We start from the raw sequence: 262,702 nt of genomic DNA, 5'->3' as shown, positions 1-262,702 counted from the left end.
TGAACAGTCATGTGGAGTTCTCCAGCGCATTTTCAATCTCAGTCTCAGACTGGAAAGGGTTCTGACTGTGCGGAAAATATCATGTATGATCCCAGGACCCAAGAAGGGCCAACTGAAAGTCTTAAATAACCACCATCCAGTCGTGCTGACTTCACACATCATGAAGATCCTAGAGGCTGGTCCTGGCTAACCTCTGATCCCTGATCAGAACAGCACTCGATCCCCTGCAGTTTGCCTGCCAGGAGCACAATGGAGTTGACAATGCTGTCATCTACCTGCTGAACAGAGACTACTCCCATTTGGATAAGCAGGGCAGCACGGTGAGGATCATGGATTTTGATTTCTCAAGAGCCTTCAATACCATACAGCTCTCTTTGCTGGAGGAAAAGTTCTATTCAATGCAGAATGGCACTATCATTGTATCCTGGATAATGGACTATCTGACTGGCAGACCACAGTATGTGCAGCTTCAGAGCTGTGTGTCAGATATGGCTATAAGTAGCACTGGGGCACCATAGGGGATTTGTTGGCTCCCTTCTTGTATATCTTGGGCTTCAGGTACAACACTGAGTCATGTCATCTGCAGAAATTCTCTGATGACTCAGCAGTAGTTGGGTGTATAAGGGGAGGATGGGGGTTGAATACAGGGCCTTGCTGGAAGACTTTGTCAAATGGTGCAAGCTGAGTTATCTACAGTTCAACATCAGTATAACAAAGGAGATGATGATGGGCCATACCTTTGTGAGAATAAGTTGAGTGAACTTGGCCTTTTTTTCTTGGAGTGATGGAGGATGAGAGGTGACCTGATAGAGGTATATAAGATGATGAGCAGCATTGATTGTGTGAATAGCCAGAGGCTTTTTCCCAGGGTTGAAAGGGCTAACACATGGGGTCATAGTTTTGGGGTGCTTGGAAACAGATACAAGGGGGATGTCAGAGGTAAATTTTTCACACCGAGTGGTGGGTGTGTGGAATGCACTGCCAGCAATGGTGGTAGAGGCGGATACAATAGGGTCTTTGAAGAGACTCTTAGTTTGGTGTATGGAGCTTAGTTAAACAGAGGGCTATGCAGTAGAGTAATTCTAGGCGGTTTCTAGAGTAGGTTACATGGTTAGCACAATGTTGTGGGCTGAAGGGCCTGTAATATGCTGTAGATTTGTGTTTTATGAAAACTAAGCCTGCGTTGCTCCCTGTTGCTATTGATAGTGAGGATGAGGATATAGTAAGGACCTGGGGCTATACCTGGATGACAGACTTGAGTGGAGCACTAACATGGGCTGTGTACAAGAAGGGTCAGAGTCGCCTCTGCTTCTTGAGGAGAATGAGTTCCTTAGAAGTATGCAGGCCTCTCCTTCGCATGTTCTACCAGTCTGTTGTCACCAGAATACTCTTTTATGCCGTGGTGTGCTGGGGCAATGACATCAACACAGGTGATGCCAACAGGTTCAATAAACTGATTAGAAAGGCTGTCTCTGTTATAGGAATCAAACTGGACACACTGGAGGCTGTGATAGAATAAAGGACCCTACGGAAAATCTTGGCAATTCTGGACAATGTTTCTCACCCTCTGCATGCCATGTTGGCTGAACAGAGGAGCACTTTTAGTAACAGACTAAGACAACTGCACTGCCTTAAAGAGTGCTACATGAAGAAATTCCTACCCTCAGCCATTAGGCTCTTTAATGGGTCAACCTATAGCTGGGGAAGTGATGACCCCCTCCTGGTTGACTGTTTGTAGTAACTTATTTTTTATTCTCTCTATTTCTCTTAATGTTTATATCTGTGCACTTGAAATGCTACTGTGTTACTTTATTGTTCCCAAAGTAAATTATTGTATCTACCTTTAATTGTCTGTTGTGTAATTCAATGGTAGGCTACAGTTTCCTAAGAATAGTGCACTGAAATCTGTTGTGCATTCATTATTGTGTGAAGGCAGAGTGCAAGCCATATGGATGAAGTTGTGTTCTTCAACTGTAGAACTTGTGGTCACTGTCACCCGAAACCTGCTCCAGAAGATGTGTGCAAAGTTTCCCAGTTGAGCATTGCAATTGCTTTGTAATGAAGGAAAGGAGACAATCAGTGCAGTGGCCCCTCCTTACCAGAGGGTGATGCAACCAGTTAGAATGCTCTCCACAGTATAACTGTATAAATTTGCTAGAGTCTTTAGTGACATTCCAAATCCCCTTGGGTTCCTAATGAAATATAGTTGCTGTCATACTGCCTTTGAGATTTTTATCTGTATGTTGGGCCTAGGATTTCTCTTCAGAGATGTTATCACCCAGGAATTTGAAACTGCTGATCCCTTGATGAGGACTGATGTATGTTCCTTTGACTTCCCCTTCCTTAACTCCATAATTAATTTCTTGGTCTTACTGACATTGAGTGTAACAGTACTCAACCAGATGATCTACCTCACTGTTCGAAATTTTGCCCGCAAGAGTTGTGTCATCGGCAAATTTATAAATGGTGTTTGAGCTGTGCCTAGCCACGCAATATTAGGTATAGAGAGAGTAGAGCAGTGGGCTAAGCACACATCCTTGAGGTGTACTGGTGTTGATTGTCAGCAAGGAGGAGAAGTTATTTCTGATCCACACTGACTGTGCTCAGTGTACACCATCAAGGCCCCACACATAAAATGCTTTGCATTCTCTGATATTTTTGGCTATCTTGCCTTCATATTTCATCTTTATGGTTTTTCTAGTTGCCTTCTGTTAGTTTTTCAAAGCTTCCTAGTCCTCTAGCTTCCCATTTATTTTTGCTAAATTACATGCCCTCTCTTTCATTTTTATGCTTCCTTTGTCACACACAGTTGCCTCATCCTCACTTTATAATACTACTTCATCTTCGGGATGTATCTATCCTGCAGCTTCTGAATTGCCCCCCCCAAAAAAAAAATCTCCAGCCATTGCTGTTCTGTTGTCATCCTTGTTGGTGTCTCTTTCTAATCAACTTTGGCCAGCTCCTCCCTCATCCCTTTCCTTCCCTGCAATACTGATGCCCCTGACTTTATACTCTCCATCTCAAACTGCAGAGTGAGTTCTATCATATCATGATCACTGCCTCCCAAGTGATCCTTACCTTGCGCTCCCTAATTCAATCTGATTCATTACACAATACCCAATCCAGAATTGCCCTTCCCCTCGTGGGCTCAACCACAAGCTGCCCTTTTTTATTTTTAAAAAAAACTAACAAAAAAAAACACATCTGATAGAGGCTTTTATAATTTCCCTGTCTTAGGATCCAGCACCAACATGATTTTCCCAATCTATCTGCTTATCAAAATCCCCCTCACCTATCATAGCATTGCCCTTTTTACATTCCATTTCTATTTCCTGTTGAAATTTAATCCCACATCCTGGCTACTGCTTGGGGGCTTGAATATAGCTCTCGTCAATGTTTTTTTTACCCTTGCAGTTTCTGAACACCATCCACAAAGATTCTATGTGTTCTCATCCTATGTCACCTCTTTCCGAAGATTTTATTTTTTTTTTAACAACAGTCACCCCACCCTATCTGCCTGCCTTTCGATACAATGTGTATCCTTGGATGTTAACCTCCCAACTAAACCCTCCCCAACAGATCTAGAAAACCTGCCAACATGGATATTGGTCCCCCTGGGGTTCAGGTGTAACCCATCCTATATGTGCAGCTCATATCTTTCCCAGATGAGATCTCAATAATCCAGATATCAGAAACCCTGCCCCCTGCACCATTTCCTTGGCCACTCATTGATCTATACTATCATCCTATCCATGCCCTCATTTACACGTGACACTGGGAATAATCCAGAGAGTACTATCTAGAAAGTCCTGTTTTTCAGCCTTTGGGTTAACTCCCTATACTCACTATGCTGGACCTTTCCCAACTTTCTACCCATGCCATTGGTGCCAATGGGCAACATAGCCTCTAGCTGCTCACCCTCCCTCTTGAGTCTCTTCTGCAATCACTGACTCATCCTGGACCTAAGCAACTGGGAGGCAGCACATCATCCTGCCTTCTCTTTCATGGCCACAGAATCTCTTGTCCATCCCCCTAACTACCTAGTTTCCTGTCACTATTGCTCTGCCTGAGTTGACTCGTCCCTGCTGAATCTCAGAGCTGGCCACAGTGTCACTGCTGCTACTGTGCCTTGATAGGTTATCACCTCAGCAGTATCCAATGGGGTATTCTTGTTGCAGAGGAGAAGGGCCACAGGGGAAATTTACTCTCCTTTCTTTTCCTGGTGGTCACCCATCTACTATCTGAAGCTTGCACTCAGTAAAAGTCTCAGTTATAAAGTTTTCAGCCTCCCCAGGGGATCCTGAATGCGCCAAGCTCCAGCTCCAGTTCTTTGAGCTTGCCAGTCAGGAAATGAAGTTGGATGCATTTCCTGCAGATGTAGTAATTACAGACACCATTAGATGCCCTGAAATCACATATCTCACCTGAACTACCATCCTGCCTACACTTATGTTTCTAACTTCTCAAACTTGAGTTCTAGCCTCTTCCTGTTCTCGCCCAAGCCTGACCATTCTAACACTGTCCACTCTCACAATGGCCTCTCCACTCACACCCTGCTTCTTTTCATTGGCCCTTGCTGGTTAACCCTAGTTACTATTAACCCAAGCAATCTACTGTTCTGCAAACAAATCCCAACAGGTGATGCTTGCTGTTCAAACCTTTCAATTTGGCTAAATGTGAGGTATTGTATTCCGGGAAACCAAATCAGGGTAGGACACCCAGTGAATGGTAGGGCCCTGGGCAGTGTAACGGAACAGAGGGTTGCAAGTGCATAATCCACTGAAAGTGCTGTCACAGGTAGATAATTTGAAAAAAGGTGGTTGGCATTCTGGTCTTCATCTGTCAGGACATTCTGTGCAGGAGTAAGGAAGTTGTGATGCAGTTTATTAAACTTTTAGTGAGGCTATTCCTGGTAGAGTTAATCACCTTATTATAGAAAAGATTTTATTAAACTAGAAAGAGGGCTGGAAGCATTTACCGGGGTGTTCTGGCATGTTTCCCCCTTTTTCAGTCCTGAAGAAGGGTCTCAGCCCGAAACGCTGACTATCTATTCATTTCTGTAGATGCTGTCTGACCTGCTGAGCTGCTCCAGCATTTTGTGTGTGTTGCTCTGGATTTCCAGCACCTGTAGACTTTATCATGTTTATTAATTACCAGGATGTTGTCTGAACATGGGGGCCTGATGTCCAAAGAGAGGCTGTGTGGACTAGGCTTTTATTTCCTGGAACACAGGAGATTGAGGAGTGACCTGATGGAGGTGTAAATGATTAAGGGGGGGGCATAGGCAGAATGTAAGTACAGAGTCTTTATCCAGAGAGAAAGGGCTAAAACAAGAGCGCATAGGTTTATGATCAGAGTTGAGGGATTTAAAAGGGACATCAGGGGTAGCATCTTCATGGAAAGGGCAGTGAGTATTTGGAATAGTTGAGACAGGCACATTAGCAACATTTAAAAGCCATCTATTTAAGTGTATGAATAGGAAACGCTTATTAGGCTATGGACCAAATGCAGGTAGATGGGACTAACTTATTGGGCAACACAGTCAATATGTGCTGAAGGGCCTGATTTCATGCTGTATGACTCTGACACTCCCCTAATGTGACTTTTGTTTTTCATTGCATTATGGTCTAAAATGTCAATATTTTGTACCCAGTAAGATGCTCTACAGTCTGGAATTATAATAAAGGCTATCAGACACAAGAAATGTGAACGCTATTTATAGATGACAAATTTACTTCATACCTCATCATATTCAATTTATATTTGAAATAAGTTAAAATTATTCCGATGTTCTAAATTTTCTATTGTTATTGGAAACTGTACTGTTAGTGTGGCTGATGGCCCTCCAGATCTCTTGTTTCCCAAACTACACCTCAGTTACAAAGGTTCACCTTGCTATGAACAAGGTGCTGGAGGAACTCAGCAAGTCAGGCCGCATCTATGAAGGGGAATAAACAAAAAGTTTCCAGGCCAAGATTCTTCATCAAGACTGGGAAGGAAAGGGGCAGAAGCCAGAATAAGGTGAAGGGAGGGGAAGGAGTTCAAGCTGGCAGGTGATAGGTGAAACCAGGCGAGGGGGTGAACTGGGTGGGTGAAGGGGGGGGGATGAAATAAGAAGCTAGGAGCTGATAGGTGGAAGAGGTAAATGATTGTAGAGAAATTTGACAAGAGAGGACAGTGGACCATGGAAGAAAGGTAAAGAGTTTGGGAACTAGGGGGAGGTGATAGATAAGTAAGGAGAAGAGAACAGGTGAAAGGGGAACCAGAATGGGGAGCTAAAAGAAGAACTGGGAGAGGGAAGAAATTAATGAAAGTTGGAGAAATCGATGTTCATGCCATCGTATTGGAGGCTATGCAGGTGGAATATGAGGTACGCTCTTTCTGCTTGAGTGTGGCCTCATCATGACAGTAGAGGCCATGGATCGACATGCCAGAATGGGAAATAGAATTGCAGTGGATTGGCACGAGGGTATATCACCTTTTGCAGCGAAAGGAGTGAAGATGCTTGGTGAAGTTGTCCCCAATCTATGTTGGGTCTCACCAGTGCAGCAGAGGCTGCACCAGGAGGATCAGATACTGTAGATGACCCTGACAGAATCTCAGGTGAAGTGTCTCCTCACATGGGAGGATTGTTTGGGGTTTTGAATGATTCTGAGAAGGAAGTGTAGGGGCAGGTGTAGCACTTGTCACGTTAGCAGGGATAAGTGTCAGGAGGGAGATCAGTAGGACAGGATGAGTGAACAATGGAGTCACGTAGAGAGTGATTCCCTAGGGAAAGCAGAGAGTGGGAGGGGATGATGTGTTTGTACTCCTTCCCATGCATCAGTCTTCTTATTCTGACTTCTGCCCCTTTTCTTATCAGTCCTGATGAAAGGTCTCAGCCTGAAATATTGACTGTTTACTCTGTGAATGCTGTCTGTTCTGCTGAATTGTCACAGCAGTTTGTTGCTCAAGATTTCCACCATCTGCAAAATCTCTTGTTTGCTGTTACAAATGTACTTTGCAGTAAGACTTTTATTTTGAAATACAAATTCCTTATCCTGGAGAAAGAAGCTTTTCTTTTAATGATCAGAACACCAATGGAATGGAATACTCATTTCTGACCTGGATTACAGCCATTCGTCTGGCTTTCTTCCAGGGGTTGCTTACCATTGACCCAAAGGGGAATGCTAGTGCAGTAGCAAACATACCGCAAGACCTTCTCTGGTGTTCCTAGTCTATCCCATCAATGATGATGTCTGAAGTTGTAGATATCAGCAGAAAAGTACTGGAGGCAAAGTGCAAAGGTCAGACTTTGGTTTAATATCACTGGCAAATGTCATGAAATTTGTTAACTTAGCAGAAGCATTAAAATGCTTTACATGATAATATAGAGGAAAAAGGAAAATCGATAGTAAGTAAACACAAAATACTCTGCTAATGCTGGGGTCAAAGCAACACTCACAACATGCTGGAGGAACTCAGCAGGTCAGGCAGCAACCATGGAAGTGATCAGTCAACGTTTCGGGCCGGAACCCTTCATCAGGACTGCAGAGGCAAGAGGCAGAGGCCCTATAAAGAAGGTGGGGGGAGGGTGGGAAGGAGAAGGCTGGTAGGTTCCAGGTGAAAAACCAGTAAGTGGAAAGATAAAGGGGAGGGGAAGCAGGGAGGTGATAGGCAGGAAAGGTGAAGAAGGAATAGGGGAAAACAATGGGTAGTAGAAGGAGGCGGAACCATGAGGGATGTAGGAGGAGGAGGAGGAGGGGGCAGAGTGAAACTGAGGGAGGGGGAGGGAATTACCGGAAGTTGGAGAATTCCATGTTCATATCAAGGGGCTGGAGACTACCTAGAAGGTATATGATGTGTTGCTCCTCCAACCTGAGTTTAGCCTCATCGTGGCAGTAGAGGAGGCCATGTATGGACATATCCGAATGGGAATGTGAAGCAGAGTTGAAGTGGGTGGCAAATGGGAGATCCTGTCTGTTGTGGCGGATGGAGCGGAGATGCTCGACGAAGCGGTCCCCCAATCTGAGTCGGGTTTCACCGATGTAGAGGTGGCTGCACCGGGAGCACAGGAAGCAACAGATGACCCCAACAGACTCACAAGTGAAGTGTTGCCTCACCTGGAAGGACTGTTTGGGGCACTGAATGGTGGCAAGAGAGGAGGTATAGGGACAGGTGTAGCACTTGTGCTTACAGGGATAAGTGCCAGGTGGGAGATCCATGGGGAGGGACGTGTGGACCAGGGAGTCACAGAGGGAACGATCTCTGTGGAAGACAGAGAGGGGTGGAGAGGGAAAGATGTGCTTAGTGGTGGGGTCTTGTTGAAGGTGGCGGAAGTTGTGGAGGATAATGTGCTGGATCCGGAGGCTGGTGGGGTGGTAGGTGAGGACAAGGGGACTCTCCCTGTTGTGGTGGCGGGAGGATGGGGTGAGGGCCGAAGTGTGGGAAATGGAGGAGATGCGGGTGAGGGCATCATTGATGACTGCAGAAGGGAAACCTTGATCCTTAAAGAGGACATTTGAGATGTCCTGGAATGGAAAGCCTCATCCTGGGAGCAGATGCGGCAGAGACGGAGGAACTGGGAATAGCGTTTTTGCATGTGGCAGGGTGGGAAGAGGTATAGTCGAGGTAGTTATAAGAGTCAGTGGGGTTGCTGAATATGTCAGTGGACAGTCTATCTCCAGAGATGGAGACCGAGACATCGAGAAAGGGGAGAGAAGTGTCCAAGATAGACCAAGTGAATTTGAGTGCTGAGTGGAAGTTTGATATAAAGTCAATGAAATTGACGAGCTCGGCATGCGTGGAGGAAGCAGCACTAATGTAGTCGTCAATGTATCGAAGGAAAAGTTGGGGAGCAGTACCAGTATAGGTTTGGAGCACAGACTGTTCCACATAACCAATGAAGAGGCAGGCATAGCTAGGGCCCATGCGAGTGCCCATAGCGACACCCTTGGTCTGAAGAAAGTGGGAAGAGCCAAAAGAGAAGTTATTAAATGAGAATACCAGTTCCGCCAACCGGAGGAGAGTGGTGGTGGGGAAGTGGTGAGGCCTTCTTAATGGGGAATGGAGGCGTATAAGGATTGGACATCCATAGTGAAAATGAAGCAGTCAGGACCAGGGAACTGGAAGTTATTGAAGAGGTGGAGGGCATGGGATGTATCCTGGATGTAGGTGGGGAGGGACTGAACTATGGGTGACAAAATGGAGTCCAGGTAGGCAGACACAAGTTCGGTGGGGCAGGATCAGGCAGAAACTATGGGTCTACCGGGACAGTCAGTCTTGTGGGTTTTTGGGAGGAGGTAAAACCGAGCGGTGCGGGGTGTGGGAATTATGAGCTTAGTGGTGGAGGATGGAAGGTCTCTGGAGTTGATAAGGGCGGTGATAGTACAGGAGACAATGGTTTGATGTTCTTTGGTGGGTTCCTGTTCCCGGGGTAAGTAAGAGGAGGTGTCAGAGAGCTGCCGTTTGGCCTCAGTGAGGTAGAGGTCCGTCCGCCAGACTACTACAGCACCACCTTTGTCTGCGGGTTTGATGGTGAGGTTGGGATTAGTGAGGAGAGTGTGGAGGGCAGTGTGTACAGAGGGAGTGAGGTTGGAACAGGAGAGAGGAGTGGTGAAGTTGAGACGGTTGATGTCTCGGTGACAGTTGGAAATGAAAAGATTGAGTGCAGGTAGAAGGGCTGGGTGGGGTGTCCAGGAGGAGGAGGGTTGAAGATGGGAGAAGGGGGTCATCAGTAGCAGAAGTGGAATCCTTGCCAAATAAGTAGGCTCGGAGGCTTAGCCCACCCATTTATCTTTCCCCTTACTGATTTTTCACCTGGAACCTACCAGCCTTCTCCTTCCCACCTTCCCCCACCTTCTTTATAGGTCCTCTGCCCCTTCCCTCTTCAGTCCTGACAAAGGTTTCCGGTCCAAAACATTGACTGATCGTTTCCATGGGTGCTGCCTGACCTGCTGAATTCTTTCAGTGTGTTGTGAGAATAACAGTAAGTATACTTATGTATATTAAATAGTTAAAATAAAAATAGTGCAAAACAGAAATTCTAAAAATGAACTGGTATTCATGGGTTAAATGTCCATTTAGATGGCTGAGGGGAAGAAGCTGTTCCTGAATCGCTGAGTGTGTGCCTTTAGGCTTCCAAACCTCCTCCTTGATGGTAGCAATGAGAACAGGGGCATGTCCTGAGTAATGGGGATCCTTAATATTGAATACCACCTTTCTGAAGCATTGCTCCATGAAAATATCTTGGATACTATGGAGGCTAGTACTCAAGATGGAGCTGACTGATTTAACCACTTTCTGTAGTTTCTTTTGATCCTGTACAGGTGTCCATAAAAGTCAGTGATGCAGCCTGTAAGAATGCTCTCCATGGTACACCTGTAGAACTTTTCGAGTACTTTAGGTGACGAATCAAATCTCCTCAAACTCCTAATGAAATGTAGTTGCTATCTTGCCTCCTCCTAGCTGCTTTGATATGTTGGGACCAGGTTAGATCCTTAAAGATTTTAACACCCAGGAACTTGAAATTGCTCACTCTCTCCACTTCTGATCCCTCTGAGGATTGGTTTATGTCCTGACATCCTACCACTTCTGGTCCATTTTGGTCTTACTGACATTGATTGCAAGGTTGTTGCTGCTGCACTTCTCAACCAGCTGGTATATCTCAGTCCTGTACGCCCTTTCATCTCTATCTGAGATTCTGCCAACAATGGTTGTATCGTCAGCAAATTTATAGATGGCACTTGAGCTGTGTCTAGTTACACAGTCACAGGTATAGAGAGAGTAGAGCAGTGGGATAAGCACACAACTGAGATGCACCAGTATTGATTGTCAGCGAGGAGGAGATTTTATTACCACTATGCAAATAGTGGTCTCTGGTTAGGAAGTTGAGGATCTCGTTGCAGAAGGGGTATGGAGGCCCAAGTTCCATAGCTTATTGATCTGGACTGTAGGAATGATGGTGTTAAATGCAGAGCTATAGTCAACAAACAGCATCCTGATATAGGTGTTTGTATTGGCCAGGTGATCGAAGGCCGTGTGAAGAGCTATTGAGATTGCATCTGCCATAGACGTATTGTGGCAATAGGAAAACTGCAGTGGGTCCAGATCCTTGCTGAGGCTGAAGTTTATTCTAGCCATGACCAACCTCTCAAAGCATTTCATTGCCGTAGATGTTAGTGCTACTGGATGACAGTCATTAAGGCAGCTCACACTACTCTTCTTGGAAACTGGTATCATTCTTGCCCTTTTGAAGCAGATGGGAACTTCTGGCCATAGTACGAGAGATTGAAAATGTCCTTGAGTACATCCGCAAGTTTTCACAATATTACCAGATATTCCATTGGGGCTGGCACCTTGCCAAAAGATGTGGCTCTCTCCATTCATGGGAGTCACAGGTTGTTACTACTGCTTCTTTAGATCTATCAGTAATTTCCCAATGGTGGTCCTAACGAGAACTAGCAAGTGGTGAAGATATCAGGTCAACTCTGCTTGTTTTTTTTTCATTCAATGGACATAACGATCCAACTAAACCAGGTCCCCACTGGAGACAGGTGTATGGAAGTATCAGTGGGATTGTTTCAGAAGTTTAAAAATTCATAATTTTCCAAGATTGTTACTGTGAATCATAGAAATTGAACTTAGTGAGTGCAATTTGTGTTCAAAAAAACAGGAATTAGGGAATGGGACTTGCAGCTGTCAAGAGTTAGTTGAAGCACTGATGTTCATCAGAATGGTCTACATTGATTAGAAAAAAACATTGTGTTCACTTCGTAAACATTGTTTACGAAGTTTAGGGGCTTTATGACTGTCAAATCCATTTGTGAAATAACCTGACTTTGATATATGCACCCAGTTTTGCAGATTATTAAGTTACTTTCAATTAATTATTGCTGGTTCCATATTAACACTGCAGGAATTGTGCCAAGGATCATCATGAGCGAATCTGTGAAGATTCATGTTTGATAATTTTTATGAGAACATTATTGTTTCAGTAGTAATACCTGTATTATTAAATCACTGTTGTTGGCTGTGAAATAGATTTTTAAAGCTTATCAGTATATTTTGAATTAGATTAATAGATGATGCGCTTATCGTGTTACAGAAATTCTCTGCTGAGGAAAGCCTTGCCAAATCGTTGAAATATAATAAGTCTAGGCATTCTTTATAGGTTTGCTACTGTAAAATTCAGTTATACATATATATGGCCCAAGGTGTAATGCACAATAACACAGGTCTGCACATGTAACGCACTGTAAGGTTTCGCCGCTAATATGGTTTCTCTGTAGCAGTAATGTTTGGGTTATGACTAGAGATAATGGGGCTTTGGAATGTGGGGTTATCCAATGAGAAGGATGTTGTTCATTCTTGTGGGTCTGGGAGCAGGGATTTCAGTCTTTTGCTGGGGAGAGATGAGGAGAGAAGATGTGAATGGAGATAGTTGGTAGACTGCTGAACGGAGTGGACTTGGAGCGAGGGTCGGCCACACTCGGAGGAAGTCAATGAGAAACCAATGGATTAAACTGTGAGCTCCAATGTTGCGTATTAGACTGTTTCATAAGAATGGGCCCCTTTTTGTTTCTTTACTAACCATATAGTCAAATTAAGAATTATAAAGCTAAATTGTTTAATCTCATATTGTGTACTGTTTGTTATTTTGGGGTACTGATTTGTAACAGGATCGCGCAGCATCCACCCAAACAAGATCTCTTAAGTTTGGCCGGGCCGAGGGCTGTCTTCCCCTAGATTAAGCTACTAGCTGAACCAAGAGTTACAATTGTAGGGGTATTGTTCGGGATGATTTTGTTGGATGCTGTGTGATTACCCTGAACATGGAACCAGTGGGGTAGATATTTGTACTCCGGATGAATTGTTAATTCACCTGTTAAGTACTGTTAAAGTTGTAATTGCGGGGTGGAGGTTTGCTAAAATGGCAGGTGCAGATCTTTTTTTTAATGCAGACCAGCGCTAATGTTAAATGGTGACTTCTTTGCTTGCATCTTCAGATACAGCTCTATTTCCATCTTTAATATCTTTATTTTTCCCTTTCAGGGTTCTTTTGAAGACCCTGACCTGGAGTTACATGCAGACTTTGGTTCTTTGTGGGAATGGGACCCATTCACAGGGTTTCAGGACCAGCTGTTGTTCAGCACGCCAAGGGTTTTGTCCTGAGAGGCAGCCTAGTGTTTGGAAATCTAAGATCTCAGGGCTCTGGAGACGGGAGTATCGAGGGTCGGTGTCACGGCAGGAGGCTCGTGTGTCGTCGGGGAGGCCAGAAACTCTTTCGCTGTGGGCCCGAGATCTTTGTGACCTTCAGGCACAGAGCTTGTAAAAAGCCACGAAACGGACTTTTAATATTGTAAACCAGCAGGTTGTTGTTATGTCCCTGCTCACTGTGAAAATGGGGGATACCTCCCTCTCTCTCCCTGGTAAGGAAGAGAACCTGTGGTTTGTCGAATGCCGGATGAAATGTGATAGGCTTTGGGGTAACTGCAAGGTCTGTGTCTTTGCTATCGTTTTAGTTCATGCTTGTGCTTGGTAGCGGGTACACTTTTTTTGCCGGGAATGGGGTATCGTTGCCTTGTTGCCACTTACACGTGGGAGGGGGGAGCTGGGGTGGACTTTGGGCTTCTCACGTATAACTGTTGTTCATTCTTTGGGGCACTTCTGTTTTCATGGATGTTTTGCAAAGAAAAAGCACTTCAGGATGTATATTGTATATATTTCTGATATTAAATTGAACTTTTGAACCCCTTTGACGTAGTGGTAGATTTCAGAGATGGGGTTCTATCATTTCTGAGGAGTGAGGGGAAGGAGTGGTCAGATTTGGAACCTCTAATTGGCCCACATCCCCCAGTGAAGAGTGAGAATTCTGAGTTAGTATCCACCCTTGCCTCTTTGGCAAATAAATGGAAAAATGCCCAGGTTCAATGTCCCTGCTATGGTAGGCTACGCCTATTCTCTGGAATAACACCCACCCCTAAAGGGGAAGAGGAGTGAGACTTGGGTGGAGCGGACCTCTCAGTTGTTAGATGAGTGGCCGTGCTCTGACGTAAAGCGACAGAGATTCATTGAGAGTTTGACTGGGCGGGCTGCTGACGTTGTGAGAGCCGTTAGGTTGCAGTATCCCTTAGCAACAGCTGTCAACTACATGCAAGCACTGGACAATGCTTTTGGCCCAACAGGAAGCCCAATGGAGCTCATAGCGGGGATTCAGAACATGTGTCAAGAGAAGGGGGAGAAGCTTTCTGCTTATTTTTCAGCTAGAGAGGCAACTAAGTTGCTTGCAGCGCAGAAGGGTCATTCAGGCAGCTGAGGTGGATCAGTTAAGAGTGGACCAGATAGCCAGGGGTCTCCCAGGACCTGATTGCTTGGGGTCTCTGACAGTCTGGTAAGATGCGCCCCCCCCCACCCCCCCATCTTCCGTTGAGCTGATCAGAGAGGTATGGGAAGAGGAGAACGCACTGGAGGTGCGGGAGGCCTTCGTCAACAGGCCACAGTCCTCAGTAGTGGTCCCCTGCGGCGGAGTGACCACAGATGGCCTACCCAAGGGAGCAGTAGAGGAGATTGTGGCAGAGTTGAGAACCCAATAGCCAATTCAATCTACTACCTTATCTTGAATGACAAGCAACTGAACCACCTTGACCAAACTTTCATGTAAGACCTTGTCAAATGCCTTCAACTTTCCTGATATCTTCCTCAAAAAAACTCTTAAGATTGGTTAGACACAATCTCCGACACACAAAGCCATGCTGACTATCCCTAATTAGTCCCTGTCTATCCGATCCCTTAGAATATCTTCCAGTAGATTTCCCACCACTGATGCCAGGCTTACCAGCCTTTAATTTCCTGGTTTATTGTTAGAACCATTCTTAAACAAAATGTGGAGTGGCGCCCCACACAGACTTCCAATCTGCACCTTGTAAGGCATGGAAATGCCTGATGCAGGCCTCTCATGGTCTGAGTAGACGTTCCCTCCCCCCTTTCTTAAACAGTAGCACAACATTAGCTATCCTCCAAACCTCCAGTATGTGCCTATCAGAATAAAAGGCAAGGATAACTGATTTAGGGAAACTGGGTTTTCAACAGATATTGTGGCCCTGGTTAAGAAAAGAAAATGGAGGTGCATAGCAGGTATAAGTGGGTAAGAACAATGGAGGTACTTAAGCGGGTATAAGAAGAGAACGCTTAAAGAATTCATGGGGGCCAAAGGAAGGCATGAGGTTACCCTAGCAGACAAGGCGAAGGAGAATCCCAAGGGCTTCTACAGATATATTAAGAGCAAAAGGATTGTAAGGGACAAAATTGGTCCTCTGGAAGATCAGAATGGTAATACATGCGTGGAGCCAGAGATGAGGAAGATCTTAAATGATTTTATTACATCTATTTTTTACTTGGTAGATGGGCACAGAATCTATACAAGTGAAGCAAAGCACCAGCAAGCTCATGGAGGTAAGGATGATTTAAATATCTTTGCTCGTGTCCATGCATTTTCTGCACTTGCCTCCCACAGGGTCCAAGAGAGCACCTTGTCAGGCCCTGAGAATTTGTACACCCTAATTTGCCTCAAGACAGCAAACACCGCCTCCTCTGTAATCTGTATAGGGTCCATTCTGATAAATATATACAAGTTCTGTACTCTGAAAATCTCAACTTTGAAGGTTCCCACTGAGCAAGTACACCTTTACCAGAAAACAACCTGTTCCAATCCACACTTGCAACATACTTTCTGATACCATCATAACTGGTCTTTCTCCAAGTTAGAACCTCAACTCAAACCCAAATAAGAGAAAATCTGCAAATGCTGGAAATGCAAGCAACACACACTCAATGCTGGAGCAACTGATGAAAGTTTTCAGTCCAAAACGTTGACTGTACTTTTTCTATAGATGCTGCCTGGCCTGCTGGGTTCCTCCAGCGTTTTGTGTGTTGAGGACCAGACCTATTGTTTTCCATAATTACCTTGAAACTAATGGCATTATGATCATTATGTGTTCCTCTACACAAACTTCTGTCAGCTGCCCTGTCTCATTACCTAATAGCAGATCAGGTATCACATATTTTCTCGTTGGGACTTCTATGTACTAATGAAAGAAACTTTCCTGAACACATGACAAACTCTATCCCATCTAGTCCTTTTACAGTATGGGCATGCTAGTCAATATCTGGAAAGTTAAAATCACCTACAATAACAACTTCATTTCATGGAATGGGTTGTGATCTCTCTACAAATTTGTTCCTCTAAATCTTCAGTCTGTTGGCTCGTCTAAAATATAGCCCCATTAACATGGTCATACATTTCTTATTCCTCAGTTCCACCCATAAGGCCTCACTAGACGAGTTCTCCAGTCTGTCCTGACTGAGCACTGCTGTGACATTTTCCCTGACTGGTAATGTCATCCCTCCTCTCACTAAAGAAATCTCTCCATCTTTTTTCTAAAGAGATGTCCTTCTATTCGGAAGCTGTGCCCACTGAATCTGGACTCCCCTATTGTAGTAAACATCCTCTCCATTTAGGCCCTTCAATATTCAATAGGTTTCAAAGAGATCCATCCATGCTCCAGTACTCTACACTCCAGTGAGTACAGGCCAGAGTCATCAAATGCTCTTTGTATGTTAACCCTTTTGTTCCGGGGATCATTCTTATGAACCTTCTTGACCACCTCCAAAGCCAACACATCCTTTCTTAGATAAGGGGCTCAAAACTGCTCACATTACTCCAAATGCCTTGTAAAGCCTCAGCATTGCATCCTTGCTTTTATACTCTATCCGTCTCGAAATCAATACTGACATTGCACTTGCCTTCCTAACCACCAGCTCTGCCTGCAAGTCAACCTTTAGGGAATCCTGCACAAGGACCCCTAGTTCATCTGATTTCTGAATGTTCTCCCCATTTATTCCTTTCACCAAAGTGCATGACCAAATACTTCCCTACACTATATTGTATCTTCCATCTCATTGCTCATTCTCTTAATCCAGGTCCTTTTGTGGATTCCCCGCTTCCTTAACACTACCTGCCCCTCCACCTATCATCCACAAACTTGGCCACAAAGTCATCAATTGTGACATCCAAATTAATGACATAAAACATGAAAAGAAGCCTTCCAAAAACTGACCCATGAAGAACATCACCGGTCATCTGGAATGTAGGAGAATGAAGGGAGATCTTTATAGATGTATACAAAATTATGAGAGATTTAAAAAAGGTAAATACAAGCAAGAGTTTTCCTGCGGTTTGGTGAGTCTAGAACTAGATGTCATAGTTTATAGTCAAGATCAAATATTTAAGAGGAAGCTGAGGAAAAACCTCTTAACTCAGTGTGGTGTGAGTGTGGAATTGGCTGCTAACACAAGTGGTAGATGTGGGTTCAACTGAAGCATTTAAGGTAAGTTGTGTTAGGTGCATGGATGAGAGAGTTGGCAGGGAGTAGATGGGCCCTCTGTATTGCAGTTTTGTATGACTCTATCTGACTCTAAAAGATATACAAAATACAATTCAAAGAAATGAAAGAGTTAGCAATGGTTTAGTGGTCTCACATGTTGAATGAATGAATGTTACAGGCCATCAATGTCCCAAATTCAACCTCTGCATGCTGAATTTACATAGATTTTGTGTTGAGAAGCAGAGAATATGTAATAATTACCCTTGCATTTATTACATTTTTTTTAGTAGGAAACACTGATTAAAGTTCTCAATCTTGATTTAGCCCTTTTCATCTGTGAATTGCGGCACAATAGCATAGTGGTTAGCACGACACTTAACAGTACAAGTGACCCTGGTTCAAATCCCCCCACTGCCTGTATGTTCCCCCCGTGATCACATGGGTTTCCTCCCACAATCGAAAGATGGACTGCTTGGTAAGTTAATTGATCATAGTAAATTGTCCTGTGATTAGGCTAGGATTTAAAAATTGTGGAACTGCTGGGCAGAGTGGCTCAAAGAGCTGGAAGGGCTTAGTCTGTGCAGTATCTCAATAAATAAATAACAGAATTAAGCATGGCTATGTGACATATTGTATTAATAACCTTGCCATCAGGAATTGCATGAGTATTTTTTCCTATTGCTTTCAAAGTAATGTTCAAATCACTGTAATTTTTACTAATTGACAATGGACCCCTTGGCAAGTCATTTCTGATGTATCACAATAATTTAAATATAATTGAAAATAATTAAGAAATCTTTTTGTGTATAATTCTGGCAAAAAGACTTCAATGTGAATGTACACAGAAAATGCTGGAGGAACTCCGTGGTTCAGGTAACATCTATGAAGTGAACAGGCTAAGACTTTTCATCAGGACCTGCTGTCTTTTGGCAAGGATGAGAGAATTAAATTTATCCCCGCTTCTGACTGCGAGAAAGCTGTGTGCAAGTAAAGCCACGAAGAGAATGCAGTAAGGTTTCAGAATGATAGTTCAGTTAGAGTATGTAGGTAAATGTATGCAAGTGCATACATTTGGGGGCAAAAATATGTGGGACTGATTATTATCTGAATGATGGGATTAGCTGAGTTATAATAAGATCTAGATGATGAAAGTAAGCATGTCATCTGATACAAGCAGTTTTTTAAAAAAACAAGTGGAATATTGGAATTCACTCTGAGAGGCACTGAGTAGAAGAGCAGGGTTGTCCTACTGCAATTGTACAGAGCCTTAAAGATACTACACTATTACATGCAGTTTTGGTCTCCTTACCTGAAGATGGATGTTACTGCTGAAGGAAGTGAAGGTTCACTGGATTGTTTTCTGGGATGGCAGTATTTGGGTATGGAGAGAGATTGGCATTACTGAACATCATTATTAAATCCATGGATTGGATTGACTGGATGCAAGAAAGATGCTCCTGATGATGGGGAAAATCCAGAAATCGTGTTCACGGATTGGGGTTAGATAATTTAGAATTGAGATGTCAGTTAAGGAACCCAGACATTACGATATGCTTTACATTATAGTAACCTAGTGTCAGTATATGTAAAAATATAGATGTTTTGTTACATTCAGGTAATCTCACATCCAAGTATTAACCAGGTCCAAGTCTACTTAGCTTCTGTGTTCAGGGTGGATTGGAAATTCCTGGGATTTGATCATTTAGTGATTACAAACACAGATCAAAAGATTTTCTCATGACAAATTCACAAAAGAATACTTCCAAGAATTTTTTTTGGTCTGGATTCTCATTTATTGACAGATTTTTTCCCTTTTTTTTTAAAATACAACACAATGAAACAGTGATGTCAAATACGTACATAAGATATATAATAGTATAAAAGCCTTCCCAAGGAAAGACACTTAAGCTGACAATAAATATGAATTGATAAATACAAAACATTTACTGCACAACCCTTAACTCTTTGATTGCCATGGTTGTGTGTGAGGCAACTGATGTGTTGATTTGAACACTTAATATATATTCAATATGACCACCCATAGCAGTCAAAGGGTTCTAGCAGGAAGAATGTAAACATAAATAATCCATTACCTATGACAAGCTATGTTCATATGTGGAGTAAAATTCTCCTACTTCCTTGACTTCCATCCACCTCAGAGTAACCACTAATTGGAAGAGATTAAAGGAAGTAATTTTTATCCCAGTTCAGTATATTATATTCAATAGGTCCATGCAATGAATTGGTAAAGTAATAGATGGTGACAACTCAAATTTTGGGGAAAATAGGATGGCTTTCCCTGAATATCAACAGAAAATCTAGCTATTCCTGCCAATAATAGAATCACTTAGTATCAAGCTGTTCTGCAAGTAATTTGTCTAGCAGTTTTCAAAAGTCAAATAAAATGGACAGCTGGAATTACTGCAAAAAAAAGGTGTAAGATTAATTGCAATGGAAAGAACGTTTGTTCAAACAACAGTACCCTTTGAAGATGATTTTAAACATCTATAAATTACAGTCTGGTAAGTCCAATACTGTAGATCATACTGGAAAGAACAATTATCTTTAACTGTGGCTAATAACAGAAATAATAGGTCCAGTCAATTATGTCTGTTTAGTTTTCATTCCTGTTAAATGTTTTTATAAATGGCAGCTAAAGGTCAGAGTAGACACAGGAAAAAGGGAAAACAATTTTATGATGTAGAACATTTTCTGAATTAAGACATACAAAATTCTCAGATTATAATAGTTTGAAACAGTATTGAAGTGACGATGTATGTTTTTAAAAAAAAACTTACTTCCAAACAAACACAAACTTTGATATCTGTAACTTTCATATTAGTCTGTTGCATCAGTCTATGGCCCATTGACAAGCTGGCTCCCAGGGGAAGCAGCTCTTAAAACCATCCAAAACTTCAATCAGTCACTGGGCTTTGAAACACTGTGGAAAAAGTATTCCACATGAAAACACAATAATTGTGTTATGGTAAGGTAGAAGCTGAAAGAAGCCCATGTCTGATGTCCTTTTGCTCAATAAATAACCTGCTGATTTTTAAAAATACTTTCTGTTCTCCTGACCTCTGCTGCTGAGTAAAGTGAATTTCTGATATTCATACAATGAGAATGGAGAATGAAATGTGAAAATTTTAATGTATGAAGATCATTGCACTGATCCAAAACTCACTGCTAAGACATACAGAACTTCAAACAGAATTTATTCAAATGTGGACTTCCACAATTTCTACCTGTCTGTTACTGCAAGCGTAACTTTAGAACACTATGACATTGTAAATTGTTATTAGTACATTTAATACTGAATGCTGATAGGGCTGGTGTGCACTGCTACCATCGGCTCAGTCTGTATATAATAGCAATAAATATTGGTCATTGGCAATTAAGACATGCCCAGATACAACTGATCTCTGTAACAATCAACAAGCATCTTACTTAATAACCCTAGTTAAAAATATCACATGAGCATTAAAATACAATCAGCTGAGAAAGAGAGCTCAGTTTTGATTGTATGTCGTTCATTAATGCATATCTCTTTCAACCAATTAGAAATTCATCTATATCATTATATAACATATATTTATATATGCTGAGGCCATTCTCATAGCAATTTCAGAAGTCACTTCACTGTTAGTTTTTACAACAAATGCATTTCTCTCATTCCACAATTCTTAAATATCTAAGCTAGAAAAAATAAAAAATAAAAATCTATGCTAAACCACTCTTAGTGGGTTCAGAGAAGTTTGAACAGCCCCTGTGAGTGGCAGCTTGAAAACCAATCTATAAGAACTCTTCAACTCTTCTGAATTTGTCTATGTGTACAACAGTAATTGAAAAATCCCACACATTGATTTTACCCAAAATAACTTTTAAAAAAACAAAAATGAAAAATATATTTAAGGCTGTTAACAATATTGCAGATATTTTGGCCCCTGTTACTTGAACCATTTGATTTTCTGTATTTTATAATTCTAGCCTGCTACATACAAGGATCAAATGCAGCAATATTTCTTCAATAGATAGTCAGCGATCCACTTTGGAAAATTAATGCAAAATTTCAAGGGTATTCCTTGCCTAGAGAAAAGATCAAGTCACCAGAAGTGTCCTCAAAATACGTTCCAGTACCAGTCTTGACAAGTACGTTCACCAGTACCAGTCTTGATAAATATGTTCTTTGTTTTCCGTTTTCTTAACCTGGAATCAAAATCCACGAGGGCATCAAGCTTGCAGATAAAAGGCCTATACGGAATGATGCACCAAAGAAAGACAAAGGACTGAAATACAGGTGATACCGTGTATTATGAAAGCTTTCTCCTCTCTCTTTTATAATCTCCACTCAAACTCAGAACAGACGACTCTGAGAAAATCAGCCATGATTCATATGTCTCAGGCAGAGACATTGCCTGCTCATTGCTGGGTTCCAGCGTTATTGCCCACTTGTCGAAATTTCATGTTGCTTCCTTTTGCTACAATCACACCCATTCTTGCATGGATCGCTTGCAGTATAGTATGTGGCGTGGCATTCCTTTCCTCTTAAATTGAACCACTGTGTAAATCAATACCAGAAAGCACAAGGCCAGAGTGCAAGGAATAACAATGGCTATGGCATTCACAGTGCTAGAAGTATTATCAATTTTAATCACAATGTCAACATCCTCTTGTGTATCATGCCTGTCTTTGTTTCCTGTCTTAGTTCGATCACATCCCATCATTTCTTTAAGTATTGATTTTGGGTAATTAGGTTCCACCTTGAGTTCATGGTTATTGAATTTCCAGTATTCTTTTCCTTTGTAAAAAAATGTATATCCTGGAAATATAAAAGCAAAGTTATTCAGTCTCCTGAGTTAATACAATAAACATTAATTCAGAAACTACTGAAGTTGTTGAAAGTATACAATAAGTCAACGGATACCTCGAAGAGAAAAGCTAACACTTTGAAAGAACTACATCATCAGATGTAGTTCAAAGTAAAGCTCTCACAGTTCACCAACTAAAACAATGCCAGAAGTTAAAATGTAAACTGCCTCCTTTCACAATGTGTCAGCTCTAAGAGATACCTGCTAGCTAGTTGTCTTTATTCTCAATAAATGGCTGTAAAACATAACACATGATTAAAAATTACCAAACAGAAGAACTAGCTATTTGTATACTTTTCTGGGTAGTGAAAAATATGATCGGGGTTTAGATTGTCATTTAAAAGATGAGATATAGCTGTAGTCAAACAACAGACTTGATCTTCATGGTGACACAGTGGAGCTATGTGATTAACAAAACTCCTTTTAAGACTGACTAGCTGGCGATAGTATCACGTGAGGCAGGCTCATTTGGACCTTCATTAAAAATTCTGGTAACAGTTACATAAAAGCAACACAGTGAGGAAGCTAGTGGAGCTGCTGCCTCACAGCCTCAGTACTGACCTTTGGTGTGGTTTGTGTGCAATTTGCCTATTATTCCTGTGGCTGTATGGGTTTCTTCTAAGAGTTCTGGTCTTCTGTCACGTTCCAAAGATGTGTAGGTTGGTAGTTTAATTGGCCACTGAAAATTGGCTCTATTGCAGGTGAATGGTAGAATCGGATGGGGATCTGATGGAAATGTTGAGAGAATAATGTGGTATTGGTGATGGATAACTACCATGGATGAATTGGTCTGAAGGGCCCATTTCTATGTTGTATTAATCTATAACCCTATGGTAAATTAGCAGCCAAATCTAGTTAATTATTCAGGTCCCTTTTACTTGGCTGCTGGTTTGCAAGTATCAGAAGAAAGGCCAAGATAAAGAATGCTTTATCTTGCCCATCCTCCTTTTCTTTCTCCCCGGGCCTCCTGTCCCATGATCCTCTCATATCCCTTTTGCCAATCAACTGTCCAGCTCTTGGCTCCATCCCTCCCCCTCCTGTCTTCTCCTATCATTTTGGATCTCCCCCTCCCCCTCCCACTTTCAAATCTCTTACTGGCTCTTCTTTCAGTTAGTTCTGATGAAGGGCCTCAACTGTACCTCTTCCTAGAAATGCTGCTTGGCCTGCTGCATTCACCAGCAACTTTTATGTGTGATGCTTAAACTCTTATTTATGACCTGTTGCTTCTTTAGAAGCATTACGCTTAACATAATTTAAGCCCACCTTTTTGCATATTCTCCCTCAAGGCCGATCTGTGTACTTCCATTGTAGTTGAGGGAAACAGCAAACGTCTGTTCAGGATTCTGATCTGGTTCACTTTTCTATTGTTAAAGAATTTCTTGTTTGGATTAGCAGTTAAACTGTGTGAGTTCCCAAGAACCCAGGCTTCAATAGGAGTGTAAAGTTTGGTTTCTCAGAAATTCAAAATTTCCTTTTGAAATAACTTGAGCATCTGGATTAATGGACAAGTAGGGATCAAACTAGGAAGATAGCCAAGTTGCGATCATTTTACAGGTATGAAAATATGTTACAAAACCTTTTAGAATGAATGCCAAGATGCAATTTGCCTTCTTAAATGCTTGTTATGTTTGCTTTTAGGTGACATCTAAATCTCTAAATCATGTTACAGTTGTAAAAAAAAGTTTTTGTGAATCCTTTGCAATTACCTGGTTTTCTGCATTAGCTACTCATAAAACCTGGTCTGATCTTCATCTAAGTCACAATAATAGACAAATAAAATTTGCCTAAAACAAATAACACACAAACAATTGTCGTTGAAGGAACAACAAATTCAAAATGTTATCAAAACATTTTACAGGAGAATGTCAGGGTAGCATTCTGTCACCTGAAGCTTAATAGAAGTTGGATGTTGCAACAAAACAATGATCCAAAAGATGAGAGTAAATCAACAACAGGATTGTTTACAAAGAAAAAAACTTGTGTTTTGAAATCAAGTCAGAGTCCAGATCTTAACCCAATTGAGATGCTGTGGCATGTTCTGAAGAGGACTGTTCATGCACGGTATCCCAGAAATATTGATGAACTGAAACAGTTTTATATGGAGGAATGGTTTAAAATTCCTCCAAACCGATGTGCAGGGCTGATGAACAGTTACCGGAAAACTGGTTGAAGTTATTGCTGTTTAAGGGAGTCACAACAGTTACTGAAAGCAAAGGTTCATGTACTTTTTCCAACAAATGCATGTAATATTGAGTCATTATTCTCAATAAATAGATGAACAAGTATAATGTATTTTGTGTTTATTTAATTGGTTCTCTTTATCTAGTTTTAGGACTTGTGCAAAGATCTGATCATATTTTAGGTCATCTTTGTGCAGAAGTAGAGAAAATTCTGCATGGTTCACAAACTTTCTAACACCTCTGTAACAGTTACTAGGCAGGAACAGCAAGCAGACAAGAAGGTGAGGGACTCAGGATTGGGTGGATGTGGAGGTGCTAGAGAAGGGGGTGAGTGGAGTTAGAATCTTGAATTGGAGATACTAATGTAAATACAGTACAAAAGTGCCTGATAGGATATAATTAACCAAATTTATGTAGACAGTATACTTTTATGTGTGAACTTAATAACATCATTTATGGTAGCTAGGGTAGTTACTATGGATACAGTAGCACAATAGAGAATATCGATCAGTTTTACTATCCCAGTGTGTGAAAGGTTTAGAGAACAACAGATTGTTGTAATGAGATTTGTCATATGTGAGAAAGGGAGTCACCTACAACACCATTGGCATGCTTTCACACTAATCCTTGTCCTTGTGAACAACTGCAAAAACATACATCATATTAGTCCATGCTAGGACAGATTAGGGTCAAGTATGAGTGAATATGGTATATAAGCCATTCATTAATTATTTTGACCCCAATTTATGTATTTATTGTTGGTTTAAATATTTAGTTAATGATCGGCTGACTGTAAACCTATCTACATTCTATGTCTGGACCAGTGTCCAAATGCAGCAAGATTTTGCATTGTATCCAATACCTGGTGAACCAAATAAACATCAATATCAGTTTTAATGGGGAAACTCTTACTTCTAGTCATTAGGTCAATTTGTACTCCTGAGCTTGAAGTACACAATCTGGACTGTCATCTCAGGGTAACACTAACAAGTCCTGCTTATTAGAGAAACTGTCTTTGAGGTGCAAACTTTCCACATTTTGTACTAATTAGGCAAGTCTTCAACTTTCTAAGCCTTCTGATTGGTGGCTGATTTTATCCTTTAATTTACAGTCTTCTCTTCCATATCCTGTTGTCATAGCTCTATAGAATTATCATCTCAAAGAGTGCATATCTGCACTTTCACGTCATTGCCCATCTTTGTTTCTACAATGACCAACCCACCACTGAAAACTATCTTCTCAGAAATGGACACAAATACCACACCAGAAATGCTAAGGTACTAAAAGTCTACGAAAATGAGTGAAAGCACCAAACATGTCAAAAATTTGGAAAGATATTAATTCAACCAAATTTGATAACCAGCAACCTAGGGTACCAAGAGAGACAGCCATAGCAATAGTAGATGTTCTTAAAATATTATTTGTCATAACAAAATTGCTTTATGCAGGAGGACAAGGGTTCAGTCTTCAAGAAAGAGAAGTTAAATATAAACTTGGGAGTTGGAATATATGGATGATTTCCAGATATGGATGGATTTGCCCCACATAGAGATAGATTATTTTACCAAGTTCATACTGAATTGCGTAATTTTATGGTGAGAGAAGTCATCTAATCCAATCCAACTTCAGATAATCAGCTTAATGATTTTTAATATTTATTTAAAACTAAATCAACACATTTCAAAAACCATTGAATTGAAGAAGCTGGAAATGTGAACAGAAACAATCTTTCCAGGACATTCAGACAATAAAATGAAAGCCATTCGGGAAAATAAATTATCAGGGGAATTCTACAATATTAAATGTCCAGTTTACATCATTGTTTACTGGAAATTAACCTCAGGAGATTCAAACAAACTGTGTCCAATATACATCAATTTATTTACTTTAACATAACAAAGGTCCTAGCAAAAATTGAGAAAAGGGATATCAGGCTAAAAAAAAAAGACACCGGAAGGTATAACCTAAAGTCAAAGGGATTAACTTGAAAGGAGGCAAAAGGAATTAGAAGGGGAATTCTAAAACATTGAATTTAGCATCTATTGAATGGGCTCCAAAATTTTCCCAAATATACTCCTTTCGTATGTCATTCCACTATCAGAATACTTGACTGTAGAATCACTTCTACAGTTCCTAAATTTTTAATGCAAATTGTGAAGAATAAGAAATTAAAAACTTAACAGGAAGAAATAAGAGGAAGCTGGAAAGACAAGTATCAAGAAAATGTCTGAACATATTGATGAATAGAATAGATACAGGCAACAAAAATTATACTGTGAGTACATGAATATTATATACTTTGAGATGGATTTTTTCCTTAGATACTTGAATGTGTAATAGCATGATGAAGAAAATCATTGTGTATGTGTAACAGAGCCTAAATAAGTTTGTGTGCATTTATTTACATTCTTTGGAAAGATATATATGTGAAAGGTTAAGCTGTTGGAACTAGTCTCTCTGCTAACATGTTGATACAAGGAAATACAGAACACAAATTTGGAGCCTTAAACTTCAAGGGCCCCATCTATCTGTCTCTTGAAGTACTGTGACTGGTTGCACAATGGCCTGGTATGACAATTCAAATGCCCATGAATGTAAGTCATGGATACAAACATCCTTCCCCACCATTCGTAGTATTTACAGAAGTTGCTGCTTTAAGGGGGCAACATATATCATCAAATATCTCCAACATCCAAGTCTAGCCATATTTTTGCTGCTACTATCATGCACAGGCACAGAAGCCTGAAGTCTCATATCAGCAGGTTCGAAATCAACTACTTCCCTTCAAACATTCATTTCTTAAACCAATTGGCAAATCTTCAAGCACTACAGTTTAGCAAGATCATTTTGACCACTTGCACTAAAATGTTTAAAAATTTTTTTTAATTAAGTGTATTGGTGGAAGTTAAAGTCAAGGTTTTTTTGTTTTGAAGTCTACTGCAATATCTTCATTTCCATATTTATAATGTTAAACATCAGTTACCTGAAAATTTGATTAAATGCACAAGTTTGAACGAAGTAAAAAACCAAAGCAGCTAATCAAGCCCTTATTTGCACTTACCACTTTCTTTGCTTACAAAGGCCCCTTGTGGAGATTCAGGAATTCCTTTCCATATTGAAATAGATTTGGGATAACCACTGTCTACCACATGTGTTTCTTCATTATATCTCCAGTACCTATAAATGAAAATGAGACAAATAAATGTAAGCAGCATGAAAATCTAAGGCAGAACTTAAATAGTTATCAAAGATTAGAAATTGAAAAATGGAAAAATCTGTGTCCTTGAGGAGCATGCATTGAAAAATTAATACGAAGGATGAAATTTCCAGTATTCCATTAAACAGGATGATCTTACACCTGAATAGCTTGGATTTGGTCTGCAATGTTGGATGTGACTTCAGGCCTCAGATAGGACCATCTTTCCTTATTTTATCCTCATTAGTAGAATCTCCAATTCTTTTGCATATTCAAACATATATACTAGGCACATATTTTACCTGTACCATTGCAAACAGAGGATGTAGTTTATCAGCACTCTACTCTAAGTTGGAACTCTCCATGGCCCATGGGATAAATGGACATGGGATGTGTACAATTTTCTGATATTGGTTAGTGAATCACTCCAAGCCAGCTGCTGTATTTCTGATAATCATATCCCGCCAGAGGCATGAAATTATAAAAAAAACACTCTTATACAGTCCACATTTTCTTTCTCTGCTCTTTAATGGTAGCTTACAGGTTTAGAATAAGTATAGAGCTGCCAGCCACCTTTATTGAGATGCTTCCTGACAGATATTTGATGGATAAGCTTTCCATTTCATAGTAACACCAACAAAGAAGATCTTCAACTTTTAAAGTCAGCGGAAGCCAACCAGTGGGCTGTTAATACTAATGAATTTGGATTGTGAGTCAGCTTAGTCTAACCGTAGAAAATCAGAGCATGACTATCACCTCACTTCAATCTATTAACCTGTTATTTTATAACAAATGCTTTTAAAATATGTTTATTTAATCTTCAATTCTTTTACATTTCAAAATGAGACAAAAAGGATCGGTTAATCTTAATGTCTCATTGAAATTTCTCTACTTTGTGTAGTTTCATGCGGCATTATTTTGCTTTTTTATTATGTTTTATGGTTATCTGAATATTTTCCTTTCTTTGTTCTCCTATTCCTTTCTTTTTGTTGCCTATTTTTAATTTTTTGATTGCCTTTCTGCTTCCAGTAACTCATGTTGCAACAGTTTATTGCCACCGTAACAAAAGAAGATTGTTTAGTACATCAAATCTACTCTAAAGTAAAACAGCTGTGTAACCGTATCATCAATCACTGTCATGTTGATGAAAGAAAAGGTAAGTATAAAATCACAAGCATTTTGTGTCCTTTTGTAAACACAGGACTCAGGAATTTTGAATTACTGATTATTCCATCTGGAATAAATTAAAACTTCAGGCTTAAGAAGGGGCTGAGGAGAGCAAGAAGGGGGCATGAGAAGGCCTTGGCAAGTAGGGTAAAGGAAAACCCCAAGGCATTCTTCAATTATGTGAAGAACAAAAGGATGACAGGAGTGAAGGTAGGACCGATTAGAGATAAAGGTGGGAAGATGTGCCTGGAGGCTGCGGAAGTGAGCAAGGTCCTCAATGAATACTTCTCTTCAGTATTCACCAATGAGAGGGAACTTGTTCTTGATTAGTCAGGGTGTGAAAGGTTACAGGAAGAAGGCAGAAGAATGGGGTTGAGAGGGAGAATGGATCAGGCATGATGAAATTGATGGGGTGAATGGCCGAATTCTGCTCCTATCTCTTATGGTCATGTTTTCATTCGTCAATTAAGCTTAAAAACATGAACTAAACGGAAATGGAAAAGGATACAGTGAGTTTCTTATTTGCACTGACTTTGTCCATTAACTTGCAACTGAGAATTATTTCAACAGATTTGTTTCCAGTAGCAAATTAATTTTACAATGAGTGTCAAAGACTTATGTTGAATTTACCAGAACATGCATTTAATAGTTAATAACTTTAGACCAACAGAAACCAAAATTACTTCAAATGCTTTGATCAAACAATTTGATTTTTATGTGCAGTTCTGCTCTATCTGATTGTAGAATGAATAACATTAAAATGAATAATCATGCAATCATTATAGTAGAGAAATAGGTAATTTCTGTAAATTCAATTGTACCTTTTAGTTTCTTTCCCATGCCCATTGCCTTGGGAGGTGAGGAAGAACAACCTAAATTGATTCTATTGTCTGGAACCTGGAGTGGGCTGTCTCTCCATTCTATTATTTGCTTCTAACTTACAATATCTTTGGATTTCCAGCATTTCCTAATTCTGATGAAAAGTCATTGACTTGAAAAACTAGCAACGTTTTTCTCCCTCCACAGATGCTGCTTGACTTAACTAATATTTCTAAGATTTTCTCTTTTACTTAGGATTTCCAGCACCTCCATTTCTTTTCAGGATCACGGGTTAAGATCACGGGTCAAGATCACGGTAGTGAAAAATTCACTTGGCTGCTTTGAGACTGACTGCTAATGGCATTGTTGATTCAGATGGCTGTGTTGTCATCTCATTCCAGATACTTTCAACCAAGTAAGTAGACTGAAAATGTCAGTGGTTGGAAAGATGTTGGAGTCAACTGTTAAGGATGAGGTTATGGTGTACTTGGTGACACAGGACAAGAAAGGACAAAGTCAGCATGGTTTCCTTAAGGGAAAATCTTGCCTGACAAACCTAATGGAATTCTTTGGGGAGATTACAAGTAGGATAGATAAAAGGGATGCAGTAGATGTTGTATATTTAGACTTTCAGAAGGCCTTTGTCAAGGTGCCACACATGAGGCTGCTTATCAAGTTAAAAGCCTATGGCATTACAGAAAAGTTACTAAGATGGTTAGATCATTGGCTGATTGGAAGGAGGCAGCAAATCGGAATGAAAAGATCCTTTGTGGTATTTATACCGCAGGCAACTATGGAGGCCAGGTCGCTGGGTGTATTTAAGGCAGAACTTGATAGGTTCTTGGTTAGACGTGGCATCAAAGGTTCTGGGGAGAAGGCTGGGGAGTGGGGTTGAGGAGAAGACAAAAGGATCAGCCATGATTGAATGGTGGAGCAGACCCAATGGGTCAAATGGCCTAATTCTGCTCCTATGTCTTATGGTCTAAAACTGAGGGACATCTGCATCATTGAGATGATACATTAACACTCTTTTGTTGTGGCTGGATGTTAATTATCCCTTGGCAGATTTGTAAAGAGGAAGGGAGACATTCCTTGTGTCCTGGTTCATCTGTTATTTCAGTTCAAAGTTCAAAGTAAATTTATCATCGAAGTGCAAATAAGTCATCATATACAACCCTGCGGTTACCTTTTCTTATGGGCAATCACAGTAAATACAAGAAACACAATAGAATCAATGAAAGGCAACATCCAACAGGGTGGCCAACAACAAATGTTTAAAAAGACACGACTATGCAAATACAAAACTAAAGAGAAAAAAGAAATAATAATAATAAATATGCAATAAATATTGAGAAAATGAGATGAAGGTCAACTTCTGGCAAGATGGCGCCAGTGACCAATGGTGACATCTTGTAGGCAGCTTACAAAACTACTAGATATTCTTCTTCTAAATATACTTCTGAACTGCAACGATTGCAAACTGTTATTTTCCTTTTAAGGGTGTATTTTTGACTTGACTAAATGATCTGGTACTTCTGCAATCTCCTATGGGATTCAGTATGGATGAGAGACGAGAATCAATTCCCAATGGTGGAAAATAAACCCATGGTTGGCTCCAATACTCTGTGCCAATTAAATTGTTGATGAAAATTTACGTCATTGAGGACGAGCAGAAAATGAACAGGTGTTCAGTGTCGTCTGCCTGCGCTTTACTGTTCTCCCTCCCTTCTCACTGCTGCTGGTGGGCAAAAGGAACAGGAGTCTCGGGTCTCATGCCACTGGGTTCAGCAGCAGCTGCTGCCATGCAAACACCAGACTTCTGGATGGGCTCCACTCAGCTAACACTGAATGCATGCCACAGCTGTGGACTCACTTTTGAGGACCCTGCAGTTCATGTTCCTTGCATTTTTGTTCACTTCTTTTTTTCTGCTATTTGCACGATTTGATCAAGGTGCTTCAGTGCTGAACTAACTCTACACCTCTGGCTGCATTCATCGGCACAGCGCTGAAGACTTACTTTTGGGGACTCTAAGGTTAATGTTATTTGTTCAATTATTATTGTTTGCATTATTTATTCTTCTTCACAGAATGGGTGTTTGGTGGTCTTGCTGTGTGGATTTTTTTCTTTAAGTGGGTTCTGTTGTGTTTCTTTGTTTTGTGGCTGCCTGCAAGAAGACTAATCTCAAGGTTGCGTACTGTGCACGTACTTAAATGATAATCAATGTGCTGATTGAGTCCATGAAAGTGAGTCCACTTCAGTGGGAACATCTCAATGACGGGGTAAGTGAAGTTAACCCCTCTGGTTCAAGAGTCTGATGGTTGAGAGGTAATAACTGTTCCTGAACCTGGTGGCATGGGTTTTGAGGCTCCTGTACCTTCTTCCTGATGGCAGCAGTGAGAAGAGAGTACATCAGTTTTAAGACAAAGTTCCTCTCCTGGGGACTCCCAATTCAAAGAGAGTTGAGTATATCTTGTTACGTACCCTGTAACTGGGTTGCCAAACCAGCAGAAATGGATCACTCAGTTGGAGTCTGGATTACTAGAACTAAGCAAGTTTTATTAAAGAAACAAGCAACACAGTACTCTAATCAAAAGGATAATAAATGCAACAGTTCAGCAATGATAAACACACATGTACACAGAATTAAGATAACAGGATCAATCAAGCTCTATCGTTGTCTAGGGGTAAATGACCAGTTTCAAAGTGACGCAAAGTTCAGTTCAATTTAGTTCAGTTCAGTTCGCAGACAGTGGGGGGAAGGAGAGAGAGAGCAAAACGAATGAATATTCAAACGGCTTCCACACAGACCTTCGCAGTCAGCTTTCGTGCGAGCCCTTTGTGATGTCATCTGAGGTCACCGACCGTGACCCCTCCGTTTCCAGATACGATCATTTCTCTGCGGTGAAACCAGCACCCAGGCAAGGGTGGACACACACCAGGTTCCCGCCGACCGTGCCTTTCCACCCTGAGCGTCTATGGCTTGTCCCGCGACCAGCCATCCAAAAAAACTTCCCACCGACTTGTGGGAGACGCACCGCTTCCAGGGTCTCGTTACCTTGGGGTGTCGTGTGTGTCTTGCCTTAGCGAATCTGTCCCTTTTTATCCCCCTGCTGGGGTATCACCTGTCCATCACTTCAAACAGTTCAGGGTTCAAAGGGGGAGCTGATCTTGACAGCTCTCCTTCCGTTACTCTCTCCCGTCCCGTCATTAACATCTCCAAATGCTGCTCTATTGTTTTCCTTATCTCTCTCTCTCTCCTGAAGACAGGTGGCAGACCAACTGCTGATCCCACTGGTGCCAGCACAGGACAGCTAACATCTTAATCTATGTGTATTCTCGTCACAATCTCCTTTCTACTCAGAGAGACCAGCAAACAGAACGAGTATGCTGTTTGCTGGTATTGCAGTATGTGCAGGATGGCACTGATTACATGTACACTGCTTTGTGAGTACAGTGGGCCATATCCCAAAACCATTTCCTCAACGTGTAACTTCCATTTAACCACAGACATTGCACAGAATAGAGCTAAGTGCTACAGGGAGAATGAAACAGAATGTGCTTGAGAAATGAATTAGCCATGGTGATGCGCATTTGATGGGATGAATGGCCTTATTCTGCTTCTATATCTTATGTTGTTATGGTCTTATCATCTAGGTCAATGCACAATAACCAGGCAAGACCATTTTGCAGCGGAATACTTTGCTTGCTGTATTTCAGATATCAGGATAATTCAAAAATTGGTGACGAAGTTAAAAATTCTATCCATTGATGGCGGAATTCACAAGAGTAGTTTATAATATCCACACTTGTAAGCAGCTTACATACAGTGAAAACCCTGTTGTCATTGGCATGTAGAACCAAAGATTCCATTGCCTGGACTATTTTACTGAAGGTATGCTTGAGAGTTAAGATTAGATCAAGTGCATAAAATACATGCTGCCAATATTCAGAAACAATCCTTGCTTTCATCTGTTGGGCAGTTAGATAGGAGGAATATTACAAGGGAGAAGAGGAAATGGAAGAGGAGCTGATAGAAAAGCCAGTGGGAATCATAGAAGCCTCTTTCTACTGAGGCCACCCATGAGGAACTAACAAGCGCAACACTCGTAAGCCTCATCCCAATTACCATTCATCAACTGACCATCACGCCTGAGACACTCCCTTCTCCTGTCAAAGACAATCGGCTTCCTAAGGTTTTGTGCAAAAAAAAAACAAAATACACATTCCAAATTCCTAATGTTAGAGGCATTCAGTTTTGATAACACATTTATTATCAGCTGCATTATTAGAAGCTTTTGCATTTCCCTCATCAGCTCTCTTTATTTCATTAATTTATTATTTCACTAATCAATCCACACTTCTCCAAGAGATTGCTGATTCTGTTCCTCGTTATTGCTTCTAAATTTTTCTCCACCACCGAGGTTGCAATGACTGGTCTGTAGTTACTGAATTTATCTCTGAGTCATTTTTGAATGAGGATGGAGCATTTGCGATTTTCTGGGCACTGAGCACCACACGACAGATGGTTGGAAGATTATGACCAAGATCTCTGCTCCCTCCTTTCCTCATCAATCTATAATGCATATTGTCTGAACTTTTACTTAAAGTGCAGCTGGCCTTTCTAGTATCTACATTTTACTTAATGTCTTTCCAACCCAGAATCTCATCTATTTATTACTTTGCAGTTATTCCAGCAACATCTTTTTTGCTAAAAACACCATTTCTGTTTACATGCAAATTTTTGGATTCTCTTTTATAATGATGGCCGGTCTTCTCACATGTTTTCTCTCTCTGCTGATTTTATCCATTTTTACTTTCTGTCTGATGTTCTCACTGGGTTAACGTGTTAGGTTCTGTCACACATTCTTTCTTGTCTTCTCTTTTGCCCTCTGCCTTTTTGGTCAACCAAGGTATGTGTACTTTAATTTTACTATCTTCCCCTTCTGAAAGTGTATTTTGATAGCTACTTAAACAATTCCATCTTAAAGTTCTCTCGTTATTCATTTGCCCTTCTTGCCTGCCAAGCTTTGATTTTAATTTACCTGTGCCAGATTTGTTATCATAGCATTGAAAATAGCCCTTCTCCCAGTGACAATTTTTTTAACCATCGATTAGTCAATATGCTCTTCTAATCTTTGTGTATAATAATGATTGTTTCTTAGATGACCCCCCCCCCCCGCCCCAAATGATACTTATTCTGCTGGGTTTGGCTCATTTCCCAGAATAGAGTCCAACAATACATCTTTCTAATTGAGCCAGAAATATTCTGATCAAAAAGATGTTCTGAATATACTTTAGAAACTCATCAGGTTCCTACGATATGTATTTATAGCTGAAGTTCATTACGGTTACATTATGGCTTTGCATTTATCTGCAATTTCCTTGCAAACTTGCTCTTCAATTACTTTTCTCACTAGTATGTGGCATAAGGAACAATCTTGGTAGTGTAACAGTACCTCCACTGTTTCTTAACTTTAAACCTTCAGTTTGTGATTGGATATCCTTATCACTAGCATTGCAAAATTCCTAACCATTGGTGCCATTTCCCTCCAATTTTTCATTATTTATGTTTTATGATATGTCTTAAAAAGTTCTGGAAAAACACATCAACTGTGTGTGAGATTTGTTGTAGTTCCATTGTTTATTATTTTGTTTTGTGGGCAGTCATGAACCAAATGTTAAATAAAGGTGAATGAGAGGATTTGAGGAGAAGCTCCAATATGTCCATAGCAACTCATAACCTCTTAGCAATACCCCCAGTCCAGCCACAGATACCTGTCAGTTTAAACTATAATGCAGTTTAAAGAGGGCAGGAATGTCCACAGGAGAGGTTCTGATGATTTTGGGTTGTTGTACTGACCAGTGTTCTGTATTCTCTAACAACTTGACCTCAAAACAACAGCAACAATGTTCCAGATCCAAATATATCTACTTGAAAGACTATGTGAATTTGCTAGCTAATAAAGGTTACGTTTTGTTATCGTCAGATTGACTATTCATAATGTGCACTTCCACCTTGATAATTTTGGGCAATTTTAGATCAATAGTAGAGTTATGTGATACACAATTACCAGACATGTTATTACAATACTGGCTATGAAGCCTATGGTTTTTCTTTCTGCACAAATGCTGACCGACCTTCTGGGTATTTTCTGTTTTGAGTTCAGAATTACAACAAACTCTAGTGTTTGTACTTCACAGTTGCATCTTTCTTTGTTCACACCTCTCTACTTACAGTATACCTCATCCAAAAAAAATCAACTATAATTTAACAAGCCTTCAGCATTTTCTTTAACTCTCAGTCAGCACCAACACCATTTATGTTATTTACTCCCTCTTGGTTTTCACCCTGTCACTCATATTCTTGTTAATCTCTCCTTTTTCCTCACTTCTCCTCAGTTAGAAACATCTTAGATCTCTAATTTTTCTGAATTCTGATGAAAGATAATTGATCCAAAACTTCAACTCCGTTGCTCCATGTGGCTCTGACATGAAGTGCTTCGAAAGGCACACATTGACTCCGGCCTCCCAGACAACCCTAAGCCATTGTACTTTGCTTACCACTGAAACAGTTCAACAGCAGATACCATCTCCCTCATCTTCACTCATATATGGAGTATCTGGACAGTAAAGACACCAACCTTCACCTATTTTTTTTTATTGACTACAGCCTCAGCTCTCAATGGTATAATTCCAAGTAAACTCATTTCTAAACTGGACCTGGCACTCGACATTTCCCTTTGCAACTGTATCCTTGATTTCCTGATGAACAGACAGCAATCAGTAAGGATAGGCAGCAGGGCCTCTGCCATGATTATCCTCAACACTGGTGCCCCATGAGGTTGCATTCTCAGCTCCCTCCTCTACTGCACGTTCACTCATGCTTCTGTTGCCAGATTCTGCTCTAGTTCCATCTACGTTTGCAGATGATAACACTGGTGTGAACAGTACCTCAAATAAGAGCGAGTTGACTTCAGGAAGAAGGTGGTACATACAGTATGCTCCCGTATACATTAATGCACCATCCTAGTCTAACCATGTTGATCCCATGGCCAAGAAAACTCACTAGTGCCTCTGGTTTCTCAAGAGAGGATAAAAGTTAGCATGTTCTCTTTAGCGCACAGCAACTTTTAGTGACGCTCCATAGAAAGCACCCTATCTGGATGCATCACGGCTTAGTGTTGCAACTAGTCTGACGGCACCACAGAGAACTGCAGAGAATTGCAGACACAGTTCAGCACATCTCCTGTTAACTCTCTTTACACTTCTTGTTCCCTCGATAAAGCAGCCAACATAATCAAAGTCCCCATCCACCCTAGACATTCAATCTTCTTCTCCCTCCCATTGTCCAGAAGATATAAAAGCTGGAGAACCCATATCAGGCTGAAGAACAACTGTTTATGAAACTATGTGACTATTATTATGAGTCAACAGCAGATGCCATTTCATGGACATTTCACTCAACCCTGAAATATCTGGACAGCAAAACCAAAAACATCAGGATGTTCATTATCAGCTACAATTACTATTATCTCTTCAAAACTAATCAATAAGCTTCAAAGCTTTGGTCTCAGCACCTCCTTGTGAAACTGCATCCTCAAGTTCCTCTCTTGTTAACCCCACTCAGTTCAAATTGGCAACAACATCATCTCCACAATCTCCATCAGCACAGGTGTACCACAATGCTGGGTGCATTGCCCTCTGCTCGCCTCGCTTTATACATACGACTGTGAGGCTAAGTACAGCTCAAATGCCATATTTAAGTTTGCATGCAATACCACTGTCATTGGCTGAATCAAAGATGGGGACAAATCAACAGTTAGGAGGGAGATTGAAAATCTGGTTAAGTAGTCCACCACAACGACCTCTCATTATATGTTAGAAGGACCAAGGAGCTGATTATTGACCAGAAGGATTAAACCAGAGGTCCATGTGCCAGTCCTCATCGGGGGATCAGAGGTAGAGAGGGTTAGCTACTTTAAATTTCTCAGTGTTATCATTTCAGAGAATCTGTCCTGGGCCTAGCATGTTAGTGCAATTATGAAGAAAGTCCATTTCCTAAGAACTTGTGAAGATTTGGCATGACATCAAAAACTTTGACAAACTTCAATAGATATATGGTGGAGATTTTATTGATTGACCTGGTAAGGAAACACAATGCCCTTGAATGCAATGGCCTACAAAAAGTAATGGATTTTGCCCAGACCTTCACAGGCAAAGCTCTTCCCACCACTGAGCACATTTACACAGAGTGCTGTCATAGGAAAGCAGCATCCAGGCCATGCTCTTTTCTCACTGCTGCCATCAGGAAGAAGGTACAGGAACATCAGGACCAACACCACCTGGTTAAGGAACAGTTACTACCCACAACTATCAGGCTCTTGAAGTGGAGGAGATACTTCTCTCAACTTCACTCACCCTGTCACTGAACTGTTCCCACAACCTATGGACTTATTTTCAAGGACTCTTCATTTCATGTTATCTATTGCTTATTTATTACTTTTTTTTGTACTTGCACAGTGGTTGTTTGTCCATCCTGTCGGGTGCAGTCTTTCATTTATAACATTGTGTTTCTTGCAGTTACTCAGTATGCTCGCAAGAAGATGAATCTCAGGCTTGAATGTGGTAAACCTTTGATAATAAATTTACTTTGAATGATTGAACAGTTCCTTAATCCCTTAATCTATCGCATTATGACTCACACGTTATTGTCTATCTGTAATGTACTTTCTTTTTACACTCTGGTATTGTTTTACTTGTTGAATTGATTTTTATGAACAATATGCAAGACAAGCTTCCGTATCTATATATACATCTATACACATCTGTATACATGGCCATAATGAAGCAATTTACCAATTTCTCTCCAAAAATACTCCATGACCTGCTGAGTACTTACAATATTTTCTGTTTTCATTTTATATTTCCAGCAGCTGCAGCATTTTTGCTTTTTGGTAAAGATGTGGCTATAGGTGGTAGGTTGTTAATTGTAATATGAAGATTTTTTTTATTATTAAATGTTAGAGACAAATTGAGAAGACAAAATGTTAGAGAAGAAAGATTGCTATACAACGATTAGTGTGATGTGAAGTTGGGTCTCTATTTCCAACATAAACAAGAGTTCTGTTGAATGAACGATTTTTTTTTAATTTTGTAAAGCCAGGACCAATAAACTAATTACATCTATCTAGTACCTTTTAAATTTGTCTACTTTAACACCTAAGGAGATGGACCTAAGGCAGAACCATTTCTATTGACAGAGGAAGGGGCAGACGTGCGTTACTGGTACCTTAAAACCAGTCACTTCGAGCAGATAGGGCTCGTCAGCTGTGGTTGGCAGCTCATCTAGGAGAAAGAAAACTCTAGTCTCAAACCTCTGCTACCTTGTGGCTATATCCACTCATTGGGAAGGCTTCTGTAGTAAATCCCGAGGGAAAAATCTGGAGCTGGAGTCCCTAAGGCAGTCCTACATATGCGATAGGTTGAGGGATCAAGGAACTGTCCAATAGTTCAAAGTTCAAAGTAAATTTATTATCAAAGATTTACCATACTCAAACCTGAGATTCGTTTTCTTGTGAGCATACTGAGTAAGTGCAAGAAACACAACAGAATGAATGAGTTCAATGCTGACTGGTGATTCCTGTGACACTGCCGGTACCAAACTGCATCGGTCTCTGTTGTTCCTTTGGGTTCATCAGATGTGTGGAGAGGGGGAGCTTGCTACATGGGCAACAACTTGCTCTCCATAGTGTACTGCCCAGGCTTGTGTATCTAGACAGCTAGGACACAATATCCATGGTCAGCTCTGACTGACGGAAGCCCTCATCATACCTCACTTTAACACCTTAGGAGAAAACATCTTGAAAAAAGTATACAAATTATTTAAAGCATCTGCTGACAATTGCTCCGTACAATTTCAAGAGGATTAAGCTTCATGCAAAGCTCAGCATGTGCATTGAATGATAAGGTAAATGAAACTAAAGAATGACCTGTTGCTTGTGCACCATTGTATAAACATGATAATCATATTTGCATGATCTTTCTGTATGAAAAAGTTCTCTGGTAAACAAGAATTTCATCTTCACTCGCGTAACATACATCACAAGCCATCCAAAACAAAACTCAAATTTACATTAACCACACTCACCTGTCTCCTTTGAAGAAGTAGGTTTTGCCAACGTCTTCCCACCACACTGCTGTGTCAATGCCCTGGGAAGGTACACCACTTCCTAGTTCCACCAAATTCTGAGGATAACCTAATTCCAGTGTAGCTTCTTTGAAGACCCAATACTTGCTACCTGTTGAGTAAATATTCTGATATTAAGAGTCAGTTTTTCATGTTGATATTTGAAGAATAAATTCAGATTAGTCTCATTCACTTGTTTGAAACTTCAAAGGCATAGATTTACTTCCTCCATTGCGATACTTTCTGAATCTTTGTTAACAATTGCAAGGAGAACAAGCTCATCATTTTTGGTTAATTAAATCTGCACAATTTTGTCCCAAGATACTTCAGCATCCTTAGGCTGGAAAAAAGTTAAATTAACATAAGGTAAATTGCCTTTTTGCTGCTAAAAAGCTGAAATATAATGGGCAGAAGGAGAATTTTGATCAGAAAATGGGTAATGAAACTATATCTTCAATAAAGTTTTCTCTTTTGCACAAATCATTTGGCAGTCTGTTGGAGAAACAGGGCAATGTGGTGTAGCAGCAGTTGTGTTGCAGTCTCATGGTTTCAGAGATCTAGGTTCACTCCTGACCTTGAAGTCTGCATGCTTTCTCTTTGGCTCTGCAGCTCTCTTTTGGGTAGTCTGGTTTTTCCCTCATCCCAAGTACTGGCTTCTGTAAAGTATCCCCTGGTAGGGATTATTCTGGAGCTATGAAATCATAGGTAGTGGTTATTAATTAAAATAAGAACCAGTCATCAGGAAATAAAACCCGTTCACAATTTAACTTTAACTGAGGCTTTGGGGTCATTGAAACCTATCAATGGATATAGGACTTTGAAACTATGCAGGAGAAGACTTAAGGTTACATTAGGGAAGGCATTAAGTGGCCATCTCCTCTGTTGACACTTTGTTATAGGCATATCCATGCCATATAATGCACAGCTCAGGACAGATCTGTTTTATCACTGAATATTCAGGCTAGTTGTATATTTGGGGAGCTATTCCTCAACACTAACAAAAGAGTTGGGTGTCTGGAATGTCTTGTAAACACAAAATACTCTGCAGATGCTGGGGTCAAAGCAACACTCACAACACACTGGAGGAACTCATCAGGTCGGGCAGCATCCATGGAAAAGATTGGTCGACGTTTCGGGCGAAGGGTTCCGGCCCGAAACGTTGGCCGATCTTTTCCACAGATGCTGCCCGACCTGCTGAGTTCCTCCAGTGTGTTGTGAGTGTTGGCTGGAGTGTCTGGAGTTTGTGCTGAGAGGTTTTTGGACCAGCCTCTAGTTTTGAATATTCAAAGGGGTTCTGCTATTTGGAACGTTCTGCCATTGTAAATATGTAACTCTGCAAAGTTATTTGTCAGCATCAAAATGTTTAAGTAGGTATTTGTAGCTATTGAAACTGTAGTTTATCATTGTCTTTGTCTTTAAGAATTCTAAAACATAGTGAAAGATTCTCTCTGGAAGATCTGCCACATGAATGAAAATCTTTTATATTTCCATATTATAGTTTCTATGTAGCTCATTGTAATCAGTCTCAAAAACTCTTAGTATATCTTAATGGCTAGAAGATTATAAAGAAGATTTGATGGGCATATATTGGAAAGAATAATTTGCAGGGAAATAGGTAAAATAATGAGAGAGGAAGTGGAACAAATTGAGTTGCTCTCCTAAGGTATGACACCAGATCTACAGCTGTACTGTGGAGGACATTCTGACTGGCTGCATCATCATCTGGTAGGAGAATCTATTGCACAGGATGGGAAAATAGCTGCAGAGAGTTGTAAACTCAGCTAGCTCCATTGTGGGCATCAGTCTCCCCACCACCGAGACTATTGCCAAAGGACAATGCCTTAAGAGGGCCGCATCCATCATGAAGAACTCTCGCTTGCAGGATATGCCCTCCGTAACACCAAAAAAATCTGCAGATGCCAAAAATCCAAAGATGCAGGAAATCCTCATACAAAATGCTGGAGGATCTCATCAGGCCAGGCAGCATCTATGGAACAGTCGACGTTTCGGGCCGTACCCTCCTTCAGGAAATGCCCTCTGAAACACAAGAAAAAGTCTGCAGATGCCAGAAATCCAAAGATGCAGGAAATCCTCGCACAAAACACTGGAGGAACTCAGCAGCAGCACCATCGAAAGTGCCCTGTCTGGCTGCATCATTGTGTGGTACAGAAGCTGCAAGGCAGAGGACTGCAGACCATAAAACTGCAGAGAGGATCACTGGGGTCTCCCTCCCCCATACTTGTGACATTTACGGGGAGTGTTGCAGATGAAGGGCCCAACGCATTGTTGAAGAGCCCTACCACCCATCCCACAATCTCTTTGACCCACTAATGTCATGAAGGAGGTACAGAAGCAACATGACTATGACTGCCAGACTCTGTAAAAGCTTCTTCTCTCAGGCTGTGAGACTAATGAATACCCTGCCAACTCCGAGGTCCCGTCACTCGGACAGCGAGCTGTTTACTGGTGCTGCGCTTTACTGCATGCATTTTGAATTATATTTTATGAACATATTTACAGTGTAATATTTTGGTTTATGTTGTGTGTGTGTGCTCTGTGGTCTGGAGGGATGTTGTTTTGCTTGATTGTATATATGTACAGTCAGATGGCAATAAACTGGAACTTGAACTTAATCTTGCATTGCAATGTTCTGCTGCAGCAAAACAACAATTTTCATGATGTATATCAGTGATATCATGGGTCAAACCCATGAATGACGAGCCCTGGGGTTGAGGCCTGAAAGTCAAATAAGTGACTGGCGAATACTGTGGTCGCTACCCAGAGGTCAACAACATCTGGAGAGCAAGGTTGCAGGTTGAAGTCTAGAGCTTAACAGGTCCAGAGGTAGAGGGTGTGTCCTGTCCACAGACTGGCCCAATGTCTATGAATTTGAGAGTCAGGAGCTAAGGACTGGAGGTGGCCTGTACAGGATTTGAAAACCTGTGTGCATGAGAGGGGTAGGATGAGAAAGAGGCTTGTTTTGCTGCTGTCCTGTTTTGTTCTATTGTGTTGTGTTATGTTGTATTGTTGTTGTGTTGAACTCTGAGGGCATGGTATGTTGGTGCCAGAATGAGTGGTAACAGCAGCAGCCCGCCCCTTGTGTGTGTTGGTTGTTACGACAAACAGCACATTTCACTGAATATTTCGATGTACATGTGATAAGTAAATCTGAAGCTGATTCTGAATATGATAATAAACCTGATTCTGACTTAAGGTCGACATAGATCAGACAGAACAAATAGCTGCCCTTTTGTGCCGCGTACAAGGAGAAGAGCTAGACAAAAGTTTAGCTCTTCTTACCATACCAGTAACTGTAATCGGACTATGATGTGGCCTCATATCGCGAACATTTTCTTTACTGACGAGCACTCAGCAGATTTTATTATGTCATAAATATTTTAGCATTTTGTTGCTATCATGTTGTTTAGTTTGCCTGAGGTTCTATAAAGCAAGCTTCGAGTCTTCAAAGTTAATTAAGCATTAATTAATGTGGACATAATGTACTATGTGGGACCAAAAAGTACTTTAAAATGGCAGATTTTAGAAATAACAACTGCTATCAAATAGGATGTAAAGTAGACTTTATCTAAGTCTATAAAAGTACATTACCATTGTTCTGCCCTTCTCTATGGTCTTACCCAGCTGGGCAGGCAGGCAGGTGATCTGTACACAGGAGCCAACTGATAATGGTTTGCATCTAAACTAGTGTACTGGGACGTTAGATGAATCAGATAAAATTAGATGGAATAGTCAAACGTCTTTTTTTTTGCTTGAATCTCAGGTCTGGAGTCTAAAACTTCATTTCTATACTCTGATGGATTCTTCCGCTGGTTCCATGTAGGCTATCCTTACCACCAATAAGAATTTCAACGCATTTGACCCTAAGCAACAGAAAAGGTGCTGCAGGCACTCTGCAGGTCAGGCAGCACCTGTGGAGGGAAATGGACATTTGACTGTTCATCTGGACTGAAAGTAAAGGGGGAGGTATTAAAAGCTGAAAGGAAGGAGTGGAGCAGGGGCTAGTAAGTGATTGGCAGATCTCTTCATACCCATCAATTTCCTCCATGGATGCTGCATACATCCATTGAGTTCCTTCAGAATCTTGTTTGTGGCTCCATTTTCAAGCATCTATGGAATCTTGTATTTACATTTGATCTTTATCTAGAGCTAACAGTGTGTTTTTGAACAAGATATATAACACTAGGAAGCTATCTTAAAACACATCAAATGCTGGAGGAATTCAGCAGGTCAGGCTGCATCTATGGAGAGGAATAAACAGGAGAAGAAAGGGAGCAGGAAGAAGCCAGGATAAGAAGGTGGGGGATGGGGAAGTAGTACAAGACGGCAAGTGATAGGTGAAACTAGATGAGGGGATAGGCAGGTGGCTGAGGGAGGAGTTGAGGTGAGAAACTGGGAGAAATGGGAGGGGGTAGAAATTACCAGAAGTCAGGGAAATCAATGCTCGTACCATCAGTTTGGAGGCTACCTGGTCAGAATATGAGGTGTTACTCCTCCAACCTGGAAGTGGCCTCATCATGGCAGTAGAGGAGGCCAAGTACCAACACATAGGAATAGGAATGGGAATAGGAAGTAAAATTAAAATGGGTGGGCACAGGGAAAGCACGCCCTTTGTGGCAGACAGAGGGAAGGTGCCTGACGAAGTAGACCCCCTCTACGTCAGGTCTCACCACAGTAGAGGAGGCCACATTGGGAGCACTGGATATGGTAGATGACACTGACAGACATTTGCAGGTGAAGTATCGCTTCACTTTGAAGGACTGTTTAGAGCTTTGTATGATGGTGAGTGAGGAGGTGAGGAGGTGAAGAGGCAGATGTAACACTCACCCTGCTTGTAGGGGTAAGTGCCAAGAGGGAGATAAGTGCAGAGGGATAGGTGGACGGGATAGTCACGTAGAGAGCAATCCCTATGGAAAGGGGAAAGATGTGTTTAACGGTAGCAATCCTCTGAGATGGTGGACGTTAAGGAGAATGATGTGCTGGATGCAAAGGCCCATGGGGTGATCGATAAAGACAAGGAAATGTCGCTTGTTTATTCCTCCAGCATTTTCTGTGTTTTGTTTTGCATTTCCAGCAACTGCAGAACCTCTTGTGTTTAGCAATCTTAAAACATCTTTTTACATCACCTCACTCATTTGATTATTTGTACTACTTATGTCGCCCCTTATTGATATATCCCACCATTTTCAAGCCAATTTCGCTGACAGAGATGGTTCTGTTTCAGAGCTGGGCATTAGATTTCTTGTTTTGTCCTCACAAATCAAAGTAAAATGTGTCTTTTTCAAATACTGCCACCAGACCTGCTGATAGCATTTTAAGAGAATGTACCAGCTTATATCTGTTCCTCTTCAAAGCAAGTGGGTCTCTGCACTCCAGGCAGATGATGCAAAGCTCTGACAGTGCTGGCTGCATTTAACAACCAGAAGAGTGAAATATCTGGGTAAGTTTTCTTCATGCCCTTGTACAACAGATTATGTTGGACAAAATATACAGAGGCACTATGGAGAAGGCTAACCATTTTCTGATGCCTGCTTGCACATGCAATACTTGACATGTAGCTAAGTCCATGGTGAACCAACAGCTAATTTGCTTTCCTTTCCATTGGGAAACATATTGCTTATACATTGCAGACTGATGCACACCGTTTGTGCAAAGGTCACACAAGAGGGAAATCCTGCAAGTATGGAGGTTGCTGTTTTCAATCCTTTGTGGTATTGAACACTGAGGATTGAAAACAGGTATTTTAATTGTGCTTGCTAACTAAATGAAATCAGTTAAAGAGCCATGAAAACTGGCAATTCTCTCAAAACCTGGTAGATTGATCTTACCATTAATACATAAAAATGTTATTGACATTGAAAATCCACATCAGGTTGAAGATAAGTGATATCCTTATACACAATGCCATAGTTTGTCACAGACTACAAGCCTAGTCAGCTGTATTGTTGATCAAAACTTATTAAGCTCCTGGGTGTAAAGAAGTAAATCCATGTGTAGTTCTTGAGAGAAACTGCAAGCTAGGCTAGAGTTATTATGCAGTGTTAACAGAGGCCCTCAAAGGTGCTGAAAAATTGCTCAGTCTATCAAAACTTACTCTCTTGACAAGGCAAAGGTGTGAATCTATTCAAATGTGCAGAACTAAAAATATTATCCTGCGGGTATAAGTATACAGAGACAAAGATTGATTGGGGTAGAGAAAAAGTAATATTGCCGAGAACCATTTCTTGTCATAGCAATATGAAAATGCTGCAAAATTGGTATAACTCTAGGGAAAGGCTGAAGTTGTGGTTACAAGTTAAACACAAATGAAGTGTAGCAAACTCTGATTCAGTACTTTAAAGAAGCTTTACACCATTCCCCAAAGCATTTCAGGTGAAGTTCTTTCCGATCTTTCATTGCTAAAATAATTATCAGGTTGGGGAAACTATTGCAGACCACGCAGTCTCCAACACAGCTCTTTGTCAGGTTAAATCTTGTAATGACTCATGACTACAGCCATAACTCAAAAGACCTTGCTAGACCGTGGGAACTGCAGCTGGATGAAGGTTTTTAAGTCGCTGAGCTGTTCAGTTTTTTTTCTCAACATCAGCAGAAGGTGCATGTTTGACTGCTCATGGCTAGCGGTTCTGCAAGGAATTTCCTGTCATTCTACGTAATTTTTCTAATGCTCATTCCATCAGACTTGTTATATTTAGAAAGCACTGGCTGTCTTTTAGAAAACCACAATATGTTTGAATTTGTACCCAATCCTGCAGTCTAAGCATCTTTCCTATATCTGATTAATAGTTTAAAGTGGTTTTCTATTTTACTAAACTGACAAGAAAAAAATCATAATAAACTAAACTGCAACTTGTAACAAGCTGTACTTCAGGACATCTTTATTGATGTATGGACATTATGGCAAATGGGCTGTGTGGAGGAGTAGACCCATCAGTAGCCTAATCGTCATTAAACTGGATGACTGATGAATGTTCTGAGTATTTCAGTTTCACTGAAGACTTGTTTTCAGTGGGGGGAGGGAGGGATAGGCAGACATCCCACCCTGCAAAGACTCATTTCAGGGAGGTAGCACCATCAATTTCCAGGAGAGGTGGGGTGTCTGCAATAGAGTAGCTCCTGAGCAGCTAGCCAGCTAGTTTAAATAACGTTAGCTATGCTAATGAACGAATGACACCTGTTAAACTCACCTCAACATGTCTTTTACAGTCTTAACCCACCATGGGCAATAGAAAAGTCACTGTTGCAAACAGTGCAGTGAGCAACACTGTCATTATTTTTGACCCCTATTAGGCAGGGGTACACTTTAGTGTAGTCTGGGGTGACGTACGTTTTATATTTTCTTTTTTTGGAACACCCTGCCATGGCATACTCTCACTCTCTCGCTCGCGCTCTCTCTCACTCGCTCTCCCTTTCACGCGCTTGCTCTCGCGCTCTCTCTTTCTCTCTCGTGCCGTCTCTCGTGCTCGCTCTCTCACTTGTGGTTGCTCTCTCTCTCTCTCATGCTCACTCGCTCTCTTGCTCTCTCTCTTGCACTCGCTCGCTCTCTCTCTCTCTCGCACTCTCACTCTCTCATGTGCTCCCTCTCATGCTCTCTCTTTCTCTCTCACGCTCGCTTGCTCTCTCTGGTGCTCTCTCTTGCTCTTGCTCTCTCTGTCTCACGCTCGCTCTCTCTTTTGCACTCACTGTCTCTCTCTCTCGTGCTCTCTCTCGCTCTCTCTCTCATGCTCTCTCTCTCTCACTCTCTCTCTCATGCTCTCTCTCTCTCTCACACACGCGCTCTCTCTTTCTCTCTCGCTCACTCGCTCTCAAAAGATTGATTTCCATGATATTGTATATAATTTGCGGGCATCAGGGAGCCGCTATTAATATGCGGGAGTCTCTCGGAACTTCCGGGAGAGGTGGGATGTCTGGATAGGGTAGGCCTCTTCAACAGCAAATTTCACAGTAGATAATTAATATAATTGCAAATTCCTATCAGTGGAAATAATTGGTGGCTTTAGGTTTATTCAGTAATATTTCCTGTTTTTTTAGCAAAATTATTCAAAATAATACTTTAAGGAACATACCTTATAATGTTTTATCTTTACATTGATAACATATTAATCAGTTACCATGGGTTATTGTTTTGAAATTTTACTAGATGTGCAGGAAAACTATTTGTAGGAAAATAATAGGCTTCTAAGTCTGTTATCTTCTAAGAAGATTGTTCCCGATGTTGGGGAAGTCCAGAATGAGGGGTCACAGTTTGAGGATAAAGGGGAAGCCTTTTAGGACCGAGATTAGGAAAAACTTCTTCACACAGAGAGTGGTGAATCTGTGGAATTCTCTGCCACAGGAAGCAGTTGAGGCCAGTTCATTGGCTATATTTAAGAGGGAGTTAGATATGACCCTTATGGTTAAAGGGATCAGGGGGTATGGAGAGAAGGCAGGTACAGGGTTCTGAGTTGGATGATCAGCCATGATCATACTGAATGGCGGTGCAGGCTCGAAGGGCCGAATAGCCTACTCCTGCAACTATTTTCTATGTTTCTGTGTTTCTATGTAACATGCTTCTCAGGCTCTGAGTTTAGGGCTGGCAAAGACTGCAAGCTTCTCACATCTTTAATGACAATAGGGATGAGTGCTAGAGTAGCAACTTGCTTTGAATCATTATTCTTTCAAAAATGTAAATAACATTTAGTAATGAGCTTCTAAATAAATATTTAAGGAGCCATTAATATCCTTTGTTGCTAAGTTACATACAGACGACCCATGTATTAAGTTGGTTTGCATTCCTGGAAAATTGTCCATACTGCAACTTTTCACAACACAAAGCCTGAACATGTGTCAAGAAATGCCTACTGAAAAAATTGTATTTATTAATTTACTTACTTCACATTAATTCAGTGAGAATAATTATTAGTCTATGTACATCTTAAGTTTTGGCTGGTGATTTGTGAATTCTGAGGGCAAATTTCTGTTACCCGAACAATAACACAGGGTCACCTGCAAACTGATTCTTATTTGGATTTCTTTTTTACATTAAAATAAAAGGAATAAACATGGTGGGAAGTATTGGACCCAAAGCTCAGATAATTTAAAGGAAATCAGTATAATGAGAAAGCCTTTTTAAAGAAATTTAAAGAAATTTCAAAACGGAGATGTCTGCCTTCTTCAAAGAAAGAGGCTTCCCCTCCTCCACCATCAATGCTGCCCTCAACCGCATCTCTTCCATTTTGTGTGTATCTGCCCTCACCCCATAAGGGATAGGGTTCCTCTTGACCTCACCTACCACCCCACCAGCCTCCACAGCAGTACACAATTCTCCGTAACTTCCGCCATCTCTAACGGGATCCTACCATCACGCATACCTTTCCTTCACCCCCACTCTGCTTTCTGCAGGAATCGCTCCCCATGTGACTCCCTTGTCCATTCAGCCCTCCCCTCTGATCTCCCTCCTGGCTCTTATCCTTGCAAGCAGAACAAGTGCTACACCTCCTCTCTCACTACCATTCAGGGCGGCAACAGTCCTTCCAGGTGAGACAACACTTCACCTGTGAGTCTGTTGGGGTCATGTATTATGTCCAGTGCTCCCGGTATGGCCTCCTGTATATTGGTGAAACCCAACATAGATTAGGAGACTGCTTCACCGAGCACCTACGTTCCGTCTGCCAGAAAACATGGGATCTCCCAGTGGCCACCCATTTTAATTCCACTTCTCATTCCCATTCTGACATGTCTATCCATGGCCTCCTCTACTGTCGCGATGAGGCCACACTCAGGTTGGAGGAACAACTCCTTATATTCCATCTGGGTAGCCTCCAAACTGATGGCATGAACATCGATTTCTTGAACTTCTGGGAATGCCACCCACTCCTCCCCCCTCACCATTCCCCACACCTCTTTCCCTCTCTCACCTCATTTCCTTGCCTGTCCAACACCTCCCTCTGGTGTTCCTCCCCCTTCTCTTTCTTCCATGGACTTCTCTCCTCTCCTGTTAGACTCCCCCTTCACCAGCTCTGTAACCCTTTCAACTATCAACTTCCCAGCTCTTTACTTCACCCCTTTCTCCCTCCCGGTTTCACCTATCACCTTGTGTTTCTCCCTTCCCTTCCCCTCACCTTCTAACTCTGACTCCTCATCTTTTTTTCCTGCAGGCCTGCTGAAGGGCCTCAACCAGAAATGTCGACTGTACTCTTTTCCATAGATGCTGATTGGCCTGCTGAGTTCCTCCAGCATTCTGTGTGTGTTGTTTGCAAACCTTTACTTATGATTACTTATGCTATCTTTTCCTGCTGTCTACAGAGTTTAGAAAATTCTCATGACTTTGTTATTCTGTTCGAACAAGTCATGTATTCAAAGGTAAATTATGAATAAAGAGTTGTGAACAAGAAGCAATATTATTTATGTACAGTGTAAAATGCTGCAGATTATTTGTTTTGTTGCATAGTTCTTTAAAACATTTTCTTGATTGTCTATTTAGATGATATTTAAAATGTGTAAGTTAAATCAACCTATATCTATCCTACAACAACTCCACTGTTATTAAGACCCTGTTACCTGTCACCGTTCATCCTGTTGTTTGGATAAAAATCCTTAAGAAAGTACAGAGAACAGATTACTCCTAGTTTTATTTCCAACTGGTGACTAGTGTTGCAACTCTAACCTTGCATTTGTCTAGAAATACATCTCCGGCTAACGGTGTTAAATGTACCGCATATCAGCATCAGTGTCTTGCACTCTACTTCCCAAATTTACTCCACTGACTACCACGGAATAAATCTCAGAACCAGGACAGATCTCCCTGACAAGAGATCAATTTTAAGGTTCATATCTTTTGCCTTTCTCACCCTTTTTCTAACTGTCGCTGCCTTTCTTTCAAGGCCACCGCTTTGATATGGTTTCTCTTTCTACCTAAACCTTTAACCCTTTTTATTAAACCATTCCTTCTACTCGGTTTCTAATCCTTCTTCATCTTGCAGCCGCCACAAATCCATTGTCTCCAATCTACTGTTATTTTCATCCCTTCTTATCTCTGAATTTGGAGTTGGGCAATCCACACCAAGGGTGTGTGAAAGGAGCTACTTTTTAATCATGATGGGGATCAAGATTTTGAAGGCGGAGTTTTATGGCAGATTCACTGATTTGGGAAGTGACCAGTCCACAAGGGGGATTCATTAAAAAGGGGCCAATAAAAATAGCACTGGTGCAAGCAGAGCGGCCATTTTGATGCGTGTGTCACTGTTTAGAGTGGCTTTGCCTCATCAGGGTTAGGTGAGAGCAGGTTTGGGTGAGGTAAAGTATCTTGTAAGTTACTCTCTCTGTCTTATTTGTTCATTCCTCATCTGTTAGGGCATAGTATAGTGAGAATGGCCCCAGGGCAGTGTTTTGTATTGTGTGCGAGATGTGGGAAGACTGGGAGGCTTTGAGTTTCCAATCTGCACCAGGTTTACTGAACTGCAACTCTTGAGAGACGTCTTCAGTAACTGGAATTGCATCTCAGTGACCTTCAGCTCAAATGGGAGAATGAGGTGATAGACAGGAGCTACAAGGAGGTAGTCACCCCTAGGTTGCAGGAGACAGGTAACTGGGTGATTGTCAGGAGGCGGGCAAATGCACAGTCAGTGCAGAGTACACCTATGGCCGTTCTCCTCAATAATAAGTATATAACTTTTGATACTACTGAGGGGGGTGCCTACCGGGGACTAGGTCTCGGGCACTGAGTCTGGTGTTGTGGCTCAGAAGAGCAGAGAGGTGAAGAGGACTGCAGTGTTGATAGAAGATTCTTTAGTCAAAGGAACAGAGGAGAGGTTCTGTGGGTGTAATAGAGACACCCAGATTGTATGTTGTCTCCCTGGTGCTAGGATCAGGGATGTCTCGGATCATGTCCATCGCATCCTCAAGGGCGTGGGTGAGCAGCCAGAAGTCTTCGTACATATTGGCACCAATGACATAGGTAGACAACGTAAGGAGGTCCAGAAGAGAAATTTTAGGGAGGTAGGTAGAAAGGTGACAAGACCTCCAGGATAGTAATCTCTAGATTGCTGCCCGTGCCACATGCCAGTGAGGGTAAGAATAGAATGATTTGACAGGTGAAAGAGTGGCAGAGGAACTGGTGCAGGGGTCCAGAAGATTACAACTGGGAACTTAATGTCCAAAGATAGGCAGGAAGGCAGAGGAGGTGGCATGTCTCTGTTGGTAAAAATGAAATTAAATCGTTAGAAAGAGGTGACATAGGATCAGAAGGTGTTGAATCATTGTGGATAGAGCTAAGGAACTGCAAGGGTAAAAAGATCCTGATGGGCGCTATATACAGACTCCCAAACAGTAGTAAGGATGTGGCTTACAAGCTACAATGGGAGACAAAAAATGCATGTCAAAAGGGCAATGTTACAGTAGTCATAGGAGATTTCAATATGCAGATATAACGGAAAAATCAGGTTGCTGTGGAATTGTAAGAGGGGTAATTTCTAGACTGCATATGAGATGGCTTTTGACAGCAGCTCGTGGTTGAGCCAACTACAAGATCAGCTATTCTGGATTGGATGTCCTGCAATGAACCAGAATTGCTTCAGAGAGCTTAAGGTAAAGGAACCCTTAGGGGTAAGTGATTATAATATTATCGCATTCACCCCGAAATTTGAGGAGAAGCTAATGTCAGATGTATCAGTATTGTAGTGAAATAAAGGAAATTAGAGGTATGAGAGTGGAATTGGTTAGAATTGATTGGAAAAAAGCACTGGCAGGAATGATGGCAAAGCAGCAAAGGCTGGAATTTCTGTAAGCAATTTGGAAGGCACAGGATATATACATTACAATGAGGAAGAAGTTTTCTAAAGGCATGATGACACAACCATGGCTAACAAGGGAAGTCAAGCCAACATAAAAGTCAAAGAGAGGGCATATAATAGGGAAAAATTAACGGGAAGTTAGAGGATTGAGAAGCTTTTAAATACCAACAGAAGGCAACAAATAAAGTTATTAAGAAGGTAAAAATGGGATATGAAAGTAAGCTAGCAATGAATATCAAGGAGGATACCAAAGTTTCTTCAGATACGTAAATTGTAAAAGAGAGGCGAGACTGGATATTGGACCGCTGGAAAACAAGACTGGATATTGGACCGCTGGAAAACAATGCTGAAGAGGAAGCAATGGGGGCAGATGAACTGAATAAGTATTTTACATCAATCTTCACTGTGGAGGACACTAGTAGTATTGTGGAAGTTCCAGGTGTCTGGGGTCATGAAGTGTGTGATGTTACCATTACCAGGGAGAAGGTTCTTGGGAAACTGAAAGGTCTGAAGGTAGAAATATCATGTTGACCAGATGGTGTATGCACCAGGTTTCTGAAAAAAGTGACTAAAGAGATTGTGGAGGTATTAGTAATGATTCTTTGAATAATCATTAGATTCTGGAATGGTTCCAGAAGACGAACATTGCAAATGTCACTCCACTCTTCAAGAAGCAAGAAAAGCAGTAGAAAGGAAATTATAGGCCAGTTAGTATGACCTCAGGTTAGGAAGATGTGGAGTCAATTGTTAAGGGTACGGTTTCAGGGTACATGGAGGCACATGATAAAATAGGTCATAGTCAGCATGGTTTCTTTAAGGGAAAATCTTGCCTGACTAATTTGTTGGAAGTACTTGAAGAAAAAAACAAGCAAGATAGACAAAGGAGAATCGGCTGATGTTGTGTACTTGGATTTTCAGGAGGCCCTTGACAGGGTGCCACACATGAGGCTAACAAGTTAAAAGCCCATGGTACTCCATGAAGGATTCTAGCATGTGGCTGAAAGCAGTGGCTGATTGGCAGGAGGCAAAGAGTGGGGACAAAGGGAGCCTTTTCTAGTTAGCCACCCGTGACTAGTGGTGTTCCACAGGGGTCTGTGTTGGGAGTGATTCTTTTTACGTTATATGTCAATGATTTGGATGGTGGAATTGATGAATTTGTTGCAGTTTGCCGATGATACGAAGTAAGTGGAGGGGTAGGTAGTTCTGAGAAATAAAGAGGCTACAGAAGGACCTAGATAGATTAGGAGATTGGGGAAGAAGTGGCAGATGGAATACAGTGTCAAGAAGTGTATGGTCATGCACTTTGGTAGAAAAAAATGAAAGGTTGACTATTTTCAAAAGGAAGAAAAAATACAAAAATGTGAGACGCAAATTGATTTGGGAGTCCTTGTGCGGGATTCCCAAAAGGTTAATTTACAGGTTGAGTCTGTGGTGAGGAGGGAAAATGTTATGTTAGTGTTCATTTCAAGAGGACTAGAATATAAAACCAAGAATGTAATGTTGACACTTATAAAGTTTCTGGTGGAGCCTTGCTTGGAGTATTGTGAGACAAGGGTGGAATTAGTGAGTTGCTGTGACTAAGAGTGAGCAAAGATATGGAGGATTGAGTGACTTCATTGTGAGAAATAAAATTTGCATCTGACAACATTTAAGAAATTAAATAAATAATAGTTTGTTAGAAACATAGAAAACATACAGCACAATACAGGCCCTTCGGCCCACAAAGCTGTGCCGAACATGTCCCTACCTGAGAACTACCTAGGCTTTACCCTAGCCCTCTTTTTTTCAAATCTCCATGTAGCCATCCAGGAGCCTCTTAAAAGACCCTATCATTTCTGCCTTCACTACCGCCACCGGCAGCCCATTCCACGCACTCACCACTCTGTGTGTAAAAAACTTACCTCTGACATCTCCTCTGTACCTACTTCCAAGCACCTTAAAACTATGTCCTTTCGTGCTAGCCATTTCAGCCCTGGGGTAAAGCTTCTGAGTATCCACATGATCAATGCCTCTCATTATCTTGTACACCTCTATCAGGTCACATCTCATCCTCCGTCGCTCCAAGGAGAAAAGGCCGGGTTCACTCAACCTATTCTCATGAGGCATGCTTGCCAATCCAGGCAACATCCTTGTAAATCTCCTCTGCACCCTTTCTATGGTTTCCATGTCCTTCCTGTAGTGAGGCAACATGAACTGAGCACAATACTCCAAGTGGAGTCTGACCAGGATCCTATATAGCTGTAACATTACCTCTCAGCTCTTAAACTCAATCCTACAGTTGATGAAGGCCAATACACTGTATGCCTTCTTAACCACAGAGTCAACCTGTGCAGCAGCTTTGAGTGTCCTATGGACTCGGACCCCAAGATCCCTCTGATCCTCTACACTGCCAAGAGTATTACCATTAATGCTATATTTTGTCAGCATTTTTGACCTACATTTGTTAGATTCTAAAACCTACAACCAAACAAATTCAGATTATTTGATTTGTTAATATATTTCATCTTACAACCATAAGAGACCAACTTTTGCAGCACATAGCCAAATTTAATTCAAAATTTCCACTGTGTGAATTATAATTTAGAATAATGGTTAAATAACTTTGTTGAAGGCACTATTAAAATATAATTAACGTAAAACTATATGCAGATACTCATTACAAAAATCTTCCAGGCATTTACAAATTTTTGTTTGATTGTAGACAGTGCAAATAGCTTTTGCACTCAAACCAAAAATTCACACATTACCTTTGAAAAACACAAATTTTCCATCAGGCCGTTCGTAAACCGCATCAATATTAGAGGGCAAACCTCTCCAGAAATAGGCAATTTGCATGGGATAACCATCCAAAACTTTGTTGTTTCGAACTCGCCAAAACCATTGGTCCTGCAATTGAAAGTTTATTGGTTAAGTACAACTATTCGCTTGTGTTCATGTGTTCACTGTGTTTAAAAAACTATATGCATCGGACAAGGTAAACAAGAGAAAAAACAAAAAGGCATGAAGGGTTTTCATGAGTATATTGAATACAGAATTATATATGCATTTGGCAAGACCTCTGTGGGTGTATTGTACAAAGCTTTGGTCTCCTTAACAAAAGAGGATATCGTTACTAACAACAGGTTTTCTTTAAGAGGAGAAATTGTATAGAATAAGTCTGCATTTTCAAGAATCTAGAAAATGAGAAAAGATCACATTGTGACTAACTAACATGTTAACAGGGTTGATAGGATGGATGTAGGGAAGATGTTTCCCAAGCTGAAAAGTCTAGAACTGGGGCTCAGAATAAGAATAGGATGTACACTATTTAGGAATGAGATGAGGAGAAATTTCCTAACTCAGAGGCCAGTGAATCTTTGGAAATCAAGTCATTCAAAAGAAAGACTGATAAATTTCTAAATATTGAGGGAATTAAAGGAGATCGGATAAATGCAGGAAAGTATATCAGTCGTAATCCTGGCAAATTGCATAGAGGGTTGAAGCAAAAATGACGCATTCCTGCTCTTGTTTTTTTTTAAATTCTTATGTTCTTACTTATAAATGCTGGTCATTTGAAATAAGGAAAACTGTTCGCATCTAACTTAGAGAGAAATGATAAATGGGAATTCTATCTTATAACACATAAAAAATAAGACTGGCAAGAGCAAAATAACCAGGAGAATGGGAAAAGCTTATAATAAACTTTTCAAATAGCATAACATTTTAAAAGCCATTTAATTCATTCATTTTCTTCACGTTGCATATATTATATTTTCTTTTAACATTTGAAATGATTGACTTTTGTTTCAGATTTCATACACTATCTAATTTCAGTTATATACATTATGTTACCTTTTTATTGTACTTGATGTGGGTTTATATATTTTCTGGTTTTGATTTATTATTTACAGGTACTTTGGTTGTTTAGTACCTTTGTAAAAAGTGTTATTTGTTGCATCAATGATGTAAATATAATTAAAACTTCCCTTTAGTGCAGTAAAAACTTTTCCTAATTTTGACCAACTCAAATTTAAAAATATAGAAATAGGTTTTATATAAATGTACTTGTCCTTCTCCACTTCATTAATGAATGGTGGATTGAATATTCTCTAATAGATTAAAAAATCCAGTTTATACTTACACTTTTCCCACTTACTCCACAATTATATATTATCATCCAAAATGACACTAATTATTGTAAGAAGTCATGGAAGGTGGAAATCTGATGATTACTTAACTGAGATATTTTTACACTAATTTTCACAGAAAATTAAGATTCACATATAATATTTTAGATCATTTCTAAACACTAAAGTTGAGTACAAAGATTGGAAAATAACTTAATTGTCACATAGAAATCAAATGGCATTAGCAACAATATTTTATTAATAGAACAGTTTTACCATGTTCTTAAATTCTTTTGCAATTTTTTTGCATTGTTACAGATTTCCCAAAAATGCATTCACATATCTTTTCAAGAATTCTAATATTGTATTCAATACTACATTAACTGCCTCATTCCCCAGTAGCATCAAACAATATGAAGAGCAGGAAGGGCAAAGTATCAACCATGATTACTTTCAAGAATGCTTTATGATGCACCTGAATATTATGGGGAAAAATAATTTGTGAGGGCCATGACTTTAGTGGGACCACTATACCTGCTTCATCTCTCCCTAACCCCCCCAACCCTCTCACCCCTTCCATCTCTCTACTCTGCTACCCCCCCTCCTCCCCCCCCCCGTCCACTCCAGCCCATTCTGGTGGTGTTCTAGCCATTTGAAAGACTTAGAAATGATGCCAAGCAATGGCCAGATACCCAACTTAATTAAATATCGAGGTAGGTTGATTCTGAATGATTTTATTTGGAATAGTGCATAAATAAATAAACAAACAAACAAATAAATAAATGCTCCGTAAACATAATATAGTGTATACCGCAATACACAGACACACGTGTGTGTATATATATATACACACACACATATATATATATTTTAAAATGAGGCTGACTTTTAGACAATGCACAGAATCAGTGTATATTATATACACTGATTCTCTGCATTGTCTAGAAGTCAGTCTCATTTTAAAATTTAATAGCATGCGAGCATAATTATTGTTCTTTGCTTTGGTTGCGTGGTGAATTTTGCAATACCAGGCTTGACCAAGATATGGCTGATGTGCTTTGCAGTGACTGATAGGCACCCAATGAATTTATGCCAAAAATGCTTCTGTTAGATTTTTGTCTACTTTTGTTGCTTGCTTAAGTCAGTGAGGAATTTCATTAGTTCTTTCAACAATATTATTTATTAACTACTGATGCATGTAAGAACTTCAAGTAATATCTGAAAGACACTTCTCTTCAATGTTATAGACCTCATGAGGCAGCATAAAATTGACAGTGCCTCTTTAACTGAATTAAAATGGACTTTTTATCTCTGAAGCACTGAAGAGAACATAATGTGCCAATGTCAGTTCTTTTCCCAATGCACAGGGTCTGAAAACTTAATCTTGCAGAAAATCTTGTACTACACATCCTTCTAAATAATTCATTGCTTTGCAAAGTATGCTGTCTATGTGTTACAAAATGGATTCGTATATTAGACATTTATGTAATCTCCAAGAAGCTTAGAGATCTCACCCAAATATTTCTGCTTGGTATTTTGTCAGTATTAATTTAAAATAAACAATCATACAGTCATAAATGCATGATAAATTCAGTCTGTGAGCAAACCTTAAAATATTAGTCATGAATTACTTTGCTGGAACTCCAAACATATAAAAGTGTTAATGAGGGTATGGCTTATACAAACACAGTCTTTTACAGCTGGCAACACAGGTGGAAAACATAGTGAGAAGTTAAGATCTCATATCTATCTAGGATACTTTCAAACGTTTCAATATGAGTTCAGCAAAATGACAAATAGTTGTATATATTGGGCACAGTTAATTTAGCTGACTTTGCTCCCTTCTTATGCCTAGAAACTGGATAGACCCATTTCTATTGCTTTGAATTATGATCCATCATCTGAGTTGTTAATGTATGAAGTGAATCAGTGATTTTCCCAGTGGAATCTTGATAAGATTTCTGTACATTGTTTTGTAGTTTCAGGAAACAGACAAATAAATGTTTGAAGTACAAATAATCAGACATCAAGGTAAGTATTCCATAAGCCTTTTATGACTAGACACATTTTTAATTCTATTCCACAATATACAGAAAATATGCTATTTCAAAGAAAGGACATTACTGTCATAGAGGTTAAAGGGGTTTCTGGAGCAGTTAAGAATAATGTGGCTATGGAAATCCATTTGGATACTTCCCTGTAGCTCTTATGGCACTAACTTTAATACTTCATTTCTTTGAACAAATTCTTTTGAACAACATCAGTTTGGTACTTTCTATTCTTATATCTGTTTTTATCTTATTATGCACGCTTTGCAAACTGCCTCCCGAGACTGTAAACATAGGATACAGATAAACAAATCAAATAATAATCCTAATAGATTTGGCCACACAGTATCTGCAGATCACTCATGCATAATTGTGAGCAAAAGAATTCTGACATTTCTTTCAAAAATTCTGAATCTCTGAGCTACACTGTACAATGGAGAAGAACCATGTCACAGTTAATGTTTCTTTTACAGACAGATGGCAGAAGTGGACCATTGGGATTAGTGTGTTCATTCATTCAGATAGTGATGAAAGAGGATTTTCTAAAATATTTATCCGTTATGCACTTTAAAGCTGTAATACAGAATATAGAATGGAATGTAACCATACCTTAAACTCAAATGTTGACACAGGTTTTGAAACATCTTAGTTGCAAGGGCTATTCTTGTACACCATTACTTTTACAGTCATAGAGTGACAGCAGTAAACCTGGTTACAGACCTTTCAGCTCACCAGCCTGTGCCAACCATGGTGCCTATCCAGCTTGTCGCAATTTCCTGCATTCATCCCATATCCCTCCAATTCCCATCTTCTACGTATCTATCCAAGTGCTACTATTGTACTTGTCTCAAGTATATGTCCTGGAAGCTTGCTCTATATACTCATCATCCACCACTTCAAAAAGTTGCCCCTCAAATCCCTTTTAAGTATTTCTACAAAATCTATGCCCCATAGTTTTGATCTTCCCTACCCTGGGGAAAATGCTATTTTTATCCACCTTATCATAAGTCCATAGGACATAGGAGCAGAATTAGGCCATCTGACCCATTGGGTCTGCTCTGCCATTCGATCATGGCTGATCCTTTTTTTCAATCTCCTCCTCGATACCACTTTCCTGGCCTTCTCCCCACAACATTTGATGCCATGTCCAATCAAAAACTCATCAATCTCTCCTTAAATACACCCAACGACCTGACTTCCACAGCTGCATGTGGCAACAAATTCCTAAATTCACCACCCTTAGGCTAAAGGAATTTCTCCGTATCTCTGTTTTGAAAGGGTGCCCCTCTATCCTGAGCCTCTGCCCTCGTCCTAGACTCCCCCACCATGGGAAACATCCTTTACACATCTACTCTGTCTAGGTCTTTCAACATTCAAAGGGTTTCAATGAGATTCCCCCCCCCATCCTTCTGAATTCCAGTGAGTACAGACCCAGAGCCATCAAACAAACGTTCCTCATATGATAATCCTTTCATTCCTGGAATCAACCTTGTGAACCTCCTCTGGACCCTCTCCAATGCCAGCTTATCTTTTCTAAGATGAAGGGCCCAAAGATGTTCACGATACTCAAGGTGAGACCTCACCAGTGCCTTATAAAGCCTCAGCATCACATCCTTGCTCTTGTATTGTAGACCTCTCGAAATGAATGCTAACATGGCATTTGCCTTTCTCACCACTGTCTCAACTTTCAAGTTAATCTTTAGGATGTTCTGCACAAGGACTCCCAGATCCCTCTGCATCTCAGATTCCTGGATTTTCTCCCCATTTAGAAAATAGTCTGCACATTTGTTTCTACTACCTAAATGCATGACTATGCATTTTCCAACATTGTATTTCATTTGCCACTTTCTTGCTCATTCTCCTAATCTGTCTAAGTCCTTCTGCATCCTACCTGTTTCCCCAACACTACCAGCCCCTCCACCAGTCTTCGTATCATCTGCAAACTTGACAACAAAGCCATCTTTTCCATCATCTAAGTCATTTATATACAGCATAAAAAGAAGTAGTCCCAATACTGATCCCTGCGGAACTAGTCACTGGCAGCCAACCAGAAAAGGATCCTTTTTTTTCCCACTTGCTGCCTCCTACCAACCAGCCAATGCTCTAACCATATTAGTAACTTTCCTGTAATACCATGGGGTCTTAACTTGGTAAGCAGCCTCATGTATGGCAGCTTGTCAAAGGCCTTCTGAAAGTCCAAATATACAACATCCACTGCATTCCCTTTATCTATCCTACTTGTAATCTCCTCAAAGAATTCCAACAGGTTCATCAGGCAGGACTTTCCCTGAGGGAAACCATCCTGACTTTGTACTATCTTGTCCTGTGTCACCAAGTAGCTCCATCACCTCATCCTTAACAATTGACTCTCACATCTTCCCAACCACTGAGGTCAGGCTAATTGGTCTATAATTTCCTTTCTGCTGCCTTCCTCCTTTCTTAAAGAGTGGAGTAACATTTACAATTTTCCAGTCCTCTGGCATCAGTGCCAGAGTCCAACGGTTTTTGAAAGATCATTTCTAATGCTACCATAATCTCTAATGCTATCTCTTTCAGACCCCTAGGGTGCAGTTCCTCTGGTCCAGGTGACTTACGTAACTTTAGGTCTTTCAGCTTTTTGAGCACCTTCTCTCTTGTAACAGTAACTTCTCTTCTTTCACACACAACATCAGGCATACTGCTAGTGTCTTCCACAATGAAGACTGACGCAAAATACTCATTTAGTTGATCAGCCATCTCATATTCCCCCTTATTATTTGTCCTGCCTTGTTTTCTAGCGGTCCTATATCCACTCTCATTTCTCTTTTATTTTTAACATACTTAAAAAACTTTTACTCTCCACCTTGATTTTTCTTTGCTAGCTTGCTTTCATATTTCATCTTTACCCTTCTAATGAAGTTTTTAGTTGTTCTCTGTAGGATTTTAAAAACTTCCCAATCCTCTATCTTCCCACTAGTTTTTGCTTGGTTGTATGCCCGTTCTTTTGCTTTTTACAATAGATTTGACTTCCTTCGTCAGCCGCAGTTGTACTGTTTTGCCATAGAACCATAGAAACTACAGCACAGAAACAGGCCCTTTGGCCCTTCTTGGCTGTGCCGAACCATTTTCTGCCTAGTCCCACTGACCTGCACACGGACCATATCCCTCCATACACCTCCCATCCATGTATCTGTCCAATTTATTCTTAAATGTTAAAAAAGAACCCGCATTTACCACCTCGTCTGGCAGCTCATTCCATACTCCCACCACTCTCTGTGTGAAGAAGCCTCCCCAATGTTCCCTTTAAACTTTTCCCCCCTCACCCTCAACCCATGTCCTCTGGTTTTTTTCTCCCCTTGCCTCAGTGGAAAAAGCCTGCTTGAATTCACTCTATCTATACCCATCATAATTTTATATACCTCTATCAAATCTCCCCTCATTCTTCTACGCTCCAGGGAATAAAGTCCTAACCTATTCAACCTTTCTCTGTAACTGAGTTTCTCAAGTCCCGGCAACATCCTTGTAAACCTTCTCTGCACTCTTTCAACCTTACTTATATCCTTCCTGTAATTTGGTGACCAAAACTGAACACAATACTCCAGATTCGGCCTCATCAATGCCTTATACAACCTCATCATAACATTCCAGCTCTTATACTCAATACTTCGATTAATAAAGGCCAATGTACCAAAAGCTCTCTTTACGACCCTATCTACCTGTGACAACACTTTTAGGGAATTTTGTATCTGTATTCCCAGATCCCTCTGTTCCACTGCACTCGTCAGTGCCTTACCATTAACCCTGTATGTTCTACCTTGGTTTGTCCTTCCAACGTGCAATACCTCACACTTGTCAGTATTAAACTCCATCTGCCATTTGTCAGCCCATTTTTCCAGCTGGTCCAAGTCCCTCTGCAGGCTCTGAAAACCTTCCTCACTGTCTACTGCACCTCCAATCTTTGTATCATCAGCAAACTTGCTGATCCAATTTACCACATTATCATCCAGATCATTGATATAGATGACAAATAACAATGGACCCAGCACTGATCCCTGTGGCACACCACTAGTCACAGGCCTCCACTCAGAGAAACAATTCTCTACCACCACTCTCTGGCTTCTTCCATCAAGCCAATGTCTAATCCAATTTACCACCTCTGCATGTATACCTAGCGACTGAATTTTCCTAACTAACCTCCCATGCGGGACCTTGTCAAAGGCCTTACTGAAGTCCATGTAGACAATATCCAATGCCTTCCCTTCATCCACTTTCCTGGTAACCTCCTCGAAAAACTCCAATAGATTGGTCAAACATGACCTACCACGCACAAAGCCATGTTGACTCTCCCTAATAAGCCCCTGTCTATCCAAATGCTTGTAGATTCTGTCTCTTAGTACTCCCTCCAATAACTTACCTACTACTGACGTTAAACTCACCGGCCTATAATTTCCCGGATTACTTTTCGATCCTTTTTTAAACAACGGAACAACATGAGGCACTCTCCAATCCTCCGGCACTTCACCCGTAGACAGCGACATTTTAAATATTTCTGCCAGGGCCCCCGCAATTTCAACACTAGTCTCCTTCAAGGTCCGAGGGAACACTCTGTCAGGTCCTGGGGATTTATCCACTTTAATTTTCCTCAAGACAGCAAGCACCTCCTCCTTTTCAATCTGTACAGTTTCCATGGTCTTACTACTTGATTCCCTCAATTCCATAGATTTCATGCCAGCTTCCTTAGTAAATACAGACACAAAAAACCTATTTAAGATCTCCCCCATTTCCTTTGGTTCCGCACAAAGCCGACCACTCTGATCTTCAAGAGGACCAATTTTATCCCTTACAATCCTTTTGCTCTTAATATACTTGTAAAAGCTCTTTGGATTATCCTTCACTTTGACTGCCAAGGCAACCTCATGTCTTCTTTTAGCCCTCCTGATTTCTTTCTTAAGTATTTTCTTGCACTTCTTATACTCCTCAAGCACCTGTTTCACCCCCTGTTTCCTATACATTTCATACAACTCCCTTTTCTTCTTTATCAGAGTTGCAATATCCCTTGAGAACCAAGGTTCCTTATTCCTATTCAATTTGCCTTTAATCCTGACAGGAACATACAAACTCTGCACTCTCAAAATTTCCCCTTTGAAGGCTTCCCACCTACCAATCACATCTTTGCCAGAGAACAACCTGTCCCAATCCACGCTTTTTAGATCCTTTCTCATTTCTTCAAATTTGGCCTTCTTCCAGTTCAGAACCTCAACCCTAGGACCAGATCTATCCTTGTCCATGATCAAATTGAAACTAATGGTGTTATGATCACTGGAACCAAAGTGCTCCCCTACACAGGCTTCTGTCACTTGCCCTAATTCGTTTCCTAACAGGAGATCCAATATTGCATCCCCTCTAGTTGGTCCCTCTATATATTGATTTAGAAAACTTTCCTGAACACATTTTACAAACTCTAAACCATCTAGACCCCTAACAGTATGGTAGTCCCAATCAATGTATGGAAAATTAAAATCCCCTGCCACCACAACTTTATGTTTCCTGCAGTTGCCTGCTATCTCTCTGCAGATTTGCTCTTCCAAGTCTCGTTGACTATTGGGTGGTCTGTAATACAATCCCACTAATGTGGCCATACCTTTCCTGTTTCTCAGCTCCACCCATAAGGACTCAGTAGACAAGCCCTCTAATCTGTCCTTCCTGAGCACTGCTGTAATATTTTCCCTAACAAGCAATGCTACTCCCCCACCTTTCATTCCTCTGCCTCAATCACATCTGAAACATCGGAACCCTGGAATATTAAGCTGCCAGTCCTGCCCCTCCTGCAGCCAAGTTTCCACTAATTGCTACAACATCATAATTCCACGTGTCAATCCATGCCCTCAACTCATCCACCTTCCCCGCAATACTCCTAGCATTGAAATATATACACCTCAGAAGATTTTTACCACCACTCACAACCTTTCTATCAGCGGATTTGCTTAAACTTTCAACATCATTTATTTTCACCCCAGGCACACTGTCAGCTCTGGCACTCTGGTTCCCATCCCCCTGCAAATCTAGTTTAAAGCCTCCCCAATAGCACTAATAAACCTCCCTGAAAGGATATTGGTTCAAGTGTAACCCGTCTCTCTTGTACAGGTCCCACCTGCCCCAGAAGAGGTCCCAATGATCCTGAAATCTGAAACCCTGCCCCCTACACCAGTTCCTCAGCCACTTGTTCCTCCTCCAGAGCATCTTATTCCTACCCTCACTGGCACCTAGCACAGGTAGCAATCCTGAGATTACCTCCCTTGAGGTCCTGCTTTTCAACTTCCTACCAAGCTCTCTATACTCACTGTCCAGGACCTCTTCACCCTTCCTTGCTATGTCATTGGTACCGATGTGCACCACGACATCTGGCTGGTCACCCTCTCACTCCAGAATGTCATGCAATCGATCAGAGACATCCTTGACCCTGGCACCTGGGAGGCAACAAACCATCCTGGATTCTCTGTCACGACCACAGAACCTTCTATCTGCACCTCTAACTATCGAGTCCCCTATCACTACCGCTCTCCTCTTTTTCTCCCCTCCCTTCTGCACTGCAGAGCCAGACTCAGTGCCAGAGATCTGGCTACTGCAGCTAGTCCCAGGTAAGTCATCCTCCCCAACAGTATCCAATGTGGTATACTTGTTGTTGAGGGGAATGGCCACAGGGGAACCCTGCTCTGCCTGCCCTTTCCTCTTCCCTCGCCTGACAGTGACCCAATTTCCTGTCCTCTGCTCCTTTGGCGTAACTACCTCCCTGTAGCTACTATCTATAATCTCCTCATTCTCCGGAATGATCCGCAGGTCATCCAGCTCCTGCTCCAGTTCCCTAACGAGGTTTGTCAGGAGCTGCAGCTGGATGCACCTCTTGCAGGTGTTGTTGTCAGGGACACCGGAGAGCTCCCTGACTTCCCACATCATGCAAGAGGAGCATTCCAACATCCTGCCTGGCATTCTCACTGCACTAAACAATCTGAACAAAAAACTTACTGGAACCTACCCTGGCCTCTGCCTGTTCTCGCCGAAGCCTGTTTGAGCCAAAGCCATCCCACTCTGACTCAGTCCACTCCGACGATGGCCGCTAGAATGATGGCCGCTGTATATGGTGGTCTGCTTTTTAAACCTTGGCGCGCTACGTCACGCGCCTGCTCAGTGCAGACCCTTCTCCCCGAGCAGTGTTTAAAAAAAAAACGACTTTTTCTACCCGATTTCTTCACTCCTTCTCAGCTGCTTGCTTCGACTGAAAATTGAGTATTTCTTCATTTTTGGAATATACATGTCCTGCACCTTCCTCATCTTTCCCAGAAATGCACACCGTTGTTGCTCTGTTGACGTCCCTGCCAGCAGCTCCTTCCAATTTACTTTGGCTAAATCCTCTCTCATACTACTGTAATTTCCCTTACTCCATTGAAATATTGCTACATCAGATTTTACATTCTTCCTATCAAATTTCAATTTGAACACAATTATATTGTGATCACTGGTTCCTAAGGGTTCTCTTACCTTAAGCTCCCTAATCGTCTCTGGTTCATTACTTAACACCCAATCCAGTACAGCTCACCCCCTCATAGGCTCAATGACAAACTGCTCTAAAAAGCCACCTCTTAAGCATTCAACAAACTCACTCTTTTGAGATCCATTATCAACCTGATTTTCCCAATCGATCTGCATGTTAAAATCTCCCATGACTACCATAACATTGCCTTTTTGACTTGCCTTTTCTACTTCCTGTTGTATCCTGTGTTCCACTTCCCAGTCACTGTTGGGAGGCCTGTATATAACTGCCATCAATGTCCTTTTACCCTTGCAGTCTTTAAACTCAACCCACAAGGAATCAACATCTTCCGATCCTATGTCACATCTTTCTACTGATTTGATGCCATTCTTTACCAGTAGAGCACACTACCCCCTCTGCCTACCTTCTAATCCCTCTGATATAATGTGTAACCTTGGACATTCAGCTCCCAACTACAACCCTACTTTAGCCATGACTCACTGATGGCCACTTCATTGTACCTGGCAATCCTTAACATTGCAACAAGATCATCCACCTTATTTCTTACACTACGCGCATTTAGATATAACACCTCTCATACCAATCAATACCTCTCATAATTTTAAGCATTCGTACAAAGTCGCCATACATTTTCCTATGCTACAAAGAATAAATTCCAATCAATATATTACCATGGGGTCGTATGGTAGCATAGTGATTAGCAGAACACTTTACGATACCAGTGACTCGGGTTCAATTCCTGCTGCTGTCTATAAGGGTTTGTACGTCCTCCCCAAAACCACGTGGGTTTCCTCCGGGTGCTCCATTTTCCTCCCACAGCCCAAAGATGTACCAGTTAGTAGGTTAATTGGTCATTGTAAATTGTCCCATGATTAGGCTGGAATTAAATCAGGGGTTGCTGCGAGGTGTGACTCGAAGGGCCGGAAAGGTCTATTCCATGCTTTATCTCAATCAATCAATTAATCAAACAATAAATTTCCTCACAGTATGGCACCAGAATTGAACTTTGAACTCCTGAATGGCCCCTAGTATTAACCACTACGTGGATATGCTTTTTCCATTGAGAGTAGTGGAGATTCAAACAAGAGGACATGAGTTGACAGTTAAGGGGCAAAAGTTTAAGGGTAACACGAGGGGGAACTTCTTAACTCAGAGAGTGGTAGCTGTGTGGGACGAGCTTCCAGTAGAAGCGGTAGAGGCAGGTTCGATTTTGTCATTAAAAAAAAAATTGGATAGGTATATGGACAGGAAAGGAATGGAGGGTTATGGGCTGAGTGCAGGTAGATGAGACTATGTGAGAGTAAGCATTTGGCACTGACTAGAAGGGCCGAGATGGCCTGTTTCCGTGCTGTAATTGTTATATGGTTATAAATAAATAAATACCTAGTCTGTCTAACTTTCTCCCTGGAACTCAGGCCTTGTAGTCCTGGCAACATCCTCATAAATCTTTTCTTCATTCTTTCCAGTTTAACTGCATCTTTCCTGTAACACAATGACTAAAACCATACATAGTACTGTAAATGGGGTCTCACCAATACCACTTTTACCACCTTGTACAAGAAAGGATTCCATTCATGCACAAAGAAAAATATGGCACCCACATTTTGGGTGCCATGGTAGCATAGTGGTTAGTATGACACTACTAGGGGCCATTCAGGAGTTCGAAGTTCAATTCTGGCACCATACTGTGAGGAATCTCTGTACTCCTCTGTGGAATGTGTGGGTTTCCTCCAGGTCCTCCTGTTTTCTCCCAAAGTCCAAAGGTGTACCGGATAGGTAAATTGGTCATTGTAACCTGTCCCATGATTATGTTAGCATTAATCAGGTTTATCAGGGTTTGCTGGGGTAGCGTGGCTCGAGAGCCAGAAGGGCCTAATCCATGATGGATCACTGAAAATAAAAGCTAAGGATGGATCTGAAGAGTGGATCGTCAGAAGAGCAATGTAGGAAGGGGAGATGAAGTGATGGATGTCCAGGTTCGTGCTCTGATGATGAGTTTGGAAATGGGCCTGGTTTAGATTTGGGGATTTGGGATTAATACCTTTTCATGGAACTTTAGAGACTGGGAAATCAATTAGAATGTTTAAAGGTTGGCTTTCATGGAGTTGAATATATTGGGGAGGTGAGTAAATTTACTTTCCAAAGCAATTTTATTATCAATGTACAAATAAATCACCATGTACAACCCTGAGAATCAGTTTCTTGTGGGTACACTCAATAAATCTATAAAATAATAACCATAACAGAACTAATAAAGGGGAGGAGAGGGAACATCGACTCAGACCATGAGTGGCCTGCGTCGGGCATTTTCATGCCTTAAAAGGCGCAGATTGGAAGTCTGCGTGGGGCGCCACTCCTCAAACAGACACTACAGCAATGTGTGGTTAAGTGCCTTGCTCAAGGCACAAACATGCTGCCACAGCTAAGGCTCGAACTAGCGACCTTCAGATCACTCGATGAACGCCTTAACCTCTTGGACACGTGCCCAACACATCAATAAAAGACCGCATCAACTTGGGAGTCCAGTCAGATTACATGATATAACAAACTGTGCTGTATTACGTGCAAATAGAAAAAGAAATGGCTAAATAGGCAACAAATATTGACAGCATGAGATGAAGAGTCCTTGATAGTGGGTCCATTGGTTGTGGAAATATTTCAATGGTGGGGCAAGTGAAGATGAGTAAAATTATGCCCTTTGGTTCAAGAACCTGATGACTGGGGTGTAGCAACTCTTACTGAACCTGGTGATAGGAGTGCTAAGTTTCCTGTACCTTCTTCCCGATAGCTGCAGTGAGAAGGGAGCATGTCCTGGGAAGTATGGGTCCCTGATGATGGATGCTGCTATCCTGCAACAGTATTTCATGTAGAAATGCTCAGTAGTGGAGAGGGCTTTACCGGTGATCGATCCACTACTTTTTGTAGGGTATTCTGTTCAAGGGCATTGGTGTTTCCATAGGCAGTGATGCAGCTAGTCAATATACTGTCCGCTAGACATCTATAGAAGTTTGTCAGAGTTTCAGATGTCATGTCGAATTTTGTCAAACTCTTAAGGAAGTAGAGGGACTGCCATACTTCCTTCATAATGGCACATACGTGCTGGGCTCAAGACAGGTCCTCTGGAATAATGACACTGAGGAATTTAAAGTTGCTGACCCTCTCCGCTTCTGATAAGGACTGGCTCATGGACCTCTGGCTTCCTTCTCCTGAAGTCAATAATCAGCTCTTTGGTCTTGCTGACATTGAGTAAGAGGTTGTTGCCATGGCACTCATCCAGATTTTCGATCTCCCTCCTATGTGCTGATTCAACACCACCTCTGATTCAGCCTGTTGTCAGCAAACTTGAATGTTGCATTGCTTAGCCACACAGATACAAGTGTAAAGCGAGTAGAGCAGGGGGCTAAGCACACAGCCTTGTGGTGCCCCTGTGCTGATGGAGATCATGAAGGAGATATCGTTGCCAATCTGAATTGACTGAAGTCTACAAGTAAGGAAATAAAGGATCTAATTGCACAAGGAGGTACTGAGGCCAAGGTCTTGGAGCTTATTGATCAGTTTTGAGGGGATGATGGTATTATATGCTGAGCTATAATCGAAGCCTACATGAAGCAAATGGGTACCTCAAAATACCAAAATGAGAAGTTAAAGATTCAGCGAACACTCCATCCAGTTGATCAGCAGACGTCTTTAGTACTCGGTCAGGCACCCTGCCTGGGCCGGATGCTTTTTGTGTGTTTACCCTCCAGAAGGCTGCTCGCTCATTGGCCTCACATAGAATCGTCGGGGGATGCGGGTATTTGTGATGGCTCCTCCATGTTTTGATGGTCAAAGTGAACATAGAAGGCATTGATCTCACCTGGAAGTGAAGCCCTGCTGTCACCTATGTTGGTTGATTTAACTTTTCAAGATGTGATGGAATTCAAGTCCTGCCACAGCTGAGGAGCATCCTTCAGTGATTCAAGTTTAATCCGGAATTGCCACTTGGCCCATGAGATGGCTTTCTGAAGATTGTACCTGGACCTCTTGTAACTTTCTTGGGAAATCCGTTATTAGGGTATCAGCTAAAGATGATCAGAGAGATGTGCCTGATTTAATCGATGGGTTGGGGATGCAATCAAAGAATTACAGATCGAACCAAGCATTGGGACTAAGTTGGTACACATTGGTGGGAAGTGGATCACATTCTGATAATACAGAGCAACAGGCTGTTGCGTTATTAACAAAGTTATAAATCTAGGAGTGATCAATAGGTACTTAGGGAAAAAGCAGAGAATAATTTTCTCTCACACTCCAAAAGAAAAATTATACAGTTTCTAGCAACATATTATGTGTATTTGATATGGAAATTGTGTCCGACACTGATGCCCAATTCATGAGGGTTAGTGTTCAAATGAAGTTCAGAGCAACATCAAACGATTCTCAAAATAGTGGTCATCTCATTTAACTCCAGGAAAAAGAAATTTTCAGTCACTCAGCACTGAAATAAACTGTACTTCCAACAGTGCTTCTCTTCCTGATGAGCTTAGTGCATTCTATGCACGTTTCAAACTGAAAGAGAATGGGGAACCACCCATTGTGACAGCCGGTGAACACGCGGTCACCATTGCAGACATCAGATATGTCTTCTGGAGAGCAAACCTGGCCCAGATGGCATCTCCAGCTATTTCCCCAGATCAGCTGCTCTGCCCAAGACCACAAGAAACTGCAGAGAGTTATGGACACAGCTGAGCATGTCTCAGAATCTAGCCTCCCTTCTATAGACTCTGTTTACAATTCCCACTGCCCCAGTAAAGCAGCCAACCTAATTAAAGACCCCAACTGTTCCAGACGTTCCCTCTTCTGCCCTTCCCTTTGGGCAGAAGCCATAAAAGCCTGAAACCACAAACTACAAGATCAAGGACAACTGTAATCCCACTGTTAAAAGACTACTAACCTGTCCCCTGGTACCATAAAGTGAACTCTTGACCTCACAATCTACCTCGTCATGGCCTTGTACCTTATTTTCTACCTGCACTGCATTTTTTGTACAAATGTAACACATTACTTTTCATCTGTTAGTTTTCTCTGTTCTACTACCTCAATAGACCGTTGGAATGTGATGAAGTGTTTTGAGAGTTTTGAGATGAAACATATTAACTACCGCCTGAGAAATTACTTTGATCCACTCCAATTTGCCCAATGGCACAACAGGTCTACAGCAGATGCCATCTTATTGGCTTTTCATTCAACTCTGGTACATTCGGAGAGCAAAGATGCAGACATCAGGATGCTCTTTATTGACCACAGCTTGGCATTCAATACCATCATCCCCTCAAAACTAATCAATAAGCATCAAGACTTTGGCTTCAATACCTTGTGCAATTTCCTCACCTGCAGACCCTAAATCAGCTCAGATTGGCAATAACATCTCCTCCACAATCTTCCTCAGCATAGATGCACCAAAAGGCTGTGTGCTTAGTCCCCTGCTCTACTTGCTTTACGCTTATAACTGTGTGGCTAAGCACAGCTGATGACACCACTTTTGTAGGCTGAAATCAAAGATGGTGGCAAATCAGCATATAGGAGGGAAATTGAAAATCTGGCCGAGTGGTGCCACAACAACTTCTTGCTCAGTGTCAGCAAGCCCAAGAAGCTGATTATTGGCTACAGGAGGAGGAAATCAGAGGTCAATGAGCCAGACCTTATTGGAGGATCAGAAGTGGAGAGGGTCAGTAACTTTAAATTCCTCAGTTATATCATTTCAGAGGACCTGTCTTGGCCCAGCACGCAACTGCAATTAGGGTCGAAAGCACGACAGTGCCTCTACATCCTTAGGAGTTTGCAAAGATTCGGCATAATACCTGAAACTCCTAAAGACTTGTAGTGGAGAGTATATCGAATGGCTGCATCGCAGCCTGGTATGGCTACACCAATGCACTTGAACAGAAAATCCTACAGAAAGTAGGTGATCTGGCCCAGTCCATCATGGATAAAACCCTCCCCACCACTGAGTTCTCTATATGGAGCGTTGTCACAGGAAGGCAGCCCCCATCATCAGGGATCCCCACCATCCTGGCCAGGCTCTCTCGTTTGGTCTAGAGTGGACATGCAGAGAATGTTTCTTAGAGTGGGGGATTCTATCAGCACAGAGCACAGTCTCACTTTAGAACATTATAGATAGCTCTTTAGAACAGAGAGGAGCAGGACTTTCTTTAGCTGGAAGGTGTGAGTCCTTGGAATTCATTGCCACAGATGGCTGTGAAGGCCACACCATTGGTTAATTTTAATGTAGAGTTTGACAGGTTTATGATTAGTAAGGGTGTCAATTGTTATAGGGAGAAGGCATGAGAACATGGTTGATGGGGAAGTCCAGAATGAGGGGTCACAGTTTGAGGACAAAGGGGAAGCCTTTTAGGACTGAGATTAGGAAAAACTTCTTCACACAGAGAGTGGTGAATCTGTGGAATTCTCTGCCACAGGAAACAGTTGAGGCCAGTTCATTGGCGATATTTAAGAGGGAGTTAGATATGGCCCTTGTGGCTAAAGGGATCAGGGGGTATGGGGGGAAGGCAGGTACAGGGTTCTGAGTTCGATGATCAGCCATGATCATACTGAATGGCGGTGTAGGCTCGAAGGGTCAAATGGCCTACTCCTGCACCTATTTTCTATGTTTCTATAATAAATAAGACATCATGGAATGGCAGAGCAGACTTGTTAGGCAGAATAGCCTAATTCTGCTACTAGGTCTTATGATCCTATTTGGCATTTTCTTTGGGAAGAGCATTCCTACTTCTTTCCTGCCTCTGAATTTTGATCACAGTAAATTGTATCTTGTTAATATTTGTGTATGTTCTCCTTAAATACTGTAACTATGCACCATGAAGTAAAGGTATAGAATTAGCTCTAGGAAGTCTAAGTGAATTTTTGAATGATTTTGAATGACTGCCAATTGGAGTGGATGGGCTCAGGATACTGTTGTAATCCTGCATAAATTAAACATTTTTAATAGAATTGATTTTTAAATACCTTGTGAGAAAAGATGAAAACACGCTCTCACAAGACCAGTTGTGAGAATCACCAATGACAATTAAATTTGCCATGTTTCTGACCTTGTAGCTCGACAGCTTTAAACCATGAACCCATATAGTCAAGTCAGCTAAAATTAAAAAGGTGATGTCTTTGGAATAAAATAGATATCTTTTCTTTTCCTGCATTATAAGCAACTACAATAGAAAATGTCATTGTTTCTGAATTGTTTTTAGTCATACTGTGAAAGGCATTCCATAAATGGATGATCTTTCATTTTCCATAACTTAGACTATTACTGCATTAATACTAATAATGAGATACAGCTACAATTAAGTTAATTATAAACTTTTGAATCACTGACTAATATATTCAATAATCTCTATAATTGCCATTTTATTGGTAAAATGAATATTGGGTATAAATATCTATACTTGTTCAAATTAAACCTGCAATGGCACAGATTAAAATAACGTATAATGACATCAGTTTCATTAAATAACATAGCAAAAGAGTGTTACTCAAATACTTCTCAGAACAGTTCAGCATTGTAAGGTTATTGTGCCAACACGTACATCAGGCTTCATTAGTAATTTTCTTTATAATGTCCAAAGAGATCCATGCTGTAAGATGTTATACTAGAAGACAATGCTGGTATCATGCATGGAAAACACTTTTTGTACCAACTGATGCAATAATAATTTTGGCTGTACAGATGCAGTGGCATTAAAAAAATTGTATTCTATAATGTGCTAAATGTGTAGAAAAAGAATAACATGCACATTTTATTAATTTCCAAAATTCGATACCATTGTTCTTTCTGATTTACCAATAGAGCATCGAAACAGGGCCTTGATTTCACAGTGCCCAGGTAATGCAGACTGCACTTAGCTATACATTTGCACAGTAGTATTCTATGCCAGTTTCAAGTGTTCAACTAAATACTCTTTAAATGTTGTGAGAATGTTTGCTTCCATCACCTTCTTAGGCTGTAGGCCAAAAACTTCTTCCTCAGATGCCCTTCAAACCTCTTACCCTCTTATTATCCTAAATCTATGTCATCCAGTTTTAGATTTCTCTACTATGGAGAAAGATTTTCTTCCAGGTTTTGTCTCTTACTCCAAAGAAAACTGATCTATTCTTATAACCGAAATGCTTGATTCCAGAAGCATCCTGGTGAATCTCTCTGTATACTCTCCATGTTATTACATCCTTCCTATAGGGCTAGAGGGCTATGGGTAAACCTAGGTAATTTCTAAGGTAAGAACATGTTTGGCACAGCTTTGTGGGCCAGAGGGCCTGTATTGTGCTGTAGGTTTTCCATGTTTCTATAATGTGGTAAACTCAACTGCAGACTGACTATTTTACATAATTGTATCATAACTGCATTGCCTGTATATTTTACAAACCCTGTAAATAAAGGTAAGTATACTTCTGCCTTCTTAGGTATCTTATGAAGATGTCCTCAGTGGTGGGTGGGTTGAGTGCATGATGGAGTCTACAACCCTTTGCAGCCTCTTAAAATGCTGTGAAGTGGAGGCTCCATACCAGGCTGTGAGGTAAACAGTCAGAATGCTGTCCACCATGCATATATAGAAATGTGTAAGAGTCTTTAGTGACATAACCATCTCATCAAATTCCTAATGAAGTATATCTGTTGGTATGCCTTAGTTATGATTGCATCAACACATTAGGCACATGATAGATCCTCTGAGATGTTGATACCAAGGAAAATGAATCAATCCCTCAATGGAGGGCTGGAGTGTGTTCTTCCAACCTCCCCTTGAAGTCTACAATTAGTCCCTTGGTCTTGCTGATATTGAATGCGAAGTTGTAGTGACACAATACATCGATATGATCTGTCTCAGCACAGCACCACCTGAGATTCTACCAGTAACAGTGGTGTCATCAACAAAATTATAGATTTCATTCGAGCTGTGATTAGGGCCATACAGTCATGAGTGCAGAGAGAGGAGAGCAGTGGGCTAACCATTCATCCTCGAGGTGCGTCTGTGTTGATCATCAGCGAGGAGATCTTTTTACTGATCCACACTTACTGTGGTCTCCTGATAAGGAAGTCAAGGATCCAGTTTCAGAGGGAGGTACAAAGGGTTAGGTTTTGAAGTTTGCTTATTACTAATAAGGGAATGATGTTGAACATCAAGGTGTAATTTCATAAACAGCAGCTAGCTGCATGTCTTGCAGTTGTCTAGGTACTTCAAAGCAGAGTGGGGAGCTAGAAAGATTGTGTCTGCTTTAGTTAGACCTGTTGTGATATTAGGCGAATTGCAGTGGTTCCAGGTTCTTGCTCAAGCAGGAGTTAATTCTAGCCATTACTAAACTCGTGAAGCATTTCATTATGCTAAATGCCAAATTAAGCTTAATCTCTTCTGTCTGTACATGATCTATGTCACTCTATTCCTTGCATATCTATGTATCGGTCTAAAAGCCTCTGAAAGGCCAGTATTGTGTCTCCTTCCATCACTCCCCCAGCAGCCCATTCCAGCCACTTATCACTGTGTAAAATGTTGACCTACACATCTTTAAACTTTCCCCCTTCGCCTTAAATGCACGTCCTGCATGCAATCCTATTCTAAAGCTTTCATCTGGAGGAACTGCAGGTAAGTAAAATAACCATTTAAATTCTTGTGGCACACTATTCCCTACAATTACACAAACCACGAAGCCTACTGTCAAATGCATCCTTAAACCCTGGTTGTGCTTTCCTGTCCCTTCAGTCTACACACTCCTGTTGCTGTTAGCAGCTCCATACATCTGAATCCAATCTTGCCCCTAATCCCTCAGCAGAATATCCCTTTCCCACTCTTAAGTGACAGCTAAATCCCTTCCCCCCCACCCCACTTCCTGGATAAGCATGCCTAATGTTTTGTTTCCATTCCCTCAGCAGCTGTGTCTGTTCCTTTCTCAGCACTCCCCAACATCACCAGTGCATCCAGTCCCCACTTATCCTCCCTTCCACAACTGCAGTGTGTCTGATCCCATCACCCATCAACAATGTCATTCCTCCATTAACAGAAGAAGACAGCACAGGAGCAATGCTGTTAGTTGAATTGAGAATTCTCCCCACTATACTGGCCACAAGCAAATTTATCTATGGCTTACCACATGAGGCCAGATTCCAGAGAACGGGAGACACGTTTCTGATCTTGAAAATGTGCAGTCTCTGGGAACTTGCAACCAGGTTTTGGCTGCAAAGAGTTAGCAAATGGATTTAAAGAATGGGGCTCAGGGTATGCTTTAAAGGATCCTGATTCTGTAATTAAAATGTGGGACAAAAGTGCAAACATCTTCAAGGTTTTGTTATTTTATTTATATAAGAAAGAAATGGTATTTATTACCATTTTCCCAGAGAAGATGGAGGAAGTGAACTCAAATCTCAAGAATGTCTTGGGCTCAAGTTGCAAAGCAGTCTCAACAAAACTGGGGGGGGAAAAAGAAATCACATTTCCATTCCATGCATATTTACATTCCTAAATTCAGTTTCTTGGTAACAAGATCTTGTGATAAATTTGAAGCACTACCACTCTAACCACGCAATGATCGATATTGCTGTAGGCTATTTTTACTCAGGGACATTCTGTTAAAACTAAACAGATTCTAATTTACAATTTGTCGTCACACATCAGAATGGGAGCAGCTACTGTAGGCAACAATAATTCCCACAATGTCAATTTAATTGTTGTGTGGAAAACTTGAAATTGCAGCAAAGTATGCAAATTTCCTACACAGCATGACTTAACGCTCCATAATAGATGAAAAAGGAGAAATTACTATATGCTATAAGATTTCTTTCTGCTAGAGGCAATCTTGCACAATTTGAGAATATCAAGTTTTTTTCTCTTTAGCTATAATGTATAAAAGGTAGGTTTAATATGAGACCCCCTGATGCTAACTGCTTCATTTACAACATTAAATATACAGTAAACATCATTCTAATCCACATAAAGAATGTTTTAAACGTGAAATATCACATATGTGACTCATGGACAGTGGAATTATTTGAGCTTTAGAATTATTAGCATAGGAGCATACAAAAATGATCTAGAAGTTGGTTTTTAGCTCCCCAAGGTTGTTCAATTATCAGCGAAATTGAGCTGTCTTCTAATTTTAGATTGGATGGTATAGTTAGACATCAGGTATTGGTGCTGCCTCATTGCTCCAGCGACTTAGGTTCAAAACTGACCTCAGGAACTTTCTGGGTGGAGTTCACACATTTTCTCCATAACTAATATTTTTCCTGCATTATAATGTTTGGTAGGTAATTCATCCTCCTTATGTGCCGTACTGTATGACGTGGGCGATCATGGTCTTTCCATGACCATGATTGTTCTTGGCAACATAGGTAATTAGCTGTTGTAAATCCCCCTCAGTTCACGTGTGTCGTAGGAGAATTACAGGTGTATTAAAGGACAGAAATAGAGAAAAGTCTACAATAAGTGGGTGAATGGAATTGACGAGATCGTTCTATGATGCAGCATATAGCCTGCTTTATGGCATAAGGAAAGCAATATAAAAATTCTTATATTTCCCACATCTTCCATTATTAAATATCTATAAAACAGATTTCAAACTAGCAACTGACCTCATCACTGGTTGCCTTTAACAGAAGATAACTGTAAGTTTCAGTCACCCTCTATGTATAGAAGTGTGCCATAATTGTGTGTACAGGGACACTTTGAATCTAGTGATCATAATTCCATTAGTTCCAAAATAATTATGGAGAAGGATGGGTCTAGTCCTTGGGTTGAGATTCTAAATTGGAGAAAGGTCAGTTTTGATGGCATCAGAAAAGATCTGAGATGTATCGATGGAGACAGATTGTTGTCTGGCAAAGAGATGCTTGGTAAGTGGGAGGCCTTTAAAAGTGAAATATTGACTGTAAGTGGTTTGTATGTTCCTGTTAAAATAAAAGTAAGTCTAACAGGTGTAGGGAGCCTTGGTTTTTCTGTGACATTGAGGCCCTGCTTAAGGGGTATGGAGGTCTTATATAGATTTTTTGCATCTATATTTACTCAGGAGATGGACATTGAGTCTATAGAACTGAGGCAAGACAGCATTGAAATCATGGACTGTATCTGGATTAGAAAAGAGGAGGTGCTCGCTGCCTTGAGTCAAATCAGGCTCGATAAATCCACAGGGCCCGACACCCTCGGAGTCTATGGGAGGCTCGTGCAGAACTTGCAAGGGCCCTGCAGAGGTATTTAAAATGTTCTTAATGGTGGGTGAGGAATCAGAAGACTGGAAGATAGCTAATGCTGTTCTATTTTTCAAGAAAGGCTCTAAGAGTAAGCTAGGAATCTCTAAACTGGTGAGCCTCACGAAGTGGGTAAATTATAGGAAGGTATTCTAAGGGACAGGATAATAAATATTTGGATAACATGGTCTGATAATAGATAGTTAACATAGCTTTATGATAGATCATATCTAAGCAATCTTAAGAATTTTGATGAGGTTATCAAGAGAGTGGACACTGTCTAATAGGAAATTAGCAAGGTGTTTGATAAGTCCCACATGGGTGGCTAGTCCAGAAGGTTTAGTTGTGTGGCATTCAGGAGGAAGTTGTAAATTGGATTTGACATTGGCTTCTAAGAAGAAGCCAGAGAGTGATAATAGATGGTTGATCTATAATTCCATATCTTCACTCCTGAAAAGCTTAGATGTAGAAATTTGCTCCATGCCCCAAAAATTTAAAAAACACAGTATTAATTATTTTTGAATACACTAAATACATTAATGATAATGTTAATATAATTAATGATAATCATTAGTAAGGTATGGCATTTCTAATTTGAGAGTTTTGTGCAACCTTCACTGTATGTCCGGTGACCAGCTCACTCAAATGATTTAAGCCATTGTACTACTCCCAAAATCTGTTTGAAATCAGCTTTTTAACACCATTGTCTTATATCACAGCAAGTACTCTTCATGTATGGAAAAACAAGCTTTTAATAACACCGATTGCTCAAACTGTAAGTCATTTAAAGGCTCCAGACGCACTTCTAGTGAAGGAATAGATTAAGTGCTGTCAATCAAAACCTCAACTAGCCTAAGTCTAACTGGGATACCAGTCACTACCCTTAAAATCATGTAGCCACAAATGCCAGAAGAAATCCTATAAGTAGGGAAGGGTTCCATAACCATTAAACCTGAAAAGCAAAGATGAAAAGAACATCTGATGGAAAGGGCGGAAACCTTGGGAGGAAGTTGTCCATAAGAGTACTCAATGACTGCACATAGGTTTGGAAGCCAAATGCCTCTTTGAAATTTGAATGCAAGTATCACTAGCAAATATCATACAATGTCAAAAATTGACAGCTTCCCAGTTTGCTGGTGTAGCATTTGAGATGAAGCTGTGAGCAACAAATTGTCATATTTGACATACTTCAGCAGGGAGAGCTTGCAAGGATCTTGAGGCAAGGTTTCTGAAAGTGAGGATAATGATGATTTTGACTCAGAGGTCGAAGCAGCCTTGTGTTTACTTGCTTGGAAAACTAGAAGCAAAACTAGAACTAGAAAATTGAAGCAGCAAATGAGCACAAGTCTACAAAGTTTACAACGTCTACAAAGTCTTAGCAGGGTAGCTGTCTCAGAAAGTTTGTCGAAGAATCCTTAATGCAGCCTCTGCTGAAATGTATCATGTGACTCTTTACTGCTCATAATGACAATACAGGAATCATGAAAACTCAATGGACAGTGGGAACTTTTCACTTTGTGTGATTTCAATGTGATTTTAGAATTCTCATTGGGCTGCAGTGCAGGATTCTGAAAAGTGAAGTCATTCACAGATGGAATCTATCTCTTCATAGACACCATCTAGGCAATTTTATTACACGTGTCCTCTCTGGACAATGTGATGTCTCTTGTGTGCACAGCTCCTTTATCTCCACAAAAGGACACTGTAACGCTCACCTCTCATCAGTGTATGTACACCCATTCCTTGCCAACACTCCCAGCAGCTGAGAGAGTGTGGGTTAAGATGTGTCATGATCCTTTAAGGGCAAAGCTGCTGAAGTCAGAGCTGTGATAGAAAGTATTATTAATGTAGGAAATTTGATCCTTCACAGGAGAATACTAGCACACTAGCACAATTTTGGACTGGCACTACCAAATTTCACTTCTTATTTTAGACTTTTTGAAATAATATTAGGCAGATTATTGTTACATACTTCTTGGTAAAATAATGGCACAATAGTTCCTTATTATCTACAGTATGTGATCAGGTTTGCTTAAACTTACACATTCCTTCAAATCCAAATTTATGCAACCTTATCCCCAGTGAACTTAGAGACTTAAAATGTTATTCTGGCAAATTTACACTGCACTTCTTCCAAGGGAAATATGTACTTCCTAAGGTGTGGTGCAGAGGACTACTTATGTCTCTTAAAATGTGTCTAACTAGAACTTCTTATAATTATTTTACTTCTCTGGCTAACTCCAGTCATCTGGTAATAAAGACAAGTATTCCATTAGATATTTAGATATTTTCGCTATGTCTGCTTCCAGCTGTTCACCACTTACGAAGCATTTTGGTGTTGGGCCCCTTATAGATCCAAAGTGGATGAACTCAATATTGTCAACTTTGAAACCTATTTGCCATAGCTTTCCCAAATTTAGACAAATAATATGCCTTCGAAAATTAATATTTCCATGTTAAACCCTGGAACACCTGGACAGCAAAGATGCATACATCAGGATGTTCTTTATCAACTACAACCTGGCAATCAATAATATCATCCTCTCAAAACTAATCAATAAGTTTGGCATCAATACCTCCTTGTGCAACTGGACCCTCAATTTCCTAACTTCCAGAACCTCACAGTCAGTTTGTTTTGGTAATAACATCTCCTCCATAATCTCTATTAGCACAGGTGCACCACAAGGCTGTGTGCTTAGCCCCAAGCTCTACTCGCTTTACAATTATCACTGTGTGGCTAAGAATGCTCCACTGCCTGTCGAAGGCTGAATCAGACGGCGGTGACAAATCAACATACAGGAGGGAGATTAAAAATCTGGCTGAGTGTTGCCATAATAACTGCCTCTTACTCAATGTCAGCAAGACCAAGGAGATGATTATTGACTTCTGAAGGAAACCAGTAGTCCATGAGCTAGTCCTCAGCAGAGGATCAGAGCTGGAGATGATCAGCAACTTTAAATTCCTCGGAGGACCTGTCCTGGGCCCAGCACATAAGGGCAATTAAAAAGAAAGCACAGTAGCACCTCTACTTCCTTAGAAGTTTCTATAATTTGATTAACATCTATAGATGTGTGGTGGAGTGTATACTGACTGGCTGCATTATGTCCTGGCATGGAAACACCAATGCCATAAATGGAAAATCCTACAAAAGGTTGTGGATATGATACAGTCCATCACGGGCAAAGTCCTTCCCACTGCTGAGTGCATCTACAGGGAGCGCTGACAGATGAAAGCAGCATCCATCATCAGGGACCTCCACCACACAGGGCATGCCCTTTTCTCACTACTGCTGCCAGGAAGTCGCTACAAGAGCGGCAGGACTTTCATCACCAGATTCAGGAACAGTTATTCCCTCTCAACTCATCAGGCTCTTGAACAAAAGTCCCATGACATACAGTACGGACTCACTTTCAAGGACTCTTCATCTCATGTTCTTAATATTTATTGCTTACTTATTCATTATTTTTCTTTCTTTTTGTATTTGCACTGTTTGTTGTCTTTTGTACACTGGTTGTCTGCCTTGTTAATGCCGTCATTCATGGATTCTATTATGGTTTTTGGATTTATTGAGTATACCCTCAAAAACTGAATCTCAGGGTTGTATATGATGATGTATACGTACTTTAATAATAAATTTACTTTGAACTGCTTATAATAGTGTAATTATTTACATAATTTGCCACCAAGAGTTGGAGGAACAGGTATGTAGACTGATTATGGAAAGGTGTAGGAACAACTGAGTTGTTGTCATAGTGAAGGACTTTAACTTCCCCATTATTGATTGGAACTTCTTTTGTACAAAAGGCTTGATGAAGTGGGATTTCTTGAGTGCATTCAAGAGGATTTCTTGAAACTGTATGTGGAGAATCCAACTCAAGGAGAAAACACACTGAACCCAGTTTTGGGAAAATATGCCAGTCCTAGTGACAGAGCTGATAGAGTCTGAACATTTTAGGATTGGTGAGTATAACTCATTATGTTTCAAGAGAAAGGATAGTATAGAAGCTCATCTGTTCAATAATTAGCCTTAGATTCCTTGAGACCCTTATTTAGTCAACAGTCTCTAATGTAGAACTTCCTCAAATATTTTGTGGTTTAGGACGACGTAACCAACATTCAGTTCCTGGAACAGTCAGCAACAGACTAATCTGAAATCCCTGCTGAGGTTAAATTGATTTGCAATTTTTTTCATTCTCTAACTCTTTAATACCTTTGGATAACAAATATCATGTCAGGTAATTCCTCAATGGAGACATTCTGATTGATTAACAGCTATTCCAGTCTAGCTAACACGTACATTTCTTTCCAACAGGGGCACACAATTGTGTGCAAGGTAACATGGAAACAATCTTATCAAATGCTCAGACAAAAAACATTTTAAGTTATTATTTGTATATTCTATACTGACCACTCTTACAGATCATTTCACAGACTCCAGTCTGTGCAAAGGTATACAGTGAGAAAGATTACAGCAGCATCGGCAGGGGTACTTGGTGAAGTGCAGAGGATTTCTTTGCCAAATAATGGAGTCTATAGTTGTTCAGCACAGAAGCAGACTCTTTTGCTTAACATTTTCATACAACTATAAGTACCTATCTATAATAATCCCATTAATCAGCACTTGGTCCACAGCCTTTATTGAATTGCTCATTGGGATTAGTTTTAACTGCTGTGAGATTATCCACTTTGATCACCTCAGACAGGACACTCCAGACTCCAGCCATTGTCTGGATGATGCTTTCCCCCTCAGATCCCTTCAAGTGCTCTTACTTTTCACTTTCAATTTATACCTTCTGCTTTTGGAAGTCCGTATTAAGGAGAAAACTACCCTATTTATGTTGCTCAAAATTTTGGTAGTATACCTCAGCCTTCCCTGCTATAAAGTAAACACAGCTAATGTAACTTCTTTTTTAACTGAAATGTTTTAACCCAGGCAACATTATTGTAAATCTCTGCAGCCTCTCCAGTGTAACCATGCCCCTCCTTTTGTGTGAGAACTAAAACTGCACACAGTTTTCCAGGTGTAGTTTCATAAATTCGTACCATGCCTCTCACCTGGTCCAGGAACACCACTGGGATTGTGAAACGGGCCCAGCAGAGATTGCACTTTCTGAGGAAGCTTAAACAAGCATCACTCCCCACTGACATCTTAACTACATTCTACAGAGGCGTGGTTGAGAGTGGTGCTGACCTTTTGCATCACAACCTGGTACTCCAGCTGCAGTGCTGTCGACAAAAAAGCCTTGCAGAGGGTGGTTAGGGGAGCAGAGAAGGTCATTGGGGTCTCCAAGACCTCTTTCAGAGTCCATGCCTCCAGAAGACACGGTACATCATTAAAAACCCCTCACACCCTCTGCATGAACTGTTTGTTCTTCTGCCATCAGGCAAACGTTACAGGAGCATCAAAACTAAAACCACAAGGCTACTAAACAGCTTCCTCCCACAGGCAGTCAGACTGCTAAATAGCTGCTCCACCTGACTCTGTTTTGGACACTTTTAACTTGAACTGGACACTTATAACTGATTTTAACTGACATGTGGCTGCTGTGTTTTACTATTTATTGTTACGTTTATTACTTAGTGTTGCATTTATGATGTTATGATTGCACTGCCCCTGAGAAATGCTGTTCATTCTGCCCTGCAGAGCTGATGTACGGTTAGAATGACAATAAAGTTTTTTGAATCTTGAATCTGTACCTATATGCTATGGCTCAGATGATTAGCCAGCAACCCATACGCTCCCCCCCCCAACCTCTTATCAACCTGTGCCCTTTGACCTAGGACCTTAACAAACTGCATCGCTTCACACTGTGCAATTGGAGCAAACAACTTCCAATTGAATGTTATAGCAGTTTAAGTGTATTAAAAACAAGTTAAAGGTCAATTTGCTACTTTCTTTAGAAGAAACAATTTCTGTCAAATGAAAATATAACTGTCAGTATGTAAAAGTGTAAAAACGTTTTCAGTGACATGAAGCTGCTCTAAGTAAGTACAGTCATCAAATTTCTTGAGCAAAGTTTGATCTTAATTCAAGTTCTTAATTATAAAGATAAGGGGAGACAGTGGGGGGAGGTGGGAGGGAGAGACATAATGAAGGGTCTCGGCCAAAAACATCAACTATACTCTTTTCCATAGATGCTGCCTGGCCTGCTCAGTTTCTCCAGCATTTTGTGGGTGTTGCTTAGAACGAGACATCTGATGCAACGTTAACAACAGAGGCTCTTTGTGACATCTGGTAAGAAATTGCATCTGCTAATCAGAATATATTTAATTAGTTGGAATAGCAACTATGAAAATATTAACTTATTACAATAACTACTGATTGCAGTTGCTGAATAATCCTAATCATGCTCAGTTCTGTCCGGTTTCTGAAAATGAATCTAAAGCAGAAACAAGGATCCTGAATTACAAAAGTTCCAGCTAATGGTTGTTTAGATGGTCCATAAAGTTATGCTATTGACCTGTTGATTAGGCTCATGGCTTGTATGATTTCAACAAAGACTAATGTCAAGCAATCCTGTTGTTCTGGCCCAGCAGTCTTCTCAATTTTGCTGCAATGTTCCATCTCCCCTCTAACCGTATGAATGCAACTGTTTAACCTTAGACAATTAATCTCCAGAACCAACGTTATCCATACCTCAGTAGTCATGCTGAAAGTACGCAGAAGACCCTTACAGTTTCTGGTAAGATGGTGGTCCCAGCAGTTTCTCTGGGTGGAACAAAGGACTTTTTTTATGATCGCAAGATACTGCTGGATATTAAGATCAAGTAGTGCAGGTCTACCCCACAAATGAGTTGCTCATTAGCAGTGGAGCTGGGTTTGTCATGTACCATGTCACTGCCTACTACAGCAGCCCAAGATGGACAGCACCAAAAGTGGTGTACAGAGGCAGTGCACACTACAAATGATTTTCTTGGACATTGCTAATGTAGAACAATGCAATTTCATTGATGAGACCAACAATGGGGAAGCTGTGCGGCCTCCATTGTTGCACGGACCAGGCTCACACGCCAGTTGAACCTGCCCAGGGAAGGAGACCTCAGAAGTGGTGTGGGAGAGAGCTGGAGTCTGTGCTGTGTTGAGGGCTGGCCCCTCTCAACAGTACGGCCCTCCAGTGATTGCTTGGAGAAGGTCAAGCTGGATTGTGTTCACCTTTGGCTGCACTAGCACACGATGACGGCTGCTGCATGCTCGTTCTTGCAGAAACATGTCTCCAGGACAACATCCCATACACCATCAGTCTACGGGCCATGACACTAAGGGACTTGGGCTCTTTTTTTTTTGCAACAGCATGTTTTACTGCTAATGTAGTATATGTGCCCTGTGCTGTTTCTGACTGTCGGTACTGCATTTTGTACCATGGCCCCAGAGGAATGCTGTTTCATTTGATTGTATTTGTGTGTACAATTGAATGCCAATCAAACTTGAACTTGAGCTGTGCACACTTGGAAGCTGAGCTTCATGGTATCATCAACTTGAGCACTGACGCATAAGAAACTATAAGCAACCATTCAATAGCCATAACAGAAAGGTCTTTACAAAACTACCCTTTTGGTACAACATACCCTCTGGGTATGACATACCCTCTGATAATAATTATGCCACGACCTTGAAAAAACATGAGCTACTTTGCACATCTTGGGAGCCACTGCTCAGAAAAGGCAATTAGTGAAGGGATTATGTGTATGGATTGAGGAAAAAGGTATTTGAAGATACAGACTTCAGATATGGCTTATAGTTTACCATGAGGCAGTGATGCAAGCCTTCCTTTACACTTTCTGCTGAAACCTGAACTCAACCTGAACCATCAATGGCATCGCTCCAAAATCTTCACGGGACGGTAAGTGACCCAACATTAGTTTACTCTCTCATCTCAAGTACTGAGTCACTAGCAACATTTACTCAATTCCATTAGACAGTTTGTGCTGGACAGATTCTATATGAGATTTTTGAAACAGGCACTTGATTCCACGCTCTGTTAGAGAAAGAGATGGGCACAGTATAACTTTAAAAGATGTGCTCAAAGCTTCTGTGAAAAATGTAACAGTGCCACAGAGTCTTCTGAATCTCTGGACAGTCATGGAGCAAATGTATTAAGACAGTATTGAGAATCTCGAATCTATACATCGGTAGTTCTGAACGCTGGATGGATCACACCACCTTGCAAAACTTCCACCTGTCTTGCCCCCCAGCTATCTTCTGCTCCATCTATGCAGAAGTCTGCACTTCTCACAGTGGTCTCATTAATCACCTTAAAATCCACAAAACCAGTGGAAGCAAATCATCCTTGAAACCTAGGGAAAAAAGGTTAATCATGAATGTTTGAAAAATGGTTAGACACAGTCATATTTTTCAGGGATTCTTATGATGCATAATGATTATCCTAGAAATTGAGCTTTATTATGTCTGGTATAAAGTGCCAGAAGTGCAAGGCAATTATACAAGAATCTATTTAACATCATCATGAGGATTTGGAGGAGCAGTGAGCGATCCTAAAGCCAGTGAATGAGCCAAGGAGTTCCAATCGTTAAACAAAAACAATGGACTTATAAGTCCTCAAATCAACAGAAACACAGGCGTAGATTATATTATACTTTCCAAACACCCACTTAAAATGCTGTGTACTCCGGACAGGCAAAGTTGCCTGTCAAGAGGCAGTGGCAGAAAATTGCTTCCAGTTTGCTTGTATGCAGCTTGAATTTTTTTTTACACAAGAACAAAAGACAAAATTGTGCCTGGAAATAATACCAAGAGATGTTCAATTACAGTGAATATGTTTTCCTCTTAACCGGGGGAAGGCAACATTTATCTAAGAATCTGAAAGACTTAGATATACAGTAGATTGGACCTTACTTTATCTTCTTTCCCTTTCAGGAACATTCTAAGGCATCGCAGAAACATAGAAAACCTACAGCACAATACAGGCCCTTCAACCAACAAAGCTGTACCGAACATGTCCTTACCTTAGGAATTACCTAGGGTTACCAATAACCCTCTATTTTTATGAGCTCCTTGTACCTGTCCAGGAGTCTCTTAAAAGACACCATCGTATCCACCTCCAGCACCGTTGCTGGCAGCCCATTCCATGCACTCACCACTCTCTGCGTAAAAAAGACTTACCCCTGATATCTCCTCTGTCCCTACTTCCAAGCACCTTAAAACTGTGCCCTCTTGTGCCAGCCATTTCAGCCCGGGGAAAAAGCCTCTGGCTATCCACATGATCAACGCCTCTCATCATCTTATACACCTCTGTCAGGTCACCTACCATCCTCTGTCGCTCCAAGGAGAAACGTATTCTCATGAGGCATGCTCCCCAATCCAGGCAACAGCCTTGTAAATTTATATACCAAATAAATAGTTTGACATGCAATGACCTGGAAGTAAGCAAAGAATCACCAAAAATAATATGGTATAGGACATCATCGCTGTACTAGCTCGTTAAAATATCCATTACTTTTATTCATCCCCTAAAGCTCGAAAAATGTTTCCACTCTTTAAACATGCACCCACTTTTCTTTAGGTGCCGCACCCTATGTAACCAAATGAATATATGATTATTGGTTCTAATTGAAAGCCATGATTTCTAATCCACTTGTTATTGTAAATGTTTTTTGTATTATTTATTCTATCAAATTCATTTTTTCCTTTTCTCAAATATTCCCTTAATCTTCTTTGCACCATGGAGAACAACTCTAGTTTCCCAGTCTCTCAATGTAATTGCAGCCTTTATCTCTAGTACTATTCTAGTAAATTTTTTCTGTACCCCTTCTGAAACTGTACATACCCAAACTGCATGGAGCATAATCTACAGCTTTCCTTCAGGTAAGAGCTTGATGGAGTGTGGAGGGGAGAAGGAGGTTGATGGGTGCTTTGTGGCTTGAGACCAGAATTTAATAGATGATGGGGCTGTGGTCAAAGGTAAATTTTCCCTACCAGCTGTTAGCATGATTGACATTAAGGGCATTGTCAGTCACACCAGCTTTCACAAGGCAATGCCACAAATTGCAGACCCAAGGAAATTAACAGCTGGCCTAAAGCTTATCACAAATTCAGAGGTGCTGATCACTTAATTTAATTACAAAATAGGTCGCATTTATGACCTACCATCTTGCCAGATGGAAAACTCAAAAATGAAATATCACATGTTGGTAGCACTGATAATGTTTAAGAACCTTTGTCGACATGATATAGCATATTTTACTTTCAGTGTTGAAGTGGCTTTGAGGGAACATAAATGCAGGGCACATGGATAATAATTTGGGGGCAATCAATTGAGCCATTATACAATGATAGATGTCATAAACCAAAACATTAATCTTCAGAAAACTAGTGCAATGAAAAACATATCATGGGAGCAGAGTAAGGGCTTCTCTTTATTCACCTTCTAGCTCAAGGCACTGGATACAAAATGTTAGATATGATAGATATATTTATCATGTAAATAATTATAATAACTCAAATACTTTGTGTACGCATTATTATGAACTTAAATACATGTGAAATTGAAAAGGAAACTACAGAAAAATGATGCATCTCAGATAAAAATATGTTAGCATTCAAATGCAGTAGCAATAGGTTTGCAAGTAGATGATGCTTTTGTGTAAAAATAAAATTCCAAGGTGTTTACTAAAGAATAAATAGAAAAACCAATGAGAGTTTAGTGAAGGAAGGAGATCTCTGAATGGTTGATTGAAAGATTGATCAAGACGACAACTTTTAAAAAACATTTTTGAAGGAGCCAGAAGTGCAGAGCTGAAGAACTGTTGAAGTGTATATTTTGTGTGCCTATCTGTGACAGCGTATGAAAGTCACAAATATTGTTCCTGCATGATCGGTCACTCTTTATGGAAGGACTGAGCTGGATTCTGCTGTGGAGGATGTTTTTGAAATTCTTAGAATTGTGATTATTGAAGTGTAGTTTATATTGCTCTCCTTCAGTTTTCTGTGTTTTCTTTCTTGTTGTCAATTGGCGGGTTGGGGTTCTGAGTGAGTGACGTTAGTTTTTGAGAGAGACAGGGGTTGGGGATTTGGGGTCTAATGTTTGTGTTGGTTCTCTGTGGGTGATCTTTTAGTTTTTGTGCATGAGAGTGTGTTTAGAGGTCTGATGTTATTGTTGTACATTTTTGCCAGGGAGGGGGTTTGATGTTATTTTCACTGTTTTTTGTGAGGGAGGGAATTGGGGGTTTGATGTTTGGTGTTCCAGCTCTTGTTTTCCATGTGGGCGATCTGTCAGCTTTTGTGTGAGAGAAGGAGTGGGAGGGGTGTTCTTTTTCCTTTTTATTTAGGGAGGGGGTTGCTGTCTGTTCTTTCAATGGCTTCTGTAGTTGTTTTTCTGCATTTCATGGTTATCCGGGGAAAGACGAATATCAGAGTTGTATTGTGCATGCATACATTGAGAATAAAATGAACCTTTGAAGTTTAAATTCATTTGAATTTGCAAGCAATTGATGAGTCTTTCATGTGACTTCTATAGCCAAAAATTTTGAAACATTTGTAAATAGTCATTACATTGGTAGCTTCAGAATATGGAACTGACTGCTGTGTCCCACTAGTATAGTTGGATATTTTGTATGAAGTGAGAATAAATGAATAAAATTATGTATAATAATAAAATTAATTACAAGACAGCTTTATCTTAGCCAGCTGGTCCCTAATGTAATGATGAATCTTAACTACGCACACTCCATCAACAGACCTGGCATTCCTGCTGTTCTAGTTTCCTGTGGAAATACAGCCTGTGAAGCTACTTTGATCATAACTATTTTTAGAGTGCACAGTAATATACTATGTTTGCATTCTGTAGTATTTAGATAATTAAAACTAAGATATAGGCAGGGCCAAACCTATAGACACTAGCTTACGGTAGTGTTGTGATTAGCATGATGCTATTTCAGTTCAGGGCGTTCCAGACTTTGGGTTCAACTCTGGTGCCATTCCATAAGGAGCTTCTGTATGTCCTCCCTGTGGCTTTTCCCAGGTGCTCTGGTTTCCTCCCACCGTCCAGAGATGTATTGGGTAGTAGGTCAATTGGTCATTGTAAATTGTCCTGTGATTAGGTGAGGGTTAATCGGGGTTGTGGGGTTGCTGCAGTGGTGTGACTCAAAGGGCTGAAGGGCCTACTCCGTGCTGTGTCACTAAATAAATAAATTCGTACATACACTGTATTAAGGGATTTCTGAATGAAGCAAGCCTATTTTTAGTAATATTACCATGATGCAAACTAACTTCTTGTACCTCGCTCAATAATAACCACAGCCTATATATGGATCCACATGTGATAATATACAAGTCACTTATGACTTTTCTGCATGCATTTTTAATCGCTAAAACATCATCTTATAGATAGAAAATCAACACTAAATACTTGTGACCTACGTCATGGCTGATTAGGAGGTCAGCAAGTCGACACACTGGATTTAAGTTTTTGGAAAGGTTATTGATAATTGGTAAATGGTATTTGGTTAATTATCGTCACATGTACCGTTGTACAGTGAAAAAACTTTACTTTTGCATGCAATCCATATAGATTATTTCACATCAGTACATTGAGGTAGAACAAGGGAAAAGCCAAAGCAGAGTGCAGAATATAGTAAGCACAAGAGATTCTGCAGATGCTGGAAATCCAGAGCAATACACAAAATGATGGAGGAACTCAGCAGGTCCATGGAGAGGAATAAACAGTTTTTTTTCCAACTGGGACCCTTCATCAGGATTGCAAAGAAGGTGGAAGAAGCCAGAATATGAAGGTGGGGAGAGGGGAGGGAGTACAAACTGGCAGGTGATAGGCACAATATAGTGTAACAGTTGCAGAGAAAGTTACAGTGCAAGTAGAGATTATGGGGTAAAGTCATAATGAGGTAAATCATGAGGTGAGGAGTCCATCTCATCATCCAAGAAGTCTGTTCAATAGTCTTTGATTTGATGAACTTTGTTATAGAGTGCAATTATTCATACTTTGTTCACTAGACTTAAGTTGAAGATACTTTATTTTTGGCACTTGTCAACAATATCCAATTGTATATTGTGATTTGTGCATCATCTTTAAAGCTTTGTCCTCCTGGAGTTTGAGTAGAGGATTGGGTAACTGGCAGGAGGTAAAGAGTGGGAAACATGGACTGTTTCAGGTTGGGTGCTTTTGACTAGTGGTGTACTGCAGGTGTCAGTTTTGGGACTGCTTCTTTTCATGTTATATGTTAATGAATTGGATAATGAAATTGATGGATTTGTGGCCAAGTTGCAGATGATACAAAGATAAGTGGAGGGACTGGTACTGTTGTGGAAGCAACGAGTCTGTATAGGGACTTAAGGTGGATTAGTAAAATGGGCGAAGAAGTGGCAGATGGTATACAGTGTAGGGAAGTACATGTCCATGCACTTTTGTAGAAGGAATAAAGGCATGCATTATTTTCTAAATGAAGAACAAATTCAGAAATCAGAGGTGCAAAGGAACTTGGGTGTCCTCATACAGGATTCCCTAAAGGTTAACTGGCAGGTTGAGTCAGTGGTAAGGAAGGCAAATGCAATTTTGATGTTCATTTTGAGAGAACAAGTATATACAGTAAAAGCAAGGATGGAATGGTGAGGTTTTATAAAGCACTGGTCAGACTGCACTTGATGTATCATGAGCAGCTTTGGGCCCCTTACCTAAGAAAGGATGTGCTGGCATTGGAGAAGGCCCAGAGGAGATTCAGAGCATGACCCTGGGAATGAAAGGGTTAATGTATGAGGAGCATTTCAGGACTCTGATTTTGTACTTGTTAGAGTTTAGAAGAATGAGTGGGATCCCAATTAAATCTATCAAATGTTGAAAGACCGAGACAGATGAAAGTGGAGAAGATGTTTCCTATAGTGGGGGAGTCAAGGACCAGAGGGCACAATCACAGAATAGAAGAACACCCCTTTAGAACAGAGATGATGAGGAATTTCTTTAGCCAGAGGGTGGTGAAACTGTGGAATTTGCTGTGGATGGGTATATTTCATTGGGTATATTTGAAGTGGAGGGTGATAGGTTCTTGATTCGTGAGGCCATCAAAGGTTATGGGAAGAAGACAGGAGAATGGGGTTGAGGGATAATAAGTTAGCCATGATGGAATGGCGGAGCAGACTCAATGGATTGAATGACCTAATTTTGTTCCTATGTCTTGCTTGTATGTCTTATGGTCTTATGGTCTACAGTTGCAGCCTGTTCTACAATACTTTCTTAATAATTTCTCCACCAGAATATGAATAAATTTCTGAACTTTAGAACTCTGTTCTCTTGTTCTCTCAGCCTTCGTGATGTTAATTAGCTGTTTAGACATGACTTTGAAGTAGTTTCCTTTGTTTTTCCTTGATGCTTTTCCAAGACAATATTTTTGGATGTAGACTTTTGATTCATTCCAGGTAATCACTTTGTAATAAGTAATACTTTGCTCATAATACATAGTGGCTTGCCTTTGTAAATAGTAAATGCAAACTCTTATTTCTTTCTGGCCTACATTTCTCATTTCTTTTTCATCTCTTCGTTTGATCCTTAAAATTATTGTCGGTCAATGGACACTTGGATTTTAATAATAGCGAGAGCAACTTCCTTTGTATAGATCCTCCAAACAAAAGAAATATCCTTCAGGGAACTATCAGGCTTTCCTTTGGCTGAATGCAGTCTGACCATCAATATATCCCACAATCCCAAAATGTAGTGTACATTTTATGGCCAGTCTCATGCGATTAGAAGGTGAAGTGCATTGGTTTTCATAGCACTTTCTCTCAATCCCCAGTGAGCATTTACTAACATAATGGGACATTGCCTTTCCATTGCATTCCTGGTGAGGTCGGAGGATACTGTGTGCTGAATGAGTAGCTTCTCAGTATCCTTCTACTTAATATATACTGATGGACCAGAATAAATATTTGTCTTGTGTGGAATCTGAGCATGACACTTAAAGCGGAAAGGCTGCATGTGGGTTACGAGCTGCTGTCTGGCCACCTCTGCTATATATAGAGAAGATTTTCATTCATTTCCTCAGTTATAAAAAGTCTGATCACATAGGTGCATTCATTTCCTATGGGGTGCACCTCCTTAAAGAACCATTTTAGAAACAATCGTAAGATTGTTTAAAACCCAATCTGAAAATCCTGGGCTTTCCTAACTTCCAATCTTTTTCCACCTGAGACTTTCTCTTCAAAAAAGCATATCAAGGACTCTGCAATGCAGCGGCTATTTTCAATCATAAACTACACAACCCTTTAAGTGCATAGATGCAGGACATTTAAAGTAATGGAAATGATACCTAAAAACAAAATTGGTGAAGGAGCATTATCTGCCATTTCATCCTAACCTGGTCTGCTTACTGTGGATCAGCATATAGTATTGACACCATCATTTTTGGGCTCAGTTTTATTTTATTTATTCATAACTTGCCCAACTCTCCATACATCATAAAATTTGACCCAATTTCAACAGACTGCAAGAAACCATTGGTAGCATTTGTGGGGTGGGGAGAGGGTAAAGGGATGAAATAAGATTGATTGGAACAGCTAAAATAAACAATAGACCAAGCTCCGATACAGAAGACTTGTTGTACTATATATAATTAGCCTCTGCACTGAACAATGTGACATTAATTCTCTTATCATTCACTGTATCATTCAGTAACCATCAATCACAGCTCTGTCTGCTCAGCAGTTTATGTTTCTAAGGCTGTTGAAGGCCAAATAGGATGTGTAAAAATGAAAGCTTTAAAATATTTTCTTGAAAACTATAGGCAATAAAATATACTGTTTGAAAACTTTTCCCAAGTTATTTTCACAACAATTGCAGATAAATGAGGGCAGTAAAAGTCTGCAATACTGTGAGTATCAATTGAAAATATCATTCTGATCAATGTTTCAGTGTCTGCTATCTACTGTAAATGTACCCTCAAATGCAATAAAAATTATTCAAACGTTAAAATTTAGTTATAAAACTGCAAAGTTTAACAAAATAAAAATGCCTAATAAATTTTGCTCAATTAAATAAAAGCTGTAAAAGTAAATTATCTTGACATGAAATATTGCAAATACTAGAAATCTGCAATAAAAATAAAGAATACTGGAAATTTTCAGGAGGTCAGGAAGCTTTCATGGTGAGTGGAAGGAACTGGGGTAATTCTTCAGCTGGATAACCAACAAACTTAAACTTAAATAGTCCTGCTTCAGCTTTTCTGAAACTATGATTGCATAATATGATTTCTCAGCAACTGTATTGGCCTAGTTTTCCATGTAACTATCGACGGTTCAATATAGACATGCAATTCTAGCATTTACCTTTTTAAGTGTGTGGAAGTGTTAATTCTGTTTTTGAGTTATATCATTTTTCAATCCTGAATGTTACTTGACTGAAAGGATTAAGAATTTGACAAAGAGAGAACATGCAGTGTAAAATTTTCAAAACTATTTATCAAAATGTGGTGAGGTAAAACATGATTAGATGGTGACCCTACCCTCTGTTACTTTTTTAGCCTGAAATAAACAATGCTAAGCAAGGCCACATCCATCCCACACATTCATTGATTACTCTACACTATCTACATTAACAGCTACTAGGTGTGTATATATTAAGATTAAAAGACACATTTTCTAGCAAAATTAACGTGAACATTTTGTCATGAAAGATATTACTCTGAAATGCACATATGCATATTATGTACATATTTATCAGCTCTTACCTTGAAAACAAACATTTCACCACGTAAAATGGCCAATGTATTGAAATTTCCATCACAGATATTGGGCTTAATACCCGGATGGGAAGGTTTATCCCTGGTAGGTGGGCGAGGAGGTCGTGGTTGTCTGTTAGGTTTCCGAGGATCTGATGGTGGATTGGAGCGATGTGGTGGCACTGTGGTTAAAGGTTTTGTTGGTTGTGCAATCTTTTCTGGTGGGCCTATGTAAAAATGTAGACGGAAAGTCATAAAGTTGTAAACAACATTTAATAACTTCTGGATATTAAAAAGGGAATGGGTTTTCAACTTGCCACTTGAGCATAAAACTGATTTTATGTAATGCCACAGTTTTTAAAAACCATGTGTAACCCAGCTTAATTAAACCCAAAGATGTAATGTTAGTAAGTTCCAACTGCGAAGGGAGGAAAATGAGGTTTACCGATTTAAAAAGAAGAGAATTTGAAAAAAAGAATGCTACGTGAGGGCAGGGCATGGCTGACGCAGGCACGGATGAGAGAAACGCAGCAACAGTTAGAAGCTAAAGACAAACTGTTAAGAGTGGAATTAGTAGTGAGTATCTTTACCCTACTAACTTGAAAACCTCAGGGTGAAACCCCTGGAGGAGAAACAATAGCGACAAAAGATGTATTGAAGCTATGGCTATAACACACAGCAGCTATAATGAGACAATATTGGCAGAGTTGAGTGTCAAAGATCCCTACCGTGTAGTTGAGAATTAGTTTTGTAAAATCACACCAAGGGATTTGGTCAAGTTTTTGTACAAGTTTGTGAATTGACTTCCCTTGGATGATAAACTATTTCATTTCAATGAACTAAGAAAGAAGATGACGAGCTGCCCAAGATTTGACGAAACAGTGCGGGAACGAAAATGTATCATGACGCTGATTTACAAGTTGGATGTACAAGTTATTTTCATTCGAAGAATCAGAATTTGATTTTCTGCAAGAATTGATTATTTTTGCAAAGACTTTGATAAGTTACTGAATAGATTTACTTTGTTTAAAAGTTGTAATGTTGGAGAATTGTCGTGAAAGGAGTTAAACTGTATGTATAATTTTAGAATTTGAATTGAAACTTGTAGATATATTGCCTGAAACTGAAGTTAACTATAATACTTAAGAATAGGAATTGCATTTGATTTTCTAACTAAAACTAGGGATAAGTAAAAAGGAAAGATTAGTCTGCAAACTTTTAAATAGGGAATAACACTGGATCTAATTAGTCAGAGAGATTAGAGTAATAAAGGAATCTTACTGATTCCAATTAAAAAGGAATTTGTTTTGGTTTGATATCCCGGATTTGAAACCTAAACAGAAAGTTGGAATTTTGAATTGTTCTTGCTCATGTAAGTATTTTGTACATATTGTTTTTTGCCTTAGAAACAAAACTTATCTCCAGAAGTGTGTGGTTTCTATTCACTGCCTCCTTCCGAAACCTGGATTCTTCTGATGGCCTACTAGCACCTAGTGTAGACTGATTTTCTCAAAGAGTGCGGCGACTAGTCACAAGCGATAAGACTGGTGCTACACAGGTGTTACATGTGCACTTTTCATTTCTCACAATATGAATGGGCAACATCAATATTATGTCTGGGTGGCAAGGTGATAACATACATCATAAGTGTGTACACTTTATACAACCTTGAGATTCGTCTCCTTACAGGCAGCCACAAAAGAAAGAAACTCAATAGACCACATTAAAAAAAAGAATATAGTCAACCACCCAAAGTGCAGAGAAAAAAAAAACAAATTGTGCAAGCAATGCAAGTAAGCAAATATGGTTACAAACCATATATCTTCTGTATGCCCTGCAAGTCATCTTGCGGCAGTTGAAATTGTTCTGTGTCCATATACTGGTAAAATGGAGCCATTATTGCACTGGGATCATTGGAGTGTTCCAGGCCAAGGGCATGGCCAAGCTCATGAACTGCAACCAGAAATAAGTCATTTCCTACAATAGAAAAAGACAAAAGATCCAAAGTGATTCCTACATGTAAACGTAAAAACGATTTCTAAATTCTGTGATAACTTATAGGGAAATAATATTGGTGAAGCAAAAAAGAATAAGCAGAACAAGCAGGGCAGAGAAAAAGTCATGTTAGAAGGTAGATTCAATTTTATTAACTATGCTTAAAGAATTATGAATCAAATATTGCATTCCTACTGTTAGCAGAGATACATTAGCTTCTTTAGAGAATAAGTATATTCAAATTTCTTCCTTCATATTCGAATTAAAATGAGCAGCATCCAAGTGTGGAAGCTAATCTGCAGAAGATGCTAACAAACCTGTACCAACCATTAAAAAAAGTTCTTAATCTTATAACGCTATACAAATATTACTCTACAATGATTCCTGATTTTATCATCTGTAACATCAGTCGATAGATAGATTTTCCAGCGTAAGTGCATGTTTTGTAAATTCATAGTATAATTATCATCAAGGTAGTTACTTTTGTTCCCAAGAAATTAGAATCTGTATATATTAGAAGTGATTATATCACATTTGCTTGTTTACGTGAAACTTGTTTTCTGTGAGATGTGGCTGTCCACATAGATATCTTTGTTCTCAGATCAGATTTGCTATACTATTTTAGGATTTATTAGAGGAAATGACTCTTGCTCCCCTATCAGCTGGAGCAATATTGCAAGCAGGGGTAACGATAAATGATTTGAATAGATTTGCATGCATTTTGGCTGAGTTTCTCTTCAGTCTCTCTACTGAAATGAAGTTTGATTTTTGGGTGTACCTTATGGATTTTGGGCTGGTGATCATGGAAATCACCATAAATTTCCCTGTCACACTTTTAAAAAAAAATTGAAATCATCTATATTTGTTATTTCAATTCATAATTCAAGTCAGAATAACTGATGCCAAGATTAAGGAAGGCATTTTTGTTGGTACACAAATCAAACAGGTCATCAATGACCGACAATTCAAAGAACTTCTAGTAGCCTCGGAGAAAATCACATGAAAGGCATTCAAGGATGTTATTGGAAATTTTCTTGGCAACTACAGAGCACCAAACTACATGCAAATGTTGTCAACATTCTTCAAGCACACAAAATCATGAAGTGCAACCATGCTCCTAAAGATTCATTTTCTGCATTCCCATTTAGACTTCTTCCCTGCAAATCTCAACAATATCAGCGATGAGCATGGTGAAAGGTTTCATCTGGACATTGCAGCCATGGAGAAACTGTATCAGGGCAATTGGAATCCATCAATGCTGGCTGATTATTGTTGGACACTTAAGCAAGAAGACACTGAGTACAAATGAAATCACCAACAAAGCATTTTTAGCTTAGTCGAATTATTGCAAAGCATCAGCACAGTTAGGCAATTAAGTCTATTATATTCAATAAAAATTCTTGTTTCTCTAAATTCCTATGCGATACAAGTAGTCTGAAATTATATTTGTGTTCAGCTTCAAACCATATCATAAACAAAAAAAAATTCTCAGGAAGCAAGACTTTCAAAAAAAAAAAAATGTCCAGTGAAATCAACTGATTTTTTTTTAAGCAAAATGATCATTACAGTTTGGGATAGTCATAGGATAGGGACTATTTTAATTATCAGCAATAGGACCATCTTCAGCAGTGAGGTATTTTAACCCTACAAAAACACCTGGCAATTCTGTCAACATACATCAAAGTTGCTGGTGAACGCAGCAGGCCAAGTAGCATCTATAGGAAGAGGCGCAGTCGACGTTTCAGGCCGAGACCCTTCGTCTGGCAATTCTGTACAGTGTTTCTCCCCCTCTGCATGCCACCTTGGCTGAACAGAGGAACACTTTTAGTAATGGACCAAGACAACTGCGCTACTCCAAACAGCGCCATATGAGGGCCATTCTTATCCTCAGTTATTAGGCTCTATAATGAATGAATCTATAGCCGGGGAAGTGATGACCTCCTCCTGTTAGACTGTTTGTGGTAACTCATGTTTTATTCTTTCTACTTCTCTTCTAATATTTATATCTGTGCACTTGTAATCCTACTATGACACTGTAATTTCCTTTGGGATCAATAAAGTATCTGTTTATCTAAAAGCAATGTTGTGGCACTCTATTTCTTTTTTCCTTGGGATATCAGTAAATGTGTCTTCCATTCTAACTTCAAGAGCTACAGTTCTTGCTGTTCTTGGGGTATTTTCTGGCCTTTAAACTCAGCCCATCTCTTGTGGTACCATATCATCATCATTTGTATTTCCCACACAGGATAATGCAATTTTTTTCTTTGCAGTGTAAAAGTCAGACGGAAATGATCTTGCCTCCAGTGAGGTTGAGTTGATTATATTTGAAGTAGCAGGTAGCATGCTTGCAAGGCTCTGGAGTTGTCTGAAGTAACCCAAGGAGATGTAAAAGAGGAACATTCTCCAGCCTTTTCCAAAAATAATCTCTTTTTCTAATTTTGTAAAAGAAGTTTATTTTGAGGGTAGAGTTTCAGAGAGGAGCCCTAATGTTACTTCCAGTTAAGTTCCATATTCTCTTCTATGAACCTATAAAATTAAAGGAGAATACTGAGTGAATGGTCCCTGTGGTCCCTTGAAGTCTTTCTAAAGTACTCATTGCAATTGAACTGCCATTACTCTGGCACTTTGATGAAGGTCCAGGTGGGAAAATTATGACACAGGTACTTCAAAGCTTACGACATTATGACCGTTGCGGTCATAATCCTGTTGAGTGGAGTTACACGAAGTCTAAAATCAACCTTCTGTGTCATGTGAATCTGTTAATACTACCCCCAGTGTGCATACTGAGCAGCATTACATTCCACTGGCCCAATTTTCAAATGAGCAAGGACTTTCTTTCCTCTCTCTGCAGCACCAGAGCTTTCTTGGAAGTGGAGACTGAAATTTAAATTTATCTCAAGTAAGAGTTGAATGAGATTGTTTGCTTGTTATAATCATGCCCACATTCTGTTTTATTGATTGGAATGGAAACAAATACTGGGTGCTGAAGATAAATGGATACTAAAGCAATCAAACTTGTACAGCGCTAACAGAGGTAAATTGACACTTCCTACAATGATAAAAATTATGGCATTAATTTGAAGAGTCTCAAATAAATATATAGCCCATTTGTCTACAGCAAGAAGAATCACTAGGGAAAGGTTCCTCTTTAATTGACATTAAATAGACCTTATTGCAGAATGAGTATCGGACCCTACATGGCTCAGCAGTAATGCCCTTTACACTTAAATAAGGCACTAGCTACACAGGCTGAGTAATGAAGAACACAATACTTTGCTTTGAAGAGATGCAGCATCTGTGATCAAAACCGAAGTATGAGTCACTACCTTCAGGATGAAAGAGTGAAAACTTGAAAATAAAATTAGCGGCATGCATGATTGACCATGAACTGCTTCATAAACCAATATGCACATTTGTGTAAAATCATCCAGGATGTTTCTACTAATAAATTAGCTAAGATAAACTACATTAATTTTAGCCAGTATCAGTTCCTGTTTTTAGAGATATATACACAAACCTTCACACACATCCAAACGCATAAGATACATGCAGGATGGCTGAACAAATTCATGATGCTGGTTTTGAAAGCAGAAGTCAAACAAGCATAAAATGTCAGGTTTCCAACAGCAATTCAAATTGATGAATCACATACAGGAAAATAAAGGCCACTTTGACTTGAATACAGAGTTAGGACAAAACAGAGCCAAGGAATAACAACAATCAAAACAATGACAATCTGACAATATCTGAAACTGCACAAATGTGAATAGGGTCTTTGCACAGAAATTTCCAGCAGTAGCATATGTATGCATTTTCAGATTTTGTTATCACTTCAGTTTTATGAGGGCAGAAGATTTTTTAAAACATTTACTATGTACATTTTAATATGATTTGACAGATCTGTGTTGTAGGGTCTCCAATCTGATCAGTACTCATCCCATTGCTTCTTTTTCCTGTATTTTATATTAATGATGTGGAACTATGTGTAGGGTGCAAAGCTTCGAAATTGACAGGCAATATACAATTCTGCAATTTAATAAGCAGGGTTGTAAGAGACTCCAGGAAAACATAAATTTATGGTTTATAATGCACAACCTGTGGAGCAGTGCCAACCTGTCCACTGCACTGAATGAATGGCTCACACTCACCCTCACCCCAACTCCATGTAACGGGGGCCAGTGATGAAGGCAAGGATTTGCATTCACAAACAAGTAAAAGATATAAATATTAAATGATTTTTCAAAGTTCAAAAGTAAATTTATTATCAAAGTATGAACAGGATGTCATCATAGACTATCCAGAGATTCATTTTCAAGACACATTTTGCCATCCTGGTGATCTTTGCTGCGACAAAGCATGCAAACACAAGACAGGGCAAGTATCCTCACATCCATGTCACTTGGGATTCTCCTAGTAAGCAAAAGGAAGAAATGTTCATCCCAGATGCTTTGGAAGCTGATTTCCAGAAGTGATTATTTTCTTGATAAGCTGCTGTCATCATGATCTCATATAATTTATTTCCTTGGTAAAGGAATGGAAGTTTGAATTAGCTTGCTGATGCAAATCAAAGATTAATCCTGAGGGGTAAATCTGGCAAACCCTATTTGACAATTCCTCTTTTCATGTACTATCCCCCCGCCGCTTCCCAAAATGTCACTTAGTCCTTGATTAGCAGTTGTGACAGATAACTCTCAAAATTGTCTTTAAAAACCGATTAAAATTAAAATATAAAATAAACATGAATATTTAGAATATAAGAAAAAAAATAAAATCAGTGTCACAGTAGCATTACAACTGCACAGGTATACAAATATTAGAAGAATAAAAAATAAGTTATCTTGAACAGGCTAACATTGGAGGGTTGGGGTGTCATCACTTCCCCAGCTATAGGTTGATTCATTAAAGAGCCTAATGGCTGAGTGTAAGAATTACTTCATATAGCACTCTTTGGAGCAGCGCAGTTGCCTTAGCTTATGACTAAAAGAGTTCCTCTGTTCACCCAAGGTGTCATGCAGAGGGTGAGAAACGTTGTCCAGAAGTGCCAGGATTTTCCATAGGGTCCTTCGTTCTACCACAATCTCAGTGTGTCTAGTTTGACTCCGATAACAGAGCTAGCCTTTCTAATCGGTTTATTGAGCTTGTTGGTAAGACCCGTGTTGATTCCATTACCCCAGCGTACCACCGCATAGAAGATTGTACTGGTAAAACAGACTGGTGGAACATGTGATGGAAAGGCCTGCATACTTCAACGGTCCTTAGTATCCCTCAGGAAGCAGAGGTGACTCTGGCCCTTCTTGTACGCAGCCTCTGTGTTGGTGCTCCACTCAAGTACTCCAGGTACTCGTAGGTCGTCACCATATCCACATCCTCACCATCAATAGCAACAGGGACCAGTGCAACCTTAGTCTTCAATAACGTCCATCACCATCTCCTTTGTCTTACTGATGTTCATGTGCAGATGATTCAGGGCTTGCACCATTTGACAAAGTCCTCCACCACAGCCCTGAATTCATCCTCTTGTGCTCTCTTTATACACCCAACTATTGCTGAGTCATCAGAGAATTTCTGCAGATGACATGACTCAGTGTTGTTTCTAAAGTTTCAGGTATACAGGGTAAGCAGGAAGGAAGAGAGCCAATACAGCTCCCTGTGGGGCCCCAGTGCTGCTTATAATCTTGTCTGACACACAGCTCTGAAGCCACACAAACTGTGGTTTGCCAGTCGGGTAGTCCATTATCCAGGATACAATGGAACAGAGCTTTTCTCCCAATAATGAGGGCTGTATTGTATTGAAGGTGCTTGAGAAATCAAAAAACATGATCTTCACAGTACTGCCCTACTTATCCAAATGGGAGTAGGCTCTGTTCAGCAGGTAGATGACAGCATCATTGACTCCAATGTACTCCTGTTAGGCAAACTGCAGGAGATTGAGCGCTGATCTGACCAGGGATCGGAGGCGAGCCAAGATCAGCCTCTCTGGGGTCTTCATGATGTGTGAGGTCAGGGCCACTGGACGGTAGTTATTCAAGACTTTCAGTTGGCCCTCCTTGGGTACTGGGACCACACGTGATGTTTTCCACATAATCAGGACCTTTTCCAGGCTGAGACTCAGATTGAAAATGCACTAGAGAACTCCACACGACTGGTCAGCACACTCCTCTGGATCTCACCATCTGATCCCAATACTTTGCCATGCCTCAGGTTCCCCAGAGCTCTTCTCACCTGCTCAGTAGTGAAGGTGAGTCCGTGATGGCTGGGGAGTTGGTGAAAGGTGGGGAGTGAAGTTGGTATGTGGAGATATGGATGGCAGCTGCAGAGTAAGGAGGGGATTAAGACAGTGGTAGCCTATGAGTTGTTGATCCACGTGTTGAACTAGGGTGGGGGGAGAGGAGGAGGGTAGGTGTGGGTGCCTCGGCACCTGGACTGGTGTGCTGAGAGGAGGAGTGAACAGGAGGACAATTGTCAAGCCTATTGAAGAATTTGTTTACCTCATTATCCCATTCACAGCTGCATTACAAGGCTCTACAGCTAGGCTGATTGAAGCCAGTGAAGTTCTTCATGCCGCTCCACACCTCCTATGTGCAACTCTGCCCAAGCTTTTTCCCATCTCTCTCCTGTATTCCTCTTAAACAACCTTGATCTTCTCTTTTAGCTCCCTCCGCACACGTTTCAATTTCTCCCAGTCTCCTGATCTAAAGGCTCTCTTTTTGTGGTTGAGAGGAGCCTTTAGACCACTGGTGACCCATGGTTTGTTGTTCGGGAAGCAGTGAAGTCTTTTGGAATGTTTCAGTTCCAAAAGTGGGAGGCTTAATTGCACTTTGTGCATGGGGGTGGGGGGCTTTGGGGATCTAATGCTTTCTCTCATTCATTCTTCTGGGGTTTTTCTGCTTCATGGATGTCCAAGAAGAGTAAGAGTTGCAGGTTGTATATATTCTCTGATATTAAATTAAACCATTTTCATTAACAGAATAATATGGCCCAATCAGTCAGTATGATGTTGACTTTCAAAGGGCACCACAAAAGAGATCATTTAAAAAAAATGAGTGCCCAAAGGCTGATAAACATAAAGAGATGCAGCAAGGTGAGGGGCCTAGCTCCCCCACGGCAAGCCAGGACGGAGATAATGAGGGGGAATCGGTGACTCTGTCTTTGATTCTCGGAGAGATTCGCGAGTTCCGACAAGATAACAGCAAACAGCTGGAAGATATTAAAGGAGAAATAGTAATAACTAACTCGAGGATAGATGAAGCCGAAGCGAGGATTGTTGGAATTGAAGAGAAGCTACAAAACGCCGAGGAAGTGATAGCAGAAATGCTGAAGCTTCAAGACCAGCTCCAGTGGAAACTAATAGATCAAGAAGGCCGCTCAAGAAGGGAAAATGTGAGGATTTACAGAGTTCCTGAAGGAACTGAAGGTAAACCCGAATTGATGATTCCCTTCATAGAGAAGCTGCTTAGAGAGAACCTTGATAAACCGGCTGCAAAAGACTTACAGATAGAAAGGGCTCACCGCGCGTTGGCATCACAGCCTCCAACAGGCGCCCAGCCCAGATCGATTCTGGTCAGATTTCTCAGTTACAGAACGAAGGAAGAGGTGCTTAAAAGGGCATGGCAAAATAAAGATTTCATGTGGAACAACTGTAAAATCAGTTTAGACCACGACTACGCACTGGGGATTCTTGCCAGACGGAAGGAATATGCGGAAACACGGAGGGTCCTGAAGGAAAACAACATCAGATTTCAGACCCTGTATCCAGCTCGGCTGAAAGTCTTTTACGACGAAGGGACAAAAACTTACGTTACGGTGGAGGAGGCAACGTTGGACCTGGCGGACCGGGGACTACCTATTAGAGTTATCACCCAACCGGAGTCGCTACTGGAGAGGATTCGGCAGAAGTCGTGGCAGTTAGTGGGGTGAGGACGCTCCACACGAACCAGAGTGTCAAACTACAAGGAAAAGCTGCAAATATTCAGAATGTACAGAGAACACAGATTAATTAAGAGAAATGACTGAAAAGAGTAAATCGGACTTAAAGGTAAAATGAAAACTGGTAACTGAAAATAAACTAGGCGGAATAACTTGAATGATAGCAATTTGGTCGAGACATAAATAGGAGAAAATTCTCTATGACTATTCAAACTGCTGAGGGCCCTCTAACACAGGGTGAAGATAGAGGTTATCCCTCTGAACTGAAGTGGGTCGGTGCTCAGGCCTCACTGTGGGAAGTCGGGAAAAATTTTCAAATGTTATATGTTCAAAAATGTCTAGGGTGTGGTTATATGTCTTGGTTTACTGTTGAGAAGGGATTGCTTACTGTTTGTTTAGAAAAGGAGAGTGTTTTTTTTCTACTAGAGAAAAATGCAAACTGAATTGGTAAAAATAATTTCCTATAATGTTAATGGGGTTTTGAATCCAATTAAAAGAAATAAGATTATGTCTAAATTGAGAAAAGAGAGGGCACAAATAGCTTTCCTCCAGGAAACACATATGAGCCAATCTGAACATGGAAAATTAAAAAGAATGGGCTTTAAGCATGTATTTTATTCATCATATAAATTGAGTCACAAAAGAGGGGTAGCTACTTTAATATCAAGTACTCTTAATTATGAACATATTTCAGAGACTAAAGACAAAGAAGGACGGTTTGTAAAAATTACAGGAAGAATAGAAGGTACAGAAATAACATTGCTGAATGTTTATGCTCCTCCAGGTTGTGAATGGTCATTTTATAGACACATTTTTGACCTAATGGTCAGTTCTCAAGGGGTAGTAATTTGTGGAGGAGATTTTAATATTAGATTAAATCCTGTATTAGATTCTTCAAGAATAGTTACTCAGAATAAACCTCTGACTCGGAAAATGAATTCATTGATGGAGGAGTTGGGAATTATAGATGTCTGGAGGGAATTACACCCTACTAGTAAAGATTATACACATTACTCTTTCCCTCATTCAGCCTATTCAAGGATAGACGATTTCTTTATCTTTAATACAGATAGACTCAGGATAAAAAACTGTAATATTGCAACAATTGATCTGTCGGATCATAGCCCAGTCTCTATGTCTCTAATCCTGGAAAGGAAAATGAGGAAAACACTATGGAGGCTAAACTCACATATACTCAATAACCCAAAAGTAATGGAGAGATTAAGGGGAGAAATCAAAGAATATCTAGACCTTAATGACATGGGAGAAACATCACCGGTGATCTTATGGGATACATTGAAAGCTGTACTGAGAGGGAAAATTATTTCCATTACCACTCACATGAAAAAAATCAATGCACAAAAATTAGCAGACCTTCAAGGAAAATTAAAAGAACTTCAAGTTGTAGATAGCAACAAAAGTAATTCAAATCGAAAACAGGAAATTAGGAAATTGCAAAGTGAAATTGACGATATTTATACGTTGGAAACTCAAAGAAATTTTCTTTACCTGAGACAAAAGAATTATGAAGTAGGAGGTAAATCAGCTAGATTATTAGCATATAAATTACGAAAACAACAAGCAGACAATACAATTCATAAAATAAAGAATCCAAAGACAAAGCTTGTGGAGAGTACAAAAGGGAAAATTCAAGAGAGTTTTGAAACATATTATCGAGAGCTGTACTCCCAACCCCGGGCCCCCAATGAGCCCTATATAGACAGTGTATTGAATTTTTTAGATCTACCTAAACTTACAGATTTACAAAATGAAAGTTTATTAGAACCAGTAACTGTCAAAGAACTGAACGTGGCCATCTCTAGGTTAAAGGCTGGAAGTTCCCGGGTTCTGATGGGTTTACCTCAGAGTGGTACAAGCCCCTGAAGACACAGTTAGCCCCATTACTACTTAACACCTTTAATTGGATCTTGCAGAGAGGAGAAACTCCACCTTCCTGGAGAGAAGCGATTATTTCAGTTATTCCTAAAGAGGGTAAAGATAAACTAGAATGTGGCAATTATTGGCCAATTAGTGTTCTTAATTTAGATTACAAACTATTTACATCTATATTAGCGTGCAGATTGGAAAAGCTTTTACCTGGCCTAAACCACTTAGACCAGACTGGATTTATTCAACAAAGACAAACACAGGACAACATAAGGAGAACTCTGCACATATTAGAACAGGTTAATAAGAACGAGACAGAGACAATGGTAGTAGGATTGGACGCTGAGAAAGCTTTTGATTCGGTTAGTTGGGCATTCCTAAACAGAGTGTTAGGAAGATTCGGCTTTCAAGAAAAGTTTATTAAAGTAATTCAGACTCTATATGACAGCCCTACAGCCCGAATTAAGATAAATGGGGACCTCTCTGACTCCTTCATTTTAGAGAGAGGCACTAGACAGGGATGCCCAATTTCTCCTCTCCTTTTTGCGCTATATATTGAACCACTTGCCCAACTAATAAGACAGAGCGAAATCGTAAAAGGTATCAAGGTGGCAGGGATTGAACAGAAAGTGGCGTTATTCACAGATGATGTTTTGGTCTATCTGAGTGAACCAGAAAAATCATTTATAGGATTGTTTACACTGTTGGATGACTTTGGGAAAATATCAGGTTATAAAATAAATGTAAAGAAAACGCAGGTTATGTCCCTAAATTATACACCATCCAAAAAATTGCAGGATACATACGATCTTAAGTGGGAAGCTAAATCATTAAAATATTTAGGAATAACTCTGCCGAAGGATCTTTCAACACTGTCACAGGTAAATTATGGGCCACTAATCTCAGAGATAAAAGCAGATATGCATAGATGGAATCTTATCCCCTTTTTAAGTTTAAATTCAAGGATAAATACTATAAAAATGAATATTCTTCCTCGGTTATTGTATCTTTTCCGTACTTTACCGGTGAAGGTGGATGATAATCAATTCAGGGAATGGGACAAATGGATTTCCCGCTTCATTTGGCAAGGAAAGAAACCTAGAATTCGATATAACACCTTACAGTTAGGGAAGGAAGGAGGAGGTATGGTTCTTCCTTGCCTGAGAAATTATTTTTATGCCTCCCAGATAACCCCTCTGTTATATTGGTGTAATAGGGAATATAAGGCTAGATGAAAGGAAATAGAATTTGGATTAGTTAACAGTTTTCCTCTGCAGGCCTCAATAGCTGACAAAGGATTGATGGCCCAGTTGGAAAAATTTAAAAACAGTTGGATAAATCTTACATTAAAAGTATGGCAGAAGGTGGTTAATTCATGTGGAATTAATAACATGTTAAAACTCTTTAGATGGTGTGCATATGATACTGAATTCCTTCCCAACAGAGGAGATAAAAGATTTGAGCTGTGGATAAAGAAAGGTCTTACAACCTACCTCTCATTTATAGATAAATGAGTATTACAAAGCTTCCAAATCCTGCAGGACAAACATGGCCTAGAACATAATGACTTTTTTAGGTACCTTCAAGTACAAAACTATGTTAACCAGAGTTGTAGATATACAGACCTAGCAACAGTAGAATTAGAATTTTTCAAGATTCTGAATTCGGCTTGCCGTTCAATACCTAGTAAATCAGTTTCTCGATTATATAATGCAATCTCCCATGCTAAAAATGTAAATACACTGTATATTAAAGAGAAGTGGGAGAAAGAATCGGGGTTGGTACTTTCAGAGGAGGCTTGGGGGAAAATCTGCAGCTTTCAATGGTCCTTGACTAATTCTTTGACTTGGAGAGAACATTGCTGGAAAAACATTATAAGATACTTCAAGACCCCATATCAGGAAAAATATAAAGATACAAACGTGACGTGTTGGAGAAGGTGCGGCTCCAAGGAGGCAAATCATTTTCATATTTTCTGGGATTGCCCTAAATTAAGTCTATATTGGGAAGGTATTCATAGAACATTAGTTAAGGTACTTAGGTCCCAGATACCTCTGAACTTTGAGACGCTCTATTTGGGGCATGTATTGTTTCTTGAACAGAAGGAAGATATAAAGTTGCTGCAGGCCGTCTTAGCGGCAAGTAAGAAATCAATCACTAGAAAGTGGCTAAATCCAATACCACCTACATTAGAAGATTGACACGAAATTATTTCGGAAATGTTTAAAATGGAAAAGTTGACTTACTCCCTGAGAATTCAAAAAGAAAAATTTTATCAAATCTGGAATAAATGGATTGAATATATAACCTCAATGCAAGCAGACTTTAGATGACTCTGCTAATGATTTATACTGCTCTTCTCATCAACACAGTAATATTGCTAACGTAAGCACCCCTAGTCTAAATGTCTTTTTTTTTGTTTTCTTTTGGAAAATAGAGAATTAACACAAGTAAAGGGAAAGATTTGGGAAAGGGATAAAAAATGAAAAAATTAAGTAAATAAGTACATAGGGATTGGATAATTATGTCTGCGGGCAGGAGCAAGCATGAACAAATTAGGATATAAACACCTACAATGGTTGTTACATAGGCTTATATACAACATTTTGGACCAGTGGAAATGGTCCAGAAGAGTTATATGGAAACTATTCCACCATTTTTCTTAACAACTAATACCATTACTTAGCCTAATAGATTAGAATTACCACAGTACATAATTATCTATTTAAGTGTCTAATTTCCTTTTATATCATCTCAATGTGTACCTAAGAATGTATAAATAATTATAGTTTTATACATATAAAAAAATGGAAAAGGTTATATGTGTGAAAAAAGTACATGATATTTGTGAATTCCTTATCCAAATAAAAATAAAATTTAAAAAAAAGAGTGCACAATATTAGAGGGTTATACAGATATGGAATGAAGTTTAGTTGATACACAGAAAACAGTAAACAGAGATAAATATGCCATTGGCAGGTTGGGAAGCTGTGACCCGTGAGGCTTTGTGGGAATCAGTGCTGGGATCCTGGCTATTCACAATCCACATTAATAGTTTGAGAAAAGGAATTATGTATAATTTTTCCACCTTGCTGATGTTTCAAGCAGTGAACATAATTTTCATACAAGGCATTAGCTTCAAGACAGAGATAAGAGACTTTCTCATGCAAAAGTCATTGAATCTGTAGAAGTCATTAGCTGAAGCTCAGTTGCTGAGTATATTCAAGACAAAGGGGATAGTTTTTAAATATTAAGGATATCAAGGGTCTAATGCAGGAAAGTGTTGGCACGATAGAAGATAACCCAGAGTATTGAATGGTAATGTATGCAAGGGGGGGCCAATTAGCTTACTGCTGCAATTTTTTTTGTTCTTATGTAAGCAAACATATGAGGGGTGACTGATAAGTTCGTGGTCTAAAGTAGAAGGAGTCAATTTTAGAAAAACTAGCGCATTTATTTACACACTTAGTCCAGCGGTTGTGGAGCATACGGATCCCTTCTTTGTAGAAGTCACCGTCTTGGACCTCCAGAAGTGATCCACAGTAGGGGTGATTGATTAATTCATGGCCTAGGGTAGAAGGAGATGTGTTATTAACTTCAAACTTTCTGCATTTTCACTCAAAGAGTTGAACTGCATGTGCATGTAATGAGAGCTGTATAACTCATCTCCTTCTACCTTAGGCCACAAACTTATCAATCACCCCTGCTGTGGACCAAATGGACGTCAAGACACTCTCATTATATGCACATGCAGTTCAACTCTTTGGGTGATAATGCAGAACGTTTGAAATTAATAACTCATCTCCTACTATCTCAGGCCATGAACTTATCAATCACCCTGAGGACCACTTCTACAAAGAAGGGATCCGTATGCTCCACGACCACTGGACTAAGTGTGTACATGTAGGAGGGGACTATGTTGAAAAATAAATGTGCTAGATTTTCTAAAATTGACTCCTTCTACCTTAGGTCACGAACTTATCAATCACCCCTCGTATTTATCCTTTAATTTAAAAGTTGTAAATTACCTGATGTTCGCCTGTCTCCCATTTGTCCTCTTATTTTGAATGAATGGAGTTGTTGATCCTGAGCCAGGCTTAACTACATCAGATTCAGCTGGCAGATTTACCAGCATAATTACTTGGAAACTGTAAAATGCTAGTCTCTGCCACTGATCTCCACAATGAATGCAGTGGGACCAATGAATGCCAAGACCTCCCAGGAAGTTCAAAACCTTCTGCATTTATGTGAATGCTCCTTGAATATACTAATCCTGCCTTGTACAGAGATCTGGATCTGGAAGGAACTCTAAGTCTGCCACTGGGAAGCTGGGACTAGAGGAAATAGTTGGTGAATTGGTAACCTGGCCGGGTGTTAACCTAAGAAAATGTGCTATTACCGAGCCCTTTGATATGGATAGTCCAAGATCACCTACGTTATAGACCGGACAATGAGAATTCAAGCAAAATTAATTGAAACGCTGGACAATATTCAGCATTCAGTAGTATGGAGGTGCTGATTAAAGAAGTGAGGCAGCAACCATGTAAGAAACATATAGAAATGATAGTGGCACTTTTTTCTCCCCCAGCAGGGCCATTTCATTACAAATTGGTTCAGCAGGAAGCCAGAAGCTCACATGAGTGTAGAAGGGTGGAAGCTTTGAAAATAATGCCTGGACTTTGAATGCTTTTTCAATATAAACTGGTGTAATGATTGTCACGGGGTGAAATGAAGTCTCTAAGCTACAAGATGTGAGACCAGATGTGAACAATGCCTGTCTAGGGATGTGATCCTTTGGAATGATCTGTGGGTACTTCGGAGATGATGAGAGTAGCTTCCATTAAACAGGTCCATAAACAAAGAAAACCAATGATTAGATAAATGCACAGAGAAGTTGGGAGATGCTAGAATTATAATTTAATATGAATATCAAAAACTTATGATTACAGTTATTAGCTTCTTTGGGTTTATGACATTCTTTTAAAAGGATCTATTTTGGGTGGCAGGGGTGGAGATATGTTTCTACCAAAAGGAAGTGTATGGCGCTCCTTCTTTCCGCTAGCCTGAAGATCACCCTTGGGCAAGGTGCAGCACCTGTATAACCTCCTTGGGTGACAGGGGTGGAGATATGTTTCTACCAAAAGGAAGTGTATGGGCTCCTTCCTTCCGCTAGCCTGCAGATCACCCTTGGGCAAGATGCAGCACTTGTATAACCTCCTCATCAGGGTCACATGAAGCCATGGGAGCAGGTAGTGGATGGTTGTATGAGGATCACAAGTCCCGATTATGCCACCACTGACACCAGGCAAACAATCTCTGAAGAGTGTTGACAATGGCTGGAGTCATCTGTCTTCTAAAGAGACTGCCCGAAAGGTGGCAATGGCAAACCACTTCCATAGAAAAATTTGCCAAGCACGAAAACCATGATTGCCCATGTCATAGGACACACAGCGCATAATGATGATGATTATGTTAAACTTTTAAGAAATGAAGGTATCATGTGATATGCAAGAGAGACAGAAAATGCTGGAAATCTAAGGCAACACACACAAAACTTTCTGATTTTCCTCATGTTTTGAGGATTTGCAATATCATACCTGAAAATGTAATGAGATTAAATTCCATACCCAATTAGCTATTGAAGCTTGTTAAGTAATTTGGGAGGATTCATTTGTTGTGTGATGGAGTGGAAACTAAGTTATGGGAATAAAATTGACCGCATTTTCAAACAGGCATTGGAGTTTATTGGGCCTATTCTATTTTGTAAGTTTTACAATTACCCAAATTACACATTCTAAAAAAAATAACACTATGAATAAAAATTCTGAGTACTGAATGTAGCTAAATTGTAGTTTTATTGCCATTAGTTAAGTTTGGCACAAAAACTTCCTCCAGAGACTCGTATTCTCCGGAATTCCTTGGTAAAAATAGTCCAATATATTCACAACCAATTCAATTAATTTAAGAATAGGACCATCCACAAGATGTGTTGAGATGTATCAATATATTTGCTGAAGAGTTTGTTCTTGACCAGCAACTCTCAATGTAAAGTAGCAATGGAACAATCCCATGCTTTCTCAAAAGCTATAGAACATACAGTATATCATTCTAATTAGCAGCTACTGAATCACAGGTCTCATTCTAAATTAAAATAAACTTAAAATCTTAATTACTCTATAGAATAATAAATAAACTATACATTCCTAAATGTTTTCTTTAAGGTACCAGAAGTACATACATTAAAATAAAATACCCCAGGATTTAATGTGAAATTAAATATTTAAGATTTAATATTAGTAACATTAACATTTCCCCCTTAATCAACTATAATCCAAATTCACTGTAGCCTGCAGGATAATCTACATCTAGCCTTATATTTATGTTTGTAAATATCTCCTACAAGGTATGTATGAGATCTTAGAAAACATGGAAACTAAATCACTCCTCCTTCCCTTAATGTAGTATAACAGTCATTCACATTCTGTTTCACAAGCTTTGCCAAGATTATGATAGCTGTAACTGGCTTGAATTTGGTGGGAAATACCTGTAGTTCTTTGTTGAATGGTAAACATTTCTCCCCATAAGTGTCACCATTTCTGAGAATGCTGCATGACCAAGTCCCAAACTTCTTAGTTCTTATTCCCAGACAATCTCTAGCCTGCTCTCAGACATACTAGAATAAATACCATATTAGTAAAATGACACAATTATTTATGACAGATTTGATAGTTCACTCTGAAGCTGTAGCTTCACAATGGTTTAATGAGCCATTTTGTTCTTCACCACTCCCCACCTCCACGTGACAGCATAACCATACTGGACCTCAGCACTAGGATTAGAGACGGTTTGATTGTGCAGATTTACACTGGTGGATACTGAACAGGTAAATTTGCAATTGCATAGGACTATGGCTTATTGGTGACACCAAAGTGTGGAATAATACAAAAACAGAATCTAAATGATTCACTGTAGCAGTTGGACCAGCAGACAAAGAAGCATAATCTGATCTCAATTGCTATTCCTTTACTATATTCACTCATCAGGTCTTATCCAATCAGATATATTTTTCTAGTCTTTTTGTCCTTCCACCAGCTTCTCCATTATTGAAAACTCACTCATTTTTTCTCTCTTTCCAACTACTGCCAAACTGAGAAACATTAACATTTTCTATTTCACAGATGGTGGTTGTCCTGCTTTATGCTTTCCACATTTTCTATTTGAACTTCAATTTCCAGCATCAACAGTTATTTGATTTTCAGTTTCTGGACTAAATATTAGATGAAAAAGTATTTACTTGTAATCTTATACTACCTTATCATAGAGTATCAGTGTAAACATGCTTTATAAAAATATTTCACCGAATAGGCTTACTTTCAACAGGTAATTGCAAAAGCCATCAAGCATTAGTGGTTATGCCTGTATAAAGGCATCATACTTTTGCCTCATCTCTTCCTATTTCCTTTACAGGCAGCTTAGGTTTTTAAAACGTACATTGATCATGCCTTATATTTGTCACATTTTGCAGCACTGCATCAAAGTCACTGGGATTTTTGACCCTTTTCAAACAAAGCACAAAATTGTCTTTCTATAGTGGAGTTGGACAATGAGAAACATGGTAATGAATTACTCTCTTGATACAGTATATCTAATACATTAAGGGCAGGGTGTGTCTCAAATGTAACTTACACTTCCATCTAGTCTCAGATACTAACTTATATTATCTGTAAATGAAAGAACACTTTTTTCATAATTAACCTAGAATGAATTCCTGCCGCTACTTAATCCAAAAGCACGAAGTTGCCATTCCCATTTACTGATGTACTAGTGTATCTCCACGGCTTTAATTTCCTCATTTGATCTAAAGGCTTTTAACATAATATAGAATTTACTGCAATATCAACAACAAGAAGAGTCAAAATTCATACTTGACTCAAGCTGAACTTATTCTTCATAATTCCAGAATCATTACCTTAGTATATTTCCATACACGGATGCTAGCAAGCAGAGCAGTAACATAGGAGACTGAGGGGCGATTTGTGAGGTTTATAGAATTTTGAGGGGCACGGGTGGCAACAGTCAGAAGTTTTTTTTCCAGGATAAAATATTCTGGAACTTGAGGGTGCGGTTTCAAGCTGAGAGGGGAGAAATAAAAGGAGATTTGAAGCAAAGGTTTTCACACAGAATGGTGAATATCTGGAATGATCAGCCAGAAGAGTTAGTGGAGGCAGATTGCAACTTGGGTTTGGAAAAGTAATTATATAGGAAAGGCATAGAGGATAAGGGCAAAAGGGATCAGCATCAACAGGCATCAGGGTTGGAATGGTAAGGAAGGATAAGAGTCCTGATCTGTGCTATATAGTTCTGTGATTCCATGAGTTCAGTCGAATATAGTTGGGTGAGGAAACCATAGTAAATATAACAGATGAGCTCTGTTTATCAAGCACTGATTGCAGACCAAACAGGATGTTTCTCACCTACATATTTCAACCATTCAATTTGCCAGTCCACTGACACTGGACCGAGTGAAAATATTTCGGTCAAAGGGACAAAGGAGAGCTACAGAAAAGGGCTAAATCCCATTAGAACCTTCTGAAATACTCTGGCCTTTAACATCTGGACATTCAGTGAAGATGCAGTTGGTGCTGGTGAGACAGAGGTGTGCTCAGTCAGGAAGGTGACTAATAATTGAGCTTGAAGTTTAACTGTTGAAGTTGTTTCCCAATGGCAGGTAAATTTCCCATACTCTTCCCCTGGAGTTCAATGTGGGCAGTTTTTGTAGCTTTTATACTTTAATGTCACTGCTAGAGATGTGTTTTTAGCTTGGGGGCTGTCTGCAGTGAGATTAGCTTTCAGGGATCTCTCATAGGAATCCGGGATACAGGAAATGGGAAAGAAGAAGAGAAGGAAGCCAAAGCTTCCCTATGGGGCTTGGAGGAAGAGATTTTACTTCTTATGACAAAAATCCCAATTACATTCGGGATTTTATCCTTGCTGTTACTTAACCAGAAGCATCATTTTTCATCTTCTATAACAAGTTCACAAAAATGACATAACTATAATTTGAAGGAACATAATGTGCAATAAATCAGCTGTGGAAGATGCTGATTGATATAACCTATATTCAAAGGGGAAACTTTTGTTACAATGAAAAATTATTTAAATACATGAACCAATCTTGGAGGAAAACAGGAGCTGACTTTTTTTGGGGAGGGCTTGCAGCCTACTTTGTGATAGCAGTTGAAACATGGTGACACAAACAAATGCAGATACTGGAATCTGGAACAAAATAAAAACTGTTGGAAGAGCTCACTGTACAAGCAGAAACTGTGGAGGCAAAGGACGGTCAACATTACAAGTCATGAGGACTGAGAGTGGAGAGGGAAATGTAAAGGAGCATGAGGGAGTCTATCAGGTGACAGGTAGAACCAGATGAAGGGGAGAAGATGGATCTATGTCGGGTAGGGTAAGTGTCAAATCAGAGGTTATGATTAGGCTGTTAATGGAACTAAAGGAGAGCTGGAAGCAGATAGGGGAATGGTTAGGAAATGGGAACCACAGGAGAGGAAACCCCAAGGGAGAGAGAGGCGAGTGGATTGGTGAGAGCAGAAAAAGATCACGGGAACAGATTGCTCTCAGAATCTGAAAATTCATAATTCATGCCAATCACTTGTTGGCTTCCTGACTTGCTGTTTTTATAGTTTGCATTTGGCCTCAGTATTTCACTGGAGAAGGCTGAGGACTGACAAGTTGGTAAAGGAATGGGAAGTGGAATTGAAATGACATACAACCAGCTAATCATGACGGCTGTTGCGGACAGAGCTCAGATGCTTCGCAAAACAGTCACCTGGTCTATTCTTGATTGCACTGATAAAGAGAAGAACACATCGTGAGCATTGACTGCAATTGACCAGGTTGAAGGAGCTGCACATGGATCTCTACCTCACTTGGAAGAGTTCTTTAGATCCTGTGGTGGTGTTGAGCGAAGAGGTGTAGGGCAAGTATTGGACCCCTGATCTTGCAGGGAAAAGTAGCAGGGGATGAAGAGGGGTGGGTGTTAAGCGGTAAAACTGAGCAGAAGAGAGGAAGATGGCTTGAGGTGGGATATCACTGAAACTGGCAAAGGTGATAAAAGATTACATGCTGTATACATAGGCTATTGGGGTGAAAGGAGAGGACCAGGAGAATTTATCTTTGTTCTGTCTGAGAGAGCAGATATGTGGGAAATGAAGAAATCGGTGCAAGGTTTCTATCAACTATTATGGAGGGGAAGCCACCTTTCCTGAATAAAGAGGCCATTTCAGAGGACCTGGAGCAGAAAATCTCATCCTAAAGGCAGATTCGGCCTCTGCATCCATTCCTTTCTCTGGCTCCACCTATCACTACCAATCAATGTCTCTACCCTTCCCCTCCTCTCTTCAACTTAGCTCAATTACTCCATCCCAACCTCATCTGGATCTACCCATTGCCTACCAGTCTCTGTCTCACCACTCCTTCTCACCTCTGTGTTCTTCAGTTTGCTCTTTTCCCTCTAAACTACCAGTCCTGATGCAGAGTCTGGACTCAAAATGTTGAACATTCCTTTCCCTTCACTGATGTTACTCGACCCACTGAGTTTTTCTGGTGGTTTATTTTTTGCACCAGCTAAAACCTCACTTGTGGAAGCAGACAGTATTGGACATTATGCAGACTGCTCTTGGGTTACTTCTGAATCATCTCAAATTGTTTTCATTTCCCAAGGGAGGGATGGACAACAACAATCTGACCCATTTTATGTCATTTTTATTGTGTAATTCTACAAGTAATCTTTTCAGGAGCTGCTTTTATTGTAGACAATCAGTTGTCAAGTTCAAACTGTGGTTTTGATAAACTGGGGATTCATTCAAAATGCAAATAAAACTTTCATGGTCAGTAATGATAATAAAACTAACTGAATCTTTCTATTATCTAATATAAAAGAATTCACGTTGGCTCACGCTGTTCTTACTGCGCACCAATCAACATGAGCACTAAAGCTATTCAAAGCATTTACTGCAAGAAGCTATGCCTTAGTAATCTACACCATTTGAAAAAAGTTGATTGATGTACTGGAATATGAAGAAGAGGTCTATGTAATCTCTGGAGCAAAAATAAAGAGATGTTTCTGTGATTAGAAGTAGCTAGAGTTGAATTAGAGTGAAAGGAAGAAAAGAGTGCAAAAAAGGAAGAATGCGAAAACTTGAAATGCTGTAATTCAATATAATGTGAACTTGAATAGTAGATGAAAAATGATACTGCCACAGACAAAACAACTATTGGTTTGATTTGGCAAATAGTTCATAGTTCAAATTTAATTGTCATTCATCGATAGAAACCATAGAAACCACAGAAACTACAGCACAGAAATAGGTCTTTTGGCGCTTCTTGGCTGTGCCGAACCATTTTCTGCTTAGTCCCACTGACCTGCACACGGACCATATCCCTCCATACACCTCCCATCTATGTATCTGTCCAATTTATTCTTAAATGTTAAAAAAGAACCCGCATTTATCACCTCGTCTGGCAGCTCATTCCATACTCCCACCACTCTCTGTGTGAAGAAGCCCCCCCTAATGTTCCCTTTAAACTTTTCCCCCTCACCCTTAACCCATGTCCTCTGGTTATTTTCTCCCCTTGTCTCAGTGGAAAAAGCCTGCTTGCATTCACTCTATCTATACCCATCATAATTTTATATACCTCTATCCAATCTCCCCTCATTTTTCTACGCTCCAGGGAATGAAGTCCTAACCTATTCAACCTTTCTCTGTAACTGAGTTTCTCAAGTCCCGGAAACATCCTTGTAAACCTTCTCTGCACTCTTTCAACCTTATTTATATCCTTCCTGTAATTTGGTGACCAAAACTGAACACAATACTCCAGATTCAGCCTCACCAATGCCTTATACAACCTCATCATAATATTCCAGCTCTTATACTCAATACTTTGATTAATAAAGCCAATGTACCAAAAGCTCTCTTTACGACCCTATCTACCTGTGACGCCACTTTTAGGGAATTTTGTATCTGTATTCTCAGATCCCTCTGTTCCACTGCACTCGTCAGTGCCTTACCATTAACCCTGTATGTTCTACCTTGGTTTGTCCTTCCAACGTGCAATACCTCACACGTGTCTGTATTAAACCCCATCTGCCATTTTTCAGCCCATTTTTCCAGCTGGTCCAAGTCCCTCTGCAAGCTTTGAAAACTTTCCTCACTGTCTACTACACCTCCAATCTTTGTATCATCAGCAAATTTGCTGATTCAATTTACCACATTATCATCCAGATCATTGATATAGATGACAAATAGCAATGGACCCAGCACTGATCCCTGTGGCACACCACTAGTCACAGGCCTCCACTCGGGGAAGCAATTCTCTACTACCACTCTTTGGCTTCTTCCATTGAGCCAATGTCTAATCCAATTTACCACTTCTTCATGTATACCTAGCGACTGAATTTTCCTAACTAACCTCCCATGTGGGACCTTGTCAAAGGCCTTACTGAAGTCCATGTAGACAATATCCACTGCCTTCCCTTCATCCACTTTCCTGGTAACCTCCTTGAAAAACTCCAATAGATTGGTCAAACATGACCTACCACGCACAGAGCCATGTTGACTCTCCCTAATACGTCCCTGTCTATCCAAATGCTTGTAGGTTCTGTCTCTTAGTACTCCCTCCAATAACTTGCCTACTACCGACGTTAAACTTACTGGCCTATAATTTCCCGGATTACTTTTCGATCCTTTTTTAAACAACGGAACAACATGAGCCACTCTCCAATCCTCCGGCACCTCACCTGTAGACAGCGATATTTTAAATATTTCTGCCAGGGCCCCTGCAATTTCAACACTAGTCTCCTTCAAGGTCCGAGGGAACACTCTGTCAGGTCCTGGGGATTTATCCACTTTAATTTTCCTCAAGACAGCAAGCACCTCCTCCTTTTCAATCTGTACAGTTTCCATGGTCTTACTACTTGATTCCCTCAATTCCATAGATTTCATGCCAGCTTCCTTAGTAAATACAGACACAAAAAACCTATTTAAGATCTCCCCCATTTCCTTTGGTTCCGCACAAAGCCGACCACTCTGATCTTCAAGAGGACCAATTTTATCCCTTACAATCCTTTTGCTCTTAATATACTTGTAAAAGCTCTTTGGATTATCCTTCACTTTGACTGCCAAGGCAACCTCATGTCTTCTTTTAGCCCTCCTGATTTCTTCCTTAAGTATTTTCTTGCACTTCTTATACTCCTCAAGCACCTTATTTACTCCCTGCTTCCTATACATGTCATACAACTCCCTCTTCTTCTTTATCAGAGTTGCAATATCCCTTGAGAACAAAGGTTCCTTATTCCTATTTTCTTTGCCTTTAATCCTGACAGGAACATACAAATTCTGCACTCTCAGAATTTCTCCTTTGAAGGCTTCCCACCTACTGATCACATCCTTGCCAGAGAACAACCTATCCCAATCCATGTTTTTTAGATCCTTTCTCATTTCTTCAAATTTGGCCTTCTTCCAGTTAAGATCCTCAACCCTAGGACTAGATCCATCCTTGTCCATGATCAAGTTTAAACTAATGGTGTTATGATCACTGAAACCAAAGTTTTCCCCTACACAGACTTCTGTCACTTGTCCTAACTCGTTTCCTAACAGGAGATCCAATATTGCATCCCCTCTAGTTGGTCCCTCTATATATTGATTTAGAAAACTTTCCTGAACACATTTTACAAACTCTAAACCATCTAGACCCCTAACAGTATGGGAGTCCCAATCAATATATGGAAAATTAAAATCGCCTACCACCACAATTTTATGTTTCCTGCAGTTGCCTGCTATCTCTCTGCAGATTGGCTCTTTCAATTCTCGTTGACTATTGCCTATCCATACATGAATACCCAAAAGAAACAGCATTACTCTGGGACAAGGTGCAACACGCAACATGGTCACTCACAGCACAAGGCACACAAAGCACATGTAAGATAGCAAGCACATACAAGTTATCAGTAAAATACAGTCTCACAAAAAATATAGTTCAAAGCCCTGAGTCCATGAATATTGCAGAAATCTGCAGTCGAACACAATATGACGTCGTCTGCCAAGCGAACGGTGGGGGGTGGGGGGGCAGCACTGACTACAACTTGGATAGTGCACCATGCCTCCTCCGGTGAAGTGCACCAAGTCTGACAGCTCTCCCCTGGGTGGCCGTAAACAGGCAACACTGCGGCTTGAGGCCCAGTCCTCACTACTCCTGAGGCCATGCTGCTCACCAGCCATCTGCCAAAAAAATCAGTGAATCCGACTTGCAGCATTCCACATTAACAACGTCTAGCAGGGTCTTACAATCACAAGAGAAGCAACTCAGATGATCTCCCGCTGTTCGATTGCACATCCCCTTCTTGCACTGATGCCTCCCTGATGCAGGCAGCAACATGATCCGCACCAAACTCCTTCAGTTACTTCACCACTGAGCAACTCGTTAATTTGATAGACCTGCAGTACTTTATGTTCTTAATGTCCAGCAGGACAATATCATGTTTGCTTGACCCCATACAAGCCTCTGCAATTGAACTCACCACCATCATATTTTAGATTTCTGGCTCCAGAGGAGACACTGACATTGCTTAGCTCATCCTGTACTTAAATTTAGTGAAAAGGGAGTGGTCACATTCTTTAAGTTGTTTTTAAGAAATAACCAAATGTTTGAATTGGCCTCAAAATATTAGAGTATATTCTTAGATTTTTTTGGATATTGCTTTTAACTCCTCTTTTTCAATAAGTACCATTATACCGCAGTAAAAGCCCATAAGTTGGTATTCAGAGTCAAAAGAATAAAAATAAATAGAACTTTAATAAAGAACAGGCTGACATTATGTGGAATTACTACTGAAAATAAATCCAATCTGACCAGGTGTTCTGAATCCCTCTCCAAAATTTTAGGCCCTTCGGCCCACAATGCTGTGCAGAACATGTACTTACTTTAGAAATTACCTAGGGTTACCCATAGCCCTCTATTTATTTTTCTGAGCTCCATATACCTGTCCAAGAGTCTCTTAAAGACCCTATCATATCTGCCTCCCACCATTGCCAGCAGCCCATTCCATGCACTCACCACTCTCTGCGTAAAAAACTTACCCCTGACATCTCCTCTGTATCTACTTCCAAGCACCTTAAAATTGTGCCGTCTTGTGTTAGCCATTTCAGCTTCGGGAAAAAGACTTTGACTATCCACACGATCAATGCCCCTCATCCTCCGCCGTTCCAAGGAGAAAAGGCAGAGTTTACTCAACCTATTCTCATAAGGCATGCCCCCCAATTCATACAACATCCTTGTAAATCTCCTCCGCACCCTTTCTACAGTTTCCACATCCTTCCTATAGTGAGGTGACCAGAACTGAGAGCACTACTCCAAGTGGGGCCTGACCAGGGTCCGATATAGCTGTAACATTACTTCTTGGCTCTTGAAATCAATCCTACGGTTGATGAAAGCTAAAGCACCATATGCCTTCTTAACCACAGAGTCAACCTGCGTAGCAGCTTTGAGTGTCCCCAAGATCCCTCTAATCCTCCACACTGCTAAGAGTCTTACCATTACTACTATATTCTGCCATATTTGACCTCACACCACCTCACACTTATCTGTGTTGAACTCCATCTGCCACTTCTCAGCCCAGTTTTGCATCCTATCGATGTCCCGCTGTAAACTTTGACAGCCCTCCACACTATCTACAACACCGCCAACCTTTGTGTCATCAGCAAATTTACTAACCCATCCCTCCACTTCCTCATCCAGGTAATTTATGAAAATCATGAAGAGAAGGGGTCCTAGAACAGATCTCTGAGGCACACCACGAGTCATCGACCTCCATACAAAATATGACGAGTCTACAACCAGTCTTTGCCTTCTGTGAGCAAGCCAATTCTGGATCCACAAATCAAGGTTCCTTTGGATCCCATGCCTCCTTACTTTCTCAATAAGCCTTACATGGGGTACCTCATCAAATGCCTTGCTGAAATCCATATACACTACATCTACTGCTCTAACTTCATCAATGTGCTTCGTCATATCCTCAAAAAATTCCATCAGACTTGTAAGGCACAACCTGTCTTTGACAAAACAATACAATGCTGACTATTCCTAATCATATCATGTCTCTCCAAATGTTCATAATTCCTGCCTCTCAGGATCTTGTCCATCAACTTATCAACCACTGAAGTAAGACTCACTGGTCTATAATTTCCTAGCCTTTGTACACTATGGTTCCTGTACCCTACCATCCTTTCCCTGTCTCATTGAAACGTACCTATGCAGAACGTCACGCAAATATTCCCTGAACATTTGCCACATTTCTGCTGTACATTTCTCTGAGAACATCCATTCCTAATTTATGCTTCCAAGATCCTGCCTGATAGCTTCATATTTCTCCTTACTCCAATTAAAAGCTTTCCTGACTTGTCTATTCCTATCCCTCTCCAATGCTATGGTAACGGAGATAGAATTGTGATCACTATCCTTCCTTCCTAACTACCTGTAGTCTTTTTTTCAGGACCTCATCCCTTTTTCTACCTATGTTGTTGGTACCAATACGTACCATGGTCTCGGGCTGTTCACCTTTCCACTTCAGGATGTCGTGGACGCGATCAGAAACATCCCAGACTTTGGCACCTGGGAGGCAAATACCATCTGCGTTTCTTTCCTGCATCCACAGAATTGCCTGTCTGACCCCCTAACTATAGAGTCCCCTTTCTTCCTTTCCCTACCCTTCTGAGCCACAGGGCCATACTCTGTGCCAGAAGTGCTCCACTGTTTACTCAAACAGGAGTGCTTATTGTTAAGAGGGACAGCCACAGGGGTACTTTCTAGTATCCGCCTCTTGCCCTTCCCTCTCCTGACTGTTACCCACTTATCTGTATCCCGAGGCCCCGGTGTGACTACTTGTCTATAGCTCCTCTCTATCACCTCCTCACTTTCCCTGAGCAGACGAAGGTCATCAAGCTGCACCTCCAGTTCCCTAACCCGACCCTGAAGGAGCTGCAACTCGATGCACCTGATGCAGATGTGGCCTTCCAGGAGGCTGGAAGAATCCCGGACTTTCCACATCTGACACTCAGTACAGAACACTGGCCTCGACCTGTTATCACCGAAGCTTGGTTGAACCAAAGCTCTCCTATTCTGTCTCCGACTACTCTATCACCTGCTCTGTAAAGCTGTCTCCTGTTAAACTGTGCACCAGTCTAATTCACTGACATCCATGCGCTTGCGCAGTTGTCCCTCGAATTCAATAGCATTAGTTCAGAGTACTGGTGGAACTTACTAACTGGTTTATTGGTGAAATTTACTGACTGCGCCCCTTACATGCTCATCCAAATCATTAATGTATAAAACAAACAACAGAGGAGTCCGCACTGATCCTTGCAGCTCACCACCAGACGTAGGATTCCAATATGTAAAACAACCTTCCATACCACCCTCTGCTTCCTATCTCCCAGCCAATTTTGTATCCAATTTGCTAACTCACCCTGGATCCCTTCTTGATTGGCCTACCAGTCTTGTCCAAGAAATGTATCCAAGATTGTTTTATGTCATTTCCTGTACACAAGTGTAAGGAGAATGAAATAATTGTTACTCTGGATCTGATGCAGCACAAAACGACCCACAAAAGATAAATAACATAATAATAGTAATAAAACACACACACAATATAATTCAACCCAGGGCTGAAATGGCTAGCACGAGAGGGCATAGTTTTAAGGTGCTTGGAAGTAGGCACAGAGGAGACGTCAGGAGTAAGCTGTTGTTGCCTTAAAAAAAAAACGCAGAGAGTGGTGAGTGTGTGGAATGGGTTGCCGGCGGCAGCGGTGGAGGTGGAAACAATAGGGTCTTTAAAGAGGCTCCTGGATAGGTACATGGAGCTTAGAAAAATAGAGGGCTATGGGTAAGCCTAGGTAGTTCTAAGGTAGGGACATGTTCGGCCCAGCTTTGTGGGCCAAAGGGCCTGTATTGTGCTGTATGTTTTCTATGTTCCATATTCGATAAATATAAATACATAAGTTAGTTTATATACATAGATTGAGTGTATATCTATAATGTAACATTAGGCTGTGTAAAAGGTGACTGAAGTGAAATGATAAAGTTAAGGTGAAGTTAGTGGGTGGAGTTTTGGATCAGCCTTACTGCTTGGGGAAAGTAACTGTTTTTGAAACTAGTGGTCCTGGTGTGGATGCTACATAGCATCCCCCCTGATGGGGGTGGGACAAACAGTCCATGAATAAGGTGAGTCAGCTCTTTCATGATGTTACTGGCCCTTTTCTGGCACCTTTTGTACATGTCCTTGATATAGGTTTGTGTCAGTGATGCATTGGGCAGTTCTGACTACGCATTGCAGAGCCTGCCTGTCTGCTGCAGTGCAGCTTTTGTACCAGGCAGTGATGCAGCTTGTCAGGATGCTTTCGACTGTGCATCTATAAAATGACATGAATATGGATGTGCAAGGTCCAGCTCTCTTTAGCTTCCTCAGAAAGTAGAGCTTTTTTGACTCCAGAGGCTGTGTTCTGGGACCATAAGAGGTTAAATGTTGTGTACATATTCCCTGAGGTTTGAAACTGCTCACAGTTTCCACTGCTGTGCTGCCGATGTGAAGGGCAGTGTGAGTGGTACAAGTTCTCCTGAAGTCAATAACCCTCTCCTTTGTCTTGCTGATATTAAGGAAGAGGTTATTTTCCTGGCACCAACCGTGAGCTTTCCACCTCCTCTCTGTAGGCAGTCTCATCGTTGTTGGTGATGAGCCCCACCATTGTTGTGTCATCAGCAGGCTTGACGACATGATTGCTCGGATGTTTGGCTGTGGAGTGGACAGCAGGGGCTCAGCACACACCCCTAGGGAGCTCCTGTGTCGAGGATGGTGGTGAGGGAGGAACGGTTTGAATATTTATTCGTTAGGAAGTCCAACACCCAGTTACACAGTGGTGTATTTAGACAGAGCAGTAGGTGTTTGTTCACCCAGGTTCGTGGGACAATAATTTTGAATGCAGAATTGAAATCCAGGAATAGCATTCTGACACAAGTGTTCTTGTTTTCTAGGCACGTCAGGGCCAGGTACATGACACATGCCATGGCATCTGCCGTAGGGCAGTTCGGTCAGTAGGCATATTGAGATGTGAATTAACTAAGATAGACTGGCAAATGACACAAAGGATTGACCGTGGATATGCAATGGCAAGCATTTAAAGGTTGCATGGATGAACTACAACAATTGTTCATCCCAGTTTGGCAAAAGAATAAATGTAGGAAGGTAGTGCACCCGTGGCTGACAAGAGAAATTAGGGATAGTATCAATTCCAAAGAAGTAGCATACAAATTAGCCAGAAAAAGTGGCTCACCTGAGGACTGGGAGAAATTCAGAGTTCAGCAGAGGAGGACAAAGGGCTTAATTAGGAAGGGGAAAAAAGATTATGAGAGAAAACCGGCAGGGAACATAAAAACTGACTGTAAAAGCTTTTATAGATATGTAAAAAGGAAAAGACTGGTAAAGACAAATGTAGGTCCCCTACAGACATAAACAGGTGAATTGATTATGGGGAGCAAGGACATGGCAGACCAATTGAATAATTACTTTGGTTCTGTCTTCACTAAGGAGGACATAAATAATCTTCCAGAAATAGTAGGGGACAGAGGGTCCAGTGAGATGGAGGAAATGAGCGAAATACATGTTAGTAGGGAAGTGGTGTTAGGTAAATTGAAGGGATTAAAGGCAGATAAATCCCCAGGGCCAGATGGTCTGCATCCCAGAGTGCTTAAGGAAGTAGCCCAAGAAATAGTGGATGCATTAGTGTTAATTTTTCAAAACTTGTTAGATTCTGGACTAGTTCCTGAGGATTGGAGGGTGGCTAATGTAACCCAACTTTTTTAAAAAAGGAGGGAGAGAGAAACCGGGGAATTATAGACCGGTTAGCCTAACGTCGGTGGTGGGGAAACTGCTGGAGTCAGTTATCAAAGATGTGATAACAGCACATTTGGAAAGCGGTGAAATCATCGGACAAAGTCAGCATGGATTTGTGAAAGGAAAATCATGTCTGACGAATCTCATAGAATTTTTTGAGGATGTAACTAGTAGAGTGGATAGAGGAGAACCAGTGGATGTGGTATATTTGGATTTTTAAAAGGCTTTTGACAAGTTCCCACACAGGAGATTAGTGTGCAAACTTAAAGCACACGGTATTGGGGATAAGGTATTGATGTGGATAGAGAATTGGTTAGCAGACAGGAAGCAAAGAGTGGGAATAAACGGGACCTTTTCAGAATGGCAGGCAGTGACTAGTGGGGTACCGCAAGGCTCAGTGCTGGGACCCCAGTTGTTTACAATATATATTAATGACTTGGATGAGGGAATTAAATGCAGCATCTCCAAGTTTGCGGATGACACGAATCTGGGCGGCAGTGTTAGCTGTGAGGAGGATGCTAAGAGGATGCAGGGTGACTTGGATAGGTTGGGTGAGTAGGCAAATTCATGGCAGATGCAATTTAATGTGGATAAATGTGAAGTTATCTACTTTGGTGGCAAAAATAGGAAAACAGATTATTATCTGAATGGTGGCCGATTAGGAAAAGGGGAGGTGCAACGAGACCTGGGTGTCATTATACACCAGTCATTGAAAGTGGGCATGCAGGTACAGCAGGCGGTGAAAAAGGCGAATGGTATGCTGGCATTTATAGTGAGAGGATTCGAGTACAGGAGCAGGGAGGTATTACTGCAGTTGTACAAGGCCTTGGTGAGACCACACCTGGAGTATTGTGTGCAGTTTTGGTCCCCTAATCTGAGGAAAGACATCCTTGCCATAGAGGGAGTACAAAGAAGGTTCACCAGATTGATTCCTGGGATGGCAGGACTTTCATATGAAGAAAGACTGGATGAACTGGGCTTGTACTCGTTGGAATTTAGAAGATTGAGGGGGGATCTGATTGAAACGTATAAAATCCTAAAGGGATTGGACAGGCTAGATGCAGGAAGATTGTTCCCGATGTTGGGGAAGTCCAGAACGAGGGATCACAGTTTGAGGATAAAGGCGAAGCCTTTTAGGACCGAGATGAGGAAAAGCTTCTTCACACAGAGAATGGTGAATCTGTGGAATTCTCTGCCACAGGAAACAGTTGAGGCCAGTTCATTGGCTATATTTAAGAGGGAGTTAGATATGGCCCTTGTGGCTAGGGGGATCAGAGGGTATGGAGGGAAGGCTGGTGCAGGGTTCTGAGTTGGATGATCAGCCATGATCATAATAAATGGCGGTGCAGGCTCGAAGGGCCGAATGGCCTACACCTATTTTCTATGTTTTCTATGTCTGTGAAGACATCAGTAAGCTGACAGGCACACCCGAGTACTCAGCCTGGGATGTTGTCTGGTCCAGCCACCTTACGGGGGCTAAATCTCTGCAGTGTCCTTCTCACATCTGATAAGTTGAAAAGGCAGGTGCTCCTGAATTTTTTGTGTATAAGTGGTCTTTGCTCTCTTGATGCCTACAATCAGGTTTCTCCTGGTTGCTCTGAGAGCTGTTCTGTCACTGAACCTGAAGGCAGCATCCTGGGGCGCTAGTAGAGATCACCTCTCTGCATTTAGCCAGGGCTTCTGGTTGGGCTGTGAGATGACCATTCTTGAGGTACCAACTTCATCTACACACTTATCGATGTAGCCAATGACAGATGGGGCATATTCCTCAAGGTCTGTGGTGGCCTCCTCGAATTTCTGCCAGTTGGTCCATTCAACACAGTCCTGAAGCATAGAGGTTGCCTCATTAAGCCATACAGTGATGGTCATCTTGACTGGTTTCTTCATGTTCAACAGTGACTGGTATGCTGGGATTAGCATTGTGGAGATGTGGTCAGAGAGGCCAAGATAAAGGTATGGGATGGCCTTGTAAGTACTGTGTCTGTTTGTATAAACATGGCCGAGTCTGTTTTGATCCCCTAGTGGTCCTGGTGATGCGTGTGTGGAAGTTGGGTAAAATGTCCAGCGAGTTAACATGAGTGAAGTCTCTTGCAAACATCTGGATGCTTGTTTTGTAGCGAGCCAATGATACTGTAAAGCTCTCCCTGTGTGTCCTTGGCAGTCGCATTGGCGGGGGGGGGGGGAGGATTGTGGACATTGGTGATGAACACAACAGTAAACCACCAGAGCAGATAATATAGCCCAGCATTTAATTATAAGGTGCTCAATTCCCCAGATCAGTGACTGCCAACTACAAATAAGTTTAAAGTTTGAAAGATCAAAGTAAAACTTATTATCAGTGAACATACATGTCACTGCACTCTGGCTTTGTGAATAGTAGGAATACCTGTCAGAGAAAGATTATGGTTGCCTGTTGTACTCGTGATTTCCCGGTTCCAGATACTATTTCACTGGGATGCTTAATAGTGCTTGAAAAGGCTACAGTTATCTCCAAAAGAGTTAAACAAGTTGTTTAGTAGCTAATTAGCTCAATCCAGAGGGAATGATCCTTGTGACTAATATCCAAGTCACTACCAAATAATTCTACTAACAACACACATAAAAGTTGCTGGTGAACGCAGCAGGCCAGGCAGCATCTCTAGGAAGAGTTGCAGTCGATGTTTCAGGCCGAAACCCTTCGTCAGGAATTCTGATTCTACTATTAGGACACTCAATTAACAACTGCTCAGCACACAGTCTCTTTCCAACAATCAGCAAACTCCTGTGTAAAGGCCAAGATTCCCAATTGTTATTGTTCCATGTAGTCAATTTCCAATTTGTTCTAATTGTTGTGGGGAAAGAATCCAACATCAATATTGCCGGCAAGTTTCCTATTATTTATAGGCTCCAGTCCGCCAATAATCCCTTTGCGTTTTAGTTTTCTGTTTCTCTTCATTTTGGTCTGAGGTGATTTGCTGATGAAGTCTTTGCATTTCACACAATATTTACCCAGATGCAGTCCCAAGTGCCTAGTAATTTTATAAAGAGTTTCTATGAAAGTGGATAACTCTTTCACATATATCTTGTACTCTAAACATATTCAAATATAAATTAATTTGGAGTTACAGATGCAGCTTGGTTTATCCATCTGTGAGACCCATTTGTACTGCACAAACTGAGGGAGAAAAAGTTCAATGTGATGAGATGCGACAACTTGCTTTCAAGCAAGCCTTAAAGAATGCTGCAACACAGGATGACTAGGGCCACGAGCTGGAAGGGTGGACAGTTACAATCAGGCACGAGGGCAATGGTGAGTGGAGAAGTAGTCAGCAGTTTGTGTGCCTGCCCCCTACCCCCACACTCCAGAGCTATGTGTTGCTCAAAGGTCAAACTACATTTATTATTAAATGACATACATGTCACCAGATACAAATCCTGAGCTTTGTTTTCTTGTGGGCATACTCAGTAAATCCAGGAAACACAATAGAATCAATGAAAGACTACACCCAATATGACAGCTGTAAGGGGTTTCTTCTTTTATGTTACAACATAGGCTAATTAAAATGGCTTCTTTGTTATGTTATAATTAAAATAGCTTCTCTGTGATGTTAACTGCTGAGACAGTGGTTCTCTTTCCAGCAGTTTGTTTGGGTTATATTACTGATAAGGAGGATTGTATCCATTTATTAACCAATTGGGATAGGTGTTATTCTTTTTTGTGTGTCTGTAAACTATTGTGATGCATGGGTGTCTGGGCAGAAGGCACGATGGGGAGAGAGAGAGCAGACGCAGTGCTGTGAGCTGGCTGATGGGGCGGACCCCGAGCCCGAGTCCGAGGTCCAGCGTCTTTGGTGAGGAGAGGAGACGAAGACAGACTCATGTGGAGCGTCTGATCAACCACCATGGGTGGTCCCAGGCGGCGGGACGAAGTGGTCAGAGGGGATCAAATAGTGAACAGAGGACCGTTACTAGAGCTCCAACTGTGTGCACGAAGAGGTTGAACTTTGATAAGTTTGGCGCCTTTTATTTTCCTTTTATATTTTATCTCTATTAATTATATAGTTCCAGTGATATCTATAAATTGTAATTCCTTTAATCGTATCTGGTGTATTGTCTGTTACTTGTGTGGATGCTGTACATCACACAGCATCCACACAAACTTAATTACCCAGTTTGGCAGGGCCAAGAGCTGCTTCCCCCAGACGACAGTGAGTTGAGCGACTCTGAGGCTTACTGGGGGGACTACCCAGGTAAACAACCAATGTGCAAATACAAAATTAAATAAATAATATTAAATGAATAACCATTAAATATCGAGAGCATGGGATGAAAAGTCCCTGAAAATGAGTCCATAGGTTGTAGGAACAGTTCAGTGATGGAGCAAGTGAAGTTATCCCCTTTAGTTCAAGAGCCTGATGGTTGAGGTAACTTTTCCTGAACCTGATGGTGTCAGTCCTGAGGCCCCTATACCTTCTTCCTGATGGCAGCAGTAAGAAGAGAGCATGTCCTGGGTGGTGAGGATCCTTGATGATGGATGCTGCTTTCCTGTGACAGTACTGTGTAGATGTACTCATAGGTGGGGAGGGCTTTACCTCTGAACAGGGTCATATCTATTACCTTTAGTAGGATTTTCTGTTCAAGGGCTTTGGAGGTTTCAGACCAGATAGTGACGGAACCAGTCAATAAACTCTCCACACCCATCTGTAGAAGTGCTGAATCTTTGCAAACTTCTCAGGAGACAGAGTTGCTGCTATGCTTTCTTTGTAATTGCACTTACGTGTTGGGTCAAGGACAGGTCATTCTGAAAGAATAACACCAAGGAATTTAAAGTTGCTGACCCTGTCCACCTGATACCCTGATGAGGATTAGCTCATGGACCTCTGGTTTCCTCCTCCTGGTCATCACTTCATCACAGTGGATGCAAGTGATACCTAAAACCCAAAGACAAATATGTACTTATGTATATCCCACTGTTTCCAGGCCCAGTTGCCTGGAAACTTTCTATGTGAAAATAACAGCTGGCAACCAGTCAAATGATAAAATATGATCAATGAAGTAACATGAACTACATAATATAAACCATACAACTCTCATAAAACATAACACAGAATGCGATATTCAATTTCTAAGCCTAATTACGGTTACGCAAATGGATGCAAAGGATGTCGATAGCGATTCTGAACAACAAAAAAAAATACAATTGGCTGTTTTGGTCTATTAATATTTCTTCCTGTTGCTTCAAATCAGTACTAATATGAAATATGAAAGATAATCATGAGAACAATTAACTGGATTTCATTGTTGGTTAGAATAAAAAAATTCTTTCATTAAACACACTTCTAGATAATGCAATCATTATGATACATATCCAGATACTACTTTGGTGAGGGCTGATCTACAGAGATGATCTTCAAGATCCAATATCAAGGATGCATGTTTAACCCACTGCTCTATTCTGTCTACACTCATGACTGGGTAGCTTAGCACTACCCAAATACCATCTATAGATTCACAGGTGATACTACTGCTGTTGGTAAATTCTCAGATGGCAATGCAGGAGTGACATACAGGAGTGAGAGATCAGTTGAAGGGCTGGTGTTACAACAATAACTCTTAAACAACATCAGCAAAATCAGGAACTTGGTTGTGAAGTTTAGGAAGGGGAGTCAGGGGAACATACACCTCCCCTCATTGAGGGTCATAGGTGGAAATTACTTAAAGTTCATGGGTGTCAGCATCTCAGAGGATCTATCTTGGGCCCATCACATTGATGCAATCACAAATGCCAGCACTCTACTTAGTTAGAGGTTTTGAAGAGAGTGGTATGTCAAAGACTATTGCAAATTCCTTTTGATCAGGGGTGGGGTTCTTGAACTTTTTTATGCCATGGGCCGCTTTGGCAGTCTGGTGAAGCCATTTCAGAACAATGTTTTAAAATATACAGGAAGTCTATGGAGTTAAGGGAAACAAGTAGTGAGATCATGGAAACTGTACAGATTGAAAAGGAGGAGGTGCTTGCTGTCTTGAGGAAAATTAAAGTGGATAAATCCCCAGGACCTGATAGGGTGTTCCCTCGGACCTTGAAGGAGACTAGTGTTGAAATTGCAGGGGCCCTGGCAGAAATATTTAAAATGTCGCTGTCTACAGATGAGGTGCTGGAGGATTGGAGAGTGGCTCATGTTGTTCCGTTGTTTAAAAAAGGATCGAAAAGTAATCCGGGAAATTATAGGCCGGTGAGTTTAACGTCAGTAGTAGGCAAGTTATTGGAGGGAGTACCAAGAGACAGAATCTACAAGCATTTGGATAGACAGGGACTTATTAGGGAGAGTCAACATGGCTTTGTGCGTGGTAGGTCATGTTTGACCAATCTCTTGGAGTTTTTCGACGAGGTTACCAGGAAAGTGGATGAAGGGAAGGCAGTGGATATCGTCTACATGGACTTCAGTAAGGCCTTTGACAAGGTCCCGCATGGGAGGTTAGTTAGGGAAATTCAGTCGCTAGGTATACATGGAGAGGTGGTAAATTGGATTAGACATTGGCTCAATGGAAGAAGCCAAAGAGTGGTGGTAGAGAATTGCTTCTCTGAGTGGAGGCCTGTGACTAGTGGTGTGCCACAGGGATCAGTGCTGGGTCCGTTGTTATTTGGCATCTATATCAATGATCTGGATGATAATGTGGTAAATTGGATCAGCAAATTTGCTGATGATACACAGATTGGAGGTGTAGTAGACAGTGAGGAAGGTTTTCAGAGCCTGCAGAGGGACTTGGACCAGCTGGAAAAATGGGCTGAAAAATGGCAGATGGAGTTTAATACAGACAAGTGTGAGGTATTGCACGTTGGAAGGACAAACCAAGGTAGAACATACAGGGTTAATGGTAAGGCACTGAGGAGTGCAGTAGAACAGAGGGATCTGGGAATACAGATACAAAATTCCCTAAAAGTGGTGTTACAGTTAGATAGGGTCGTAAAGAGAGCTTTTGGTACATTGGCCTTTATTAATCAAAGTATTGAGTATAAGAGCTGGAATGTTATGATGAGGTTGTATAAGGCATTGGTGAGGCCAAATCTGGAGTATTGTGTTCAGTTTTGGTCACCAAATTACAGGAAGGATATAAATAAGGTTGAAAGAGTGCAGAGAAGGTTTACAAGGATGTTGTCGGGACTTGAGAAACTCAGTTACAGAGAAAGGTTGAATAGGTTAGGACTTTATTCCCTGGAGCGTAGAAGAATGAGGGGAGATTTGATAGAGGTATATAAAATTATGATGGGTATAGATTCAGTGAATGCAAGCAGGCTTTTTCCACTGAGGCAAGAGGAGAAAAAAAACCAGAGGACATGGGTTAAGGGTGAGGGGGGAAAAGTTTAAAGGGAACATTAGGGGGGGCTTCTTCACACCGAGAGTGGTGGGAGTGTGGAATGAGCTGCCAGACGAGGTGGTAAATGCGGGTTCTTTTTTAATATTTAAGAATAAATTGGACAGATACATGGATGGGAGGTGTATGGAGGGATATGGTCCGTGTGCAGGTCAGTGTGACTAGGCAGAAAATGGTTCGGCACAGCCAAGAAGGGCCAAAAGGCCTGTTTCTGTGCTTTAGTTTTTCTATGGTTTCTATACAGAATAAAATGCATAGGATTACAAAATAAACCAGTTACATTGAAATACAATTATCAAAGTATAAAAAAATACAAATTCACAGGTATTGCTAATACTACTGTGGCTTGTTGCCCACATTCATTATTAAAGTAAATACTAAATTTCAGTTAGAGGTTAGTGAAAATAAAGATGTAAATTTTTCCCTTCTTGGCCTCAGAAACTCCTGCTATGGATGTACAATGCCTATAAAAAGTATTCATCCCCCTTGGAAGTTTTCATGTTTTATTGTTTTATGACATTGAATCACAGTGGATTTAATTCATGTCAAAGTGAAAATTAATTTCTATAAATTGGTCTAAATTTATTACAATTATTAAACACAAAATAATTGATTGCATAATTACTCACCCTCTTCAAGTTAGTATTTAGTAGATGAACCTTTGGCAGCAATTATAGCCTTGAGTCTGTGTGAATAGATCCCTATCAGCTTTGCACATCTGGACACTGCAATTTTTCCACAATGTTACTTACAAAACTGCTCAAGCTCTGTCAGATTGCATGGGGATTGTGAGTGAACAGCCCTTTTCAAGTCCAGCCACAAATTCTCAATTGGATTGAGGTCTAGACTCTGAATTGGCCACTCCAGGACATTAACTTTGCTGTTTTAAAGCCATTCCGATGTAATTTTGCCTTTATGCTTGGGGCCATTGTCTTGCTGGAAAACAAATCTTCTCCCACATTGCAATTCTCTTGCAGATGCATTAGGTTTCCCTCCAGGATTTCCCTGTATTTTGCTGCATTCATTTTACCCTCTACCTTCACAACCCTTCTGGGGCCTGCTGCAGTAAAGCATCCCCACAGTATGATGCAACCACCACCATGCTTCATAGTAAGGATTGTGTGATTTTGATGAGATGCAGTGTTTGGCTTACATCAAACATAGCTTTAATCTGATGGCCAAAAAGCTCAATTGTGGTTTCATCAGACCATAGAACCTTCTTCCAGCTGACTTCAGAGTCTCCCACGTGCCTTCTGGCAAACTCTACCTGAGATTTCATGTGAGTTTTTTTTTAAATGTGGCTTTCTCTTTGCCACTCTCCCATTAAGCTGTTACTGGTGAAGCACCCATGTATGTGCAATGTCTCCCATTTCCACTACTGAAGCTTGTAACTCCTCTTGAGTTGTCATAGTTCTCTTGGTGGCCTCCCTCACTAGTCCCCTTCTTGCAGTTGCTCAGTTTCTGAGGACAGCCTGCTCTAGGCAGATTTACAGTTATGCCATATTTTTTCCATTTCTTGATGATTGACTTAACTGTATTCCAATGGATATTCAGTGACTTGGAAATTTTCCTGTATCCACCTCCTGACCTGTGCTTTTCAATAACTTTTTTGTCTTCATGGTGTAGTTTTTACCAGGATACTGACTCACCAGCAGTTGGACCTTCCAGATACAGGTGTATTTTTGCTACAATCAATTAAAACACTTTGACTACACACAGGTGATTCCCATTTAATTAATTATGTGACTTCTAAAACCAATTGGCAGCACCAGTGATGATTTGGTGTGTCATATTAAAGGGAGTGAATATTTATACAATCAATCATTTTGTGTTTTATACTTGTAATTAATTTAGATCACTTTGTAGAGATCGGTTTTCACTTTGACACAGAAGAGTCTTTTTCTGTTGATGAGTGTCAAAAAAAAAAGCCAAATTAAATCCACTGTGATTCAATGTTGTTAAACAATCCAACATGAAAACTTCCGGGGGGGGGGGGGCAGAGAGTATTTTTTACAGGCACTGCATGTTGGAGAACATTCTGACTGGCTGTATCAGAGCCAGGTATGTAAACTCCAATCTACAGGATTGCAAGAAGCTGTAGAGAAGCTAGCTCCATCACAGACACGACCTTCCAGACCTGAGGACATCTTTGACTATAAGAACATAAGACATAGGAGTAGAATTAGGTCATTCAGCCCATCTAGTCTGCTCCACAATTCCACCATGGCTGATCCCGGATCCCACTCAACCCCATACACCTGTCTTGTCACTATATCCTTTGATACCCTCACCGATCAGGAAGAGATCAACTTCCACCTTAAATATACTCACATACTTGGCCTCCACTACAGTCTGCGGCAGAGAATTCTCTAGATTTACTACTCTTGGGTAAAAAAAATTCTTTCTTACCTCTATTCTAAAGTGTTTCCCCTCAATTTTGAGGCAGTGCCCTCTAGTTCTGGATACCCCCACCACAGGAAACATCCTCTCCACATCCACGCTATCTCGTCCTTTCAACATTCGGTAGGTTAAAGAGGCAATGCCTCAAGAAGGTGGCATCCATCACTGAAGACCCTCACCATCTTCTCTTCTCATTACTACCATGAGGTAGGAGGTAGAGGATATTGAAGAACCACGTTCATTGATTTGGGAACAGCGTTTTCCTCTCCACCATCAGATTTCTGAATGGTCCTTATCCACGACTGCAACTTGTGGACTGTCCAATACAATCCTCTCAGATGTGATTTGATGCAAAAGATGCATTTCACTGCATGTTTCATGTGACTAATAAAGCTAATATTTATTGTTAATCTTTGATTTCTTTGCTAATCACCTTCATTCTATGTTCCTTCTTGACTCTTTCACTAATTTAAACAGTTTCTCTTATCTACACTTCCAAGAGCCTCCATGATTATAAAATCCTCCATCAATTCCCTTGCAACCTCTTTTATTCCAAGAAGAGCATCAGCAGCTTCTGTAGTCCATCCAGATGTGTATCTAAATTCCCTCATGTCTGGAAGTAGTTTAGCAGAACTCAACTGCACCCTATAGAAAACCTTTATATCTTTCTTAACGTATCAGATCAGAACTGGACTTAATATGATGACCTGGTTTGTCTTTCATGTACATCTATCATTCCTGTTCTTGTCCTGTATTACTTATAAAGCCAAAGATCCTGTAAGTTTTTCCGATTCCTTTCTCATCTTGCCCTGTTAATTTCACTGAACTCTTTACAAATACCACCAAATCTCCCTATTCGTAAAGCCCTTTAAATAATTTACAATTCTTAGAATTTAATTAAATGCACTTTATATCCACCCATTCCATCAATCCCTCCATAGTCTGAAGCGTATTAATATCCTCTTTGCAATTCACAGCAGATCCACGTTTTTTGACATTGGCAAACTTGGAGATGGTCCCCAAGTTTAGCAGTGTTATCGCAGAGGAATGAGACAGCAGATACAATGGGAACCTTAGTTTGCAAGATCAGACTGATGAAAGATTCAGCTAATATGCTGAGTGTCTGATCACATCATCATACCTTTCGTGGTGCAGATGTGACGCCACAGCACTGAAGACCTTCTTTCAATCTAGCTTGATTTTTTTTCAGCCAGTCCATCTTTTTCAAGGCTGGCCTTTTTCATGGTTTACTACTACATAGGCAGTTGTACTTGCTAATTTTGATACACTGTACCCTTACCCCTACCCCCCAGTTTACAGACAATAGACAATAGGTGCAGGAGTAGGCCATTCGGCCCTTCGAGCCAGCACCACCATTCACTGTGATCATGGCTGATCATCCACAATCAGTACCCTGTTCCTGCCTTCTCCCCATATCCCTTGACTCCGCTGTCTTTAAGAGCTCTATCTAATGCTTTCTTGAAAGAATCCAGAGAATTGGCCTCCACTGTCTTCTGAGGCAGAGCATTCCATAGATCCACAACCCTCTGTGTGAAAAAGTTTTTCCTCAACTCCGTTCTAAATGGTCTACCCCTTATTCTTAAACTGTGGCCTCTGGTTCTGGACTCCCCCAACATCGGGAACATGGTTCCTGCCTCTAGCGTGTCCAATCCCTTAATAATCTTATATGTTTCAATCAGATCCCCTCTGATCCTTCTAAACTCCAGTGTATAAGAGCCCAGTCGCTCCAATCTTTCAACGTATGACATTCCCACCATCCTGAGAATTAACCCAGTGAAACTACACTGCACTCCCACCATAGCAAGAATGTCCTTCCTCAAATTTGGAGACTAAAACTGTACATAATACTCCAGGTGGGGTCTCACCAGGGCCTTGTACAACTGCAGAAGGACCTCTTTGCTCCTATACTCAACTCCCCTTGTTATGAAAACCAACATGCCATTAGCTTTCTTCACTGCCTGCTGTACCTGCATGCTTACCTTCAGAGACTTTAGGACACCCAGATCTCATTGTACTTCCCCTTTTCCTAACTTGACACCATTCAGATAGTAATCTGCCTTCCTGTTCTTGCCACCAAAGTGGATAATCTCACATTTAGCCACATTAAACTGCAACTGCCATGCATCTGCCCACTCACCCAACCTGTCCAAGTCATTCTGCATTCTCATAACATCCTCCTCACATTTCACACTGTCACCCAGCCTTGTGTCATCTGCAAATTTGCTAATGTTACTTTTAATCCCTTCATCTAAATCATTAATGAATATTGTAAATAGCTGCGGTCCCAGCACCGAGCCTTGCGGTACCCCACTAGTCACTGCCTGCCATTCTGAAAAGGATCCATATCAGAGTGGCTTTAAGTGAAGTCTCATTTTCTGTCAATTGTTTCTGACACAATCTACTGGAGTATCTTACCTCCTCATCAAGCAGACAACTGCAGTGTTAATTTGTCATAGTCATAGTCATAGTCATACTTTATTGATCCCGGGGGAAATTAGTTTTCGTTGCAGTTGCACCATAAATAATAAATAGTAATAGAAATAGTAATAGTAATATTACTATTAGTAAATAGTAAATAGTAATAGTCATAGAAATAATAAATAGTAATAGAATAGTAATAGAAAAATAGTAATAAATAGTTAAATAGTAATATGTAAATTATGCCAGTAAATTATGAAATAAGTCCAGGACCAGCCTGTTGGCTCAGGGTGTCTGACCCTCCAAGGGAGGAGTTGTAAAGTTTGATGGTCACAGGCAGGAATGACTTCCTATGATGCTCAGTGCTGCATCTCGGTGGAATGAGTCTCTGGCTGAATGTACTCCTGTGCCCACCCAGTACATTATGTAGTGGATGGGAGACATTGATCAAGATGGAATGCAACTTAGACAGCATCGTCTTTTCAGACACCACCGTGAGAGAGTCCAGTTCCATCCCCACAACATCACTGGCCTTACGAATTTGTGGTTGTTACTCAACACTGTTTAACATCTGGCTCAATCACCACCTGGAGCTGCAGCAATTTTATGCTCACATTCTGTACCCTTTTAGGTACTTATTAAAGTTCAAGGTTCAAAGTCAATTTATTATCAAAGTACGTACATGTCAGCATATACAACCCTGAGATTCATTTTCTTACAGGTATACGCAATAAATCTATAATAGGATAATAATGAAATAGAATCAATGAAAGACTGCACCAACTTGTGTGTTCAAACAGTGTGAAAATACAAAAATAATGAAATTATACTGTCTTTTGCTTTAATGTTGACAATATTCACTCTAAAGAACATATCAATTCAGACAATGTATGAAATGCATGGTTTATGAGCTAATCCTTTAAAATTAGGTTCCCAAGATAGCTTGCTATCCTATCCTAATTCATCAATGACACTAGTAAACTTGGTGAAAATAACAGTTCCTTGATAACTCAATGCTGCTATCTCTTGCCACTCTCACTTTCACTTTACATTGTCAGTATACACAGATCCCATAGCTAGATGCAATTCCATGTGAATGTTTCTGGAAATAACACCTAGTCTCAGTTCAATTATGCTGTGTCCAGGGAGTATTCATCTTCTAGTACTGAGGAAAGTATTGTTGAGTGGTAAATGAACAGAAAATAGAATCTGCTGAAGTATTAATCAAGTGTACAATCTCACTCCATCATTTTCAGTTGCTTTGAAATCCCTAACGTCTACAAGCTTTTTAAACTCAATTTAACATCACCTGATTGCTACACCGTACCACAATTTTAATTCAGTTTAATGCTGGTGATGTTCTGCCTCATGGCCTTGGGCTTTAATCTACTGTCTTCAATACAAAAGGGTATCAAAGCCATATAAATGAACTGTCTTCCTGTCCATTGGATCTCACTATAGATCTCATCTGCCCAGTCCACCGGAACTGACTTTGCATTCTGGGACAGGCATGTTATCGGGATTAAAAAAAACAAAGGGTGTGATTTTAACGATCAGAAAATTTGCAGCCCATTGCCTTCATAATCATTTTGGTTGGAGTGACAGAAAGCTGCATGACGGTAAGCTTTGGCGAATAAATTATAAAAAGCTTGCATACTGCTTCTCCTGAGGTGTGTGTGTGTGTTTGTGTGTGGAGAGTGTGGGGGAGAATGCGGAAAAGCATTTTTTTTACAAACCGGGACTAAATGTAGATCTCTAAAATGAAAGTCAAGGTATATATTTTTTGAACATTGATCATTTTGTGAACATTGTACCTGATAATTCCTTGTTAACGGAATAGCATTTCATTTCCTTTATTCTTTTTTTGCTGCTTCATGTTGCAGAACTGGCCCCAAATTTGCTTGAATTTGACTTATTTCTTGTTTTCCCGGGTTGTAATTTTGGGCTTTAAACATTAGGCAGATAACGTTGATGTCATGTTTAAACAACATGTGTGGCACAGCCATCTGCCACCAGTTTTGACTTTTTGGGCCAGAGTGAAAACCAGCTCCATCATGTGACTACTGAAAACAGAAAGGGGTTTTCTGTTGGGTGAGAACCACAACATTTACTACCTGCTTCACTAATTGGACTTATTTGTTAACTTTGCTGATGTGTTAATTTTTTTTCAGTATTTATACAATCTATAGTTAAAAGTCATGCTGTAATTATTTTTTCACCTCTAAGACAATTGTTCTTTTTAAAAATGTTCTTTATGGAGGCCCAACTAAAACAACAAAAGGGGAATTCTCTTCCTTTGTTTTATTAATTTGAACTTAATAAACAGAGACATTTCTTGCTGTATCACACTGAGCATTGGCACTCTGCAGAGCTGCCCACTGCTGTTCACACTGTTGACAGTGACTACACTGCTAGATCCATGTTGAACCAAATCATCAAGTTGACTGATGACACAATGGAGGTTGATCTCATCAACAATGACGACGAAGGGGGCTTACAAAGAGGAGGGAGAGTGGCTGGTAGAATAGTGCGAGAGCAACAACTTGAGTCTCATCGTGGGCAAGACCAAAGAGATGATTGTGGACTTTAAGAAGGTGTAGGCTGACCTCTCTTCACTGCATACATGGTTCCTTGTGGAGAGAGTTAGGAGCACCTGGTTTCTGGGAGTGCACGTAATGGACAGTTTCACCTTGTCCTTCAACACCACCTCTTTGGTTAGGAAAGTACAGCAGCGTCTCTACTTCCTCAGGAGATTGAAACGAGCAAGGCTCCCCCCACTGCCATTCTAACAAATTATTACAGGACCTGACCAGCTGGTACAGCAATTGCAAGGCAAGGGACTGCGAAGTCCACTGAGCAGACCATGGAGGTCTCTCTTCCACCCATCAGAGATATTTATTAGGAGAGCTGTGTACGCAGGGCCCTTAGCACTATTAATGATCCCTTCCATCTCTTCAACAATCTTTTTGACCCCCTACCATCAGGCAGGAGGTATCATCGAATTAAGACCAGAACTGTTAGGATGGAAAACAGCTTCTTCCTCCAGACCGTAACACTACTGACACCACACAGGTCTTATCATGAATAAAGAGTTATACTGTTTGCTTTTTAACTTATGTTGGAAATGCACCTCATTATTTGTTAATTTAAGGCATGGTTGTATTACTTTATGTGCTATGTGTGTGAGTTACATGTACTGTGTTGTGCACCTTAGTCCGGAGGAACGTTGTTATGTTTAGTGGTATACATGTATGTGGTTGAATGACAATAAACTGAACTTGCAATTGTACTGGAGCATCTGGATGATTACAATCGCACAAGTTGCAACATCACCTCCATTTCAAAGTTCAATGTTCAAAGTAAATTTATTATCAAAGCATGCATATGTTACCATAAACTACCTTGAGATTTACTTTTTTGCAGGCATTTACAGGAAAACAGAAATGCAATAGAATTTTATAAAAAAAACACTACACATAATCAAAGACTAACAAACAATCGATATGCAAAAAAAGACAAACAGTGCAAAGAAAAAGTAACCAATACACAGAAAATGCTGGAGGAACTCAGCAGGCTAGGCAGCAGCTATGGAAAAGAGTAAAGAGTCGCTGTTTTGGGCTGAAACACTTCATTAGGATTCATGGACTGAAGAGCTTTTTATAGGAGAAAAAGGAATACTGAGAACATAAGTTGTAAAAGTGAGCGTGCCGGTCACAGAATCAGTTCAGAGTAGTGGCAAATGAAGTTATCCACACTGGTTCAGGAGCCTGATGGTTGTGGTGTAATAACTGTTCCTGAACCTAAGGGCTCTGTAGCTTTTGCTGGATGGCAGTAGTGAGAAGAGGGTATGGCCTGGATGGTGGGGATCTTTGATGATGGATGCTGCTTTCTTGTGGCAGCACTCAATGTATTGTATTTGTACTCAGTGGTGGAAAGGGCTATGCATATGACGAACTTGGCTATATCTGCCATTTTCTGAATCCTGGCCATTGGTATTTCCATACCAGGCCATGATGCAACCAGTTAGTAAACTCTCAAATATGCATCTATAGAAGTCTGTCAACGTTCGTGGTGACATATCAAATCTACACAAACTTCTGAGGAAGTAGAGGTGCTGTTGTGCCTTCTTTGGGATGATATTTATGTGCTGGGCCCAGGACAGATCATTTGGTCCGAAGCCTGACTGAACTGCCTGATATTCCAGCAGCCCAATGTTTGCAGGCTGACTTGGGGCAACTAGGATCTGGCTGCAACCTATCAACCAGATGCAAGTTAAATCAGTCCTCAAAGAGACAGGATCTTCTTTACAATAACCAGGATGCCAGCTGGCAGCATTTGTCAGTCAGCTGCAGCAACAAGTCACTCAGCTGAAACAGCCTTTTAAAGCTATTAACTCAGTGAATGACTAACCTCACTCATTGTCATCATAGAACAGCCTATACAGTCTGTCCCTGTTCAGTTCCATTATATGATATATAAAACATAGAACATAGCACAGCAGAAGAAAAAGCCCTTCAGCCCACGATGTTATGCTAAATTAATTTACCGAGTAATTCAATTTCTAACTAAACTAATCCCTTCTGATCACACAATGTCCATATCCCTCGATTTTCTGCACATTTGTGTACCTGCCTAAGAGCCTCTTATACACCTCTATCATACTTGCCTGAACGATCACCCTTGGCAGCATATTTCAGGTACCCACTACCCTCGGTGTAAAAAAACTTGCCATGTACATCTCCTTTGAACTCACACTCCCCTCCTGCCCTCACTTAATGAAATAGCAGTGAGGATACAATTCAGAGTAATAAATGTAAAAGAAAGGCCAGAGAAAATGAACCTGGAATAGAACAGCAAACTAAAAAATACCTCTCTTGTCCAAACCATACTTGTGACTTTCCATGATTTTTAAAATATTTATTATATTTTTTCTTCCATAAAATTTGCAATGATTAATCCATGCTTTCCTCCAAAATCCAACAGTACACACTTTTAAACTAAGGAGCTGTTGGGTGCTATATTTCACTGAAATGTGGCTTGTGGCACTATGCTTGATTGCACCTTTCAACCTGAGGGCTTCCCAGTTCACTGGATGGCAAAGTTAGAGGCAGAAAGGGGGGGAGGGTCTGCTTCTTAATCAATTCCTTCTGGTGCGCAACATGACTATTCTGGCACTCTCAGTGCCTTTACTTCCTCAGGAGACTAAAGAAATTTCAACGACAGCTTCTATCTCATAGTTATCAGACTCTTAAAGGGACCCCTTGACCAATAAGATGGACTCTTGTCCTTACAGTCTACCTGGTTATGAACTTGCACTCTACATGCACTGCATTCTTTCAGTAGCTTTTACTCCTTTACAATTTATTTTACTTTATTTCAGCTCTGTGTAACGCTTTAATCTCTATAAACAGTTGACAAGACATGCTTTTCACTGTACCTTGGTGCATTTGACATTCATAAACCAATACTACTGCCAATAAACAGATGTTTGTGGCTCAGCAACAGTTGAGTGGAAAATCCCACAAAAAGTAGTAGATGTGGCCCAGTCCATCTTGGTAAAGCGCTTCCCACCAATGAAAACTTCTCCATGGAGTGCTGGCCCAGGAAAGCAGCACCCATCATCAAAGACTGCCACCACCCAGGTCATGCTCTCTTCTCATTGCTGCCATCATGAAGAAGGGACAGAAGCCTCAGGATTTACACCAGCAGTTTCAGGAACAGTTATTACCCTCAACAATCAGGCTCATGAACCAGTGAGATTACTTCACTCATCTTCACCTGCCCCATCATTGAACTGTTCCCACAACCTACTTACTCACTTTCAAGGAATCTTCATCGCATGTTCTTCATATTTATTGCTTTTTTTGAAAACTACAGTACAGAACCAGGCCTTTTGGTCCATCTAGTCCATACAGAACCAATTCAACCTAGTCCCATTGCTCTGCATCCAGACCACAGTCGTCCATACTTTTCCTATCCATGTATATACCCAAACTTCTCTTAAACATTGAAATTCAGATTGCAGCCATCACTTGCACTGGCAGCTCATTCCACACTCTCACCATCTTCTGAGTGAAGAAATTTCCCCTTAAACATTTTACCTTTAACCCATGACCTCAATTGTCATCTCAACCAAGCTCAACAGGAACAGCTTGCTTACATTTACCCTGTCTATACACCTCATAATTTTGTACATCTCAATCAAATCTCCCCTCAATCTTCTACGTTCTAATGAATAAACTTCTAACATTCAGCTCCAGTCCTCCAGTCTCAGCAACATTGTTGTAAATTTTCTCAGTACTCTTTCAGGCTTTTTTATATCCTTCTTCTAGGCAGGTGACTTCAACATAACATCCCATCTCCTGTAAACAATATATTGATCTCTGAAGGCCAATGTGCCTTTTCATGATGCTATGTATCTGTAAAGCCATTTTCAATGAATTATGGACCTGTATTCCCAGGTCGCTTTGTTCCACTGAACGTTCAGTGTATAAGGCCTACCCTGCTTGGTCCTGCCACAGTACACACCTCACACCTGTCTGCATTAAATTCCCTCTACCACCTTTCAGCCCATTTTTCCAGTTGGTCCAAATCCTACTGCAAGCAGCGTATAGAAGGGAGATTGAAAATCTAGCTGGGTAGTGCCACAACAATACCCTCCCACACAATGTTAGCATGACCAACGAGCTGATTATTGATTTCAGGAGGAGGAAACCAGAGGTCCTTGAGCCAGTCCTCAACAGGGGATCAGAGGTGGAGAAGGTCAAAAACTTTAAATTCCTCGGAGTTATCATTTCAGAGGACCTGCCTTGGGTCCAGTATATGACTGCCATTACAAAGAAGGCACACAGACCCCTCTATTTTCTTAGGCATTTGCGCAGCTTCAACTTTTCATGTAAAACTCTGACAAACCTGTATTAATGCACAGCAGAGAGTATACTGACTAGATGCATCATGGCCTGGTATGGTAACACAAATGTCCTTGAACAGAAAACCTACAAAAAGCAATGGATACAGGCCAGTCCATCACAGTTTCTCCATTGAGCATATTTACAAAGAGTGCTGATGCAGGAAAGCTGCATCCACCATCAAAGCCATGCTCTCTTCTCACTGCACCCCAGGAAGGAGCTACAGCAGCCTTAATACTATTGTGTTTCTTTGTATTTATTGTGAATGCCCACAAGAAAATGAATCTCATGGTTGTATATTGTAACGTATATGTACTTAGATAATAAATTTACTTTGAACTTTTATTAGATTGTAGACTACTCAAGTGGAATATCAGATGTTCTTTCAGTTTGCATTGGGCCTGGGCCTGGCCCTGGCATTGGCAGTTCGGAATTCAGTAACTTAAGAATTGGAGCTATTGAAAGGGGACCAAGTCCCAAAGCAATTTAATAATAAAAGTCAATTCATCTCTGAAAAACTCTGTAAACTGCATATGTTATATTGCTTAAAAATCAATTTTACTTGTCTCTATTCTTTTCTACACTGTAGAAAAACTATAATCTTCATGCAATCAAAGAATAATCCTCTGCATTGATTCTCCAGTGCAACTGAGATAAACTCTGTGAAATTGCTATAGTAATCCCCAAATAAAATGTTTAAATATCAGGCAGTAAAACCGCATAAAGAGAGATTGCTGGGCTCAGTTTTGACTTCCTGTGGGAAATGATGAGCTATATGATAAGCTGGAAGACAGATGTTTGAGCATAGCTTTATGTCGTAATGTGAATTGCAAATTAAATGAAGCATCTTTGTGAAGTAAGATGACAGTAAGTTGGTTATATCAAATGTACTGGCAAAGATCAACTAGGTTGAATGATCTATTCCTGTCTTAAAAACTCTTTAAGTTAACATTGTCTAATTTTAAGATCATTGAACTGTATAAGACCCTGCCATAGACTGAAAAACAAAACATATTTCTGCTCTCAAAGATAAGCAATGCTATTTTTTTCAAAGCTAATATGAAATGTGCCCAAACAAATATTAATTGATTTTAAAAGCTATTTCAAAATTATTCAATCAGTAACTTAAACTAGCCATTCACATGCCCATCTCCATACTCTTAGAAAGAGTAACTAAAAATGAAAAAAACAGAAGAGGCTAGAAGTATGAAATTAAAATAGAAAGTACCGGAACATGCAGAAGATCAGAGAAAATCTGTGAAAAGAGAAATAGTTAACATTTCCAAGATCCTGCATCAAGAGAATAGGTCTTAAAACTAGTGTAGATTTTCCTTCTGAATGAAGTTGTAAGATCACCAAACTGTATCTTACAGCTGAACCCTGTTCTTACTTCATTCAATGTAAATAATTAGTGGAAAGCCTCAAACTGAGTTTAGGTAACTTTATTAAAGCAGAGTTAATACTTCAAGTCAATCATTAGATCTTTCTGATGAAAGATTGTTAACCTGAAATGTTAAATCTCTTTCCCTACATTCTAGCTGAATATTTCTAGCACTTTCAACTTTATGTGAGATGTCCAGCAAATTATGTAGTTCACTTTAGATAAACTGAATTTACTTTTAGTTTACTTTTCTTATTCCTTTACTACAGTTTAAATCTACTGATAAACTGAGTGTGATTGTTGGATGGTAATATTTCATATGAAGTAGGTGTGGCTAGTATTGCTAATCATATTGATGTTATTATTATTACCATCTAAAATACATATTAATTCAGAATAATTATGAAGAGTTAATTCTTTATCCTGCTTGTATTCAGACAGATTATACCTTCATCAAGTTCCTTCATTCCTTCTCCAAAATGGGTAAACATACTGTGAAACAGAAATCTGTGGTTTTCTAAATAGATTCTGTATAATTACAATTGTATGATTCTGATGCATTTAGGCCATTTAAGTGACTCTGTTGTCTCTAGGATGCAATTTATGGAAAACATTTTCAATCCTACACAATAATATTTATCACTTTTCTTTCAAAGCACTCGCATTTCTTTTGCCATTTACACATGTTTTCATAACAAGACTTTCCTTTGTGTGCTTTGCTTTGGCTAACTTATACATATGGTTTTGCAACATCTTCTGAATCTCTTCTTTCTGATGATATAGAGAGATAACTTTTCTTTCCCCCCACAGTATCTCTCTTCATTGAAGACGACACACAAACTGCTGGAGAAACTCAACGGGTCAGGCAGCACCTATAGAGGGGAGTAAGCAGTTGACATTTTGTGCCTTTATCAAAAGGAAGGGAGCAGAAGTCAGAATAGGAAGGTGGGTGGGGGTGGGGAGAGATTGGGAGTACATGCTGGATTGTGATAGGTGAGACGAGGTGAGGGGGAAGATGGGTGGGTGGGGGAAGGAGGATGAAGTGAGAAGCTGGGAAGAGAATGTGGAAGAGCTAGAGGGCTGAAAAAGAAAGAATCTGAAAGGAGAGAACAGTGAACCATGGATTAAAGGGAAGGAAGCTGGGAACAGAGGAAGATAACGTCTTTCCTATTAGATTCCTGATAAAGGGTCTTGGCCCAAAACGTCAAGTGTTCATTTCCCTCCATAGATGCTGCCTGACTGCTAAGACCCTCCAGCATTTTGTGAGTATTATGTTGATTAGTATTACTCCTGGGTCTCACACTAGTTAGGTACTAAAATACTTTAAGACTTCCTAAATTTGTTAGCTCAGCAGAATAGATATAGAAAGCATGAAGTGCAATTAACAATTACTCTTTGCTTCATAGACAGGCAGCATATCAGCTCTGTCTTCACTGTTTAATTATCACATGAACTGTATTTAGATAAAGCTAACCTTGCCTTTCACTGTCTATCCTCAGCAAACAGCCAAGTATTATGCCATTGAAAGCCAATTTACATTGTTTAGTGCCAGCTTCCATTCTTTAATAGTAAGGGTCACTGCGGTGACAGCAGAAGTTAACAACTATTCTGCAGTGGAAACTAACCCGGATAACTATGAATATTGGAAATAACTTTGTGGGACTGAAATCTTGAAATACAACAATATCTTCAAAGCCCACCTCCTTCTCATGTACCACTTTCTCCTCATTCCACAACCCTTTCTGAGTTACAAACTGCGGATGAGTAAGCATGAATCTCTTACCTGCTTCTTCTCTCTCTCCACAATTCCACCATAGAGTATTCAGAAAATCACAAGCAGCCAACTGGCTCTGGAGAAGTGCAAGAGCATGAAGACACAGACACTTTCTTACTCAGCGTAACATTTGCACCCACCAGCCCCTATAGTGACACTGTACATAATTTAGAGGTTAGAATAAGTCAAGTTTATTGTCACCTGCATATGTATGGCGAGGTACAGGTACAATGAAAATATTGCTTGCAGTAACTTCATTGGCATATAGATAGGTACAACAGCAACTTCTTCACATTGAATTGAATTGACTTTATTACTTATATCCTTCATAGACATGAGGAGTAAAAATCTTTGCGTTATGTCTCCGTCTAAATGTGCAATGTGCAATTTATAGTAATTTATAATAAATACAACAGGGCAGGCAATATAACATAGAAATACAATTGTATCAGCATGAATTAATCAGTCTGATGGCCTGGTGGAAGAAGCTGTCCCAGAGCCTGTTGGTCCCGGCTTTTATGCTGAGGTAATATTTCCCAGATGGTAGCAGGTGGAACAGTTTGTGGTTGGGTGACTCGGATCCCCAATGATCCTTTGGGCCCTTTTGACACACCTGTAAGTGTCCTGAATTGTGGGAAGTTCACAACTACAGCTGCACTGGACTGTCCGCACAACTCCCTGCAGGGTTCAGCAATTAAAGGGGGAGTATAGTTCCCATACCAGACAGCGATGCAGCCTCTTCAAACGTCTGAGGTGAAAGAAGTGCTATTGTTCCTTTTTCAACACACAGCCGGTATGTACAGACTATGTGAGATCCTCAGTGATGTGAATGCTGAGGAACTTAAAGCTGTTCACCCTCTCAACCCCAGATATATTGATGTCAGTTGGAGCTAGTGTGTCTCCATTCCTCCTGTAATCCACATCAGCTCCTTTGTTTTTGTGACATTGAAGGAGAGGTTATTCTCTTGACACCACTGTCTCTTCTCTGTTGACTGCCTCATTATTATTTGAGATAAGGCCAATCAATGTAGTATCATCAGCAAATCGTTAGGCACTTCTGGTCTGTATCCAACAGCAGGCTAGAAGGTAGGGTAGGTTTTGGCATGTCACATAGTAAAGTCACACCTAAGTACTGTATCAGTGAACTCTGATGAGAACTTTGAAGGGTAGCCAACAGGAGGAAGCTGAATGGTATGGACATAGTATGTTTGGTACATTTTCATGCCTACCAAGATCTATGTGCAGTGTCTCGGAGCACGGACGTGTATAGTTATAGCTGTACTCTGGCTTTGGGCAGAGCTCACAGGCCATCACTATTGGTGCAGATGTGTTACATGCTTGAAAATGCAAACATAATGCAGAGTCTAATGGCAACTAAATCAGTTTCCATCAGCATCTGTGAAAGGAAAAGAAATATCTACATTTCAGATCAAAAGCCTGCATCAGAATGTTTCAGGGTTTCAACCCGAAACCTCAACAATTCATTATCCTGCATAGAATGCTGCTCAACCCACTGAGTTCCTCCTACAGATTATTTGTTGCTTCATGCCAGCCTTCTGTGTATATTTCAATAGGCTTCAGCTGTGCAGGCACTAATTCCATCAGCAATGTGACTTCCTGAACAATTCTGAATTTTGCATTTCAGCAACCAAACTGATGTGGTCTATAATTGAAAAAAAGATTACTGTTCATTTTTGGCAGCAATGCAATGATACTGACCAGAGAATTGGTTATGAGAACCTCATTCACAAATGCCAACAAAATATAAAATCACATAGTCTCTTCGATAAAGCTCACCTCTATCTTTTGTTACAAGTGCATTCGATTTTCCAAGCAGGTTTAAATCCCACATGGCAGACACCTACTGGAATTTAGGCTGTTGAGTGCCAGCACCATAAACTTAACCTGCCGCCTCCAAGTTCTTTCCTGAGTCCCAAAGTGTAATGCACAGAAATCTTGTAGAACTACATGCCAGGGTTTGTATACATCAGGCATTGGAGGGATAGCTATTAGCTGTTTTAGCGAGAAAGGGCAAAAAAATCCAAGACATCAGGATGGAGATGGAAGACTATCTACTTGTTTTCATAAATAATAACTACTCACTTTTCCCATTTCAGTGTAATAATTAATGTGTATTCAACAATGTTCTTCTTACATACAATCCCAAATCATGCATTTAAAAAAAAATCATCACATAAAATCAATTAAATTTCAATCTCAGCTCGAATTACATTTACTGTTCTGCAGTGTAATAATTCCCACTGCATTTCTCAAAGTCACGATCTGCTATCTCAGAATCCAAAAAGACTGACTAACTAGCCTAGAAATTAGGTAATAATAGAGTTGCTAATATGATTCATTAAACATGCAAGGAGTACTCAAGCAATCAGCTTAGTGAATAATGGGCACCATAGGAGTCCTTTTTCTCAGACTTTGGGAACTAAAAACCTTCGAGGTAGATTTGTTTATGTGCTTATTTGTGCAAGTCACACAGAAAATAAAAAGAGCCAGCAACTTAAACACTTTGCTGCACCATTAGCAAAATTCCAGCCACTTAACATCATTAACTGCACAGGTCTGCGGCCCTGCTCCACATGCAATAGAAATGATTCTTTGTTTGTGTGCCCATTATAACCTGCTCAAAGTCCCACAAACAGAGTGAAACAATGCATTATTTCATGTACACTATAATACAGCAATATTCAGTTACCAATCCTTCAGAAGTTCTAATAACTCATAACTCAAAAAGCTCATGTCTAAATCTGTCTTAGTACAAAAATTTTTCAACTTGAATACAAGGTGCAGATTTTTATAATCACATTTTGAAAATGAATTCCTTACAGAAGACAAATTACAGTTGAAGCTCTCTAGTACAAGGAAGCTCTCCCTGGTAGTTTACCAAAGGAGTATAAGCACAGCATAGAGCTAGGAGGTATAGCGGCTGGTAGGATGGTGTGAGCACAACAACTTGAGTCTCAATGTGGGTAATATCCAAGAGATAATTGTGGACTTCAGGATGGCGCAGGGTGATCATTACTCACTGCGTATAAATGGCTTCTCCGTACAGAGTCAGGAGCACCAACTTTCTGGGAGTGCTCATAATAGACGATCTCACCTGGACCCTCAACACCACATCTTTTGTCAAGAAAGCACAGCAGCATTTCCATGTCCTGAGGAGATTGAGGTGAGCAAGTCTGACCAATTTCTCTAGGAGAACCATTGAGACTGTCCTGACCAGCAGAGCATCACCGTCTGCAAGGCATCTGATCACAAGTCCCTCCAAAGAATTGCAAGGATTGCTGAGAGGATCATCGAGGTCTCTCTTCCATCCATCAAAGATATTTATAAATATAGAAATAGAAACATAAAAACCTACAGCACAATACAGGCCATTTGGCCCACGATGCTGTGCCGAACATGTATTTACTTTACAAATTACCTCGGGTTACCCAGAGCCCTCTATTTTTCTAAGCTCTATGTACCTGTCCAAGAGTCTCTTAAAAGACCCTATTGTATCCGACTCCAACCACTGTCGCCGGCAGCCCATTCCCCGCACTCACCACTCTCTGCGTAAAAAAACTTACCTCTGACATCTCCTCTGTACCTACTTCCAAGCACCTTAAAACTGTGTCCTCTTGTGTTAGCCATTTCAGCCCTGGGAAAAAGCCTCTGACTACCAATGCCCCTCATCATCTTATACACCTCCATCAGGTCACCTCTTATCCTCCATTGCTCCAAGGAGAAAAGGCCAAGTTCATTCAACCTATTCTCATAAGGCATGCTTGCCAATCCAGGCAACATCCTTGTAAATCTCCTCTGCACCCTTTCTATAGTTTCCATATCCTTCCTGTAATGAGGTGACCAGAACTGAGCACAGTACTCCAAGTGGGTCTGATCAGGGTCCTATATAGCTGTAACATTACCTCTTGGCTCTTGAACACAATCCCACAGTTGATGAAGGCCAATGCACTGTATGCCTTCTTAACCACAGAGCCAACCTGTGCAGCTGCTTTGAGTGTCCTATGGACTTGGATCCCAAGATCCCTCTGATCCTTCACACTGCCAAGAGTCTTACCATTAATACTATATTCTGCCATCATATTTGACCTACCAAAATGAACAACCTCACACTTAGCTGGGTTGAAATCCATCTGCCACTTCTCAGCCTAGTTTTGCATCCTACTGATGTCCCGCTGTAATCTCTGACAGCCCTCCACACTATCCACAACACCCCCAACCTTTGTGTCATCAGCAAATTTACTAACCCATCCCTCCACTTCCTCATCAAGGTCATTTATAAAAATTACGAAGAGAAGGGGTCCCAGAACAGATCCCTGAGGCACACCACTGGTCACCAATCTCCACGCAGAATATGACCTGTTTACAACCACTCTTTGCCTTCTGTGGGCAAGCTAGTTCTGGATCCATAGAGCAATGTCCCCTTGGATCCCTTGCCTCCTTACTTTCTCAATAAGCCTTGCATGGGGTACCTTATCAAATGCCTTGCTGAAATCCATATACATTACATCTACTGCTCTACCTTCATCAATGTGTTTAGTCACATCCTCAGAAAATTCAATCAGGCTCGTAAGGCATGAACTGCCTTCGACAAAGCCATGCTGACTATTTCTAATCATATTATGTCTCTCTAAATGGTCATAACTCCTGCCTCTCAGGATCTTCTTTATCAACTTAGCAAGCACTGAAGTAAGACTCACTGGTCTATAATTTCCTGGGCGATCTCTACTCCCTTTCCTGAATAAGGGAACAACATCTGCAACCCTCCAGTCATCCAGAGGCTCAGCAATCTCCTTCCTCATTTCCCACAGTAGCCTGGTCCCAGTCCCAGTGACTTATCCAACTTGATGCTTTCCAAAAGCTCCAGCACATCCTCTTTCTTAATGTCGATATGCTCAAGCTTTTCAGTCCACTGTAAGTTATCCCTACAATCGCCAAGGTCCTTTTCCGTAGTGAATACCGATGCAAAGTATTCATTAAGTACCTCTGCTACCTCCTCCGGTTCCATACACACTTTTCTACTGTCACACTTGATTGGTCCTATTCTCTTACATCTTACCCTCTTGCTTTTCACATACTTGTAGTTTTCCTTAATCCTGCTCGCCAAGGCCTTCTCATGGCCCTTTCTGGCTCTCCTAATTTCATTCTTAAGCTCCTTCCTGCTAGCCTTATAATCCTCAAGATCTCTATCATTACCTCGTTTATTGAACCTTTTGTAAGCTTTTCTTTTCTTCTTACCTGATTTTCAACAGCCTTTGTACATCACCCTATACCCTTCCTATACCCTACCATCCTTTCCGTCTCAGTTAGCAGGGTGAACCTTTTGCTGCTGAAATAGTGCCTCCAGTGCCTAATAGCTTCCACTATGGCCTGGGCCTCTTTCTCCACTGCGGAGTGCCGAAGTTCAGGGCCTTGAAGAGTACGGGAGAAGAATGCCACTGGTCTTCCTGCCTGGTTGAGGGTAGTAGCCAGTGCAAAGTCGGAGGTGTCACGCAAATATCGCCTGAACATTTGCCACATTTCTACTGTACATTTCCCTGAGAACATGCGTTCCTAATTTATGCTTCCAAGATCCTGCCTGATAGCATCATATTTCCCCTTACTCCATTTAAACACTTTCCTAGCTTTTCTGTTCCTATCCCTCTCCAATGCTATAGTAACAGAGATAGAATTGTGATCACTATCTCCAAAATGCTCTCCCACTGAGAGACCTGACACCTGACCAGATTCATTTCCCAATACCAGATCAAGTACAGACTCTGCTCTTGTAGGCTTGTCTACATATTGTGTCAGGAAACCTTCCTGAACACACCTAACAAATTCCACCCCATCTAAACCCCTCGCTCTAGGGGTGTTATCAGGGGTGTTGCGAATGGATTTTTTTTGACCCCCTAACATCCGGTGTGGGTACAATAGCAGTAGAATAAGAACTGTTAGGATGGGAGACATCTACTTCCCAGAGGCTATGAGATCTTGAACTCCTTGGCATCGCCTTTCTCATCACGTATGAAGCACCAATAGCCTTACACTGTTTACATTCTAACTTGTGCCATAAATGCACCTTATTATTTGTTAATTTACTTGTGGTAATTACTTTATGAGCTATATGTATTGTGTTGTGCCCCTTAGTCCGGAGGAACATTGTTTTGCTTGGCACTATACATTTCTATGGTTGAATGACAATACACGGAAACATAGGAAACCTACAGCACAATACAGGCCCTTCGGCCCACAAAGCTGTGCCGAGCATGTCCTTACCTTAGAACAACCTAGGGTTACCCATAGCCCTCTATTTTTCTAAGCTCCATGTACCTCTGCAGGAGTCTCTTAAAAGACCATATCGTTTCCGCCTCCACCGCCGCTGCCGGCAGCCCATTCCACGCACTCACCACTCTCTGCGTAAAAAAACTTACCCCTGATATCTCCTCTGTACCTACTTCCAAGCACCTTAAAACTATGCCCTTTTCTGCTAGCCATTTCAGCCCTGGGAAAAAGCCTCTGACTATCCACACGATCAATGCCTCTCATTATCTTGTACACTTGAACTTGAAGCAGTACTTTCACATAGATTTCAAGATCACCTAGAAAGTTTAACAGTTAGCCAACTGTGACCATGAATTCTTATAGTGGGATGTTCTGGCCTAGTTTACATTTGAAGTGAAGATGGCTAAAAGAAAAGGGGCAATACCAAGAGCAAAACCCGAGAAGAGTGTGGCAGATCTGAATGAAACTGAAACCAACTGAAAGAAACAGTTGAGGTGGTGAGTGAAGAACTCCAATTTGACAATCTGTGAATAGGTAATTATTTAAGTAATATAAACTGAATAAAGGCTCGAAGTTTAATTAATTCAACTAAAAGGGGCAGGGATGTCACTGCTGTTGCTGGTTTAATCACTATGCCAATCTGTGGGCATTTGTGCAGAGTATCACAGTCTCACACAACTATACATGCATCTGCATTTAGTTTTGCATCAAAGTGTCTTCATCTTGAGAAATTGTTTGTTGTTCATAATTACTGACCTTTAATCTTGAAGAATGGAGAGAGTTAGCTGGAAGTATTGGTCTGGAGACAAGTCATGCTCCTTAGGTTTGGCAATGGTATAGATCTGGTAAGTGGTCAGGAACTGCTTTTGGAATTGATTTACTTATTTATTTTTTCCTATATTATCATGTACAGTATTGTGCTGCCGCCACAGAGTTAACAAATTTCATGGCATTAGTCAGCAATATTAAACCAGATTCTGATTCATGGTTGCATGATAGGCAAGTAAGGAGAGTCAGGCTGTTGTGTTGGAGAATTCAAAGTCCTTGCGTTTACCCAACAAGTGCTAGGTTCTTGCTGCTTGAGTGGATGAGGGCAGAAATCTGAAATACATGCAGGAGCAAATTGATCGCAGTGCAGCATAGGATATCATTCAAGTGAGCAATGTGAAAAACGCATGTTAATGGAAAGGAAAGAAACTACATAATTGTCCTGACAAAGGGTCTCGGCCTGAAACGTCGACCGCACCTCTTCCTAGAGATGCTGCCTGGCCTGCTGCGTTCACCAGCAACTTTTATGTGCGGTGCTTGAATTTCCAGCATCTGCTGAATTCCTGTTGTTTGTAATTGTTTTGCCTATTTATTTATACATATATATATAATTAACTATTGCTATGAATACAAATGGGTTATTATCAGGAAGTTATGTCAGATTCTGGCTACATAAATATTTGAATGACGTATGTGAAGTCTTTAAGGTGTTATATTTCATTTAATAAATTTAACTGAAGCAAACTTTATACAAACTATAGTAAAAAGATTAAGGAATTGCTGTGTGAGGTCTTGAAGGTGTCAGTCTGAAACATTGACTGTTCAGCTTCTTCTAATAGATACTGTGTGACCTGCTGAGTTCCTCCATAATTGTATGTGCTTTTCAGGCTGTGAGAAGATCCAGGAAAGAATGAAAACAGAACAGTCATTGAGGTCGTAAGGTTGTGGTGCAGGGAGCTTGCATCTTGGCAGAATAGTTCCAAAAGGGGTAGAGAACTTAACAAGGTGTTGGTGAGAAATGAGCAAATTTAGGAACTAAATCTAAATACAGTGGATTCTGGTTAATTGCACCATTGATTAATCAGGGCCACTGTTTATTTGGGCAACTCTTAAAAAAAAACAAGAACTAATCAATAAAATAGCCAGGATTCCCTTTGTTTATTTGGGACACAATGCCATTTAATTGGAACAGGAGACCATTTCTAACAGGAGACCAAACCATTTCTAACTAGCGTCAGTTGTGTGCACTTGTGTGGCTATTAGACACTATACCATGCATAGAGCAAACTATTTTTAAATAGTTTCAGTTGCATGTGTCAGTGTTCAAAACACAGTGATTTTGTCACTGGTAGTTTGCAAGAAATAAGCAATCAGACAATTCAGAATGGTTTTGCTCACTGTGGTTTCAAGCATTCAGGCTTGGATATACAAGAAATAGCCAGGAGTGAAAATGAAATGATTTCAATACTTCAGCATGTTAGGAACTATGAAAAATTTGAATGTACTGACAATCATCTTGAACACTACAATGAAAATGAACACTTGGAAGATGCAACAGTTTCTAACTAGCATCAGTCATATGTACTTGTGTGGGTGTTAGACACTACACTGTGCTTAGAGCGAACTGTTTTTTAAATAGCATCAGTTGCGTATACCTGTGTTATGCTATTCATCTGAGCTGACCAATGTCAAACTAAAAAGCAGTGATCTTTTTGACACCACTTCATGTAGGAAGGCAATGAAGGTAGGCCATTATCTGTACTAGGTGCCTGTGCTGATTTTGTTTCCCACCCTGACCGTTCCTGTTTTCATGCATTAGAGTCTCCTGTCCAATGTGTTCAAAGAGGATGGTGGATGGATGGGTGGGACCCTTAATAGGACTAAGGACCCTGTGTACAAAGCACTTCTGATAAATGTCCTCAGTAGATGGTAGGGAGACCCCTATGATCCTCTCAACTGTACTCACAGAGAAGGATGGTTCATCTGCACCTTCCTGAAGTCCACCATGAATTCCTTGGTCTTCTCTATGTTCAGACTGAGGTTTAACGGTCATTAGTGATGCCTCTACTTCTCACTTACCCTCATCTATATAACTCAATGCTTATGTCACTATTGCTTACATGTTTAAAAGTTAGTTAAACACAATTCCTGGTCAACTACCTTTGAACATTCTTTATTGTGCTCAGTACCCTAGCTTACTCAGTGACCTCACTTCTGCTGGATGATAGAGGCCTCCTTGATGGGCACCCGATTGTAGTTAACATTGTGAAAGGAAACTATGCACCACAGGAATCAACAGATTTTTCTAGCTAGTTTTCCTTAAGGACATTGCTTTTCACTGTTTTCCACTGCTGTTTGGTGAATATAATTGCTCTGTATACACAGTAGAACTCACTCCAGTTCATTTTATTATATGCCTAATGACACCTTAATGGTTCCATATTTTTCATTTTACTGTTTGTTTCACTAGATTCTGTCATGACTTACTGCAAATAATACCAATTCACATTTATAGTAATTGGTGTTCTCTTATTTATGTGTACATAATTATGCACAATAATTTACAGAAGTCTTTCCATACATTTTTCATCATTATTCTTATTCTGATAAGACAATTAAACTTATTCAGTCTATGGTAAAGTGAATTCTGTAAGGTTCCAGATTGGAATAAGTACATATAATTTTCACAGAAATGTCACAATAATGCATCTTAATTTACAGTACCCTCCCAAGTGAAACTCCTGCATGTTGAATTTCGTCTTTATTTTTGCATTGTCCCTAAATTAACAGTGTCAGCATCTAACGTATACATAATATCAGGTTCTAATATTATTTATAAATCACCTACAAGTTCAAGCCTCTTGTTATGGTGGTGTCTCCAACAGACATAAGATATCTTCTTTAACATCAAGATAAGTTATAACCGTTTTTAAACCGTTATAGTAAGTTCTAAACACGTGACACTTCAACAAATTTTTCAAACTAGATTTGTAAAACTCATTCTTACCATCATGGTTTGGATTTCCTAATGTCCAAGGTTCATCGGAGTCAAAGTGAGTGTCGCCCCCAATACCAGGACCTGGGAAATAAGCATGTGCGAGAAAGCCACCTTCTCCATCAAACGGTGAACTATCTCCATGGAAACCAGAAGCAAAAATAATTGTAATGTCCACATCTCTCTTCTTGTTTCCCAACTCCTCATATGGTATTTCTTCAAATGTCAGGGGAGTTACATTCTGCCACACATCAAAGGCATGACGTATCGCTCCGTGTGTTTCAACCTTTCCCACTTTTGGGGTGAAGTTCTTAATGCTGCAGGTATAATAACAAGGAACATGATTTTATTTTACTGAAAAATGTTCAGAATGCTGGCACTGTTTGAAACCATTTCTTTTGTATTTTCTATGTCAACTGGTTGCTCAAGACTTCCAAATTACCATAAGTCAAATGATAACTAAATTATCTGGGTAGCTTCAAAAATGTCCTTACCTTACCCTCAGAGAAAACCAGGGTTTTTCTGGCACATATCTACTATTCACAATTGCTAATCTCCCAAACTCAGATGAGCTGGATGTTGGGTGTGGAGGGGGGAGGTTATTGTGTTGTTCCAAAGCATCCTGGAACTCATTTGTCAAGGCCCTTTACACTGAGAGGGTCTTGAACAACGCAGTGGAACAGCACAGTCCACAAAACTTCCTTGACAGCTTTGATAGCCAATTGTCAAAGCTTTTACAGTTTTCAAAATATTTTTTAAAACATCGTGCTATAATCCCGAGAATGGGCTGTGCATTGCATACAACAAGACCTCACACCTAAGTCTTTGAATTACTTTTATTTATTGGTGGATCAGTTTAACAGGTATTGTACTTCCTCCAGTGATGTGTGGTGTGTTCAAGCCTATATGACAGAGATAGCACAACATTTTTCTACCTGTCCAGTGGATATTTTAACCCTAACCATTAACCAATCCCTGGAAATTAAGCTGCAATGACAGCCGCACATTTTTCATCACCAGTGAAAGGTAAGCCTTTCAAAGGAAACAAGAATTTAAGCATGGTGTAAATACTAATATCTCTGCGTTTTACAAAATGTAGTTCATAGAAGTAATACGATCATAAAAGGGCATTATTCCACATTTCTAACTTTGTGTCAAATAGTCATCAGTAATAAAGAGCACTTCATGAATCATGAACTTCACTGCGAGACCAGATTCAATCATGTTGCAGGCAGTACTATGAATTCGATCATAATAGATTCTTTTTGCAGAATCCATCTGTTATGTTCCTGTGTGCAGAGTTTCAGAACAAATGGCTGAATGACCTTTGAAGATCATATCACTTCTATGAACTACATTTTGTAAAATTCAGAGGTATTGTCATTTTTACCGTGCTTAAATCTTTGTTTCCTTTGAAAGGCCTGATGGGAAGATAGAAATGTGTACAGTTTGTAACTTTACCTATTAGTTTTATCTTAGTAATGTGCTGTTTTTTTTTGTCAGAATTGCATGGATTTTTTTTTTAGTAGGACATCATGCTAGAAATCATATACTCTAAGAAAGCAGTGCCAAATAATTAATTTTCTTTTCACGGTGTAATTAGAACAAATAAAATTTATAGTGTGCATCTAGGGGCTTTCAATATGTAAGTACAGAGGTAATGTTAAACACTGTACATGACCTTAGTTACAGTATCAGTAATTCCATTACACGAAGGCTATAACAGGAAAAAAGCCATATGAATTGATTCACTGAAATATTATCAGAAATGATAGAATGTTTGAACAATATGACGCAGAAGAAGGCCACCTGACCTTAAATGCCCATACTACCCCAAAAAAAGTTACCTGATAAATGAGTATAACAGCCAACATTTACTCAAGCCCATACACTGTTACAGATGGGGCTTTTTGGCTATATGGTTACACTATAGAATCAGGGTCATAAAATTGATACCAGAGAACTGTATAAATATGTAGAATTCAGTAATTTATGAACAGTTAAAGACTTATTTCTCTCCCATAGCATACATGCTTAAATTCTATTTTTGATTGACTTGTACGTCCAATGTGTGGACCAACGAACATCTTCCATAATCAGCAAAAACTAGATTAGTAGGATCATTGATGCTTGAAGTGCCGTAAAGTTTGTGCAGAATGTATGCTATGATTACTTACCCTACAACAATGCTTATACTTCATTAAATAGCATGGTACCAGTGCGAGACTTTCAAAGGATTAATTTCTTATTATCAGCTACTCAATTTCTTAATCCAGCAAAAAAATAGTTAATAATATTAACCTGATGGATCCATTAGTTTGAAATTTGACTTCGTGACACTAATAGTAAATTTATTATATAATTCAAATGAAGTTGGTTTACCTGCTATTGTGACCTTTTTATACACCAAGTTGATGTGCAATCTTATTCTAAAGGAGATTTATTGATTGTTGAAAATATATTTTTCAAGGAATTCCCTTTCAAATTACTTAAAACTGAACATCTTGTTTACCAATATGAACCAACAGCAGATTAAGCTTCATGCCAGGAAATGAATGACAGAAAATAATCCTCCTGGTGAAAATGTTCACTATTTCCCACAGCTTTTGGTCTTGGGAAATAGGTCATATTATGCCTTCTTGTCAAAACTACTTCTGAACAATTTCACTGTCAAACAGCAGCAGCAAAAGAGGAAGCTATAATATATTTACTTACTCCGGCAATCACAATTCTACTTCACTCCTTAAACACTAAATATCTTTAATAGCTTAAATACAAAGCTTATTGGCATTCATTCAGCTTTACTTACAGAATCCTACAGAAAATCAATTTGTATGTTAATACTGATATTAGAAAAGGAAATGCCATAGGTTCATGTCAAAAACGGAAAGCTAGAATAATATTTTAAGTAGGACCTTGGTTTCAAGTTTATTCTCTCTCAGATGCTTAACAGTTTGTGTAACTCCAGAATTTTCTGTTTTGCATTTAGATATGTTTTCTTTTTATCTTTATGGATCAGACTCTCATGAATATTGAGCCACTTACTTAGTAATGTACAGTATGAGAACAGACACCAACCTGTAAGTGATATATTTATGATGCCACTTCTGTCCTGTTAATGCGTATCGCTTTCTTCTAATATTAAATCTAATGCTGCTGCCAAACTGGTCAGGCACACCACATCGGGGCTTCTTCATCCAACTGTGAAAGATAAAAGTATAGAGACTTAAAACTGCTGCTTGTCTCGGTTTTAATAATGTGATTTCACTGGATCATTTCTTTTCAATGCCATATTTTTAACAACATCAGCATTGTGGATATCATCAAAATTAAGACTTTGTAGGAAGAATATCTCTCAGCACTTTAAACAGAGCTTATAGGTGGGATTTTAACTATTCTCTCCAAGTGGCAAATAAGCAGCATTGGGTTCTCTGCATGAAGTAATTATCAGTCTGTTTTTCTTTCCATTGAAGTTAATGAAAAAGCATTAGAATAGTATAAAACTGTGGTCACTCTTTACTATTCATGGTGAACAGTTTAAATCAGCCGATGACTTCCAAAATTTCAATGGTTGCTACTTCTTTAAATAAATTTGATCAATATTTGCTTTCATCGCAGGGCATCTAATTCAAATTGATAATTTCACTGGTGCAGTAGGCTTGCAAATTGTTTAATCATATTTACCAATCAATTAAATTGTCCATTCAATCAACAGATTAGGGATTTATTTCTCATATTTATTGGAGGGTCTTCATGAATCATTGAGTATTAGTTAAATGTTATCACAAATTATTACAATTTTAATTTTATTTTTAACTATGCTAAATTAAATCTAATAATTTAAACTCCTAAGGTAGAATTTCAACCTGATCAAATGAACTTTAGTAGCGTTCAATGCACAAAAGCCGGAAGTTGAACCTGTAACTGAAACTGGATTTGTACATTCATTTCCATCAATGCGGTTACATTCACCCCAGTTTTTAAAAAGATCAACAAGTGTAAAAAGGCCTTCTGGTAGATACAATTCAATGGAGTGAATGTTATGGCTCCAAGTCAGATAAGGAAAAAGAAAGAACCGAATTCAAAAGCAGCGTTTTCAGCAATCATTTTCTGCATAATTCTGACTACTTGGCAGGAGGGGAAAAACTATATAGTGTAAATTTGGAGATCAATGTTTAGCAGCATGATCAGTTTGGAATTAATTCCTCCTGATCCTAGATTAAGTGCTTTAATCAGCTACAGATCCATACTTTCCAATATGCTACAGCTAACAGTTTGTTGTACTAAATCAATTTATCAATAATCTTAATCCAGTCATCTAGCCATTTCTCACCAATATTTTGGTTTTACAGAATTAGCCAGATTCAATATATTTGTGTACATTGCTATCAATTATTGAAATATGTAGCACCAGGAGGATCGACACACACAAACAAGGCATTCCAGTTTACAAAGATTAATATCACACCACAGCAAATTTGAAATATGTTTTAAGAATGAAAGAGTAATTTAAAACAAGATAACTCTCACCTCAAGGTGATACCACTATAGCACATGAAAGAAGCGAGGGACAGAACAAAAATATGAAGTTATTAAGATACTATTATCGCATAATAAACTGAAGTGAAGTAAGCACTAAATGGACTAAAATTATTTCAAATCAATAGGCCAATTTTCAAGTGCCTTGTATTACGTCTGTCTTCTTTCATTTATTAAGGGGACAGATTTATCTTCTTTATCATAATACATTCAGTGGTAGGGTGATAGATTTGTTCCAGCATTGCATCAGAAGTTAAATAGAATTGCAATTAAATATAATCATTCATTAATAATTATGCAAATATAGCTTAATATAAAGAGAAGCTCTCAATCTAACAATTGTACAAAGCCTCTTTTTTGAGAAATGGCAAATTGTTAGCTCAGTGAATGGATGTTTTGCCTGGTGTGATACTTACCATGAAATGTGTCAGATTTAAATTACACTACATTTTTCTCAACACTGTTAGAGAACAGTAGATTTACAAAGTTCAAAGTTAATTTATTATTAAAGTACATATATGTCACCATATTGGACTCTGAGACTTGCAGACGATCACAGTAAATACAAGAAACACAGTAAAACCAATGAAAGGTTGCACCCATCGGGGTGGACACAAAATAATGTCCAAAAAGACCAACAATCTGTACAAATATGAAAAAGAAAAAGAAAATAATAATAATAATAATAAATAAATAAATAAATAAATAATAAATATTGGGAACACCAGATGAAGAGTACTTGAAAGTGAGTCCATAGGTTATGGGCACAGTTCAGTGATGAGGCGAGCGAAGTTAATTGAGGTTATCACTTGTGGTTCAAGAGCTTGATGACTGAGAGTAATGACTATTCCTAAATCTGCTGGTAGAGGTCTTGAGGCTCCAGTACCTTTTTCTTGATTGCAGCAGTGAGAAAAGAGCATGGCATTTATAGTGGGGCTCCCTGATTATTGAAGCTGCTTTCTTGCAACAGCGCTCCCTGTGGAAGTGCTCAGTGGTGGGCAGAGCTTTACCTGTGATGGACTTGGCCATATCCACTACATTTTGTAGGCTTTTCTGTACAAGGGCATTGGTGTTTCCATACCGGGCTGTGATGCGACCAGTCTATATACCCTCCACCACACATCTATAGAAGTTTGTCAAAGGTTTAGATGACATACCAAACCTTCACAAACTGAAAGTAGAGGCACTATCATGCTTTCTTTGTAATGGAACTTATGTGCTGGACCCAGGATAGGTCCCCTGAAATGATAACACCTAGGAATTTAAAGTTACTGACCCTCTCCACCTCTGACACCCCATTGATAAGTGACTCATAAACATCCGGTTTCCTCCTCTTGAAGTCAATAATCATGTCCTTGGTCTTGCTGTCATTGAGTGAGAGGTTCTTGCTGTGGTACCAGTCAGCCAGGTTTTCAGTCTTCCTCCTATCTGCTGATTGATCACCACCTTTATTTCAGCCAACATCAGTGATATTGTTGGCAAAATTAAATATGACATTGGTGCTGTGCTTGGCCTCACAAATGGCCACAATTGGTGTCATATTTTTTTTAGATTAGATTATGAGGACACTCAGTCCTCGTTTATTGTCATTTAATGCATGCATCAAAAAAATGATACAAAGTTCCTCCAGAATGATATCACAAGATAACACAGGACAAACCAAGACTAAAACTGACAAAACCACATACAGGTTTCCCCCGCCATCCGAAGGCAGAGCATTCCTATGAAACGGTTCGTAAACTGGAATGTCGTAAAGTGAAGAAGCAATTACCATTTATTTATATGGGGGAAATTTGTGAGAGTTCATAGACCCAAAAAATAACCTACCAAATCATGTCAAATAACACATAAAACCTAAAATAACAGTAACATATAGGAAAAGCAGGAATGATATGATAAATACTCAGCCTATGTAAAGTAGAAATACTTTTCTACAATCAATGCCGCACTGTTCTCCGCAGCGAAAATCTCACGCAAGCGCTCTTGGCAGAAACACGGCGCAAGCGCTTTCAGCAGAAACACTCTCCAGTAACCTGTAAGCTATGAAGCTGCCAAATCATATCAAATAACACATAAAAATACACAGCCTATATCCAGTAGAAATAATGTATGTACAGTGTAGTATCACTTACTGGAATTGGGACAGTGCCGAGCACACTGATAATGGTGTGTTAGGCTGAGTCGTCGGAGGTTGGGGTGGTGCAGTGGTCCCCACCCTCCAGGCTGCCGACCGATACCGATCCACGAAGAATGCAGGGGTACAGCGGTAGCCGGGATGCACCCAGCACATCTTTAAGAAAAAAGCCGAAATAAACAAGCTAATTAATTAGGTGCCACCTGGCATGTAAATGTCGACCCAAATCAGAGGCGACACAATAGGCAATCGCCTCTGATGTGGGCCGATATTTATGTGCCGGGTGGCACCTAATTAATTAGTTTGTTTATTTCGGCTTTTTTCTTAAAGATGTGTTGGGTTCCTCCCAACTACCGCTGCGTTCTCCACGGATTGGAATCGGTCCGCAGCCCGGAGGTTGGGGTGGTGGGACACTGGGGTGTCATATCATCATCGTCTATTTCCATCAGGGCAGGCAGATCATCTTCTTCTATGTCTGCCTGCCTCGATGTCAAAGGTCGAGGTTCATCGTCTGCTGTGGCTGATGTGGAAGGCTTGAAAAACAACTGTATGCTTGACTGCTTAGCCTCACGCATTTTTCTATCATACAGTTCTTTGTAAGCACTCAAACCATTCTGCAAATTTGCCCTAAACCTATGTACCCTTTGAAAATTAAAGTCGTACTTTTCTGCAATCATTGTTGTCAATTGCAGTGAAAATCTCACGCAGTTGCTTCACATTCAGTTCCTGGATGACTTCACTTTCGGTCCATTCGCTTCTACATTCGGTTTTGATTGTTATCCTTTCCTCTTCCAATTGCATCAGCTCTTCATCTATCAGTTCTTGGTCATGGGATGCCAAAACCTCTTCAACATCATCCTCGTCAACTTCCACAAGCCAAACTCACTTTGTCTTTACTTCGTTCACCACGATCGAAACGCTTAATTATGTTTAGTTTTACGCTAAGTGTAACACCCTTACGAGCTCTTTTAGGCTTTTCCGATACCTTAGAACTCATCTTGCTAATGGCTGCTCACAGGCAATGCCAGCTAGAATGTAGTTCCGGGGGAGGAGCTTGGCTGCTCGGGGCGCGCGCTGCCTTTTATCGCACGCTGCTTTTTTCGCGCACTGCTTTTTTTCGCAACAGTGAAAACACCGTCTGTTAGCGAAAACAGGTAACTAATGTAGGTCTTTTGCAACAGCGAAGTTTCGTAAAGCGAACGTTCAAAAAGCAGGGGACGCCTGTAATTATAACATATAATTACAACAGTGCAAAGCAATACCATAAATTGATAAAGAGCAGACTATGGGTACGGTAAAAAAAAAAGTCTCAAAGTCCCGATAGTCTCATCATCTCATGCAGGCGGCAGAAGGGAGAAACTGTCCCTGCCATGAACCTCCAAGCGCCGCCAACTTGCTGATGCAGCACCATTGGAAGCATCCGACCGCAGCAGACTCTAAGTCCATCCGAAAACTTCGAGCCTCTGACCAGCCCCTCCGACACAGCCTCTCCGAGCATCATCCTCTGCCGAGTGCTTTGACCCTGCCCCAGCCGCCGAACGACAACCAAAGCCGAGGACTCGGGGCCTTCTCCTCCAGAGATTCTGGACCACAGTAGCAAAGCAGGCATTTCAGAAGTTTTACCAGATGTTCCTCCGTGCTTTCATATCCATCTCCATCATATCAGGATTGTGCACGGCACCCTACTTGACAAATAACAGACATCATCACCGGAGTGGCCACTGCGAGCTGCGTCGCCATCTTCTCCATTTACTTAAATCTGAAGAAATGTCCAAATTCTAAACATAGAATCTGGCACTGGACAACATTGGAGTTAATATTTCTTCCTCCTTTCTTGCCAACTACACATTTTCAGAGGTTTGTAAACATTTTTACCCTGGCATTGAAGTTCCATTTGCTTGGTGACCAATGGATAGGATTTAACCATGTGACAGCTTCAATCGAAGTGCAGGAAATAGCATCAACCACTAGTTGTAGCAGTTTGCAGGTAGCAATTGCACACCTTTAACTACCAAGATCTGAATCATAGAGACACAAAAAACAGCAGACGGTAGAATATGGAGCAAAAAAAAAACTGCTGAAGGCACTGAGTGAATCAATCAGCATCTGAGGGGAGAAAGGAACTGTAGATTTTTCAGGTCAGGACATTTGGATGTGAATCACTGTTGGTTCATTCACTGAAATATACCAAGGGAATGGACCTGACAATAAACATTCACCAATCGGAGATTCTCTACTAACTGGCTTCTGCCACATGACAGTATCCCAATGGCAATAAAAAGTGAGATGGATTATATTCTATATTTTGCAAGCCACCTGTCTAAAGGAGAATCTATGATGAAACTTATTCCCACCTCCTTTGTGTGAAGACTGTTTCTGGTCAATTGAGAGTAAAAGTTTCTGAACATCAAAACCTGAAAATACTCAAAAGTCCTTGGAGGTTCTGTGGTGGCTAGGGCTCCGGTTCTCCCACACACTTCAAAGACACAAACTATCTACCTGAAGGCATCTCAAATTATCAGAGAAACACTTGCAAAGTCCACTCAAGAAAAACATCCACATCTGATGCTAGGATAAGGTGAACTGATGTCAACATCCTGTCTCAGGCCAACATTGCTACCACTGAGCTCTCAGTCAGCTGGATTGGCCAGGCCTCAACAATTACTTGCCCAACACTAGACACTCATCACCAGGCTCTGTCATGGTGAATGATTACCAAGAGGAAAGAAAAAGGTAAAGGAGGTTGTCAAGCCTCTCTGAAAGGACATAACGATTTCATGTCTACATGGGGATCTCTAGTCCATCACCACTCAAAATACAGAAGAAGCTTCTTGAATGGCATTGAGAACATCATTGCTCTTCTTCAGAAGCACACATAAGCCAATGGAAATGAAGAAGCATGCCATCTCCCATGCTATTCTCTTGCCTACCTTATCAAGTACCTTCTGTCCACCTTGGCAGAGTGTACAGAATTCACATTAGCTTTATCAGCCAGCTCAGTACCCAGAGCACTGTTATTGAAGCAAAGACTCTCAAAGGACTGTCCAAGAAGAAGAAGCAGTATATCTGAATGCTGTCTTTAGCCTTCTGCTTATTGAAGGCTGGGTCTGATCCCTTCATTCCAGCATCTTGCTACTGTTGCTATCTAGTCACTCCTGTGAAGCCCACCCACTTTAGTGAGGAATCAGCAAATTTCTGCTTACAGAAAAGGTATGCAGAAAGAAGACAGGTAACAGGAGAGTGTAAAACACTGATCTCAGCTCAGGTTGCTCACTTAAACAAGGAGATTCATTTGCAAAGACTGATGCAGTGACATGACGATTTTAAATTCTGCTAAATTTTCATTTAGGTACCGAGTAAAGCATTGAAAATAACTTTCACTATGTTTGCTTCAATAGTGACTTTGATTATTGTTCTCAATGGGCCCCTTGTGGTAAATATTCCCATTACTGCACTTGGGCATAAAGGATCTACTAAAGCAAAAAGAAGGAGATGGCATACATAGTGCAGCCAGTCAGAATGGATGTTTTTTATGTCTTTCTCCTCACAATTAATTTTTGAATATATTTATCACTAATAACTAAAGATAATTTGTGAGGTAATAATGGTGAACAGATAGTTTCTGTGCCTTTGAGCAAGGCAGCAGTCATTAGAAGTGGGGAGGCAGGACTGTAAATTTCCCAAAGAGAAATAATATTCCCTTTTGGAAAAGCTCTTGAACTACTATTCCTCGAAGCTTGAAAGAGAAGCATTCAGCGATTGCACCATCATAGCCTAAATGCTATAACCCTTGCTGGGTCACAAATCTGCTTAGGGAAGGCAGAGATAGTTGTTCATATCTTCCTATCAGTATCAAGAGAGGAACACAACTGCTAAGTCTTCTTGCCAGTGGACCTATAGATCATGGGACAAGAAGTGTCCATACCTTTGGATATTTTAATCTCAAGACAGCACATACCAGGAGACAGTGTGGACATATAGTTAGCCTTGGGGTTTGGGGAGATGATTGGCAAACAAGCTGTTGAGAAAGTAAATAAATTCTTATGACTTAGCTACATATGATTCTATAAATAGAAATAGTGTAACTTTACAAAGTAAACAATAGAACGTCCCAGCATTATGTTGGTGGCAATGGAATAACAGTTGCAAACAATGATCAGTCTGAGCAATACCATTGCCATTGAAAGTAAACTAAACAATGCAAATGTTGACGTTCATGTTTTAATAATTTGGAATTTTGGTTCACTTATCAATAGGCATACATATATTTATGCCGTTCTATGTAAATGTAATCAAGAGAATTATTGTCTCCAACATTTTTACTCAAGTTAATGAGATATTTGTGTGGCGTCCTGTGTAGGAACCTGGTGATACGTGGGAACATCTTTTTGAGAAGGTCTAATTCTAAAATCAAAATCTGGATTGTTGCAAATTCCTTTGCAGTACTATTTCTAATTATGTGCAAGTTGCTCTAGGCAACAGGATATAAACAAAATCTGACAGGAGTAGATAACGTTACGAGTGGCATGGATAAGGAAGGCATGCAGTATCTTTCTTCCATGGTAAGGATATCTAAAACGAGAGGGAAAAGACTTAAGATGAGAGGAAAGTGTATAAAAGGAGATTTGATGGGGAAAAAATTAGAGCATAAAACTGGGGCTCCACAGGGGACTGTCTTGTCTCCCTTTCTCTTCACCATTTACACCTCGGACTTCAACTACTGCACAGAGTCTTGTCATCTTCAGAAGTTTTCGGATGACTCTGCCATAGTTGGATGCATCAGCAAGGGAGATGAGGTTGAGTACTGGGCTACGGTAGGAAACTTTGTCACATGGTGTGAGCAGAGTTATCTGCAGCTTAACGTGAAAAAGACTAAGCAGCTGGTGGTAGACCTGAGGAAGGCTAAGGTACCGGTGACCCCTGTTTCCATCCAGGGGGTCAGTGTGGACATGATGGAGGATTACAAATACCTGGGGATATGAATTGACAATAAACTGGACTGGTCTAAGAACACTGAGGCTGTCTACAAGAAGGGACAGAGCCATCTCTATTTCCTGAGGAGACTGAGGTCCTTTAACATCTGCTGGACGACGCTGAGGATGTTCTATGAGTCTGTGGTGGCTAGTGCTATCATGTTTGCTGTTGTGTGCTGGGGCAGCAGGCTGAGGGTGGCAGACACCAACAGAATCAACAAACTCATTCGTAAGGCCAGTGATGTTGTGGGGATGGAACTGGACTCTCTCATGGTGCTGTCTGAAAAGAGGATGCTGTCTAAGTTGCATGCCATCTTGGTCAATGTCTCCCATCCACTACATAATGTACTGGGTGGGCACAGGAGTACATTCAGCCAGAGACTCATTCCACCGAGATGCAGCGCTGAGCGTCATAGGAAGTCATTCCTGCCTGTGGCCATCAAACTTTACAACTCCTCCCTTGGAGGGTCAGACACCCTGAGCCATTAGGCTGGTCCTGGATTTATTTCATAATTTATTGGCATAATTTACATATTACTATTTAACTATTTATGGTTCTATTACTATTTATTATTTATGGTGCAACTGTAGCGGAAACCGATTTCCCCCGGGATTAATAAAGTATGACTATGACTATGGGAGCAGAATTAGGCCATTTGGCCCATCAGATCTGCTCCGCCATTCCATCATGGCTGATCCTTTTTTCCCTCCTCAACGTCATTCTCCGGCCTTCTCCCCATAACCTTTGATGCTATGTCCAATCAAGAACCTACCAATCTCTGCCTTAAATACAACCAATGACCTGGCCTCCAGAGCTGATTGTGGCAACAAATTCCACAAATTCATCACCCTCTGGCTAAAGAAATTTCTCCACACCTCTGTTTTAAATGGATGCCCCTCTATTCTGAGGTTATGCCCTCTTGTCCTAGACTCTCCCGCCATGGGAAATATCCTTTCCACATCTACTCTATCTAGGCCTTTCAACATTTGAAAGGTATCAATTAGATTCCTCCCCATCCTTCTAAATTCCAGTGAGTACAGACTGCTGTTTAGTCAGAGTGTGGTCGAAATCTGGCGTACACTGCCAAAAGAACTGGTAGAATCAGATACAGTTACTACATTTAAGAGGAAAGGTATAGAAGAATAGAGTCACAATGTAGGCAAAAGTAATTAATGTAGATAGCAAAAAGGTTTGCATGCAGGTGATGGGCTGAAGGGCTTGTTTCTGTGGTGAATGAGTCTATGACCATGACTGCTGGAACATTAGCATAAGTGCTCTTTTCTAAATGAACTAACAAAAAAGAGATAGTTTTCCAGAAAGAAAAATATTTCTCTGCTATTGTAGCTAATAAAGAACAGATTTCAGCTTTAAGATTTAACTCACATGTTCTCAGGCAACTTCACCAAATCGGAACCTGCAGTTAAGACTAGGTAGAACTAACATTTTACTGGACTCAAAAGAGAAAAGTAACTTCAGGTAGGGAGCAGCGGTGCTAATTTTCAAAAATTGCTAAGTTGTCTAATTTTGCCATTAATCTTAGAAAATTGCAATTTGCTATCTGCCTCACTTTTGAACATGTACTGAAACCCTAGAAATTGATTAATTTCCTTGAAACATTAACTGCTGTCGTCAGCTGTTAGAACTGTTTTAATATGATAATTATTTCTTATTGTCAAGCAGTTTGTCAATGAAATTAACTTTCACAGGCATGGAAGCTCACTAATTGTGAAATTATCTTAAATAAATTTAAAATCTAAACAACACACACAAAATGCTGGTGGAATGCAGCAGGCCAGACAGCATCTATAGGAAGAAGCACAGTTGACGTTTCGGGCTGAGACCCTTCGTCAGGACTAACTGAAAGAAGAGATAGTAAGAGATTTGAAAGTGGGATGGGGAGGGGAAGATCCGAAATGATAGGATAAGACAGGAGGGGGAGGGATGGAACTAAGAACTGGAAAGTTGATTGGCAAAAAGGATGCAAGGCTGGAGAAGGGAGACTTTTTACCTTACCTTTCTATTTCCTTTCTCACCCTTCATTTCTTTCTATTTTTCTTTATTTCTCTTTCTGCAAGTCATTGACCATTGAATAAAGCAACTTTCAACATCCTTGCATCAGTTACTGCAGTTCACGTTGATTGTTTGCTGCCAAGTTTGTGCATTTAACAAAGTGGGTGGGGTTGAGGGGGGAGGTAGCATAGTGGCTAGTGTAACACTTTATAGTGCCAGCAACCTAGGTTCGATTCTCATCTCGGTCTGTAAGAAGTTTGTACTTTCTCCCCATCATCACATTTCAAAGACATATTGGTTGGGGTTAGTAGGTTGGGGGTATACTATATTGGTACCAGGAGCAAGGTGACACTTGTGGGCTGCCCCTAGCACATCCTTAACCCATTTCACTGTATTTTTAATGTGCACGTGACATATCTTTATCACAATAATTTTGTGCCATTAACAAGAGAAAATCTGCAATTGCTAGAAATCTACGCAACACACGTAAAATGCTAGAGGAACTCAGCAGGCCAGGCAGCATCTATGGAAAAATCTTGGCTGATTGAGGTGTTGGTCAGATAGTCAACCAGAAACTGGCCCATTTTTCCAAAGCTTTTCAAGATTATTAATCTCTTTTCCAAAACCCAATTCTTGAAAGCTAATCATCCCATACAGATATGCTGGATTTCACTCCTAACTTTCTCTAGGATCATGATACACAATTAATTTGTCAATTCATTTTTACTATATTTTCAGGGACAAGCCTGTGCTAATCACTTTAATAAATCCAAAAGGCCACGAGCAAAATTCTGCAACCAGGAATTAATGTCCTGTCCACATGAAGGAAAAATTGGTTCCTCAATAATCTACTCAGCAGCAAAATAATGGAACATACTGTACATGGTACTATCAAGTAGCAGAGGGACATTAATAATCTACTCACAGATGCTCACTTTGGCTTTTACCAGAGTTATTCAGAGCCAGAAGTCATTATAACCTTGGTCCAAACATGGACAAATTGCTGAATTCCAGCATGTTAAGATAACTTATGATTATATATGGCATAAAGGAGCTGTGGTAAAATTGAATTCAATGGAAGACCAATCCACTGGGTACAACTTTGTCCTGTGCAAAAGGATGGTTGTAGTTGATGGTATTCAATTATCTTAGTTTCAAGACATCACTGAATGAGCTTCTCAGGGCAGTGCCTAGTGCTCCTCAGCAAAGAACAGTCTTACTCTATACTCGCTTGATTCACTTTGCAAACCCTCAGAAAATAAAATAGCCTACACTTGCATGTAGGATGGCCTTGGCAATATTGAGACTTTGAATGAAAAAAAATCAAATAACATTCACACTGCTCAATTGCCGGGTAATAGCCATCTCAAGAGTTAGTTTAATTAGTTACTTTAATGTTTAATGACATCATAAAAAGAGTCTTTACCGCAAACATTCTGGGGCTTATATTTAAATAGAAACTAAACGAGACTAACTCTACAAATAACAAGAGCAGTAGTGAGGCTGGGTTTCTTGCAGAAATTGACACACTTCCTGAGACCTCATCTTTTTTTAAATATCAGAAATCCCTAGGAATTGAGTGTGATAGAATATTATCCACATGGCCTATGGAGAGCAGCACTATCAACATGTTTTCCAACCAGGAGAAAGCATTTGATTTGATTGGCACACAAGCCACCAGCAGTGTGTGCCATCTACAAAAGGTATTGCAATTATTTGGAAATGCTGACTGATTAGAGGGGTCATTTGCTTGAGATCACTATACCTTGCAATATCAGGTTAGAGCTGGCTCTCATTATGTAGACATTGTGCTCTCATTCATGGGTTTTGCACTGAAGCTATGAGCCAAATAGGGAGAGGCTCAGAGAAAATTTATTATCAAAGTACATATGCAGTATGTCACCATATACAATTCTGAGATTTGTCTTCTTGTGGACATACAGTCGCCACCTTGTTGCTTAATGCAGGGACACACAGAGGTCGCATACATCAAATAGTTAATTAGTTTAGTGATACTGTCTCTTGGATACTGAGCACTGACCATGATGCTCTGTGTATGCTGCAAACCAAATGTGCATTCAATAAGTGAAAATCTTTGTGGTTGGAATTCCTCTCTGCGTTGAAATATGACACCCTCAAAGTGATGAGAGTGCAGTCGAAATATCGGGAAACTCCCAGTAATGGGTAATCCATATATTTTTGTTTCCTGCTGTTCTCCGCCAAGGCAGAACAAGTTGACTTTTCAGAATCACTTCATTGCCAGTATGTGAAACACACCAGAATTGATTGTGGTTCGGTGCCAAGCATAAAACTCAGGACAAAACCATAACAGACAACACAATAGCAACCAACAATTTACAAGAGAGTGGTGTAAGCAGCTGGGAGTAGTCAACTGTTAGCAGAATGGTCACATGCATGAGCCTCAGTAATCAGATTTAAATAAATGTGAACAAATGAACAGATTCAATAATTATCGACAGAACAAGGAGAGCAGGAAAGACCATTTAACGGATGTTGTACAGGGACATCTAAGTATTACACATGAGTGAGTTTGCTGAGAAGCTGGACAGCTACAGGAAAGAAGCTTTGGGGATGACGTGTAGTGCTGGTGGTGATGGACTTGTAGTGTCTTCCTCAGAGCAATTTGGTGAATAGGTAGGTGGAGTCAGCAGTAAAATTTCCAGCTCTTTTCTTTGCTCTGGCAATGAACACGTCTTCTCATGCCAACCAATGGTCTTCGCTGCTGAGTAGACCCCTTGCTGCAACCTGGACTTGGAGAGGGGGGAGGCAGCAGAAAACTAAACGGTGATAGAGGTGATCACAACACTCCATATGTATTTCCATAATTGAGAAAGTGTACACATGTCTAATGCAGATGTTTGCTACAATCACTTGTACACAGCAGAGAGTGAGCTGGTGCTTAGTGTGGATTATTCCAGCAGAGCTGGCATGGATACAAAGCAACACTCACAAAATGCTGGAAGAACTCAGCAGGTCAGGCAGCATCTATGGAAAAGAGTAAACAGACAATCTTTCAGACCGAGGCTCTTCATCAGGTCTCAGCCCCAAACATTGACTGTTTACTCTTTTCCATAGATGCTGCCTGGCCTGCTGAGTTCCTCCAGCATATTGTGTGTGTTGCTTTGGATTTCCAGCATCTCCAGATTTTCTCATGTTTGTGGCATGGATACAATGTCATCCTAATCTTCTGTAATGTTCTATGGAGCCAAAGCAGACTAATCGTTTCTACAAATAATACTACATTATTTGCAGAATATTACATTCTGCTGCTCCACTAAGTCATTAATTTTTGAAAGCAATATATTTTGATTTAATAAAAGGAATATGACACTAATTAAAGCTGGTAAGACTGGCATAAAGCTGTAGATGAAAGATGAAAGTAATTTATATTTTGAGGTAGTATACAACGCACTACAGCTACCACACATTTTGTTTAGATCTATTGACAGAGTAGAACATAGAAAATCTACAGCACATTACAGGCCCTTCGGCTCACAACGTTGTGCCAACCATGTAACCTACTCTAGAAACTGCCTAGAATTTCCCTAGCGCATAGCCCTCTGTTTTTCTAAGCTCCATGTACCTATCTAAGAGGCTCTTGAAGGACCCGATTGTACCTGCATCCACCACCATCACCAGCACCCCATTCCACACAACCACCACTCTCTGTGTGAAAAACTTACCACTGGCATCCCCTATGTACCTCCTTCCAAGCACCTTAAAACTATACCCCCTCGTGTCAGCCATTTCAGCCCTGGGAAAAAGCCTCTGGGTATCCATGTGATCAGTGCCTCTTATCATCTTATGCACCTCTATCAGGTCACCTCTCATCCTCTGTCTCTCCAAAGAGAAAAGGCCAAATTCACTCAACCATTTGAAGTAGTATAGATATCTACCTCACAGAGCTGAGAGGCTCCAGTTAAGTGTAACAAACATTTCAATGCATTAGCATTTGAAAGCAAAATGCCCTAACATTGTTGCTTGTGTAAAGACCACCAAAAACAATGGGTTAAATGTTCTTGAACAGGCCTGCTAAATCGAGAATTGCCACTGTGGTCTACTTACCCTTGTTTACCAGATCTGAATGAAAAGAAGAACCCATCTGACTGGCTGGAATGCACAAGAAACTGCAGTAAGGAGGCTCAGGCAACAGCAGGACAGAAAAAAAAAAATAGGCTGTGTGCTCCCCATGAGAACACGGGCAGCCAGCAAAACCATATCTCCGCTTTACTAGCTGCAAAATCTGTGAAGGGTTTTACATGACTGAATGTTTCCAATGAAAATAACTTAAAAGGAAATTACTCTAGCAACACACATCAAGGTTGCTGGTGAACACAGCAGGCCAGGCAGCATCTCTAGGAAAAGGTACAGTCGACGTCTCAGCCCGAAACGTCGATTGTACCTTTTCCTAGAGATGCTGCCTGGCCTGCTGCGTTCACCAGCAACTTTGATGTGTGTTGCTTGAATTTCCAGCATCTGCAGAATTCCTCGTGTTTACATAAGGAAATTACTCTTCTGATTTTGAGCCCAACAATTTCTATTGATAGCAATGCAATTACATTATCTGCAACAGGATTAACCTGGTGCAGGATCTGAGAGACATACCCTGACCACACCCTTCCTCTCCTCAACCCTTGCCTTTTGTTAGTATAGGGCAATCCTGGTAGGACTGAGCTTCATTGCTGAGTCCACTGGCAGAACAAAATGGCACAGTCAGCTTTCCAAACCTGTCAGTATGCTTGGGAGTTCAGCTAATAACTATACATGCATCTAAATTCTAGAATTATGTGCATTTAAAAACTTTGGTGCTAATAGTTGCATTCAGAAACATCAACAACTACCAGTAAAATCTGGGCTACTAGAATGAAATTAAACCGCTCAAAATTAAATACCAGAAAGCAAAAGAAGATACAATTTCAGCTCCTTTCTTTATAGTTATTTTTATTTTTCCACGCCATAAACCAAGTTTGATGTAAAATGGCCAGTTTGACATACTCGATGTTGACAAAAACATATGATTTTTTTCTCTTTCCCTATGATTTGTGCTATCATTGAAATATTCCCACAACCTATGGACTCAATTTCAAGGACTCTTCATCTAATATTCTCGATATTTATTGTTTATTTATTTATTGTAATTTCTTTCTTTTTGCATTTGCAGAGTTTTTTTGTCTTTTGTACACCGGTTGAATGCCCAAGTTGGTGTGGTCTTTCATTGAGTCTGTTAAGGTTATTATTTTATTATGGATTTATTGAGTATGCCCAGAAGATAATGAATCTCAGGGTTGTATATGGTGACATATATGTATTTGGATAATAAAGTTACTTTGAACGTTGAGCCCATGCAAGGTTATTTCCTGTTGATGAGGTGGACTAATCATTGGATCCAAAGAGGTGCGAGTGACAACCTATTTCCTGTCACTTTGTTACACAGCATATTTTAGCTCTTGTGTACTGCACCACTGCAATCCTGTTGACTCAGCTTCAGGCACATACTTAGTCCATCAACTTTATTAAAATGCAGCATTAATTCACACTCAGAGATTATCTTAATGGTTTTTTTGGCAAAATTCCAAGTGCATATATTTCACAATGACCTATAGTCCATGTACCTTATAGGAAGGAGCACCAAGAACAAATATTTGTCTAATTGTAGGGTCTGTTTCTACTATTGGGATTCATAAGGGATTTTTGTTATTAACATTTTGAAATAAATGTAAATTAATATCACTGATCACATTTACCTTCTAGGACATTCAGCTGTTTGCCAAAAATATGACCTTGTTCTTATTTTCAACAGCACTGTCAGTGATTCTTAATTCTTGACTGGAAACTGTCCCAAAAGAATCTTATTGTAAAGTCATGTTCAATTTTCACTAACAACTTTCGCTTTTCAGAATTGCCCTGGACTCCAATAGCATTTCAGTTCTCAACTTCACACTATTTTCATTGATTCAACAAAGTGACAGTATCTTTAAACTGTTTGCAACTATTCCTCACTGGCATATTTTATATTCATTTTGGCATATCTAGAAGATGGTTATTTTACATTTCATACTCGCTCCAAAAACTAAACGCCACTTTGATGTGGCACTTTCCCTCAGTATGGAGTGGAGAAATCTTATACTCTCTGGTATTGAAAATGGCAGCAATGTTGCTTTGTGAATTACAAGTAGAAGTTGTTTGGCTTCTTTAAGCAGATGTGTGCAGCACTTGTGAGCTGTTGCAGACTGAAGAGGAAAACAGACATTCCTTACTCTATTGTGTTTTCATCCAAAGTCCCCGTAACTTTAATTCCATAGAATTGCTGCATAGCAGCTACAGCTGAGTGCATGGACTGTGGAGAACGCAACACTGACATTCTGGGTCCACTAGCTTGAAGATAGCCATACTTCTGTAACCATATCTGTAAACACACAAGAGATGCATATTGATCAGTCCATTATATCCACTGCAAAAGTATTCAAAAAAGTCATATTTGAAAGAAACTCATACATTTAAAAACAGTGTAGCATAGGAACTGGCCGAACTGTCCACAATGATAATGCCAACTATGAAGTCAATATAAGCTAACGCCATCTGTCTGTCTGCACATGGTCTGTATCACGCAATTCCCCATCAATTCATGTATCTGTCCAAATGCCTCTCAAACATTAGTCCTGTCTGCTTCCACTACCTCACCTAGCAGTACATTCTCGGCACTAATCACTCTCTACATTGCAAATTTCATTTAAACTTTCCCTCTCTTACCTTAAAACTATGCTCTCAGTATCTGATTTTTCCATCCTAGGGAAAAGACACTTTCTGCCCTGTCTAAGACTCTCATAATTTTATATACAGTGGATTCCTGTTAATTGGGGCATATGAGCCAATCAGCTGAAGTCTCATGGAAATATTTATAAAAAGGCATATAAAGACAAACGATCATTTGAATGAGTAACAATTTATGTATTTAAACGAAATACATAGTAAATTAGAACACTACCAATACCTCTATAGTACTGTAAAACTGTGAGCACAAGAGATTCTCAGATGCTGGAAATCCAGCATACACATACAAAATGCCGGAGGAACTCAGCAGCATCTGTGAACATTAATAAACAGTCAACATTTCATGTCTTGGCCTAAAACGTAGACTGTTTATTCATTTTCACAGAGGCTGCCTGACCTGCTGAGTTTCTCCAGCATTTTGTGTGTGTGATCATAAAATTGTATATTAGTTCCTCATAGTTATCAATGGTGGAATTCACCTGGTGTGTTCTTTAGATTGACTGTAAATGAACAAAATTAGTGCAGATAATAGACTGTCTTCATACAATGCTTTAGACAATTGCTTCTTTCAAATCTTCATTTTCATTGTAACATATCTATTGACATTTTTTCCCTATATTATCATGTACAGGTCGACCTTCTATAATCTGGCACCATTGGGACCTGAGGAGTGCCCGATTAGTGAAAATGCTGAATTACAGAATGATCACATTAAGCAATAGCTAACCGCCTCATCATACCTTTAAAATATCAAAGGATTCAAAGGTCCATTTAATGTTAGACAAATGTATACAATATACATCCTGAAATGCTTTTTCTTCACAACCATCTATGAAAACAGAAGAGCGCCCCAAAGAATGAGCGACAGTTAAATGTTAGAACCCCTAAATTCCCCCACCCGCTCCCCTCTCTCCCACGTGTAAAGCCCCCACCTGCTCCCCTCTCTCCCACGTGTAAAGCGGCAGTGAGTAACAATCCCCCCTCTACAGCGGCAAAAAATAAAGCGCACCCACTACCAGCACTCAAACGTGAGCTAAACGATAGCAAAGACACAGACTTGCAGTTACCCCAAAGACTACATTGCACTTGCAGTTACTGAGGGAATCCTCGTTAGTTTCTTTTCCTCCACTTAGTAATATGCTTAAACTCGCGGGTCACCACATCTGATCTGAGGTCGTAGGCAGAAGAGAATGGAGTGCCGGCCAGGCAACGCCGGAGAGCAGTGCACGACTGCCGGCAGGCGGGTGAGAAGGCGGACCAACCCAGCGCACGCCAGCTCCCCTGCCGTTGGTGGGTGAGACAGGCGGGTGCCGGGTGGCTGCGCCTCATGCAAATGATATTAATAAATGCAGAAAAACAAGCAGGAATCACCTGTCTGTGCTTACAAGAGTGTGCCAACATGTGATCAGATCTAGCGCAACCAAAACCATGCACAGCAGATTGGTACGGTGGCCCGGAAAAGTTGAAATTACAGTCGTGCAGAGAATTTGAAATCAGTGTGGATTATTGAAGGAACCGGATTACAGGTAGTCCGATTAGAGAAGGTCAATCTGCATTGCATTGTACTGCTGCCACTGTTAACAAATTTCACAACATATGCTGGTGATATTAAACCTGATCCTGATTCTGACATTCAAGATGATTGTCGATACCTTTGTAACTTCTAACTTGTTGAAGTAGCGAAATAGTTTCATTTTCACTCCTGGCCGTTTCTGGCATCTCCAAGCCTGAATGCTTGAAACTACAGTGAGCAAAACAGTTCTGAATTGTCTTACTGTTTATTGCTTGCCAACTGTCAGTAACACAAATCATTGCTTTTTGAATACGCACACACACGTACCCGACACTATTTAAAAACTGGTTGCTCTAAGCTTGGTGTAGTGTCAAACAGCCTCGCAAGTTCAGGTGACTGACGCTAGTTAGAAATTGTTTTCAACAGTCTCCTACCCCAATTAAGTGGCACTATGTCCCAAACAATCGAAGGGAATTCTGGCTATCTTCTCAATTTAGCTTTTAGCCTTTAAGAGCTGTCCCAAAAAAGCAGCTGCTCTGATTAACCGATGGCCCAATTAACCGGAATCCACTGCATTCCTATTAGATTGTCCCTAAGGCTCTGACACTAGTGTAATCAATCCAAATTTGTCCATCCTTTCTTTTTAACTATTGTACTTCAATCCAGGCAACATTCTGTTGAACCTCTATTGCACCCTCTTCCAAAACCTGCACATCCTTTCAATGGTGTGGTGACCAGCACTGCATACAGTACTCTAAGCGTGATTCAGCCAAAATTGGCTAAACATAATTTCACAACTTTTATGCTCAATGCCCCCAATGATGAGTTAAGCATGCTATATGCCTTCTTTACCACTACTTGAAGAAGCTTGTACTCCAAGATCCCTCTGTCATGACATTTACCATATACTTTCCTTATGTATTTGACCACTCAAAAATGTATCACTTCACACTTGACTGGAATAAACTTCATCTGTCATTTCTCTGCTCAAAACTTCCATCTGACCTTTATCCTGCTGTATTGGTTGACAACCTTCTTCATGATATACAACTCCAGCAATTTTCTTATCACAGACAGAGTCACAGAACACTACAGCACAGAAACAGGCTCTTTGGCTCATCTAGACATGTCCAAATGTTACTTTGCCTAGTTCCATCAGCCCATATGTTCACTATATCCCTCCATATCCCTCCCACCTGCAAATTTACTTATAATGATGATGACATCGACTCAGACCTGAGAGGCCAGCGTCGGGCATTTTCATGCCTTACAAGGCGCAGTTTGAAAGGTTGTGTGGGGTGCCACTCTTCACACAGACATTTCACTGTATTATTTTACGAGGCCGAGTTGCGAGGTCGACATCAACCCGGCGCGGATGGAGACTGGAACTGGACAGACCCAGCAGTCTGTCACTGGAACGAACTTGGGAACCTTCATTCTTGAGCCCAGCGCAAATCTCACCGCGCCACCAGCTGACCTTACCTACAAGGCTGCTCACATTTTCGCCCTATATATATAAAAAGACAGGTCTCAGCTCTAATTCTTGCAGAACACCAGTGGTTGCAGACCTCCAGTCAAAAAACATACTCTGTCATGAACCCCTGTCCTCTAAGACCAAACCAACTTTGCATCCAGTTTGGCATCTCATCATAGATCCCATGTGACTTAATCCTCTGGAGCTGCCTTCCATAAATGACTTTGTTAAATGCTTTACTCAAGTCCATACAAACAGCATCAGCTGCACTGCTCTCATCAATGATCTTTATCAATTTCTGTAAAAATTAGCACTGAATGTTAAAATAGCAATGCTGAACATGGTTCATACAAAACGAGAGAGTAGTGGGCAAACTGGAAATCTCAGAAAAATGCAAAAAAATTTTGGAAACTTAAAAGTGTCCATGGAGAGATGAAATGACTTGTCTCTTCCCTCGGTAGGTTCCTGAGCTGCTGAGTGTTTCAGCAAAATCTTAAAATCAGATTCAAGGCCAAGCTCAGAAAATCATTCTTTAGGCAAAATTGAAATTACTTAGTTAAGGAAGATGTAACAGGCTTAAAGCAAGCATAGGAAATTGGCATTAAAAGATAAATAGCTGCCAGCAAAACAAAATAAGGGAACAGATTTCACACATCAAAGGACATAGTCCAACTTTATTAATACAATATGTTTTACGATGAAACTCCAGTTATGATTACAACTAATTATTATTCAACGTAATTGATGTTAACTCATCATCAAATTTAACTAACTCAATTATAAGATTTAGTGACCTAATTACACTGTTAAACATTTTCACAAAGTTGTAACAACATTTTTATGAAGAGCTCTACTGATCTGCTTAAATGATTAAAATAAATCAGATTTTCCTCTGCTTTGTATCATAGCATTACTCATTTCTCAGGTGAAAATGACAGAAAAAAAAGAGGCTGAGATTTATTACTAGACTGTCATTACTTCCCTTTGGGCCTCTCTTACTGCAAAAGAGGGAGGGAAGGTTCAGCAAATAGATTTCTGGTATGGCAGGTTTGTTGTATGAAAGAAGATTACAGAAACCAGACCTGTCGAATTTTCTGTTAAGAATAATTTGAGAGAGGAGATGTACGAACTCCTAAGGGCTTGAGGAATAGATGTGCAGTAGATGATTCCCTTGGTTCGAGTGTGTAGAACCAGGAATCACATCCTGAAAATACGAGTCACTTCTTTGAGATGGAGATGAAAAAAAAAACATTCTGCACCCAAGAGAACCTTTGGAATTCTTTACACAAGAGAATGGTGGAGGCTCAGTCCTGGAGGTTATTCAAGACAGATGAACAGATGTTCATAAATAAAGGGTATTGAGGAACATAGTGTGGTGTAAGAAGGTTTATCAAGCAAAAAAGAGCAGCTGTGATTTTATAAATAGCAGAACAGGCCGAATGATCAACTTTTGCTTCTAGTTCTTAGGTTTTTATAGAATGACCAAATATTCACCTACTTCTCCCAATGGAAACATATCTAGAAATAGCTGATATGTTTTGAGTTTTACCCATTCCAATTGACCAGATGGATTTCCTCCGAGGGCTCCAGTTTCCTTTATCATTACAGTCACAAATTAGTATGTTAATTGGTAGGTTCAGTGGCTACAGCAATTGGTAGTTTCAATGGACACCGCAAATTGCTTCTCATGAACAAGTGAATGGCAGACTATGGGTAGCTGATGAGTTGGACAGAATTTTAAAAAATGCAATTAGTTCAGGATGGCTCTTGTGGACTCAGTGGGCTGTAGGAGCTCAGTTACTGAGAATATTTTATTCAGACGATTTTGAATATTGAGGGAAACAGGTGAAGTTGGGTTACTGTGGGAAAGTAGCACTGAAACTGATATCACTTGATCTTACTTAGTAGAGGAACAGGCATGAGGGGCAGAATGGCCTACTCCTAATCTTTTTATGAGGCATGATTAGGTCCTGACATCTTGCAAGTAAAGCAACCACAACTAGTGAATTATAATTTGTTGGGAAAAGAAAGGATTAAAACTCAAAAGCACACACTGGCACTACTAAGCCACTTGTGACTAGTGACTAAAGTATTTACCCAAACCTATAGGAACTCCACATTGTAGCCTTGGATGAGATGGGCTCAGACAGAAACGTCCAAAAAGACATATCCATCACTGATGACATTGTCACCCGAGTCAGATATTTCAGCCTGAATCTGTTTCAATTAATTTGAAACTGCCAAAGTGGCACAGTCTTAAGTAATGAATGATGTTGTCCTTGTACAAATTAATTTAAGCAGAATGGAGTGTTTTGCATTGGAGTGAACTATGAATTAGTGGAAAGGAAATGAACACAGCAGCCAACTGTGTGAAAACTGATGCGGAGCAAAGGTAATGACAGAACTTATAAGCATTGTCACCTTCTAATTTGCACTTGGCATTGCAACCTCAGTGCTGAATGCAGGCTAGAAAGAACTTCGGCCATAAGATATAAGGAGCAGAATTAGGCCATTTGTCCTATCGAGTCTGCTCCGCCATTTCATCATGGCTGATCCATTGTCCTCTTATCTCCAATCTCCTGCCCTCTTCCCATATTCCTTCATTCCCTGACTAATCATGAATCTATCAACCTCTGCCTTAAATATACATAAAGACTTGGCCTTCACTGCCACCTGTGGCAAAGAATTCCACAGATTCAACACTGCTTAGCTATAGAAATTCCTCCTCACCTCTGTTCTAAAAGGACACCTCTCTATTCTGAGGCCCTGTCCTCTGGTCCTAGACTCTTCCACCTTAGGAAGCAACCCCTCCATATCCACAGTATCGAGGCCTTTTAATATTTGACAGATTTCAATTAGATCTCCCCTCATTCTTCTGAATTCTAGTGAATACAGGCCCAGAGCCATCAAACGCTCTTCGTATGACAAGCCGTACAATCCTGGAATCACTTGAATGGTTTGTCATATGAAGAGAGTTTGATAGCTCTGGGCTGGTATTGAAGCATCCCACAAGAAGCCATATTGTGGAAGCGTATTTGTACATGTCTGCCACATTCCTGCTGGATGCTCAGCTGACATTCCTACAGAGGGTTCAAAACTAATGGTTATTTGAACAGGTACTGGTTTAGGCATTGGATCATAGCACATTTGTGAAAGTCTGTACTGAATTTATTTGAAAGTAATTACAACTTTAATGAAAGTTCATTGATTTGGATTTTTGCAGTGCAAAACTAATGAAGTATAGGAATGCCACAGGCTTGCAGTACCATCAAGAATTTATACATTGTTGTTCAGTTGTTAAGTCGAGTCTGACTCTTTGTGACCTCATGGACCATAGGGACCAGGGGGTTTTCATGGCAAGATACAGAAGCAGATTTCCAGGCCTTTGTTCCACAGAGATACCACTGCTGCCCAGGTTGCGACCTGGCTGGGTTTGGACTCAGGACCATCTGCCTTGAAGTCCAGTGCTGATTCCACTACCAGTCGGACCCTGTATTCATACACAGCATTGAACAAAAATTGACAAAGACTACACACGTGCAAATATGTTGACATTTGCTGGGAGTAGAAAGGAAAAGAAAGGGTTAATTGTCATTCTTTTTGGCTAGTAAGGATGACCCCTTGCATCTTACATTAAATCACCATCTCCAAGACACTTCATGTAATCACACGAGGCGTGAGGCTGAACTCAAGTCATTAGGATTGGCAGTTTTCTTCCCACTAAAAACAGTCTTGGCTAAGTATCATCAGGGCCCTGGGAGTAATCCACATTGAATTCAGATTGTCAGTTACCTCTGAACGTAAGAGGTATTAGCAGGAATAAGCAATTAAAGTCTTTTACCTTCTTAGTCAATAAAGCTATGGCTCGTGTTTTACTTCAGATGGATTTTTCTGCACTAAACCCATACCCCATTAATTGACAAAATAACTAAAAATCTCTATATTTTCCTTTGGTGCTCCTCTGTTGTGATTTCTCCCATGATTTATACGAGGGGTGATTGATAAGTTCGTGGCCTAAGGTAAAAGGAGTCAGTTTTAGAAAATCTAGCACATTTATTTTTCCTACATTTACACACTTAATCCAGCAGTTGTGGAGCATACAGATCCCTTCTTTGTAGAAGTCAGCGTCTTGAACCTCCAAAAGTGGTCCACAGCAGGGGTGATTGATAAGTTCGTGGCCTGGAGTAGAAGGAGATGAGGAGAAACTTCAAACTTTCTGCATTTTCACTCAATGAGTTGAACTGCACGTGCATGTAACAGGAGCTGTATAACTCATCTCCTCCTGCCTTAGGCCACGAACTTATCAATCACCCCTGCTGTAGACCACCTGGAGGTCCAAGACGCTCTTGTTGCATGTACATGCAGTTCAACTCTTTGAATGACAATGCAGAAAGTTTGAAGTTAATAACTCAGCTCCTTCTACCTTAGGCCACGAACTTATCAATCACCCCTGCTGTGGACCACTTCTACAAAGAAAGGATCTGTATGCTCCACGACCGCTAGACTAAGTGTGTACATGTAGGAGGGGACTATGTTGAAAAATAAATGTGCTAGGTTTTCTAAAATTGATGCCTTCTACCTTAGACCATGAACTTATCAATCACCCCTCGTATGAAAACTACACAAATCATCTATCTAGTGCACTGGCCATGGTTCTGTCTTCAATATTTATGTCATTTTTCTATTGTTTATAAACTGTATTTTCTCTTTAATCGTTTCTTTTTCCAGTTTTAAGAGCTCCTCTGATTTATTTTATTTTATCCACTACAACCTTTATCTGTAATTCCTTTCAGTTATGTTACTCTTTTACATTATCAGGGATGCATCTCACCCTAACCATGGACTTTTTTCTCTCCTCCCATCCGGTAGGCGCTACAGGAGCCTCCGCTCCCGCACCAGCAGGCACAGGAAGAGTTTCTTCCCTGAGGCTGTGACACTGCTGAACCTCACATCACAGCGCTAAACAGTATTGCACCCATATTGTACTGTCTCAGTACTTTAATATTTGTGTGCTGTAGCACTTTTTTTATTCACAGTTATTTTGTAAATAACACTATTCTTTGCATTTCTGGTCAGATGCTAACTGCATTTCATCGGCTTTGTATCTGTACTCGGCACAATGACAATAAAGTTGAATCTGATCTAATCTAATCTAATGCACTTTACATACTTCTTATTATCAATAGCAATGCCAGCCCAAAGTTTATTACATCTCTCACTCCTCTCCATCTATTTTCGCTTTTTCTCACTCTTACATTTCAGTATTGCTTTGATCTTTCTGTTTACCCAGAGTATTTAAACTTTGAAGAAGACCTGTTTTATTTTGGATCTATTTATTTTGTACTCCTTTTCTCATATTTGAAGGTTTTCATTGGTAATTCATTAAAATCAGCTAATTCTAATTTCTAAATTATGATGGCAGTTCAGGATGAAAATGGAGTAAACTGACAGAAAAAGGGCACTTCATTATGCAAATATAAACGCAGGAGATTCTGCAGATGCTGGAAATCCAGAGTAACACATACTAAATGCTGGAGGAACTCAGCAGGTCAGGCAGTATCTATGGAAATGAATAAGCAGTTGACGTTTTGGGCCAAGACGGTTCATCAGTCCTGCTGAGTTCCTCCAGCATTTTGTATGTATTACTCATTATGCAAATGCCTGTGCTGGCTTCTAAAGTTATACCCTGTATGTACATTAGACATTCATTTTTACCTTTAACTCTAAAGAGTATGTTCTGTGTTTGTTTGTATTATTAAAAGTGAACATTACTCCTTGTAAATAACAGTAAATTATGTCATTTAAAATTAGAATTTTAATGAGTTTATTCTTCTCATCACTCAAATCAGGTATATATAGATTTTCATTCAAAATGGCAACTCTATAGCACACAAAGTAATGAAAAATAATAATCTGCTATTAAATACTGTCACAAGATTGTTGTAACTTCTTGGCGTCAGATTAATCTATCAAAAATTTTCTACAATGATAAAAATCACAATCAACCAGTGTGGCAATCTATCATTCCCCTAAATAAGATCATGTTATATTTGTTTACTGTGGCAGGTAACACTTTCAAGGACTCTACAACTCTTGTTCTCAATATGATTTATTTATTTATTGTCAGTTTTTTTGTATTTACACAGTTGTCCTGTTTTGCACATTGGTTGTTTGTCCATCTTTCATTGATTCGTTGTGTTTCTTTGTATCTACTGTGAATTGCCTGCAAGAAAATGAATCTCAGGATGGTGTATAATGCCATATATGTACTTTGATAATAAATTTACTTTTCACTTTGAATTTTTAACAAGCAAAGTTCTGAATTCAGTATTTGGTTCAAAATGAGGAAAATATTTATGTGCGTTCTTCATCTTCATTGGACTAAAATAAATGATAAATGAACTTCATACATGTGAAAAATAAAACAAGGTTAAAATAGGTTTGTAGTTAAGCAGGGTTTCACTATCACTTCAACAAAGCCAAGATCTTTTAACAGACAGTAACCTTGTTGAATCTATGGAATTTGTTGCCATGGGCGGCAGTGGAGGTCAAGTCATTGGGTGTATTTAAGGCAGAGATTGATAGGTATCTGAGTAGCCAGGGCATCAAAGGTTATGGTGAGAAGGTGGGGGAGTGGGACTAAATGGGAGAATGGATCAGCACATGATAAAATGGCGGAGCAGACTCGATGGGCCGAATGGCCGACTTCTGCTCCTTTGTCTTATGGTCTATAGTAACTAATGTCTTCCACGTAATTAGGTTCTACCACGTTATCATATTGCGGGCACATGGCAATATGTAACTGTGATTAGTGAGAGCATTGCTATTTAACAAATGTTACTATCATAAGCAACTGGAGCAGTAGTATACATACAGCATATTATGCTTAAGCAGTCAAGTAGTCAAGCAGTATCTACAGAACTGAATGAACAGTTGACATTTCAGGCCGAGACCCTTCTTCAGCACTGGAAAGGAAGGGGGAATATGACAGAATTAGAAGGTGGGGCAAGCAGAGGAAGGACGAGCTAGAAAGTGACAGATGAAGCCAGGTGGGTTGAGAGGTAGAGGGCTGTAGAAGAAGGAATCTGACACGAGAGGAGAGTACACCATGAGAGAATGGGAAGAAAGCTGGACACAAGGGGGAGGTGATAGTCAGGTGAGAAGAAATAGTCAGAGGGGAATAGAAGGATGGACACTCCATCTGCCAAAAGTGGAATTTCCTAGAGGCCAACCATTATAATTCCTATTCCCATTCCAACATGACAATCCATGGCCTCCTCCCTTGCCATGATGAGGCCACTTTCAGGTTGGAGGAGCAACACCTCATATTCCACCTAGGTAGCTTCTAACTTGGTGGCACGAACATCAATTTCTCCTTCTGGTAAATTTTCCCCATCCCCCTTCCCTCTTCTTCTATTCCCTACTCTGGCCTTTTATCTCCTATTCTCACCTATCTATCACCTCCTAAAGGTGTCTCTCCTTCTTCTCTTTCTCCTCTCCTATCAGATTCCTTCTTCTCCAATCCTTTACTCCAATCCTTCACTGACCTCTTCTAGTTAATCCTCCTTCCCCTTCCTCCACATTTTTATTCTGGTTCTTCACCCTCCCTTTCCAGTCCTGAAGAAGGGTCTTTAGCCCAAAACACTAACTGTTTATTCATTTCCATAGATGCCCCTGACTTGCTGAGTTCCTCCAGCATTTTCTGTGTGTGACTCTGGATTTCCAGTATCTGAAAAATCTCTTGTGTTTATAACTTAACAAGTGGTCAGATGCAAGAAAAAAAAAACTTGATCATGTTTCTTGAACCAAGCTGGTGTAAATTAATAGTTAGGGTTTAAATTAGCAAACTGGAAGTCACGATATGTGCAATTGTGCTTAAATTGGCAAATATATTTTGTGGGCTAATGAAAACTGATGTTTTGCAATTAAAGACCTAAATAATTCATAGATGTTGGTAGTAGTCAGTGAAAAGAGAGCAACAATTCGGCCTATTTAATTTTGAACTCATGATAAAGTATATGACCGTCTCTCCAATGCAGAGGTTCACAGAGGCTGCAGAGGTTGTAGACTCATCGTGTTTCCTCACTGGCACTGATCTCCCCACCATTGAGGATATCTTCTAAGGTGACACCTCAAGAAAGTGCCACCCATTACTAAAGACCCTCACCATCCAAGACATGCCATCTTTGTCATAGGGGAGAATGTACAGGAACCTGAAGACCCGCACTCAACATTTTAAGAACATTTTCTTCCCCTCCACCAACAAACTTCTGAACGGGCCATGAACTATCTCCTCATTTATCTTTTGTGCTACTTATTTATTTTTGTAACTTATAGTAATTTTAAGGTCTTACAATGCTGCAAAAGAGCAAATTTCACATGTCAGTGATAATAAACCTGACTCTGATTCTGATTTCCTGGAGAGATGTTTCATTGATAATATCAGACTTCCAACAGTAACAATGATCTGAAATGGCAACTTGTCAATCATTACTAAATGCGCAGAATGTGTCAATCAATTGGAGATGAGAGCTGATAAGGCTAAATGGAATAATTATTAACTAATCAATCCAATACATTGTGGGTAAAACAACAGACAGCTGTTATTGTTAGTGTTAAATAACTGTTTAGTGTTATATGGATACACACAGAACTTTAAAATATAATTATAACTTGGACTGATACAATAAAAATTCATCACAAGGCACTTCTTGGAGTGTTGTGAAATGAAATTTAACATGGTTATATTTAGAGGTATGAGATGAAGAACGAGAGGTAATGGCAGTGCAGAGAAGGACATTGAGAGGATAGAGAGATAATGGTAATGTAGAGATAGGGATAGGGAGATCTGGAGAATGAATTCTAGAGTTTAGGGTTGAGGGTGTTGAAGATATGACCCCCAGTTGTGAACAAACGGAAATTGTGGCTAAGCAAATGGGCACACACAAAATGCCTGAGGAACTCAGCAGGCCAGGCTGCATCTATGGAAGAAAAGTACTTTTTTCCTTAGATGCCGCCTGGCCTGCTGAGTTCCTCCAGCATTTTGTGTGTGTTGCTTGGATTTGCAGCATCTGCAATAATCAAATGGGATAGTGTTTGATGAAGTTAATAGATTTGTTTTGAAGAAGTGATTCACTGGACAGATTAAGGAAATATAGTACAGTAGTTATATGTTTAATGGAATTTCTGGAAGTATTTGATAAACGATCTTAAAAAGATTTCCAGAGGACTTAGAGCATCTGCCTTAAGAAGATAGTAAACAGTATTAACGGAAAATCATTTGATTGCAAACACCCATAAGAGTCACTGAGTGAAAGGCAAAACACTGCAGGTGCTGAACATTGGAAATAATAGCAAGGGATGCTGGGAATGCTCAGAAGGTCAGACACCATCAGTGGAGAGGGAAGCAGCATCAGACTGATGACCTTCCTTCAGAATAGTAAGTACGTGTTTTGAATTTAAAAGCATCCAAATGCGGTGCCAGAATTAAGTCCACTTTTGTTCTTCATATATAAATATATCACTTGAACTCAAGCCCAGGACATATCTCAATAAATGCAAATAACACCCAAGTCAAATGGCTGAAGACCAAGTTCAAGTTCACATTTATTGTCATCTGAAGTAAACCAAGTGAACTGTGGGTAGGGCAGTTGTATAGACTCAGGTGGCACAATACAACAACCTTTAACATCCCTCGCTATCAACCCCACATCTAGCATCTCCCTCACTATCAAACCCATGTCTAGAATCAGAAGCCTAGTGCCTTGCATCCCATTCTCAGAGGCACAGCACCTCAGTTGCCATCAGTCCAATTCCCAGGGCTAGAGTCCTATACTCCAGCTCACAGTCAGTCCTAATCCCATAGTCAAAGATCTAGCACTTGGTTTGCCCTCACACCTATTCCCAAAAGGCCAGGGGACAGGCGCATGGTCCAAGGCCAAGGGTCAGATGCTTGGCCCAACACCAGACCTCTCCTTCAGCTAGCGTCCCCACACCTGACTTGTTGCCGTCCTCATTTCCTATACGTACATTTAACAAATGCTTGGAGATTATTTTGTGGAGTTCTAACATAATTGACTGCATATATTGAAGAGTTCTGCTTAAATGCAACCTCTAAATGAGTGAAAAAGATCGTGAACCATGAATCTTTACATATAAACTACGATGGAAAGTTTGGATAAATGCTTTTAAACATTGTAGATTTCTGTGATGTTTCTTCTTCAATGCTTAAAGCTGAGATTTAAAGGAAACCAAATGCAGATGAAGCAGTTCGAATGCAGTACAGTACTAGGAAGACATACAAGGTAAGTGGAATATTCTTGGTGACTTTTGGATGGAGCAAACTTTGAGAGGTTGGTTGAATGGCTGCATTTTAGTGGTGAGGACTTCAATGTTTCAGTTGTTCCACCAGAAATCTTGGCAGGCAGCAATACCAACAGAAATCCTTTGTGAAAATGTTTTAAAAGAGTGGTTATTTTCATTGACAAAGATAACAGAAGGATGCTGGTAATGTGGTAATACTGATAAAGAAGACAGTTAAAAGCAGAAAAATCTTAATGGACTTTTTTTAGTAACCATTTGAAAACAAGCAATTGAACTGGCTTTAGAAAGTGAGCAGTGATGTCATTATCTTAAGTGGGATAGTAGGGAGCTTTCAAGAAGCTAAAGGCAAAGTGTTGTGTATTTAATATTTCAGTAGTATTTGAGTACTATTGCAAAATGTATTTACTTTGCTGTGGATATCTGTTTAGTAGTTGTATTACATAATATACTGTGTATATAGATGAGATGCATTCTCTATTGAGTTGGAGTTTATTGCTAAGCAGGGGGAGTATGGTGTATTTAGTATTTCAGTCGTAGTTCAGTAATATTGTAAATATATTGCTTGATTAAACATTATTGTTCCTTTAAATAATTTGTTATGGGTTACATGTAAAAATAAGTGATTTGCATACTTCATGACCCTACCACGAGATACCTGTGCACCTTGGTTAAAGTAAACATGAAGTTAGATATGTTATTCCAGACTCCCTTGTTTTCCTTTCAATTAATTTTTATGTTTTGGAGTTATAAAATATAACAGAAAGGAGTAGATAACATGGCTGGAAGATGATCTTAAATAGACCAAGATCAGAATCAGGATCTTCAGGTACCTTTACAGAAGTGTTGGTATCGTTTGTGCTTGAATTGTATTGTATTTCTTTATATTACTAAATATCCCTTAGAATATTAACTGATATTTAATAATGCTGTTGTTGTTTAAGATGATATATTAATGCAGGGAGTTTCTGCAGTTTGTTTAGTAGTTGTAATTAGCTGAATTTTGTAAAGGGTATAGAGAGGCATAGCTCCTTAGATGGTGAACTTGGGACTACGATTTCAACATTGCTATGGATGAATGTATGGCAAGGGAACAGTCTCAGTTAAAGACAAATGACTACACATTACTAGGTTTAGTCTGAGAACTCATTTTTAGGAAATTAATGAATTTACATTAAAAACTGAAAAATGCTTGTATTGATATATAATAAAGGACAAACAGGAGCTGTTCTGCTATTTTAAAGTACTCATTAATGATGTAGTTTGGTACCAGGAAATAAAGCAGTTTCCATTAAAGATTTCCTCTTACTAAAAAAGCAATGTCAAACACCAAAGAAGACAGTGCTTGAGGTTTGTTAGATTACACATTAATCCCACATGGCTGGAGCCAACTTGGCGTGAATCCAAGTTCTAAGCAGTATTTGCAAAATGGGGAATGCTAAAGTCATTAAAGCCAAGGTTCTGCAGACTGCTCAAGTATATAATTAATCCTATGGCTGAACATTGACTCAAACATTACTTGACCTTGGCCCTATCCTGTATTCTTTTTTTATAGGAGGGGATGCTTGGAATGCAGCAGAGTTCTGTCAATATTGAGGGATAAATGGATGTGGTTAATGCATCAGTGTGGAAGGTCAGAAAAGATGTCCTGTGTGTTGGGCTGTTTGTTCTCTTTCAGGTCTGTTTGAGCTATTCAGCCTGCAGTAGAATTTCCAATTTACTGACTGGCATCACCTCTAGAGACAGGAAGTAACCCTGATTGATAAGTAAATGCTCCACCACGCTAGATAGACAGATATCTTGCAACAACATTCGGTTTCCCTGAAATTTCACTCTATGGTTGTTGATTGATCACTGGCTGTGTTTTTGCTTCACTGCAAAATGCAACATTTTCCTTTTTCCCAGTGAGTCATGTGGCTTTTCTCAGTGGTTAATAATCCTGATGCCAAATGCTTATCAAAAAAATCCAAGCACATTTCAGTGGCAAAAGATATCAATTCCACTCATTTAATCTCATGTCAGTATGTAAAGGCTACCTGATTTCTAAATCATTGGTAGCTTTACTTGAGTTCCGTAGATTACATTAGAACTTCTCTGAACTATCTTTGCTATTATCTACATTGTTCTTATTTCATACCAAGCTACTGTCTACAGCTTGATCTTCTGGACCAAGGGTTGCTTCTGGATATCCGCTATGGCTACCAGTGGTCATTTCAAGCAGTCAAGCAGCAGCCATCGAATTAGCTCAGCACACTTCTCCCTTCATTCAGCAACTTGCCCCCTGCTCATTATCCTAGTCCTTACACATTGCTAGGGTAATACCCATGGATGGTCTGATTTCTGACACTTTGTGTAGAAGCCTTGAAAACAGCAAAGGTCCCTTCACGTATAGGGATTGGTAACTGGGAACAACTGGCTAAATGGTGCTCCGTGGACTAAATCTTGTGCCATTGAAAGAGAGGCTGTCATTTTACAGCACTGTGCAGGTGGAGCCAACCTTGCTTTCATAATTTCCCACTAGTGAAGACAATAGATGCAGGAGTAGGCCATTCGGCCCTTCAAGCCAGCACTGCCATTCACTGTGATCATGGCTGATCATCCACAATTAGTATTCAGTTCCTGCCTTATCCCCACAACCTTTGATTCCGCTATCTTTAAGAGTTCTATCCATCTCTTTCTTGAAAGCATCCAGAGACTTGGCCCCCACAGCCATCTGGGCAGAGCATTCCATATACCCACCACTCTCTGGGTGAAAAAGTATTTCCCCAACTCCGTTCTAAATGGCCTACCCCTAATTCTTAAACTGTGGCCTCTGGTTCTGGACTCACCCATCAGCGGGAACATGCTTCCTGCCTCTAGCGTGTCCAATCCCTTAATAATCTTATATGTTTCAATAAGATCCCCTCTCAGCCTTCTAAATTCCAGAGTATACAAGCCCAGTCACTCCAATCTTTCAACATATGACAGTCCCACCATCCCGGGAATTAACCTCGTGAACCTACGCTGCACTCCCTCAATAGCAAGAATGTCCTTCCTCAAATTTGGAGACCAAAACTGCACACAATACTCCAGGTGTGGTCTCACCAGGGCCCTGTACAGCTGCAGAAGGAGCTCTTTTCTCTTATACTCAATTCCCCTTGTTATGAAGGCCAGCATGCCATTAGCTTTCTCCACTGCCTGCTGTACTTTCATGCTTGCTTTCAGTGACTGATGTACAAAAACACCTAGATCTCGTTCTGCTTCCTCTTTTCCTAACTTGACTCCATTTAGATAATAATTTGCCTTCCTGTTCTTACCACCAAAGTGGATAACCTCACATTTATCCACATTAAACTGCATCTGCCATGCATCTGCCCACTCACCCAGCCTGTCCAAGGCACCCTGTATTCTCATAACATCCTCCTCACATTTCACACTGCCACCCAGCTTTGTGTCATCGGCAAATTTGCTAATGTTACTTTTAATTCCCTCATCTAAATCATTAATATATATTGTAAACAGCTGCGGTCCCAGCACTGAACCCTGCGGTACCCCACTGGTCACCGCCTGCCATTCCAAAAGGGACCCGTTAATCGCTACTCTTTGTTTTCTGTCAGCCAGCCAATTTTCAATCCATGCCAGTAGTCTGCCCCCAATACCATGTGCCCTAATTTTGAAGAAAGTGAAGACAATGGAAAAAGTCTGTCAGGGATTTCAGCTCAACACGTTCTGCTTTTAACCTGAGACTGGGCCTCTAAAGTCCACAAATGCATGCCTCCTCCACCATTATAAATATCATGGCTTTTTTTTTACTTCGGTGCCACTTTCCTGTACTAACATTGTATCCTTTGATTCCTTACATATCAAAAAAAAACCATTCTCTGTTTTGATCTTTCTCAGATTTGCAGAGCTAATTTTCTTTCTGTTGATGGAACTCTCTCAATCACTCTCTCTCTCTCTCTCTCTCTCTCACTTGTCATATTTGAAGCAATGAGGGTAAAATTGCTAATTCTTTATGTTATAATCCAAAGGAATGAAATGAATAAGGTGCTGCTGTTCAGAGTGATCAAAAAACCAACAGACTTTTCAAATAAAGCTACCAATATAACCACAGACTGCATGGAGAAAAACTGGCTCCACAAAGCAAATTGAAGGCCTAAAATCTAATTTCAGCAGTTAAATGGTATATACTCTTACAGCTTTCTCTGTGACTGTTGCTTTTAAAGCAAGTTGAATAAGAACATACAATTAAAAAGAACTTGTAATATGGTATAAAGCATTTCATGGTATAACTCTTAAAGAATGAAACATTTTTAAAAATTGAGAAAATTGCCAGGATTCCCTTCATCTACTTAGGACACTATGCACATAATTGGGGCAGGAGACTTGTTGAACCGGTTCTGACTAGTGTCAGTCATGTGCACTTGCTTTGCTGTTACATGCTACACTATGCTTAGGGTGAGCGGTTTTTAAATAGTGTCAGTTGCATGTGTTTGTGTTCAAAAAGCAGTGATCAATGGTAGTTAGTGAGAAATAAGCAGTGCAAACAATTCAGAACTGTCCTACTGCTTATTTGCCCACTGTGGTTTCAAGCATTGAGGCTTGGAGATACCAGAAATAGCAGGGGTGAAAATGTAATGATTTCACTACTTCAACAAATTAGGAACTATGAAGGATTTGAAAGAATTGACAACTATCTTGAATGTTACCTTTGGCCCCCACTCAGCTCGGCTCTCATCTGTGGCTCCAAGTAACCATTTGCATGCGACAGAGGCTACACTCCAGGAAACTGCTTCGACAAGTGCGCTAAGCCAGGGAAGGATAGCTGGTGGATTTCAGACCACAGTGAGATAGGAACATGCTTGTCCTAGTATGCGAAGCCAGCTCCAGCGGACTAGGTGAATGAGATCTACAACAAGACCCAATGGCCAGGAAAGCGGTTCTGCAATGCCCAGAAGAAATCATGATCATGCACTACAACCAGGGAAGACCCCAGTTGTGATGCCTGCTAGTACCACTGGACCCAGACTTCTGAGGTGAGGAGAGTGGAACTGTCCCAGTGCGACAGCTTTTTCACTTTTAAAATTCTTCCACACAGGTTTCCTGTCATCGTTGGATACAATAAACAACCACTAGTACCATAGAACCATAGAACCATAGAAACTTCAGCACAGTAACAGGCCCTTTGGCCCTTCTTGACTGTGCCGAACCATTTTCTGCCTAGTCCCACTGACCTGCACACGGACTATATCCCTCCATACATCTCCCATCCATGTATCTGTCCAATTTATTCTTAAATGTTAAAAAAGAACCCGCATTTACCACCTCGTCTGGCAGCTCATTCCATACTCCCACCACTCTCTATGTGAAGAAGCCCCCGCTAATGTTCCCTTTAAACTTTTCCCCCCTCACCCTTAACCCATGTCCTCTCGTTTTTTTCTCCCCTTGCCTCAGTGGAAAAAGCCTGCTTGCATTCACTCTATCTATACCCATCATAATTTTATATACCTCTATCAAATCTCCCCTCATTCTTCTACGCTCCAGGGAATAAAGTCCTAACCTATTCAACCTTTCTCTGTAACTGAGTTTCTCAAGTCCCGGCAACATCCTTGTAAACCTTCTCTGCACTCTTTCAACCTTATTTATATCCTTCCTGTAATTTGGTGACCAAAACTGAACACAATACTCCAGATTCGGCCTCACCAATGCCTTATACAACCTCATCATAACATTCCAGCTCCTATACTCAATACTTCGATTAATAAAGGCCAATGTACCAAAAGCTCTCTTTACAACCCTATCTACCTGTGACGACACTTTTAGGGAATCTTGTATCTGTATTCCCAGATCCCTCTGTTCCACTGCACTCCTCAGTGCCTTACCATTAACCCTGTATGTTCTACGTTGGTTTGTCCTTCCAACGTGCAATACCTCACACTTGTCAGTATTAAACACCATCTGCCATTTTTCAGCCCATTTTTCCAGCTGGTCCAAGTCCCTCTGCAGGCTCTGAAAACCTTCCTCACTGTCTACTACACCTCCAATCTTTGTATCATCAGCAAACTTGCCGATCCAATTTACCACATTATCATCCAGATCATTGATATAGATGACAAATAGCAATGGACCCAGCACTGATCCCTGTGGCACACCACTAGTCACAGGCCTCCACTCAGAGAAGCAATTCTCTACCACCACTCTCTGGCTTCTTCCATCGAGCCAATGTCTAATCCTATTCTAATCACAGTACTATTGATAGTGTTCTAGTTTGTTCTGTATTTCATTTAAATGCATAATTTGTTACTCAGTTAAATGGTATTTCATCTTTTTTATGGTTTTAACTATTTTCATGAAAGTTCGGCTAATTAGGGCAATAATTTAATTGGGCCAGAAAGTACCGGTTCCGATGCGTCCCGTTTAACTGGAATCAACTGTATTTATGTAATTTATATTATCTACTCACAACAGATATTTGCTGGGAATTCAGAATCAGAATCAAGCTTATTATTACTAACATATGTTGTGAAATTTGCTGTTTTGAGACAACAGTGGAGGGGAAGTTATTTTTCTTGGAATGTTGACTGTGGGTCTTCAGGCTCCTTACTTCCTCTTTGATCATCATGAAGTTAAGAGGGCATATCCCAGGTGTTGAGGGTATTTAGTGATGCTGCCTTCTTCAGACGCCACCTCTTGAAGAAGTCCTTGATGGTGGGCAGGGTGGTGCCCGTGATAGGTCTGACCGAGTCTGCAACCATCTGCAGTCTCTTGTGATCCTGTGCACTGGAGTCTCCAATCCAGACTATGATGAATCCAGTCAGAATGCTCTCCACTGTACACCCGTAGAAATTTGCAAGAATCTCCTCAAGCTCCTAATGAAGCAGAGCCACTGCTGTGCCTTCTTCATAATTGCATCTATATGTGTGGCCCAGGATAGATCCTCTGAGGTGTTGATGTCCACAAATTTGAAGCTGCTCAGCCTTTCCACTACTGATCTTCCAATGAAGTGTAATTCTCCTGACTTTCCCTTCCTGAAGTCCACAATCAATTCCTTGGTCTTGCTGATGGTGAGTGCAAGGCTGTTGTTGTAACACCACTCAACCAGCTGATGTATTTTCACTCCTGTTCAACTCTTCAGTGCCATCTGAATGTCCACCAACCAAAGCTGTGTTATTGGTGAATTGCCTAGCTACATAGTCATGAGTGTAGAGAGAGTAGATCTGTGAGCTAAACATGCGACCTAGAGGTGCACCTGTGTTGGTTGTCAGCAAGGAGGAAATGAATTGTAATATTTCAGCTGTGGACAGTAGGAAAATGTCTGCCTCATCTATGCATTGGAAATGAAATTTGGTCTAGTAACAATGATAAATCTGTGATATACTTTGCCAGGCAGCCCTGTGCTCCAAAAGTTCCGTTCCTAAACTTCATTTCTTCACCACCTCCCTTTCATCTACTAAGGTGTTTACTAAAATCTATCTGCTTGAGCAAGCAATATTGTACTGTCACCCAGCTCTCCTTCAGTTCAGAATTTGTTCTTTTAAAAATGTTGTCTCCTTGTTTCATTATGTTAGAGGCTGTTGAATACAAGTTGTTGTTTACAACATTAAGCATTTTCTTTCAGCATGAGAGAGCACCCGTATAAAAATATAAAGGTATTTAACATCACCATGGAAACTTAAACGACTTTCTGGTATCAGATGTGCTCGGGGAAGTGCTATTCTTGTGCTAATGCTGATCTTAGGGCTGTCACAACTCCAATAAAGAACAAAATAATCCATATTGGGTCCAAGGATTTGAAACACCCACAATAACATCAAGCAATATATTTTTTTAATGGGCAAAAATTAGGCAAGTGTGTATTTATCACCTTATTCACCTGGCATCAACCATGTCAAACCTAGGTCATTTAATTTAGGGTCATCTTTTGACTGCATCAGATCAATTTCCTGCCTGAACACATCTTAAAAAAAAAGGCAGCCATCTGGTAAACATAGGTTTAGTGGTGGCCACCAGGAACCCAATGCCTGCAGAATGACCCTCCAAAGTGGAAGACAGTTTTCCAGTGAGGTATCACAATGAGTGGAGACGAGGAGTGGATAGGCCAACAAACATTTGCTTTGTGTGGATTAGAAGGAAACTCCCAGTGCAACTAGTCCCAAGTTATGGGGTAAATAAAAAATTAGTGTCTGATAGCTCCTTCTGTATTAGGTTAACCAGTTAGGAAAACCAAATATCGGGATTGGTAAAATACTGCTTAACCAGTATTTGGATTTGTAATGAAAGACATCACTAATTGTGCATTGCTAAACTTTATTCTTTAAAGGAGCAGGTTAATCCTTTGCCTGGAACACACTATCAGCATGACATCCAGTGCCTGTTTAGTCAAGTTGTTAACTTTCAATTGTAGTTGTGCCTTAGGTATTCTCTCTCAATAGATTTCAGAAGCTGACACTTCTTTATGCAATACCTGTGTCAAAGTAGTGTGTATGCATCTCTCTCTCAGGGGAAGCTATCTGCGAATCAGCAGGAGGGATACAGGACAAAGCAAATGCATTCTGGTGCAACAGATTTCCTCTGTTGGAGTTCCATTTATTCCTCAAGAAAGGTTAACAATAATCAACTTTCCTGTGTTGCTATCAATAGCAAGCACATCCTGCCCCATTTATTTCTGTGTATGCTGATCCTATTAGAGGAGAGTCCTGTGGTATGCCTGCTTTCATCATTCAGTCTGCCAGCTTAAAATCTCAGCATGTAAATAGTTAAAGTGTACAGCTTTTCAAAATAAATCTCTATCTCTTTCGATATAGGTGTATATTCACAAAGGCATTACCAATTGGCAATGAAGATTTATTAAGCTAAAGCATGGAGTTGTTTGTTATGTCTCCCCGCTCACTGTAAAACGGAGACACCTCTTTCTCCCTTATTAGGGAGAGAGAGAGAGCCTGTGGTATGTCGAATGCCGGGTGAACAACGTAGTCTTTGGGGTACTGCAAGTCTGTGTCTTTACTGTTGCTTTGCTCATGCCTGAGTGCTCAGTGGTGAGTGCCGATGCTTTTATCTTGCCAGTGGGGGGAGGGGGGATTGTTGCTCACTGCCGCTTATGCACAGGAGGGAGGGGCCTGGGGGGGGTGGTTGGGGTTCTAACATTTAACTGCCGTTCATTCTTTGGGACACTCCTCTGTTTCTGTGGAAGGTTGCAAAGAAAAAGCATTTCAGGATATATATTGTATACATTTCTCTGACATTAAATTGAACCTTTGAACCTACTAACCAGTATATCTTTAGACTGTCGGAGGCAATCGGAGCACTTGGAGGAAAGCCACACATTCCACAGGAGGATGTACAGACTCCTTAGAGATGTCATCAGAACTGAACTCCTAGCTCCAAAGCATCAGCTAACATGGCACTATTGCTGTTAAGTGTCCTTCAGGATTGTTGTAGAATATGAAAGTTGTATGCCTGAGTAGATTTAGGTCAAAATATAAAACTAAATCTGATTTCTTCAAGTGGGACCATTTGTGTGAGATCTAAATTGTTTAAGTTCTCAGTGTCTACCTACAAGAGGTCACGGCACACCAAGCCACAGAGACGAGGGACAGCAGCATTGACCTATCACTGAATCTTCACACAGACTCTCAGCTATGTAATTTTGAATAGGAGCTGGAAAATACTTTGCCTCTATCATTAGTCAGTTGATATATTAATCAGCTGAAGAACCCTTCAGTTTGTCCAAAAGATGAAAGGACATATTCTTTAAAGCAAACAATATGCTGGAGGTTGAAGGAGAAGGTAATATTGTGAAAACCCAAAAGGTTGTAATATGTAAGCTCCAAAAACAGTACCCCAGACTTCTTAAGAATATTTTGGAGAAACAAGATGAAACAGTTAAAAATCATCGAAAGATAAATAAAGGACATGCAGTTAGCGAGTGCACTGTTTTTTTTTTAAGAATTTAGCTTTTAAATTCATGTGTACTTCCAACTCAATAGCTTTTTATAAGGACTAGTAAATGAATAAATTCATTCAAAGCTGTTGAGCATGCAAAAGCTGGCATTCAAACTTGCATGTATTATAGTTGTAGTGATGGAAACTACATCTGAGCTGGAAGAAAATTTCATATTCCACAAATAATTGATACAGCTGTAATCTACAGTCAGGCAGTTATAGCAAAATGCAAAGCTATGTAGCCAAGTCGAAAGCATACTGTTGAAACAAGTTCAGTTGACTGCTATTATTGCAATGCCCATCTGTTACTATAATTCTGTATGCTTTAAGCAGCCAAGACTTTTAGTTGCTGGAAGAGTTGTAACAGTTTATTAACCTGCCATCCATGGCCAGGACTAGCAACAAAAGGAATTTTACTGGCAATCAAAACAATGATAAAAAGGAAGATTTCTTAGTTTGGAAGGTAAATCAGGAAATAAAGATGAAAAGATCTGTGGATGCTGAAAATCCAAGCAACACACACAAAATGCTGAAGGAACTCAGCAGGACTGAAGAAGGGTCTCAGCCTGAAATGTTAACTGTTTTCCATAGCTACTGCTTGGCCTGCTGATTCTCTCCAGTATTTTGTGTGTGTTGTCAGGAGATGAAGAATTGGGATTGGACAACATCTATGTCACACGTCTTAAAGCAGCAAACAGCACGATGACATTCAAATTGATGTCTGACTCCAGTACTAACTCCTTAATAACGAGTCAAGATAATTTCTTTAGGAAGTTCTGACATATATTGGTGGCAGCTTGCAAGGTCAATCTGAAAACTAACTCTGATGAGGTGCTTCAGGCATTAGGACAAAAGGAGATCACAATACCAGACAATAACACATCACCAATATGAAAATAAATCATATTTAATGAACTGAGATGATACAAGGTGAAAACAAAAATAATTTTTCTGGCCTGATGCTTCAAAATAGGTAAGGTATGATAATATGAAACTACATAGAACAGGGTACATGTAGGTCAGATGCAAAACAAGACCACTGCAAACCTTGGCTAATCCCATAAACTCTAAGGAATCTCACAGAGAACTGGGTAAACTGAAAAAGTCTTCTTATGAACCCGTGAGGTAAACTATGCTAATAATAGTTGCACCTAAGGCACACTAAATTATAAAGGTTAAGAAGACAGTCTGAATAAATACATAGATGATAAAAATATCTACCATTTATTTCTAATATCTATCATTCTATTTTTATTTATGCAAAATTATCAAAATGATAGGTATTAACATAACTGTATCTTTAGAATGTTCATGCACAATTGGGTGTGAACAAAAATGGTCAGCAATAACTGATCATCATCACACATAAAAGTTGATACACTTACACTGTAGAGGAAAGACTTTTCCCAAGAACTTCCAGGCCATGAGAAAACCTTGCAGGAAATGTGTCATTGCTTGTGTAACCAAAATAATCTGTCCAACGTTTACCAAAGATAGGAAAAATGTGGGAAACAGTACCAATAAGTATTCATTTTAGATCCAAGGAAATCTTTGATTCCATCAAGCAAGAAAGATTATATAGAACCTTTTCTAGATTTGGATTTCGTTAAAAGTTCATTACCATTCAACATTCAATTACATAAACTCTGATCCTAATCAATGCAGTTACTATAGACTCAGTATCGGTACCGACTGAGGTCAAGGAGGACTGAGTCAGTGCAACAACCATCCTTGCAGTCTTACTTGCCACAGTGTCATGTTACCTCCAGTGAGCTTCCCACTGAAGTGCAGATTAAAACCTTCAACATTTCCATTCCAGAACCAAGATCACCCCGCATGGTCTTTGATTTAGAAGATTTACAGATGATTTCCATAAACCAAACTCTAAGTCATCATTGAAGTACATGAAAAGACAGGCTTTAGATCAACCATACTGTCATAATGTATGCCTACTGCATAACATTGTCTTAAAATAAAACAAGATGCACAATATGATATTAACATAGATTGCTTTCCAAATCTTGAGAGCTAATTCTCCATGAAAGCTGACAACAATGATAAAACTCACAACTGTCACCCCAGGAAAAGAATGTTTGAAGTCTTTATATCAATAATTAATTGTGCTTGCTTAAGAAACACCACCACTTTATATACTTAACATATACATCTCAATGTATTCATGAAGAAATCTCATCAACATCTCAATGTATTCATGAAGAAACCCAGTGCTGTACAAAAAGCAGAATTAAAGGTAGCATATCAATTACAGAAATGTTCAAGGATGCTGAACCAGTAGAAGTCATAAATGGAAAAAAGCAACTGAAGTGGTCTAAGCAATAAAGTATTCCTGCTGTACAGTTAGTGGCTGCTCCCTTAGCCACCCTGATCAGCCACTATAATTGTGCCAACCTGTTGGTATAATGCTTGGAAAGTTTCTTAGGAAGTTTTCTGCAGCCCAAATATATCCAAATATTTAGTCCACAGTCCCATAGGAAATGTAGGCGAGGTTGGCAGATGACATAAGAGACACAAAATTTGTATCCCTGAAACCTGAATTTTGAAACAATTTGACAGATCAGAAATAATTAAGACTATTGATGTTCTCAATCTTGCACTCAATGCCAGTAAGACCAACAAGCTGATTGTGGACTTTAGGAAGGGCGAGACAAGAGAACACAAACCAATCCTCATAAAGGGATCAGAAGTGGAGATAGTGAGCAATTTCAAGTTCCTGGGTGTCAAGATCTCTGCGGATCTAACCTGGTCCTAACATATCAATGCATATCAATCCAGCTATAAGGTTGTCAAAACAGTGGCTATACTTCATTAATAGTTTGAGGAGATTTAATCTGTGTTGTCACCTAAAACACTCAAAAGCTACAGATGTACAATGGAGAACATTCCAACAGCTGCATTACTGTCTGGTATGGAGGTTGGGGTGGGGGAGGGGCTACTGCACAGGATCAAAAGAACCTACTGAAAGTTATTAAATTAGTCAGCTCTATCTTGGGTACTAGCCCCTGTAGTATCCAAGACATCTTCAAGGAGTGGTGCCTCAGCGAGGCGGCATGATCTCTTGACATTGTTACCATCAGGTAGGAGGTACAGAAACCTAAAGGCATGCGCTCAGCGAACAGGAACAGCTTCTTTCCCTCTGCCATCCCATTTCTAAATGGACGCTGAGCCCATGAACACCACCTCACTTTTCTATATTATTTCTGTTTCTGCACTATTTTTAATTTGACTATTTAATATACACATATATTCATTCATTCAGATGCCTTGCTGTTCGGCGTGGGCGATCATGTCCCTCCATCCATCACGGTCCCTGACCCTCCGAATTGGAGTTGTTCCCTCCCCTGTTTCCCTGTTTCTAATCATGATGTTATTCCATCTATCATTTTCATTCTCTGTCTGCCTCTGCTTCTTTTTCCTTCCAGCTTTCCAGTTGTAACTGAATGTTCTAATGTCTCTCTTCGCATGATGTGTCCAAAGAATTTTGATTGCTGTTTTCTGATTTTCTTAAGTAATGTACGTTTTGTTTCCGTTCTCTGTAGAACTTCTTTGTTGGTTATCCTGTCCGTATATGATATACATAGCATTCTTCTGAGGAACCACATCTCTGCTGCATTGATTATTTTTTCCATTGCATTTGTGATGGTCCATGACTTGCAGCCATACATCAATATAGGAAGAATGTAGCAGCTGAGAGTTCTAAGGCAAATGTCAATTGCTATTTTCTTGTTCATTAGGATGTTTCTCATTTCTGTAAATGCTGTTCTTGTCATTGCTAGTCTTGCTTTTACGTCTGTTTCGCATTTGCCATCAGATGTTACCCATGATCCAAGGTACTTGAAGTTGTGAACTTGTTTCAGGATTTCATTTCCCAATACGATCCTACAGTTTGGGATATCAGGTTTCTTTGATATTACCATTACTTCAGTTTTCTTTTTAATTTAAGGTTAGGCCAAGTCCTTTGCTCTCTGCGTTGATGGTAGATACTAGTTTCTGTAAATTTACTTCACTGTTTGCTATCAGTACTGTATCATCCGCATAGCGGAGGTTGTTGATATTGTATCCTCCTATACTTATTCCAGGTAGGTCTTGTATGGTTCTCATGATGTTTTCACTGTACAGGGAGAACAGGTCTAGTGATAGAACACAACCCTGTCTGACTCCTCGCTTTATTGGCTGATATATACCTACTGCAATTGGCTTATTTTTTTTTCTACATTATCATGTACTGCATTGTACTGCTGTCACTAAATTTGACAAATTTCATGACATATGTCATCGATATTAAACCTGATTCTGATTCTGATCTATTTTGTCAGCCATCATAGTATCAACTGATTGCATCACAAGCAGATGATCTTTTACTTAACAGATTGCTTGGCAGTTGTTCTGTTTCATGTTTGTTTTATTTATATTTATTTATTGAGATGCAGGGGGGAGTAGACCCTTCCTGCCCTTTGACCTGAGCCGCCCAGCAACCCCGAATTTAACCTAGCCTAATTATGGACAACTTACAGTGAGCAATTAACCGATACATCTTTGGACTATGGTGAAAACCCAGAGGAAACCTACGCAGTCATGGGGAAAACGCACAAACTCCTTACACACAGCAGTGCGAAAGAACCCCAGGTGCTGGTACTATAAAGTGTTGTGCTAGCCACTACGCTACCATGCTATACTTATCTTGAAACACTGTTACCATTTCTGGTGAAGTTTGCATTAATTATTCATCTTACCCAAGAGGCTTAATAAAATAGCTGATGGTTTGACAACATATTTGTCAACAGTGGCAAGTTGATGGAACTTTCCAACACTGACTTTGGCAACCCTTGTGGAGAAAGATGTTGCTCCTATAAATGAGGTTTCAATGTGTTCAACATGTGCCAAAGAAAGATAAAGCAATTTCAGGTATGTCCCTGCAGCAGTGATCATTCAGTCTCCTTTTATCATGGCTAACAAATTTAATAACACATTCTTTATGTAAGTATACATAATGTTGCTACAGATAGAAAGCAAAGTAATTCTTCAGTATGATCCGAAGTTGTATTTGATCACTATAAATGCTGTGATTTTTCAATTCAGAACAAATCGTCTGCAATGGATCATTGAGAATGCCTGTTGTCAGCACTTTGCAGCTTCAGGTTATTACAGAGCACTTTGAAACATTGAAACAGCAAAAGGTTATTACTGTGTACTGAAGAACAGAGGATTAGGTACCAAGCACGTCCAATATCAGTCACGACACCACGATGGTCCAGTATTGGTCCGGATTGGACTTTGCCACAAAATTCAATTTTGAGCCATCCTGAGATTCCTGTGGTGGTTCTGGCTTACTATGGGGGGAGGACAAAGCAACAACTGTCAAGGTTGGACGAGAGCAGCTGAGATAAAAATTCCTGTTCCTCCTCACCTTCCAAAACTGAAGGGTTCTCTTCATCTGGAACACCATGTGAACGCTCATCATCATTATGTGCCATGTGGTATGTGAATACAAGTCAATATGTGCTATTATGACGACATTGTGAATACATTGCCAATACGTGTTCCACCCTGCTTGGTCAACAGCTGTCATTCAGCTAATAGAGCTCCAATTAACAATGTTCAAAGTTCAAAATAAAAATTTCTTATCAAAGTACATGTATGTCACCATATACAACCCAGAGACTGGTTTTCTTGTGGGCAATCAAAAATACAAGAAACACAATAAAATCAATGAAAGATTGCGCCCAATAGCATGGACAGACAACCGTGATGCAAAAAACAACAACAAACTGTGCAAATATAAAAAGACAGGGAGAAAAAAAAACTAAATAAGCAATAAATATTGAAAACATGAGATAAAGAGTCATTGAAAGTGAATCCATAAATTGTGGGAATGGTTTAGTGATAGGGGGAGTGAAGTTGAATGAAGTTGTCCCCTAAGCCTGAGCCTGGTGATGTGAGTCCTGAGGCTCCTCTACCTTCTTCCTAATGGCAGCAGCAAGAAGAGACTGTTGCCTTGTTGGTGGGTCCTTGAAGATGGATGCTATTACTGCGACAGCACTCCGTGTAGATGGGCTCAATGGAGAGGAAGGCCTGACCTGTGATGGACGAGGCAGTATCCACTACTTTTTGCAGGACTTTCCATCCAAGGGCATTTGTGTTTCCATACCAGGCCATGAACTAACGATCCAACAAATATCCATAACGCATATACAGAAGTTTGTCAAAGTTTTAGATGACATGCTGAGTCTTTGCAAACCTTTAAGAAAGTAGAGGCACTTACATGCTGGACCCAGGACAGATCCTCTGAAATGATTACACCAAAGAATTTAAAGCTTCTGCCCCTCTCCACCTCTGATCCCCCAGTCAGGGCTGGCTCATGGACCTCCAGTTTCTTCATCCTGAAGTCAATAAACAGCTCCTTGGTCTTGCTGACTTTGAATGAGAGATTGTGGATCACCCAGCCAGATTTTCAATCTCCATCCTACATGTTGATTCGTCGTCACCTTTGATTCGGCCAATGACAGTGGTGCTAGCAGCGACCTTAATTATGGCATTGGAGCAGTGCTTAGACTCACAGTCACAAGCATAAAGTGAGCAGAGCACTAGGCAAGCACACAGCCTTGTAGTGCTGCTATACTGATGGAGATTTTGGAGGAGATGTTGTTGCCAGTCTGAAATGAGTGGAGTGTGCAAGTGAGGAAATTCAGGATCTCATTGCACAAGGAGGTATTGAGGTCAAGGTTTTGATGCTTAATGGATAGCTTTGAGGAGATAATAGTTTTCAAAGCTGAACTGTAGTCTATGAAGAACATGCTGATGTATGCATCTTCACTGTTCAGATATTCCAGGGTTGTGTGAAGAGCCAATGAAATAGCATCTGCTGTTGACCTGCTATGATGGTAGGCAAATTGGAGCTGATCCAAGCCACGTCTGAGGCAGGAGTTGATATGCTGTTTCAACATCAAACTCTCAAAGCACTTCATCACAGTGCGTGTATGTGCTACTGGATGATAGTCATTGAAGCAGATTATAACTCCAAATATTCCTCTTATCAAGTATGGCAGCTGTTCAGGCTGCTCACTGATTGTCTCAGTGGACAATGCAATTAGCTACAGAAGTGTTATCCATTGTGCATTGTTACCCTGTTCCCACTGTGTGGCAAGCCTTAGAAATCATTGTAATGATTTCTTTGGTCTATCAGGCTGTCTAATTTACAAATTTACTTATTGCCCACACCTACATTTTTACTGATGAGTTGCCGGAGACTGAATAAACCTAGAGCTTCATTAAAATGATAATTCCATTCATATTTCTAATAAATCATCAGGTTTAAATATTTTAGACAAAAGACATTCTAGACAACAGAAAAGGCTCAGCAAATAATGAGACAATGGGATTAGCATTAGATATATGCATGCACCAAGTACCAAGATAAGCAAATTCTAATATTTAGACAATTTCCAAATGGAAAATTTCACCGTGGCAACATTGATAGCTACAAATTGAACTAAATATGTCTTCTAATATGATTAATTGGGTCCTGGGGGAAAAGAGCTTCTTGCAAAATTCAGTTTTCAGAGAGCTGAACTTTAGACTACGCCGGGGGTTGTTTCCATATGAAGTAGTATATCTTCCTTGTTGTATTCTGCTCTGCCAGTAACAGGCAGTTTAAAGGCTTTGTGTACACCATGCTATGATTCCGAGCAAAGGTGATATCAATGACCCAAAGTTAACTGTAAAGAGGAGAAAAAATGAAAGGAGCAGTGAAAAGGAGAGGAGAAGAGAGGAATACCATAAGACCAAAAGATAGCATAACCAGACCATTTGGGCCATCGAGAGTGCTCCGTCATTTCATCATGGCTGATCAAATTTTCTTCTCAGCCCGATCTCCTACTTTCTCCCCGTATCCCTTCATGCCTTGACCAATCAAGAATCTATCAACCTCTACCTTAAATAGACATAAAGACTTGGCCTCCACAGCTGCCTGTGGCAAAGAATTCCACAGATACACAACTCTCTGGCTAAAGAAATTTCTCATCTCCATTCTAAAACCCTCTATTCTGAGGCTGTGTCCTCTGGTCTTAGACTGTCTCACCATATGAAGCATTATCTCCACATCGACTCTAAAGAAGGCCTTTTACCATTCAATAGGTTTCAATGAGGTCACCCTCGTTCTTCTGAATTCTAGTGAATACAGACCCAGAGCCATCAAACGTTCTTCATATGACAAGCCATTCAATCCTGGAACCATTTTCATGAATCTCTTTTGAACCCTCTCCAGTTTCAGCACATCCTTTCAAAGATAAGGGGACCAAAACTGCTCACAATACTTCAAGTGAGGCCTCATCGGTGCTTTATCCCCCACCCTGCACTCATGACCATACCCCTCCCCCACACAAAACCACCACGGTGGGCTTCACGGCTGAACAGGTGAGAAGACAGCTGAAACATCTCAACCCAAGCAAGGCTGCAGGACCGGATGGTGTCAGTACCAGGGTGCTCAAAGCCTGTGCCCCTCAGCTATGTGGAGTACTTCGCCATGTATTCATCATGAGCCTGAGGCTCCGGAGGGCTCCTGTACTGTGGAAGATGTCCTGCCTGGTCCCTGTGCCGAAGATGCTGCGCCCCAGTGGCCTTAATGACTACAGACCGGTGGCATTGACCTCCCACATCATGAAGACCCTGGAGAGACTTGTTCTGGAGCTGCTCCAGCCTATGATCAGGCCACACTTAGATCCCCTCCAGCCCCGACTAGGAGTTGAGGATGCCATCGTCTACCTGCTGAACCGTGTCTACGCCCACCTGGACAAGCCAGTGAGCACTGTGAGGGTCATGTTTTTTGACTTCTTCAGTGCGTTCAACACCATCTGCCCTGCTCTGCTGGGGGAGAAGCTGACAGCGATGCAGGTGGATACTTCCCTGGTATCATGGATTCTTGATTACCTGACTGGCAGACCACAGTACGTGTGCTTGCAACACTGTGTGTCCGGCAGAGTGATCAGCAGCACTGGGGCTCCACAGGGGACTGTCTTGTCTCCCTTTCTCTTCACTATTTACACCTCAGACTTCAACTACTGTACAGAGTCTTGTCATCTTCAGAAGTTTTCTGATGACTCTGCCATAGTTGGATGCATCAGCAAGGGAGATGAGGCTGAGTACAGGGCTACGGTAGGAAACTTTGTCACATGGTGTGAGCAGAATTATCTGCAGCTTAATGTGAAAAAGACTAAGGAGCTGGTGGTAGACCTGAGGAGAGCTAAGGTACCGGTGACCTCTGTTTCCATCCAGGGGGTCAGTGTGGACATGGTGGAGAATTACAAATACCTGGGGATACAAATTGACAATAAACTGGACTAGTCTAAGAACATTGAGGCTGTCTACAAGAAGGGTCAGAGCCGTCTTTATTTCCTGAGGAGACTGAGGTCCTTTAACATCTGCCGGACGATGCTGAGGATGTTCTACGAGTCTGTGGTGGCCAGTGCTAACATGTTTGCTGTTGTGTGCTGGGGCAGCAGACTGAGGGTAGCAGACACCAACAGAATCAACAAACTCATTCGTAAGGCCAGTGATGTTGTGGGGATGGAAATGGACTCTCTCACGGTGGTGTCTGAAAAGAGGATGCTGTCTAAGTTGCATGCCATCTTGGTCAATGTCTCCCATCCACTACATAATGTACTGGGTGGGCACAGGAGTACATTCAGCCAGAGACTCATTCCTCCGAGATGCAGCACAGAACGTCATAGGAAGTCATTCCTGCCTGTGGCCATCAAACTTTACAACTCCTCCCTTGGAGGGTCAGACACCCTGAGCCGATTGGCTGGTCCTGGACTTATTTCATAACTTACTGGCATAATTTACATATTACTATTTAACTATTTATTACTATTTTCTATTACTATTCTATTATTATTTATTATTTCTATGACTATTACTATTTACTAATAGTAATATTACTATTACTATTTCTATTACTATTTATTATTTATGGTGCAACTGTAACGAAAAGCAATTTCCCCCAGGATCAATAAAGTATGACTATGACTATAAAGTCCCAACATTACATCCTTGCTTGTATATTCTAGTCCTTTTGAAATGAATGCTAAAGTTCCATTTGCCTTCCTCACCATAGTCTCAACTTGCAAAATAACCTATAGAGAATCCTGCACAAGGACTCCCAGGTCCCTTTGTGTCTCAGTTTTTTTGTAATTTCTATTTAGAAAATAGTCAACACTTACATTTCTTCTAAAAAAAAAAGTGCATGACCATACACTTCCCAACACTATATTCCATCTGCCATTTCTTTGCCCATTCTCCTAATCTGTCTAAATTCTTCTGTAGACTCTCTACTTCCTTAAAACTACCTGCCCTTGCACTTATCTTCATATTGTCTGCAAACTTTGCGACAAAGCCATCAATTCCATCATCCAAATCATTGACATATAATGTAAAAAGAAGTGGTCCCAATACAGACCCCTGCAGAACACCACTAGTCACTGGTAGCTAACCAGAAGAGGCTCCCTTTATTCCAACTCTTTGCCTCTTGCCAATCAGCCACTGATTTAACCATATTAGAATCTTTCCTGCAATACCATGGGCTCGTAGCTTGTTAAGCAGCCTCATGTGTGGCACCTTGTCAAGGGCCTCCTGAAAATCCAAGTATACAACATCATCCGATTCTCGTTTGTCTATCCTGCTGTTATTTCTGAAAAGAATTCTAACAGATTTGTCTGTCAGGCAAAATTTTCCCTTGAGAAAACCATGCTGTCTATGGCCTATTTTTTCAAGTGTCAACAAGTAACCTGAGACCTCATCCTTAATAGTTGACTTTGACATCTTCTCAAACACTGAGATTAGACTAACTGGCCTACAGTTTCCTTTCTTCTATCTCTCTTCCTTCTTGAAGTGTGGAGTGACATTTGCAATCTTCCAGTCTTCTGGAACCATTCCAGAATCTAATGATTCTTGAAAGAGCATTACTAATACCTCCGCAGTCTCTTCAGCCACCTCTTTTGGAACCCTGGTGTGTACACCATCTGGTCCAGGTGTTTTATCTACCCTCAGACTTTTCAGTTTCCCAAGAACCACTTCTCTAGTAATGATAGTGTCACACACTTCATGATTCCTGACACCTGGAGCTTCCATCATACTGAAAGTGACTTCTAAAATGAAGACTGATACAAAACACTTATTTAGTTTGGGCCACATTACTATCTGTCCAGCATCGTTTTCCAGTGGCCTGATATCCACTCTCCCCTCTCTTTTACATTTTACGTATCTGAAGAAGCTTTCGGTATCCTCTTTAATATTATTGGCTAGCTTTCTTTCATATCTCATCTTTTCCTCTTCATGACTTTTTTTTTGCTTTCTGTTGGTTTTCAAAAGCTTCCCAACCCTCTAACTTCCCACTAATTTTTCCTCTATTATATACCCTCCTTTGGCTTTTATGTTGGCTTTGACTTCTCTTGTTAACCTTGGTAGTGTCATTTTGTCTTAGAATACTTCCTCTTTGGGATGTATATATCCTGTGCCTTCCAAATTACTTCCAGGAATTCTAGCCATTTCAATCCATCATCATCCCGGTCAGTATTCTTTTCCAATCAATTCTGGCTCACTTCTCTCTCACGTCTCCGCAATTCCCTTTACTCCACTGTAATAATACCAGGTGAATGGAGAAAAAAAAATAAAGGAAGGAGGTAATAAAGAAGTAATAGAAGGAATCAGAATGATCTCTTATGATGGAGATGGATCAATATGGAACATAGCTAGAAGCAATATTTCAGCATCAGGAAAAGAGCGAAGAGCTTTGGAAGAAGAGAGAAATTGGAGGAATGGATGGATGAAATTAAATAAAACTTGGCTGGGACCATTGTGCTTTTGAGAGTAGAAAGTGGCCGATTGTGATGGTTAGAGCTTCTCCGTAACAGCTCCAGTGAGCTGGTTTCAACCCTGACTTCCGGTCTTGTTTGTTACAAGTTTGCACAAACTTCCTGTGACTGCATGCTTTTCCTCCAACTGTTCCAGTTTCCTCTCAAACCCAAAGTGTGCATGCTGGTAGGCTAATTATCACCATAAATTGTCCCCTAATCTCTTGGAAAGTGTTAAAATCTGGGGGAAGTTGATGGGAACGCAAGGACAACAAAGTAGGATTAATGTACGATTTGTGTTAATGAATCCTTGGTGCATGTTGATAGGTTAATTAGCACCGTAAATTGTCCTCCAATCTCTTGGAAAGTGTCAAAATCTGGGGGAGGTTGATGGGAATGCATGGTCAGTTGATGGGATGAAGATCATAGTCAGTGAATGACTCTCTGACTCGGGAGAATGTCAGGAATATTTAGAGAACTGAATGAGAATTGAAGGCGAATTTAGTAAGGAAGTGACAAAACAGATGATGAAGGTAGAGCAGTGGATGGTGGTGGATATGGATTTTAACATGGTGTTCAAAATGGTAGGCTCATTCAGAGAGTCAGGAGGCAGGGAATCCAAGGTAACTTGGTTGCGTGGATTCGGAATTGTGTTGCCCAAAGAAGGCAGAGGGTGTTAGAAGATGAGCATATTCTGCTTAAAGGTAGGTCACCTTTGGTGTTCTGCAGGTAACTGCTCTGGGACCCCTTCTCTTTGTGATTTCTATAAATTACTTGGATGAGGAAGTAGAAGGGTTTGTTAGTCAAGTTGCAGATAATATGAAGGTTGGTGGTGTTGTAGAAAGTTTAAAAGATTGATGGAGATTATGATGGGCCATTGATAGGATGAAGAGCTGGGCTGAGAAGTGGTAGATGGTGTTCAATCCAGAGACGTGTAAAGTGATACACTTTGGAAGGTCAGAATCAGAATCAGAATCAGAATCTGGTTTAATATCACTGGCATATGTCACAGAATTTGTTGTTTTGTGGCAGCAGTACATTGCAATACATAATGTAAAAACCTATAAATGACAATATAAATACATATACAGTAAATATTACATTTATATTTAATAAGTAATGCAAAAAGAGAGCAAAAAAAAAGAGAAAAATATAGTGAGGTAGCGTACAAGTGTTCATTGACCATTCAGAAATTTGATGGTGGTAGAGAAGAAGCTGCTCCTAAAACATTGGCTGTATGTTTTCAGGCTCCTGTACTTCCTCCTTGATGGTAATTTGACAGCAGAGTACATGGCTAATGGCAGGAAAACAGAGAGATCACAGCCATAGATCCCTCAAAGTTGCCACACAAGTTGATAGAGGGTTTCAGAAGGCATATGGTGTGTTGGCCTTCACTTGAAAGGGGACTGAATTCAAAGCTGTGAGGTAATGTTTAAACTCTATAAAACCGTTTAGAGTACATTTGGAGCATTGCGCTCATTTCCAGTTACCTCATTATAAAAAGGATGTGAAAGCTTTAGAAAGAGTGTAGAGTAGATTTATCAGAATGCTGCGTGGATAAGAGAGCATGTCTTGTGAGGATAAGTTGAGTGCGCTCAGGCTTTTCTCTTTGGAGCACTGAAGGACGTGAGGTGACTTGATAGAGGTGTATACTGTAAGATGATAACAGGCATAGATAGAGTGGACAGCCAGCAACTTTTTCCTAGGGCTGAAATGGATACAACAAGAGGGTATAATTTTGAAGAGATTGGAGGAAACCATGGAGTACTATTAAAGGTAGGTTTTATACAGACTGATGGGTGCTTGGAACGCGCTGCCGGGGTGGTGTAGAAGTAAAATCCTGGAACATCTGGACAGCAAAGATGCACACATCAAGATACTTTTTATTGACTACAGCTCGGCATTCAATACTATCATCCCCTCAAAACTAATCAATAAGCTTCAAGACCTTGGCCTCAATACCTCCTTGTGAAATTAGATCCTTTATTTTCTCATTTGCAGACCCCAGTAAGTTCAGGTTGGCAACAATGTCTCTTCCACAATCTCAAACAGCACAGGGGAACCACAAAGCGGTGTGCTTGGCCCCCTGCTCTACTCGCTTTACACTTAGGACTCTGTGGCTAAGCACAACTCCAATGTCACATTTATGTTTGCTGACAACACCACTGTTGTTGGCTGAATCAAAGGTGGCGATGAATCAGCATATAGGAGGGAGATTGAAACTCTGGCTGAGTGGTGCCACAACGACCTCTTACGCAATGTCAGCAAGTCCAAGGAGCTGATTACTGACTTCAGGAGGAGGAAACCAGTGGACCATGAGCCAGTCCTCATCAGGGGATCAGAGGTAGAGAGGGTTCAGCAGCTTTAAATTTCTCAGTGTTGTCATTTCAGAAGAGCTATCCTGGACCCAGCACGTAAGTGCAATTATGAAGGCAACGCATCTACCTCCACAGATGTTAGGAAGGATTTGGCATGTATTCTAAAAAATTTACAAATGTCTATAGATATGTGGTGGAAAGTATATAGACTGGCTGCATCAGAGCCTGGTAAGACAACAGCAATTCCCTTGAATGGAAACTCCTGCAAAGAGTAGTGGATATATCCCAGTCCATCATGGGTACAGCCCCCTGCCCCCCCCCCCCACCATTGAGCACATCTACACAGAGCATTGTCGTGGGGAAAAAAAAACTTCCATCATCAGGGACCCCACCATTCAGGTCATGCTCTCTTCTTGCTGCTCCTATTACAAGAAAAGTGCAAGAGTCTCAGGACTCACACCAACAGTTACTACCCCTCAACCATCAGACTCTTGAACCAGAGAGGATAACTTTACTGAACTTCACCTACCCCATTACTGAACTCTTCACACAACCCATGGACTCACTTTCAAGGACTCTTTATCTCATGTTCTCAATATTCATTGCTTATTTATTATTACTATTATTATTTTCTCCTTTCTTTTTATATTTGGACAACTTGTTTTTTGCACATAGTTGTTTGCCCTGTTGGTGCAGTCTTTCATTGATTCCATTATGGTTGTTGGATTTATTCAGTATGTCCACAAGAAAATGTATAAACTGTGTTGTATGTGGTGACGTATATGTACATTGATAATAAATTTACTTTGAACTTTGAAAGATTTGGAATTATAAGATTGTGTAAAATTGAACAGATTTTCAACATTTTCAACAACTTCATCGGACATCAATCTACTCATTGTTTTCCAGCTAGAGTTTGTAAGGACAACTTGTATCTAGATCTTATTACAGCTCTGGTCTAAACATGGTTTCCAAAGTAAAAAACACATTCACAATGATATTCCTTCTAACAATAAGGTCAGATTTAAAGATTTGTGTTGATGACTGGCCATATTTTTGTTTTAATATGCAATTCCTCATACAATTGCATAGTCCGTACTTAAGTCTGCAGACCTGGATAATATCCAGTCCTGGGCTGCTAAGTGGAAACTAGCGTTCAGCACAAGTTAAGAGTGTGACAAAATATTCTACACATTGATTGATGCTTCATTAATAGAGAAGCTAAATGCCAACACAAAATACAGTGGCTTGTGGGTTTAAAACATGATCCATTAGCATTCAGTCTCTCCACCAATAAACCTGCATCAGAGAGATGGAAATAAATGTTCACCAAATCTACTGCAGTCCAACTAGCATAGGTTAAACAGACTGAGTCTATAATCTCTACTGTTTTGGTGAGTGAGTGGTAATCTCATTGAAGGATGTGATTGGCAGCATAGATGTATGACGGTGCTGATGAAGGTGCCTAGTCTCAAAAAAAAAGGAGACTAGGACTGAGATGAGAAAGAACTCCATCACCCAGTGGGTACTGAACTTGCTGTGTAACCCCCTTCAAATGGGACATGCCTAGATCACAACAGATTTATGGATACAGTATTAAGAAAAACAAGAGATATGGAATTAGTGCAAGAAACTGGTACTGAAGCAAAAGATTAGCCATGATCTTATTAAATGGAAGAGTAGACAGAAGGAGACATGCAGCTGATTTCTGTTGCTATCTCTCGTGTTTTTTTTTCCGGAAACTTTACAAAACATCCCAAGAATTCAATGAAACTCTCAAAAGTCTTCATCAGTGCCCTCTGAAACTCATCACCTCTTTCTGTAGATGGTAGGAGCAGTGGCTACAAGGACTTCAGAGCTCCCCTCCCATTCGTATATAATTTTAATGTGGAAATAGGCACTAATCCTTCATTATCAATGGGTAGACATTTCCTTCATAACAGAATGATGGGGCATGACCATAAATGCCAATGTACCAGTGATTACCTTAGTCAGTAAAATAGTGATAGAGCAAAACAATATTGGAGAGATGAGGAGAACTGTTATACCTGGAAGTAATGTCCATTATTTTACAGGATGCCAAGTCCATAATTAAAGCTTTAATTTCCTTAAAAATTATTTTTTTAAAGATTATCCTCCAGTATTTCCAGGAGGTTGATCTAAGTTTTGCAATATTATTAAATCACTGGAATATCACATGCAATTATATGTGTAAATGTCCTTCTTTAGGTGAAAGATATACAACATCAAGTTTGTTGTGAGTGCAGTACCACCCTGTCTACCACCATGCCACCAAAAAATTTAAAATGAGCAATCAATGTCTGTATTTTTCCCTAGGGATTTGTATGGTCTTGAGGAGACATTGCTTTATGGCAAATCAGCTTATGATGGACATAAAAATAAGTTAAGTTCTACAGTCACCTTCAATACTGAGTTTAATGCATAGGGAAAATAAAGACATATAAAACAATAAATCACTGAAAGTTTGGAGTACTGTATTTGCCTGGATTTATCATACCTTTATTTGAACATAGGCCAAAATTTGCAATCTTCCAAAATGCCGGCAGATGGCAGTGGATAGAGTTCTGAAGGAATCAGTACATCACTGTAGTAGAAGGTTCTTCGTAAATAAATATTTAAGGGAATCCTCTAAGCTGCTGAGATACCTAAATCTGATTTTAGAGGCCTATAGTATACCAATTAAACATGAAAGATTAGCTTTCTTTCAATTAGTTTTATGTTTTGGAGTTACAAAACATAACAGTGGTGACAAGGAAGTTTTAAATAAACCCAAGATGACTAAATACATGTTGGAGCACGGCAAGATGTTTCAGTTAAAAAAAAACACACTGGTGACTAGGAAGCTTTAAATAAATACGAGACAACTAACTATATGTTGAAGTGCAGCGACCTGCTTTAGTTTAAAAAAAAGCACAGTGGGACATTTGAGTTAAAAAACAGCACAGCAAGACAATCAGATTAAAAAAGGACAGAAATGGATGAATACACTGGTTCATAAACAGGGAGTACCAGGTGATAGTAATCATAAATGAATAAAAAAAGAGCAGAAATGGTTGGCTACATCATAAAGAGAGATGTAACCGATTGCATGACAGATAACTGGCTGATATATACTAGGGAAATGAGTAGTATTTTAAAACAAATGGAGTAGCCAATGAGAAATGAGTGCCAGTTTTGCTGAGTGCTTTAGGTGGAAGAACATACTGTTTGCTCAAATGTTTGACTGCTCGAACCAAATCAGTCAAAATTAGCTTTGCTGATATCGTGAACGTAATGCGGGGATATTTAGAACCTAAACCATTATTAATGCAGAATACTATAGGTTTCAGAAGTAGAATCAAAATGAATAGAAGTCTGTTTCAGCATACTTGAATGACTGAATTGGCAGTGCATTGTCAGTTTAGTGATGGGTTTAATGATGCACTGAGAGATTGTTTAGTTTGTAGGATCTTACAAGAAAGCATTCAAAAATGGCCCCTAACTGAAGCACAACTCACATTTGAGAGAGCAGTTGAAATCACTGTATCAATGGAAACAATGGCCAGGGATGCAATTGAGATTGTCAGGAATGAAAGTGAACATGAACAAAATTGCAACATCTAATCAGAAACCTGCCTTGCCAAACAAATTGTTTTACCATTGTAGCAGGGGCTCACATACACTAGACAGATTGTCATTGTCTGTAACGAGTTAGTATGTTCTCCAGTGACTGCATATATTTCTACCAGGTGCTCCCATTTTCTCCCACATTCCAAAGACGTATGGGTTAGCAGTCATTGGTCACCTGAGCATTATTGGGCCTGTTACGATGGGGTATTTCTAAATAAATCAATAAAAATAACCCAGAAGACTGAATGAACGTGCATTCAAATCAGACTATGACAGTTGGGAAAATAAACATTTAATTTATTGATTCTATGATTCTAAAGCTGCCATGACTATTGGCATTTACAAAATCATTGGACTGTTATAAAGACCCTCTCTTTCACTAATGTGTTTCATGGTTGTAATCAATAAGTAAATCAAAATCCACAAGAATGTTGAACCCTTACTACCCTCACAAATGGCTATTAGGTCATGTGAAATTAGAACAAAAAAAGTGTCAGTGAATTTTAAGCAACACACACAAAGAGCTGGAGGAACTCAGCAGGCCTGGCAGCATTGATGGAAAAGAGTACAGTCGACGTTTCAGGCTGAGACCCTTCAGCAGGACCTGCTGCTCCTTCTGAGTGTCTCGGCCTGAAACGTTGACTGCTCTTTTCCTAGATGCTGCCTGGCCTGCTGAGTTCCTCCAGCATTTTGTGTGTGTTGCTTGGATTTCCAGCGTCTGCTGATTTTTTCTTGTTAATGATTTTTAATCTATTGCGCTACACCACAACATTTAGTTTTTCACTGAAAGTAACACTCTTCCTTACAACAGATGTCATTCTGCCCATCAAGCTTGTGCTATTTCACAGAGCAATACCATTAATTCTACTCCTTACATTTTCCTGTAACCTAGTATTTACTCCCCCCCTTCAGCTCCATCCAAGTTCTCCTACCACCAATTTATATTAGGGGCTTTTTACAGTAGCCAGTTATATTGCCTTTTGCACTGAGCAGTCGGAATAGAAAGATTGGTCACTCTGCTGTCAGGTAGGAAATGATGTTAAAATGTGTTCCTTTGCATTCTTGGCATTCAATTGAACAGGAGCAGCAAAGTCCAAAGATTTCTTATTTTACTGCTGCCCTGCAAATACCCTAATTCCACTCCCTCTGTGTGAGCATCAAGCCACTATTGATCAATGGCTCTTGATAACCTCAGACACTATTACCTTCAGCAAGGATTCAGAATTTGAATCTGGTTTATTATCACTGTCTTATAAGATGAGAAGTTTGTTGTTCTGTGCCAGCAATACAGTGTAAAGACATAAACCTACTATAAATCATCAGAAAACCAATTCAAATAAGTTACACTTCAGTTAGAATAATTCTGTTATTCCTTTCCAAACACTTTGTATTGAAGCAGATAAATTAAACCTATTTCGCATTGCCATTGATTTAATTCAGCCTGTGCCACATACACAGTTGTACAGGTGGAAAGGTAATGTGAAGGAAGGACTATGAGATTACAGGGTTGAGGACTGAATAGACAGCACACATGTGGAATTTAGAGTAGTCGGCTCCAGCCAAATGTTGTTTGGCTAGATTCAAGCTGCTTAGAAAGAAATAAATGAATTGGTCAAGCCAAAATAAAATGTTCCAATGAAGGAGACATTAAGGAGAGAGAATAACAGGGGAGATAAATGAAATTCAACTAGTCTTATTCTCATGCAGAGAAAACCTTAATTATAAGACAGAGCTCAATGGCTTTGGGTATAATTTTCCATCCTTCTCTCCAGAAAAGCTAAGGACATTGCTATGGAGAGTATGGAAGGTGATTGAAGAGAGAAAACTGGGCAGTTGTGTTCAATCTGGTGAATAGAAATAAAAATGGAAATCGATTGCAGATCGAGGCATTCAGTATTCTAATCAGCATTAAAAATTAACAATACCATAGGTTTAGGCATAAAATTCAGGGAGATTTAGCACCTAGTGATACTAATGGGTCATAAATTAGATGTTTGGTTAAGATCAAAAAATCCTGAATTTTGTCTAAGGCACTGATTAAACAACTTCCCAGATCCTCATTTCCATCAGGAAAATACGCAGGAGCTGAGATGTTTAATTATTAACCAAGACTACGTTGGCCACTTTACCTTATCGACAAAAGTCAAAATTGTGTGAATGTGGGAAAGTAACTTAAATTTTAAAAGGTGTTAATGACTTCAAAGATTTTGTAATTACCAGTATTATTGGGCATCCACAGAAATATTCTAAACAGTGAAACTTTAAGTGCTACTAGATATTGTGGTATTGGATTTAGGCCCTTAATACAATTCAAAACCTCCAATACATCCTCCCTGTTTGTCAAAGGTACTGCTAAATTTATGTATGCCAGGTCTAGTGTCCTGCCCTCAATTTATTTCATTGCCTTAAAATCCTCATTCAGACGTGAGACATTATTTTTCTACTTAAAACCATGCTGGCTCCCTTTCATCAGTCCTTTCCTTTCCATTGAGCATAAATCAGTTCCTTAGATTTTTTTCCTATAATTTCCCTACTATTGGTAATTATTGGAAAAATGTTAATGAACAGGATACCTTAGAAACATTAGCTTGTGGTTTTCTGGTTATCCCCACTGCCCTTTCGAATAAGGAATAATAGTTACTATCCTCCAGTCTTCAGCAAAGGCAAGCAAAGATACAAAAATCTCTATCAGACCAAGCTTTATTCCTTTCCGTAGATGCTGCCTGACCTGCTGAGTTCATCCAGCATTTCGTGTGTGTGTTACTTCTCCCTTGATTCCCATTGCATCATGGGAAAGATCCGGTCAGGCCCTGATGATTTATCCAGCTTGATCTGTCCCAATACCTTTAATACTTCCATATTCCTGAGAAAAGAAGCTGCAGAGTATCAGTGTACCTTGCCCATAAATAACTCTTCATCTTCTACATCTTTCTCCCTGGTAAATACAGATGAGAAATATTGCTTTTGTATCCCACTTCTATCCCCTGGTTCCACACATAGATTACCCCTTTGGTACCTGAGAGGAGCTACTCTTTTGCTTCTAATATACTGTACCTAAAAGGTTTGGGGGGTTTTTTTGATCCTGCTTGTCAATGCCATTTCATAACTCCTTTTTGCCTTCTTTCTCCAGTTCTCTTTTATATTGCTTATAAACTTCAAAAGGACTCATTTGGCACCAATTGCCTGTGCCTAACATGTGTCTAACGCTTCCTACTTTTTCCTTGATTAAAACTTCTATTTCCTTTATTTATTTCTTTACTTAACCCTTGCAGGGACAGTCTGACATTGTATTCTTACTATATCACCTTTAAATGCCTCCCACTTATTTAACATTTTTTACTCACCCTTTAGCAGCTGCTCACAATCTATATTCACCAGGTCCTGTCTTATACTATTTATATCAGCCTTCCCCTAATTTACAATCGCAATATTGATTGGCAGAGTAATACCACTCATGCCTAAAACATTTGTACTGTAGAATATTGAACTGCTAGTCTTGCCCTTCCTTCCATGTTTCTATTATTGCAATAATATCATAATCCTTTGAGCTTATTTATGCTCTCAGATCACCTGTTTTATTTGCAAATTTCATTGGATTAAACTAAATACAGTTAAACCTACCTGGCCTCATGCTTCTCTGTCTGGCTGTATGTGCTCTGACCACCGGACTTTCCCATTCACTCTTCTACATGTGGTTCTGTCTCCTTAGCTGCAACACTGTCGTTCATCAGTTTAAATCCTCCTGACCAGCTCTAGCAAAATCTATGCTTAGATATTGGTCTTCCATCAGTTCAGAAACAATCTGGTTATCTTGTACAAGTAACATCTGCCCAGAAAACATCCCAGCAATCCAAATACCTGAAGCCCTTCGCCTTCCATTAGCTCCTTACTACACATTCAGATGTCCTATCTTCTTATTTCTGTATGCACTAGCCCATGGTATGGGGAATATTCTCAAGATTACAACCTTGTTCCCTCGAATCCCTTTTCAGGACTTCCTATCTTTTTTTACCTCTAAGTTCAAAGTTCGAAGTAAAACTTATTATCAGAGTACATACGTGTCACTACACACAACCCTGAGATTCTTTTTCTGCGGGAATCTAAGATAGTGAGCAGTAAAGATGTCAGGAAAGACAGGCAGGTGATGGGGCAAATGTGTAGCCATTGGGATGAGTTGCAGTGCAATAAAGTTGCAGTGAAATCAAAGCAAAAAGTATCAAATACTGGTCTTAAGGTGTTGTACTTAAATGCACGCAGCATAAGGAATAAGGTGGATGATCTTGTTGTACAGCTACAGATTGGCAGGTATGATATTGTGGCCATCACTGAGACCTTGCTAAAGGATGCATGTCTCTGGGAGCTGAACGTCCAAGGATACACGGTGTATCGGAAGGATAGGAAGGTAGGCAGAGGGGGAGGCGTGGCTTTATTGGTAAGAAATAATATTAAATCATTAGAAAGAGGTGATATAGGATCGGAAGGTGCAGAATCTTTATGGGTTGAGCTAAGGAATAGCAGGGGTAAAAAGACCCTGATGGCAGTTATTTATAGGCCTCCAAACAGCTGCAGGGATGTGGACTACAAATTACAACTGGAAATAGAAAAGGCTTGTCAGAAGGGCAGTGTTATGATAATTGTGGGGGATTTTAACATGCGAGTAGATTGGAAAAATCAGGTCGGCACTGGATCTCAAGAGAGAGAATTTGTAGAATGTCTGCGAGATGGCTTTTTAGAACAGCTTGTTGTTGAGCCCACTAGGGGATCAGCTGTACTGGATTGGGTATTGCGTAATGAACCGGAGGTGATTGGAGAGATTGAGGTGAAGGAACCCTTAGGAGGCAGTGATCATAACATAATTGAGTTCACTGTGAAATTAGAAAAAGAGAAGCCGAAATCTGATGTGTCAGTGTTTCAGTGGAGTAAAGGAAATTACAGTGGCATGAGAGAGGAACTGGCCAAAGTTGACTGGAAAGAGACACTGGCGGGAAAGACGGCAGAGCAGCAGTGGCTGGAGTTTATGCGAAAAATGAGGAATGTGCAAGACAGGTATATTCCAAAAAAGAAGAAATTTTCGAGTGGAAAAGGGATGCAACCGTGGTTGACAAGAGAAGTCAAAGCCAAAGTTAAAGTAAAGGAGAGGGCATATAAGGAAGCAAAAATTCGTGGGAAGACAGAGGATTGGGAAGTTTTTAAAACCTTACAAAGGAAACCAAGAAGGTCATTAAGAGAGAAAAGATTAACTATGAAAGGAAACTAGCAAATAATATCGAAGAGGATACTGAAAGCTTTTTCAAGTATATAAAGAGTAAAAGACAGGTGAGAGTAGATATAGGACCGATAGAAAATGATACTGGAGAAATTGTAATGGGAGATGAGGAGATGGCAGAGGAACTGAACAAGTATTTTGCATCAGTCTTCACTGAGGAAGACAGCAGGATACCGGACACTCAAGGGTGGCAGGGAAGAGAAGTGTGCGCAGTCACAATTACGACAGAGAAAGTACTCAGGAAGCTGGATAGGCTAAAGGTCAATAAATCTACTGGACCAGATGGAATGCAGCCTCGTGTTCTGAAGGAAGTAGCTGTGGAGATTACGGAGGCATTAGCGATGATCTTTCAAAAGTCGATACATTCTGGCATGGTTCCGGAAGACTGGAAGATTGCAAATGTCACTCCGCTATTTAAGAAGGGGGCAAGGAGGCAAAAAGGAAATTAGAGACCTGTTAGCTTGACGTTGGTGGTTGGGAAGTTGTTGGAGTCAATTGTCAAGGATGAGGTTACAGAGTACCTGGAGGCATATGATAAGATAGGCAGAACTCTGCATGGATTCCTTAAAGGAAAATCCTGCCTGACAAACCTATTACAATTTTTTGAGGAAATTACCAGTAGGCTAGACAAGGGAGATGCAGTGGATGTTGTAAATTTGGATTTTCAGAAGGCGTTTGACAAGGTGCCACACATGAGGCTACTTAACAAGATAAGAGCCCATGGAATTACGGGAAAGTTACATACGTGGATAGAGCGTTGGCTGATTGGCAGGAAACAGAGAGTGGGAATAAAGGGATCCTATTCTGGTTGGCTGCCGGTTACCAGTGGTGTTCCACAGGGATCAGTGTTGGGGCCGCTTCTTTTTACATTGTACATCAATGATCTGGATTATGGAATAGATGGCTTTGTGGCTAAGTTTGCTAACGATACGATGATAGGTGGAGGGGCCGGTAGTGCTGAGGAAACGGAGAGTCTGCAGAGAGACTTGGATAGATTGGAAGAATGGGCAGAGAAGTGGCAAATGAAGTACAATGTTGGAAAGTGTATGGTTATGCACTTTGGCAGAAAAAATAAACGGGCAGACTATTATTTAAGTGGGGAAAGAATTCAAAGTTCTGAGATGCAACGGGACTTGGGAGTCCTCGTACAGAATTCCCTTAAAGTTAACCTCCAGGTTGAGTCAGTAGTGAAGAAGGTGAATGCAATGTTGGCATTCATTTCTAGAGGAATAGAGTATAGGAGCAGAGATGTGATGTTGAGCCTCTATAAGGCGCTGGTGAGACCTCACTTGGAGTACTGTGGGCAGTTTTGGTCTCCTTATTTAAGAAAGGATGTGCTGATGTTGGAGAGGGTACAGAGAAGATTCACGAGAATGATTCCGGGAATGAGAGGGTTAACATATGAGGAACGTTTGTCCGCTCTTGGACTGTATTCCTTGGAGTTTAGAAGAATGAGGGGAGACCTTATAGAAACATTTCGAATGTTAAAAGGCATGGACAGAGTGGATGTGGCAAAGTTGTTTCCCATGATGGGGGAGTCCAGTACGAGAGGGCATGACTTCAGGATTGAAGGGCGCCCTTTCAGAACAGAAATGTGAAGAAATTTTTTTAGTCAGAGGGTGGTGAATCTATGGAATTTGTTGCCACGGGCAGCAGTGGAGGCCAAGTCATTGGGCGTATTTAAGGCAGAGATTGATAGGTATCTGAGTAGCCAGGGCATCAAAGGTTATGGTGAGAAGGCGGGGCAGTGGGACTAAATAGGATAAAATGGATCAGCTCATGATAAAATGGCAGAGCAGACTCGATGGGCCGAATGGTCTACTTCTGCTCCTTTGTCTTATGGTCTTATGGAATACTTAGCAAATCTGTAGACCAGTAACTGTAAACATCAGGAACTGTTAACTGTAAACAATCTGTGCAAATGCAGATATAAATAACAAGCATGAAATAACAATATAACAGAGTCCTTAGTGAGTGTAGCTATCCCTTTTTTATTTAAGAGCCGATGACTCAAGGGTAATAAGTGTTCTTGAACCTGATTGTGTATCCCCTGAGGCACCTGTACCTTCTGCTCCAGGTAGCAGTGAGAAAAGAGCATGGCCTGGGTGGTGAGGATCTTTCATGATAGATACTGCTTTTCTATGGTAATGTTTCATGTAGATGTGCTCAATGGTTGGGAGGGTTTTATCAAGATGAAGTGGGATGAATCCACTACCTTTTGTAGGATTTTCCGCTAAAAGGCATTGGGTTCCCATACCAGGCCATAATACAGCCAGTCAGTACACTTCCCGCCGCACATCTATAGAAGTTTGCCAAGGTTTTCGATGACATGCCAAACCACCACAGACTCCTGAGGAAATACATGGGCTTTCATGCCTTCTTTGCAATGATATTTATAAGATGGGTCCCAGACAGGCCCTCTGAGATAGTGGCACACAGGAATTTAAAGTTGCTAACCTTGTCCACCTCTGATCCTCTGATGATTACTGGCTCATGGACCTCTGGTTTCCCCCTCCTGAAGTCTACAATCAGTTCTTTGGTCTTATTGACATAGAGTGAGAGGTTGTTGTTATTATACCACTCAGCCAAGTTTTCAATCTGTCTTCTGTATGCTGATTCATCACCCCTTTGATACAGCCCACAACAGTGGTGTCATCAGCAAACTTGTATATGGTGTTGGAGCTGTACTTAGCCACACAGTTATAGGTGTAGAGTGACTAGAACAGGGGATTAAGTACACATACCTACAGTGTTCCTGTGCTGATGGAAATTGTGGAGGAGTTGTTTTTGCCAATCCGGACAGATTGGGTTCTACAAATGAGGAAATCCAGGATCCATTTGCACAAGGAGGTATTGAGATCCAGGGCTGATTAGTTTTGAAGGGATGATGGTGTTAAATGCCAAGCTGTAATTGATAACGAGCATCCTGATACATGTATCTTTGCTGTCCAGATGTTCCAGGGTTGTGTGAAGAGCCAACAAGATAGCATCTGCTGTAGAGCTGTTGCTTTGGTAGGCAAACTGGAATGGTTCCAAGTCACCATTCAGACAGGACCTTTGTCTTAACTACCAACATGAACGTGACCTCTTGCTCTCCCTCTCCTTTCAGAATATCATTTTACCAGTTAGCTGCAAGACATCCATATTCCATATGTGACTGAAACCAATCCAGTACAATTATTTGAGCTACACCAAACTACCTTAATATACATATCAATCCTGGGTGAGAATCTTCCCACATTATGTACTAGGAGCATTTACTGTATCACAGTGTTATATACTCAAAATCCACAATTTTTAATCTATCAGGTTAATGTTCAGAAAATTTCCAATTGTGGAGATGTTACTCTGTGAAGCGTGATCCTGGCATATACTATAAACAGCACATTTGAAAATTGTACCCTTGAATTGGCAGTCTCACCTGGAGAGGAAGGATCACTGATGTGGAAAATTGAAACTGTTATATGGCTGCAATAGGGATGCATTTCTGAGGCTAGGGTCATGGGATGCTATTAAGCTGAAAAAAATGGAGCTTTATTCTGCATCTGACTGAGCCAAGTGTTAAAAGTGGGTTCTTGAAAAGGGGAAGTGCTCTGAGGCTCATTGCAAAGACTCCTTCTGCTAGTGAGTACAAAATGCATCAAAGCAAAACGACAACCTCTTGGAACAACAGGAAAAATGGAATTCAAACCAAATTTGAAGTTAAGTAAGATTAGAAGAACAGTTTGAGAATGACAGTACAGCCAACAAATGGCTTATTGTTCCATTTGAGCTCCTCGAGGAATGCTGATCTGTTCAGCATTTGCATCAGAACATTGCACTAGTGTAGAGACTAAGATGTGCCTGCTGTTCGTTTTCCTGTTATTAGTACTTGGTACAAAATCATGCAGTTTTACACCTGGCTACATGACTTTGTTCTAAAAAAATTCTAAAAGAAATGTCACTGTGGAAGAGTTACATTGAATGACAAAGATGGGTCATGCTGATTGTGCGAAAATCCACCGGATATCTTTGAGTTTCCACTGAACATGGCATTTCCTGCATTTACAACAACACTACTTTTCTCTTCTTGCTTTCATTGTAAACCTCTGGAGACTATGCTAATATTTTTTCTTATTTACTATCTTCTCTGCATGATCATGCATTTAATCTTTGTGGAAAACCTAATACAAATTCATAGACTGAAAAGTATCTGAAATCATAATGGGAAGTAGTTTCATTTTTCATAACACTATTAAAGTGATAAATGCACAAGAAGGTCAGGAAATGCTCTTTGAATGAAACTTTGTAAAACATAAACCATTCTGCTCACAGGGCTTTGCTAATAATGTCAGAAAATATTCACATCTGTACTGGAACTACAACATCCAGCCAAACCAGATGAGGTTGTTGAGAACTTGACACCAGTTGAATTCTTTTTGACGTCATACTGGAGCTCTCTTCAATTACTTATTAGATCTCTGATGCAATTCATTTCCCCTACAACCTGTTTAAATAATTTACCACGTATCAACATTGTATACAGTCAAAACAGAATGCAATGAGCCAATGCCAAGGTCATTTTAAATAATAGAAGAATTTTTCTTCTCTATTACTGTCCACTTCAGACATAACTGTGATACTGACATCCTGAATCTATCTGCTGGTTAGTTAGTTGGCATAAGATGCACTTAATATTGGAACATTATTATCACTCACTTTCTCCATTTCTGGGGTTTACTTTAACTTCTAAAGTTACACTGAAGCAGCAGCTTCAGGACTTCTGTTATTCTGTCTGGTGATAGGAAATGCCAGGTACAGTATTCATTTCAAATAGGGACAGATGAACAGATAGTTTAATCATTCTAAGTGTGTCCCTGTACATTCGGGCAGGTGGGCTCGTCAGCCTTGGACGGCAGCCCACCTAGCAGAAGGAAAACTCTGATTTTAAACCTCCGCTGCCTTGCAGCCATACCCACCCATGGCAAAGGCTTTGGGAATACACCCCGAGGAAGAAATCTGGAGCTGGGGTCACTAAGTAGTTTGATGTTATTTACAACTTCACTCTGGCATCCTCTGCGACGACACTGATGCCAAGCTGCATTGGCGCTTGCCCTTCCCTTGGATTACATCAGTGACGTACAGAGGGGGAACCCACTGCATGGGCAACAGCCAGTTCTTCAAATCTTCCCACCCAGGCTTGTGCCCTGCAGAGGATACAGTCCACCGGAGGTGCAAACCTATGATCCCCAGGATCCCCAAACCTATGATCCTACCTGGTATCTGTACACTGGTACTACACCGTTGTCTGCCTTGAATAGGAATGCTAAGACAAATATACAGTATGTCCCTGGTTCAATAACATCTTTTTTAAATCCCATTCCAACTCTACTTCACAATTGTTAGTTGGCATCCATCTGTCTTGATCATCATCATCACAAGCCTGGGAGGAAGGTATGGAGATCCTGAGATGCCCAGTCGTCAAAATCCCCCTCTCGGCCTCAACAGTGTAGTCCAAAGGAAGGCTTATAAAGCAATATATTTGGTACCAGCTTGTCTGCAGGAGCTGCCCGAAGAATGTTCAATGACGTCCAGCTGCTTTAGGGGCTCTACTCCAGATTGTGGTCTGGGTTTACTCCCATAAGCTGTTGACAAGGCAGTGAGGCTACTTACCTATAGCTAGGGATCTGGTTCATGAGCACCAGGGCATGTCCACACACTGGTGGGCCTGCATGCTACATGTGCAGGGGCCAGACCTCCTACCTGTCCTCTGTAGTTCAGCTTGAGTCTGAAAGGAGATCAATTACTATCTGTCACCAGCTAGGAATCACTACATGAGGTTTGCTGTTGGAGAGGCTATGTACTGGCAGGGAAAGACTTACACATTCAGCTCTCTTTTTCACAAGACTGCTAGCCAGCAGTGGAAGGTGAAAGTGAGAGCATCAAGCACTACCCACTACACTACCACACCTCATAATATAAAATAAATATAAAAACAATATATTTCAATGTAAAAGCACTACTTATTCTTCTTGGTTAAGACAGAGTCCAGTGGAAAAGCTCAGGCTACAATGTTAGCACTCTAGCAGAAATGAGAAAAAATTATTCCAAAGTCTACAATTCCTGGTATTTCTTTGATATGATACTCATAAGTAAAGCCCACAGACACCTCTGCAAAGTGGTAATATTTCCTATTATCCATCCAATCCATGCTACTCATATGTTTGTACACCTCTATCAGATTCATTCTCCCCTTCCCCAGACTCCATCACACTCTGGGTACCAAATAATAAGCCCAGCTTTTCCAGTTGCTCCCCAAAACAGAAATACTCCATCCTGGTGAATCCAAGCCCCAGAGAACTGTGGATTGAATTCTAAATTTTAAGCCAATCTAGGAATATTCGAAAAGTGAAGGAAAATGATACTGACAAAGAAGGTTAGTCGTTACCTTGATAAATGTCTCCTATTTCTTATGTTCCTTTCTTATGTTCTTTATGTGAAGCATGTATAATTGAAGTAATTGGAGAGAGTGAGCAATTCAAATTCCTGAATTTCAATATCCTGAGGATCTAACTTGGACCCAACATACTGATGCAGCTATAAAGAAGGCAAGACAGTAGCTATACTTCCAAAGGAGTTTGAGATTTGGTTAGTCACCTAAAACACTCAAAAACGTCAACAGATATACTGTGGAGAACATTCTGACAGGCTACATCACTGTCTGGTATAGTTGTGGGGGGGGCGGGGGGGAATCTACTGTCCAGGATCGAAAGTAAAATTTGTCAGGTCCATCTTGGGTTCTAGCTTCTGTAGAATCCAAGACATCTTCAAGGAACAGAGCCTCAGAAAGGTAGCATCCATTATTGAGGACCCCCATCACCCAGCATATAGCTTCTTCTCATTGTTACCTTCAGGAAGGAGCTACAGAAGTCTGAAGACACATACTCAGTGATTCAGGAACAGCTTCTTCCCCTCCGCCATCCAATTTCTAAATAGACATTGAACCCGTGAATGCTACCTCACTTTTTTCATTATTTCTATTTTGCACTATTTTTAGTTTAACTTTTTTATGTATATACTTACAATTACAGTACAGATACTTTACACTTACAGTAATTAATTTATTATTTTTCTATATTTATCATGTATTGCATTGTCCTGCTGCCACAAAGTTAACAAATTTCATGACATATGCCGGTGATACTGATTCTGTATATTTTAGCACACAGATATGAAATGCAGTGGATTCCAGTCATTTGGGGCAGCTCCTAAAGAACAAAAACTGAGAAAACAGTTGGGATTTCCTTCATTTATTTGGGACACTATGCCACTTAAATGGGATAGGAATCTGTTGCCGAACAGTTTTTAACTAACGTCAGTCATGTGCACTCGTGTGGCTATTAGACACTATACCATACTTAGAACAAAGTTTTTAATACTGTCAGTTGCATGTGTTTCTGTTTAAAAAAATATTAATTTTTGTCATTTATAGTTGGCAAAAAATAAGCCGTATGACAATTAAGAAGTGCTTTGCTCACTCTTAGATGATTTCACCACATTAACAAGTTAGGACTATGAAGAATTTGAAGGTATCAACAATCACCTTGAATATTACAATGAAAATGAAGATTTTGAGGCTGCATCATTGAAAGCATTGTATGAAGGCAGTACACTATCTGGACTAGGTGTCTGAAATGATTTTGTTCATTTACAGTCAGTCAATAGAACATGGCAATGTATAATGGACGAATTCCTTCAGCGATAACTATTAAGAACTAATACACCGTGTTATAGAACACTATTGATAGTGTTCTCATTTGCTCTGTATTTCATTTGAATACATAATTTGTTAAACAGTTAAACAGTACATTGTCTTTTTATACCTTTCTAACTATTTACATGAAACTTCGGCTAATTGGGGCAGCCATTTAAATGGACCGAAATGTACTGGTCCTCCTGATATGTCTAATTAATCGGAATTTATTGTGCTTCAGAAGTCGTAGCATTATGGATTTATTCCATACCTTTCTTGCAGTAAACCATCTCAAGAGCACTTACAGAAGCATTGACAAACAAAGTGTGTCACACTACGTCAGAAATTCTTAGGACAGTTTAACAAAGAAGATTGGTTCTGAGGTTCTTCCTTAAAAAGTAGAGGCAAAAGAATACTAAGGTTTAGGGAAGGAACTATAGTGATAAAAGACAAAGTTGCTGCATGAAATAAAATAAAGGGTTGCTGTTAAATGACAATCCCAAACAATTTTTCTTCAGCAAAGAACTTTTGAAATATATATCTGCTGTAAGATAAGAGTCAGACTTCAGTGAGCCCTACATGTAGTAGTCTGCATGGAGTTAAAAGTGAAAGAGATTTGATATATATTAGGATATAGGCAATGGCAATCATGATCGTCTAAGTTTGCACTAAATGAATGAAAGATGGAATGCCAACTAAAATTGCCAACCACGAGGAAATCTGCAGATTTAAAGCAAATCTGCTGGAATTTAAAGCAACACACATAAAAGTTGCTGGTGAACGCAGCAGGCCAGGCAGCATCTCTAGGAAGAGGTACATGTCGACTGTACCTCTTGCTAGAGATGCTGCCTGGCCTGCTGCATTCACCAGCAACTTTTAAAATTACCAACATTGGCTTAGCAAAATCTAAGGTAACAAAACTAGGAGGGTTTTAGTAAGCGAAACAGGACAGGAATGGCACACAGAAGATGAATGTAGGTGTTTGGTAATACAGCAAACATGCAGTCAGAAGATCACCTTGGAGTCAAATATGACTCTAAGATGATCATTGGAGCAAATATGACCCACTGGTTTGAACAGTCAGATTCCATTCCAACAGACGTTGGAAAGGATATACAATCATTGGCTTTGGTTTAGAGGTGGTGTAAACAGACATAGTTTTCACCAAATTTCTACTAACGGAAGAACAAGAGAAGCTCTCATGAAATCCCAGGCAATTTATCTATGGTGTTACAAGATTATAATTTATCCTTATTTATACCGTTTTAGAAGAATTATTTGTCAGAGAGCAGAATGATGCAGGAGGGGTAAGCTGTTAGAAGACCTTGTTTTGCAGTGACTCATCCTCTGGTATGCTTCAAAAAGAAATTTATAATGACAAGTAGCATGGCTCCTGAGCATACACAAATGTTGCGGTTACATACACACCTTTGCTTGATGATGAAAATTCGGGTGAACTTAGTTCAGGGGAAATGTTATCATAAACTGAACAGCTTCCAATTAGCTCTTAAAATCAGTTCCACTCCCATTGGATGTTTGTTGTATGTACGTACAATACTGTGGCCTGAGCAATTGAGCAAAGTGTTGGGACATTGAAGCAGTCCTATGTGATATGTCTTCTCTGAGGCTGCTTCTGCTTCAGGTCCATTGGTTAGTAAATGTAGCATGTCATAGTCATTGTAGAGCCAAAGTAAAATGACGATACATTTCTGTGGGCAACTGAATTTGAGGAAGGCATTTCATTGCCCATTCTGATTGATAGAATCAGCTTGAAGGAAGCCAAAGAAAGCCATGAATGTTGGCTAGTCCTCCTCCCAGCACTTTTTCTTGGCATTGTAATGGGGTAAAGATCATGCCCAATGTACCTGTGGATAGACAGATTCCACATTGCAATCAGGCAACTGCTCTTCAACTACTGGAAGGAGGCAGTTGGAGAAGGATCTTAACAATCATTTTCTCTATGGCAGAGAGCAAACACACCTGCCGATAACTACTGTGGGCAGACTTGACTCTGATGCACATCTTGTCATGTTACATATACTACCCTTTAACAATAATGATTCACATTGAGATCAGTCGACATCCCATTTCATTGGACGATTTCTCAGTGAAGGCAGATACCAATGAAATTTATCATCACATTCAATGTACCAGTGCAGCCTTTGGTTCATTGAGGAAACAAGTCATTGAAGATCAAAACTTCAAACACAGGGCCCTACTGGTAACAGTAATCTTTGTCCTTGCATATACTTCTGAACCATTTACAGTGGAAACTCAAGGTAGCAAAAAGGTACAACCAATGCTCTCTCCTCAAAATCTTCCAAATTCACTGTGTTTTCCCTCAGCCCAAATACTGAAAACCTTGGGCAGGTCACATTGCTCATTTGCCCAACATTAGACTTCTAGGCACTCCATTCCAAGCTCTGTCATGAGAAGAGACTACCAGGCAGACAGAGGAAAAGAATTCAAGGACTTGTACAAACCCTCCATGAAGAATTGCAACATTCTGACCACTGCAAACTAGAGAAGGAACATTACGGATAGTGCTGAGAACATTCAGCCATGCATTAGGAACATAGAAAAACCATGCATAAACAGCAGGAGGAGCACACTAGCTCACTAACTGTACATTCGCCCACATCTCTCGCCCCGTCTGAGGAAGAATTTGCTGTTCCCACCTTGGTCTCATTTGCCAACTGAGAACCCACAGAAACAAAGTGGAAGCAAATCAGCCTTAATCCAGAGGATCTGTTTAAGCAGAAGGAGGAGACTATATGATTAAATATAGTTTTGGAACAGATTTCCATTTACCTGTCATAAAACACCATGATATTTTTGAAATATATGGGCTTGATGTGTTAAAAAAAGAATTTTTCTTTGCAGATGTTAACTGTAATAATACACTGGAAAGAATACTGAGTCTTAGGCTTGTCCTCACAAGATGGGGAGGTGGGTTAAATGGGGATTAGTAGAGTGATGGAGCACTGTGAGTGTGCTGAGTGATGGCAGAGAAAAGAAAAGAAGCCACAAAATACAATGGAGTGCTTCAGAAAGGAAGCATTAGGTGTAATAATGGCAATGAGGAGCTGCAAAGAACAAAGGCTATGTGAGGTGTAGTGGATGAAATCATGGACAATCTATACTTCAGATGTTTACATGAAGCTATGTGCTCTTCATTAGCTTCATTAGCCTTTTCAGCACCACAAACTTTCAGTGAAAGCAAGTCAGAAAGATGGCAGAGGGAGACGTTTCAGACATAGGAATATAGAATCACTAGAGAGAAATAAAAACAGAAGAGAAATACAAATTGTTTTTTTAAATTTATTATTATAGGCTCTATTATACCAGAGTACAGTAGTAAACTTTTCCTGACACTAGCTAATGATAATGACACAAGATCCTGATTTTCCATCGGCAACCTCACCAGTGGCAGCCTACTTAAGATTATTTTTTAAACATTTCTTCAACTTCAGATCCTAAGTCAACCATCATTGTTTTTAGAAGCACAGGCCATTTTTACTCAGTGACATATGTAAAAGATTCAAATCTCTGAAGCTATGGAGAAACATGAAATATGCAAACTGCCACATATTTTTGAATATGAATGTAAATGACATGCAGTCCTGTGAATAAATAGGATACACTGAGGGAGGATCATGGGCATGCTCACGTCAATAGGTAATGAGGCATAATGCATACCATGAAAGAGGTATCATTATTTCTGGGAAGTGTTTATGGTACCAAAGATAATTTAGTTCTACACATTAGTAGTCTATTGCTTTGATATTTCTACTGTGCTTTGACTGTAATGACCTTTCTTTCAAATACATAATCAGGTTGGTGCTGATGTGCTTCTTAGGGTGTTGATAACAGAAGGAACACAGTATTTTCCAAAGGAGATTTATCTTGCAACAGGATATTGATCCTTTGATCTTTCACTGATATAAATGATAGTTTTTAATATGTACTCTGTGGATCCTACTAGAACCAATGCTTTATTCTGTTTGGCAGCAATTATCCCAAAACTAATGGATATGTTTGTATATTGTCTGCCAAAATGAGCACAGGCCATACAATTGAAGGACAAGACTAAAGATCTAGTCCATCAATCATTCAGGCAATCCTATATTGGAGCTGGCAGTTTGCACATAATCTATTACTGCTACTCTGTTTGAGTACTTGGAATTCAAGTTCATTATTTATTTAACCTGTTAACCACATAATGATTCAGTCTTGTAACAATCCCCACAAACTATGGTTGAACCTAAGAAGAAATCACAACAATTTTGCTTTTTTTATGACACCTCTAACCTAGTTGAACTGCCCTCTTTCAGAAATTGAGCACCCGCTTCATGTGATCATCACTACTCAACTTAGGCATGATGATCAAACATTTAGCTCGCAGGATATAATTGTACTCTGGGGCTAGATTTTTGAATGGCTAAAATTTAATCATTTAAAGTGAAAGAGTTCTCAGTACAAGAAAGCATTGGACTGCAATGAATAATCTATTGAACCTATATGTAGGCTAATGGGCCCTCAACACAGTGATTTATCTGACAGAAACTGGTTAATCTAGAGTTAGTACTAATCATGGTGACAGTAGTCAAGTATAATAAAGTGCATAAAATAATGTGCTTTTTTATCTTCAACCAGAGTTGTTCTAAAGTTAATGTGACTGCTATATGTCAGATTTGTAATTTCCTCATTACAGAACCCTGGGCATTATGAACTACAATTCCTTTAACATGTATTCTGCTAATGCTGTGTGGGCTCAACACTGAATTTAACTAATAATACTTGCTTCTAACTGTCTTAGCTCTGTAGCCTGCTATTGAAAGCAAAATGTTACTTTAATTTGCCCTAATTGAGTTCCAGGCTGTAAATATAGGTAAGAATAAATAAACCTAATTGTTTCCAGCTTAATCATTCTGAAACCAATTACAATGTCATTAAGGAGTAACATATTTTTTGTTGGATTTGATTTTATGCTAGACAATCACAGTCCTTCCAGAAACATTTTGGTGGGCTATTTTATATTGATACACAATTCCATCAAGTCACCATTTTCTTCTGAAGATCTATTTAATGGATCTTCACCTCTTCCTGGACCAAGCATTGCTGCTCTCACACAGATCACCTGAAAAACATTCACCTGAGCAATAAAGGACTCAGCAAGAAAGTGCATTTCAAATTATGGCACTCCATTTGTTTGGAACCGAAGATTGCATTCGTTCTTTATCAAATCTAACTGCATTTTTGAAATTAAAAATCCAATATAAATGAAGGATATCCTGGAATTTGTTATATTGCTAAGCTTCCATAAAGTATTGATATTTAGAAAAAAAAGATTTTTTTTTTGAAAAGACTGTTTAGGTATCCTTAAAATGATCAAGAAGGTGATGAGGAATGCAGGGAATTGTATTTTATATTCATTTTGTATGTATTAAATACAAAATGAATACAAAATTCTACGATTCAAAGATCTTAGCAATCCCAGAGCTGTTGGTCAATATATTTGGAAGAAAGTGATCAGTGGTTTCCATACCTATATTCCATGTGATTATAGTAACCACAAATTAAGCAAAGATTTAGAAAAACAATGTTAAAAATCATTGTGAAAACTATTCGAGTAACTCCAAATATGGTCCATGTTTCACTCTCAAAGCACTTGAAACTGAGAATGTCAAAGTCAAAGTAAATTTATTATCAAAGTACTGACAAACAACCAAGGTGCAAAAGAAGACAAGTTGTGCAAATAAAAGATGAATACTACTGAGAACATGAGGTGCAGACTCTTTGAAAGTGACCACTTACAATCTCCCAGGTTCTTACTTCATCCCCTCTCCCCCACCGATCCACCGCCTCCCTCACCTGGTTTCACCTATCACCAAGTAAAGCTGTAGGTTATGGAATCAGTTCAGGGTTGTGGTGAGTGAAGCTACCCATGCAGGTTCAGGTGCCTGATGGTTGTAGGGTAATAACCATTCCTGAACCTGGTGGTTCGGTGTCAAAGGATCCTTACCGCCTGCCTGATGGTCATTGCAGGAGGAGAGCTTGGCCTGGATGGTGAGGCTCCTTGCTGATGGATGCTGCTTTCTTGTGGCAGCACTCCATGTAAGTGTGTTTAATTGTGTATTTCCACTGGAAATGATTTAAATTGGTTCACAATGTAAATATGAAAGTATTATTAACTGTAACAATTAGTTAGTGCTTCTACCTGAGCAGTAACATCCAAACTGTATTTGCAGCATGCATAATTTCACTAGATACATTCTTGTATTTTTTTTATGTTTAAGGTTAGATACAGTATTCTTAATAAAATATGGAAACTTCTGTTTAAAACATGATTGTTATAATGCAAGTTCCTTTTTATTGCGGAGGAATGCATGAACATGTAGATTGGAAGTGCAAACAGAAAACACTGATGTTAGAAATCTGAAATAAGAAACGAAATGCTAATATACTAAATCAGGTAGCATCTGTGGAGAGAGAGAAAAAAAAACAGTATTAACAATTTAGACTGATGATCTTCAGTTATAATATCATCAGAATAACTTTAATTAGTTTTGATGAAATTTCAATGACCTGACCTACCAATGCTGTTTTACTCTCCACAGAGACTGCCTGGCATCCTCCAAACTTCAATCACTTTCTGTTTCTACTTTGGGTTTCTAGATTGACCATCAGACATGTTCATAATTCAAAGTGCCATATTCTATCTCAATTTTCAGAAAAATTTTCTACTTTATTTAATAGTTATATTTCCTGTCAGACCAATGAAATTTTAAACATTATATGATTCAAAGTTCTAGAAAATGCACAAGACTTGAATGAGGATAGTTATATTTTATATTACCTACCGCATTTATCTTACTGTAATTATAAATCAGATAAACACTAAAGAATAAAGAAATAGAAATCAGATTTTCCCACGTCTGCTGTTATTGGTTTCACAATAATATTTGAATTAATGTTGATGAGTATGTTGTTTGAAAGCCTGGCAATCAAATGGCCCCATTCTTAACCTATTATTCTAATTACTACAATTTAATTGGAATATGTCTCCATGAATGCCTAACTCAATACATTTAATGATGTTCATACAAAAAGGAGAGAGCCATGCCAACAAAGGACCCTTTAGAATTTCATACAAGTAATGAATGGGAATGCTGAATTAGCTTTTTTTGTCAAATTTATATTCTATCTAGTCAAATGGGGCATCTTTACAAATGAGACAATTCATCTATAAACTTTTTCATAAGATTCCAAACTTCAGTTTAATTAACAATGACTCCAACTATTATCGTTAAAATGCAACCTCCATTTAATAGAGGCCACACGTTTGTACTACTCTTCCAATCAAAAAAAAATGACTATCTTGGACCTGCATCTCAGACATGTAAAAATATGAGTCAGCTCACAGATAAGGATGCAATTACCTTAAGTCTGCTAATTATATGGGAGTTAACAGACTTCCTGTACCAGAGGGGAAAAAATCCTCAATTATTTGCTGTTTATCAAAATACTGTGAATAGATAGAGCAATCAGCAAATTATGCCAGGAAGGATGTTGGATCAAAGTTGCAGTCAGAACTCAGGATTCCTGTTCCCAATTGTTCTCCAGTGACACCCTACACCCCACTTAAGGACAATATCCATATTTGGGTGTTGGATGTGACAGTCCTCCAACTTGGACATTGTTCAGCTGGAAAACCTACTAATGATTATTTCCAGGACATCCATGTAAAGGAAAAGAAATTAAATATCAATCAGGCAACTGTTATTTGGAGGGAGAAATAAAAAGAGATAAACATTTCTTGACTACAGAATGCAAATTCAAGCAATTCAAGACCAGTTTCTTTTTAAGATATTTCTGGATCTCAAACCTGTGGATCTAAAGTTTCAATGTTACAGAATGCTTGGAGCACTGTAGCATGTATGTGCATTGCTGTCTTAAGAAATTGTTCTATGGATCTGTCAAACACGTACTCAAACTGTCATTCACTTCATTCCTCATATTGGTCAAGCAGCGCGGCTAGTTATTGGTTTGTACAAGTGAAAAGCAGAAGGAAAATCAGAGAGATGTGCAGCCATGAACACTACTGCCTTCAGCACTGGGAAGGAGGTTAACCACCACCATCAAACTATATTAATAGCATTTTGTTTTATTGAGTTTCCAATTCTCCTGGACATAACATGAAACACTTTGGACAGAGGATACATCATCCAGATTCTGACTCCAGCTAGACGGGAATTAAATAATTTTCATTTTTTTCACCAGAGTGCACATGGCATATCACCCCCACCACCGAACCTTTAAACCCCAGATCTATGATGCCAATGGCTGCTATTAAAGCCTATGTCTCAGTGACATCAAATGAGCACTGACATAAATAAGCGTGATCATGTAAAGCCAAGTTAGCAGGGGACAGGGTGTCAGTAAAGGGAATGCATAAGTGTTCACATGGGTAAGTCACTTTATAAGCCTGATGAAGCAAAGGAGATGTGCTGGGAAGGGAAGCCTATGGAATGGGATAATAGAAAGACCAAAGAATAGGGATCAGTAGGTTAGATGGAAATCACGGATAAAAGAGAAACTTTAAAAAACTAATATAAAAACTAATAAAAACCTGGGAAATTAGAAAAATCTGGGGAAAATGAAAACTGGTGAATGAGATTAAGTGTAAAATGTAAAGATGAATTAAATAGGAATAAAACGAGGATCTACTTAAAAGCTGGTATACTCCAGGTACATCTGAATTCTGGCAAAAGCTCCCAGTTCAGAGTTACCATCTTCACATCCAGTATCCAATGCAAAGACAGGCATGAAAGGCCTGTAAAAAGTGAATTTCTGTGGATCATTTCATGCAGTGCAGGAGACAGATGATAGTTTAGTGGGTGTATAGGTAACTACTAGAAAGGGGCAGGAGATAAGAGGCATTACACATACTGTCAGTTAAAGATTATTGTGTTAGGACAGGAATCAGAGTACAATCACTGCACTCTTCGTTAAGGATACAATTCCATGTAGTTGTCACAAGTACCTAGTAACATAATATTTTCACTCATTCAAGTTCCTCTGAATTGTTCCCAAGGTTTAGCTTCCCATTTTTTCTCTACCTCAGGCTCACGAGATAGAATCATCTTGAATGATAGAATGATCCCAAGAATCATCAGCTTTACCAGTCTTGTCTTCTCTTCTTTGGATACACAAGGACAGGACCCCAAGTACATAGGCCATGACTTAGAATAGTTGTACAAAATTCACAAGCAAAATGCTCAAGCTTACGGTCCTGATCTTTACAAATTAGATAAATGTAAAGCCACTTGCAGAAGTCGTGGTATTACATGAAAAATCTTATTTAGTAGCACACAATCTTTTTTTAGAGCCTTTTAAAGTGCCTTATAACCAATACAGACATAGTCACTCTTGTAATGTAAACAAAGCAATAGCCAGTCTTGGGACAGCCAGATCCCTGTACAGAATCATGATTACAAGCAGATTTTCTCAATACTATTATGTGAGGGGTAAATATTGATCAGAGAACAAGAGACAGGCCTAACATTTCACCCTGAGGACAATCTTTGGCAGTCTAATACATTCTCATTACTGCACTGGTGTTTTAAGTCTTTTTTGTGCTCAACTCCTGGAATGGGACCAGGAACTTTTAACTCAGAGGTGAATGAGCAGTTAAATATTATCACTGGGCTTCATGTGGTCTCTTGTTATATGACAAGAATGGCACATGATCAGACCTCCAGGGGTGCCCCCAATCAAAGCTGATTATCTTTGTTACATAAATCAGTAACATTCGGTGATATTGAACCAAGATACTTACTTTTATAGAAGTGTATTGTGATAAAAAAAACTTTGTCATATATTGTGAATAAATAAACAAAACAATAAAATATTTGTTAACAGAGTGTAAATCACACTTCAAACTTTTTTTTTCATTGTTATACAGTATAGGTCTGTTCAATAAATAATGGAGACAATGTTGAACAGTTTTCTTGGTAGGCTAAAGAACCCAGTATCTTTTCAATTTCTTTGTTCCTCCTAGTCTACTCTGTCACAAGTTCTAAAAGGGAGATCAGCCCTTAAACTCATGGAGCTATCATAGCTGGATATGGGATTACTTCTATCACACACAAGAACGGTACTTCAGGGAGGCAACTCACAAATGTTTTCTTGAGGGCACCTAAGGTTGCCATACCATCAACGGACTTTCAAAAATACCTAACCTTCTTCCAACTGGTATATATAATGGAGATGGTAGCATAATTTAAAACCTCTAAAATATCTTATATTACAATGGTGGTGTGGTGACATACAGAGAACGGTTTTGATAGTGATCGTCGTTCCCTGTATATTTTTCAAAACTAGTTTCATAGAGAAACCACTGAAAGTACATTAATTTTATTAGGAAGGTTAATTTAGAAATCCCCAAAAGACTAATTAACCACATTTGTCTAATTTCTGCTCTTAATGAAGATATTTGATAAATGAAATGTTATTGCTCTATGAAAGTAAAAAAAACTCTACTGGAAATCTCCTCTGATAACTTTGTTCTGTAGCAGAGCTGCCTAACTACGTTAGAAATGCACTGTGCGACAGGCTAAGTGGAAACCAGATTTCACTCCACCCAGGATGCTTCGAACTGCCTTGAAAATACACTACAAGGTTGCACGTCGCAGTTGAGAAGCCAAACGTTCCAGCTGGCGTTCGCTTGCCCGCCGCAGCACAAAATCACCTCGCGACTCGCAACTTGTTACTCCCCGAGAAACAGAGTGATTGGAGGTTGAATATAAGGTTTGAAAATCCAACCGGCACAAGGATGGAACGCGTGGAAGAGCGAAATGAAGTAAATGGGCCATACATCTGGATTAAATTATCGAAATCTCGAGTAGTCTGCTGGAACAGATCAGCACTCCGGGATGCTGAACTTCAAGTGACCCGTCACTTTGCCGGATATCTCAACCGTCGGATCAAAGTACGTGGATAGAACGTGGCAATGCCGGAGAGTGGGAGCCAAGTGTGTAACCTGACTCAACAAATGACTGATTCAGTAAAACAAAGGGGCAAACGGAATAATTTACGCTGCCTGTATGGTAATTACAACATGACTCATTATAAGAACATTAAAGAAATATTTTCGCTTACCGGTGATTATAAAACAAAGGTCGTGATACAGTTTTTGCTTCCCCAGTCATTTTAAGTTACACAAGGAGACTGATTGAGAACGTATCGTTAGTCCACAATAACAGCACAGACTGAAAAGGTTTAGAGGCCGATTGTAGCTTAACGTTGGTTCAAAGGTGTGACTGTACCGTACGCAGAATGCAACCTGCCCTCAAATTCGTTCGTTCGTGGGCAGGATAATGAATAATAAATCAATTAGAAAAAAAAACCCTACTGCATACAACTGCTCAAGAAAGCGGCATTCATCAAGTCATCGCACAATGTCCTTTGGATTGAATAAAAAGTCTGTTCACACCGTGAGAGGGCACTACCACCTTCATTCTTATTTGTAGCGATTCTTAAAATTAATATCGCTCTAATCAAATGAAAACTATGTATCTGTACAAATGAAGAAACGTTTGACTAGTTTTTTCAGTAATTTATGGAGATCTCAGTATGTGTACATTACGGAATTGGAGCGTCAGCGAATTCAAATGCATTACTGGTAGCGGAATATTATCACTATAGAAAACCAAGTAATACAAACTTACCTCCACGCTGAACGATTGTTCCTCACCACAAACGAAACAAATAATCCAAAGCAAGGTTTGCAAATAAAACGCCCCGGAATATACAATTGTAAGTATTCTTTCTCTGTACAGTGTGGCTAAAGGCTTAATGAACCCGTTTGCCATCTTTCAGAGAAGGAGCCGCTCATTTGTAGAGGCGCCGTCCGTTGCTGGATATAGTGACAAACTGTGAGAGAGAATCAAGGAGCTGCGCGGAGCCTGGGCTGCTCTGTGCGGCGGATCGCCCCGGAGCAATTTCACTGGCTGCAACCACTCAGTCCGAGTGTAACAGTCCAGGGAGCCTCCAGCGCGTCTGCGCACTAATTAACCAACTACCCTGTCTAACTGGCAGAGACCTGGTTCACTACGAAAACTGGGAGACCAGAGGCTGACACAGACGCTTCTGGTCATTATGCAGACATTGTATTATCTGCCTCCCTGGCACGGAAGCTAAGCAAAAATTTTCCAGACTACTGTGAACGGAATGCCTCGCCCCTGTGCTCTACCGATTAAAGACAGCTTTATCTTATGTTAGAAAAACAAATGCAATGCCGACTCGCTTCCTAGAGATAAACATATCTTAATTGCTAACGTTTTATGTATGTCATTGATCTTTAAATAATGTAAACTAAAATCTCGATGTGTAATCACATTGCAGTGTTTTGTTTAGGATGGAAGCGAATTTGCCTCGCCCTCCCTTTTCCCAATCTCAGGTCTAATACTGTACTATATTGAGGCGCCAAGTGCAAGCACCTCTCGGTGGTGCTTTGGAAAGAGGGAAGTTGATATAGGACCATTAAAATAAAGTTAGTAAATATAAAAATAACACATCGTGCAAACCATTTAAGCAATTACAGTATTTCATATACTGTTTTTCTTCCTTTTATAGAAAGGGTCTCTCATCTTTCAGTGTTCCGATCCGATATGAGGACTGTGAACAAAGCATTACTCCAGCCATCACTTCACAGAGGATGTTCTGCAGTTGTACTATACTCTGCGTTTATTAATACACATTTCCTGGATTCTTGAAGGCAAACTTCCGTTTAGTCAATTGGCTTTGCATCTGTTCAAGTGACAAAAGCATCTTGTTTCATTTAGTCGAATAACTGTAGTTCTTAAGTTATTTTATGAGATTATATCCTTTCCTTTGAGTATTAACCCTTTTTATGACCTCTGCCCCTACTGAAGCAGATATTTATTTAATTTTGATGGCATTTCAAGTAGCTAAATTATCAAGCATTTTGCCTTTAGAGAGGACCAGTTGCACATTGCTGCTAAAGGACTTTCATATGATGAAAGACTGGATCGGCTAGGCTTATACTCTCTGGCATAGAAGATTGAGGGGGGATCTGATTGAAACGTATAAAATCCTAAAGGGTTTGGACAGGCTAGATGCATTGTTCCCGATGTTGGGGAAGTCCAGAACGAGGGGTCACAGTTTGACGATAAAGGGGAAGCCTTTTCGGACCGAGATGAGGAAAAACTTCTTCACACAGAGAGTGGTGAATCTGTGGAATTCTCTGCCACAGGAAACAGTTGAGGCCAGTTCATTGGCAATATTTAAGAGGGAGTTAGATATGGCCCTTGTGGCTAAAGGGATCAGGAGGTATGGAGAGAAGGCAGGTACAGGGTTCTGAGTTGGATGATCAGCCATGATCGTACTGAATGGCGGTGCAGGCTCGAAGGGCCGAATGGCCTACTCCTGCACCTATTTTCTATGTTTCTATGTTGACAGCACACGGGGATCTACACATCAAAGTCAGCTAGGTGCTTTTATATTCCTTGTTGTGGCCTTCCTTTGCTTTGCTCAATGCTGTGTCACTTTTGTACAATATTATTATATTATTGTTATATTTGTTTGTGTGATTTGAACTTTAAGAACATCATACTGGGTTCTTAAATATTATGAATTTGTGATCCCAATGCAAACTACAGAATTGTAAAGAACTTGGAACTCACGAACCTCAGAACAATTACTGAAATGCCCTTCTACGAACTGAGGACAGACTTTTAAAAATCACTCTCTAGTCTATTTCCTCACATCTCTCAGTACCATATTAAGTGTGAATGCTCATAAGCCCACACTGGCAAAACATTTATTTTGTCATAATGAATTTTCAATGACATAGCGGAGGCAAATCATTTTATTTCATATGGCAAGGCATTCCTAAGGCAATTAATTTACGTATATTATAAACTGATAAAAAAGGCACCTCTATGGTCTGTAAATGAATGTCCATCTTTGAAACAGAGACTTCCAAATCTTGTTTCACAGAGCTAAAGGACTTGAGATGTCATTATGACAATTGACACACTCTAGAGAAGGAAATAATGAATCAACAATAAAGAAAAGGAAATACTGACAGAAGAAAACCATTGTGCAAATCATGACAGTAGGAAGTTGGACTTATGGGTAGGAAGTCCCTGCCTCACTCAAGACCTTAACTAACGTATTTGCTTTGGATTCTGAATTTATCACCATATTCGTACATACAGTATTACTCACATGTATTTTTGTAAATCTGTTGCTTTTGAATATTTCTCTTTTTTTCTATAAACTCAGTTAAATTTCATTTCTTTAATTTCCAGAATTCTTGACAAAAATATTTTGGTTACAAAAAGGGAAAAATGCATAAAAATAAGAATAGACACATTTCTATCATGTTAGGGAAATCTCCAAAACCATTAAAGTGGTGGTCAGGAAGTGAAAGGTTTCATAAATATTCGGAAAAGGAAATCCTCAAGCTTATCTCGAACAATGAAAAGGGGAGTTGCAAATCTGGAAGTATTTGGGCTGTTCATCTGCATTTTTGTTATTAGCAGGAAGTTCTCAGAGGAGAATTGCGGGTAAGGTTCCGATGTGGAACAAGAGGTAGGAGGAAATAGACAGAGAAAGAATATGTTGGATTCGAGTTATTTCAAAAGGATTTTGATAGCTGATATGTTGACACTAGAATCACTCAACTGTCTTCCTTGAAGTAAGGGCTTTGTAGTCAAAGGAAAGTTTAAAAATCAGTAAAATGTAATCAGAACAGATCAGCATTATAGAAGAATTGTGAAGAATAAAGTTTGAGGGAAGTGAAAAATATTACAGGAGGTGAATGTTACAAAGTGAAAGGAATGTACTCTATGTTCACTTTGACCGTCAAAACATCACAAACTCCCACAGCCCCCAAAGACCCTGCAGTTTCAGTCTCTGAGGCCGACATGACAGCATTCTTCAGGAGGGTGAACCTGGGCACGGAGAGCACCCTGGCCAAGTATTAAAGACCTATGCTGATCATCTAGCTGGGGTGTTCACTGAGATCTTTAACCTCTCATTAAAGATGTCAGAAGCACACACCTGTTTCAAGCAGGCTTCACTTCTACTGGTGCCTAAGTGTTATGAGAGGTTGGTGATGAAATATATCAACTTCTGCCTGAAAAGCAACTTGGATCCGCTCCAATTTGCCAACCAGCATAACGGATTCATGGTAAATGCAGTCTCATTGGGTCTTCAATCATCCCTGGTATATCTGGACAGCAAAGGTGCATACATCAGGATGCTCTTTATTGACAACACCTCAATATTCAATACTATCATCCCCTCAAAACTAATAACTTTTAAGATCTGGCCTCAATACCTCCTTGGGTAATTGGATCCTCAATTTCCTCACTTGCAGACTCCATCCAGTTTGGATTGGCAATATGATCTCCACAATCTCCATCAGCACAGGTGCAGAAAGGCAAGGCTGTGTGCTTAGCCCTTTCCTCTACTCCATTTACACTTACAACTGTGTGGCAAAGCACAGCTCCAAAGTCATATTTAAGTTTGCTGTCATAGGTCGAATCAAAGATGGTGATGAATCAACGTATAGGAGGGAGATTGAAGATTGAGATTGAAAATCTTGCTTAATATCAGCAGGACCAAGAAGCTGATTATTGACTTCAGGAGGAGGAAACCAGAGGTCCAAGAGCCAGTCTTCATCGGGGGATCAGAGATGGAGAGGGCCAGCATCTTTAAATTCCTCAGTACTATCATTTCAGAAGACTTGACCCAGACTCAGCACATACGATTAGTGCAATTATGAAGAAAACATGGCAACACCTCTTCTTCTTTACAAATTTGCAAAGATTCGGCAAGACATCGAAAACTTTAAGTAACTTCTATAGATGTGTAGTGGAAAGTATATTGACTGACTGCATTACAGCCTAATATGGAAACATCAATGCCCTCGAATGGAAGGTCCTACAAAAAGTAGTCGATATGACCCAGTTCATCACAGCTAAAGCCCTCCACACTATTAAGCACATCTATACAGCACACTGTCACAGGAAAGCAGCATCCATGATGAGAGACCCCCACCACCCAGGTGATATGCTCTTTTCTCTGATGCCATTGGGAAGAAGGTGCAAGAACCTCAGGACTTACACCACCACATTCAAGAACAGTTATTACCCCTCAGCCATCAGGCCCTTGAACTAGAGGGGATAACTTCACTGATCTTCACACCCCATCACTGAACTGTTCTTGCCACCTATTAACTCACTTTCAAGGACACTTCTTCTCATGATCTCAAAATTTACTGCTTATTTATCATTATTATTATCAATTTTCTGTCTTTCTTTTTGTATTTGCACAATTTGTTTTTTTTTTGCACATTGATTTTTCGCTGTGTTGGTGTGGTCTTTCATTGATTCTATTGTGATTATGGATTTATTGAGTATACCTATAAGAAAATGAATCTCAGAATTGTGTGTGTTGACATATATGCATTTTGCTAATAAATTTACTTTGAACTTTGAACTTATGCTTGCAGTAAGTGCCAAAGTATGCTCATAAAATAAACTGGCATGATAAAGGTACAACATAGACAGTTAATTAGAATGAAACAAGTAGTTGCTGTGAACACCAAGGAAAAAGGGATATTTTTCTATAATCTGTCATTAAGCACCACATTAATGAAGTTTGTAGATAACTTACCTGCAGCAGGGTCTTCCTTTAAATAAGTTAGGAGATGTTCCTAAAAGTAAGTTATTGATATCACAGTGGGATATTAGAGCCAAAGAACATTAGGTGCATTATCAATTATGGCGGCAATTTCTAGATAAGAACTAGATGTAGATAAGGGACGTATGGGCATTGTTTAGGTTATCACCATGAAGCTGACTCTAAAGCTGCTTCCGTCTCCTGATGGAATTTTCTCCTCAAATGTCCCTATTTACTGTTCCACTCTTTGTTCTAATTCAGCTTCTTTTTTTCTCCATTAAACATATTGTTCTCAGTTTTTGATCGTTACTTAAGTGCCATTACATACTCGTTATAGATATGTACAGATAGCTCAACAAGCAGAGCATGAGATGTGCTTCTTTAAGCAAATCAGACCTACAAATAAAAGTTGTCACAGGGAGAGGATAAAACACTTAAAATATATCCTAACCAAAGGGACATGAATTAGTTCCACTGTCCCACTTGTTCTTCATTTTCTGGAATAAATTCTGTCCTTGGAAATAAACTAACCAAATAACTCAAATCCGACTCCAACAAAATACTCAGCGGGAGTACAGAAATGGACGTGATCCCGGACATCACAGTTCAGCTGTTTATTTATCTAACAGTTTGTCCCCCAAGCCATCGGACTACCAACCTACTGCCCTCCGCTGTGCCTATTGTCTTGTTTATTATTCATTGTAATGCGTGCACTGTTTTGTGTACTTTATGCAGTTCCGGGTAGGTCTATAGTTTAGTGTAGTTTATGTGCTGTTTTACGTAGTTCAGTGTAGTTTTTGTATTGTTTCATGTAGCACCATAGTCCTGAAAAACATTGTCTCGTTTTTACTGTGTACTGTACCAGCAGTTATTGTTGAAATGACAATAAAAAGTGACTTGTCTTGACTTGAAATGCTCTATAGTTCAACCTAAACAAAGTTTAGCAGGTTAGGTAATAAACTAGAATGTAGGTGATTCAAAATAAAGCAAAATCTGCATAAATTATACCTTACAGTATTTAGGTTAAAAATCGTACTTCTTTCAAAGGTGATAGGAAAACTATTTTGCTGATATCTTGAAAATCTAGAACTTGTGGTTTCTGTAGATTGAGTCCCTCCATTACTTTTATCTCACTGAAGCAATTAAACCAACATTTAACAAGCCTAAGATTAATTATGAAAGAGTACAGGTTTGGAAAATCCCATTAATGCAGAAAAATTATAATCAAATAGTTTAGCCTTCATGCTAAATCGTCCAGGTTTTTCATATCTACCCTGACTTACCACATTTTATAGAAAGTGGAATATCTTAATTAGAAGGTGCCGCTTGTCCTGCAGTCCTTCTGGCTTCAGGAAGGTTATACGATCATTGGAAGTTCTATCTTCAGCCACTAATTCAAAGAGAGAGGAGCTTTGACACTGTATGTCTCTGGACAAAACTCAAAGATAGAACAAGGACATTTTACAGAATACTCCTGCAAAACTGTGTTTTGAAACAAAGAATCATGACATACTACCTGTAAAGTAGCATAAAATGATAGCTTGCGCTGCCTCAAGGAGAATTGTTGAACAAGGGACTGAAAAGCAAAATGATAAAACAAATGCAGATGCTGGAGGCCTGAAATAAAACCAAAAGTACTGGTGGTACTCAGGAAGCTGGGCAGCCTCAGTGGACAGACAAACAAAATTAAAAGCAACAAACACAAAGTTCTGGAGGACCCAGCAGGTCAGGCAGCATCTATGGGGAGGAATAAATGATATGTCATAGAGTCATACAGAACATAAACAAAGCCTTCGATCAACTACATTTATACCAATCATCAAATACACATTTACCCTGCTGTTAATTTTCCTCCCTATGAATTCCCTCCCCCCACAATTCTTCCAGCACCCATCTATACTAGGCTACTTTACAATATCAAATTACCCAATAAATCAGTATGTCTTTGCCATGTGAAAATAACACAGAGCACCCAGTAAAAATCTGAAGACTCGCCAGGAGACTAAACAAACTCCGCAAGGACCTCATCCAAGTTCAGGATCAGACTGAGATCCCTGGAGCTGTGAGTCAGCAATACCATCCACTGTTCCACCTCAGATCACTGGGCTGAAATATTGCCTCTGTTTTTCTCTCTGCAGCTGTCGCCTGACCTGTTGAGTGTCTCCAGTATTTTCTGCTCTTATTATTGAATGAGGAGTGCTTAGATGACCTAGTATGCAGCATTTGGACAGTTCAATTGACTGAAAACATCAACATTTAGTTTGCATAACTGTCCACACATGATTACATGGCATTACATGAAGAAGAGTAGAGAAGTTTCCTTTGGGTCTTGTCCGATATTTATGTTTTAGCTGGTAGTCTGTGCCACCAAAAATAAAAAATCTGATCATAACCTCACTGGTGTTTAAAGAGGATTCACTATGTACAAATTGCCTTCCCCATTTCCTTACAGACTATATCTTGAAAATATTTCTTTCACTCTAAAGTTTAAAGTTCAAAGTAAATTTATTATCAAAGTACATATATGTCACCATATTTGAAATACCTTGAGATTGATTTTGTTGTGGGCATCCACAGTAAATGCAAAAAAAAAACAACAACCAATGTGCAAAAGACAATAAAGAATGCAAATACAGAAAGAGAAAAAACAAACAAAATATTAATAATAAATAAATAATCACATATATCGAGTACGTATGATGAGTTCTTGAAAGTGAGTCCATTGGATATATTTTCTTTGCCTGTTTTTTGTTTCATTTCTCTTTCTCTCTTTTATTTTCACTCTTTCTCTTTTTAATTATTTTGTAAATAGTTTGAATCATGAGATCAGATGCTCATTCTCAAACCTTGGCCGTTCTTCAGAGAAATTCTTTCATTTTTCTTATCACTTTCTTGTCTCTCTAGTGCAGCCAGATCAGCTTTGATCCAAGTGAACTGCAGAGTGCTGGCAAAATTCCCGTACATCTTTGTTCAAATACATTTCCTTTGTAATTCTAAGCCTTAATGTATTTTGAACGCTGTCAGAAGCAAACAGCTAGGAATATTATTTTCCCAGATGTGTTTAACATTCCACAACAGCTACTGTAGGATACTGCAGAAGAAGGGATCAGACAATGGAATTTCCAGCTTACAGGTTGCAGATCTAATATTGCAATGTAAATGGAGTCTTCTACAGTTTAACTTCTAAAGTTTAATCTTCAGTTGCCTGCTAGAGAATCGAGAAAGCAGAGAGGAAAGGGTGTTGGGGTATGGTTAACCTGTGTACGTACTGATATCTGAAATTATTCCTTTACTCATTACCACTGAATGAATACCCTAGAGCAACTCAGATAAGGCTCTGAATGTTTCAATATAAATGGGATCTCCAACCTGTAAAAAACATGGAAACTCTCAACTCTGACTTCACTGAATATGCTGCAGAACATATTCTAGGTAAGTGTTGATAAATAATTTATGACGTGATGTTGGATATTCTTGAATTTTTATCACATTGACAGTGACAACTTCTTAAAGGTTGTTTTAAGTCCAAGTGGTAATGTTTAGTGGATAAATATGTTTATAACTTGTGAGCATTGTTCTACCTTAAATTATAGGAACTAAGCTCACAACCAATACATTCATCACTATCATTCGATTATTTGTGCGTATTTGCTTCAATTTATTGGAGCTCTTTCTATTGGTGTTATTACATCATTGTGCAATGTAGACTTCAAACCTCTGTTGTTATGTAGATCACACAAAGTGTCCTTTATTATTTCCTCTAAGTACCTACATATTTTTGGCAATAACACCATTGCTAGACAAAATGAATGCCTATCAGAGAATGTGCTCACATCTATTACCACTGACATTCACCTGCCAGCATAACATTTATTTATTCATTTATTGCGATACATTGTGAAACAGGTCCTTTCAGCCCTTTGAGCCACAATGCCCAGCAAACCCTGATTTAATCCTGTCAGGGGACAATTTACAATGATCAATTAACTAACTAACTGGTAAATTTTTGAACTGAGGGAGGAAACCAGAGCACCCAGAGGAAACCCACGCCGTCATGGGGAGAACATACAAACTCCTTACAGACATTAGTTGAAATTGCACCCGGGTCGCTGGTACTGTAAAGTGTTGTGCTAACCACTATGCTACTGTGCTTTGCATCATATCTAATAATTAGGCATATACTTGTGTAATTAAAAGCAAGCCCCAAATCCTTGGCTTTGCTTGTTGCTCGGCGGCCAGGGAGGGGTCGAAGTGCTCAGCAGAGATGGTGCTCGGTGCTCAGTGTCAGAGGGCTGGTCAGAGGCTCGAAGTCGGACTGTGGTCAGGTGCTTCCAGGATGCTGCATTGGCAAGTTTGCTGCGCTGGAAGCTCATGGCAGGGAGAGTTTCTCCCTTCTACCGTCTGCATGAGATGTTGGGGCTATCAGGACTTTGAGACCTTTTTTTTACCGTGTCCATGGTCTGCTCTTATCAAATTACAGTATTACTTTGCACTGTTGTAACTATTTGTTATAATTATGTGGTTTTTGTTAGTTTTAGTCTTGGTCTGTCTTGTGTTTCTGTGATATCATACCGGAGGAACATTGTATCATTTTTTAATGCATGCATTTCTAAACGACAATAAACAAGGAAGTGTCCTCATAATCTGAAAAAGTTACCTACTTCATACCTCCTAGCTACTTGATTTAGTTAGTGATCTGGGTAGATATCATTTCGTGCAGCATGGTAGCATAGAGGTTAATGTAATGCTTTACGGCATCAGCCAATAGGGTTCAATTCCCTCCACTGCCTGTAAGGAGTTTGTAAGTTCTCCCCATGACTCCTCCAGGTGTTCTGGTTTGCTTACGCATTCCAAAGATGGCCAGGTTAACAGGTTAATTACTCACATGGGTGTAACTGGTCATCATGGGCTCATTGTCTAGAAGGACTGGTAATAGTGCTGTAAATCTGAATAAAATAAACTTAGTGAATATATCACTGAAATAAGCAGGTCAGACAGTATCTTTGGGGAAGAGAAACAGAGCTAATGTTTCAGTGTTTCAGGTCACAAACCCTTTAACAGAAGTGAGAAGGAGATAAAATAAGTTACTTTTAATTTACAGTGAAGGTGGGGAAGGAATATAGAGGGCATAGGGAGTATCATTGACAAGGCAAGCCAAGATTTTTAACCAATTACTCATTTGGTTGATAGCTTCAACAGCTGATGAGTGAAGCTATAGAGAATTATCAAGCAAATGGACTTGTGAATGGACAGTAAAACCTGTGAAATGCAGGACAAAGCTGTTGGAAATGTCCCATAATGTCAGTGGAGAGAAAATAAATAATTTAAACAGATGGATAATGCACAGTAAAACAGCCTAGTATTGATACAAGTATGAAAAGGAAGTTAACCAAAATTGTTGAATTCAGTATTGAGTTCCAATGGTTGCCATGAAACTAGAAGTAAAATGAAAGGCTGATATTGCGCTTGACTGTTCTAGTGTAACAGATCAAAGACAAATAGGTTAGAGTGGGAAGGGAATGCAGAATTAAGGTAACTGGATGGGGTAAAACTGGCCTTTGAGAGTCTCTGCAAAATGAGTAAGAGAGATCGTGGCACATTTAACACTCTATTAACTTCATGAATTATTATTCAAAAGAAGCCAAGTTAAATTATCGTCATTTGTTGAACTGAAGTTGGTTAGGATGCATGGAGCTCCATATCACAGGAAAATGAGAAAATAAACAAATTCATGGCATTCACCAGCTTTTCAAAGGTTTCTGCTTTAAAATCCAGCTTTCACTTACAACATTCTGCTCTGTTAGCATTTACTTTTAAATCCATTTTCAGAGAATGATGATTGTCATTTTCTACCAGTTATCACATCACCTTTCTTTCTTACTCCTTTAGCTCTAATTTTATTTATTACCCATTTTGTTTCCAATATTAAATGTTCCTGGGCTATGTAACTGCCATTGACAATTTAGCCAAGCTTAACCCTTGTTTCACATGGTGCTCAGTGGCACGCACGTCCAGAGCCACACACACAAGTTGCTGGAGGAGATTTGCAGGTCAGACAGCATCTGTCGGAAGGAATAAACAGTTGATGTTTTGGGCCAAGACCCTTCATCGGGACTGGAAAGGATAGTGGAAGATGCCAGAATAAGAATATGGGGGAGAGGGGAACAAATACAAGCTAGAAGGTGTGGTGAAGCCAGTAGGGTGGGGGAGGAGGATAAAGTATGAAGCTGGGAGATGCTAGGTAGAAAAGGTAAAGGGCTTGAGAAGAATTAATCTGATAAGAGAGGAGGATGGACCATGGGAGAACAGGAAAGAAAATGGCACCAGGGGGTGGTGATAGGCAGGTGAAGAGAAGAGATAAGAGGCCAGTGTGGGAAAGTGAAGAAGAGGGAAGAGAGAGGGGGAAATAAATCACCACAAGTTGGAGACATCGATGTTCATGACATCAGGTTGGAGGCTACCTAGACGGAATATCGGATGTCGTTCCTCCAGCCTGAGAATGCCCTTGTCATGGTGGAAGAGGAGGCCATGGACCAACTTGTCAGAAATGTGAAATGGAATTAGAATGGTTGGGAAACCTTGCTTTTTGCAGATTGAGCGAAGGAACTCGACAAAACGGTCCACCATTCTTCGACAGGACTCACCAGTGTAGAGGAGGCCTCATCTAAAATACCAAATACAGTAGACAATCTCATTAGATTCTGAGGCCTCACTTGGAAGGACAGTTTGGGGCCCTGAATGGAGGAGAGGAAGGAGGCTAATGGGGCAGGTGTAGCACTTCTTTTGCTTGCTGGGATAAGTACCAGGAGGGAGATCATTGGGGAGGGATGACTGGACAAGGGGAACATGAAGGGATCAATCCCTGAAGAAAGCAGAGAGTTGGGGAGGGGTATCGATGTGTTTGGTGCTAGAGTCCCATTGAAAGAAACAAGTTTCTTTCACTTACATCCAGCTGTGATTCCTTTTATTCCATCCATACTTCTCTACCCTGTCTGCAACTTAATTAATTTGTTTCTTTGTCACCATCGGGATTTATGCTTGACCCTATGGATATATGTTGCTCAGCTAGTCACACTAATCAGCTAAACCATCTCAACATTCTTGGACAAATAACTCATATTGTTTTAAATATTTGGAACTACTTTTGTTTAAATACATAATCTGTATTTTTTTTAATAAAACCAAATAGTTTTGATAATATCTGTATACCACAATCTTCCCAGATCCTTGAAGAAATTCTAAGTATTTAATTTCTTTAATTTCGTTATCCTGAATATTCATCTGTTGTGTTATATGACACAAGTATTTGATTCTGAATAATGAATAGGTGCAGCACTTCCAATATCTAGCTAGCAGTATATTAAACAGGGAATAGAATAGTTATGATACTTCTTATAAAAGTTGTGCTATTTTGATTAATTAAATCCAAATAAAGTTAGCTACATCTCATAAAAGGAAATGGATAGATTAAGGGGTGATTTTAATAACATTGGTAGCCCTATGATATTCAAACTTTTGGCTCAGAATTCTTTGAATAGTTATTTTGATAGATCAATGTAACATCTAAATCCATAAGGCCATTTGATATTAGTTTTATGCTTATCTCCTGGTGCATTCTTACATTTATCATCTTTGATAGTTTCAATCCCTAGGTAAGGAATAGAATTCCTTCCTCTGAATCATAAATTTGTTGATCCTAATCTAATTTCATGGGCTTGAACATAAAATTGGTCTAATGCCCACCTGAAAGAATCAGAGTCAGAATCAGGTTTATTATCACTGGCATGTGTCGTGAAATTTGTTAACTTAGCAGCAGCAGTTTAATGCAATGCATAATATAGAAGAAGAAAAAAATAAGTAAATCAATTACAGTATACGTATATCGAATAGATTAAAATCATGCAAAAACAGAAATAACATATATTAAAAAAGTGAGGTGGTGTTAGGAATTGGATGGCAGAGGGGAAGAAGCTGTTCCTGAATCACTGAGTGTTTTCCTTCAGGCTTCTGTACCTCCTACCTGATGGTAACAGTGAGAAAAGGGCTTGCCCTGGGTGCTGGAGATCCTTAATAATGGACACTGGCTTTCTGAGACACTGCTCCTTGAAGGTGTCCTGGGTACTTTGTAGTTCAGTACCCAAGATGGAGCTGACTAAATTTACAAATAAATTTGTAGCTTCTTTCGGTCCTGTGCAGTTGATCACCCTCCCCCCCCCATACCAAACAGTGATACAGCCTGTCAGAATGCTCTCTACGGTACATCTATAGAAGTTCTTGATTGTATCTGTTGACATACCAAATCCTTTCAAACTCCTAACGAAGTATAGTCACTGTCATGCCTTCTTTATAACTGCATCAATATGTTCGTACCAGGTTAGGTCCTCAGAGATCTTGGCACCCAGGAACTTGAAACTGCTCACTCTCTCCACTTCTGATCCCTCTATGAGGATTGGTATGTTTCCCTTCGTCTTACCCCTCCTGAATTCCACAATCAGCTCTCTCGTCTTACTGACTTTGAGTGCCAGGTTGTTGTTGCGACACCACTCCACTAGTTGGCATATCTCGCTCCTGTATGCCCTCTCATCATCATCTGAGATTCTACCAGCAATGGTTGTATCATCAGCAAATTTATAGATGGTATTTGAGCTATGCCTAGCCACACATTGCTGCATTGTCAAGGGCTGCTACCTTCCTGATCTTGCCTAAATATAAGATTACATAGCATGGATGGATAAGTTATTTGCCATTGCCAAAACTGCCTTTTGGAATGTTACAAATTTACAAGCATGGGTTTGGATGTGATTCCTCATATACCAAATTTCTTAGTGTTAAAATGCCAAAACTCAACCTTGGAGTGTTCCTAGAATTAGTACAATAAATACCTTCACAAGTGGAGAGTGAAGTAGAAATGAGAAGAACAAAACTTTTCACAATACGGTTGCAGGCTAATGTTCAGCTTCAGTAGAAGTGAAGAACCTGCCTTATCTGTTTTCCTCTTTAAAAAGGGCAATTAATAACCAGCATTCTGGCTGGTGCATGTAGAAAATGATTCCAACCCTGTTTTCAATAAATTATCACTGTTGAGAAAATAAATAAGTACTATATTTATGCTTTAAAATCAAGTAGCCTCTTGGTTTAGATTAATCTTCTCAACAGTGATCATACGAGTATTATCAATATCCCTTTGTGTACCACTTAACAATCCACACCAATGTAAAAACTTGCCTTTGCAGGTTGTCATTGGATTGGGCAATTGAACAGGAGAGCCACACCTTTATCACTAGTTCATGCTTTAGTCTGCATTTAATGGTACTATCGGAATTAACCTGCAATTGAAGTATTGAATGGGGGGAGGGGGGAATAATGAGTTATGGCTAAAGTTATAGTCAAAGGCCTCATTTAGACTGATCTAAATGCCAAGGGGAACATCTCTTTACTGAATACTAAAAATGTCCATAATTTCTCTCTGATATTTCGGGAGACATGCATAAGCCAAAGGCATGCCTAAATCAGTTCTCAAGTGTCATACATAATTTTCTCAGGCTCTGCAAAAGTATGACGCACAATTCCTAGCAATACTGTACTTATGACAGAATTTATATTTCCATTGTAAATATGATAATGTGTAATGACAGTTTAAATACAATGGAACTTTATTCTTCTTAGTGGGGATGTGTTGAATACATTTGGTATTAGAATAAAATAATATAACATTTGCCATTAGCAAAAGGTGAGTTTTCCATATTTCTTTTAGCTATTTTCAAAGAATTTATAGTCCATATTTAGACCATTATGTAAAAATAGTAATCCCAGTTATTCAATTATTAGCTAGAAATTGAGCAAAGTTGGTCAGATATAGTGAACAAGAAATGTATGTTCTTTAAAGCTAAAATAAAGAATTATTAACACTTAACCCAGTATTTGACCAAGTCCCTGTTGGAAATTTGTTGCTCAGACCAGAAAAATCCAGTTAACATTATCCACCAGAGGGCATCAAAATACACAAGCACAGAATAGTAGCTTGGAACCAATCTGATAGGTGACATGGCTGTCTATACTTAGGTCACTGAAACAAAACAGAATTATTTTACAACATAGTACAATTCCATCATAAATTTTGGACTGTATTTAGTACTGTACTTTGATCTGGAATTTCTGATTGCTTCACTGAAATTCAAGCAAACCCATTTAAAATAAGAGGATCTTGAAGCACAAATCATTGAAAAAAATAACTTCACTTTCCTTTGAACTTGCTTTTAGAAACATTACACTGAAAGCCAGACCAGGCCACAAAATTTGTCATGATTCCGGACTGAATTAACCACTATGACAAGTTTTCATTAAACCTGCCTATTTCTAGGTCTTTGAGAAGGCTCTTAATATTAAACTGTTTTTTCTTAAGCCAACATGCACTAAAAAACTGATTACAATGCTTTTTTAAAATAAGGCTTAGCAAAAATCTCCAAAGAATCTGCCTAATGTACACAAATATTACTTATCTGTTACATTGAAGTAATTTTCAGATTATTCACAGATGGTGAATTAGACACATTGATTGAATCTGCCAACTTTATTGATTATCCCCATTTTAATCCAGCCCTAAACATATTATGGAATTATACTATGTTTTAAAACAATCTTGCTCTGTTTCAGTGATCTAAATATAGAAATAATAAGGCATTTACACTTTACTGATATATCTAGCAGATTTACCAGGAGCAATACTTCAATAATCAGAGAAAATTGGTCAACAAAGGGAGGCTTCAAAGACCTTCCTATATTTATCATCTTAATAAAGGCTAATAATAAGACTAATATTCTAACAGTTTTCATTGCTTTTATCAGAGAAGGATTTAACAAAATACCACAAGATCTGAAGGAACTTGTTGGCAGTGCCTTAACATCTTCACACATTTTCTGCCAGAGCACTTTCAGACCAAAAACTGCAAGCATCAAGCATGGAGTGCCATTTCTCTAAGACAACTTTTACGTTGATATCTAGAAATAGTACTAATTGAACTAGTAATCAGCTGGAAGTCTTATTCTGAGTTGGGATAATGGAGATATGGGTCAACCTATTCTCAAGTATTAATAGCTAAGAGCTAACAGCTTCTCTAGCCATCAGCCAACATCTTAGCGGAGAAATGCACCATGGTGGACACAGCTGACTTCTTAAACACACCTATTTTAACAAATTTTTAAGAAAGCAATTAGTTCTTTAGACTCTGGTAGAAGGATGCCTCCTGTTGATGCTAGTAAATATAATGTTTGTGAATTGTGGTCTTCCTTTGACCCCCTGATAATGCTGGCAGGTTATAGAATGAAAAGAGAATCACTAATATTGCAAATTTAGTTCCAAGCAATATTTTCTAACAGAACTTATAATAGACTAATGTAAATATACAGTTTTTTAGTTGCTTCTATGCTCTCAGGGATTGTGAATGAAGGGAGAAAGATAAACACTGAATGTCATTACTGTAGAGCTGAATGTTCCTGGACTAATTCTGTCTCATAATGTCTTAATGCATTTACAGGCAAGGTTTTCATTCAATGGTCATGGAAGCAGGTCTACACTTGGAATTCTCTTGCATAGTTAAATGTTTTTAAAAGCTACTTGAGGGATTTTTTTTTATCTAAAACCTGGTCGCTAAACACGTGCAGTGCAGTTCTGCAAATATATGTGAGCAGTCTGTCTGAAATGCATTATGACGAGGTCAACAGGCACACACACTGATGTAAGTAGATGCAAAATGCATTATGGACATAGCCTTAGCGTTTTCTTCACTGTAATTTGTGTTTCTCAAATTGAAGGACCATGAACCTTGAATTGTTTTAACTAGTTTTACTTAAAGGGCTTGTGGAAGTCAGAAACATTACTTATCTTCAAGTAAATTACTGTTTTATCTTATCTGTGTTATCATTCTTAGATAATTTCTATTCTTGCAAATATAAAAAAACTGCCAATGCTGGAAATCAGAAATAAAAGCAAAAAATATTAGGAACACTCAACATATCAAGCAGAAATCTGTATACTGTAATGAGAAACAGAAGTAACATGTCCAAAGTAAGGAAAAAAATCTCTGATAACAACAAAGGATATTCATTCACGATTTCCAACAGCTCCATCCCCAGACACATCTTCCATACACCTTTCAGGGTTTTGAAGGGATTAATTTCTTTATGATTCCCTGATTTCCTCTTCTATCCCACAAATCATTCCTTATTTTCCAGCACTACTTCTTCTACACTCCAGTTCTACACTCTTCCGCCAATCACTATCTGTG

At 40.0% G+C, this 262,702-nt stretch overlaps 1 protein-coding gene across 1 annotated transcript; it reads right to left on the bottom strand.

Annotated features, from left to right (window-relative positions):
* Positions 1 to 19,149: 19,149 nt before the first annotated feature.
* On the bottom strand, positions 19,150 to 246,446 carry LOC134353568 (matrix metalloproteinase-16-like). The gene is made up of 10 exons (XM_063061627.1): positions 245,432 to 246,446; positions 179,148 to 179,296; positions 162,291 to 162,413; positions 159,225 to 159,529; positions 96,963 to 97,124; positions 95,157 to 95,374; positions 55,316 to 55,454; positions 39,742 to 39,892; positions 27,473 to 27,588; positions 19,150 to 22,182 (listed from the first exon to the last, which is right to left on the bottom strand). The coding sequence occupies exons 1-10, from the start codon at positions 245,573 to 245,575 to the stop codon at positions 21,848 to 21,850; spliced, it is 1,842 nt and encodes a 613-aa protein (XP_062917697.1). The 5' UTR covers positions 245,576 to 246,446; the 3' UTR covers positions 19,150 to 21,847.
* Between the last annotated feature and the right edge of the window lie 16,256 nt (positions 246,447 to 262,702).

The sequence above is a fragment of the Mobula hypostoma genome, chromosome 1, assembly GCF_963921235.1.
Source record: "Mobula hypostoma chromosome 1, sMobHyp1.1, whole genome shotgun sequence".
Taxonomy (NCBI): Eukaryota; Metazoa; Chordata; class Chondrichthyes; order Myliobatiformes; family Myliobatidae; genus Mobula; species Mobula hypostoma.
This window is presented reverse-complemented; position numbering and strand designations above follow the sequence as displayed.

Bases quoted from the DNA above. Each gene is read 5' to 3' on its own strand.
- LOC134353568 (XM_063061627.1), bottom strand. From the start codon at position 245,575: ATGGCAAACGGGTTCATTAAGCCTTTAGCCACACTGTACAGAGAAAGA. The intron at 159,530-162,290 runs GTTGGTGTCTGT...TTATACCTGCAG, and splicing joins CATAAATATATCACTTACAG to CATTAAGAACTTCACCCCAA. The intron at 27,589-39,741 runs GTGAGTGTGGTT...TTTCATTTATAG, and splicing joins TACTTCTTCAAAGGAGACAG to GTACTGGAGATATAATGAAG.